Raw genomic sequence first — 288,358 nt, 5'->3', positions numbered from 1 at the left:
GGTGCATATAGATTTACAGTTGTCATGTCTTTCTCATGAATTGAGCTGTAAACAATGACCCTTTGTCTCCTGGGACAGTTTTGACCTGAAGTCTGTTTTATCTGGTAGAAGCGTCACCTCTCCTGCTATCCTCTTCCATTTGCATGGGATATTGTCTCCATCCTCTCACTGTTTAGTCTGTGTGTCATCATGGCTAAAGTGTGTCTCTTGTAGGCAGCATTTAGTTGGGACTTATTTTTTAAATCCATTCAGCTATTCCATGTCCTTTGATCAGAGAATCTAATCCATTTACAGTTAAAGTCATTATGGGTAGGTAAAAACTTAGCCCCCCATTTTATTAATTGTTTTCTGCTTGTTTTGTAGATCCTTTGTTCTTTTCTTTCTTGTTTAATCTGTATAATTTGGTGCTTTTCTTTAGTGCTAAGTTTTGATTCTTTTATCTATTATTTCTGTATTTGCTATAGTTTTTGGTTTGCTGTTACCACGAAGCTTACATAAAACATTTTATAGTTAAAATAGACTCTTTTACATTGACAGCAGCATTAAAAATGCTACATTTTTGGGCTGGGGCTGTGGCTCAGCAGTAGAGCGCTCGCCTAGCATGTGTGAGGCCCTGGGTTCGATCCTCAGCACCACATAAAAATAAATAAAATAAAGGTATTGTGTCCAACTACAAATAAAAATTTTTTTTAAAAAAATGCTAGACTTCTTGGGGCTGGGGGTGTGGCTCAAGCGGTAGCGCGCTCGCCTGGCATGCGTGTGGCCCGGGTTCAATCCTCAGCACCACATACAAACAAAGATGTTGTGTCTGCTGAAAAACTAAAAAATAAATATTAAAAATTCTCTCTCTCTCTCTCTCTTAAAAAAATGCTAGACTTCTTTATCATCCCCCCACAATTTATATTTTTGGTGTCTCTACATCTTTTTGTGTTATATATTTCTTAGCACTTCATGGTAGTTGCTATTTTGTACTGTTTTGACTTTAAACTTCTAAACTAAAATTATATGTGACTAATATGGTACTCTATTATTGGAATATTCTGGGCTTAAATTTATATTTACCTTTATAAGTGAATCTTATAGTTTGATATGTTTTAATGTTAGTAATTGATGTCTTTTTGTTTCTATGTGAGGCATTTCCTGTAAGACAGGTCTAATGGGGATGGATTTCCTCAACTTTTGCTAGTCTGGGAAAGTCTTTATTTCTCCTTCATTGCAGAAGGGCAATTTTTCTGGGAATAGTAGTCTTAGATGGCAGTGTGTGTGTGTGTGTGTGTGTGTGTGTGTGTGTGTGTATGATGCTGGGGATTGAACCCAGGGCCTTGTGCATGCGAGGCAAACCCTGAACCAACTGAGCTATACCCCTAGCCCCTTGGTTGGCATTTAAAATAATTTTTCGGTACTTTATGTCATTCAGTTCTTTCTTGGCTTGCAGGGTTTCTGCTGAGAAATCTGCCGGTGATCTGATAAGAGACTTACATGTTCCTTGATGCTTTTCTCTGGCTGCTGGTAGATTACTACAGGCCCAACCACTCAAGAGCCTGAGGCAGAGGGTCACTTGAGCCCAGGGATTCAGGGCTAGCCTGGGCTACTAGCAAGACCCTATTTCTTAAGAAAGTCACATAAAAATGAAATTCTTTCTGTCTTGACTCTTGACAGTTGGATTGTAATACTACTTCAGAAAGACCTCCTTGGATTGAGTCTCTTTGGGGACTTTGGAGCTTCACATTGGGGATGTCCATATCTCTTCCAGGGCTTGGGAAGTGGTCCGCGATTGCTTCATTGACTAACTTTCTGTCCCTGCCTTTATCATGTCTTCCACTGCGACTCGGGCTCCAGGGAGCAGGGGTGGCCAAGGCAGAGCCTCCCCGGAGGCGGGGCACCACTTCTCCTGAGGAACAGGGGCTGTCCTGGGTGGCTGGGGCACCATTTCCCGGGGAGGCAGCGTGAGCCTCCTCCCGGGCTCTGTGGAGTGGTGACTGGGAGAGCAGATGGGGTGGCCCTACCCTTTCCTTGGGAGGCATCGTACATTTTAGCTGGGGAGGTGACGGGCAGCACAGCAGGCAGCTTGACCTGGGGATGGCAGACCACAGGTAGGGGTGATTGCTGGGTGGCTAAGCCACAGGGGTGGAAGGGTACCCTGGCTACTTGTTCCCAGAGCAGGGCACAGTCCAGTGGTGGCTCTGGTTCCAAGATGGCTGACCTCAGTAGCCTCCTGACCAGGCAGTTGGCTCATCTCTGGGGCAGCATGGCTTTGTGGACCCCGTCTCCTCCCTCCTCGGAGCTCAGTGTGTGTGTGAGGATCACAAAGGTCCCTAGAGGTGAGGACTGTAGGTGCCCGAGCTGTTAATGGGGTCCTCTGGCCTTTCTTTCCTGCAGGAAAAGTCTTCCAGGTTCCAAGTTGACTTCAGCTGGGGCCGGGGTGCCCCAGCCCAGGCGTTTGGTTCCGTTGTCCTGCAGGGTTTCCGCTCCTCCTTCGACACACTCTGTGGCCTTTCTCTCCTCAGTGACAGGTGTCTTGGTCGAGGGGAACAAGGCGAGGGGCTCCGAGTCAGCCAGCTGGCTGACTTCCCGACTCAGGACTGATTCATTTATCTATCTTTATCCATTCTTCATTTTGAGGGACTGTCCTATGTCTTGTAGATCCCGTGTCCCTGACCTTTACATAATAGCTGCCAGCGGTGCCTTCTCTCCAGTTGTGACACCTGAAAGCCTCCAGCCATCGCCAGACGTGGCCTGTAGCTATGTTGCCCTGAGTTAGAGCCACCGCTTGGGCTCTGTCCTTTCGAGGTGAATGTGGTCCTCGTGGGAGGACCATGGCTGGCCTCGTAGGTCTGACGATGAAGGTCAGGGTCATAGGTGGGAAAAAATAACCTGGCTGGTGGCAATGACAAGAGGCTCAGGAGCGCTATGTGGCATCTTTTTTTTTAAATTTTTTTTTTTTGTAGTTGGACACAATACCTTTATTTTACATTTATGTAGTGCTGAGGATCGAACCCAGTGCCTCGTGCATGCTAGGCGAGCGCTCTACCACTGAGCCACAACTCCAGCCCAATGTGGCATCTTATTTAACCCCCACATGACCCCTGAGGTTGGCGGATGAGATCAGAAGCTCTCTACCTGCCCAGCTCCAGAGATGCTTACTGTTCCCATTCTGCAAACAAAAGCCCCAGTCCTCAGCACCCCCATCCTGCCCCTGGGGCCCAAGGACCCTTCCTAGGATTGCTCAGCTGACCTCAAGGCCATCAGAGCTCCTGGAGAGCAACGTCTGTCCCCAGAACTGCCCCGAATGCTCTCTGACACCTAAGTTTCAACGCTCACTTCTATTCACTTTTATCACCTTTAAGGGTGAGCTCCTAGCTGGGTGGGTTGAAAGGAAGCATCCTAATGTTATAAAAACAGGAGCATCTGCCCTCCAGAATAAAGACTTGATAGATAGTCTGCTCTAACCGTGTCGAGTTCACTCCTTTGGAATGACTGTGTCTGGCTGGAGGACCAGGGATTACCGCTCAGGTCTGACAACGAAGCTCAGCCTGATAAATGGAGAATCTGAGTTTCTCCAATGTTCCAAAAGAGGAACAGGCAGGCGTGGTCAGGGACGTTGCTTTCCACCTCACTTACTGAGCACCAAGTATGTGACTGGCTTGATTCAGGCGCTGGGGGCAGAGCTCACACAGAACCTGCAGCCTAATTTGGGAGAAAAACAAAAGTCAACAGACAAATGATCAAGGTCATCAGGAACAAAACTGCAGGCAAGAGAGTAGGCCAGGGGCTGAGACCCTGGAGTCGGAGGCTGGGGCCTGACGGCTACTTCAGAAGAGGCAGCCAGGGAGGCCTGTCTTCGCCTGGGCTTGGCAGAAAGCAGGGCCCGAGACAAAGGCATGTGCAAGAACTTACGGGGCCGAGAGCCAGAATGGAGATGTGCCATCAAGTTGGCCACTGCGTCTGGGCATGCGAGCAGCCCAAGTGTTGTGTAAAGTGGGGGGAGGATGGGGGCATCTGTGCAGTGGCATCAGTTCCCCGCTGCTAAGAGTTTTGCCCTACAGGATGTGAACTCTTCCAGCACATCTCAGCTCGGACCAGTAGTATGTCAAGTGTTCAAAAGCTACGTGTGGATCGCGACTCTGTGCTGGACAGCACAGGCCTGGTGGTTAGAAGTGCAGCTTATTCCATGTATTTCAGTGATGTGTTTCTATTATGATAAATCAGAAAGTTTTAGTTGACAACTGACTCCTCACCCGTCCCTTCCCAGGAATCTGCTGGTGTCAACAGCTGAGGTACCACCTTTACTGGGTATAAAATGAGTCCTTTTTTTTTTTTAAAATTAACATTTTATTTTTAGGTAGTTGTAGATTCACATGCAGTTGTAAGAAATGCTGTAGAGACATCTCTCTCTATTTACCCAGTTACCTTCCAATAGCAATATCTTGCAAACTGTGCTACAATATCCACCCCCCCGCCCCAGGAAATCGACATTGATACAGTCCATGGGGTTTATTCAGGTTTTCCTTACACTCATCTCTCTCTCACTCTCTGTGTGGCCAGTTTAGTTCTGTGTGTCACATGCATAGGTTCATGTATCCACTGCCACAATCAATCTACACAACAGTTTCATCCTGGTACTGAGAGTGGTTCTAGAGGAACAGAGTTTTAAGGATGAGTTTCCTGAATTGGTTCTCAGGTTTCTGGAATTGTCTCTTTGATCAATTAGATAAGCTGCTAAAGACTCTATCTCTAGTAGTAAAGAGAGCAGTGATAGTCCATGCTGTAAGCTCTCTATAGAGATACACAAAATATCTGCATTGGATATGTCTAATCTGTTACTTAAAAGAAGCAAGAAGCTAAGTGATTCTGTGTGTGATGCTTTGAACATTTTTGGAAAACTAAGACATAATGCATTGGTTTGTTGTCAATGGACAAAGTAATGAAAGAGAGGAGGAGGTCAGGGATTCAAATTCCCAGCTTAAGAGCTGCAAAAGTGACCTAAGCTTCCCTTGCTGTGCCCTGAAGGAGAGTCGTCACCTCCTGCCATGGTGCCGAACCTGCTGAAAATCAGATTCAGAACCTCATCCCGTGACTGACTGAATACAGTGCAAGTTCGACACTCGACCTCGAAGGGTGTTCACTGTTACAGTCAGGGCACTGGCTGGGACAGGATGAGATCCTGTGAGTAGGGATGGGGACATGTGAGAAGGCTCTGGAGAAGGTGGGGACACTTTGAGCCCTTAAGTTCTGATGAGTGTGTTTTGCCAGAGGAAGAGGTCTTCCTAACCGAAACAAAATTGTCCTTCCCCACCCTAGTCAAAGAAGTGCAGCAGTGTCCCACAGAATGGTGGTGGCCTTTAGAAGACTCCATTGCAGTGCTGTCTAGGCAGCAGTGCCTTCCAGTGCTGGGGCGAGGTTCCCCAGAAAGCTGCATGCTCTCCGAATCAGCATTTGGAACATGGTGCTGCTACTCCCATAGCCAGGATCTCCAGGTCCAGGAATCAAGGGATGGAAGAGCAAGGGCCACAACTCACTATTATTATTATTACACTAGAAAAGTTTTGCTTCCTCTTCTTGAGACTGTATGCTCTCCTGGGCGAGAGATCTTAGTTCCCATCGGGGGGAATGCTTCCATCAGGAGACATAACAAGGATTCCAAGGAACTGGATGTCCTGACTCCCCCCCGGCCACTTTGGCATCCTCATGCCTCTGAACCAAATCAGGCAAAGAGGAGAGTTATAGCTTTTTTTTTTTTTTTTTTTTTTTTTTTGAGAGATTGGTCAAGAGTTCCAAGGAGAAGTTGGACTGCTACTCCATAATACAAGTAAGGAAGAGTGTGTCTGGAATATGGGAGCTCCTTTAGAGTGTCTCCTTTAGAATGTTCTGTGATTAAGATAAACGGGAAATTACAATACCACAATCCAGGTAGAACTTTAAATGCCCCAGTCCCTTCAGAGTCTGTTGCTATAATGAAATACCTGAGGCTGGGTACTTTATAAAAAAAAGAGATTTATTTAGTTCACAGTTTGAGAGGCTAAAAGTCCAAGATTGAATGGCTTCATCTGTTGGACCTCTGGCAAGAGCTTCTGGCTCTGTCATAACATGGTAGATGACTTTTCCTGGTGGGAGCCCATGTGAGAGACATCATTTGGCAAGAGGAAGCAAGAAGCCAGGGAAGGGCTAGGCTGCTCTTGAGAGAATGAACCCCGTCTCCAGTGATAATGTTTCTCCTTTAGGAGGGTGGTGCCCTGTGATGTGATCATCTCGGTGCTGTTACCCTGGGGACCAAGCTTCCGGCTCAAACCCTCCTGCTGTGGGCGATGCCCTCACAGGCTCCTGACACCAGTTACAGCATCACCTGACACTTGAGCCCCAGCAGCCGGGGCTGGAGCTGCCTGATGCCAACGTCCCTGGTGCAGACACGTGGAAGGGTGGGGGGCCTTGGGCTGATTTCTGCAAATCAGGGGCCGCCTCAGGATCTGCATGTCCCCGTGTCCCCAGAGCCACTTGCAGGTCACCTGGAATGAGGCATGAACCAGGCTGGGAGAGGGCAGCATTCAGCTCCCCCAGCTCTAGGGTCAGCTCTAGGGTCAGCTCTAGGGCCTTTCTCGGCGCTCCCCGAGGCTCCCTGCTGGCCTCTGCGGCACCCCTCTGAAATGCGGGGCTGCAGGACCAAGGTGAGCCCCCACACTGTGGCCAGCCAGTGAGGTGGGGCTTCCTTCCGCTCCATTGCACGGGGACCTTGGCCACTCAGAGCCATAAACTCCATCCCCGGGCAAGGGCTGGCCAGCCAGTGCTGCGGAGCCCAGACCTGGAGAGGTGGGGTCAACCAACAGTGCCCGGGGACAGGGGACAGTGCCGGTGCACTCCTTGGTGATGGGCATGAGTCTCAACTAGACCGGGACAGAGTGAATGTGGCTGAGGATGAGGCAGGACGGTGGTTTATGATGGCAGGACAGGACTCCTGCATTGGGACAGTGCTTGGGGACATAGTGGGACAAAGCTCGGGGAGCCTGACCTGGATGGAGCTGTCCCTGGTCCCCTCTCCGGCCTTGGCCCTCCCCACCCCCTGCCAGGCTGCTGCCTAACTCTCCTTTGAAATCTTATCTCCCACCTTGTTCTCTGCTTCCTCCCGCCCCACCCCCCTGCTTCCCATCTGTGCCCTCCCCAGTCCCTGCTGGCCACTGCTCCTCCGGTCCTGTCCTGTGCTGTCTCCCGGCTCCTCCAGGGACCCTCTGCCAGGCAGCCTTGCTGACCCTCCCAGAAAAGCCACCTCCCTTTCCCCCAGCTGGGCCACAGAGACCTCCCGCCTCACGGAGAGACAGACGCACTCCCTCATCCTCCCAGCAGCTGGGCTGGTCTGTGTCCCCAAGGGGTAAGGACTCCCCAGCTTCCTGCCCCTCACTGAGGCCAGGAGGCCCAGGCCCTTCCCCTGGCCCCGAGGGTCCTCCCTCCCATGCAATCAGACTCCTAGTGCAGACCCAGCCTGCCAGGCTTGAGGTCCCAGCTCTGCCACCTAGTAGCTGAGAGATCTTGGGCGGGTCCTTCTCTCCAGTCCTCTGTGTCCACACCTGTGGATCACAGAGGCTCGTGATGATCTCAGGCTTGAGAATTAAATGAGTTAATGCACTTTAGGACCTCGCTGCAGATCCTGGCATCTAGCAGTCACTCAATGAACAGCCCTCCCATTCCCAGGTGTGGGCACAGTGACAGCCACAGAGAAGCAGGACAATCAGGTCCCCAGACATGAAGCTCACCCCTGCAGGACATTAACAATAATAATGGGATCTCTTGTCCTGAGCCTGGTCCTTCCCAGTGCTTTACATGCTGAACCTCTTCAGTCCTCTCAACACCCCGGAGGTGTGGACCCTCACTCTCTTCTTCCACAGGAGCAGCCCAAGCTGCCTGGACCCACCCGGATCCCATGAGCATCCTGTCCACCGCCCAGTCTGCCCCGAGTCTGGCAGGAGCAGGGGTATGGACACCAGTGGGGATCTGGGGCTGTGGGATCTCAGGCCTGAGAGAGGCCTGGGCAGGTCACACTCCCTCGCAGCCTCAGCTTCACAGTCTGTAAAGTGGGGACTGAGCCGCAGCGGGCATTCTAAGGCTTCCTCAGTGATCCCTTGAAGGACAGTGGCTGACCACAGAGGCTCCCGGCTGGGCCTGAAGCCCTGTCCACTCCGAGCCTGAGCACCCCCACTCCTTGGCTGCTGCAGTTTGGGCCTGGAATGTCCCCGAAGGCCCACATGATAAAGGCTCACTCCCCACAGAGGCTCTCTTGGAAGGTGGCGGTATCTTTACAAGGCGGAGTCTCGTGGGGTCTTCTGGTCATGGCGTGCTTTCAAAGGGGATCGTGGGACCAGGGCCCCTCCCTTCTTTTTCTTGTTCCCGACCATGAGGTGAACAGCTTTGCTCTACCACACCTTGATGTCTCACCATAGGCCCAAAGCAAGGGATCCAGTTGGCCATGGACTAAAACCTCCAGACTGTGAGCCAAAACCAACCTTTTTTTTCTTTATAAGTTGATTTTTATGGGTAATTGTTATAATAATGGAAAACTGACTAACACAACGGCTCAGTCTTCTAAGAATGCATAGAGCCCCTTCCTGCTCTGCCAGGGACCCTCAGGCCTCTGAAACTTGCTAATGTAGTCTAGGAGTTTTGAGGAAGACACCCACAGCCCCATTGTGATATGATACAATTGGGGTCTGAGTCTCTTGGGCTTCCAACCCTTATTGAATCTACCTGAGACATTTTTATCTTGAAAGCTGAGCAAGAAGGGAGGGCCCCTAAGGGGAGGCCTCCAAGGTCTTTGGGTGTTTTCCTGTCCACTCAGATAGTTTTGCTCTGAGGTGCATCACAGCCTCACAGCTCACTGGTGAGATGGCACAGGTGAGTTTCTGGGCATATGCCTGCTACTGCCCTGGTGGGGGTGACAGGGAGGCTCCACAATCTCCCCATCCCCCCAGGGTCTGCTTGCTTTCCCCTCTAAAGATGAGAACCTGAGGCACGGGGGTGGGGGAGAGGCAGCACGCCCGGGGTCTCCTGAGGTGGAGGAGCTCACCCTGCAGCCCAAGAGCGGGTCAGCGTGACCATGCTGTCCTGCGGTGGGGGCCCGGGGTGGCCAGTCCTGGCAGTCCTTCCCTGCACTCACCGTCTTGCTCTGGGTGCAGAGCCTGGGAAGATGGGTGGAGATGGCAGGGGTGAGGTGGGAGAGGGCCACTGTGGTCCCAGAGCAGCTGAGACCCCAGCCCGCCTGCTTCAGCTTTGGTCCCCAGACTTTCACCCACCCAGGCCCCCGTGTTGCCCTGCACTGTGTCCTTGGATGAGTAAAGTCACCTCCTGGGCTTCTGTTGCCTTGCCTAGCCCAGGGCGGGGGCATCACGGAGGGGAACCTAGCAAGAATTCTCTAAGGGTCCGGTGGGGCGACCCCCGAGGGCCAGACAGAGTTCCTGCTCTAGTGAGTGCGCAGCCAACAGCTCATGCTTGGAAGCTTATAATGAATAAGATCAAATGTGATTTGCAAACTGTTTCCCTCTAGGATCCCACGAAGTCCTCACTACTCCCTTCTTTGAGAAGTGGCTGTGCTTCTATCATTTTCCAGATGGGGAAACTGAGGGAGTGGCCCCAGGTTGTCACAGGGAGCTAGGAGGGCACTGGGAAGCCAAGCTGGGGGGGGGCAGACAAGCAGCAGAGCCGTTGGTCCCCCCCACGGCCATTCAGCCTGTCGCCCACCTCTTCCTGTGCCCAGGCCCTGTCCTTCTGCCCAGCAGCTCCAGGCTCCATTCCCCGCCCTCTGGATGGTTTTGGGTTTTTTTTTAATTGTCCTTACACTTGTGGAAATCAAATGAATGGTTTTCTTGCTTATTATTCATGTCTCCCTTATGAATGGCAGCTCTCAGGGGACAAGAACTTTGTATTTTATACTTACTGCAACATCCTCCGTGCCCAAGGAGGTCCTCAGGAAATATTTGCCCAATGATTTGATCATTTTCTAGCGAATAGAAGCACAACTGTGGGGCCAGCTGTGATGCAGTGCCCCGTTCCACCCAGCAGATGGCAGCAGAGAACTAGGCACCTGCCAGACGGAGCCCAGGTGAAGGTCCAGGTTTGACCTTCCAGGTTGGCAAGAGGGAGCCACCCGCAGAATGTGGGCCGGTGTTCATGCATCTTCTACCACCTCCTCTTCCTAAGTGCGGGCCAGGCCCGAGGGCCGGATAATACTACGCAGCTGTCATTGAGATGGCTCAAAAGCAGTGGGGGCCCGGCACAGTTCAAGCACTTTCATTGATATGTCACAACAGCCTTATTATAAGTCTCCTTGTGCAGACAGGAAGCTGTGTTGCAATAACAGCCCCAGATTACACAGCCAGCGGGGTGCCAGGCCTGGAAGGGGACCCGGACCCACTTCCTTAACCACCACAAGATAAGGTCTCTATGTTCTGTTGTCCCTCTTGGCTGGAGGTGGCAAGCTCCTGGGGAGGGTGGGGGGCAGGAGACGCTCCGCCTGGCCAGCCAGAGACAGCTATTTGATTTGCAGGGCCAAGAGCAAAAGGAGAAGGTGGGACCCTCTGCTCAAAGTAATTAAGAATTTGAAGAATTAAGAATTTGAAGAATAACGGCGGAGCGAGCAGAGCGTGAGGTCCCCGGGAAGCTGGGGCTCTGGGTGACCACACAGGTCGCGTGCCCTGGAAGCCAGACCCTCTTGGTCTGGGGCGGGTATTTGAGGAACGAATCTCAGGGTCATCCCAAGGCTAAGGGCCTTGTAAATGGAGTGGGACGGAGACAGAGCGACCTGCCCTGGAGTCCAGTCGGGTCTGAGCCAAGCAGCCCACTCTGCGGGAGCACAGGGACTGGGCCTCTCGGTCTCTTCCCTAAGATCCGCCTGCATCCCGCACCTTTTATCTTCCTGCCCTGGCTGTGATTTATCTCCATGGGAAGGACCGCGGCGGCCTCCAAGGCAAAAGGCCCTTTTGATGGGCCATGAATCTTTCCTTTGCGGATCCTCCCGCCCCTCGGCACGGTTGGGCGGACCTACCACTTCCTCTCTGCCAAGTGAGGATTAGGAAGCCATAAAACAAGGACCCCAAATCCCTGGCCAGGAGAGCTCACACATGGGCCTCAGATGCTCCGGACAGAGGAAGATGAAGGCTGCCAGATCTCAAATCCCTAAGGGGACCCTTTCCTTGAGAGCCCCCATTTCCAGCTCCCTGCCCCATGTGGAGCAGGGAGGGGGACATCCTGGTCAAGCTGGAACAAAAGCTGCTCAGGGGCATCCCCGAAGGGAGAAGGGATCCCAGCTGAAGCCAGGGCTAAAAGTGCTCCCTCGCATATGCAGGGAGCAAGGGAGCCCAGGCTGGACTGAGAGTGAGAGCAGCCCGGTCAAGGCTGTGGGGAAAGCAGAGCACTTAATACCTGTGCATTCTTTTTATCCCAGGGCTGCGCTTGTCCACATCAAACAGGAGGACGACCTGGGGCTCAGAGGTGTGAGGTCACTGGGTAAGGCCACTTGCCAAAGTCACATAGCCAGAAAGTGATAGGGTTGGGATTCAAAGCCAGTGAACATTTAACAAACCCTTTCTCCAGAGAGCGACTTTAAAACCATCATGTTTGAAGAACAATTTATTTCTTAAATGCTACCTTTTTATTTTTAAAAAATCATCCGTAAAAGGAATGTGGTACAGAATTCAGAAGAGCGTGAAATAAGAAGACTCTGCGGGTCTCTCCTCCCCAGCTGGCCGCAGGCCCCGGCTCAGTCCCAAGAAGCAGCCTCGGTGGCCAGGGATGTGACTGTCCAGAGACAGCGTGGACCAGAGATACCCGGGACTTCTTCCTCCTCCATTCAGATGGTGCATTCTGTGCACAATATCTGGACCTTGCTTTTCTACCGTAACATGACTTAGAGACTTTTCCCCATCAAGGGCTGCCTCACTCTTTTTAATGGCTGTATTTTGTGCCACTGTGTAGATGGGGTGTTTCAGTGAGCTGTCGCTGAGTAACAAACAACCCCACAGCTGGTGGCTTCCAACTCGCCCTGTACTATCTCACACACCTAAGAGCTGCTGAGCAAATCTGCTGGTCTTGGCTGGGTGCACTTGGGTATGTCTGTCAGTGGCTGGCCAGCTGGGGTGACCTCAGCTGAGCATCCCAGCTCTCTTCCTTGTGTCTCCTACATCTCTGCATTTTCTAATAGTGAGGTTGGCAATGCAGGAGTGATGGCAGCCATGCTGGGGGCAAGAGGAACTGGGCAACGCTTTCCAATCCTCCTATTGTGTCCTATCTGCCAACAGGCCACTGGCCTAGGAAAGCCACATGGGGAGGGCAAGCTCAGGTGGGGAGGGCATCGTATAGGTACAGGGCAAAGGTGAGAGGCTATTTAATTCAGGCTGTCATGGTGACCGGTCTCCCACACGGAGCTTGATTCACGAGGCCTTAATAACACCGTGAATGGGCTGCACAGCACCCAGCACCCCCCACGCTCCCTCCCCCAGGGACGACAGGTCCTGGCCTCTCCAGTGTGGCCACTCCACCCTGACCAGAGCAAGGTCAGGGAGGGGCCTGGGACCACCCAGGGGTGCAGCCTGCCACCCCCAGTTGCTGGGCAGAGACATGGGGAATGGCTGTCCAGCCCCTGGAGGTAGGTGGTGGCCAGAGCTAATGACAAGACCTTGTTCCCCACATAAGCTGAATGAGCCTGGTCAGCCTCACAGCCACCCAGGGTCCCAGGGAAACGGTCTTCCTCCCTCACTGTCTGCCCTGAGGGCTCTGGGGGCAGGCTCTGAGCTGGCCCAGGGAGGCCTGGTCCAGTGGGGGAGACAAATCAGATGACAGAGGACCAGGGGCCTCCCAAAGGAGGAGTGACTGACACTCCCATCCTGGAGGGGCGTCTGGGAAGACTTCCTTAGGAGAGGACGGTAGCTCTGGGCTTTGAAGGATGCATAGGAGTTCACTGCCAGGCCAAGGGAGGGAGGAGAGGGAATTCCAGACGGAGAGCCAGCCAGGGCGAGCGAGTGGAGGTGTGGAGTGGTCAAGAGGCCGCAGGGTGCAGGCGCCTCGAGGCTGGACAGGACAGCACCAAGGACAGAAGCCCTAGAACATCATGCCCAATGTCCAAGGAGTATTCTACAGATGCGCAGGCAGAGCCCGATGGAGTGGGACTTCCTCCAGGAGCCCGCCCTGACCCCTCTGAGAGCCCCGAGGGTCCAGCGCAGCCTGTTTCCCTCTCAGGGTTCAGGCTCCTGAGCCGGTGCTGCCTAAGGTCCACCTCCTCCCCTGGACGTGGAGGGTCCTGAGAGCCGGGTGGGGGGTCCGCACAGGGGTGTCCCTGCTCCACACTTCCGAGTGAATGAATGGGTGAGCAGGAAGGTGACAGGAGGAGGTGAATCCAAGAGAATGCCATCCTGGGTGAGTCAACGCTCACGTCACCATCTCTGTCCTTGACACTGGTTTGCCCTGATTTTATTTTAGAATCGAGTAAAAAATCTTTCCTGAGAGAATCTGAGATGTGGCCGCGGTGCCCGGCAGAGACCGGGAGGAGGCTGCAGGAGGCCGGGGGCGGGACACGTTAGAGGGGTGTGCGGGGCACCCGGAGGCCAGGACTTCAGCTTCCTCATTGAAGAACGGGACTAACAGACACGAAACGTACTTCAGTGACAATGCTCAAATGAGAGCCGCGTCATTTATGGCAGTGGCCCCACTGTCTTCTCTAATACCCCCCCTTTCCCCAGGGGAGGACCATCGTCTCTATTTTCTGGGTGGGGAGACTGAGGCTGGTGTCCATTCAAGTCCAGCCTCGGACATAATCAAGATGCGTGATCCCCGTTGATTCTGGTCCTCACTGTTCCTGCCTGTGAAGTGGGGATAACAACCATCTCTCCTTCTTGGGGTGCTGTGGGGGGTCTGTAGAACTGTACACATTAGGCAGGATAGGGGAACTGACTGTCCTAAGGTCGCTCAGCAGGATCCCACCCAGGTCTCTTCCTGTTCCTGGGTGGGAGGCTCTCCTGCCCGACAAGGGCTCCGGGTGGCAGAAGCCTGGCACATGGTGGGGCTGGGGGAGGGGGCACGGCCCAGAGCCCCTTCCTGATGGTGCGGCATGGAAGGGGAAGGGTCAGGGATGCCAGCCCCGCGGTGGGGTTTGGGGCCCGTGTGTCCTCGAAGGCAAGTGGCTTCCCGGCAGCCGTCCCAGAGCTAGGGGGCTCCCTCCATGACAATCTGTTATGACAGATTTAATTAAAAAGAGCTCGCACCCCCTGCAGGACGGCAGCCCAGGGCGTGGGGCACCCCCCACAGGACGGCAGCAGCACAGGGCATGGGGCCTGCTGCCAAAACAGCTCTGTAAAGTCAGGGTTCAGGGGCGGGCGCCGGGGCCGCGGGTTTACTAAACAGAACCCCGATACCACCTCGTTATTTATTGAGTTAATTATGTTCCCTGGCCTCAGCTCGAACCAGCTCCAAGACCTTGGGCTCCAGTGCCCATTCTGGCTCCCAGACTCTGCCGGGCATACACACCCCTCTACCCAGGGGCGAGGCCGGTGATGCCAGCTCTGAGCCAGGAAGACCAGGAGGGGCTCTCTGTGGCTTCGAGAGGTAGACAAGGGACATTCCTCTCGGATCTTCTCTTTGGGCCTCCAGAAGTGGCACAGAGCCGAAGCTGCCCCTGGAGGGTCGGCGAGGCCCAAAGGAGACAATGAGGACCGGCCTCAGCCCAGTGGGCACTCGGAGCATGCTGGCCACTGCTACCGTCATAGTCAGTATTGTGACTGCTAGCCAGGGGCACTGAGCTCAGGAGGCCACGGTGAAAGGGCTGGCAGGATGGTTGGAGAGGCCCAGCAGTTAAGAGTGGACACTTGGTCCCAGAGCTCAGGAGCCGGAGGCAGGAGGATCGTGAGTTCAAAGCCAGCTTCAGCAACTTAGCGAGGCCCCCAGCGACTCAGCGAGACCCTGTCTCTAAATAAAATATTAATAAAAGGCCGTGGTGGCTGGGGCTCAGTGGTGAAGCGCCCAGCTCAATCCTGTTTTCTCATCTGTAAAATGGGGACAACAGCAGAACCTTCCTCACAGGGTTGTGGCCTGAGAAACCTGATCAAGGCACAACCCGGGACCAAGGGCAAGCTCAGAGGGGGTGGCCCTCGAGGATGGCTCTGCCTGGCTCCCGCCTGGCTCCGAGAGGTTCCCGGGAGGCCAGCAGCCGGAAGGGGACCTCCCACGTGCTCACTCCCAGGTGCCTGAGCTGTCAGGCTGGGGATGGAGGTGGCCTCCTTGTGGCCAGATAGGTGGCCTGATAGCAGGGCCGTGGGGACAAAGCTATCAGAGGTGGTGACGGATACTGAATGGGCTTCTCCGAGCGGGTGCAGAATTGCGTTCGGCTTGGATTTAATTAAAAAGACTCAAATCTTCCTGATAATCCTCCCGGCAACGGCGGAGCGGGGCCTGAAGCCGGCTCCCTGGCAACGGCGCATCCTGCTGATAAAGGACTTGGGGGGGCCGCAGTGAGGCCCCACGGCTGGCCCAGCACCCGCTGCTATCAGCCCTGCCCATCGCCCGTGGCCCAGCAAGGGGGGTTGGGAGGCAGCTGCGGCCCCTTCTCCACGGCCAACCCGCCCGCCTCGGCCCCGCTCCGGGCGCACCGTGGATGTCTTTGTTCGCCACGAGCCCTCGGCCTGGCACCTTGGCACCTGGCTCTCCTCGCAGGCAGCTGCTCAGCCTGCCTCGTCCTGGCCCCGGGCACCCACATCTTGGTGTTGGGGAAGGGGCAGGAGGAAGCCAAGCGCTCGTGTCCTCACCTGTCCCCACGTCCCAGCCTTTGCCTGAGCCCAGCCTCTCCTTCAAGGGGTTCCCACCTGTCCTGACCTCCAGCCCCAGGGGACCCTCCCTGCCTCCCTCCCTCTGAGGTACCCACAAGAGCCCCACAGAGGGCAAGAGCCTGGCGGAGGGCAGGGCTTACGGGCATCTGGTGGCCGGCTGACCGGTTGAAGGAGGGAATGGGGACGAGTCTGCCTCGGGAAGGCCCCCCAGCACCCCTGCCCACCAGAGCCTGGCTGGGAAGCCACTCACCCCACCCCGAGCCGTCACCATCCTCGTCACTGTGGGTCCCTTAACTGACTCGAGGAGGCCTCCACCCCTGGTGACCCTGGAGAGTCAGGTTGGTGGCCTGCTGTGTGCCTTGGGCCCCGCAGGGCTGTGCTGGACACTGGCTCTGGGGTCCCCATCGCCCTGGAGCCCTGTGGCCCCGGGAGAACTTGCCAGCTCTCTGGCCTGCCTCCTCTACCAAACAAGGACACCCATGTTTGAATCTGACCTATTTCCAGCTTGTGGTGAGCACCGGGGCCAGCCCCATCGCAAGGCTGACTGAGCCCATGGTACCTTCCAGGGGCGGGGGTCCACCCTCCAGGGGAGAAACCGGGGCCCAGGAGGCTGGGCTGGGTTGCAAGCGGCACTGGGGGGCCAGCGTCCTTACCCCCCATCCCGACCTCTCTGGCCTCCCGGGGGGTCACCTGCCCAGTGCTGCCCCCTCTGCCCACCGGGCTGCCTTTGCCAGCCTGCCCTCGGGTCCCTCCCCCAGTCCCTTCCCTTCCCTGGACCAGGAACTGCTCTAGTGCCCGGGAAGCAGCGGGCAGCAGGGAGGATATTGCTGTGACCAGTTGACGGGGCCACGGGACCAGGGAGCCGAGGGACAGCCTCACGAGGACCTGAGGGGATCCAAGTGCCCCCCGGAGTCAGGGGCTGTGGGGTCCTGGGGCAGGGGGAGAAGAGGCAGAGCCCGAGCGGGGCCTGAGAAGGGGAGGAGGGGCAGGAGGGAGTCCAAGGACCTGAGCAGGGGACAGGCTAAGGGGACACGGTCAAAAGGGAGCACAGGGGAGGGGTGGCCCTGTGATGCGGCCTGTGACTGCCAGGAGGGGCTCTCACTCTGGGTGGCCCGGTCGCATGGCTGGCTCCAGGTGGGGCATGAGGGGCAGAGGGGGGGACGGAGGGCCTAGGGAGGCCTCTGCACAGGGGATGGGGATCGAGGCTCCACCTCAGGGACCAGGGCAGAGGAATGGAGGCTGACAGCCTCGGTGACTGGCCTCCCCGACCTGGACCCACTGAGCTCCCTCATCTCCAGGGCTGGTGCCAGACTCTGCCTCATTCCACACTGTGCCCGCCCTCCTGCCCCCCGTACTCCCTGGGGAAGGTCATCTCCAGGGTAGGAGCCAGGGAACGGGTCCAAGTGGGCTTCAGAGACCTCATGCTACTGCTGCGGCTGCCAATCATTAGTGCTGTAAAGGGTGGGGACAGCGAGGGGGCAGGGAGGGGTTCCTGTGCTCCGCCCCAGCTGGAGCCAGCATCTGCATGGACATCTCAGTGAACCCACAGCATAGCCTAGTGGTGTGGACATGACCATTATGCCCCCCGTAGAGGAGGAAACAGGTTCAGAGAGGTTGGGAGTTTTGCCCGAAGCCACACAGCAGAGGAGCCTGTCTTGGCAGAGGCCAGGTGTTGGGCGGGCTTACTTCATCCAAAACAGAATCAAGAGCATCCCTTCCTGTGAGCCCTGCCCACTTACAGTCTCTCATTTACTCCGACTTCGAGTTTGGCGCTGGAGTCTCAGGGGAAGTCAGGAGCCCCCCACCCAAGGGGTGGCTGTAGGAGGCCCGAGGGGACCGTCAATGAAGCTCCCCTGGACATTCTGTGGCTGTGCCCATTGCTGACGTCAGGACCACTCTCCCACCTCTCTCCCAGGTGCTAGGCCTGGGCCATCAGATTCCCTGAGACCAAAACCAGAGGGACAGAGAGTGAGGGAGACCCAGGGTCAGGATAGTGCCACCGGGTTCAGCTCACCCCAACCCGTGCCCAGCAGGGGCCGTCCTGCCGTGGTGTGCACACGGCAAGGCCATGCTCCAGCGGGTCCCACAGGAGCCCACGCCAGCCCTTGGGTCCTTCATCAGCCTCAGCTGACAAACGTCACCCTTTCTTCTGGTCCCCGTCACCAGGACATCTGGGCCTAGGCCTTTCCTGCTGGGAGAGAGGGGCCGTGGGGAGAGGCTGGAGGATGCAGGCAGGTGCAGAGCCCTGTCTGTAGGGTGCCTTCTGCCCAGCCAACCTGGAGGAGGGCCAGGGGAGGGCCAGTCCCCAAGGGCCAGGACCAAGCCAGGACCAAGCCGGAAGGGCCCTCCAGATTCCAGGACAAGGCTCCTGGGTGGTCTGAGCTCTGTGACGAATGGGGGCCCCCCTGAGCTGGCTGGGGGGGTTCGCCAGAGTCACCTGCTCAGGGGGAGTCAGGATAGTGCCACCAGGTCAGGATAGCCCCAACCAGGGTGCTCCAGACGCTCTGCCCTGATGGGGCAGGGCCAGGGCATCTTGGGGGACTGTGTGGCACATTGAGGTGGGAGGGGACGGCCTGTGCCTGGAGTGAGCCGGTTAGTAGGACCCCCTTCAGACCCCAGGGTCCTCAGCCACCGCCAGGGGAGAGGCCGCTGGGCGGGCGCCGGGGGTGTTTTCCCACAGGCTTCCGGGGGACCCGAGGCTTGTTCAGGACAAAGAGGAGGAGACGGTGGGGAGGCTGCAGGGAGGGGTCCTCCTGGGTGTGTCCTGGGCTGGCTGGGCCATGGGACATCTGGCCCCTCCAGGCCGCCTTTTTAATAGGAAAATGTATTAAGTAAAGCACATGAGACCTCCTAGAGAAGCCTTAGGGAAATGACAATAGAGAAAATGGAAAGCTTCCAGAAGCCTGTCACCTGGGGCCACAGCAAGTGTCACTGACCCAGCTGGTGTGGGGGCGGGGTGAAGGCATGAGGAGGCAGGCCCCGCACTCACACTCACACACACAGCCACACACACTCACCTTGCCACACACTCACAGCCACACAGCCACACACACTTTCACATACACACAGCCACACAAACACACGCACCATATAAACACTAGAACACATAGACACTCACACAGACACTCTTACACACAACACTCACACAACCACAGCCACACACATATACACATACACTCTCACACACACTCATGCAGTTAGTCACACACACACGCTCACACACACTCCCCCACACACATTAATACACACTCGCAATTGCACATCACCCCACCAGAGTTACACACTCACACACAAGTGAACTCATATACATATGCAGTCTCTCACACAAAATCACACAGGAAAACACTCACATAGACCCTCACACTCACACATTTACACACATTGTAACAGCCACGCAGTCAACCACACATTTACACACTCTTACCCTCCGCACATACATACATACTCATACACCCAATCTCTCTCTTTTTAAAAATATTTTTAGTTGTAGATGGACGCAATACCTTTGTTTGATTTTTTATTTTTATGTGTTGCTGAGGTGAACCCAGTGCCTCACGCACGCGTGCTAGGTGAGCGCTCTACCATTGAGCTACATCCCCAGCCCTCACACAATCCCTCAAATGCACACTCAGATACTCACACACCAGTACATATCTCACAGCCCCACACACATACACACAACAGTCACACTCACACATGTACATAAACACACTCACATATACAACACTCCTACACCACAGGCACACACATACACTCACACACACACACATACAACCTTATACTCATCTAATCAGACTCCCAGCTTACACGTACACAATCACATACAACTGCAATACACACGCACTTATAAGTCACTTATGCCCAGATACATGCAAATACACTCACACAAATATACACACTTAACACACACAGCCACACAGCCATACACACCTACATTCAGACATACATACTACACTCATTCTCACAGCCGTATATAGTCTCATGCACAAATGCACTCACATGTGTACACACTCACATAGTATCACCTAATCACACACCCACTCACACCCACATATGCACCATCACTCACACTCACACACCCAGCAGTCTGTGCACGTGGCCCCCTCGGCTGCCTCTCCTGCGCCCCGGCACTCTCGGGTGTGATGCCTCTGACTTGTGCCCAGGGGCAGAGCTGCCGTGGCTGCTGTCTGCCTCTGGGTGTTGGTGAGATGGCCTCTCTTCCCACACGCGTGGGCCACTTTGATTTCTTTCGCAAATGGCGCTGTCACACTTGCCTTTCTGGATGTGCAAGAGCTACCCACCCGGGCTGCCTTCCCTCCTGCCTGTGGCGCAGCCAGCAGTAGCCCTGCCTCAGCTCGGAGCTGTCTGTCCATGTGCTCATTTCAAATGCTCTCAGACATCCAATATCTGCTCATTTTATTTAAGAAACACATAAGCATTAACATCTAGCTTTTTGTTTAATAATCTATAGCAATCACAACTCTGGGTTTTCATCTTGGAGCTGCTCTGGGAGTCTTCCCGACCTCAAGATCGCATGAATATTCACCAGTATATTTTCCAGTAATTAAAAAAATTACTTCTAAAGCCTCGAACCTTGGATCAATCTGGAATTTATTTTCACAAAAGCTAGAAATCTCTCTTTTCCCAATGGTTTCCTAATGTCGCCACATTATTCAGTCAAAATTCCATTATTATTTCCCTACTGAATTGAAATCCGCCTTTGGCTGGAGTCAGTTTGCTGTGTCTTTGGGTTGCTGTCTTCCGTGCTCTCGGCCAGCATCTCCCTGATTTAAGTCCTGCAGTTTTAAAATAGTCTTTGTGATCTTATGGGCAAAACTTCTCACTAATTCCTTCTTTTAAGAACTTTCATGGTGTAGCTCAGGAGGCTGAGACAGGAAGATCCCGAGTTTGAAGCCAGCCTCAGCAATGGCAAGGTGCGAAGCAGCTCAATGAGACCCCGTGTCCCAATAAAATACAAAACAGGGAGGGGATGGGGCTCGGTGGCTGAGTGCTCCTGGGTTTGATCCTTGGCACCAAAAAAAAAAAAAAAGAAATTTCATGGTAATTCTAATATATTTGTATTTCCAGGCAAACTGTAGATTTAATTTAACAATTTGCTGATGTTTTCTTTGTGACTGTGCTAAATTTGTAGATGACTTTGGGGAAGATGGTCATTGATACAGTCATCAATTTTCCCATCCAGGAAAATGCTCAGTTTGAAATAATTTCTCCTTAGCTCTTTAGCAAACTCTCTTTTTGGTCCTAATATATTTTTGTCCAAGCATTCTACCCCCTAGTGACACCCCTCCCCCAGCCCCTTCTGATGATCTCCCATTTGACTGTCTTGAGTTTTGTAGGCAAACAACCTCTTCATCTGCAAATAACGGTTCTTTGTTTTCTGCCATTTTTATGTCATCATAGGTCCCTGGCATGTCATGATTATTTGGGCTGGTGGGTTACAGTCTGTGGTCTGGGAGCCACAGATAAGCTCAGGTTGGCTTGGTCACAGGCAGCGCCCCTGTGACATCAGGGAGGAGAGGAGAATGTGAACCTGGGATTGTGCCGTGGAGACCACAGGTAGAGGACAGCCGAGTCAGCAGAGCCAGGGCCACATTGCGTGGTAGCTGCCACCTCGGCATGCCTGGACTCCTCCGCCTCAGCGGGGGTTTCTACTCTTCTGCACAAAGTCCAAGTGCTGTTGACCTTGGGAATGGACACTCAGTGTCATGAATCATACAAGCAGATTTTCCTCAACTGGACCCTCTTTCCTGAAGTGTGATTTAATCACAGTACATCAAACACTTAGTGTTCTCCTGGACTCTCTTGAATAGTATTTCATTTTGTGTTTCCCAACAACACTTATTTACAGAGGAACTTAATCTATATGGTTGACGGCACTGTTTTGTTAGGTTTGTACTAAACTCCTAAAATTATAAATGAAACGTCCCATCTTTTCCACTTCTTTGGAAAATTATAAATTACATGTGTATTATCTATTCTTTGAGAGAACTCATACAACCGTTTGGGCCTGGTGCCATTTTAGGGTCATCATTTTTAGAATGGAATTTGAGGATGTCACATGCTTTCGATAGCTTCTCCCCAATCACAGGATGAAATGCAAAAAGAATACATTTTTTTGGTGTGTGTGTGTGTGGTACTAGGAATTGAACCGAGGGGTTCTCTACCACTGAGCTCCATCCGAAGCCCCTTTTATTGTGAGACAGGGTCTTGCTAAGTGGCTCAGCTGGCCTCAACCTTGCAATCCTCCTGCCTCAGCCTCCAGAGTAGCTGGGATTATAGACATGCACCTCCACACCCAGAAAAATGCAAATGCTTCATCATGACATTTCAGGGGACACTATGATTAGCTGCATCAGCTCTCATGACCCCAGACCCTCTCCCCATACTCCAGACACACCCGGCTCCTGGACCCAAGAGGACAAGAACCACACTGTTCAGGTCACTACAAATTCTCGGGCACCTTTGGCAGGAGTTGGCTGAGTTCTCGTGAAAGGCATCACTCCACTCTCGTCCTCACACACGTTCACTGGTCATCCCTCCTGGGCCTGGTCACATGCTGGCCCTGGGGAGAAAGAATCCCACCCCCCACTTTCAGTATCCTGCTCTCTGGCTACTGGGGAGGCAGGTGAGTGAACGGAGCCTTGAACACAGAGGAGACTGCTGGAAGGGACGCTCCTGGGCATGCGGGAGCACCTGGAGGCCACCTGACTTAACCTGGGAGGGGGAGGACACACTTACCAAGAGACTCCCTTGCAAGCTACAGCTTCCCGGAGGAGGTGACCCCATTTAGTCTACATGATAAGGAGCAGGGGGTGGAGGGTGGGCAGGTCACTCCATGCTAGGGGTACCCGAACCAAAGACCAGAAAGGAAGGACCAGCATGGCGTCTGCCATGTCCACTGGGGGTGATTGCCAGTGTCCCCCAGCATGTGTCCTGGGTCTGCCCAGGACCCCACCAGCACAGCAGCCAGAGTGAAGGTGGTGATGTGTCTATCCCATCCTCGCTGTCTCCAGATGAAAGCCAGAGCCCTAAGCACGAGGGACAAGATGCTGCCTGGTCTGGTCCCTGTGTTCTTCTGAATTCACCTGGTCACTGTTCCAGCCATTGTCTTTCCTGGGATTGGCCAGACCTCGCAGCTCAGGACCTCGACCAGCTATTCCCTCTGCCAGGAGCACCACACCTGCACTTTCTCAGGTCTCCCCAAAGGTCACCAACAGGGAGGCTGACCTTGACTCCTGTCTCACACAGCCACTCCTGTGGGGATCTCGTTGTCCTTAGTCTGCTTTATTTTTCTCATATTAATGATGCTACCCAAGACAGACAGACAGACACACACACACACACACACAGATTTAATTTTTTTTTTATATTTATTTTACCTACTAGAATGGGAACCTCAAAAGAACAGGGATTTTGCCTCATTCTGTCTTGTAGCCCCAGTACCAGGCCCACATCTAGGAGAACGTGCTCAGTAGCCCTAAGCAGCTGGGTGTGGCTGGGCACCGGCAGCAGAGAGCCACGTAGCTCAGCAGAGCCTCCAGGATGGAGGAGGAACTGGGGACGGTCACAGTGCCCACCAGGAGGAGGATGGGATGGAGGGAGCAAGGGAGATTGACAACCAGTGAGAAGAAGGGCCCAGTGCAGGCAGGAAACAGTGGAGGATTGGCTACGGGGCTGGGGTGGAGTGGCCAGGCGGACCTATGTCCAGGCTGCTGGCCATGGAGGAAGACGAGGCCATTCCCTGGCCTGGGGAGTCCTTGAAGGGGAGACCCTGGTTTGGACATGTCAAAGCCTGGGCATCCCACTGCAGGTATGTAGAAGGTGAGGGCCAGGGGGGCCTGGAAAGAGGCCTGGGCTGGAGAGAGAGGTCTCTGGTGGGAACATGGGCCATTCTGTCACATCACTGCACTCATCACCTTGGTCAAAACAAGCTTTCGTTGAGTGCTTTGTAAGGCCCAGGCCTGGGGTTCGGAGCAGAGGCAGAGTTGGACTTGTTCTGTGGTCTAGGGGCTCTCCACCGCTGAGCTCCGCCTCCAGCCCTTTAATTTTTAGTTTGAGACAAAATCTGGCTAGGTCACCCAGGCTGGCCTTGGATTCGCTCTCCTCCAGCATCTGGCCTACACCACTGTGCCCCACCATGATGGGTCTTTAGTGGTGCTTCTGTAGGATCCAGTGATGCTCTGTCCACGTCTCACAAACAGCTCTCTGGAGAAAAACGCCCTGATCTGTAGAGTTTGCCAGTTTCAGGCTACTGACACGATGTCACCATGGAGCTGGGAGGTGTGGTGACCATCTGCTGTAGTTTGGATCTTCAGGGCCCCCCACAGCTCCCTGTGATAAAGGTTCTGCCTCAGTGTGGCTCTCCTGGGAGCTGGTGGGGCCCCGAGGAGATGGGGCCTAGGTGACTAGGAGGTATTTTGGTCACTGGGTGTGTGTCCTTGGAGGGGACTGGGGGCCCCAGTCTTTCCTTTCTCTTTGCCTCCCTGGCTGCAAGGGGAGCAATTTTGCTCTGCCAAGCACTTTCCCTGTGATGTGCTGTGTGGCCAGAGGCCAGAAAGTAACGGGGCCAGTTGATCAGGAACTGAAACCTCCAAAACTATAAGCCCCAATAAAGCTTTTTTCTTTATAAGTTGATTATGTCAGGTATTTGTTACAGCAGCAGAAAGTTGGCTATCACACTCCATCGTACGGTATTTCCACCCCAGGAAAAATAGACATAGGCCCAAGAGCTTAGATGACAGTGTACATCAACAGGAATGGCCAAATTTGAAGTATTCATTACTTTTGATTTGAATATGACCTACTGAATTATAAATTTAAGCCTTGAGCCATGCCTGTGTTGAATAACCAGCCCACAGAATTAATTCCTGAAACAAAGGTTAACAAAAGGCTCTCTTGAAAGCTGGAATGACAATCCCAAGACGTAGATGCTGTCATCAGGGAGATGAAGTGAGGACACTCAGATAGTAAATGGTACAGCTGGGTATTCTTTTTTTTTTTTTCCTGAGAGTCAGGGTCTCGCTGAGTTGCTTAGGGCCTTGATAAGTTGCTGAGGCTGGCTTTGAACTTGTGATCCTCCCTCAGCCTCCCTAGCCACTGGAATTACAGGTGTGCACCACTGCATAGGGTCAGCTAATTACTTCTTGAGCAAGTAATTCCTGTCCGAGGGCCTCAGTTTCCTCATCTGTGAAATGGAAACGAGAAAATGTACCTCCCAGCATGCCACTGGAGATTGGATGAACTAATCCTCATAAATTAGCATTTAGTCAATGCTTGGCAAATGGGCACCAGAGTTGGTGGAGCCCCGAGGAGATGGGGCCTAGGTCACTAGGAGGGCACTGCTGTGATCGTGATGATAATCAGGAACTTGGGCCCTGCCCCACAGGTATTCATGGGCTAGTGAGTGAGGAAGATGGTGGTAAGTGTGTGCATATTCGTAGGATTCAGATTCAGAAGGACCCTGCGTGGAGGCTGCGTTTGAACAGGACTAGCCTGAGAGAAGGCCGTCTGTGGGGTCGGGGCGAGGCATTCCGGCTGACGGTCCTCAATAAGCAGAGGAGGAGGCAGAGGGGCATCTGGAGCTCAGGCTGCCTGGAGATGAGGCGGGAGCTGACTGGAAGCCTGCTGAGTTGGCAGGAGCCTGGACTTTCTTCTGAGGGCAGTAGGGAGCCTCGGCAGACTGTCGGGCAGGGTGTGGCAGACTCAGATGGGCCTCTTGGAACACCGGTGGGACTGCAGTGGGGGGGAGGCCAGGAGGGGCAAGAGTGGCCGCAGCGGCCATCCAGGGAGCCTGGCTGGGGCTGAGGGTGTCCAAAGACACAGGCTCCCTGGCCCCTCCCTTCGGGCACCTACTGGGAAGGGCAGCCGGACTCCCTCCCCTTCTGCCCCTGCCCAGTCCCAGCAGCTAATCCTAGTGACACTGGGTCCTGGGGCTGGGGCGGGGCGGCCGGGCAGCTGGCCTCAATTAGCTGGGGAGCCGGGTCTGGACAGTGTCATTAGGAGAAAACCAGAGCCCGGTCATAAACTCTAATGAATGCATTAATGGAAGGCTTGTGCGCCTCAAAGGGGGAAAAAAAGTGGGTCTAAATAAAGTTATTAACACAGCCCACCTGTGTTCGGCCCTCGGCCTCTATTGTTCAAATAGCCCATTAGCTCCCGAGGCAGCCGGCCTTGGAAGGCAGCCTCCTCTCTGAAGCAGACTTTAACTGCGTTCATATGATTCAATTAGATCCCGCAGTCCTGATGCAGAGGCATCGCTGGTCTTTCATCTTGGTAATGGCCTGCAGGCTGGAGCGGGGCGCAGGGGGTTAAAAAGCCGGGCTGGGAACCTGCCCGTGGCCCGACTTACCCCTGCACCCAGAGGGGTCTCAAGTGAGGTTCCCAGGGCAGCGCCCTGCATCCCGCCCACCTGCTCACGGATGCTCGTCCCTGCCTGGGATTCGCACTCAGACCCCCTCGTGCGTTCTCCATCAGGTATGGGGCCTGTCACCCCCCATTCCACCCATCCCCCTTGACCAAGGGCCATGGCCCCCGACTCCACTCAGCCAGCCCTATTAATAAAGAGTTAAGAAAATTCATTAGGAAGTGGGCCTTTTATAGATTCTGTTAAAGCCTTCTTCCTACTTCTGTCACTGAGAAAGGATAAAAATCCTTTTATCACTCTACAACTTGTTAATGTCCCGCCCCGGGAGCACTTCATCTGTAATAAACATCTTCACAAAATATGCATCCCCGGGGAGCAGCGTTAATTTCCTCAAGGCCTCACACATGTGAGGGATTTTATTGCCTGCAGGTGCTTCATGATATTGCGTGGGCTTCTAATAATCGGCCAGTAAACCGCAGGTAGCGCCTCTGAGAGCGATGGCTCTGTGCACCTGTCCACAAAGGGCCTCCACACACACCGCACCTCCACCTCCAAGGCCCAGCCCTGGCCCGGCCGCTCCCGAGCCCGACCTGCCCCCCACCTGCCCCTCAGGACGCTGACAGGTAAGTTCTCAAAGTCTCTCGCCTCCTTGACCCACTTCCAGAACGTTGGGGGAGCCGGGATTTGCTTCCCTTAGTGCCAGGAAAATCCCCCCGGAGCCTGCAGGCTCGGCAGGGAGGGCAAACACGGGGCACGGGACCTGCTCTCTCTAACATTTCTTGGGTCTCTTCCCTCACTCGTCCCGAGTCCCTCCTGTTCCGCTCTGCCGTGGAAATGTGATTATCGACAGATTTAACTCCCCATTTTCTTAATAACTGAGATGGAGGAAAAAGCGAGCTTGCCTCTCTCCTAAGTGCGATTCAGACAAAATGGGTTTTGCATATCTTAAGGGCAATTTTCCGAATGTTAAAAATAATTGCTAGAAAAACGCGTCGTATAGCTCAGTCAGGAGGAAAAAAAATCACTCAAGGAGTAATTAGAAGTTTGCATTTAATAAATATCTTTCTACTCTCTGGGATTCACTCCAAGTTTTGATCCTCAGATGAATCGCGAGGTCCATGCTGGGTGTCTGTCTGCGGTCGTGGTACATGGCCGGGAGCTGGGGTGCCACTGGGACTCATTCCTAAAACAGTGTGAGCTGGGGACCAAGCTGCAGGCTCCTGGGGCATCGCAGGGGGTGGGGGTGGGGGTGGAGGGGCTGCTCAGGTGGGAGCAGAGGACTGACAAGATGACCTCTCCAGCTCCTCCTGGGAGAGGTGGCTCTGAGGACCAGGCTGGGGACAGTACGATCACTTCTAATCAAAGGCAGCTTATGCTGTCTCTGGACACTAAACACAGGGCATTTCCAGGTCACCTCCACGCTGCTGGGTCTCTGAGAAACAGGACCTGAGGTTGGGAGGTGGCGGGAGTGCCCGGGAGCTTGGTTCTTTGTGCAGATCTGTGACCCCGAGCGTGGGTGTTACGTCCCCTGGCCTTGTCAGCTAGGTACCCACAGTGACTTGGGCCATGCACATGCCACCCTGGGGAAGCCTGGGAAGGGGGAGGCCACTGGACTCGGCCCTCTCTTGGCTGGCAGGGACACCACACGGGTCCACAGAGACTTCCAGGAAGAGCCCTCAGATGGACCTCGGGTGGGAGCACCGAGGAGGAAGCGCTAGTCTGGCAGGCCCCTCCTCCAGAGCCAGCGCGCGGAATCCGCCAGGCCCAGCGTCCAGGGCTCCAGGGTAGAGCCCAGCCCAGACAGGCCTGCACATGGCTGGCCCAGGGTGAGGAACGGTGACGCAACCGCACTGTCCCTCTGCGCGGCGCCAGTGAGGAGGTGAGCCCACTGCCCTGCACGGCTCTCGTGGGTCAGGCCCGAGCCTCAGGGCTGTGTGTCTGGAATCTTCTTAAATACACCTGGCAGGTGAGGGAGCTGAGGTCTGAGAGGCCGTTTGCCCAAGGTCACCGATGAGGGTCGAGATGTTGATGGCCTAGAACAGAAGCAGAGGGCTCCACCTGAGTCCCCTCCTGGCCTCCACCAAGCCTCCCAGGAGAGTGATAGTCCCCATTTTCCTAACGACAAGCTGAGGCTCAGCCGGCAAAGATGGGGGCCTGGCTTGGCCCTGACAGTGGCCTCCTTTCCCCCTACACGGCTGCTCCTCCCCCACCTCCCTGGCTGGGAAGGGAGAGGGGTCATTCACCACCTGCCCCCACCTCCACTGGTCAGCCTGGCCTGGCCCTGCAGAGTCGTAGGAGGGCTGGGGAGCCTGGAGCAGCTTCAGAGTCACCGTGGACATGATGAAAGCCCTAGATGGTGGGGCCCAGCTGAAAGGTTAGAGGAAGAGGGATTATTCTGCCCAGGGAGCGGAAGGCCCAGGGGGCAGGGGCCCTGGCTAATGGAGAGCACCAGATGCTGGCCAGCTGTGCTCTGTCTCCCTGGAGGCCCAGCAGGAGGGAGTTGAGAGGGATAGGAGAAAGAACTGGCTGAAGGAGTGGTTAGGGTTGAAAGAGTGACGGAGCCTCACTCTGAGGAGCTCCTAGCTGGCTCTTGGGAGCTGAGGGGGTCCGTAGGCCAGGAAGGCAAATGGTGATGATACGTGGCTTTTATGTGCAGTGGGCGGAGGGCCACTGGGAGAGTTAGCCTTGAGAAACTTGCTCTCGTCTTCTAAGTTCCCCCCACGCCCACCCACCTGCCATGTGGACCAGGGGCTGAGTCCCCGGGCAGGGCTGGTGAGCCTCTGAGGCCGTCTCCCAAGTTTGGTGCCGCCCATGAGAAGTCAGGGAAGCCACAGGGCTCAGAGGCCGGACCCCAGGGGCTGGGAGCAGGGGCCCACAGTCATGTCAAAACCTTCAGTGGCCAAAGCTCCTAAAACGTCATGTGCCCTCACCCTCAGAGTCGTTAAAATAAGTGGCACTGCTCTGTGAGGCGGGTTTTAGGGAGGCCTGCGAGTTCTGGTCCCTCCACCAGGAATAGTGGGTGCTTTCAGTCTCAGCACCTCACAAGCCCCTGACTCGGAACAAGAAAATACAAAGGGCTGGGACGCGGCTCAGTGGTAAAGCGCCTCTGGGTTCAGTCCCCAGCACCACACAAGTCTCGGTGTCCCTGTTCCGCTGGTGGCCTGAACACACTGCTGTCTGTGGGGTGCCCAGCCCGGCCTCCTCCTAGGGCTGCGTGTCCTCGTGGTCAGGCAGGGACGGCGTCTCTAAGCTGTGAGGCTGGTGGACAGAGGTGTGAGGAGACCTGGAAAGGCCCCTCAAGGCTGGCACACGGCGACCCCCTGCCCTTCCTCTAGGTCTCGGGCCTCATCCCAAACCTCAACTGGTGGGTGCAGAGAGAGGAGGTGAGGGGCCCTTCACAGCAGCCTGCGGCCCGCCAGTCTTGGTTCCCAGCCAGACACAGCGGCTGTGTCTTCATGGACTCAGTTTAGCTTCTAGAAGAAAAAATGGGATGTCACTGCTCGGCTTCCTCAGCCCTATTTAGAGCCCAAGCCTAGGGCTCTCCGGAAAAACCCAGGATGCGCCATTAAACGTGAATATCAGATAAAACGGCAGGACTCATTTTTAGCCTAAGTATGTCCCATGTAATTTTGGGGATACTTACACTAAAAAAAAAATCACTTATTTATCTGAAATTATAATTTAATGGGGCACCCTTATTTTTATTTGCCAAATTTGGCAACACTCCCCAGAGCCCCTTCTTCACTGGGTGGCCCCATCCCCTCCTCAGGGGAACCTTCCGGGCTCCTTCTCTGGCAGCTGAAACCCGGTCAGAGCCACTTGCTCTCAGCTCGTGGAGACACTAGGAGGCTGTGATCATCCCCTTTCTGCTGCAAAAGGGCAGAAAATGCATTTCCTTGTGACATTGTTCTTGTGATATATATTTTTGGAGGAGAACTGCTCACGAGGGGAATGACTTTTCGGGGAAATGAGCCATTTTTGAGCTTGCCGTGTGCAGAGGGTTCGGTGATGCCGGCCAGCGCTGCCTCTGATCTCGGGTTTCTTTGGAAGGATGTGGAAACCAGTGGAAGGGAAGCTTTCCGTCTGGTGCCTCTGGGATCGTCTCGATTTACAGTTTGCTAGGACACAGGTGGATTTTTAAGGGTTAAAATGGAAGGAAAAAAAATGCCCCCCAAAGTTCCCTGAGTGGCCCTGGGAATATGGTTCCTGGGATCAAGGGGATTTCAGTTTTCAAATTGTTGAGGGCTTTCTTTTTTTTTTTTTTTTTCCAAAAAATTATTTCCAAAAGGGCCATTGCAATTGCATAAGATATTCAGAAAGGCTTTTTCTTTTTCTTTCTGGACAAAGATGTTAAAGACAAATTGTTTGAATGGAACAATTGGGAATAAAACATTTGCAGAGTCAAATATCAACTGACCACGAAAAAGGGAAACACAAAAAGGAACAAAATTGCACACTAGACACAGCCCTGGCATTAGATTTTCTTAAAGGTATTTTAATGTTTGAATTTCTACTTTGGGATGCTAGTCTATAATCATATTTAGCTTCAAAAATGCCATAACTGAAACTTCAACCCTTGACTACTTTCTCTTACTTTTTTTCCAAGCATTTGATGGCTTTTAAAATTATTTTGAAAAATTAATATATATATATATATATATATAATACATATATATTTTAGTTGTAGATAGACACACCTTTATTTTGTTTATTTATTTTATGTGATGCTGAGGATCAAACCCAGGGTTTCACATGTGCAAGGCAAGGACTCTACTGCTGAGCCACAGTCCCAACGCCAAAATTTTCAAAAAAAATTTCGAAATTTTTAATGGATTAAAACCCATAAAATTTGTAAGTATTAATGGGGTACCATGCTTGATGTAAATATCACAATGTTTAAATCAGGTCACATGTATTTATGTCCTCAAAGACTTATCATTTCTTTGTGGTGAAAACTTTCAAAAAAAATCCTTTGTTCTCTGTTTTGAAATGCACGGTACATATTGGCCTGTATAGACGGCCTTCTGTGCAACTCTTGTGCCTATCTGACTATAACTTAGTCCTCATCAACCAACCCTTACCCAGTGTCCCCGGGTCACTGTTGTCACTGTTGTACTCTCGATTTCTACGAGATCAACTTTTCTAGATTCCACACGAGTGAGATCTTGGCAGTACTTGTCTTTCTGCCCCGACTTTTTTTTTGTTTGTTTTTTAAACATCTTCCTGGACCAAGAGAAATATTCCAATGTGGGGGAGATCATGTACTCAGATATTTCCTTTCTAGAATGGTCTTCAAAGGCAATCAGGTTCTGCTCTCAAGACGGCACGTTTTGCAAAGGCCAAAAAAACAAAACAAAAACCTAAAAGAATTTCCTAGTCACAGTTTCCATCAGAATCCAAACCAAGAGTGTTTCTTCAGACTTGGCAAGGTCCCAACTATGGGACCTGTCACTGAGGGCAGAGCCCTGCCGAAACCCAAGGGATGGACACCGGAGCCTGTACCCCACTTCCCATCCCTCTTCCCTCTCGGAGCGTAGACCCCAGATGGATGCTCAGCCCCAGCCTGGAGCCGGGAGGTGCCGCTGGATGTCAATTACAGCCCAATTCCAGAGGTGCCATCAAAGAGTTAACCAGGATGTCCCAGTGCGCAAATGTGGGATAATTGGGAAACAAATTCTACAAACATCTTGAAAGGGGCAAAAGACCTTTGATCTTGCCGTGGAGGGGGACATTGCCATGCCGTCTGCCTCTGGGGCCTGCACACATCTCAGGCCGGAGGATGGCATCTTTTGGAGAAATCAGCCGACACCTAATTCCATCGAACCTTAATTATCCTAACTGGTTTCATATGGCTGAAGGCATTTTCCCCAAAGATTAGAGGAGAAGGAGGGACTGACAAAATAATTAAATATGCAATTTGCCAAGCGTGGACAATACGGCTTTGAAATCACCTTTTCAGGAAGTTTTACCGCTTGTTCATTGACATGTATATTGCAGACTTCAGACTTTTATTTAAGCTCTTTTGATTGCCTTAATGGATTAATACCCGAGTACCATCAGCGAGGGGCAGAGACTCGGGCTGTTTCTAATTTCATGAATATTGCGCCCGCTTCCTCTGGTGTTATGACAAAAACAAGTATATCGGCCTTGCCTTCTCACTTCAAGCAACATGCTGATCCCCCAAATAATTGCCTGATGGGGGAATCCGCGTCTCACACGTGTTGTCCGTTACAGGAAACTCTCGTGGTGCCAGGGCTGGGGCGCTGGCGGTGGCCTGGGCAGGCCTGGGTTGCGTGCTTTTGGGTCTTGGATCCATTTGGGTGGTATTCTCAAAATGAGTCTGTCTCCGGACAGCAGGACGCCTCTCAAACTAAGGCCCCGGCAGCATCCCGGGGTGCGGAGGAATGTGTTACTGTCCTTGCTTATAACTCCTGACATGGGTAAGAAACATTCCACACCGCTGGGGGTGGGGGAGGCTGCTCGTCGGGATTTGGAGAAGAATCTCCGCTGGGCTCAGACCCTGCAGCCTCCAAGGGAGGCATCCGGAAACCGGAGCTGGGAGTTGGCTCTGAGGGAATAGTTTGCATTCTGTACTCGTGATGGGGAGAGTCAGAGTCCATGAGGGGGAATCGGCGGGAATGAGCTGGCTCCACTCCCATCTTTTGGCCAAGCTGGGTGTCTGGAGGAATCCGCGTCTTGGGGCCTCCTCCGGGGACCTGAGGACGGGGCTCCTGGGGGCGATTCCCTCTGGTCTGGGACACCTATGTTATCCAGTGGGCAGGAGGAGATCACTGTGGACTTGCGGAGGTGTCCAGTTCGAGGATCGGTGGAATGGAGGGAACCTAGAAAAAAGACCCAGAGGCCGAGGAGGGACCTGCGTGGCCGGTCGGGTACGCGCACAGACTGCGGGCTTGCCTTTGAAGGAAGGGCAGGGCCTAATTGTCCCCGGGATGTGCCCAGTGGCCTGGCCTTTTCATCGTCTCAGAACTCCCTAATGAGGCTGCGGCCTCTCCTGGTGGGAGCCTCGCTCCCTGGAATGGGCTTTGACAAGGCGGACAGACCGTCTGGGATGAGTTACCGCCTTTCCTCTTTCCCTTTTGAACCCTGCAGTGGTTTTGCTCTTTCAAGGCAAGCAGATCAGGGACAAAGTCTCTGGTCTCTGTCCTCGGGCAGCACAGGCCATCCCACCTCCTGGGACACTCGGGTGTCGGGGTGGGGAGACGGTGGACCCTGTGGGGACCCTGGCCTAGGCCACTGGCAGCTGGTGAGAAGGGGGACTTGCAGGACTCCATCTTCAGACCCCAGCATAGGCACCACCCAAACCGTACCTCAGCAAAGCACCAGCGCCCTGGGCCCTGGTGTCAGGACGCGCACAGGCCTGTGATGACAGCGGCATTGACGATGATCACGCCAACTCCCGGTGTGCTCCTTTGCGCCAGGCCCTGAGCCAAGCGTTTGAGGGCACTACTTACTACAGGAGTGCTCTGTGCCCTTTTATAGCAGAGCAAACGGGCTCAGAGTCTGGTGGCTTATTGGTCGGAGGCAGGAGGGGACCAGGTCTTGTCAACACAGAGTCCCCCTTTCAACTATTGGCCTTCTCCCCAAAGGGGTGGGAGCCCCAGCTGGCCCTCAGGCCCTCTGGACACACCACATTTCTAGGTGGACAATCCCTCCTGTGTTTCCTCTTGCCAGCCGTAAAAGGTAGCTACAATCTGGATCATGGGCCCCTGGATACCTACCCTTGCCATCCTGACCTCCCACTATAGAATGCAGTGTCCAGGGGTCTCCCTGAGCCTGGGCTGGGGTGGGAGCAGCTGGGAGGGCAGTGCTGAGTCTCACACTGGGGCAGCAGGACAGGAAAGACCCTGGGTCTACAACAGCTGCCCCAGGAGGACCCGCAGCCAGGGGACTTGTCTTTGATCTCCGATGAATAAAACAAACACCCTGGGGTAGCCCTGTTATGGGGGGGTGGGGGTGGGGAGCCCCTCCTTCCCTGCCAGAGAGGCTGTCCTGCCTGCGCTGGGGGTTCTCATGGGAGACATCCTGGTTTCAAAGGCAGCTTCAAAACACCTGCCCCATCTCCTAGCCCCAGCTGCCTTCCTCCTGGCCGGGTCCCACCTGCTGGCCCTCTAAGCTTCTCCCCTGGGGAGCCTCAACCTTCTCTAGGGAGCAGCCTCCCAGGAAGACCAGAAAGGCAGGTGGAGACCACCCCAGTCCCTTGTCCCTGCTCTCTGTGGGCTGCCACTCTGTAAGGAGTGACTACCTCTTTAGAACTTGTGACAGAGAGGGCACTGGCTGTGAGCGCTCCTTCATGCCAGAGAGGGGGGCGTGGTCCTGCATGCCTGGTGGGGCTCTGATTCTGACTGTAATGGTTTCTGTGCCACCCACTTCACAGTGTTTTGGGACACACACCATGAGGGGAGAGCTGGGGCCAGGTCTCCTACTGAAGTGGCTGGTCACAGCCTTCCCAGGGGTTCTCATGGGTCCCTAGAGGTGGAGCAGGCGAGAAGCTTCATGACCGTGTCTTACTGGGCTCAATCCTCAGGACGTCTCCATGGGGAGAGGGAAGGTGAGCTCATATCCCACCAGAGGCATGGCCCTGGGGCTTGAGTCACTTGGTGGTGAGAATGTCAACATGTAGAAAACTCTAAAGAACAGTCATCCCCGCTTCCTGAGGTGCTAGTTACCTGTGGTCGACCTTGCTCCAAAAAATTAAATATCCACACAACTTTTATTACAGTACATGACTATACTTGTTCTATTTTATTATAATGTATTTTGTTAATTCCTACTGCCCAATTTATAAACTGAGCTTTATCACAGGTCAGTGTAGACAAAAACATCATGTGTATACAGTTGATATGCAACACACATAAACCACCCATGGTTTCAGGCATCTCAGGACATGTTCCTGGGAGATGATGGGGTGGGGGGCAGGGGGAATATACCGTGAAGGCTTATGTTCCCACCCCTGGATTCCAAAGTCATAAACATTTCACTGTCTTTGCTTTACGATGTATACGTACGTCTCCATCTATGACTTTTTTACTGTAAGTTTGAAAATAGGTTCTAGACATTATCCCTAAATACTTCAGTGTGTATCTCTGAGAGGAAGGTAGTCTCTTAACCACTTGCCACTTGAGGAGATAATGAATAGTAATCCAAGAGGTAGGGATTTTGAGAGTTCATCAAGACATCAGATTGGTATCTTAGAAAAACAAGACATCCTGAAGAACAGTATTGTTTGAAAGAGTCCCTTTGGTTTTGGTCCTCTGCAGAGCAGCTGGCGAGAGTAGAGTGACACTGGTTATAAAATCTATGCATTCCATACAAGTAAGGGCTGCACACAGTAGGTGCTCAGCTGTGTTGTTAATCGTGGGAACATAAAGGGAGCCCATCGGACCACAGAGCTCATCTCCAAAGCTACCTCCATGCTGAGCGTGGGGGGCTGCTCTTCTGGCTCTGCCCTGCCCTGCCCACAGGAGGGGGCAGGTAGGGAGAGGGGGCCTCAGCAAAGTTCAGAGCTGGTTTGGATCTCTGTGGGACCTGGGATGATTGGAGTACCCCCAGGTCCCTGGCTCCCCTTGGAGCATTAAAGCTAGGTTTTGGCAAGGTCTAGGTGTGTTCCCACATAGGTGAGTCCACACCCTGTGTGACGTTAGAAGTGGGGTTTGGGTACAAAAGAATATTATTCAGCCTTTAAGAGAGGAGATATTTTGACTCATCCTATGACATGCATAGACCTAGAGGACATTCTGCTAAGTGAAATACACCAGCTGCAAAAAGATAATATTGTATGAGTCCACTTCTGTGAGCTCCTTAGAGAAGTCAGACTCAGAGACAGAAAGTGGCTTGGAGGTGGCCAGGGGCCGAGGGGGAGGAAGAATAGGGAGTTAGTATTTAATGGGGACTGTTTCAGTTTTGCAAAATGAAAACTGCTTTGGAGATGGATAGAAGTGCAGGTGGCACAGATCTGGGAGTGTGCTAATCATGCTGAGCTGCACTTAAAAATGGTTAAGAGGGCAAATTTTGTTATGCGTATTTTAGCACTTCTTTTTTTTTTAAGTGGGATTTTGGTGTCTGTGACTAGGTACATTATACAGTTTCCCATTTCAGATGATGGTGCGTCCCCCTACCCCACCCACCTTTTGTGACATTACGGCTCACGGTTGTTCCTAGGGAAGCCAGAATATTGTCAACTGGAGACAATCTAATGAAGCCAAAGCCATGCTTCGGGGATGGTATGAACATAAGACCCCAGACTTGCTGGTTTCTGGAAATGCCACTGCGCTGGAAACGCGTCTCACCAGCCAGGAATGAAACGGAGGCATTTTGTCAAAGGAAAGAACTTGATGAAAAATTGGTATATGAAAGCCGATTTTTGGCATGTTTTCACGTTTTAGTTTGTCAGAACACAGGGTAATAAATGTTCAACATGTTGTTTATTATTATGTATGGCTGATTTCTTTAGGATGACGATCCCCTTTTACAGTTCACCATAGAGTCATGCAGGGTGGGGTGGGAGTTCTAGAAGAATTCTAGAATGGGAGAGATGTTTTACATTTTATCCCAGCAGGACCATGGGGAAAGTGGTTTTTATTAAAAAAAAAAAATACAGAATAAACAGAGGAGGGGCCTCCCACCATGTTTGGGTTGGGGGGGTCATTATGGCACGGGGCTTTCTGGGGCCCTAGTCAGGAAGCCCAGGATGGTGGCTGGGGGAGCCGGTATATGCTCTTGCTGATCCCCGGTGGCTGAGACTGAACTCTGGGGCCGTCTTTGTTCCTGGCCTGCTGTCTGGGTGGCTGGGAGCAGCCAGGCAGCCCAGAAGCCAGTTTCTCCCGCCCCCAATCCCCTGTGCTGTGTGGATTCCCCATTGCCCATCCTGTAGGAGAAAGGACCAGTGCGTGAGTTTGCTTTCTTTTCAATTCCTTCAGAAGATTTAGGTTGTAGCCGTGGGTCCCACAGTCCTCAGTGCACCTGGGCATTGAGTCTGGGTGAGGGTCCCACGTTTGTGTGCTCAGAATCCATGCCTGAACTGGCTGAAGTGGACAGGAGATGACCTGGCATCTGACCTCAGGGTTGAAGAAGATGGGCAGGCTTCCAGGGACATAGGGAACTGGGCTCTGACCCGAGCTCCATGATCCTGGTCAAAGTCAGGACACTTACTAAAACCCAAGAGGGTCCACCTCTCCTTGGAGGGAGCTGGGGCCTGGTGCCCCAGGGCCAGGCTCTTGGCTGAAGTTTGTGTATGTGCCAAGTCATGGCTCCAGCCTTCCACTTCAGTGCCAGGACCCTCTTTGGGAGGTTCCAGACCAGGGAACCAGGATCAGGGTAGTAGGGCGGCAGGTTCAGGGAGCCTTCCTGGGGAGAGAGGCGAGGCACTGGTCTGCGGCTCTCCAAGAGTTTCCATGTGGGTTCTGAGAGGAGGGCACAAAGACGGAGGCTCCTAACCCTGAGGCTGGATTGGGTGGGACTGAGAGCAGTACAATACTCCCAACTCTGGCTGCACCTTGTCCTTTGGCATTTGGGGAGTTGGTGGAGGGGCTTGGAGGAAGGAAATGGGCCTCCCTTCCTTCAGGGCCATGTGTGCTACATTCCTGCTTTTGAGCATAGATATTGGCCAACAGGAGATGAGGAGGCTGGTTAGGGGACAGTTTGGGGTCCTCCCCCAAGATACAGTTCAGAAATACACCCAGCCAACCCTCCAGGGCCCCCTGTCACCACCCGTGGTAGGAAATGCTTCTAAGAAAGTGGAGATGGATCTGAGAGCCCTGGTGGAGAGTGGCGTGTCCCAGCCAGGCCACCGTCTGCTCGCAGAGGGGCACTCGGCTCCTGCCCCTTCTGACCCGAAGCTCCTCCAGCGCCGCCACCACAGCCTCCAGCCGGGCAGCGGATCCTCCATAAAAGGATAAGGATCGCATTCTTCACTTTTTAAGTCGCACAAAAGCTGTATGCATAATTAATGTGCAATAAACGTGAGCGGCTGGAAATTAACTAAATGAAAAAAGGAATATACTTAATTGTGAAAATTTAATTTTGCCTTTATTCTTTTTCTTTCTTTCCCTCTCTCCCGCCCCTCTCCCCTGGCCTTTTACAACTTGTTATATTCTCGGCCGTCAGATCTTGCTGGAGATCGGAGTGTGAAGGACTCGCCTCCTGACCTCTTGCCAGGGAGCCGAGGATGAGATTAGTTCTAAGCCGCAGCCCCGGCAGAGGGTCCGAGAGTGCCCACGAGCGGGGTTATTATGTCACACAAAGGAATCTTGGAATCATCCCTCACGACGGTCCTTGGGGGATCTTGGTGCCTGATTTCCAAGGCTTTGATAGATGCAATTTTGAGAGTTGCTTTTGGAAACTTGGAGAGCAAGCCCCCCGCGGTATTTAAAATTCCTAAAATGAATTCAGCGTTTGAGAAGTCAAAAGACTCCGTAAATTTACATATATTCGAGCAAAATATTTTAAGCAATAACAAAGGCTCCCTTCTTGTTCTCCTAATTTTTTAAAGGACAAGATCTTTTCTAGGTGGTAGGATTGGGTGGTGAAATTTCCCAGTGGAAAAATTTACTGGTGTACCCTTATTGTCACATTTCTTAATAAAACTCGGGGATTGAACTTCAAGAAATAACTCATCTTCTTGAAAGAGAATTTAAAAATATATATATATTTTAAGAATAAAACTCTGTTGATAGAGATTTTAAAATGTGATTTATTTCACATACAACAACAATAACCCAAAATATCAAATCCTTGGAAATAAATCACTGCCGATCCCATCTCCCTATGTGCCAGCTGTTCCCTGCTCCTGCCCTCGTTCCCAGCCCTGTTCTATATCAGCAGATAATTTTTCAAGTAGCAGGAGAATCAGACGGAATCCAGAGTCATTTCAGCTGTTGGGGCAAAAATTCTGTTTTTCAAAACACTCTAGTTTGTCCGGGACCGTTCACACCTGGCCCTTCTCATCTTTGCAAACAGTAATTCAGGATGTCTCCAGGTCATCCTATCACCAGATTAATTAATAACAAAATAAGCACAGAAGTCGCTTGTTGCCACTCCACCCAGGTACCCGGTCCTGCTTAGGTGAGCTGCTGTCATCCGGGAGCTTCCTACAACCGGATCTGCAGCCGCACTTCACTCCTGACTGGCCAGCCTTGTGTGTGCTCCACCGCAGCCCAGCCGGTAGATGTGCTGCCTCTGTGAACAGGTGGCCCTCAGAAGGCTGAGGACAGGCGGTGGGCTGGGGCAGCAGGCAGATTCTGCAACCATCTTTAAGGACCAGCTTGGTTCCAGCCCAGACCCTCCACTGGCACCCAGCGGGGCCCCAGACAGATCTGTGCATTAAACAGCTTCTGACACTAAAAATCCAGGTCTGCTGCCTGTTGTCATAGGAATGCAATATCCTCTGGAGTTCCCCGTATTAAAACCAAGGCTCACTGCTGCCCGGGATAGATTTCTATTCCATTTGTATTGATCACGGGGAAATGTCTCATTCCCTGGTTGACAAATACTGCCAGCAGGGAGTTTGTGTTGTGAGGAAAACATTTGTTTCCACAGTGATTTGGGAACCCTGCCCTGGGACTGTGGTCATATTCTGGGGGCATGAAGGGGAAGCGCTAGCTATGATACAGTATTACAAGTGGAGAATTCCAGTCTCGCACAACAATAGAGTCTGCAGGGGGCTTCAGAAATCATCTCCTGCAGCCAGTTCATTTCACAGATTCAGGGTCAAGGGAAGGGACTAGACTTACCTAGACTATGTCACGGATGTAGTAGTGCCTCTGGGAACTTATTCTGGAGATAACTCCTGTCGGGATAGGCAGAGGATATTCATCATCACAGCACTGTTGGGAAGGACATAAATGTGGAAAACCACCTCAATGTCCACCACAGAAGACTGCATAAAAATTATAGTATCAGATAGAATCATGTTAAGTTGATGTCTTTGCTGGTCAACAATGGCTGGACACTGACAGCCATACGTGGGTCCATCTGCTGCATCTATTGCCTAGAATGGCATGCAGTCTTAGAAATGAGATGAACAAGCTCCCAAGTATATTATTAAATGAAAAAAGCAAGCCACAGGCAATGTACCTGTTTCACTCTATGTGTATTTTTAAAATGCAAACATACATACATTGCTGGGATAAGCCTCTGTTGTTTGGAAGGAGACGTGAGAAATTGTCCAAGCTGGCTGCCTTGGGGACCTGAAGAGGGGGCTGAGCAAAGAGTGACAGCAAGGATGACTGTCACTTTGTGCCTTCTGAATTTCATGTGTACAGTAGGTATCAAGTTGCCATTTAAAGAAAGATCCAAATGTCAGTGGAAAGCCCCTCATCAGGAGTGAAGAACTTCGCAGGCCCTGCGGCCCCAGAAGTGGGCTTCAAGGCACTTCATCTCTCAGAGCCTCAGTTTTTTCATCTGCCAAGTGGGGGTAATGATGGCTTCTACTTCCTAGAGTGGAACTGGAAGTTTCCTTGAGACAAGAATGAGAAAGCTCGGCCCCGGGGCCCAGAGAAGTCAGTGAATGTTGCGTGTGATTATAAACGACAAATCATCTCACACACACATGTGAGTCCTTCTACTGACTTGCTTGGCACTTTGGTTTTCTTGGAAGAGACATTAAAAATAGCTGCGTGTGTTCAGAGTCTAGAGCTGAGACTGCTGAGCGTTATGTCTGTTTGGGGGACCGTTTGGGGGCAGTGGCGACTCGGCCCACGCTAAATTTACAGGGTGGGTCTGAGGCTTTTTTTTCTGAACTGGTAAATGGTCTTCCGCATCTCTGTGTACACAGGCAGGTGAACTAATAGAATTAAGCTTATTGGTTTAATTCCTCTGGGCCCCCTTGGCGAAGGGAGAGCAGCTGGATGAATATTTTAATTAAGCTCTGACACCCAGAAGTCAAAGTCCCCGAGTGGTCCCATTGGGCCATGTCTCGCAGTTTGGGGTTTAATCAAGTGCGGCCTCAGAGTTCAGATTTCTTCCTGGACAGAAATATGTCATTAGGCGTCCAAGATTTCCACTGGAAAAAAAAACACAACTTGACTGCATTCTCTCTAGAGAATGACACGGTGATTCGATTAGCCCTTGTTCCTTGACATCGTGCCCACTTTATTAACTTCTGCTTTGCTTTTAAGCAGGCAACTACTGTTTCACTTCCCTGAAGAAGCTCATAATATTATAATTCAAGTGTCAGGACAGATTAGGTTAAACGAACTGTGTAATTCCCGAAGGAAAACAAACTTCAAAACGGACGCGGTTAGCCTTGTAACATGTCATGGGTTGCATTAGCGTCGTGCGGGCGATTCCGTCACCTAATGTGCTAAAGTTGGCTCAGATGTCCCCCCACTCTGCAAGGTGAGAAATTACTTAGCTAACAAAACATTTAGTTTTCCCCTCTTTGCATTCTTTCTTTATGAGATCCTGAAAGTGACATTTTCACCAAAAAATCTCTGCGCTTATTTGTGAAAAATGTATATTAAAACCAAAACCCATCAAATGGAAAGAAATCACAGATGGTTTTATTCACAAGCAGTAGAATTAATGGCCTCTCTTCTCTTTATAAATATTAGAAGCAGATGAGTTCATTACGATTTCACCCTAATAAAGAAAACCTGCTTGATTTTGACAAGACATCGACTTATCTAATATATCTACTAAATAACAAAGCTACTTCCCGCCCGTAAAACACAGCCCGAAATCACCGGCGTTACCTGGGCGGCTTCTAAATTAATGAAAAACATTCCAATCCCCAATTCTGCAAGAGAAAGGGCGGGTTGGGTGGGAGGAGATGGAATCCAAGGGATTTTTGAAAATGTGACTGATTTTGCAAAAAGAGGGTTTTGAAATGTTTACTTTGTGGTGGTTTGAAATTTTTACATCTTTCAACAAAGCGGCCGAGAAGTGAAACCATCTGAGGGGGCTTTTCAAAAGCGCGATTCAGCAGAAGCTGGAAGCCAAGGCTCTTTATCTGGGCGATCTGCGCGCAGCTCTGGGCCGCCCGGGGCCGCGTCCAGCTCCGCCCGCGAGCCGCGCCCGGCTTCAAAGCGCAGTCGGCGGAGCGTCCTGGGAGGGAATCGGACACCTCGCTCCAGGGTCCCTCGGGCCGGCTCCTTATCCCCCAGCGTGGCCGCCTGATGTGGTCATCTCGCTAGTCCCGGGAAGCCTAGGGTGTTTCTGTTTGTGCCGCTTTCAGCACTTGGGAAGCCAGAGGTGGGGAGGCTTCCCGAGAAAGTGCCAAAGATGCTTATTCTCTCCGGGGACGCAGCAGCCGGGCCACAGCCTATCCATCATCGCAGAGGCCTCAGGCAGAAACCAGCAAGTCTGTCCTACCTGGGTTGGGGCGAGGGACAAAATTGAGGGCGCAGGGGGCCTCTGGCCCGGGACCTTCTTGGCTTGGCTCCCGTGGAGAGCCAGGGCTCCGCAGTCTGGGAGCACCGGGGACAGCCTGGGCCAGGCAGGCCACTATCTTAAGAAAAAAGGCGAGCTGCTACTGGTGTCCACATGTGCCGCTCAGGGCTCTCCACCTAGACCTCAGTCCCAGGGCAACCGCTCAGGGCTCTCCACCCAGTCCCAGTGCAACCGGGGGCTGCAGAGAACAGACACCTGCCCGAAGGTGTCTCTGCCAGGAAGGGGAGGGGCCAGTTCTCCCCACCTGGTGCTGGGATGCAACCCAGGCTTCAGCGCAAAGCTACACCCTCAGCCCAGAAATACTGTTCCTGAGCAGCTTCTTTAGGCGCAGGAGTCCCAGTACCTCCACGTTGTCCCAGAAACTGCATCTTTCTGGCTGTCCTGTGCTCTCTGCCTCCAGGCCAGGGGCTGTGAGTTCTCTGACAGCCCAGGTAGAGTTCTGAGATCATCAGAGCACCTCCTTTGTGTCTCAGTTCCATAAGTAACAAACTTCTGGGGAGATTTTTGGGGAAGCAACAAGTTTGAGCCAAGACCCCATGATTGGAATTCTCCAATAAATCCCTCCCAGCTGAGCCCTGAGGGTCTGTAGCTGCTTCAGCAGGAACGGCAGGGGGGTGATGGCAAACTTCAAACAGGACCTGGGGTTGTGGGGGTGGGGGGGGGTTGTGCTGAGAAAGGAGGCTGTGGATCAAGGACTCGGAGTTAATTAAAGAGGCTGCGTGGTTGCACCCATAAACTCCAACCTTCTCATATTGAAGTGCCAGCAGCCCAGCTCTTTGCAAGGATGCCCTCTCACTTGGGGGTGAACCCGGAGCTGGGGCAGGAGAGACGGAACCACCAGTCAGGGTGGACATTTGTTTGGCCCTCTGGAAAGCCCCAGCACGGACCTTCTGCTCTGTTGACAGCCCCACCGAATACTGAGGGTCTCCTGTCTCCCAGGCACGGGCCTAGGCATTCCGCCTGGGTGCTATGGGCACCATCTGCCATTTCTCAACCAGAGAGGACCCCTGAGGACCAAGCACACTGTGGTGTAGGAGAATCGGGGTTGAGACCCACATCCTCCCACTCATGCCAGGTTGGAGATGGGGCGGGGACCAGCGAAGGACAGTTAACACGGCTTCCATGCGGCCGTCACCTCAGCCCTGCCCCCTCACACTGTCCGTGACATTCAATCAGGTGCTGGTGATGTCTGGGCCAGCAGCATAGGGGCAGGGCCTCCCCAGCTTCCCGCGACAAATGGTTCTCATTTGAAGGGGAGGTTATAAAAACACATGCCCAAAGACACTGTCAGGGAACTGAGGATTAATCTCATTTCAGTCAAAGACCATTCCAAATATTTTTCTGGGGGGGAGTGGGGGTGGGCAGCAGCCCTGGCTGGGAAGGAAGTCAGGGTTCCTGGGGCGCCCCTCGGGTTGGCTGTTGGGAGGCACATTGTGGTGCAGGCTGGTGGGGTCAGGGGTCACTTTGTACCTGGCCAGGCTGACTCTGACCGAGCATGGAGCTTTGCTGCATAAGCCCTGGGCTGGCTTTGCGGGAGGCCTCGGCTCTGGCGTGTACGTGCACACTGCGTCCGACGGTCTTGGCTGTGTCTCAAGGTGGCGTAAGCTGCCAAGAGGAAGGGAAGGGACATTCTCCTGGGACGTTCTCATTTTTATGGATGGTGTCAAAATCGGGGTGTTTTTGAACCAGAAAGGACCCCTGAGGACCAGCTTGGGGAGGACGCTGTCGCCAAGCCCTCTGCCCAGACACCCATGGGCCACACAGCAAGTCACCTATTCAAGCCAGGGAGTGGGAAGTACCTGCTCTGCACTGAGCTAGCAGCTCCCAACATGGGGGGGCCTGGGTCCCTTGTGACTCTCTGGGCTTCAGGGCACAGGATGGGGCTGTGGACAGGGTCTCTGCCTGAGCTTTCCCAAGAGTATCATAAAATGACCCTGTAAGGGCTTTCATTAGCCCATTTTACAGCTGGGAAAACCGAGGCTGGGGGGTGTAGCTGGCTGGCCTGAGGCCTGGAAGCCGTGCTACATTTCCTTAACCTGCTCAACAACTTTGAAGTAGGGACCGGTGACCTCCAGGGTTTGTGGATGTAGAAGTTGTGGCTCAGTAATGTGACAAGTCCAAGCCCCCAGACAAGGGAGGGTGGAGCTGGGGTCTGTGGTCCCAAGGTGCTGGGCCCCACCTGTCCTCCCTCAGGGGCCCTGGTCAAAGCTGGCTGCTCCCCCACAAGCTGTGGGACCCCCGAGAGGCAAGGAGGGGACTTAGCTGTGGGCTGGCCTCCTTCCAAACACACTTCGGCAGCACATGAAGCCGAAGGATTTATTTTCCAACTGTCAGAGGAGCTCCACTTTCTTTGTGAGGGTGGGAGGGTCCCCATGGTGCATGAGGGTGGGGCTGTTCCTACGGGACACAGCCAGAACTGGGGCTGGCGACGTGCACCTTGACCAGGTGCCAAACCAGCAGCCTGAAGGTGGGTCTCTTGCAGTCCTGAAACTCTTAGGAGGAGGTAAGAGCACCATCCTCGCTTTACAGCCCAGGAAGTGTCGCAGACCCCCACCCCTCCTCCACCCACACTGCAAAAAACAGAAACGGAAAAAACAGGACTCAAAAGGGGGGTTTGCCCACTGCAAGGTGCCTCTTACCTGGGACCTGCGAGGGGTTGTCGTGGACATGGCAGGGATCACCCTAGGGAGCCTCCAATGGGGTGGGGTGCCAGGGACCCCGCCCTGCAGCTCTGACCAAGCCCACATCACCCCAGGACCCCAGCAGGAAGCTCTGATAGGTGAGGTGAGGCGGCAGCTTAGCCCAAAAGCAAATGCAAACAGGGAGCACTGGTCCCCTCTGTAAAAATCCAGCAGGGGGTCTGGAGGGGGAACCTGTGTGACAGAGTCACACAGTCTGGACAGGCCGGGGGGTGGGCCAGGGCCACCTGACCTTAGACGTTGGTCTCCCTGCCCTCAGTGGAGGGGCTCCTGCGGCCTCCCTCTGGGTTCCCCATCCCAGCCCCGTCCTGCACCCTGGGCCAAGCATGTGATAGTGGTCTGATCTCTAGTCCCCCTCCTGAAGGGTGGCTAGCTGCTGTTACCCCAGAGCCCCAGAGTCACATCAGGGGAAGTGGCAGACCTAAGTAGGCCTGCCTGACCTCATGAGCCACCCTCCTCTTAACCCTGCCTCCAGGACAGGACACCTCTGTGCAGGTGGAAGGCTGTGTGAGGCATAGTGCCAGAGTTGTTGGTGCCCTGAGCTACCCTTGGTTGGTGGTGTGCTTCTGAGCACTCTCTGGAGCCTCAGTTTCCTCATCTGCTAAATGGGGGAATCCCTCGCTGCCGGACTGTAGTGGTAACACACACAGGGAGCCACAGTGGCCCCCTAAGTGTCTGCTGATGCTGAGTGGAACATCTGACCTTGTCACCCTCACTGGGAACATCCTTCATCCCAGGCCCACCCCTAGAGCCCAGGACCCACCTTGTCTCCTCTAGGAAGCTCCCTCACCTGTTTTCTGGGAGGTAGTAGCAGAAATAAGAGCCATTTTCAAAGGGGTTGGGAGGATGGGCAAAGATTTTTAAGACATTAACCATGAAGGAAAAGGTAGAAAATGAAATCATTTTTATTCCTAACTTTTATTCATTAAAAGGTATACCCTTACGAGGGTAAAAGGCAGTCCACAGGGTGGGAGAAGATATTGGCACATATGTATGGTGAGAGACTTTCTTGGAGAGTCCATATTTAAAGAATATGAGCCAGATTTGACAGTGTGTACCTGTAGCCCCAGCTACTGGGGAGGCCAAGGCAGGAGGATTGCTTGGGCCTAGGAGTTTGAGGCCAGCCTGGGCAACATAGTGAGACCCTGTCTTAAAACAAGAGGAATAAAGTAAGGAAAAGAAAAATGGGCAGAAGACTTACCAAATCTTCATAGAAGTCACAAGGGACCAGTAAACTTATGTACATGGGCTGAGCCTCATCAGTCAAGAGGGAAATGCAAATTTCAACTGAAGTGAAATACAACTTCATACCTATTACCACTGCCAATTTAAAAAACTCTGCAAAATGTCTAGTTTTGTTCAGGATGTGGGGCAACAGGAATGATTACACATAGCTGGTATAAGGGTCAATAGCTATAACCACATTAGAAATTGGTACAGCCACTTTAGGAGAATATTTGGAAATGTTTACTGACTCTGAAGCTTTGTCTCCTCTGTGTCCCAGCAAGGCCACTCCTGGGTACGCACTCAGCGTCCATGTGCACACACATCCACCAAACAAGGCAGTTTCACCAGCCCACTTACCATCATAATACGTGTTTTGGGATCAGTAGCACAATGCTTTAAAATGTTTTATTTTTAAATTTTGGAACAGTTTTAGGTTTATAGAAAAATTTCACTTTTCCATAGAATCCATATCACCTTCCCTATTTGTAGCATTTTACAGTACCACTTGTTTTTAAAGTATCACTTGTTTTTATTAGTTTTGCAGTGTCTGTGTCTAAAAATGAATCCCTCTTTGCACTATTTCCTTTTAAGTGTCTAATGTAGACTTTCATTATTCCATAAACATCTTAGAATTTTTGAATAACATTGTGAAATTCTGCCAGAAGTCTTGCATGAATTTCTTTAAAAATTTGTGATTTTATTTATCTTATTTTTGCTCGAATTTGGATTTGAGTTGCAAATATTAGTTGGAAAAGAACTGGCATCTTCACATTTAATCCAATGAACAAATATTTAGCAAGGGGCTATTTAGTGTCAAACACTGCTCTATTCACAGTGTACACACCAACAACAAAGGTTCTCACCTCTTCGGAACTTATAATATCCTAGTGGAAAGAGGTCTTAGAAAAGAGAAATATAGTGTATCTTTCTGTTAATTTAGATATCCTTTGTCTTTTGAGTGTTCAAAATTTTCATAAAAGTCTTGCCTTTCCTGATTCCTAGATACTTCAGGGCTATTTAAAAGGTTCTCTTATTTTCTATTTTATTTCCTATTTGGTTGTTGTTCATATAGAGAAATACTATTCATTTCTGGGAGTTGCTTTTCTATCTAGGAACCTTGCCTAACTAACTCTATCATTCTAATAGTTGGTTCCATTTGATTCTCTACATACATGATTATGTAACTTGCTGAGAGTGGTGGCTTTGTCTCTTCTTTTTCAATCCATATACTTTCTTTTTCTTGTCTTATATCATTGGCTTGGACCTCCAATGCAATTTAATGGAATGGTGGTAGTAGCATCCTTGACTTGTCCCTGTCCTGAAGATGGTGCTAATAGATATTGTCGGTATGGTATTTACCAAAAGCGGTCTCTGCACTGGTTGAGGTGACTGTGGCAGCCTTCTCATTAGTGGGGTGAATTGTGTGGGTGGACCTTCCAGTGCTGAATATTATTGCATTCTTAGAATGATCTCTACTCAGTCTAAATGCATAAATTTTATATATACTGCTAAATTCAGTTAGATAATATTTTATTAAGGATTTTTATACCCATGTTTATAAGAAAAACAGGCCTTGAATTTTTTGGTTCCTGTGAATTGTCTCTACCAGGTTTGGGGTCAACTTCTCTCTTGAGATGAGTTGGGTTGCCTTCCTCCTTTCCTTTGCTCTAGAATGGGTTGTATCAGAAGGGACTGTCCTTTCGGGGAGTCTGAGTAAGCTTGCCATATGATTATTTAGTCCTGGGGATACTGTGAGGGAAAGGGGAGAAAACTCTGCTTTATTTAGATCTTTAATAGTTGTTCATTTTTCTTAATTTTGATGTTTTACATTTCCCCAAATGTTTAATGACATATTGTTACTAATACTTTTTAGTTAACTGTTAGATCTAGTTATTTATTATTTTTCTTTCTGGTTTTTTTCCTCCTCTTCCTTACTATTATTACATCTGTTTTTCTTATTGTCAGAAGTTTGTCCATCTTTTAGTCTTTTCAAAGAACAGATTTCTGTGGCTATGATAATACCAGAGGTAAACAACTGAGAAGAGGAAAGGTTTATTTTGGCTCGTGGTCTGAGTCCCTGGTCACTGGGCTCTGTTGCTCCGGGCCTGTGGGGAGGCAGCACCTGGGGGGAGTGAGCATCGGGGCAGGTCTACTCGCCTCACGGTGGCTGGGAGGGGAAAAGAGGGAGAGAGAAGGGCCAGGGTCCCAGGATCACCTCAGGGGCATGCCCCAGTGACCTAACTGCTGCTCACTAGGCCCCACCTCTAAAGCCAGCCCCCAACAGTGCCACAGGCTGGTGACCAAGTCCTTAATTCATGGGCTTTTGGGAGAATTTAAGATCTAAACCATAACACTGGGGAACCTGCTGAAGAATTTGGTGCTTTGTCTGAGCTGCCCATTGATATCACCTGGGGACCTTGCAAACGGCGGAGTCCCCCACAGAGTCTCTTAATTGCTCGGGGTGTGGTTCTGAGCACAGGATCGAACAACCACTTGGGCAGCTCCCATGACAGCTGAGGTAAGACCCCTGCACCTCTCCTGAGCACAGGAGGGTGGGGGCTGGGTGTGCCTGGTGCTCCAACTTGTGCCCACCTCTGCCTGTGGCCCCCCACCCTCCACCCCATCAGAAGATCCAGAGCCTTCCAAGACCTCTGCCCCAGCACCACCGTCCCAAGGGTTGCACCTCTGGGCACCTCTCTGCCCCCAGGTGGGGGAGAGGGGAGGCAGGAGCTCAGGGCCAGTCCAGCTGCCTGGCGGGCTCTGCTGACACCCTGCCCGTGGCTGAAAACTGGGTCCCGTGTTCCATTGGGCCTCTCCTCCCTTTGGCCTCTCCAGGGCTGGGCTCCAGGGACAGAACCAGCAGCCCACGGCAGGTCACTTCCTGTCCCACCAGCACCACGGGGCTCTTTGACTTGAAGCCAGCCCCATGCTGGGAGCAGGCTGTCCCGCTAGGCCTCTGATCTCTCTGGGGCCACATCAGGGCTTGTCCAGGGAGGTGGGCTGGACATCACGGTCCCTGTACCCCTGGCATCCTCCTTGGGCTCCTTTGGTAACTGAGCAGAGCTCCTCTGTCTGTCCCACTCACTCCAAGGATTCATTCAGAGTATTTGCTGATCCTGTCATTTTTCTAGGCCTGGCTGGCTCCTCTGAGGACTTACGTAGGGAGCAGGACATGACACACGGGACCTCTTCCTCCAGGGACACGGACTCTAGTGAGAGGATCCAGGGGCTACACTCTAGTGACACTGGTACCCTGTGCAGGGTGGCCTGGGGGAAGAATCATCACTTTGCCTCCAGGGAGTCAATCAGACATCACAGGGGGTGCAGGAACAGGGTCTTGAAGGCAGAACGGGGGGCGGGGCATCCTAGGTAGAGGGAAGAGCTTAGGCCAAGGTGAGGAGGCAGCGAGAGTCAGGGTTTGAGGAACCCCAGGCAGCTCCGCAGGGGTGTGCACAGGTGTGTCAGGCCCAGGAGGGAGGGGTCTGAGGGTGAGGGGCATGGAGAGAGTGAAAATGGGGGTCTCTCCAGCTGGGTGTGGTGGTAGGAGATGGAAGAGAGGAAGATGGGAAGCAGGTGGCTCTCCTCTGCAGGGGAGGGTGGCTAAGGGCAGGTGCTGCCATGTTGGGCCAACACTAAGGTCAGAGCAAAGCCAGAGAAACAGTGGCTGGGTTTGAAGACACCTGAGGATGAGAGCTGTCCAGCTGGAAGTGGGTGGTTCCATTGGCTCCAGGTGGTGGCCTGGGGGCTGCGGGGAGTGGCTGAGCTGTTCAGAGGAGGAAGAGCAGCTCAGGTTCCAGACAGGACGGCAGGTTTGGCTGTGGGTGCGGATGTGCTTACAGGGTCCCAGGTGGAGACCTCGTGGCAGGAGCGCGGGGAGATGGCAGGGACAGAGCTGAGCGCTGTCGGAAACGCAGGCCGCACAGAGAGGGGACAGAAATGGGGTGGCTCAGGGAGGCCCAGGGTCCCAGCTGTGAGCCTGTGGCTTAGCTGGAGTGAGTGGCCAGAGAAGCAGGGGGAGAGCTGATGCAGACACTGGTGCGGGAGGACGGGGCACCTGGAGGGGCAGGCCAGGCCAGGCCGCCCACTCCCCTGGGGCAGGAACGCCACCAGATTTGGTCACTGCTTCATGGCAGTGCTGGCACGAGGCCTGCACCTCAAGGTGCCTACACAGCAGGACCTGGCAGCACGGACAATCGGGTGCCCTCGTCCCTTGCCATCCCAGGGCTGCTGCCGCAGGGTCCCGTCTCCCTGGAGCCCTGCTCCTCTCCTCCTCCTGGGAAGGACCCCAGCCCCACTGCTCAGCCCACCCTCCTCTCTAGCAGATGGGTCTGAACCTCTGGGACCTGTTCCGGGAGGCTTGTGTACATACCCTCATGCCACCACCAGGGCTGGAGCTTCCAGGGGCAGAAGGGGTGACCCGGCCCAGCTAACCTGTCAGTCTGTCCTGGGCTCTGGATTTGGAATCATGAGACTGTGGCTTAGGGACAGATAAACATGGTGGCCATGTGCTTGTGGACCCTCTGATGCTGGTGAGCGGAGAGTGGGAGGGGAAGCCAGCAGATGTCCAGGCGGCTGATGAGGCCCAGGGCGAGGTGGAGGAACGGTGCGCCCGGGTCTGGACCCGAGGCTCAGCGCCATCCTGCTGTGGGTTCCGTGTGCTCACCCCACCCCCACCCGGGCTGGTGTGAGTGGGTTCTGCCTCTGGGCCTGGTGCGCCTTCCTGTGCTTTGTCCAGTGTCTCCTGTGTCCAGGGCCCCCACTTCGATGTGCTTCCCTGGTGTCCTGGGCCCAGCATGTGGGAGGGATCTAGTGTGTCTGTGGACAGTGACAGAACCCTGGCACTCTTTGGGGACCCTTGCAGTGCCCAGGAGATGAGTGCTGAGCTCAGGTCGCCAGTTCTGGCTCCTTCCCACAGAGTCTGGCAAGAACAGAGCCTGCAGGCAGGGACGGCCCTGGTTGGGACGTGGAGCCCAGAAATGCAAAGGTCACTGCTAATGGAGGCAGAGATGTTGACAGTGAAACTCGAGCTGCTGGTGCTCATAGGGGGCTGTGGGTGCCCGCCAGGACAGGGGCCACCTGGGCCGGCCTGGCGGGTGGCGTCCTACAGGCAGGTGAGCAGTGGGGACAGCCCCCTGACGGCATCGGGACCTGCATCCTCGTGGCCAGGTGTGGTGTGCACCCCACAGACAGGGCGGGAGGCACCCTGCGTTCCTCGCCGGGGTGCAGCTCTCAGGGCCACCGAGGTTCTTCTGCTTCACGGAGCACCCTGAGGGCTGCTGTGAGGAAGGTGGAGCCCCACACCCTCCTGAACCAGGTGGGGGGCAAGACGGCCTTCCTAGAAGGCTGAAGGCCAGGCAGTGGCCGTGTCCCAAGGAGCCCGGCCGGCCTGTGGGCAGGCTCAGGGCTGGTGCACGGGGCGGCCCTGAGAGACACTGACCTCTGGTGGCTGCAGATACAACAGCAGACGGGGAGAGGTTAAAACGAACGTTTATTTAACAAATTATATTAAGAACACAGACAACCACACAGTGAAACTTCCCTGGCCAAGTGCAGAGTTGCCTTGAATAAATATGCAGGAAGGGGGGCCTTCCTCAGGTCCTTGTCTGAGGCCAGTGGTCACACAGCAGCCACGCACCCTCCATCGCAGGGACAAAGCCCGGGCTCCTGGAGTGAGGGCTGCCGCTGTCCCAGGGGTCTGCACCTAGAGCAGGTGGAGGAAGCTGGGCTGACCTGAGGTTCCAGGCTGCTGGAGAGGGGGCCTCGTGCAGGGGCAAGAGCAAGTGGCCTGCCCCTCCTGCAGGGTCCGGGGTCAGGCAGACTGAACCAAACTCGACGGGCTCAGCTCCACGTGGCTTGGAGGCACGGGGGCTCGCTCGGCGGGGCTCTGCCTGCCTGGGTCTCAGAAGCTGCAGGCTGGGAGCCCCCGACATGGCAAGGGATGGGGCATTGCAACGGCAGCCTGGGGAGCCCTTGCATAGGGGTGGCCCATGCTCAGTGTGGACCAGCAGGGCCCAGTGGCAGCCAGGAAGTCACAGGAATACAAACAGGGTCAGCCCAAGGCATGTGCTTATGAGGGGACATTGGCGCAATGCACCTTGGGGCCAGAGCCTGTCTCTGCCACTTACCAGCCTGTGCCAGAGACAATCTCGGGTTTCCCATCGGCAACAGGCAGCAAAGAACGTGAACTACTAGGTCTTGTTTTGGGGGAGGCTATGGGAGAAAGCGTCTGGACTGCCCACCTGTGCCCAGCAGAGGGCTGCTCGGAACAGGTCAGCCCCGTCCCCCCATGGCCTTCTGAAGCACTCGGGGGCCACCGACCAGCGTCCGTGGTTTTTTCCTACAAAATGAGCTTGGTCGCTGGAGACCACACGGCTCTGGCCTTGGGCAAGGGCAGTGTAGGCTGTGATGTCTTCACTGAAACTCGGGGTGGGGTGTGGCTGGCTTCAGTTCTTGGATTTGGGGTAGAAAAAAAGGCCTCATGATAAATTTGCAAGTGAACCTGGAGCAAGTGACACCTGCTCCTTGTCAACTTTGTGCCATTTGCTACGTCTCAGAAGACGACTGAGTTTTCAGGGCGGAGGGCAGGGCTCGGGGATGCTGTGCTCTGGTTGGTCCTCTCAGGGGGGCAGGGTGCTGGACAGGGGCAGCAGCAGCTATGGGACATGCTGGGGGGACCCAAGGAAGAGGCTGCGGCCCTTCATATAGCCAAGGGCATCCTTGTCCCTCGCTTCCAGAAAAGGCCAGGGGTTGGTGGACAGAGCATTCCCCACCTAAGACTTGAGAGGCCCCTCAACTCCTCACTCTGCCACAGTCCTGTGGTCCGCACGACGCCATCAGGGTGGGCGTGCACACGCACAAGCTGTGACCCACACGCTTGCCCATCCTTGTCCACCGCTCAGAAGGCAGGAGCCCGGGTGGGGAGCAGCCTAACGTCTAACAACCCCAACTTGACCTCACCACTCATTAGCTCATGTCACAAGCTTCACAGTCAAGGTCATTATTAAACTGAGTCCATAATGCCATGGGGAGACCTCTCCTACCGGCCAGAGCCCACAGTGTGCCCTCTTCCTGGTGGCCCTGAGGGAGGGTGGCGGAGGGGGCTGTGGCTGCCCTCTTTCTTCCTCCCGCCACCTCCAGCTGTACCATCTCCATCCCTGGCCAGGGATCTTGCTGTCGCCCTGTGGCCTTCCAGGACCGTCAGCGCTGCGGAGACGCTGCCTTCTCCACTGTGGAGGAGGAGGACCCCGGTTACCTGCTGGGGACAGTCTCATAATCTGGGCATGGAAAGAGGTCGAACAACAAAGTATACAAACCAAAACGAAGTGCAGAGTCCCCTCCTGCACCCTCCTGCGGCCCCTGGGGCCTCCCTCCTTTGTCCAGCCTCAAGCTGTGCTGGCCGCTTGGTTTTGGATAAACCACCATCAAAAAAGCAGCAGTGAGCAGGTTGTTGGGGTGCCCAGGCCCTGGAGCACAGCTGGCTTGTTCTGTGGGTGCTGGGCTCCACCCGCCAGCCCTCCTGGTGAAGCACCGGCCCGCGAAGGGGCCTCCTGGGCCTGGCAGGGGCCTTTCCCTGCCATGTGCTGCCCAGAGGTGTGGGAGGGTCACCTCACAGGTGCCCTTAGGTCTTGGGAAGGGGCCAAGCAGCCACTTGCTGACACACAGAAACGAAGAGGGGCCAAGACGAGGAGCTGCCGAGGAGGAGGCTGGCCCGCCGCGTGCGGCTGAGGCCCTGGGGGCCGAGGGGCGACGCAGGTGGTGAGGTATTTGGGGCCCCCCGGCTCCTGGCCAGCCTGTCGACTCTCTGGTTCCTTTGGCCTGTGGACCGTCCCTGGAACTTCAGCTGGCGGGGCCTGTACTGGCCGAGGGCTGCTGTCCACAGCCCCCTCCATGGCGCCGCCTCCGAAGCGCAGCAAGCCCTCAGGTCCAGAGCCCCCTCTGGGGACCCAAAGGAGTCAGACACCCGCGTCCTGTGGGCCTGGGGCAAAGCAGGACCCTGGGCTGAAGTCCTGGGCCCCAGGGATGGCGCTGGTGGCTGTTCTCGGGGTGGACGTGTGGGGCCGAGCTCGGCACCTCCAGTGCCGGGGACGGGGGACGCTGGCTCTGGCTCAATCCAGGTCTGGGTCAGGGGGCTTTCACGATGACCTGTCTCTGTCCGCAGATGCCAAGGAGACACAGCGGGCTGAGAGCAGCCTGATGGCAGCGTGGCCATGTCCTCCAGTGCTGGGCACCTCTCATGTCACTGCCTGTGGCGGCCTCGTGGGGCATGTCCTGTAGTCACTGGGTCAGGGCACTGGCCGTGGCAGGTGGCGCTGTCACTGGCTGGAGTGCCCTACAGTCAAGCCCTCTGGGGGGGGGGGTAGGGCAAGCAGAGCTCGCAGGCAGGTGCCCGGTCACACTGTCCTCTCCCGGGAAAATGAGTCCCCCTCTGTGCCAGTGGCAGGGCCTCTGGTGTCCAGTCATGCACTGGGCAAAGAGTCCACAGCTGTCCACAGAGGGAGGGGCCCTCTGGCCTCCCCACCCGCGGTTTCTCAGGGCTGCTGTGAAGCGCTTGGTGTACTTGAGCCTGTGGGTGGGAGGGACGTGCTCCCCCCAGCCCTGCGTCTCAGGTGACAGTGAGCCCGGAGGGTCCTATATGAAGTGGCCAGCCCTGTGGCCTTCCGGGGGTGAACGATGGCTTGTGGGATTCCTATGGTGGGTGACAGGAGAAAAGGAGCCAGTGTGCGTCACTGGGCGGCCGGAGGGACTGCCGGGCCCTCGGGGGCGACTCCAGCTGGGGGAGGTGTTTGGTAGCACGACTGGTCATCACATGGACAGCTAGGAATGGCTGGTCACTACAGCACACACAGATTAGTCGCAGTTGTGAACAATGTCCCCGGGAGGCTGGGGTCTCGTCAGGCCAATGACCGGAGGTCACCACTCAGCTGCCCAGGGTCTTGGGTGCTTGTGGGGTGGGAGGTGGAGGCGGGGCTGGGGGCAGGGCGGGCAGGGCGGGGAGCGGCCCCCTCCGCCCTGTCAGTAGTCTGGGCACTGGGCGAGGCGTCTTCTCCCCGCGGAGGCCCCGCTCCTCAGGACTGGGGAGTCTGCTGACACCGGGTGGGGCTGGGCGGCAGCCTGGCCGCGGCGCTCTGCTCCGTGCGGAAGCTGTACTCGTACTGCGGGAAGAGGGCGGGCAGGGCACAGTCAGTCCCGGTGCACCCAGGGGCCCCGTGCTGCCCAGGCCAGGCAGGACGCCGGCCAGGCCAGTGCCTGCTGGCAGTGATGTGGGCAGGTGTGTGCGCGCCAGGGCTGTGGGTCTGAGCCGAGTGCAGGTGCGAACACACCTGTCAGGCGATGGGCTTGGGTGGTGACAGGTGACAGCTTTCACAGTCCCTACCTGCCCCTGCCCCCGGGTTCTGATACCAATGGTAAACCCGTGTGAGCCACCCTGTGCCAGGCTGAGCACCAGCCTGCTGCCTGGAGGCTGCCCGGCTGTGGACCCCTCCCCTGCCCGGCTGTGCTGCTGACCTCCCCGGAGAAGGCGAGTACCAGGATGGGCGCGGGTTCCTACAGTTCACCCGCAGGCCAGGGATCTCAACACCCAAGTGGGGGGCGGGAGAGGAGCGCCCACCCTGACAGGTGGCATCCCGGGTGCCGCAGGCTCAGGCTGGGTGGGGTTGTGGGGCAGCCTGGAACTCGCTGGGCAGCTGTGCCCTCGCTCATGTGGGTTTGAGGAACCGGGGCCTGGGCTGGGCCAGTGGTCACCTATGTAAAAAGGTTCAGCCACAGAAAAGCCGTGACGAAGGGCTCCCCAGGGTCACGGCGGAGCTGCCGTTGAACAGAGGGCTACCCAGGATGGCAGCGCCTCAGGACCGGCAGGTGGGCCTGCAGGGAGAGGGCAGCAGGAGCCGCAGCATGCTGTCCGCATGCCCCGGCACACTGGTGAGCCGGCCTCCAGCCCTGCTGACCCGGGGACTGCACGGAGGATGCTGAGCTGAGGGCTGCAGGGTCCACCCGGCTACAGACCACTGGAGAATGGAGGGGACTGCTGCAGGGCTGCGCTGGGGCTGGGGCTCTGGAGCCTCGAAGCCGTGGGGGTCCTCAGGCAGGCCCTCCACTCCCAGGGATGCCTGAGGGTGTCAGGAGGCACAGTAGCTCGGGGCTCCTGTCCCTGGAAAGGAGCAAGCACTCACTGGGTCCCTGCCTGCCCATCCCATCAGCGCCCAGGCCTCTTGCTTTCCCGCTTCCTGGCCAGTGCTCGGGTGCCCACCCTGTGTGGGGCTCACAGGCCGCTTGGGCAAGGGCTGGGCTAATGCTGCCACCTGGCGGCTGCTTAGGTACGCACACTGCAGCACACAGAGCTGTTCAGGTCGGCTGCACCCTGGCGTTGACCCTGCACTGGGTGCTGGGACCAGGCACAGGCCGCACACAGTCTTCGTTCCCAGGGCTCACAGGGTACCCAGGGAGGGACCCAGACACTCCCAACACAGCCCAGCATGAAGGCCACATCCAAGGGCAGCCACACAAGGATGGGGCCACAGGAGGAGTCAGGTGGCATTTCTCTGGAGCACAGCAGGGGTCTGACTGGGGGAGAGCATGATGGGTACCCAGACCTACTGAGCAGAGGGCCTGGGGTGGTGGGTCCACCAGGATGGTGGCACAGCCATCAGCCCAAAAGGAGCGCAGCTCTGCCCCTGGCTGGGGCAGGGCCGCCAGGACACCAGGGAACAGCACAGAAGCAGGGACCTGGGCTGCCTGGCGGGTAGCCTGGCCATGGTACATGAGGAAGCCACGAGTACACGTTCCCTTTTTCTGACTGCAGCCTGAGCACACAGAGACCCCGAGGGGCCTGGCCATGGGGGCAGCGCACAGATGGCCTGTTCCCCACCCCTCTTCTCGGGATTTTTTCCCTTTCTAGGCTGCAGCATGGGGCATTTCAAGAAGAGCACACAGGGTGGGGGGACAAGGGGACAAGCCTGTGCCAGAGGTGTGGGGAGGCCGGAGGCCAGGAGGCAGGGTAGCCTCTTTGGGCCAGGGAGAGGGCAGAGCCCAGGCAAGAGACCAGCAGCCCTTTTCACCTTGACTGCATGCCCCTGCTGGGGGACCGTGGGCTGGGGGACCGTGGGCTGGGGGACCATGAGGTGGGGGACTGTGGGATGCGGATTCTGACCCTGCTGGTCTGGGTGGGCCCGGGACTGCATTTTCAAGGATTCCCAGGTGAATGGGTGCTGGGATCAGTTCTGAGGGCAAGGGGGACTACCCAGACCCAGGGACCACTCAGACACGGGACCTGGGAGCGATGAGGTCAGGATGGCCAGAGACACAGGATGGGCTGCCGGGAGGATGGGGGACCAGGGACCGAGGGGCAGGGGCGTCCCACCTGGAGGTCTGGAGACCAGGCCCAGGGCTGAGGGGCAGGCTGAGGCCCAGGGCCCGCTCCAGGAGGCCTGCAGTGCCAGGCCTGGGGTGGCACGGTGGAGCCCACAGGGCACTCACGTCACCTGGATTTGCTGAGGGCTGGTCTGCACCAGCCAGAGGACCCAGGCTGGGCCTGTGACCCAGATGGGGAGGCCTGGAACGGTGTCGGGGTGACTGCTGACCAGGCCCTGCAGTGCCAGGCTCAGGTGGGGAGTCACGCAGCCAGCCTCTGTGGCCAGCAGTCAGACCGTGTCGCAGGCAGGGGCATGGACGCGCTCGAGGATAAACTGCTGGATTCCTACTTCACTTGCCGTCTGCTGGGAGCGGGGGAAGCCACGAGTACACGTTCCCTTTTTCTGACTGCAGCCTGAGCCCACAGAGACCCCGAGGGGCCCGGCCATGGGGGCAGCGCACAGATGGCCTGTTCCCCACCCCTCTCCCTCGGGATTTTTCCCCTTTTTAGGTTATCTTGGCTGAAGAAAAGTGCCGCCCCCCCTCCTGTTTTCCCTAACTCCCCAAATGAAATTTCAACATATGTCCCCCGACATAATCCCCCTTAGGCTGAGGATAACCTTCCCACAGACGCTGTCCTCTGCCCAGGATTGCTCGTCCCCACAATGTTTGCCCAAGAGACTAGGCTGCTTCTGGAAGCCCTGTCACTCCCTTGGGCAAACAGTGAGTACCTTTGAAGGTGGATCTGGGCCCGGATCTGTTTACTCAAGACATCAGTCTCCTGCATAAGGAAAACCTGCACTCAAGTACAAACAGCAAATCCTTTTTGAATTAAAAAAAATTTCAATTAAAAAGCATTTGGTTCGCAGAGCTGAGTCCAGCTGAGCCGTGCGGAGCCAGGGTGCCCTCTGGTGGGTACAGGCTGCCATTGCAACCACCCGGCCACCCAGGCCTGGCCTCTCCCTGAAAAGAGCTGTCACTGTCAGGGGCTCTGTTGGGGCTTTCCTGGGGGCGGGGCGGGGGCCTGCAAGCCCCTTGCCCATCATGAGGCCAGCGCTCCGTCAGCAGGAGGTTTTGACTTCAGCTTCCAGCGGTACCTTGGAGGCTAAGTCACCTCGGCCTCAACCTCGCTGGCAAAAAGGGGTCATCAAACACTCATGAGGGAGCTGTGAGAGCCCAGAGAGCACCGGACAGTAAAGCCATCTGTCCTGGCTATGCACCAGAGTGGATGGTTCAACCACAGCCATGCTGAGCCACGGTGGGGCGGGGCATTGGCATGTTGTGAAATACCAGGTGACTTTAATGGCTAGGCAGGTGGGGGAGCGTGGCCCTCAACAGTAACTAAATACACTGCACCAGGACAGGCAAGGTGCGCGCCCCTGGCCCCCGGCCTGCCACCCCTCCCCAGGACAGGCAAGGGTGCTCTCCATGGCCCCCGGCCTGCCCCGCCCGGCCCCCTGATCCAGAAATGACTGCATGGAGCAGAGGGCTCCTGGCAAGACAGGGTGAGGGACTGCTTCTGCCCTCACGCTTTGCGGTTGAGGAAATAAGCCTGGGAAGGATCTGACTTCCTGAGGCCCAGGCCTAGTGACACTGGGGGCCAGTGCTAAGCTGGCTGGGACACTTGCACCAGAAAGTGTCTGTAGCCACCTGTCACAGGATTGCCATTCAGAGGTGATATGAGCAAGGCAGCTGGCACTGAAGTGGGTCACAGAAGGGCCTGGAGGGGGTGGTCCAGAGGGTCAGGCTGGGGGAAGCAGCCGGTTCAGGGTGGAGGAGAGTGGAGGGTGGGCCGCGCAGTCAGAGGCCAGGGAGGTGATGGCCTGGCGTCAGCATGGACAGGAAGGCAGGTGAGAGTCCATGTGCCTGCGTCCTCGCCTGCCTGGGCTGCTCCATCCCTCCCATCTCCCAGGTAGCCCCACGCCTGGGCCCCGGCCCACGGTCCTCCACTTCTGAATTCTTAGAGCTCAGCCTCCCCCCATGCTGAAGCTTAGGGAGCCTCCCAGTGGTTTCTCAAGCTGTCTTTCCTTCTCCTGCTCTCAGAAGCCATGGAACTATTTCACAGGCATATTTTGTCCCCATCACGCCCCCCCCCCCCCCCAAATACAGTCCGTGATAAAACAGCAACTGGCTCCTGCCTGGTCCGGCAGTGTTTGGGGAGCAGAGAGGACTGTGGCAAACGGGAGGCTGCCCCTCCCCCAGGAAGCAGGGCTGAGAGGAGGGTCTAGAACTGCTGTCACCTTGTGACAAAGCCTGGATAGATTTTGGCATTTTATTCGGTCTCCTGACTTTCCGGAGTTTATTCTTAGAGACCATCCAGGCCAACACCGTGAGCCAGCGGTGCCTCTGGTCTGTGCCTAGAGATACGAACACGAATTCGATACGAACACGAATGTTGGTGCTCGGTGCCACCTCTCACGGGGGAGACGTGCCACCATGGACACGCTCTGGGCTTGTGTAAGTCACTGTGCTATGAGACGGGCCATGCAGGGTCATGCTCAGAGCACCCAGGGCTGGGCCACATGCTGCAGCTGCCACCAGGAATGACCTGCACAAGCACTAACCGCCCAACCAGCCGCCTTCTCTCCTTTGCCCCTTCACCCCCGCTGGCCGCCACCCACCCCTCATTCAATCTCCTGCCCGGGGCCATAACCCCCAGGCTCTGGAGCCAAGGAGTGGCGGGGCTCCCTGGCCAGCCTGTGTCGCAGCACTCTTAGCAAGGGGAGGGATGCTTCTCCAGACAGCGCCCCTTTAGCTGGGTGTAAAGGACAAGGGGGACCCCACCACCTAGGGATGAAGCCTGGTCCAGACAGGGTGGTGCTCGGAAAGGCAGGCGGGCGCCTGGCCCTGCCCTGCAGTAGGGGAGGCAGCCGGGTGGGGGGCTGGGAAGCTGCTGGGGAAAAGCCTCTGCGGAGGCTTCCTGGGCTGGCCATGGGCCAGGGGCTCTGGGTCGGCCACGGGCCTGAGGGTGGGAGTCCCTCATCTGCTCCTACTGCTCTGTGAGATGTGGGGGCCCTAAAGGGAGAGGGGCCCTTCTGCCCTGGAGCCCAGGGCCGTGGGTATTGCTCTGAGACAGACCCTTGGGGTGGCCACCCCCACACACTGGGGGCCCTGGGCTTGGAGCAGGAAACGAGAGGCGAGAGCTGGGAGGACTGGAGAGTGGGGACCTGACTGGGGGGTGGCGTGTTTACAGGTCCCCCTCAGCCTGGCTCTATGCCAGACAGGTGGCTCCTGCTCAGGGGCTCACAGCAGGCGGGAAGGGGCTGGACAAAAAGACTGGAGCCTGTGGAGGGGCTCAAGTGATGACCCCTTCCCTGGGCCCCACGGCTGGGGCTGGGGCTCCTGGCTCCCCTCTCCCACCTCCCACCTGGGAAAGCTCTGAGCCCCACCCCTCAGGGCCTCAGGAGCACTGGCTGACCTCCAGCCCCAATGGCATGGTGGCTAAAGGCAGCTCGAGCTATGTCCCAACCCCAGGTGGCCTGGTGAGGTCCCCCCCCCCAGCTTCTGCTTGTTCCCCTTCAGCAGGAAGGACATCAGCTGACCTCACAGTGAGGTGCAGCCTCTAGCCCAGACCCTGCCAGAGCTTGTAGCACCTGTTACTCTTGTCGCCTTCTTAACAACCACAGGAGCCACGAGCTGCAGTCCACAGCTCTGAGCTCCAGACCTGGCTGCAGGGTCTCCCCTTCAACCAAGGCATGGGCCAACGTTCTTCCCCACTCCCCAGTATTCCAGACACGCCCCACACATGAGGGCCATGCCGCCTCCCCCACGTGCCCCTGGTGCCCCGGCCTCCCGCCTTTCTTCCCGTCCTCCCAGTGTCTCTGGGGAGCTGTGATCCAAGCAGTGAATCAGGCCTCCCACAGAAGGCGGGGCCACGGTGTGTCCCTTCCCTCTCTGGCCCCAGCCTGCACTTCAGTTGCCACAGGAGTGGGCATTTCGGGGTGTAGACCGGGCTGCTAAGCAGAATCACCTGGGCTCCTGGGCAAAGCTCAGGTGCCATACCTGCCGAGCCCAGTGCCTGGGGGAGGCCCTGGGATCTGGCTGCAAGCCAGCCCGGCCCACCCCCAGGAGAGCAGCACCAGGCCTCGTGGGCAGCTCCCCCGGGTGCCCTGCTGTTCTCCCCAGGGCCAGGTATCAGGAGGAGGACGTAGGCCCCCACCAGTGGGAGGGGATGCTTACTGAGGAGAAGGAAAGACACTTGAGAAGGCCACGCATTTCAGGAAAGCCAGAGGAAGCGTCCTGGGGGGACGGAACACGCCTTGCTCCTCCCAGCCCCTCCTGCCGCCTGAAAGGCCCTGCAGACACTGCTGCAGCTTCTCTGGGGGGGGGGGGGCTGGGTGGGCTGCGGCCACTGCCTCTGCTGCTGGGGAGCCAGGCAGGTCAGCCTCCCGCTTCCTCGCTTCAGCGTTCAGAATTGGCCTGAGCCGCACCTGGGTACAGGCATCCCTCGGGTTTTCCCTCTGGATTACAGCAGGAAGCACGGGAAATGCTGGTTTCCAGTTGAAGGTGGGAGCTGTGAGGACGCTCGGGATGTCCTTCCCAGCCTGCGGGAGTCCCGTCTTGTGCTCCTCCGCCATATGGGCCAGGAAACCTTCCTCTAACTTATTTTGGGGCATTACGTTACTTGAAATGTGTCGGGCAAAAGTTTCCAAAGCCATAAGTGGGGAGAGCTCCTTCTCTGTAGGTTCTGGGAAGCCCTGCCTCCGGGACGTGGGCCCTCCCGGGAACCGGGCAGGGGTTCTGCTGGTGCCGGCTCTGCTGCCTCTGCCCCTCCTCAGCCAGCCTGGGCCTCTCACTTGTATGGTGAGCATCCTGGGCCACCAGGGGACCGCCTATGTGGTGGCTGCTGCCACGAAAACCAAGGGGCAGCGCTGGGAGGGGGTCCCTGGGACCCAGAACTGGGACACAATCCTGCTGCCTCGACGTGCCCAGGGCGGAAAAGACGACCGTCTGGATGGATGATGAGACATTATCAAGAGCCTCCCTCCATGCCTGACCAGGACGTTTGGGAAAAGAGAAATGAGGGCTAGTTCTTTAACACGATAGAGAGAGAGACGTGGATGGAGAGCGAACCAGAATGCAGCAGCACAGGCTGCTATTGAAACCAGCAGCTCCACTCAAGATGGCAAGGCCGGTGGCCTGGGGACTTGAACATGGAGGGCAGACAAAGGCTCCCTGGAAGGGGGCCTAAGGCTGTAGAGCAGGAGGGCGGGTCCGGGTTTGGCGAGGACACAGCTGCCTGCCTGGGGAGCCCAAGGAAAGCCATGGAAACCCATCGGAAACAAAGAGAGGTCAGCGAGATGGCCAGCGCCCTGTGCACACACGTCACCTGCTGCTCTAGATATGAGTGGCAGAAAACAGCAAAAGAAAAGATCCTGTTGGTGAGATCTACAAAAACATCAGCCTCAGCGGCGGACGCGAGAGGGAGTCTGTGGAGGCGCCTGCAGAAAACCCTTCTTCTCTGCTGAGCAACACGCGCAGACCGGGGAGGCAGAAGCACACCTGTCCTCGGAGACACGCAGGTGAAACGCCAATCATCCCCCATTAACGGATGCACTCAATGCAGTTTCAATGCAAGTGTAGGGTGGGTTTTCAGACCCCCCCCCCCAAGAGTCCAAGAGTCCAAAGTTAAGCTGGAAGAACGACCACCCTTCATTTAGGAAAGTCACAGGTGCGGGGCGGGGGGAGAGTAACACTACCAGATTTGAAAGCTTATTATAAAGTGGAAAGATCCAACATGTGGCCATAATGTAAAAATAAAGGAGGGCAGGGCAAAGCCAGGAACAACTCCACTGGCCCTGTCACGCATGGAAATATATGATACAGGCGGCATTTAAAAGTCAAGGAAGATCAAACTCTAACCTGAAGAACACTGGCTAAGGGCTCAGGATGAACTGAGCTGGCTGCCCATCGGACTTCCCAAGGCACTTCAGACAAATGAAGTGGTTCAAGAGTAATTAATATTTAGCACATTAAAATACAAGAGTAGAAGGAAATAGGGGTGAATGTTTTTATAATCCAAGACAAAAGCAAAACACTTAAAATTGCCACAAAAGGTTTCATGAGCAGCACACACCATTAACAAGGAAAAAGACATGGGTTAAAGCACACGTGTGTGCACACGGGTGTTTGGAGAAAAGGTGGCTATCTTAAAAACAAAGAGCTCTTAAAAATGAGTGTGAAAAGCTAAACAATCCAGTACAAAACACAACTGGGCTGTGGTCACGAGGCGGTGTGGGAGACAAGCTAGCCAATGGACACATGCGACGTTCAGCTTGGCAGCAGTCACAGATTACCGAGGCCTAGCAGCATGTGGAAAGGCCCTTGCGTACCTCTGGTGGGGTCTGGAAGGTGAGGACCTGGGGAGCACAGGCATGCAGTGAGTGGACTGACTGGGAGCACGCCAGGGGCCAGCCAGTAGGGCTGCCCAAGCACATCATGGATGACCACAGAGGGGCAACTCGGCGTCTTCAGGTCGGCAAGGTGTACTGGACAGTGGGGCAGTGGGTCACAGGCCCCTGTGCACAGGGTGAGCTGAATGTGTGTGAGCTGTGTGCACTAACACATCTGCAATGTTTGCATTTTTATAAACATGTGATGGCTGTACTTGGGAAAATACTAAATATCAAAACAACAACAACAAAAAAAACAAACAAAAAACCCAATTCTGATTGGTAGGGTAGCTGCTTACGATGATAAACTGCTTGCAAGTTTCCCACTATCTAGGGGAAGGCTGGGCCCTGTCTTCAGGGCAACAGCGGTTGCTGGGCTGTGGTCAGTGGGGAGCAGGACGGGTGGGCCATTGCTCCTTACCAGGGCAAAGGAGGAGCCTGGAATGTCTTTCATGCCATCAGAGAGGCCATTTAATTAATTTGTTAGACTTCTCTTAAAATGCTTTTTAAAATTTATTTTTAATTGTCAAATACTAATTCTATATATTTATGGGGTTCAACATGATGTTTTGATTTATGTGCACATCATAGAAAAATTCAATCAAGCTAATCAACATATCTATCACTCACCCATGGATCACGTTTTCGTGGTGAGAACGTTGGGTTTCTTTGTTTTTGGCTGAGGGGGTCCAACCTAGTGTGGGCTTTGGGAGAATCTGGGCAGCAGCTCTCATCCCTGAACAGCACACACAGGGGGAGCAGGGCAGGTCAGCTCCCTTTGACTTAACCAGCTTTTACTTAGTGAATTAAGAAGCGTATTTCTACCCCAAACATTCCAGCTGCCTGATCAAAAAATAAAGCAATCAAGAGGGTGCTGGGTGGTGAAGATTCTGAATCGGAACAGAGGGAAGGCATTTTAAAAATTATTTCCTGTTGCAATTTAAGACCTGACCACTAGATGGTGCAAAGGGACCACAGATTTTGTAGTTGCACGTAGCCCTCCACAAAATTGGTTAACAGTAATAAGCACAATGAAGGCTTTCCAAAAGTAGAAAGAATGAACAATTGTGTTGGGAGCTGAACATTTTGCTTTTATAAAATTGGGACTCTGCCATTTCATTATTGATACAAAAATCTTCTGCCTCACTTTTTTTCCCTACAGAATGTAGATCCCAAATCCACCCTAACCTCGCATTTGAAGAGGCCCAGGCAAAGCGGATATCCAAAAGTTGGATTCGAAAATGCTTTTTACCTTGTGCTGCCAAAGGTAATTTCATTAATTTCACCTCAATGTCGTGACGTAAATGCTAGTGGAATCGGCCCCAAGCTAAATAAGCAATAAGCCCCATTTTTCAACACACAAACACATAAAGATGTCAGCTCAAACTGTTTACTAATTAACACTTAAAAAGACACAAATTAGATATGCGTGGCTAAGAGCAATTATAATCAAGACGAATTTCTCTAGTCATTTGGGAACTGAAAAAAATGCCTAATTGCTGGAACCAATGTTTTAAAAACTGAAATCACGCCAGTTAGCAAATATGTTCATTTAAAGAACATTCCACGTGACTACACTCTTGAGGATTGACTACAAACATGAGAACAAGGAAAATATTTAGGTATAAAATTAAAATTTTAAGCTCCCTTAGATTTATAACTTCTTCATTAAATATGTCTGCAAACAGCAGCCCATAAAAACCTGTAGCAATTAAGTGGTTAAATGAACTGCCTCCCTTGTCAATTTTAAGGGAGTGATTAATACGAGAACGTCCCTTTACTAATTAGACGCTCCCTCGTCTTTGAGCTTTCAAGTCCAATGAAAATGGAGGTTGTCTGCTCACCAGGAAGCGAGGTGGGCTAATGAGCGCTTCCCTCGGCCACGTCTCCACGCGCACTCTGGAGGGCAGGAAGGGTGTGCGCCACGGCTTCGGGTGAGCGGGCAGCTGGGGGCAAGGGCTCTGCATGGGGCTGGCGGCTCTGACTCCCCACCCCACGCCGTGCATCCCGGGACTGCTCACTCCTATTTTAAAAGGCTGCAGGTAGTTATGCATGAAATGCACCCGCGAGGCCACTGCCGCCCGACCCATCCTGGAGACAAGGGATGATGAGGTCCGTGAGGGAGGCCAGGCTGGGATGCAGGGTGGGCAGGGCGGTAAGGAGAGGCTAAGTGGCCCAGCTCAGGGGTACTTCAGAGGCTGCCGCCTGGACCGCAGAGCCAGGGAGGCCGGGGATGGCTGCGGGGAATCCATCAGATGGAGAAATGGGGCAGCTGCTTACGAGGGAAATAAAGAGCGGCAGGGACGGAGAATATTTATACGCCCATCTTCTCACTCCGAGGGAAGACGCTTCATCATGGGGTCGGCTGCAAAATTACACTCTCCCCTCTCCCAGCCAGAGCAGCTTCCAGGGCAGTGGTGGACCACAGCCCCATAGGTCCCTGCTGCCCTCCGCAGAGCAACATGACTGCTGCCTGGACCCTTGGGGCCCGGGGACAGCCCATAGCTGTCAAGCAGCTGGGGGGACGCTCTGGTGGCTCCTGTGGCCGCGGGGAGGAACAAAGGTTCACTTCCCCCTCCTGGGGCTTGTTCACCATGTCCAGGGTGGACACAGAGCCTCTGTTCTGAGCAGTGGGTACATGTGGGTGGCACATGGCTGGTGGCTGCTGGAAGGGGGGCAGACAGGAGGCCTCGAGGCCATCACTGGGAGCCGGGGGTGACGGCAGTGGAGCTCGAATCTCTCTATTAATCATGGCTTCATTCTTCTTTGAACAGCTACCTCAGAGCGCATCTCAACCATGAGAGGTCCCATCTTTCCAAGGATCATGTGGACAAACCTGCTCACTGGCGTGTGCACCGATGTCAGATTTCAACATGATCCTCCTTGGCTTGTCCAGGAAGCCTAGCTCAAGGTGTGGCATGTACCATGTTGCCCAGGAGATGTGCCCCAGGGTCAGACCTAAGCACCAGATGACACCTACCCTGGGCATGCAGATGGGACCTGTGTCCTGTCCACACTGCCTCCAGTCCATGGAGGTCTCTGTAGACCCTGGGCTTGGTGCTGACCTGTGGCCCTGGGCTGCCGGCCCGTGCCTGTCCTTTGCTCTCAGGCATCCCTGGCTGCCCAAGTTGAGTGCCACGCTCTCCCCTGAGCTCAGCAGCCTTCTTGGGGCTGAGGGTGAACTGCCCACCACAAAAGGGCAAGATCTTGTCCCCTGCCACGTGCTTCTCAGTGCCAGGCAGCTCAGTGGTCCTGGCTGGGGTGGGTTAGAAGGGTGGGGCCTGGCTGGAGTTTATCTGAGGCTCTCCTGCTCAGGTCCACCCACAGCGCTCAGGGCCGACAGGGTCAGGGGCTTCTGAGGTCATGGGGTGGGATGGGGCTTGGGATGAAATTCAGAAATGTCCCCCACCTGCACAGGGTAGCAGGAAAGCAACCTGGCTTGGGGCTAAAGGGACAGAATGACAAGCTGCCTTCGGGTGGACAGGCTACTTCCACTGAAGTCCTGATCCCCTTGAGAGGATATGGCGTGTTCAGCCAGGGTCACACTCAGCCCCCGCCCACCCCGAGTGCTGGGACCACCAAGCAGTCCCACTGGGCAGGTGGCTTGACTCCTTGAGTCTAGTGTGTCCTGCAAGGTGGGAGGACATTCTGCCCACAGGGCAGCCTAAGGCCTCTCCTGCCTGCCGAGGACGCTGGGCAGACGTGGGAGGCGTCCGGGTGGACAGGAAGCCACAGAGGTCGGGCATCTGTGCCTGGGCCCAGGGGCAGTCTCCCACGTATTTTTCTGCATTTTCTTCCTCATTTATTGGCCTTGGTTTAATAGTGTAAAATGCACGGGCTTCAGGAGCAAAGCAGATTTCTAAGCTGAGGTTTTGGGGCCCCCAACCGAGGCAGCCGGACTTGCTGGGAATGGAAAAAAAGGGACAAGAAAAGAAAACCATCTCGGGGACACCTGCCTGCCCTAGGCCCGCACAGCAGGGCCCGAGAGCAGAGCCTCCTCCTCGGTCTCCAGCTCCCATCGGCCTGACAGGCCACTGTGGGTTCTCTGTGGGCGGGGGACGGCTGAGCAAAGAGCCTCCCCCGAGGGTACCAAGGACTATCCAGCAGTGGACACTGGAGTCTGCTGAGCCCTCCGTCTCGCCTGGTCCCCACCGTCCAGTGCTCCTGGCCTCCCAAGCCCAGATGTTCTCTTCTTTACCCATCAGTGAAGATGAGGAATACGACGAGGATTTGTCAACTGGGGTGACTCTTGGTGGCCAGCAGCTGGGCGTGTGCCCTGAGGGGCTGGCTGGATGCTGCACGGCCCCTCCGTGACCAGGGAGAACTGTGGGGGTGATGGTGGCCACACGGGTCACAGCAACAGGCAGCACTGCTCCAAGCCACACAGGCCGTCTCAGTAAAGTGTGTGAGTACTGTGAGCTAAGTGTCCTTGTCACCACCCCGACTTTACAGCAAAGGGAACTGGGGAAGCTCAGGTGGAAAGGTGAGGTGGAGCTGGGCCTGCTCCGGGGCTGCCTCCCCAACCGGGCTTTGCCTCAGGGGCTGCCACACCCATGCAGTGACCTGGTGACCTGATAGCACTGAGGGGAGACGAGCTTGCTATCCTACCACACGCCCTGGGCCCTCCACTGGCCTCTCCTGCCCACCCCATCCCTGCCACTCAGCTGCCCAGCCAGGGCTGGAACCCAGGCTGCCTGGCCTCTGAGACCAGTTGTCCCCACCAGCCAGAGGATCTCCTTAGAGGGACATGGACCCACAGACCTAGCCTCATGGAGAAGAGTGGGTCTCAGTCTTGTCACTTGGAGCCTCGAGTCTGCCAGTCGGCCGGGGTGAGAGGCGGGGATGATGGCACAAGCCGGAGCCCAGAGCTGTGATGTGGCAGGTACGTGGGGGCAGGACAGCCGGGGGCCAGGGCACGCCGCTCCCTCCCCCCAGCACCCCCCAGCACGGCTTTCCTGCGGGGGCTCACTCAGAGGCCTTCTCACAAGGCCCCGGGGTAAGCTGTGTTGTTCTCCCCTTTGAACAGAGGGCAGGGGGCTGGTTCACATGTCTGTCCGCTGGACCAGACCGTGGCCTATCTTAAAGAGCCCAGGTCAGGCCCCTCCACCTACAGCTGGAGCAGGCCCACCCCAAAGGCCTTCCGTGCACATCCACTGGGCCCCCGCAAGACGGCATTCATACGCAGGTGGCCCCTGGAACCACCATGGCCGTCTGCTTTTGAGAAGGGCAGACAGGAAATTCCATGTGCACCTGCCTGTTTAATGCAGTCGCCAGCTGTTTTTTTCCTAAGTTATCAGAAAAACAAACAAAAAAAAACTATAGGTGACAATCAGGTTGGTTTTTATGATTTACTGAAAATCAAAGACAAAGGGGGAGTTTTTTGTTTTGTTTCTGCTATGACAGGTTTAGAAATTTGTTGTACTGCATTGATTCAATTTTCCTTGATTTCAGCCATCTTTCAATAATGCAACCTGCTTTTGCTAGCTGCATACACTGGAGAAAACCCCAAGGAGCGGAGAATATTGAAATGGTCCTACCATTTCCATCTTTGAGACAAATGTTCCTCTCCAAGGAGAGCTGGCTGCACCACGTGGCTGCTTCACAAGCTCCTAGACAGAAGGGGCGACGCACACTCTGATGCCGTCTTATGAAAACAGGAAGGAACCGGCAGGTCTGGCCTCCAGTCTGATGCCACTATCTCAACCCCGTCTCCTCAGAGCCACAACTGGACTCTAATCCTAGACGGCTTCCTTTTTTTTTAAATTAGAAAAACACCGAAACTCTCCCAAATCAGGCTGCCAAATGGGGTCTAAATTCATCGAGCACAAGGTACCCTGATCCCTCCTTTGAATCATAGAGAGGTCTGATCACTTCCCTAGGACTCTCCTGGTGGCACATAGTATAACAGGGAGAAAGAAAGGTCATCCCCGTGCCGGACCCCGGCCTCTACCTTCACTGAGCTGAGACATTTTAAACAGTGAAGCTATGCTGACAGCTCCCTTTGTTACTTAACACCTTTAATTTAAACATGAAGATGGGCTGTTGGTCATATTTGGCTGGAAGAATTAAGTACATTAAAGTGAGTAGGTCAGGCACGGTGACCACACCTGTAATCCCAGCTACTTGGGAGGCTGAGGCAGGAGGATTGCAAGTCCGAGGCCAGCTTGGGCAACTTACACCCTTTTTCAAAATAAAAAGGGCAGGGAATGTAGCTCGGTGTCAGAGCATTCCTGGGTTTAATCCCATTAATGAAGGGGAAAAAAGTGAGTTACTTTTACTTTTTTCTAATAGATTTAAATGATATACATACATATATATATATATATATATATATATATATATACATACACACACACACATATATGTATATATGTATGTGTATATATATATACACACACACACATATATATATGTGTATATATATATATACACACACACATATATATATATGTATATATATATATATTTTTTTTTTTTTCTCAGAAGGGCATCCTACACTGGCTGTTCCCGGGGCAGCCCACAGATCCCTTGTGGAAGGGATACCCTGTGGTGGACCAAGCCGGCCTGCCCTTCTCTGGGTAGCCTACTTACCTCTTTTTCAATTTCTGCTAGAGATTTGATGGTGATTCCCAAGAGATCAAAGGGCTGCATCTGAAAACACAGATCAACACCCTTTTAACCGGCTGCAAAACACGGCTTCACATTTGCACCTATGGGTGTCAACTGGGAAATCTTGAGCTACGCTGTGGGAACCCGCATGCCTCCACCTCTTCCTCACAGGACTCCACAGTTGTCAGTGGGGCACAGGGATGAGTAGTGGGGTGCAGGGTGGCAGCAGAGAGCAGGCATGGCCCTGAGCTGCAGGCTCCACTGCTGGGCCACCCAGGCGCTCACGGCCTCCAGAACAGTGACGGTGGCTGACGACTCTGCCTCTCTTCTCCCACATTCAGAGGAAAACATGGGCAGAGTTAGAGCTGTGGGGCTGGCGGTGCCTACGGCTGTCACCAGAGGTCACCCTGACCCACTGCCCAGGGTGGCAGTGGGTCCTAAAGATTTCCAGGAGTCCGTGGTATCTGGGGCAGGAGCTGAGCGGTTCCAGGTCTCTGGAAACAACTGCCACCAACTATCATTTGTGAACTCAGTGGTGGTGAAAGATGATGACACTGCATTTTAATGGGAGTTTCTATAATTTCGTGAAAATGAGGACTTTAAAAAAAATTGCTGGCTTTTCAGCATGAAAAATCAAACACACAGGCAATAAGTGTCACAGACGCCCACGAGAGACTGGGCTGGATACGGAGGAGCCCTCTGAAGCCCCTGGTCCATGTCCCTTCTAACCATGTCAGCTCTGTATTTCTGAGAGGGACACAGGGCCCAGCCTCCTGGAGTCCAGGCCAGCTGCTGGTGGCCTGGGAGGAGCAGGTGGGCCCTGAGAGTCACCCACAGAACCTGGGACCTTTGTGGTTCTGACCTGCGGCAGCCTGCAGGGGGCAGAGGTGGCGCCCACATGGGCTGCGGGGACTTCCTGGGTGGTGGTAGCAGGAAGCCAGCTCTGGAGTCCAAAGACCCAGATTCAGAACCAGCCTCCTAGAAATCCAGTGCAGATGTTAGGGTTTGGGCGTGAGGTGTCCCCAGGATACCTGTGTTGGGCAGCAATGCTCGGTGAGATGCCTGGGTGGGAGAGCTCAGACACCCCGAGTCCTTCCTAGCTTGAAGGAAGGTGGGGCGCGGCTGGGGAGCTGGGCCACTGGGGCGTGCCCTGGAAGGCAGCAGCTGCCCTGTGTTCCCGCCTCTCTCTCTGCTTCCCAGCCACCAGGAGGTGAGCAGCCGCCTCCTCTCGGGCCCAGAGGAACGAAGTTGGCCCACCATGGACTGAACCTCTGCAACCATGGCCCAAAATAAAGTGTTCTTTCTCCTAGGCTGAGCTTGTCGGTATGTGATCACAGCGACCATAAAGCTGACTACCAAACAGCTCAGGCCACTCTTCATTTCCTCACCTGGTAGAAAGTGGCTTGGGCCCGGCCTCCTGGCCAGGCCACTGTGGGGTTAAACGGCAGGAGTGCTTGTGGCCTTCAGTGCTCGCTGAGCCAGCAGCAGCACAATCACAGGGGCAGGGGCTTGGGACAGGGCCACCAAGTTAGACACCAAGAGCCCCTGGGGCTGCTATGCCAGTAGTCCCAAGAATGCCTGGCTCTGTCTGCGCTGCCAGCCTGCGCGCATGAGGACGGAGCCGCCTGCCTGCACCGCCAGGGTCCAGCTGTCGCGTCGTTAGGCCCTAACTACCCACTAAACTTCCCGACTGGAGCTGGTGAGCGGGCAGCGGGCCTCTCCAAGGAGCCGTGGGAGAGGCGCCAGCATCTCCATGGCAACGGGGCCCAGTGGAGCCGCGGAAGTTACTCGAGCTCCGCGTGTCACGTCAGGAGCATTTTTCAAGATTAAGCTGCTTACCAGAAGGGTTCAGAGGAGGCCTATTATATTTCATGAAAATGGAAAGTACAGAGCAGGTCAAATTGCAGGCCGGGTGGTTTTAAGCTGGCTCCAAGAAAAACAGCGAGGGGCTCTTTAGCGGGGTGCCCAAACTGGGACTTCGATTTGGAGCTACTCAAGGCAATCTTCTAGAGAAAGCATAAAGCCAGAAACAAGTTTACCAAACTGGTGTGGGCCATGCCTGCTGCCATCCTGGGGCTGGGGCATCTGCTGAGAGGGTCCCCAGGAGGGCCAAGCAAGCGGGCAGCCCAGCTCGGGCTCTTGTGCATGGCAGGCGCCTCTCACGGTCTGAATTGTGGCCTCCAGTCTCAGCCAGCTCACTCATTCTGTCCCCCAAGAGGGCTGGGGAGTGGGGAGACCCTGACCAGAGGTGCTCTGCATCCTTGGGGGCCTCAGAGCCAGAGCAGAGTACAGTTAGCACAGAATGCAGGAACTGCAAGGGGGGAGTGGGGAGGGCTCTTTGCTACAGGAAACCATCATCATTAAACAAAAAAGAACAAAAATTTCTAAGCTGAACACAGGAAACGACCTTCTCAACCCGCGAAGTGTGCCTCAATTTTGCACCACCTTTGAAACGAAAAGGCTCCCTGTGTGCCAGCCTCCACCGTCTTGTGCCCCCCACTCCCAGGTCTCCCCACGCCTTCCTTCCACCTCTCAAGCAACAAAGGGGCCCAGGGGGGAGCAGCGCCACCCCAGCTCTCAGGAAGCTCTTTGGGTTCCACGTGTAGGCAGAAGGAATCTGGGGCAGGGGTGTGGGCATGCCCGGAACAGCCCGAGGGAGACGCCAAGGCAGAGGGGCTTCAGAGGGTGGCAGAAGAAGGGGCAACTGGGCACAGGACTTACACTTTCTGGAACACAGGAGAACTTCTCTGAAATCATGAAAGGCACACCATCCATTGCTGCAAAAAAGAAAGGAGAGAAAATGGCATGAGGCCACCACCAATGTTCAGTGACGTCACCCACAGAGAGGGTGCGAGTGAGCCGGAGCAGGAGCCCTGCCCCCAGGGCCACGACTGGCGGGGACAGGCACGCAGGCACCTCCAGCCCCCGGGCTGACGTCTAGACAGCCTCTCCGCCCTCCACCCAGGGTCTTTCCAGGCTGTCAGTGGTGGGGGCCACCAAGGGGCTGACAGCAGGGAGGGGACAGTGCTGCACTCTGGGAGGTGTGTGTTGGCTAGACGTCTGTGAGCGGAGCCAGTGTCTCCCCAGGCTGCTGGGCTCACAGGTAAAGCCTCGCTGGAGGGAAGAGGGGCTCTGGAGCCGCTGACTGGGCACAAGTGCCAGCTGGGGCTGAGTGAGCAGCCGAGGTCACGTGTAGAGGAGGACAACCCCCAGCAGAGGGCTTGGCAGGCAGGGCGCATGCGTGTGCACACAGGCTGGGCACTGTCAATGACCCTTGGCCACAGTCCTGGGGTTTCAGGGATGAGGCAGGCCGTTAGTCTGATTTTAACAGGACCCGAGGGCAGGGGCGTGGACGGGTATCCAGCCGTGAGGGGACCAGGCCCAGAGGTGCAGGTCCTTTCCTGAGTCCTCCCCACACTCCACCCGCCCTGCCCCCAGCTCTCACTGTCAAAGGCACGGGGAGAAGGCACAGCGTCTCTGCTGGCCCTGCGTCGTGACAGTGGACAGAGCACTCAGCGGCCACACTGCCACTGGCCACCCCACCACACGAGGGACACAGTGACAGGGGCTTCCTGGAGAGGGTGTTAAGCCCAGGGGCTGCTGGGAGGAGCCTGAGCAGACAGGCCACACAGCCAGGTGGTGGCCAGGGTGGTGGCCTTGCCAGGGGCCATGACTTTAGAAGAAATGGAGGGAGGGAGGGACAGATGCCTTGATGGGGGGGTGCCCTGGGAAATGACATCCTCCGCTCCCCCAGGGTCTCCTCTGGTAGCCAAGGGCTGGACAATCTTTCGGTTCCAGGAAGGAAGAGCAGCAGACGCAGAAAGAAGGAGCGCGGAGGAGGACAAGAGAAAGAGGAGAGCCTGGGGCCGGCCCCCTCCGTCAGCAGGACGGCCGAGTGGCTCGCTGTGGGCCAGGCTCGTAACTGATCCCAGGACAGGGGAGAAGGACCTCTGCCCACGTGTGAAGAGGAGCAGGCAGAGCGAGGCAGGCTCCCACCACTGCCTGGGCACCTCCCCTCCCTGGGAGGCGCGGTCCTGAGCACCGGTGGGGACAGGACACCGGCAGGCAGTGGCCATCTCCCACTACCGCTGCCCTGTGACTGACTGTGATAGACCCCGCTGGGGCTGAGTCCTGAATGGGTGCCGGGGATAATCCCCCAGGAAGGCAGTGGAGCAGCGAGGGGCAAATAATATTCATTACTTGTTCGAGCACCCTGCTGGCCGTCCAGCACCTATGTATGTTTGTTTATTTATACCTGGAAGCCATTCTGTGAATAAAGGATCCTTGAAAGTCCAGAGAGGGTCAGAACTGAGACCCACTCACATTGGGGAAAAGGCCGTGCTGGCTCCTGCACCGCTCACCGGCCACCACTCGCCCCTATGACACCTGGGTGCTCTGACTTCTGACCCTTTGATGCTGTTGACCCTGGCTGGGCATGCAGGACTCATGCCATCTCTGGTCACTTTGCAGATGGGGAAGCAGAGACCCCGGAGAGGATGGGGCTTGCCAAGGTCACACAGGTAGGAAGCAGTGACCCCCCAAAGCCTAACTTGTAAAAAACTTGGATACCAATAACAAAGCATTTTCACGTACACAGGTATAATACGTATCAAATACATAGTTTGAAAATAAACTGTGGTACACATAAATCCATGCCACAGCACGTGTATTTGGGGTGTGTTGTGTGAACAGCACGTCTACACTGGGTGTCAGGCACACTCGGTTCTCTCTGAGCTGCTGGAGACCCAAGGGCATGGGTGGCGCGCACAGCCGGGATTGGGCGGCTGCTGGGCCATGGCCAGCCCCCGTCGTGAGCAGACCCAGGTGCCGGCCTCGGGCTCACCTTCCGTGCTGACACAGGCAGAGGGGATTCTTCACAGAGAAGCTCCTTGAGGCGGCGAAAGGTAAGAAGGTCAGAGGTGACATCACTGTCACACACCCCAAGAAGGCCCCGGAGAAGGAAGAGAGGAGCGTAGCCACGGTGCCTGAGGAGCGGGGCAGCTCTGGGCGCCCCCGGGTGCTGGCAGCTGGCGCACGTCCACCTGGGCTGGTGACAGAGGGGACTGGAGCTGCCTGGTGAAGTGGTGGAGCTGAGCCGAGGGCAAAGGACCACCTGCCTGAGAGCTCACGCAGAAGGACGCCCAAGTCGGCCCCCACCCTCAGGTCTTCTAGAGCACAGACCTAACCAACGCAGGAGAGAAGGCCCGATTGGCAGGATCTCAACTGCTCAGGAGGAGCAGGACTCCCGCCAGCACAGGAGGCTCCAAAGAGCAGTAGAGTCAGGGGAGCCTCTGCCGGAAAGGAGGTGCCCCGACCAGGCTTCACAGATTTAACCAGTCAGCGGACCAAAGATCCCGGCAGGCCGTGAGCAGCGAGCGTCAGCAGAACCTTGATGAAACTTCTTGTGTTACCCACTAGACAGGCAGAGAGGGACGAGTGGAGACTATCAGGGTTAGGAGATTGCCCACCGGCCTGGGCATCTGGGGGCAGATTAGCAGGACTGTTACCCTGTGCCACCTCTCTGAAGGGCACCCAGGGCGTCACCAGCGACCTGGACAAAGACGCGTACAGGATGCCCATCTGATACGCATCTGGGGCAGCCTGGAGGGTGAGCCTAGGCTGGGAAACAGCACAAAACCCAGGAGAGAGCTCAGAAACTGAGGTCCTGGGCCACACTACCCGGTGGAGCTTACTCAGGGTTGTGTAAAGTCCTGTAGTTTAGCTCCCCAAATCCAACTGTATTAAACAGGATGAAAGCAACACAGATAACAGGGAGAAAGGAAGGCAGACTTTCAATCATGTGACCTGACGGACAGCAAAGGGGAGGGCCACCAGAGAGGGCACAGTGCCACGCTCCTGGTGCCAGGTCAGGGAGCCGCTCATCGTGGTGTGGTCTCCTGTGCGGGGACTGCTTTGCACAGGGTCATCCCCAGAGCCTCCAAGGAGGCCAGGAAGGGGAGGGGACTTGAAGCCTGGCCCCATGAGGCAGAGGAGAAGCAGCCATAGGCCTGATGTCCCAGGACGGTGGGAGCCTGCCCACATTTTTTGCCATGTCCGACACACCCCAAGATAGGGGGCACCGTCCAGATAAGACCCCACAATGTTCAGGACCCACAGGAAGGGCGGCCAGACAGATCTCCCTGTTTGGGGGAGACCGTGCTGTCCTGGGGAAGAGGCACGAGGAGGCAGAGCAGGGGCTGCTGACCAGGGTCCAGCAGGGCCGCTTGTTGGAGAGCCAGGGAGGGGCCGTGGGATGCTGGCTCCTTCCAACTGCACAGCACCGGCTCTACTCTCCTGCTCTGGGCAGCCTTTCCACATTTAAAGTGCCCAGCACTTGCCACACGTGATCCTTAAAACCAACGGCAGGCACTTTCCACGCGTCCCTGAAGTGCTCCTAGATCCTCCCCGGCTCCGGGGTGCCCTCGCTCCTCCCTCTCTCCCCTGGCCGCCGCCAGTGCTCCCTCACTACTCTCCCTCACTACTCTGCTGTGATTGCCTCTGAGCAGCCGGTCTCTCACTACCCTACTCAGGGAGTCACTCTTTGAGGACCTGGTGACATGCCCACACTGCACTTGGCGGCTCTGCCAATCAGCAGGAGTGAGGGTGGAGCTTCTCGCTGAGACTTCTTGACCAGTCCCTAGTCACAACCCAGAGGCAAGGACGGTACCTGCCTTTCCTGAGCCAAAGGTGGCATTTTCGGGGCACACTGGCCCTTTCTCCAGCCCCTGTGACCCCCAGGGTGAAATACAAAGGCTCCCCCCAGTCTAGGAGGGGACAGAAACTCTCACCTAGTCCAGTTCTATAATAGAGAGAAAAGGAAAGGAAACCCCGAGTCCTGCCCAGAGCAGGCCACGGTCTTGCGTCAAATGACCTGACCCTCCACGCTGCCATCACAGTTACATGCCAGGACAGTGGCATGGAGGAGCAGCGGGCTGTGGGAGGATCCGCCCTGGGGTCTGGCTGGCACTGTGGGGGGCTGTGGTGGCCGGGAGCTGGCCCCTGAGTGTTCCTCCCAGCTCCGCGGCCATGTGGCCACACCCCAGCCACTTCACCTACCTCACCTTGGAGCCTTCGCAGCCCTGTCTGTGACATGGGGACGATGCCACGGCTGGCTCAGGAGGCTGCAGTGAGAGTGAGAGCAGGTTGGGGGGCGCAGAGGTGGGGCCAGCGTGGAGGGAGCCTGCCCACACCTGGTTTCTGCTGGGACCAAAAGCCACACACGGGCAGGTCTCCTTTCAGCACCAGGCCAGCGTTTTCGAAAATTTCCTTTTTTAAAATTTTTGGTGGCAGTTTTAGCAAAACGCTGATCCACGGCACAGAGCAACATCCAGTGGATGAAAGTGAGGACAAGCCGCAGGCTCCGCGCAGCGCAATTAGCATTCTCCTAAACAAACGCGCTTCAGCAGAGCTGTAATTAAGCAGGCCTGTAATTAAGTATATGCCCTTTATCATAACGATCATGCTTAAAAATGGCACGATGCATGGAACTCTGTTATTAATGCTGTAATCCCAGCTGAAGTGCGGGTACATGGAAATCAGCGTGTCAGGACTGTCACCAGAGTGTTTGTAAAATACATTAAAGAAAAAAACCAGAAAACAATGAGCTCATTCAACTGTTCTTTTTACAATCAGGCACTACAAGTCAAGAGGATTGTGCATGCTTACAGAGTCTGCAAGGTTTAAACAAATAAAGCTCTCATCTGCTGCTGTCGGGGCCCCACCCCCTATTTTAAAGAAGGAAAGGGGGAGGCAGTGGTGTTTTCCCCCACCTGACCTGAATACCTGTCTCTGCTGTTGGGGGAAGCAGTCCCATTTGCATGCTGCATTTGTTTGGACATAAAATTGGATTCCTGCTCCAGCAGATAGTCTGCCATGAATCTGCAGGAGCCCTGCTTGGCAGCGGATGGGATTCCAGCTCCTGCCCCCGCCCTCCGGGTGGGAACTATAATTTTACTTGCCAAGGCGATCCCCCAGAGCCATCCCCGCCTTCTTCCTTGAAACACACACCCTCAGGCTTCTCCAGGCTTAGCACAAACCCACCACCGACCAATTCCCAAGGGCATCGGGCCAGGACCGTCCCACCCTCCGGAACACCCAGAGTAGCTGTGGGTGGCCGGCTCCTGCCCTTGCCGACCTCTCCACCAGCAGCAGGGGCGAGAAAATACTACAACTGATGCATGGAGTCATTTCAGCATGCTTGATAAAGAGTCACAAAATCATGTGGTAAAAGTGTAACACTTGGATCGAGACCCCATCACCAGCACCTGGGCTGCTACCTGCTCACAGCGACCCCGAGGCTCAGCCCCTCCATGGCACCTGCGGAGGGGATGGAGAGCAGCGCCGCTGCCCAGCCAGCGATTTTCTGAAGAAAATTAAATGCAGCGGAGGCTCAGCTGTAAATAATCAGTAACTCCAACCCTTTTTCTCTCCCGTCCTGTGATGGGGAGAGTCCTGTACCACTTGTGATGGGAAAAACACTAGCAGCTCAACAGCTTAGGGCCATTTCTCAAAATTCATTTGCAAACCAAAACCTGGAGGTCACTCTGCTTTGGAGGTGACTTCACTTTTGGGCTGTTCTTGGGGAGGTATTTGTAGATGCCCCCAGAGCTGCCTGCTCCGTGACATCCCAATTGAGTTTACACAAGGCCAACAACTTCCTTCTCGATCCCCGAAGTAATTTGCTTTGCCACGTTATTCATGAGCCAGAAGTGATTTATCAGCCACAGCCGGAGCCGCGGAGCCCCACGCACAAGAGGCAGCTTGGGAAGGAGGAGGAGCGCCCCAGCCAGGCCCAGCACTTGGTGGCCATGTGGCTTTGGGTGAGTCACTTCACTCTCCCAGTCAGACTCTCATCTGTCACATGGGGTGATCACACCACTCTCTTGCACTGCTGGGGGACGGGACAGCAACTGTGGAAGGGCCCAGCATGGCTGGCCCCACAGCAGCCACTGATACCAGCAGCGACTGTTCTTGGGGGAAGGAAGTCCCACCAGGCCACCTCCCACCACGTGTGATTTAGGACAAGTGTTCTCCCTGAGCCTTTCCTTCCTCCATGGTAGGAGAAGGAAATAATAACTGGATTACCGAGAAGTTTCAATGAGATAAAAACATGAAGCCCTAGGTACAAACCTGCTGATCAGTAACTTAGGCATCATTATTTTTATTCTTACTGGACAGAGGAAAATGCCCTTCCATGGTTGGCCCTTTCTACCTGCTTTTATATAAAACTGCACATGCAGCCACATGAAACTACCTAACCTAGGAGCCTCCTGACCCATGCAAAGACCTCTGGGGGCACTGAAGCATCGTGTGAGGAGTGACTTCCTGGGTACCCACTGTGGTCCTCCCTCATCTGTCATCTCTGGGGTTACAAGTCAAGCTCAATCCAGAAGCAAGGCCCCAGCAGAGTCTGGGTGGCTTGATGCCCCCTGGAGAAGAGTCCCCAGACCAAAATAAAGCAAGCCACCCTGGGGAATTAGGTTAATGAAGCAGAAGGATCCTTGCCAATGAATGTTCTCTGAGGTTCTATTTGGCATGGGCAATCTGGATCTCATGCACACACACGGGGCCTCCCAGAGCCACCTCCACACAGGTGCTTGACAGGCACGGCCACCTTTATCCCCCTACCTGGCCCGAGGTCCAGGCCCAAGGCCCCACCCCTGCCCCAGGAGTCCCTCTCCCAGCCCCAGTCCTCTGCTACAGACACCTGGACAGGTGCAGGAGGCTCTCTGAAAGCTAAGGGAGCAGGAGGACAGGAGGATCACAAACCATGCCCAGAGAAACTAGAAACACATCAAGGACATTCCTCTAAGGAGTTTTAAACTTTATCAATATTTGATGGCGCCAGGGGCTGGGGTTCTGGCTCAATGATAGAGCACTTGCCTAGCATGTGTGAGGCATTGAGTTCGAGTCTCATATAAAAAATAAAGGGCCATAAATGACTAAACAATTTTTTAAAAAAATTTAATGACTCCAGGCAGAGATCCGCTGCACTGCTCAAGGTAAAGACGAACTTCCTCTAAGGAACACTCTGCCGAGCACACGGCGCCTGGGTCAGTGCTCCACCAGCCGCCACAGGGAGCAAACGCAGCAGTCCCCTGGCATGCTGGAGACCAACCACAGGTTCCGTGCTTGCAGGATCAACGGCAGAACTGAGCTGAGGGTCCAATGAGGCGTGTTCCCATGAGGAATCACAGTACTTCCTGAAACGAACTCAGGTGTTTTTAGTCTTCATTTTCTCAACTTCAACACAGAGACACTTTCTAGAGCAGCCATGCCCACAGGACAGCCAGGTGAGAGCATCTCTTGAACCCACAGCCTTTGGGCCCGGCGTCCTCCTTGGGCACGCCCTGATGGTGGGATGTGTACAGTCCCTGGTCCCCTCCAGCCCACTTGCCATGCATTTCCATATGTGTTTGCATGTGTTCAGAGACACAGAATTCCATGTTTGTTTTTAATAAAAATAGCATCCTAGCATAACTGTTTTGCAGTTTATTTTCACTTTACTTTCAGAGAATTTTCCATAGCAGTGCCTGTAGTTCTGTCTTAGTCTTGTTAACAGTTGCACAGAAATAGGGTGGAGAGACCAAGGGTCAGCTCCCAAGGAGCCTCAACTGTCATTCCAAGTGGCCTGAAGGACATCATGAGTTCCCTGGGAGGTCACTGAGGGTTTGTGGGCTGGAGAAAGACACACCCAGATATCAGGGACGTCATCCTTGCTGTGGGGCAAAGCGTAGATCAGAGGGGGTGAGGCTGGCACGGTGCCGGGGCGAGGACCTCCCTAACCTAGTGAGGGAAGCAGGTGTCAGGGAGGACTGTGCAGAGGGGACGGGAGAGGGGCGCAAACAAGGGGAATGTGGATAGGAGACTCGAGACTCGGGGCCCCTGGCTACAGAGGGCCAGGAGGAATCAAGGGCGATTCTGGGGTGCTGGCTTTCACAGTGGGAGAACGGGATGTGGGATGTGTGGAGGTGAGCGGGGAGGCAGCAGGAGTAAACCCAGGGTTCCATCTTGCCCCTGCAAGGCCTGAGGGGCTTGGGAGACACCCCAGGAAGAAAACTGGTAAGGACAGCCTGGATGGCAATGGGAGGGATGAGGAGGCCACCAGAGAAGGGGACGCCACCTGAAAGCAAAGAGGCAGGCCCAGGACAGAGCTGAGCGATGTCGACATTAAGTTCAGGAGGAGAAGCCGGGAAAAGGCAGAAGATGCAGGAGGGCTCTGCGGTGGGGCCACACCTGGAGGAAGGAGGGTGAGCTGGTGTAATACGCAGCGCGGGCAGCTGTGTGCACACCTAGACATGTTTGTGTGCACACAGGTATGCACGTGTGTGTGCACACAGACTTATGTCTCTCTGCCGCAGGCCAGGAAGCAATGACACCTCGGGCGGCGAGAGGCCTGGGACCCAGGCGGTTTCCCAGCCCACCCTCCAAGGGAAATGGGGGCTTTTTGGAGAAATGGATGATTCAGGGCAGCAGGAAAAGAAAAGCCCGGGACGTCTTCTAAGGCCAGAAAGTAATGACATCCTCAAAGAATCACGCAGCAGGCAGGACACGGGAGCCAGCTGGAGGGGCCCTGCTGAGCGTGAACAACCGGCCCACGCCCAGACGAACAAGCAGACATGCCCTCGAGCTACTGGGGACAAGGGAAAGCTCTTCTTTACCACCAAGCGCCAACCACTGACCACCTGCGGATGGCGCAGTGACAAACCCCACAGGGGCTAGAGCTGGCGGGCGAAGTAGGACAGGAGCAAGCCACTGGCATGGCCCTGGGCATCCCCACACGTCGCACAGTCATGGACGGAGAGGAAGGAGCTCCTCAGAGAAGCAGCCCAACAAATACCTCCTCAGCAGGGGACCAAGCTAACGTCACCAGTCCTGGGCACTGCCAACACCACGGGCTCCTCCTCCTGTGCACTGGGAGGGACAGTGTGGCTTCCATGCTGTCCCCGTGGTGTGTAATATGAACCCGGTCACCGAGACAGCGAGCAAGTGCAAAGTGCAGGTCACCAATGTGTAAGACAAGACTCTTACCATGGGACCTCACAGCCTCCTCACGAGGTCCCCAGAAGGGTGACGTTAGGTTAAAGTTAGCTCAATCAAATCTCATTTCCCACAAAGTCAGGGGCACATGCTTGGTGCTCAGGGATGCAATGGTGTGTCCACCCCAGCACCCATGCCCGATTTTTAGGAATTATCTTAGACACTAGATTTACCTATCTCTTGGGGCCCGTGGAAAGTGCTCTGCAGTAGATGGAAGTAAACAACATGACGCTGGCCCTTCTTCCCTAGCAACTGCCTGGCACCAGCCAGGAACCACTGGAGTCAGGACCAGAAGTCTTCTTTGGGAACAGGCCGTGGTGGTGGATTAAAAAAGCAGTCAGTCGCTAGTCCCTCCTGTTCTCATATGCATGCCCCTTGCCATATGACTTTGTCCCTTCTTCCACCAAGAAGTATGGTCCATTTCTTCACCCCTTGAATCTGGGTCTGGCCATGGGACTTGTTTGCCTAACGGGACATTAGCACGTGTAACACCTGCAGAGACTTAAAAACGCCATGCACAGGGCTTGCCTGCTCGACTGTGGAGGCTGGGCTGGCCACGTGGGGCCCAGAGAAGCTTCCTGGGAGATGAGACACCACGTGGGACAGCTTCAGTTGGCCACACTAGTGGCCTGTCAACTCTCCCATAGGTAGGTGAGGCCATCCCTGATCACCCAGTCCAGCAAGGCTGGCCACACCAGAGTAACCACCCCCTTACCCAAAGGACCATGGGAGACTGTAAATGTGGCTGTTTTAAGCCCTCAGTCTCAGGGTGATCTGTACACAGCAAACACACACACACCAGTGGGGGCCGGGTTGCATCTTTGAGAGGAAATCCAGATGTTTCCAGAAACTGACTTCTTTGTATTATCTTTACATCACCACCAAGCCTCTCCTTCTGACTAGCCCGCGGGAGAGAGAAGCAAGGACTCAGAGGGAGAAGGCATGTCAAATGCTGGTCCCATGTGTTAGTTGTGACTGCCACCACCACACCGAGGTATACAGACGCCAAGGGAAGGTGTTGTGGACCAGCTGCTGGACGGGACCATCCTGCCCCCCACAATCTGGGGCCACTATGCATTTAGAGCTCCATGACAGTTGTGTCTCCAGCTCCTAGAGTAGTGCCCGGCACTGAACAGAATCTGCACATAATTACTGAATAAAAACAACGAGAAGCCGGGCGCGGTGGTCCACGCCTGTCATCCGAGAGGCTCGAGAGGCTGAGGCAGGAGGATCGAGAATTCGAAGCCAGTCTCAGCAAAAGCGAGGGGCTAAGCAACTCAGTGAGCCCCTGTCTGTAAATAAAATACACAACAGGGCTGGGGATGTGGCTCAGTGGTCGGATGCCCCTAGGTTCAATCCCAGTACCATTGCCCCCCCCCCCACTCAAAAAAATTTTAAAAATGACAATGAGAAGACGTATGGCCTTGGAGTCAGGGGCCCATGTGTAGGACTCAGAGTCCCGACCTGTGGGTCAAAGGCTTGGGCTAGACAGGTGACTGTAGTCCCTGTGCTCATCTGCCCAGGTGTAAGAGATCACCGCTGCCTGCCGCCCCTCCCACTCGGGCTCTGATTAGACCAGTCTGACGGGTGGGCTCAGGGCCTCAGTGTTTGTCAAGGCTCCCGACTGCCCCTCGGTTTGGGAATTCCTGGGCTGGACGAGGTCTGAAGTCCAGCTCTAACATCCTCCAAGCTCACCAAGGCAAGGGTCACCATGAGGATCGCAGATGTACTGGGGCCTGGTGCCTGAGGATGCGATTTACTGAGTCCACCAAGTTGCCTCGTTGCAGGAACAGTGGACCTCTGCTCCTCGCCAAATCCACCCACAGGGGTCTCAAACACAGCACCTGCAGGAAATAGCTGGACCCAGGCCTGGTGACCCCTTGCTTCCCCAGGACCAAAGGGCAGGAGAGACAGGTCTTAGATCCCAAGCCCACGCGGGTGGTGTCCTGCTTCAGAGCTCGGCACAGCACAGCTGTCGGGGCCAGAAGAAAGCTCTGCTTCCAAATGGGAACCCTTCAGGATGCTGTGACAAAGGGACCATCTGAGTCCCTTTACTCTGATCTAATCGCCGTTCACCTGCAGTAAGACAGCAGGCCCGAGTTTAGCACAAACTGGAAAGGCACAGTCGAGTTACAAATTAGTGGATCTGAAGAGCCTACCCGTGGGTGGAGAAAAGAAAAAGGTTCAAAAATGTGATGTTTTGGTACCAGAGCCCGGGATCATCTGACCCTGACCAGCGGGCTCAGGCTCCCCAGGCCCTGGGGTCCCTCCGCAGCACTGAGCCTGAAGGAGGAAGACCCCAGGCAGGAGCGTGAGTCCTAGAGGACAGCCAGCCAGGGGTCACTGCCTGTGAGGACCCAGGCCTCCACCGCCCTGAGTGCCCACGTGCTTCCCAGAGGCCAGCTGTGGTGACAGACGGGCACACGCCACGTAGAGAAACCTGCCAACAGCAGATCTGGCTGTGGGCGAAATCCCAGCTACGTTTCCCATAGGCCACGAGAGCTGGGGTACGTCCAACAGGGTCATCATTCAACAACCTGAGGGGGGAAGAAAACGTTTCTAGGCTGACGTTCCCCCAGCTTGTTAGGAAGGTCAGACACTGGCCTCCCGGGTCACACCAGAAACCTGGCTGTCCTACTCGGTGCTGCTAGGCTTGGGGCACCTGGTCACGGTGGACATGGCTGACGGTCCTGGCACAGTGAACACTCAGGGCTGGCGTGCAGCTCAGGGAAACGAGTGTCCCACCCACACGGAGGGGTATGTCCAACTAGCTGAATTTTCCAGAAGCACTTCTATGTCAAGGACTTCTTTTGGAAGCAGCACAAGCCTCAGCCACCAGGGCACCAGCTCTCTGGGTCGTGGTGACGAGGGATGAAAGAACAGCTGGAGACAGAGCCCTGACTGAAGTGACATCCACTTTGATTTGGAAATACCAGGGACTGTGCTGCCTTCTATCCAGTTGTCTGTCTAGGAAGTACAATGCCATAAATTACCCCGATTTCAGATTTAATATTAACCTTTAAAGGGCATGCCACAAAAAAACCGTATCCTCTAAATATTGGTTGTTAGTTCACTTTGTAGGTCTTTCAGGGAAAATAGGTGTGAGGCTGCCACCGTCTCTGACTGTACCTGTCATGTATATCTCCTGCCACCTGACAGTAATTCCAAGGGAACGCAGCAGTCCCAAGAGCGAACAATTCAGCCAGCCACTCTAGCTGCGGTCTAAGCGCAACCTTAAGACTTAATAATAGAGCCCGTGAGTATTACTCTAATTTCCAGAGCTGATGAACTTTCAGAGGCAACATGAGTTGAAATAATGAGCGCAGAGATGACAAAGGATTTTAATCCATGGTTCTTTGAACTATCCAGTATAATAAGCACTTGTTCCTTTCTACAATGGGCACATAAAAGAGAAATCTAAATAATAATTGCTGTAATTATCTTGAAAAATATGCAGAGATTAATGGTGATTATGAAAATCTGTATAATTGTTCTCTGAAATCATCGCTGATCAAGTGGTATCTCGCGATGGCCGCTGCCAGAGGACTTGTGACACTGCGCTCCAGGTGGGTGCGGGAACACGACACTCTGGCTCTCTCCCTGCGGAACATTACCCCGTGTTTACGAAGTCGGTTTTCATCCTGCCCTGGCCTGCGTTTTAACTCTTCCTACCGGTGCCCGAAGAGGTTTCCGAGGCACCCTTAATGGGATGCGGGTGTCACTGTGGTTCAAAGCCCCAAGTTCAACTTGTTATTTATTCAAATAATTAATTACTCTTGTATCCATCGAGCAGTTTGTCATGACACATTAATGACTTGATAGACTTCCATGAACTGGTGAACACAGAACAGCAGAGCGTTTTTATCGTCATTTAATTTTAAAACGATCCTGTGTGAAATTATCTCGTCGTGAGTGATGGGCGCATAAAGGACCGACTCAGCAGAGCCCCTTTTGGATCATTGCTTTATTAATGGTAACGTCAGGGAAATGAAAAATGCTAACATTGTCATATTCCGCTGCTGGGTGGAGATGGATGGTGGGGAGTGGGCGAGGGCTCTGTGGGCTTTCTCCATGGGCACGAGTGCGTCCTGGGGCCACAGCCTGCAACCCCTGCCCACCCGGCCACCGCCTCGCCCAGGCCCCCTTTTTGCATTTATAGCCCCTGACGCCTACTACTTTGTGTATGTGGGCTTCTCTTTTTTCTGAACTTGAATTTTCCACTGATGATATAAAGCACCCTCACGAAAACATTTCGCTTTATTGCTTTGAACATTAAACGTTATTAATCCAATAGAAAAACGTTAAAGATATTGCTGTCACCTTTAAATGTGAAATGATATTAGGAGCTAAAAAATGCTGGGTTAGTGGAAAAGATGTTCCCTTAGCCTCTTCCGAGTCTTGAGCTGGGCTGATGATAAAATGATCTTTCTGCATGGCTCACAGCGCAACATCTGCTTCAGAGAGACTTCCGCTCGGCTCTTCTTCTCCTCTTCTAATATGGTGGAAATTGTTTCTTGACTGTTTTAATTACAAACTGGGGAATCTATGCACGCTGCTCCCCAGCAGTGCGATTCAAAGACTGCAGACGTAGCTGGCGATCCCGGCGGGGCCACCAGCGCCAGCCCGTGGAACTGTGGGCTGCTGTGACAGCTGCGCAGGTCCACAGAGGGACAACCAGGAACAGGGGACAGGAGCCAGGTGCTGCTCCTGGCCTCCTGGATGAACTCCCAGGAATGGCTTCACCACTGGCCCCGCCCTGAACACAGGTCCCCAGGGCTTTAGTTCCCAAAGAGGGCAGTGGCAGCAGGCGCGGCTTCCTCTGCTGGGCTGTAGGCTGCCACTTTCTGTGCACTGACTGAATCCTCAAGATGACTCTCAAGAGCGAGATGGGTGTGCATGTGCACATTGTCACCATCAATGACAATGATGGTGTTACTGACACCCAGGCGAGGGCGGCCAAGCTATTGCGGAGTCACATGGCTAGCAGAGGTGGAGCCTGGTTCTTTCCTGCCCCACAGCCAGTGGCTATGGGCTCTGCCCAGAGGTCTCTGCAACGGGGGCCCCTGCGGCACAGTGCCCATGTCCACGAGGGTGCTGAGGTCTAACCCCCTCTGGCCCTGCCTGGTGTCCTGACTCTGCATCCCCTGCAGTAGAAGGGGAATTAGAAGCAGCGGAGTCCAAGCAGATGCTTCCACCAGAGATGGCAAGTGTCAAATGTCACAAAGGCAGAGCCCTGGGGGTGGACACTGGCACACCTGCAAATACACCCCAGTTTTTCTGGCAGCAAAACTGCCTCACGCAGTGAGTGCTGGTTGAAATGGGATGCCAGAATCCCGACACACAAATCATGGCAGGGGACAGGTCCCAAGCAGCGTAGGGAGGGTGGCTTGTTCTGTGGAATGCCTTTCTTTGCAGAAAGAGACACCGAGGCTACGTGGTCACAATTTTCTCAGGGTCTGGTGAGCTGGCAGCAAAACTGTCTCAGGAAGTGAGTGCTGCTTACCACATGGGGAGCAGAGCCTCTTTCACCCCACTGGGCAGGGAGCCACTGAGCGCTTGGGTGAAGGTCTTGCACTGTAAGGGTCTCAGTGCAGTTCTGTGGAGCTTCTCTGCACAAGCAGAGCTCCTGGTTACCTGTAAGGACCCTGTGCTGGGGCAGCTGGTCCCGTTCACGAGTCTCAGCTGACACCTGGTGGAAGCCTTGGTTGGTGCCAGGCACTGTACTAGGCCCCTCCCATGTGTCACAACCCTGTGAGGCAAACGGGTCTAGCCTGTTTTATGACAGTGGGAGGCAAGGGGGCCAGGTCAAAGGGGAGGTCAGCACTGATCACCATTTGGCAGGGCAGCTCAGAAGGCCAGGATCTTCACACCCTAAATAACGTAAGGCAAGACGTAAAAAAACTCTAGTGCCCGAGCACAGCCAGGTGCATACTAATCGATTACCTACCACTCACTGTGGAGCCAGCCTGGGCTCCTCTGGGTCAGACCTTTTGAGAACTGAGCCTCTGAAACTTGCAGGGTGGGAAGACCCAGGAAGGGTCCCGTCTGCCTCTGCTTCTGAGGTGGGTTTCCTGGATTCTCAGGGAGCCTGAGAATGATGAGAAATGCCAACCCCTTGTGACTGTCTTTTCTGGAATCCAGACAGTGGCGTCCGCCCCCACCTCTACCTAACTCAAATTGAACTCTTCATATGTTGTAGCTAAGGAACATGATGATTCTAACTTATCCTGGACTCTCGAACCTCCTCCTCAAATCTTTCTGTGCTTTGGTGAGAAATCACTTCCAGCCACTTGAAAATCTGCCTTGACTATTTTTCAAGGGACCCTTTGGCCAGAACAAAGTATGAAAGGCCCCATTTCCACAGCTTGAAAGGAGGCCCACAGGAGACGTTCCACCATGAGGCTTCCAGAGCTGGGCCGCACTGCGGAGGAGCGGCAGGTATCCAGGGACCACCAGGGAAATGAGGGCCGCATGGGAAACAGGCGCCTGTGCTGAAAATGCTTCTTATTTTAAAATTGGTGCTTACGATCCTACATGGTGGTGGAATGCACTGTGGCAGCTTCATGTGGGGGCCGAACACTTTGGTCAGTTTTACTGCCCAGTCTTCCCTTCTCCTGGGCCCCCAGCCCCCATCCTCTATTCTAGCGGTCTTCCTTCTATTTTCATGAAGAAAACCTCCCCCTCTTTTCTCTCTGGCCTCCACATAGGAGAGAAAACACCGCCCTTGGCTTTCTGAGCTGGCTTGTTTCACTTAACACGACGTTCTCTAGGTCCATCTGTTTTCCTGCAAAGGACATGGTTTTGTTCTTCTCCATGGTCGTGAAGAACTCCACATTTCTTTATCCATTGGTCTATCAATGGGCAGACAGGCTAGTTCTATAATTTGTTTACTGTGAATTGTGCTGTTGTAAACAGGGCTATGCGTGCTACAGTGTGCTGACCTTAATTCTTCAGGATAAACACCGAGGAGTGGCACACCTGGGTCATTGGTGGCTCCATGCCTAGTCTTTTGAGGAACCTCACACTGATTCCCACAGTGGTTGTACTAATTTGCAGTCCCACCAACATTGTAAAAGCATCCTTTTTCTCCACATCCTCTCCAGAATTTATTATTTGTACTCTTGATGAGTACATTCTGGCTGCTGTGAGATGAAATCTCGGAGTAGTTTTGATTTGCATTTGCAAACATTTTTGATTTGATATTGAACATTTTTTCATGCATTGTTGGCTATTCGTATTTCTTTTGAGAAATGTCTGTCAGTGCATTTGCCCATTTATTGATTGGGGTTTTCGTTTGTTTTGTTTATTTTGGTGTTGAGTTTTGAGTTCTCTACATATTCTGGACACATATGCTTGTCAGAAGAGTAGCTGGCAAAGATCTGCTCCTATTCTGCAGGCTCTCTCTTCAGGTTTCCTTTGCTGTGCAGAAGCTTTTTAATTTGATGCCACCGATTTACTAATTTTTGGTTTTATAAAAATACTTTCTGTAAAGCCTCAGGGGAGGGAGAACATCTCCTGAATCAGAAAGCCCAGCCCTCTCTGAGGAAGAGAAACCCTGCAGGCGACAGTCAGAGGCCAGTGTGGAAGAGAGCTGGCCTGGGAGGGCTCAGGAGCTCACCAAAGCAAGGAGCCTGGAGGCCCTGAGCAGCCCAGGGAAGTCAGGCAGTCCCCAAGACACACGGTCCTAAGAGCCACGCGGTGCACACCTGTGATGTCTCCCAGGGCCTGCTGGGCTCCTGGTGGCTATCCTGCTGCCTAGTCTCTGCCCAGGGCCCCAGTGAGCCTGTCTGCCTCAGCTGTGCCATGCCAACACTGGGCACAGAGAGGTTTACTGGCTTTGCTGGATGCCACCCTTTGGGCTAGTAACAGGACCAGGCCTGGGATGCAGGTCTCCTGGCTGCTACAGGAGCATTAACTGAGTTAGTGGGAAATAACTGCAGCACAGGCTTGGCAGGCGCCCCAGAACCAGAGTCTGGGGCCACCTCCTGGAGAGACTGTGGGTCTTTCTGCTTGGTGGATGTCATGGGAAGTTGCCACACTGCCTTTGGACAGATACACTCTGTAAGCAATGAGGTCTGCTCGTTCTTGTGTGTGGTTCTGGTGGGGTCGGGGCGCGGGGGCTGCTGACGGGGCTCTCAGCTTGATTCCATCCAGGCTGCTGGATAAGCACCAAACCATGATTTCATTTGTGCCTTAGGTGGCTGAAAAATCCTGAATGGTCAGAGGTGCTGCCCGTGCACATACCTTTTCTTCCCTGGTGGCGTGAGACACTTGTTTCCACTAAACCTCTATCTTGTGAGCTGTGACAAGACTCAGAGGAGGCCAAAGAGCTGAGTGGTGTCCTTTCCCTGGAGCCTGGCTCTCCTTGGTATCTGAGATGGTAACACTGGTGGTGGAAGGTTTGATGAAGGCAGTCTGGAAGGTCATGACATGAAATACTTGGTCCTTCTGCAAAGGCACACTGGGATTCCATGGCGGGGGGGCCTGCTTGGGGTGCTGGGCAGTGGGCAAGCCTGCGGGACACTCAGTGCTGGTTGCAGCCCACCTACAAAAACTAACTTTTGAAGCCAGAGCTTTTGCTCATTTAGAAACACTGATTTCACCAAAAGCCCGCTGCTAGAGCAGGAGGAGAGGAGAGGGCCTCCAAAGGTCTTGAAAAGAAGAGGATCTGGGGTGGGGTGAGGAAAGGAGTCCAGGTGGGTGAGGGGCTGGAACGTGGCCCAGGCACCCTCGGCCTGCTCCTGAGGGGGCCAGCCACGCGGTAGGCTAAGAAAACTGGACTTGTGAGCTTGCGGGGTAAGGGCGACTTTACCTGTGGACACTGCTCCTCCTGGGACACAGAGAACATGGGTGGACTCCCATGAGCTGTTAAACCCGGGCTCGAGAAGATGAGCAGAAAATCCAGCTTTCCCAGAGGAGGCTCGGGAGGAGGCTGGGGCTGTGCTAACTCAAGACATGGGTGGCTTCAGAGCTCTGTGGACTGAGGTCGAGGCGCAGCCCAGGGAAGTCAGGCTGTGCTGCTGGTGGGCAGACGCGGCCTAGTTAAGGAGCCAGGGGGAGGGCGTCCAGCAAACCAGGGCTCGGGGCGCCCACTGGGCCTGCCTCTCACTCCTGACAGCCGGGGTGAGAGGGAACCTCCAAGTTCAAGGTGGCCACCCAGCAAGGACCCCTCCTCCCTGACCCACAGCAGTCTTGAGGACCCAGCCACGCTTACCCCTGCCACAGTCTGGACATCTGAGGGACGCAGGGAGGGGCCGGGGTGAGAACCCACCACGCACACGGACTGCTTGTCTTAAAAACCCAATTCTCTTTTATACGAAGAAAACTCACAGTTAAAATTGTTATTAAGAATGATGTAATATATAGAGGAATTTATTTTAGTGAAAATTTATTTAAATAACTTTATAAATGACATAAGTTTTTACTTATCAAATCATTAGTTCTAAAAGTTCACCAGAATGTGAACTTTCTACGTTACTACATTTTGTGAGGAAAATCATGTGTTCAAGAGTCTTTTTTTTTTTTTTTTTTTTTACTGAACCCAAGGTCTTGCACATGCTAGGCAGATATTCTATCTCTGAGCCACTTTTCCAGCCCTTTTAATTAATTAATTAATTAAGTTATTGAGGATCTTTATTTTTATTTACTTATTTGTATGTGGTGCTGAAAATCGAACCCAGTGCCTCACACATGCTAGACCAATGCTCTACCACTGAGCCCCAGCCCCAGCCCTTTTTATTTTGAGACAGGGTCTTGCTAAGTTGTGAGGCCAGCCTTGGACTTGCAGTCCTCCTGCCTCAGCCTCCCGAGTGGCTGGGATTGCAGGTATACACCACTGCACCTGGCTAAGAGCCTCTTTTAAATCTGGAGATTTGGGGATATCTTGAGGGAGTAGCCTACAAAAACACTTAGGGCCTAACTGCTGTACTGGGAAGTGGTGATGAAGATGACCCACCAAACTTCATTGTTCTAGAACCACCTACAAAACTACAGCACAGTGCATTCAGGCTCAAAAGGCCACTTCTCTCCTCATGGGGCCTCTGTGGGGCTGAGGACATGCAGTGGTCACACACACCCAGGCCACATCCAAGCAGAGGCCTCCTTCCCATCCTCCGCGGCCACCACGGCACCTGGCTCTCCAAGGCAGAAGCTACACTGCAGTGGACGGAGAGCCCTGAGCAGCACCTGAGCAGGACGCACCTTCCAGCAAAAAGGACAGGAGAGCCCGCTGTCCCATGCATCTCTAAACCAGGGGACACAGGCAGGAGGCCAAGCCCACGAGTGGCATTGAGGGGCGACCCCACCTCCACCTGGCACATGTGTAAAGCCTTTGGAATTTCACTGCAGGAACTTTATTTCAGAAGTGACCTTTGAAGTTTGGAAATGAAAGCAGAAGGGCCTCTCCAGCCAGGAAGGTGGCGCTGAGCTGCAGGGAGGGGGTGCTGGGGCGGCGCTGGGTAGATGGGGGGGCTGGCAACCTGGCGGGGTCGCTTGTGCTGCCCCTGCCCTCGTCTCCTCCTCCCAGGGCAGCACAGGCGTCGGCTCCCATGCTGTCCCCTGCCTGTCTGGAGAGCCCACGCCCGGGCTCTGAAAGGAGCCACTGATGGTGCCGAGAACAGAGGGCACGAGCGTGTGAATATGCACGAGTGTGCACGGGTGTGCGCAGGTATGAGGAGGCAGACATGCCAGGAGCCTGTCAGGCAAGTAGGGGCCAAGTGTGACCAACACCGCTTCCCGGAGCAGCAGCTGACCCAGGACCCGTGCCATGGGAACAGGCCCCTCCACAGATCCCACGGGCAGAGAGGAGACGGTCACGGAGACTCCCAGCCTCAGTTGGAAACAAAGCCTCAACCTGGGCAGACGGTGGCTCTGCCACTGTGCTTCCAAGCCCTGGGGTCCTCTTGCCGTCTCCAGTCTCGGTTTGCCCCTGCCCGGGAGCTCCCCTGCCCACATCAGGACCTCCCCCTGGTCCACGTCCACAGGGCCCACGTCCACACACTGCAGGTGGCAGCCGCGCCTCCCTGGGGTTTGGTGCACACAGCACAGCACAGACCCAGGCGAAGTAGGCGCTCAGTAAGGTACCGCACTGAAGAGAAGGGGTGTCACCTGCTGGCGCATGTCACAGTGGACAGTTTTCAGTGTGTCATCTCTGCTGGTTCCAGGCTCAGAGCAGCATTCACCCCCATTTACAAAGACAGGCCTGAGGCTCAACAGCCAGTGTCCTGTCTGGGGCTGAGCTCGGACCCGAGTCCAGAGCTTTTCAAATGCAAACCCCTGTATCCTAGAGTCACCATCCCCGTCCTCATGAGCAAGTCAAGAGAGACCAAGAGAGGACCGGACTGCGATGTCCAGAAATGGCTGCGGAAGGAGGGAGGCTGGCAGAGGTGCTGGCCTTTCCATGGTGCTTTTATTTCTGGTGTAGTCGGGGCCCCCTTCCTCGCCCCCCCCCCCCCCTCCCCCCCCCCCCCCCCCCCGAGATGGCCCAATCACTTCACTTCAAAAACCCACCAAGCTCCCATCACCCTGCTCCCGCCAAGAGCTGCGAGATCAAAGGCTGGGACCCCTCTGACAGCTGCTCGCTGGCTGGACACAGAGGCGCCGCCCCACCGTGTCCCTCCAGCCCCAGTGAGCGCAGCCCGGAGCCCGGGGCCTGCAGGATGGCTGCCCGCTGCCCTAGGTCAACATGGGCTGTGCCCAGGGAGGTGTCTCCGCCTGCAGGCCGAGCTCTGGGCTGTGGCCTCCCCCTGGGGCCAGCGCTGCAGGCCAGCTCCACCGGGGCAAGGGCATCTCCTCAGAGTCTCCTCTCCCAGAGTCAAGCAGAGTGACCCAGGGCCAGGAGGGCCTCAGGGTTAGGCAGGGACTGACCACCAGCCCTCGCCCCGCACCAGGAGCCAGGCTGGGTCCACTCTGTGACATGCAGATTCTCCTGGGAAGCCCCTCATGTGTGCGTGTGCCCTGCAGGCGAGTGCGTGCCCTGCGCACGTGCACATGGAGCATCTGCCCGCTTTTCATCTGCCACGGAAGAAGGTGCGCCTGCTGGCTTCCGTGCCCCCCGGTGTCGGAAGAGGCCTGGCCGCGGACCCCTGCTTCCCACAGGCCCAGGGGCTGGGGGAGGGGCTCACTGTGCTGCACCCAGTGTCAGGGCCGAGGAGTGACACGGTGCTACTTTCGTGCCCGCCAGCCCCCGCGTCCAGGTGTCGACCCACCAGGCTGCTGGAAATTCGCAGGTGCTGGGCAGACAGCTCGGGGCCAGCCGCACAGCTGACCTCACCTGCTCTTTAGATCCACCTGGCCTCTCCTCGCCTCCGTGACCTGAGGCAGGAATTCAGGGCATCTTTGAAGCTGAATCCAAAGGATAAATAAATCCTTTCCAAACGACACAGGTCCTGGGTGCCCGGCCCAGGCCCCGGGCCCTCTCTCTTCGGGCATCTGGGAGGCAGAGCTCCCTTAGCGATTCCCAGTCCCTCTTCTGGCCTCGGCTCTGGGGCCCCGGGAGGTTGGCAGTCCCCTGCCGATGGCCTCCATTCCTCCCTGGGCTTGCACCCTGCTCCCAGAGCCCGCCCGTGCCTGGTCTCTGGGGCCCTCCAGAGGACTGTTCACATAACTGTCCAGAGGTGTCCCCAGGACTCCTCCAATGAAGCGTGCCAGGGGACAGCGGCCTTTGCCGGGCTCCACCTCACTGCTCCCCGGGGCCCTGCAGGGTGAGTGCCTTCGAGGCCGGCTGGCTGGACGGCTTTGCCGCTTACCCTCACCCCGATTCTCTGAGGAGTCTCCAGGGCTGGGCCAGGCGGTGCCAGGCGGCCTCCTGACCCCAGTCTCAGCATGAAAGGCTGAGCTGGGCACGCGGCCTGCCAGCCCCGCCTCCTCTGACCAGCTCTTCTGGGGAAGCAGAGGCCTCACCCCGGGGGGCAGAACCCCGGCTCCCCACAGGCCCGTGACTGGGAGAAAGGCCAGACCCATAGACACCTGGCTCCATGCCTCTCCTGAGGTGGCACAGCTGTTTCGTACCCAAGGTCTGTGGGACACCCTGGGTTCCTGGGTCCTGTTTCTGCTGCCTCCCAGACCCCTGGCCTAGAGCAAGGGGCAAGTGCCCTTTCACCACAACCACACACTGGACAGTGGGGTGCAGAGGGAAAGCACAGAGGAGGCTGGGCTGGTGCTGAGAGCTGTGTGTCTGTGGGGAAGTTAACTAAGATCTCTGTGCCTCTGCAGAGGGGGACTGCTCAGACCCACATGGGTCAGCGTTGCTGAGACAGGACAGCACGGGGACGGCACTCGGAACGGGCTGGCGCACTGCGGATGCAGGGTATACGCAGTTGTGTTTCATTCCCAGAACATGAAAGACAGCGAGCGATGTCTGTTCTGTGCCCTCCCTCTCTGCCCCCATCCCCATAAAATGCAGCTTCCTATAAACAACACTCATGGAGGGGAGGGGGGGGGGAGGGTGTCCCTGATCCCTGAGGCTGCGTGACATGAGGACTACGCTCAGGCTCACGCCTCCTAGGAACACTGGCCTCTACTCTGGGCTCCCCATCAGGCCTCCTGTAAGAGGCTGGCCTCCCAGGCTGCGCTGGGAGCCAGCAGGAGAGTCCACCAGTGCCCACAGGTCAGCAGGCTCAGTGGCCCCCCGCAAGGATGCCTAAGGGGAGGAGACAGGGCTGACCCTGGGCCCACTGGAAACTGGTCCTTCCCAGAGCAGGCAGCGCTCAGCACCCGGTGGCCAAGGTCCAGGTTGGTGGCCAGAGGGGACAGCAGGCTACCATACAAACCTGACGGCAGAGCGCTCATGTCAGGAAGCTGGGGGCACAGAGAGGGAAAACGCCCAGCACAGGCTTTGTGGAGGACAGTCTAGGATCGGACAAAGGAACACTCAGAGCAGAGAGGGAGAAGGCTGTGGAGGGTCCTGCGGGAGAGCAACCGAGGTCCTGGGCAGAGGCACTGTCTTCATTTGCTGTGTGATCTTGGGAAAGTCATTTAACCTCTCTGAATCTAAGTTCCTCACTTGTAGAATGGAGATAATAGTAATACCATCTGCTTCCCTGAGTGGTTTTGAAGATTACCTGAGTTTGTACATGAAGGTGATTTAGCTCATGAGCACTGACTATTGTTCCTGAAGCCAGACACGAGTCACTTCTTCTCTGTGGTAAGGCTGGTCAAGAGGGGACAAGAGCCAGCCTCTCGCTGTAGGTAAGGACACAGTCATCCCAAGGGGGCTGACTGGGCCCAGGCTCAGAAACGCTGCAAGGTCTAGGCAGGAAAGGGAGGAAGGGGCCAAGTTTTTCCCATTACAGGCGTCTTTACTTGTAACCATGAAGGATGACTTTCTGCCTCTCCCTGCAATGAGCCTCAGCCAGGAGGTGCTGTGGGCACAGTCACACCCGAGACCACTAGTGACAGGAAGCCAGGGCAGCTGCGCCCGTCCGTCAGCCGACCCAGGAGGCCAGGGGCCCACGAGTCTATGGCTGGTCACCCCATCTGCCAGGGTGAGCCTGTGGACGGCTGGGCTCTGTGCCCAAGGCCACCACGCCTTCTCCAGTGGCCCCAACCTGCTGAAGACGGCCTGAGGCCCAGCAGCTTGCATCTGACCGCCTGGGGCAAGGCCAGTCAGACTCCGGAGTCCTCTGAGCACCACCCGCCGCCTGGGCTCTCTGCTGGGCACTGTGCATGCTATGACCAGACCTGGCTCCCCGCCAGGACCCGCAGGACCCCCAGCCACTGCGAGTGACCCGTCCCCGCAGAGGAGAGTGGTGCAGAGAGCCCTGATGTCCACGGTGCATCCGTGGGTTGTGGGATCCGGCAGCCTGGAAGGTGGCCCAGCACCCAAACCCTGCTTGCTCACGTGCCCTGTGCCACCTCTGTCCTTGTGTGGCCCCTGTGGTGCCACCAGGCAACATGGGCAGGTTTTCAAATAAGCACCAGCAATGACCAAGCCCCGGGAAAAGCGACGTTTGGACCATGAATCGTCCAGTGCCTCACGATGGACTCCAGGGACAGAGCCAAGTAGTCACAGCTGTCATCCCTCCAGCAACAGGTGGCTTTTTGGCAAAGGAAGACCGAGGAGCCCAAGGCCGGGCTCCGAAGCATGTGCTCAGTCCTGTGGGGCTGGGGACTCTGAAGGGGCTCCTGCCCTAGAGGGGGACAGCCAGCGCAGGGCACCTGAGGTGTGCGCAGGGTTCAGGCAGAGGAGCCGCCAGAGAGCAGTCTCAGGACACGGGTGGAGACAGGGAGGGGGGCGCTGCAGGGACACTGGAGGGGACATGGAGGCAGGAGGAAAACCAAAGCCAAGGTCCACGTAGGCAGCACTGGAGGAGGAGCCTCGACGGTCAGAGCGGAGGGAGGCGACACAGCTCTTGCGCCAGGGCAGGGCCGGGCAGAGGGCCCTGGGAGCCAGCCTGGGCCAAGAGCATCACAGAACTACGGCTCAGTGGGTGTGGTGGGCACACCCATTGTCCCAGCCCTCGGGAGGGGGGCTGAGGCAGGAGGATTGCAAGTTAGGGAGGCCTGTTTCAAAATTAAAATAAATAAATAAAATAAAATGGGGCAGGGATGCAGTGCAGTGGTGAGTCCTTGCCTAACAAGTGCGAGGCCCTGGTTCCATCCCTAGCCCTGCAAACCAATGAGACGACGATTCCACCCAGGACGTACGTAAAACAGCAAACTAAGCCAAAAGAAAGAACAAGAAAAACCCAAACAGATAAAGGTAATGAGATACAAAGCAAGTCCAATGGCGAGATATGTGATAAAAAATAAGCAGAAATAAATCCCTAGCAAGGATAACCAAGAAAAACGGGGAAAGTAGCAGGATCACGGATGATCACAGGCTTATTAATTTTAAAATAATAATAATCTCAGGCCCAAATTTGAAACATTAAATTTTGGGTGATTTTTCCTCCGCAAAAAATATAAATGACAAAATTGACTCAAGAAAAGGCAGAAAGCCTGAAAAACCATCATGAAAGACCCTGAAGCTGGCCTCCCCTGCCCCAGATGCCCAGCTTCCCTACATTACTCCAGGGCAACTGAGTTCCTATGCGTCACTTCCTTCATTCCCAGTCCCAGAGGAGAAGACACAGAGTATTTTAGAAATGTTTTTAGGTTTGAAAAGAAGTAATTCAAGAGTCCTAGATCACTTGCAAAGCTATATTTTGTCTAATTTCACATCCATAAATGACAAAATCTTAAATTTTAGCAGCTCAGATCTAGTACTATATTTAAAGAATAATGCATCATACCAAAGCAAGACGTATTTTGGAAACATAACAGTGACGTTCTCAGTGATAAGTCATAAAAACAAAGTGGTATCCGTAGGTTAAATGAGAAAAACCACACAATACTGTATTAATAGTTTCTGAAAGTTTTTAAAATATGAAATTCAAGTTAGCACCTGAATTTAAGTAAAGAAACCTCCCCCAGGAAACAGGCATGAAGAATCCTTGCTTTAATGTGATCAAACACTCCCAAATCAACAGCCTGCGTCAGACTGGACCTGGCCCCAGCCAGGAGCCGGGGAGCAGGGTGAGTTCCTGACTGCGGTCAGTGACGGTGGTCATCAAGACAGAGCAAGAAAAGGAACAAGCAGGAAAGTTGTCACGGACACAAGATCAGATATGCTTGCAGATGATATTGTAGTCTATCAAGAAAACCTCGATAAAACAGTTTGGAAGCTACTGGAAATGAAAGACACAGAGTGTCCAGTTACAAAGTAAGTACTCAAAACCAAGGGTTTAAAATATATATGTATAAGCAACCATCAGTTACAGCCTAAAGGACAAAGCAACAACTAAAATTAAAACCTAAGGGGCGGGGATGTGGCTCAGGGGCTGGGGATGTGGCTAAAGCGGTAGCGCGCTCGCCTGGCATGCGGGCAGCCTGGGTTCGATCCTCAGCACCACATACAAACAAGGATGTTGTGTCCACCAAAAAACTAAAAATAAATATTAAAATTCTCTCGCTCTCTCTCTCTCTAGTAAACAAACAAACAAACAACAACAACAAAAAAAAACCTAAGGTAGGAGACAAGGAAAACTGGATGGGCGAGTGGCCAAGCCCTGTAATTCCAGCAGCTCAGGAGGCTGAGGCAGGAGGATAGCAAGTTCAAAGCCAGCCTCAGCAACTTAGCGAGGCCCTAAGCAACTCAATGAGACCCTGTCTCAAACTAAAAAATAAAAAGGGGCTGGGAATGTAGCTCAGTGGTTAAGGCCCTGGGTTCAGTCAGTACCCTTCCCTGCCCAAACAAGAAAAACTGTGATACTTTACTAAATAATATAAAAAGACATTTGGATGAAAGGAGAATCACATTATATTGCTGGATGAAAAGATCAAGTATTTTAAAGAAGACCATTCTTTCTAAATTAATTTATAATTTCAGTGTCTTTTTTCTCAATGAAAATCTTGAAAATATTTTCCTTGGAAATTCAAGAGATTCTACATTTCATCTGGGTAATAAAAAAATTGAGCTATAACTATTAGGAACATGTTGAAAAACAACTACAAAAATAGTAAGATAGGAAATCTTAAACACACTCATAATAATTAAAAGTGTGATTTCCCCCACGGAGGGTCTCACAGATCAGGCTGAGGACAGACCAAGCCACACCCTATAGCCCTGTTCAGTGATAAGGGATGGGCGGGTTGCCCGGGAGAGGCCGAGGGGCTGGAAAATGCTCAGGAGTGGGTGCAAGTGAACTTCAAGGGTGACAGGGACATTCCAGGTCTTGCTCCTGGAGGCAGCTGTCATGTGGTTTGACATTTTCCAGAAAGGTGGATTCACTTATCTTTTACTGTGTTCTACAATTATATAAAATAGTGGGGTTTGTGTTACATATTCAGATTTTTTTGATGTGTATGTCAATTACACCTCGATAAATTGGACTTTAAGAAAAAAAAACCCAGAATGGACAATTAGGAATATACTTTTGCATGTAAATATATGGTCTAGGAAAAATGTTGAGAAAGGAGAGACCCTAACACACTTGTGTCCCTGGGTGATGGGATTATGAGTGGTATTTATTTTCTTCCTCATGCTCTTATGCATTTTCTAATTTTGCTACAATGAACACATTGCTTTCATAATTCAAAAAAGAAAATGGTTTACATCTGGTTTTGATTTAACCAAAAAAAAGAAAGAAAGAAAGAAAGAAAAATCTATCAATGAGCTGTTATGTCCAGCGACAGACTTTATTAGGCTGTCACAGGAAATGTCAGGTAAGTCACTCTAGTTGGCACCTCAGGCCACCATCCCTGAGGCAGAACTCCTGGAGTACCCTGTTCCAGCTTCTGCAGGTGCCTGGCTCTCAACGGGGGTGTTGAGGGGTACAGGCAGGGCACAGCAACAAGAAGCACCACCTGGTCTAACAGCTCTGTTTGCTGCTAGGAAAACCAAATTCCAGAGGAAGGAAGCCACCATCTCAAGTCTGGAAGGTCAAATGGACTAAAACTTGAAGGTCTCAAGTTTGATCAAAACAAGCCTTTAACACTGGAGAGCAGTGCTAATTCCACTGTGCTGGAACACCTGCCCAAATCCCTGGGCTCTAGGAAAGTCTGCAACTGGCCAGATGCCGACAGCCACTTGCTGCTCTTCCATGTTGCCTGCCCTTTGCCTCCACTCTGAGAACAGCACATCGCATCAGCGTGGGCCCCCAAATGAGAAGACACATGGAGTCGGGTCCCAGCAAACCCACAGCCAACCCACAGTCACCAACTTGTAATTTGAGTGAGCATGCTACATGGTGCTATTGGAAGTTACTGCAATTTGGGGATTGTTTGTTGCTGCAGCATGACCCAGCAAAGACTGATTAATATACCTATCTTATTTTGAATGATGATATCCATTGTGTGCTATTATAAAGTAAAAATAAAAGATTAAAAAGGCCATCTCTGTGCACTCTAATATCACCCCCCTGTCCTGAAATACATACCTTTGGGAAACTGCCATAGCTCAAGATAGGAAAGAGATGAGGGTCAGGGAAGATGATGACAAAGAACCATTTCTGAAGGGAGGATCTTTGAGGGCCAAGTGGACAAAATTCAGACCTGAATCTCCAAGAACTGAGAGCTGCATCACAGACTGTGCTCACGTGCGTATCACTGCTTTAAAAGAACTTGTCAATTTTAAGACATCTGAAGTTGGGAATAGCTGAAATGCACAGGGGAAGCACACAGAGGGGTGCTGGGATCGTGAGAGGCATGGAGACATGAGCCTAGGAGCCACCTCCCTGAGCTGGATGCTCCGGCCACGCATCTCCTTAGCAAAGTCCATCTGACCTCCAAGGTTCAGGCGGTGCTTGCCGACTCCACCTGCTTCAGGTATCTGGCCTAATAAGGTACCATTCAGCTACCTAGAACTTCCATGGTCTGATCAATAATGGTCCACTTGTTTGGCTCAGGTAAATTACATTTGCATATGCAAATCATGTCTAAATATTCTGTACTATTAATGTTATCACTAATTACATAATAATAGTTACCAATTTCCACACGGATCAAACTTACAGTTTTGTAGCTATTAGGGAAATTGTGCTTTGTAATTAAGATAATCCTCATTTCCAGATGCTAATTAACTATATAATAATTAGTCTCATTCACTAATGCAAATTAAGGATTTTCATCTTTATTGATATAAGAGTTGCTTCTTATCGGTTAAGGAACGGTAGCTCCAGAAATCTTGCAGAGAAATACTTTTCCTCCTCTAAAGGTTAAAAGGTAAATCCATTTTTATCAGTCTCATTTGCGAATGCAAATTAGGTCTGATTAATCAAGTCCAAGATAAATGTGCAAGTCTTATTTGGGGACAGAATGTATAGCTTCTCGAGTTCCACTCTCTCCCCTTATAGACACACAGATAAAAGGACGTGTGTGCGGGAGCGAGGCTCCTGGTCACAGGAGCACTGGCCCAGGCTCTCTAGACGCCACTTTTTGCTTCCCTCTAGGACAGCAGGATAGACCTTGAAACAGTTGTCTTAATGCTCCAGCCACAGTGCGAACAAGGGAGGAGAGATTTTTGTGAGTAAATACAGAGGAGAAAGGGAGAGCCACATCCGTTTGCGTTATTAAGTTTTCTGTGCTCCAAACAGAACACAAACTGGCACCTCCCATCGTGACTAATGAGGGCCGCCTCGGCTAGAGCAGAAGGGCTGACAGCCAGCGAGGCCTAGTTGGCAGCCGCAGCCCGGCCTCACCGCATTCATCATCCGATAAACCAATCCACCAATTCTGCACCACCATTTGTCATTAATTATGCTAATCAGCACACCATTACTCTCTGATGACACTGTGGCTGTTATTAGCTAGTTATGGCTTTTCAAACGCACAACTTATTGTGCATGCACGGGCTGTGCCGGCATCAGCCTACAGGGAAGAAACGTCCAATTATGAAGAGAAGAAATTTGCTATTATCTTTTTATAACAAACCAATTTAGTAATTAGAAAAGTCTCTGAACTCATAGGTTCTTCCCCCCTTAAAATAATTGAAACCCAAAAAATATGTTTTTCAATATTTCTCTGAAAGAAAGGGAAATATCAACTCAGAGATTTTTTTTTTTTTTTGCTAAATATCTAAAAGTGGGGCCTGGGAACCACTGTGCACGTGCGTGTGGGACAGAGACTCCCTGCAGGCTTGTTTCCTTTCTGATTTTGAATTAGCATGGGTACTTCATTTCATATATTTCAGCCTCGCCAAACGCCTGGAGGATGGAAGCACACCCAGGTGACCTTCGCGGTGACCTTCCCACTCTCGGTGAGCAGAGCTGTGCACATCCCTACCTGGCAGATGCTCCCTCCTGGAGCCATAACAGCCTCCTTTAACCCCTAGTGGCCCCCGGTGACACTGCCATGGACATCCCATCCCTCAAATGACCTTGGAGAGGAAAGGGCTGGCCAAGTTAGCACATGGCCTGTGCAAGCTTGGGGCACCATTCTCGGGCTGGCGGAAGAATGGAGTCCGAGGGGGTCAGTGGGCAGACCACATCATGGATAGCCCTTTTCAGAAACTCCAGACTCCAGGACTCACCTCCGGGCACTTGTCCAAACCACGTACTGATTCCGAGTTGCTGTGTTCGGGCTGGGAGTCTTTACCACTAGTTTGAGAAGCTTCATCTGGATTAAGAGCTCATTAATATCATCAGAGCAAATGGGCCTATTAAAACATCTTTAAGCAATATCTGAACATAAATCTCCCTAAACTATATTTAATGACTGTACTTAAGATACATTATATGCAAGTCTTAATGAGACATTAGATAGCATTTTGAAGATTAAAATTAGAGAAGCCATATAAAGTCTGTCCACTTAATGCAGCCTTAAGCTACCCTGATGAAAGCATTACTACCAAATTATCACTGCATTAGAACAAATATTTTTAATCATGTCTGATTTATGCATCCTCTTTTTCACATAGTTTTCCTTTTCACAAAAATACATTTGGAGTTGACAAAAGAGTATATTAGGAAGGTTTCGAGTTCTGGAGCAGGCCGGAGGGAGGCGAAGGCAGAATTCTGCTGGCGCAGCACCCCAAGCCCATCAGCATGGTCTCCTCAGCCATTCCAGTACCAATGGCAGCCAAGGACACCTCGCCTCACCACGGAACCCCCTCCAGATCTGACCAGGCAACAAGTCGCATTCCACCACAACTCTGAAGGCAACGCAGCTCAACATGGTGCAGGGCATGTAACTCAGCCAGCAGCCACATCTGGGTGCCTGACACCCTGCCAGCAAGTAGCCTGCCCTGCACTGGGCCCCAGCCCAGGGGACGGGGACGACAGGCACTCCAAGCTGTAAGGTCTGTGACCTTCTACTTGTCTTTGTTCCCCAGAGCCTGCCTCAGAGGTGTCAATCAGTCCTATTTCCACTCCAGGGCCCCCGTATGAACAGCAGTCAGTGCTGCTGGTGAAGAATTTAAAAAAAAAAAAAAAAAAAAGTTTGACTCTCCTGGGGCCAAGGGGATTTAGACTCCTTAACCAGATCCAAATCCTCCTCAAGGCTGTTCAAACAAGGAGGCATCCTGAGGCCTGCAGAATGCTGGGGGCAGGATGGGAGCTACTGGGAGCAGGAGCTGGGCTGCAGAGAGGTGCTCTCTGCATACAGGCTCTGCTTGTGGAAAACAGGAATGTGTATCCTGAGCCAGTGAGAGCCTGGTGAGACTCACTGCACAGACACACGGGGTCTCCTGAAAGCAAGTCCAACTTCAGATGAAATACATAAGGTTATTTTTTTCGGTATATTTCTCTGCTATATTTCAAACCTACATGCCCAAATTGTATATATATTTTTTCTTTGCAATGCTAGGGATCAAAGCCAGGGCTTCGTGCATGCTAGCCAAGCACTCTGCCACTGAGCTGCATCCCCAGCCCCAACCAAACCAGAGTTTTGATGCAAGAGAGAACTCTTCTGCCTCCACCCACCTAGCTGCTGCTCTGGAGGCCACCCCTCCAAGGGGCCAAGCTGCATCCACTCCTGCACAGAAGCAGTGGCCTCAGTCTTGCGCTGTGTCTGCAGAAGACTCGGGACCTCACTGCCGGCTGAACTGGACAGAGAAGGTGCTCCAAGGGGCTGCACAAGGATGGGACTACCTGAGTGTCACCGGGGATCATGCACAGCCTGGACTCGGGTCTGACAAGCACGAGGTGCCTGGTAATAAACTGACACTTGGAAAACATTTGAGACCAATTATCACTGGGTTTTTTAGACTTTTCTCCCTGGTACTTTATACCAAAGTGTAGCCACCTCTCCTACATACTATTCAATTATGAAAGACTTTGGGATTATGTAAATCTAGGCCAGTCCACCCGTGACGCCTCTTTTAATAGAATGAGATTATCCAGGTCTCTTTCTTCCTTCAAAGAAGAAAGCAATACAGTTTAAACACACTGGTCATTGAAAGGTGACTCCTCCTTTAGCGTGTAAAATTGGTAGTGACAAGCCCATTTCTATTTGCTCTTTCTAGATATTCTCTCCCCAAAAGGAACTACTTCATGATACAATTTTGCATTTTTAACTGTACGAATTAGGCATTCTTCATAAATAACAGCCTATGTGCTATACACAGGAGCTCCTTTTTATTAGGGACATAGTAATGAACAATGAGCAATGTGTTCTATTATTCTTTGTCAAATCACAAAATGCTACATTAGAATAACTGTGCTGGTCAATGTAATATAGTAGATTAAATTCAACTTCTGTGGAAAAACCACTGTAAAACAGCATGATAAGAAGGCTATAAAAAATTTAATTTTACTCCAAACTCCATCACAAAAAAAATGGTGTGAAAAGTAATTTTGCATAATCAGTACACGCCATCTGGAACAATTAACCGATTTCTATAGAACTAGGAGGATCAGTCATATCTGCTTATTAAAGATCAGAAATTATACAAGTAATAAATCCTTGAAAAAACTACGCGCACTCCCGCCTGTCAACGCTATTTTAACTTCAAATACTGAAGAACGCCTGATAAGGCTGAAAAGAAGAGATTAATATATGCAAATTACATCCAGCATTTAAAATCCCCACAACTGTCTCCGGTTTTCTGTCCCTTATTGCTGCCTTTATGTTTTATTCATACACCAACTCACCTGTCACTTCATAAGCTATAATATTATGGGGGTATTATTAAACAGCATAAAGCCGTGCTTTAATTGGAAAGCTTCATTGCATTTTCCAATTATTTGGAGTAAATTAAAAGCAGATGCACATAGTTTAATAAGGAGTCTAATATCAGTTCCGGGAAATCAAAATTCATTGTCATTACTATGCCGAGATAGTTTTGCAAACTGTACTCAATTTCAGAGGTTTTCAAAAGAAAATCTGTCTATGCAATCTGTTAATTGTCATTCGGTTAATAACTGTTTAAATATCCAAACTACACAGCAGCTTCCTATTAAAAAAAATTAAACTACAGGGTTTCTGCAAGCAAACAAATAACAGCGTGAGGCTCCTGGGCTGGGCTGGCTGGACTTGCCAGACCTGCAGGTTCACCTCCCAGCAACGGGAAGGCTCGAGCGCTCAGCCCCACCACCGCTCAGCCCTGAGCCGGAGGACAAAGAACGGCAATTTCTGAACTCCTCCAAGCACCGAGGTTACAGAGCTCCAAGACAGTGCTCCGCGGAAAAGGGCAGAAGCCAGGTTATAAATTGTGCTTTCAGAGGTCTGCACTGCTCAGCAAAATATTAGCCTCCAAAGTTTTAATTGGTCCATCTAAAATAAATCCTTTTAATGAGTGGATTAACGGATTCAGGACACAAACATGGAAAAATCAAAGAAAGCAAATGTCGTGAGCAATTTGTTTTTAAAAAAATTGACCCCTGAAGGGCCATTCCGTTCCTGGCTCATGACCCCCTAAGTGGGGCGTTCCTTGGGCTCTGCAGGCACCCAAGTGGGCCAGGCTGCCAGACAAAGGGCTGTACTTTAAGCCATCATGGACCTGAAGGACCACATCTCAAAGGTCATTCTTCCCAGGACTCTTGCTGGCAGCTGTAGCTCCCCACAGCTCTGCAGCTACCAGTTGCACACACACAAACACGTGTAGCAGAAGCAGTTACAAATGGGAAGTCAGAGGTGGACGCCAACGGTACACGTAACCTTTTCATTTTTACACTAAGTGACAGACTTTTCCAAATCCTTGGTGTGTAAATTATAATAGGACAAGCAGTAATTGACTTCTAAACTCCTCCCACAGCGAGGGCTACAATTAATCTGTTTTTAGCAGAAGAACTGCTGCTCTGCAAAGTTCATAACTTGTAGGCTCTTTCCCTGATCCAATTAAGACCTGAGCTGGAAAGGGAACAGTGCAGAATTTGATCTGCAGCTTGCCTTTCAAAGGGCGGAGCAGCCAAGGTCCCAATCAGGGATGGGCAAGCCCCTCCAGGCCAGATCAGACGCCAAGGGCCCATGGGGGAGCTTTCTGCAAAACAACTGGAAACTATACTCAAAGATGAAGATAAAAGCAATTCTTGTGCAGTGATCCAAAAAATAGCATTTCTTTTCCCCCCCAAAATTACCTGTTTTAATAAAGTAGACACACTGTGCCAACTGAACCATTTAATTATCTGCAAAAATGATGAATCAAAACAATCGTTTGCAAAAATAAATGACTAACCTCTGATTAAAATGTCTGTCCTCATTAAGTCCAAATAAAAGGTACAATATCTTTTTGAAAAAATGGAGCCTGAAGAAATGAGCAATCTTTCAGCATCGGTAGCCTCTCACTGAACAGTGGTGGTGGCTCTCACCAGACAGGACATCTGAGGAAGATGCTCAGTCTACTCCCGATCCCGAGCACAGACACTTGGGAAGGACCCGCAGTGTGCGTGCCCTGTGGTCTTGAGCTTGGAGGGCTGCTGGCCTGGCAGTGTGCTCCGGCTCAGGGAGAGGGGCTGTGGCAGCACACGCTCGCCTGGTGTGCACGGTTCTGCAGCAAGGAAACGGACCTTTTGTTGTTGATATGATTCTTCTTTTGCCAGAGGGTCTGGGGAGGGGAGAGATTGGGAAGGCAGCAACTGTAAACCCAAGAGAACAGGACAAGAGGCAGAGGACAGAGAAAAGTCACAGAGAGGGCCCAGCAGCACCAGGACCAGCAGCCTCAGACCAGAGCTAATTTGGTGAAAACAGAAAGAGAAAATCGAGGCCGGCTTAAACCTGAGGCGGTTTTAGCTGCTGCAGACCAACACCTCAGGCAGTTCCTGAGTTCTGATTAGCAGGGAGGGCTGGCTTTGCCGCACGTGGTGGAAGGTCCCCTCCAGGGAGCTCCCAGTGGCAGCTGCTGGAGCGAGGGCTGCCCCTGGCTGACGGTGTTCTTAGGTGTGCTTGTGGGAGATGACGTCAGTGCTTCCTGGGAGCACGGGAAGTGTCCCTGCAGTGCTGGGCAACTCATGCACATATCTCTCACCCTCAAAAGTCAGAAGAGAAAAATGTGACTCAAAATTACATGAGGAAGTGCAGTGACTCTTCCGTAAGCCGTCTGCAGCATGCAGCAGGGGCGGGCACACACGAGAGGGCTGGGCCGGGGCCAAGACCAGCTCCTCCCCAGAACCTATCCAACACCAGTACTGAGCACCTGCTGTATGCCAGGCCCTGGGCTGGGCACCAGGCACGTGCCAGTGAATGAGCATCCTCATTGACACTCTCTCATCGAACCCCGAACTCTGACCAAGATGGGGCTTCTTTCACCAGGGCGCGTTCTCACAGGGGCGAAGGGGCATTTTGCAAGCAAAGGGCATATTTCAGGCAAATGCAAGGCAAAGGACAGAAAGACAGGTGCATTTATTGCCTCTGGGTAACAAGCAATTAAAGACGCCTCTGAGTGTCACCAGGAGCAGTGCTGAGGGCCAACCAGGCAAGCTGTACCCTCTCATTCAAAGTTATGGGTGCTGCCTTGCGGGGGATCATGAGACCACTCGAGCCATAAAACAACTCAGGTGTGAGAAAGCGCTCTACGGCGGGGTCTCACCTTGAGGGGCTTCCGCATCACTCATCTCTCAGACAACCGTGAGACAAATCTGAGCCCAAGGAGCATGCTCTCCGGACTCGGCATAAGTAATTCCATTTGAACTACAGGCTGGAAAACTGAAGTTTCTTTTTAAAATAAAACATAAATAGATTTAGGATTGCCATTGACCATTACTGAAGAGAGGGAAGAAAGCATCTGGTATTCAAGACACCAAGACCAATGAGGGTCAGGGGATGGACTCAGGGACTCTGTCCATGCAGGAGAGGTGGCTTCTCTGTTCTAAGTGGATCCCAACCTCCTTTGTCCTGCCAGATGTTAAACGCACTTATTCTGACGTGGAAGGGGGGTGCTCACGTTGAGTGACAGCTAAGGGTGACTCTGGATCTCATCTCCACCCCTGGCAGCCACCCGGCTCCTCCCCAGGTCCTGCCAATGCCCACATCCCCACACCGCAGAGCCCTCAGGGACTAAGTGCTAACTGGGGTCTCAGGACCTGCTTCCACTCTCGAGGCTGAAGCAGGGCGTCATGGGCTGGGCCGTTCCTGAGAGCTGGCTGGCGTGCACAGGCCGGGGAGGCTCCAGCATTCCTGGGCTTGGTGTCAGCAGAGGCTGGCTCTTAGGAGACCTGGAGGCTGAAGCTTCACAGCAGGGAGGCAGGTGGTACTGGGATGCTATTGCTTCAAATGGGAGCCCTGCTCAAGGGGAGTGTGGCACAAGAGAGCTGGAGTGGGGGAGAGGAACACTAGTGGTTCAGTCTCCGAAAGTGACATGGTGGCCTTGGGCCACTCATCACCACTAGAGGGCCTGGAGAAGACCATGGAAAGGGGGCCATCTGGTGTCCAGATCCCCAGTGGTCTGCAACAGGAGGGCTGGCCTACCCCCGAGGACTGATGGGGGCCAGCAGAACCCCTTTCCTGGTGAGAAGGCATGGGGAGGGGCTGCAGACAGTGACCAACATGGGGACATGCCCCTAGCACGTAGTGCGGCACCTGGCACAGCTCTAACCCACCATGTGTCACTTCACAGACGGGAAGCCCAAGGCATGGAAAGGCTCCTGCCTGCCTGAGGTCACCGAGGCCAGAGGCCCGTGCGCCCCGCCTGCCATCCGTGATGACTCCACACCTGGGGTCCTCGTCAGCCCAGTGCCCTGGCCTCACTCCAAAGAGATCCCAGAGACAATGGTCCTGGGCCACCTGAGACTTCAAATAACCTTGAGACCCAACATGGCCAGTAGGCCTGTGTCCTTCCCCATTTTCGGCATGGTGTGGGCTGGGTGGTCTGGAGTTAGGGTCTGGGGACCAAGACGGTGCATGGCTCCACCCTGCGCTGCAACATGGGCGTCTGCAGCCTCTCAGGACCTTCTTCCCACCTTCAAAGGGTCTTCTCACTCGGGACATGTTGGGACTAATGACAAGACGTGTGGACGTGTGTATCCAGCACATACACGGCAGGGGTGGGGGGCAGCTGGGCATTAGTAAATAAATTTATCCAATTAATGTGATCCATTTTAATAAAGCAAAAGCAACTTCAGTTCCCTCAATGTGCTCAAATGAAAGAAGTTGCCTTAATTGTACCATTTCCCCCCTTGCAGCCCCTAGTTTATTATTGTGAGAAAGAGACAAAGAAACGGGCTGAGTGGACACAAGCTGCCCCGGGTAGGGGTGTCTGGTAAGCCCACCACTTCCTCCCTCCACAGCAGACCTCAGAAGAAGTGTGGAGGCAGATGAAGAGCAGGACCAAGCGCCCTCCTGTGTCCTCAGCGCTTTCCCCAGGTCTGATTGTGCCACCTACGCGGAAGGGAACCGTGAGGGGGAACTGGGCATGTTCCTGCTGAGAACCAGACGGGAAGATGAACACCCAGGGGGAAGGTGTCCGAGAGCGCTTCCTTCCCCAGCAGCTCGCGGTTTAGGGCCACGTCTGGCCACCTTCAGCTGGGAGGCCTGCGGCCTGGAGCCTGGACATGGCAGACCCACACAGGGCGTCCTCAGTCAGTGCTAGCTGGACTGCTGTGGCTATGACAGCTGGTGTTGTCACTGCAGTGTGACTGAGGGGACGTGAGAGTGGAGACCCCGACAGGCAGGGCCCTGTGCCTGACTTCGCTCACTTCTCCCGACCAGCTAACCTGGCTCCTGCTGCGCACCCAGGCCCTGGCACCGGCCCAGGCTGAAGCAGGGCTGAGGCCCATGAACCCGGGCTGTCTGCGCCGCACCACACTCAGGAGCCAAACAGAGGAGGAGGCACAGGGCACTGAAGTATCTGCCACCTAATAACATTTTTATTTTTCACGATGACGAAACTGGAAAGTCTTGCTCTCCCCTCTGTGCACGGGGGGAGCAGAGAGGAAACCTGCAGCAGCCCCGGCCCCCACAGAGTGGAGGCGGCTACCGAGGCTGGCCTCTCCCTCCTGAGTGGCCGTGCCATCACCTCCCCGAGAAAGGGCTCGTGGGCTGCTTGCCACTGAAAATAGCCCACTCCTAAGTGATGATGCGTGACAGACCGTCTTGGCTGCCAGGGGTGCGCGCCGAGCCACGCCAGAGAGCCTTTTATTGCAAGTTTCTCTGGACTGAGGAAGAAATTTTCCCTGAGTGCTCAGAGAAGGCATCTTATATATCAAAATTATATAAGGAAGCACGAGGCTAAGAAGGCGACCTTGCTGGGCGCGAGCCAGGGAGCCCGAGTGATCATTCTCAACCAATCTTTGGGTCGCTCTGCGGACTGCACCCCTGCAGGGGAGGTGAATGCGGAGGGAAGTGACACCACTGCAGCACCCTGGCTTACAGAATGTTCTCACACACCCCGGTCCTCGCAACAATGCAGGGGAGCAGCAGGTAGTTACTGCGTTCTGTTACAGGTATAAAGAAGAATATGAGCTGGCCCAATACAGGGCTTGTCCAAGGTAGCAAATACATGGCTCCAGGGACTGCCATTCACATGTGTTGTGCAGTGCACAATCCTGGCAGCTACTCGCAGCAGCTCTGGATGATGATCAGTATGTGTCAGGGCCAAGACTGGAATCTGTGCTTCTGACCCCCGTATCCCAGCAGTCACATGACAGCCCTTTCAACAGGCTTCTGTTTAGCTCAGAGGCACACAGCCTGGCACTCAGCCGTTCTCAGGGTCTGAGGAATGGGTGGAGAATGAAGAGCCTTGCTTTCTTCTGGCCCTTGTTTATTTACATCCTCCTCCCTTCAAAGGGACGGAAGGCTGCCTCTGTCCTCTCTCAGTGGGGTCTCGCCTGGCTCCATGTGCTCACAGGGGAGGTCCCCCAGCACCAGCAGAGTGGTGGACCAGGAAGAGCAGCGGCCCCAGGGGAATCAGAGGGCCTGTGGAGGGCAGTCCAAGTTCTGGCCTTCACAGATGGGGACAGAGGCCTTGGGGGGGCCACTGCAGTGCCTGGCACAGATGTGCAGACACAAAGGTGAGATGGCTCCGTGGGACGCAGGGGAAGGGTCACAGGTCACAGACATCGCCAGGCAGGTCATGGGCCGGGGCGTGGGGTCATGAAGCTTTGACCTGAGGAGCAAAAGCCAGGCTGAGCTTTGAGAGGCAGCTCTGTCCCCCGGTGCCTGGACGTAGGCTGGGAAAACCTGGTGAAGGAGGAGAGCCAGGGAAGTGCGTGGCCTGGCCTGGGCAGAAACACCGGAGGGCGGAGAGGGGGACACTGGTGGCTCCACAGGACTCGCTGTGGGGGCGGCCAGAGCTCTGTGCAGGGCTTTTGGGCCTTTCCCTGTGACATCCCAGCAGAGGCACTGGAAGAAGCAACCCTCTGAGGCGAGGGCTCCTGAGTGCCCCGCGCGTCTGCCCGCAAGTGCCATTCATTAACTCCGGTGACACCGCCACCGCAGAGGATGTATAAAAGCACATCCAATTAGCCGGGCCTACATGAATATTTGCACTCTTAAATCTTTTGCATTTCGAAAGGGTTAAAGCTTATTATTAGCATATAATTTACAGTCCTTTCTCCCAGGAAAGGAATAATGCACAGTAAATGCCACATTCATTTTAATAATACATGTTACAGTCTGTGCCCAACATCTGCACAAAGGTAAAGGAGACAGATTTTTTTGACATGTCCCACTCTGCCATCTAAACACAGGCTTTTTGTTTCTTAAGTGACGGAAGGTTTAATCAAGAAAGCAGGCAATTCATCAATCGAAACAAGGCAGCGTGCGTGCGCCTGACAGCGCACACATGGCTGTGTGCAGAGCAAACCTGGCCACCTGTCAGTCGCACCTCTACATCAGGACGCACAGGCGTGCCTGCGACCGAGCCCCCCACTCCCACGCGTTTCTTCTGTCCTCATTGTATTTCCCTTTATACGCGGTCTCGTTGTCAGTCAGGCCGGGACAGATGGATGGACAGGGAAGCAGCGGCTGTTACAGGTGATGATGGAGATTTATCAGCCTCTGCGGTGACTTGGCTCCCTCGATGTAAGCACCACGATCAGGAGTATTTTTCACTCGTTCAGGAATTTCCCCATATGTGACTATCTGTGGCTCTGCCAAGCCGATGTCCCTTGCTGGGACCTTCGTCACCCTCTGGAGCATCCCCCTGCCCACAACCTACCCCAGGCGGCTCTGAGAAATCCCAGTGAAGGAAGAAAAGGGAAGCAGAGGCCTGGAATCCAAAGCCACAGCAGGCCACAAGAACACGTCACCAGAGACAAAGGCCACGGAGACCCGCGAATGCAGAGGCAGCCGTCACTCAGGCACCGCCACAGGACGCAGCGGCCCTTTTCCTTGCTCGAGCTGACGCCCACCCCACGGGAAGAGAAGGCCTGCAGCGGGCATGCTCGGAACCCAGTGCGAATCTTGCAGCACGAGATGGTGAACGTCCAGGGCTGTGGCTGTACCCCTCACAGGTGGGGGCATCTTCTAGCCCCCAGTCCCCACCCCACAGGGCTCCTCAGTCGTGAAAGGTTGATGTTTATTTTAGATTGTCCCCTCATCTAGAGACAGGTCTCAAGTAACCACATGTGAAAGGAATCGCGTCTGCACCGTGGGGTCTGCAGTAGGTGGGTTTTCAGATCCCACCGTAAGGAGCTCAGATCTGCTGCATCGGGAGATGAAGAGCTAGGGAAAGGAGTTTTATCCAATGGGATGAAATATATAAATCACAAATTTCACAATGCTGAAAATTAAATGTCCATCTTCCAATTTAAATGATGACTAGATTAAAACTGCATGCAGGAGGCTGATTCTCAGAAATCATTAATTACTTTTAATTGCCTCGTGCCCTCCCGTCCGACGTCAGAGCTGCACGACTTGTCCTTGGCTCTGCAGATCAAATCCTCCTCGGCCCCGACGAGAGGGATGCTGGCCGCCGCCTGACCACACTCACACCTTCCTGGTGTCAAAGGTCTTGAAAGGGGGCTGGATTTTAAGGGGAACGGCTGTGGGGTGATAAGGGGCTTCTCTAGCAAAGAGAAAAAGACGAGCGCTGTGGGTCCTGGCCCACTAGCCCCGAGCGCCCGGACGGCCCTGTGTGGTGCTCGTCCTGGCACCTGGGCATTCTCAAGTGGCACGCTGGTGGCACACGAGGAGCCCCACAGCCTCCCAACTGCTCAGAGCAGCGCCCTGGCTGGTCCAGCACCCCTGGGCCTTGGTGGTCTGCACCCCACTGCGTCCTGGGTGCGAGGGGGTCTGGGAGCCTGGGTTTCACTGCACGCCGGTTTTAGTGGCATCTGCTTGATTTTCCTGTCTTACACCACCATGCCACTTTTTTTTCAAAAGGGAGAAATGTAAGTTTTTTGTGGTTAGGAAAACCTCCACCCTTGGAGAGAAACCGGCGGTCTACAACAGCGGCAATGACGGAGGGTGGCGTGTGTGGCTTCCCGGCCTCTGGTGTCTCACGCCTGAGCAAAGCCTGCCAGGGACCCAGGGGAGGGAGGCATGCCTGGGTTGGGAGGGGCATGCGGAGCCTCCTCGCCTGCCCAGCCTCAGGAAGTGGCCAGATGCTTGGCAGGTGTGGGTGCAACACCCGTCCCTCCCGCATCCCGAGGCCTCTGGTCCCCTCACAGCCCTTTACTCAACTTTTGGACACCCTAGGGTCACTTAGGGTCACTTCAGCCTGAGTGCCCCCCGAGACACAGTCTGTCTTTGCCAAACTCACGGTCACTGCCACTGGGCCATGTTGGAATGCTGCCTGGCACTTGACAGGACCCTCCCCACGGACAGTGCCAGGCGATGCGGGAACTGGGTTAAGAGGCATCTACAGGGTCACCGCTCACAGGGAGCGTGGTGCAGCAAGGGCGGAGCTGAGGAGCATCTGTCTGAAAATAACAGACACAGCTGGCGGCAGAGGCCTTGCCCGGGCTCCGAGTGGTCTTCGGCACTGAGCCTGGGACCACTCGGAAGGGACAAGGCTTCCGGCTCAGGACCAAATCCTGAGTCCTGGCACAGCTGCGCCTGCTTCTGTCCCGCTGCCAGTGACTCTCGTGTCTAGCGTCCCTTCCCGCTCTGCTCTGTGTCTGAGGGGCTACTGCAGATCCTTCAGGACCAGGTGAAACAGAGACGAGCGAAGGTGCACTGTCCGGGGGAGCAAGGGAGGCTGGGCACGGGGACTAAGACGGGAGGCTTCAGGAGGGGGAGATGCTCTTAGAGGACAACGGCGAGCGGGAAGAGACTGAGGAGGACGTCTGGGGGCAGGCTGGACAGAAGCGCTGTGGAGGGCCCCCAGAGGCAGACCTCAGGCACGTCTGAACCCCCAGGACCACAGGGCCACCGGAGAGGGACAGCACAGGAGCCTGGGAAGCACAAGCCACCACTCACCCAAAGGGAGAAGGGGGAACACAGGTGCTTTCCCAGAGGAGTTCAGATAGGGAAAAAGAGCAAGGGGACCCCCGTCAGGCAGGTGCTGCAGACGGGGCCTGAGTTTGGGGGCCATGTGGTCTCTGCCCCAGTGGCGTGGGGGCACAAGAGACAACCAGGTACGGCTGGGCGCCAAAAGAACTTGATCTGGATTTTGTGTCATTTTCACGCACCACTAAACACGATTCCCCTTTTCTGGACTATTTACAAACGTGCAGATCCAGGGAAGGCTGTGAGAGGGAGGTGGCCTCAGGCTGAGGCTGGCTGCCACTGAACACAAAGGGATAGCCTGAACCAAGCCTGCAGCTGCCACTTCCCTCCCAGCTCCTTCTCTATGAAGGCCACCTCCAAACCAACGAGCGGTGACGTGGGAACTGACCTGGACTCAAGAACAGAGTTGGGGTGATGGCTCCACCAGCTGCTGGCCAGTGGGATGTGAGGGTGAAAGTAGGAGCCAGGGAGCGTGGAGGAGCCTCGCTGAGCAGGGCTCAGGGGACAGGAAGACAAGCGAAATTATATTCTCAAGGCAGGACAAGAAAGTTATTGATCTGTGGTCTGGAAGCGATTTCCAGTAAGCCCTGAAAGCACAGTGCCAGCCAGGCAGCTTGTGGGCGCTCGGAAAAACCTGGGTGATCTTTAGGGGCCCCTGGGGTTTACCGAGAAGACGCCACATTAACGCCAGGCCTGTGTCTTATTACAACAGCGACACACGCTATTACAGAAAAACGGGAAATGGCCAGAAAGCTGGGGAAGAAGACAGGACTGGAGAGTCGGGCAAACCCCACCATCCTGGGTGTGGGCCTCTAAGACCTTCAGATGTGCACATTTCACATGAAATCACTTGAACACACTAACTAGTCGCTGCCGCTCCCCCTCACCTTTCCAACTAAGCCGTCCCCCTCCGGACAGTGGAGAAGTGAAGGCCACTGGCTGGCACTTATGCTTCAGCACCTGCCTCCATCCCACTTTTGGAGCTGTGGTTTTCAAAGACAGTCGTGCTCATCCTCGGGATAAATCTGTCTGCATATCTGTAAGCATTTTCTAGAAGAGACTCATAGAAGAGGAAGAGTGAGGACCAAAGGTCTCCTCCGTGGCCATTCTGACTGGGGAACGAATTGGCAGGGCAAGGGACATGGGCGTCTCAGGATTCCAGCACTGGGCCCATGCAAGTCCCTCCCCTCTTCTGTGGACAAGAGAAACATCTGCTCCACTGTGGAGACCAGCTGACAAACTTGGCTGATGGAACACAGAGTGCCCCAAGCTGCTGAGTGGCTGTGAACGCGCAGGAGACAGAGGAGCTTGAGGAGCAAGGGTCTCGGAGACAGAAGGGGCTGCTTCTGGAAGGAAGGGTGTGGCCCCAGGCTCTGGGGGTTGAGGAGGCCAATCAGGGTGATCACCTGCCCCGGGGTCCTGGAGGGTGTTCCTGGCAAGGCAGATGCTAGGTTAACTCCTTTCTTCCACACACATTTTACGGGCGCCTCGTGTGCCAGGGACAGAGCTGCGTGTCAGGTCTGCCGGTACCTCCAGCAGCCCAGAGCAGTGGCTCTGCCTCGCAGGTATGGCGCAGGAGGCCTGTCTCAGCACAAGGTCCAGGAAAATGAGTTCATTAACAGGCACACCACTGAGACAATAACTAAAAGTAAAAGCCCATCCCTGCGTGTTAAATATGGACTGCTTTTCAAATTTCTAATTCCATTGTTTTGAGATCTACTTTCCCTAGGACGGGACCACAAACTAGGGAGCACTAACCAGAGGTTCTCAGGAGGAACACGGTGTCCCAGAGGTTGCAGCAAGGGCTTGGGGCCTGCAGTGTGCAGTGAACATGTGCCAGGGTCGCTCTGGAAGAAGCGCTTGACGATTCACTTCATCAGCAGCGAGACTCCAGCCATGAAGGCGCCAGCGCCGGGCAGGGGCTAGGACCTGGGGCACACTCTGCCGGAACTGTTTTGGAATAAACTGTTGCAAACCCCAACTTTGCAATACCAAATGGAGATGTGCCACTTGGCACCAGACACTCTTTGAGGTGGGGAGAGGGGGTTCTAGCCAGAACCATGCACAGGCCGGCTGCCAGGGGCTGGGTGGGCAGGCTTCCCAGTCGTGCCCTGGTTGTCCAGTGCTGAGCTTGCAGGCCGTGTGGAGCCGGTGGGTCCTGCGGGGTATTTCTGGCAGCATCACTACAAAGCAGCCCTGGGCCCTGGCAGAGCAATTTGGAGGCCTGCAGCCTCGGAGGCAGTCTGAGCTGCCCCTGACGTGGGCTGGGGCCCTAACTGCCTCTGGAAGATAAAATCCCATTGACTGCCACTCTCATAAATGGAACAGGAAGTTTCTGAATGGCTTCCCCTGTGTCTTGAGGCAGTTACCTTGGTATTGCTACACTAACAGCTGAAACGCACCCGGACAACACCTCATCAACCGCAGGGCGAGGAAGCAGCGGTCCAGAGGCAGGCAGCAACGGTCTTGCCAAACCAGAGATTTCACTCCCGGCTCTTTGCTGCAGAAACGCCAACAGCTGGGAAAGCCATCAGAGGATGCGGGGAAGGTGGGTGCAGCCCAACACTGCACTGGAAAGAGAGGAGAGGCTGCAGGCGAAAAGTCATCTGTTTGATGGCTGTCCTTGCATGCACTGCGACCAGCCCTGCCTGCTGGATTTCCTGGGCCTGTTACACGCCACTCTGCCACTAAACATCTGGGGACATATTCAGCTTTTCTACAAAATAGGTCATCTTTCCACACTTGTTCTGCTCCCTGTCGACTCTGGCGAAATAGCCACAGCATAAAAGAACTCCCTGGAGAAGCTGCACTTAGACAAACACGCGCCTTCTCCCCGGGAGAGCCTGGCTCCTGGCGTGGAGCCAGGGCGGGGGCTGAGAACACCCCTGTCCTCCCCTTCCCAGCAGGAGCGCAGCCCGGAAATGGAACAACTGGCTTTTGCTTATACTTCCAAACCTATTAGGGAGTGATCATAACGAGAGAAACTAATACTGACAAGAATTATGCCATTGTTCTATTTCATCTGTTTAGTAACCTGAAGTTGCAATTTTTAGAAAAAAGATTACCTTTTAAATAACCGATTCATTATGGTACATGAATGAATGCCATGTTCCCGCGTTCAAAACGTCACTCACCATTAAGGGCGTGCGCGGGTAAGTGGCACCGATTTACCACTTCCCCTTATACACAAACACCGACTGGTGGCCCCGGACAATCAGAGGCAAGTGTGGTTTCCTGGGCTCTTGGCAAGTGGCCTACACTGCCCAGGGCATAAGGACGCCCACACCTGAAACAAGCCTGGTAAACTGCCCCTCCCGGTGGAGGCGAGGAGGGGGACCAGGAATGATGAGGCTCCTGCCAAGGTGACGCTGTCAGTTTCAAGGCTGGGTTGAGAAATCATGGACTCACACTCTGGGCGCGTGGGGGAGACGGCCGGTGCCGCCTTGGGACACAGTCTGGCTGTGAGACACGAGCGGAGGGTGCTGGCCCCACTCAGCTTGGCACTGTTCCCCATCCCAGGGGAGACGGGCCCAGCAGGGGAGGGTGTTCTCTGACCCTCCCTTCCAGCCTGCGAACCCCACACGCTGTTTTCCATCATTAGTTTCAAAGCCTGCTGAGCACTTGGCCTCTCCGTCTCTGTAAGTGCCGCGGTAACACAAAGGCAAGGGGAGGCGGGGTCCCCGCAGGGCAGATGCCACCGGACACAGACCCCACGTACCTGATATGGCATACAAGTTGGAGTGCTGGTACTCATAGTCCGTCCGGCTGCTGTTCCTGCCTCGGAAGGTGGCGGGGAGCGTTAGAGAGATGTGCCTGGAAAGAGGCAGAGGGGAGAGAGGCGGTTACTGGAGCCTGGAACGTCCCCAAGGCTCCCACTCATCCCCAGAGCTGTCGCCAGGGTCCTGCACACCCGCAGGGGAGCGTGCGTGGGCCAGCCTCTTCCTCCTCCACTTCCCCACCAGCCTCCAGGCCTCCCCCCAAGGATCCAGAGGCTTCCAGACACCCACAGCCTCCTTCCCCGCACTGCACAGGGCACCCAAGGGAGGGAACGACACCCCAGGTGTGTCCCAGGCACTCTATGGAGGCGGCAGTCTGACCGGGGCCTCTGCGTGCTGGGCAAATGCACCAGTGGCATCAAGACACCAGCTCTGGACATGAGCCCGGCCTGCTCAGTGTCCACCCTGTGGCTTCCACATCTGCCTCGAGGTGGGGAGGGCCATGGCACGTGAAGAAGCACTCGCAGGTGAAGGTGCCAGGTGTTATTCCCAGGTGAGCTCAGGGACCAGGGACCTCTGCCATCAGGAAAGCACTCTGCTCTGGTCAGCTGGGTCTGGGGCCCCTGCAGGTGAAGCACACAGTAGGTGCTCAGGAAAGCATCTCTGCCCGGGCCACTGCTGTCTTGTGTGGTTCAGGTGTTGTCCGTGGAAGCACCTGATGAGCACTAAGCCAAGCACTCAGACCACGGGAAGTGCTCCCGAGGTGGGGCGCGAGCCACCTCAGGGGTGGAAGGCCACGTGTGGCAGTGGAGCAAGCTCAAAACCCTGCAGGTCGGGGAGACGCCTGCCACCCAGACCTCGGGAGGAATGGCTGTGGGGGCGTGCAGGGCTCAGCAGTCCCACTGTGGCCACACCTGGGCTTTTCCAGAGGGGAGACGAGGGAGCATTTATTACACAGGGGAGTTGTCACCAATGTAGAGCCTTTCCACCTGATATTGTGAGACAGTCCAGGACCCCTGCTGGGTGTGGGGACCTGCAGGAAGGCTAGATGACACCCGCCATGTGTGGGGACACTGGAGGAAGGCTCTCAGGCAGGTATTCCCACGAGCCTGGGACAGAGCTGCAGTGGCAAAAACCTTTTTGGGACAAGGTAGCACTGTGGGCTGCCTTTACAGGGGACCCCTGTTCCACAGAGATGGGTCCCTGAGGCACCCTGGAGGGCACTGCCTAGGTGTCAAAGGGGCTAACCAAGGAGCCTCGGGGTGCTGCCAGGGGAGCTCCCAGGCTGCAGGGATCAGGGGCTGGGAAAGGTCACTGTGTCCGGTGCCAGAGGAAAAGGAAACATGGGTGCTGCTGAGCACGGGGGAAGGACCCATGAAAGGAGGTCCTCATGACGTCTTGGGGGATGGGTGAAGGAGTAGAGGCACCCCAGGTAGTCAGGGAAGGCAACCCTGTGGTGTGGGTTACTGGAGCCTGGAATGTCCCCAAGGCTCCCACTCACCCCCGGAGCATGGCATAGAAAGTGGGGTGGGGGTGGCCTGGAATGGATGCCAAGTGCCACACAAGGGGGTCTGGGTTTTATCCCTGGGATAGAGGTTCCCAACCTCTGCCACTCATCATGGCACACAGATGAAGGTGTCAGGTCTCTGGGGACGAGCTAACAAGAGAGATGCACAGGCCTGGCCCTGAGGTGCCTGGTTCAGTGGCCTGTTGGGCTACAGAGCAGGAACCCATTTCTAACAGGCCCTGGCCCAGACTTCAAAGCGGGTCAGGGCTGGGAACCTGGAGGGTCAGGAGTGCGGCAGAAGGTGGTGAGTGGTCTGTTGGAGCTTCACGGGGGAATGAAGCGCTGCCCGCGGCCACGGCTGAGGGAATGGCAAGGGTGGCCCTGTAGGGTGTCACCAGGTGCTGGGTGGCAGGGATGTGGACATCATATGTTCTCCATGGTGCCTCACAAGGCCCTGGTGGGCAGTTATGGGGCACTAGCCAAGGAGCAGGCACAGTGCAAAACGGAACCATGGGCGACTCAGTGGCTCCCCAGGTGGCCACAGAACAGAAGCCAGCCTGGGCCCTACATGACAGCAGATGTCATGCCTGAGACACGGGCCCGGGGTGCACATTGCTACTGCATCCCCTGGACCAATGTGGGAATGGGCAGGAGCTGGGGAGAACTGGGCTGCCAGATGCTATGATTTCTAAGCTTTATAGTCCTAAAAAGGTGCACCCGGCCTCGCGAGGGCCACAGCCCGGGTGGTGCAGCGACACTCCAGGGCGAGAGGGAGGCCCAGGAGCAGGCAGCCCTCATAGAACTTGGGAAGACGTGTGAACCTGGATGGTGGCAAGGAGGCCAGAAAGGGCCAGCCTGACCACCAGGATCAAATGCATGGACACAGAAGTGTGGGGAATTAGCAGTGGCAGAACAAGGGGGGCCCAGAGTTGTTCACAAAGTGATGTGAACACCTGCTTCCACACGTGAGCTCGTGTAGAAGCAGGAAGATGGTGGGGCTGGGGAGGCAGGTAGTGGTTCGGGGAAGGCTTCTGCCAGGACTTGGGCTGACGTGGGACCTGAAGAGTCTGGGGCAACATGGAGGAGGCCGTGCACCCCAGGCTCTGCAGGCCTCTGGGAGGATGAGGACATTGGCCAGTGGGAAGAGCTGCAGGGACCAAGCTGGCCAGGGTGGAGCACGGGGCCCCACAGCCTGGACTTTATCCTGAAGCATTTTTAAGCAGAGCTGTGACAAGGGCCAAATGACAGTTACAAAAGTTCACCTCTAGTGGAACCATGAAGAACTAGACCGAGACTCCAGGTAGACGGGGACAGGAACAAGCTGAAGCAGACAGTCGGGGAACTTGTGCAGAGCCTGAATCACTGTCAAAATGACCTGCCGCAGACCCCTAAGGGGATAGTTTTGTGGCAATTCTGTGGCAAACTGGACTTAAAAAGAGGTGCATTCTAGAGAATCATGGAGCCTGGCTCTTTGGCTGCCCATCCAAAGAGGAGCTTGGCATCTGAACCTTCTGGCCTCTGGGGCGTGAGATCAGCTTGGCTGCCCACCCTGCACGCTCCTGACTGGGCCCGTTCCCCTTGCACTTGAAGACGCGTCCGCTGGGCCCTCCCTCCTCCTCCTGCCTTCCAAAGGCTGCCATTTGCAAGGGTCCTGGTGCGCTCACAGCCCACGTCCACGAGGTCCAACGCACAGCGTCCCACCACAGCCACCTCTGCCGACTCCGCCTGTTGTCACGGCTGGCCCCCCTCTGCCAGCAGCTGGGGAGTCCTGGGGGCCTCTGAAGGCCCTGGCTCCTCAAGCCTGGGCCTGATTCCGTGCCCATGCTGGTGCTTCTTCCTCCCTACTCTCCAGACCCCTTCGTCCTTCAGGACCCCCCAGCCCTCTCTCTCTGCTAAGAGCCTCTTTCTGCTAAGGGCTTGTCTCGGGCTGCACTGGTGCTGGATGTCCTCTCTCACCAGTGGATCCTCCTCAACAAGAGGGTCAGGTCTCCACTTTCTAGGACCGTTCTTCACAGAGTGGACGCCTATTAGACATTTGTTGACCCAATCAGGGGTGAACTCAGTCCACTGAGGCCCTGGGCCCCTGTGGTGAACTGCTGTTAGCTCTGTTTTTCTCACTAGACCCCAGGGGTGTCTGCAGGGCACCCCACTCCCACCCACCTTTGCTGTGGAAACCAGGGCAGAGCAGCAGGTATTCAGGGGAGGGGCAGTTTCTGTTTATATGACAGACGATGTGTTGTTGCGGGGGGGATGGGAAGTTAAAAGAAAATTCACGTTTTGGGCTGATCTCTGACAGGCAGCTGCTCTACCCGAATCTGCTGAGCTGAAATCAGGTTTCAAAAACTCCAGCCAGAGAGGCTGGCAAGAGCCCCGGGGTTCAGGGGCTTGAGGGCTTGAGGGGCTTGAGGGGCTTGAGGACTTGATGCCAGGCTCCTCTTCCCTCTGCAGAGCCTTTTCCTGTGTGTGCTTTTCGCTCCCACTCTCCTGCACCGAGGAAGCAGGGACACAGAGGACATAGGGATAGGACAGAAAGGCCCATCGAGGCCTCCTGCTGCTGAGAATGAACACTCTGGGCAGAGGGGACGGTCACCTGGGCTTGAACAGGATGAAGAAGTCCCTACTGAGTCCCAGAGTGAACCAAGACTCCAGGTCCCCAGAGAAGCACCTGCCAGGGAGGAACTGTCCCCCCCAACACCGCACCTGGCTTACCTCTCAGCCATCTTTTAGACAGGAATAGTTATTCTCACTTAACTGAACAGGAAACTGAAATTCTCAGAGGTGAAGCCAATAAAGAGAAAGCCAGGGATTCAGGAAAGGTCAGCCCATGTCCTCCGCATGCTGCTGTCTTCACGTCTCCCTGACCTATCACCTGGACCATCAGGTATGGAGACTGAGGTCACTCAGCCAAGACCGCGTGGCTGCCCTCAAGACACCTCTGAAGACCAGTGATGCCAGGACTCTGTGCCTGCCACCTGCCCGCGTGGCGGCCCTCCAGGACCTGGTGCAGCCCACAGGCAGGTAACCACAGCATGAGGCCCAGGGAGGCAGGGAGGCTGCAGTGGTGAGTCTGCCGGACTCAGGTCCAGACCCCAGTGCCAACGCCCGGCAGGGGCGCACTCTGGGGGTGGCAGGGAGGCAGACAGGCAGCGAGCCCGACAAGCACCGTGGCCTCCAGTTCTGGTCAGCTCTTCCCATCCTGCCACCCAGCTTACCCAGGTCCTGCTCACGCGGGCCTGAGAGCAGGACCAGAACAAAAGCCCCCGGGGACCTCCCTCTGCGCCAAGAGGAAGTGGAAACGCGCCACGGAGGGAGCCTGTCTCCCTCTGGCAGCCTCTAACCTGTGCTCCTCCACACAGGTCCGCCAGCCTCACCTGCAGCTCTAGCCCCCTGCCCCCTTGGCTCCGGCTCCTGCCCCAGGGCCTCTGCACTTGGGTCCCCTCTGCCCGAAACACTCTTCCTCCAGCTCCTCAGAAGCTGGCTCCTCCTCCTGGGCCAGGCCTGCCCTGACTGCCTTTTGGGGAGACACCCACCCCCAGCCACTCTCTTCCATCCCTTCCCTCTCCACAGGGAGGTCTGATTTGGTTTGGGGTCACCAGAACATAACCTCCATCACCTCCCCTCCCCATGTCCCCAGTGCTGAGGACAGTGCCCAACATGGTGGGTGCTTAGGAATGTTGAGGAAAACCCTATATGGTTACCCAACTTGTTGAATGAACAAATGCCTTTGATTCTGACTTGTAATTAGAGATGATTTGGGAATCTTCCAGAAGCCTTCCCACTTGTCTCCTTCTCATCCCCAGGACTGGGCTGGTTAATGGTTTGGAAAATGCAACTATTTCTGATTCATGGACACTTTTACATAAACAGTAAATACATTCTTTGTGGCATTGCTTATAAAGCCCCAAACCAAAATTGAATGAAATCTCAAACAAAAGGGGACTAGTTAAGAAGATTATGGTACAACTGTGCACTGAGATATCCTGCAGTCTTTTAAAATATCTTAGAAGGCAACTTCCTGGCCAGAGCCTGTGCTCAGGCTCAGCATCAGTGAAGAGGAGGAGACATCCTTCCTCCTGCACCTGGACACTGACCAGTCCACCTGCACTGGCTGAACGGTGGCAGGAGAGCCGCTGCACAGGCCTGTGCTGGAGGACAGACAAGGAATGGAGTTCTGCCTGGGGTGGCACGTGGGTGCCCAGTGCCCCTGCAGCACCCAGAAAGAACAGGGCCTGGGCAGCTTCAAACAAGGCAGAGGCGGCTGAGAACATGCTGGTGCCCCAGGGACAGCAGTGTCAGTGCAGTTTCGGAAGAGTCCCTTCAAAGGCCCCAAAGGTGACCATTCTGCAGGCAGACCACAGGAAGACTAAGGGGAAGTCAACTGTCTCTCTGTCCAGGATGGCACCTGGAGGAAGACCCCTGGCACCATGCCCAGGAGGTCTTGGTGACCACCAGAGGCCAATAGTTCTGCTACCTGACCAAGGGATAGTTTATTATTCCAACATCTGTCTGACAACTAGAGAATGGAATCAGAACAGCTGTTCTATCTGAGGTGCGCTTTTCTGCCGTCCTCGCCCATCCCCTGCCCTCGAAACGACCAGAGACAGGGCACCCTGCAGGGCTGCTCCTGGTGGCCACTGCCTCTCGGTGGTAGGGACAGGCTGTTCTGTAACAAATGGGTCAGCGATGCACACACTGCTAGGGATGAATCCTGCTAAAGAGATGCAAGGGAAATTTCATTTTTCTCCCCCAAGTCTGTCTGAGCACCTTATTCAATTAACACGGCCATGGAGCTGGAGACAGCTCCATGTGAAAGCCCTTCAGTTACAGAATACATTTTATTATGTGACAATAGTTGCCAGCACGATTTATTTCCTTTGATGGGATTCTGCTTTTTCCTTGTTAATTTAAATCTGTATTTTCTAGTGCTGATTCCAGGTCTGTGTGAATTTTTAAAATGTTACCATTAATCTTGTAGAGCCAGTGGCCACATATAATGAAGACGGCTCTGCCGGGGCACTGGAGGGGCCTGCTGTCCTCACGAGCTGTCAGAGGGCAGCAGGCAGTGGTGGTGAGGCAGGTAGAGGCTGGTCTCCTTACCTCCCGCTACACACACACACACACACACACACACACACACACATCCCTCATGGCATGAAACCTCACTGCCATTCTAGTTTCCTGAGGCAGTGCTCCAGGGGTCAAAGACTTTCAGGGGGAACACAAAGCCACAGGGATTTTCACAATACTGAGATATCGCTTCTCTTCCTTTTTTTTTTTTTTTGTACTGGGAATTAAATCCAGGGTGCTTAACCACTGAGCCACATTCCAGCCCTTTTATTTTTTTGAGACAGGTTTCAGCAAGTTGCTGAGGTTGGCCTTGAACTTGTGATCCTTCTGTTGCAGCCTCCTGACCACAGAGATTACAGACATGCATCACCACTCAGTTCTTCCCTCATTTTAAAATAGGACACTGAGAACACAAACTATACAAGAAGAATAATTCAATAAAATGAGATTTCAACATTAAAAACTCTTGTTCTTAAAAGCATACTGTTACAAAAATGAAAAGACAAGTCACAGACTGGAGAAAATATGTATAAAACATATGTCCAACTCACACCTAGGACAGATACAGGACTCTGAACTGAACGGAAGGCAACCCAATTTAAAGAGGGCCAAAAAATTTAAAGCAGACACTTCATTAAAGAAAACACAATGGCAAATATGCACACGGACACACTCAGCATCATCACTCGCGAGGGAAACACACGGTAAGTCACAGTTAGATACTACGCATGTCCACGTGAACAGTGGAAAGTCAAGAGCTAGACAACAGATGGAATGTGTCATAGTGCCACCAATTCAGAAAACGGTTTCTTAGAAAGCTGAACTTACCCTGTCTTAAAACCCAGCCATCAAACCCATCAACAGTCTCCAGATTTTACCCAGGAGGTAAATGAACGCCTATGTCTATATGGAGATTTATCCACAAATGCACCTATCAGCTTGATTTACAATAGTCAAAAACCAAAACCAAGCTGGATGTCCAATAACAGGGCACTAGACAAACAAGCTGTGTATGACATGATGGTGTCAGTCAGCAATTGAAGAGGAACTCAGATCAATACACGCAAGATGATAAATCTCAAGACAATTATGCTGAGTAAAACAAGGCAGGCAGAAAAAGGCACAGGTGGCCTGATTCCATTTACAGAAAGTTCTAGAAGTGCACGCTGTTCACAAAAACAGATCCTGGTTGCCAGAGGAGGGAGGGGAGCAGAGCTAAGGAGCACAAAGGACTTCCAGGTGCAGATACATCTGTGACCTTGATGTTGGTGAGGGTTTCGCAGGTGTATGCAAATGTCAAAACCCCTCACCTGCAAACTCCAGTGCATGCAGTTTACCATACACGGATTACACTTTGGTAAAGTTGAAAATATCCTCCTGATTAAAAACAACAGCAACAAAAAAGACCTATATACACAAGCCAGTGAGTTCACTGTACCCAGAAGAGCCAGTGAGAAGTTCTTCGGCTAAGTCCCGGCAAACACTGAGGGTGACTTCAGACTGCTCCTCTGCCCACTCAATGCCTGAGGACAGTGGGGCCACCAAGATCTGAAGTCAAAAACAGCTGTGGCTCAGAAATGTTTACTCCTTCAGGTGGTCCTTGCCGGTGCAGACGCCAGCACAGCGTCATCGGCACAGGGCCACATGCATGGCTCTCTGTGGGAGCAACACGCTCCAGCAGCTCCGAGGTGCTCGTGGATCTACAAGCGCTGGAAACGCGCATGGGGATGGGGTTCTCCACGCGGAGTGCGCCCAAGGTGGGCCAGGCACAGCCCAGGGACTCGGGGCCAGCCTCGGCAACACAGCAAGACCCAGCTCAAAAAGACAACAAAACACTCCAGATCATTCCAACCCAGACTCAGGAGTCCGGGAGCAAATGGGACGAGGACCGGCGTTAATTCTTTCTCTTTAGAAATCTGAGGAAATAAACTTGAAATGTGGGGAATGCCTTCTAAGGTGGAAAACATAACTCTTGAGGGTTTTGCCTTCGCACGCACCACGGGGGCCCTAGGCCCCCTCCCACGAATGATGGGAGGTCACCCACCGCAGATGTGGGCAAAAGGGGGCCCAGAGTCAGGTGGCGCAGGGCAGGGACATGCTTCTGCTATTGACAACAGAAACTGGGAAGGGGAGCATGCAGACCTCTCACCCCATCTTTCTGTACATTTTTAAATGTTAAATTTTTCAACAAGAAATTGATTCTCTTTATTGGAAAGGGGGCAACACTAGAGGAACCCCTGTCAGAGGGGTGGGGAGTCACAGCGGGTGTGCGCAGAGGTGGCCGAAGCACTGGGGCACAGGGTGTCAGGTTCTGCTGGGGCACAGACAGGGGCCAGGTGCAGAGGAGCGACCCAACAGGGATAGGGCTGGGTGTGGCAGAGGAACGTGCAGAGGCTGGGGAGGGGAGGGGATGTAGCAAATGGCCAAAGGACTCCCTCGAGTCCTGCACCCCTGCTGGGAAGGCAGCGTCTGTGGCGCACAGCTTCAGGGCCAGGTGTGAGGATGTGCTTGATGAATGCCACTTAATGGAGGAAAGGCTCCCCCGGAACACCTGGCGCGGCAGGGCCCGGGAGCCACGGGAGAGGACCTCTGCCGCACCTGCTGGCATTTAATAAGCACCTTCCAGAGTGCCCACCCTCTGGGGCTGGTGGACAGTGTCAAAGAGGTCCCTGGCCATCGCCCATGCTCACTGACAGCTTGGGAGCCTATTTCTTAAGGACCATATGCTCAGGTACTGGCTGGCTCTGGGAGGTAATTAAAATGGATCATTTTCAGCTGGAAGGGCCTGACCAGTGCTCGAGTCCTCTTCAGTGACTTCACAGCCCGAGTTCCAGCTCCGGGTCCCCTGTGCTCCACGCGGAGTCCCTGAGTCTCAGGAGAGACCTGGGAAGACCCAGGTGTAAGAACATACCGTAGCTTTTCCTTGTAAATTGGCACCATTAAAACAGAGAGTTATTTTAGTGACTCTAGGCCTGAAAATATCTTAAGCTGCAGTGCTTCTCCTTTCTGTATTGATTTTGGAGCCAACCTCAGAGAGAGGTCACCATGTCCAAAGTTTCCTGCCACTTCTCAGGGTGACGAGACACTTTTCTGTTTTGTTTTGCAGTTGACACTGGCAAAGGAAGGTGAGGTTTTTGTACAACCTAAAGAGAAGCTCATCCTCTGGAATGTCCTTCACTGTCTCGTAAACTTTCATCATCTAGACTGGAAACTGAACTCAAACAAACCCGGGGACACGACCCGATCAAGGAGAGACTGGACTGCGGTGCAGCAGCACACACCCCGCAGCTGCCATCAGTGCCTGGTGACCGAGTCAGGCAGGTCATCGTGACTGAGCGTCTACTATAAGCTAAACACTATGCTCGACACTGAGATAGTTTAGAAAACCAAGAATCAGACTTTTCCTTTTAGAAATTCATCTATAAGCACTTGAAACACATACACAGGTCTCCTAAATATTCTAAGACGTGCCATAAAGGACTCTACAGCTATAAGCTTCAACTTAAAACAATGGCACAGACTAAGAACCAAGCAGTCAACATCCACTGAGAGTCCTGAGTCTAGTTGGTGGTCCCTCCTGCAGACAGGGAAGAATGGGGGGTACAGAAAAGCCCCCACCAATGCAACAGTGATTCAGGTGTCAATACAGTGACCCCGAAAATGTCACACAGCAAGACAGAAGAGGGACCTCAGTCTGACGCAGTCGGGAGTGGCTTCTGGCAGGAGGCAGGTGCTTCGTTCCTGCCATTTACTGAGCACTGGCACTATTCTTCATGCTTCACCTTCATCTCTAAACAATTGGGCAAGGTAAGCAGTACTGTATAGTACAGGTAGGAGAAAAGTGGCTCAGAGAAGCCAAGGAACTTGCCTAAGGTCACACAGCTAAAAAAACTGACTGAGGTATGATTCGAGTCACGCTCTTTCTCCCACTCCATGATGCCCTCTTAACACACAGCGCAGTGAGTACAAATGCAGACTGTTGGTTTCCATTCAAGCCGCCCATTTGCCAGGATCAATATAACGTCAAACCACAAACCTGAATATATAATGATTTCCCTCCTGGGCAACCCTCCCCCCAGCCAAATGCCAAATCACTCTGCACTGGAGAAGAAAAAAAAAAAAAAAGAAAGAAAAGAAAAGAAAAGAAAAGAAAAAGCTGTCATAGGAAGACTAAGGAAATCGCAATTCCAAACTCCCCAAGTTCCTGAACGCACAGCTTTGAAGTGCATGCAGCTCCACGGCATATGGCAAATCAATTACTAGTTTAAATCTTAAAACAAAAACATGGCAAGTGTGGTACAGAAATAATCAAGAACAACGGTTGGGTTTAGATTACAGCGGGCCACTAGAGTTTTGAATACAATTAATCATCATTCCAGGCAATGGGAAGCCATATTGACACTTATTCCTAATTTGAATATTTAATTAGGGTGAAGTTCTTCATCAAATTATCGCAGAACTGGGAGAGCGCCTGGAAGACTCACAGTCCCCACCTTAACCCCTTTCCTGCCGCGCCCCTGCGAGCACAGCGCCCAGCCCAGCCCTGCAGGGGACACCGGCCCTGGGCTGGCCGCAGCCACAGCTGTGGCAGGGGAGCTGGGCGGGGGGGGCAAGAAAGGTCTCAGGTGAGCTCAGACAGTCAGAATGAGCCTGGGTAAGATGAAGGCCCCGGCGCACCATCTGTGGACCTCCTGCCCACCCTGTGGGGGCACTCCTGCAAGTCACCAGGGAGCAGGGCCCGCGAGTGGGCAGACGCCAGTCCCTCATCACACATGCAGCCCACTGAGAACATGCCAGGGAACGTGCAGGCCAGCCGAGGGCACCGGAAGCAGTGCTCGGAGGGTCCACTGCTGAGTGGGCTGGCAGCTGGGGCACCCGGCCTCCTCAGCTGGATTCTAAAACCTGAGTCCAGGGTTCAAAACACGACCCTGGGATCCTCGAACTGGAGTCCCATTGTTGTTGCCACCAGCTGCTCAGGAGACAGGAGGTGAGGCACAGAAGAGCTCAGGGGAATGAGACAAGGGACAGGGCGAGGCTGTCCAACCTGGGCAGGGGGCTGCAGCGTGGCACGGTGGGCCTGCCCTGCACATGGGAGGGGAGCCACAGCAGGCCGGGAAGCAGCAGCGGCGTCTTCTGTCCAAACAGCAAAGGCTCCACGAGGCATTTACAGCCACACGCGGGTTTAGAGGTCTCATTTCCTTAGTGTTCTCCTGTTTCTCTATAAGAAAAGACTTTTGCTGACGTTTCACAGACACCACGTGCTAGCTGCCATACGCCTAACAGTAACGCATGTCCCCCCAAGACGCCAGGGCAGGACCAAGGGTGGCTGCACCTGCACTTGGCCAAGGGAGGTCTAGAATGTTTCTCCTTCAGACTCCTCTGAGATGCTCAGAATGGGGACATCTGATAGCTCAGACAAGGGACGGTCCCTTAAAAGCCCAAGATAGGTTCAATCACCCTCTGGTAAAAAGTCACAGCTACATTTGCAACAGCCACTTTTAGCAGAAAGTGGATCCTGGAAGGGGAGGAAGGAGCCGCCTGACGCAGTGAGGCAGTGTGGCACAGCCCCTCTTGCCATGTCGCGGCCCAGTCTCGGCCCAGCCACCACAGGAGACCCTGGGTCCAGCAGCCTGCTCTGAGCCTGCCTGTGACGGGAGCAAATGGCGTCGGGAACTGTGGAACTTTCCTTTGTATGTTACATTAATCCACATAAGAAAATCTCTTTTAATGAGGAGTGATGTAGTTACAAACTCTCCAGAGCCATAATTAGAGCAAACTAATTGAAGCTGTGTTTTGACACACTTTCCAAACTCACGGGCGCCGGCGACACACTCACAACACTGCTGCAGAATCATTAGGCTAATAACGCTCTCTCGCATCCCGTGAAGCTCGCCCTCCCTCAGATGCTGTTTCTGCACCCGCCTGCCCTGTGGTCTCCACTGAAGATATTAACTGTGATTATGAGCACTTTTGTGGAATTCTAATGTTAAGAGTAACAAGGAGCATCAGCGTCCGCTGCTGTGTGGCACCTCTCCCTTTCCGTCCCCCCACCCCACAGCCAGGGTGACCCGATGCAATCTCAGCGGTACTTAAAACAGTGCTGAGGGACCACGTCCAGTGGGACCCTCTGAAGCCGGGGTTTCTGCACTATTTGTTTCAAATGTTTGATGAGAAAGATCTTTCTTGTTTTGTTAGGTACAATAAAATGAAATAGTTAAGTAGAAATTTTTTCCAAGCAGTTAAAAAAAAAAATCTCAATTTACAACACAGTCCTTGGTAATAATACTAATGAATTCCAGGAGGACATGCCTTGGCCAGTCTCTGTCGCCACCCTGGTGGTGACTGAAGGCAGACACGGCTGCCCTGGTGTTGAGCGGGCAGGGGCTGGGGCAGCTCGGGCTGTCAAGACGGAGCCGCTGTTTGCCACCAACAAGGCCAATTTTTTGGATGCTTAACTCAGACACTCACACACAGAGAGGAAGACGCGACAGTTCTAAATAATGGTTATTAATGACGCTCCCTGCTAAAGTGACAAATTGCTTGTGAAATTTAGAATCGAAGAGGTATGAGAGTGAACGTGTCCTGCTGCATGTGACAGAACGCCCGCAGCACCAGAGCCCCCTTGAGCAGGGAAGACCCCTCTCTGGGCCGGGGCCCTTGCACAGGGGCGGTGATCACGGCCATCTCTCCCTGGTTATCTCCCCGCAGCTCGTGTCACCTCTCAGTGAAAAGTGCAAAGTGGGGCGCCATGTTGAGGGTGCCCTCAGGGTCAGGTGGCAATGCTCTCAGAGCCCAGGCTCCTGCCAATACCCTGGGGTTAAGAAAGCTACCACCACCCCGGTCCCCATCCACCACCCCGTTTGCCCTCCACCACCCAAGGGAAAACGTCTGACCACTGAGAGCGCAGCCTGTGCGGCCGGATGGCGCCACCTGGCCAGCTCTGAGTGGGGAGGAAAATGCTCCTTGGGAAAGTGCCAACGACCGGATACTTCTTTGAAGCTTGGGAGTTTTTTGTTACTTAAATTACAATCCTTGCACCAATCTGCTATTTTTTAAGCCACTGATTACTTTCAAAAAATAAAATTTAAAAAGGAAACTAAGTCTCACTGCTGTAGCGATGCTCCCAGTCCTGGTATTTATTCACTACACTTTAAGTTTTATTCCACTTGAACCCAGTGATGCCAAAACACCGAGCTCCCACATAAAAGAAACGAGACAGAAGCCACGCCTGGGACCCGGCACCACACTTCCACTCCAGACGCTCTAGTCTAATCTCATAAACGGAAATATTGAAAGAGTCTCTAAACCTCGCTGACCTTACTTCTAGAAACCAGGAACATATGGGCACTGCTAGCTTTTCATCTCCTTCCAGCCTACTAAAACGCCTGCTTCTCCAAAGTCAGGAGCTGGGGGGGCTGCCGAACTCCGATCCACAATGGGCTGTGGGGGGGCACAGGACAGCATACCCCTCCGCAGCTGGGGACCAGCGTGAGCAAGAGGAGGCTCTGAGGGAGCGGGGGCAGGCCAGGCTGCGCGGCTGTGTCTGACCCTGGCTGAGGAAGCACTGAAGTCCTAGGTGGCCTGGAGGGTCTTCGCAGGCAGGCAGAGCATGAGGTGAACCTGGCTCAGTGCTGGCTCCTCCAAATCCCAGCTCTCTGCCCTTGACAAGTCACCAGCTCTCCAAGGTCAGTCTCCTCACCTCTTAAAAGTGAGGACACGATTATTTACCTCACAGCATGGTTATAAAAATGAAAACTGTAAGTATGTGTGTGTGTGTGTGTGTGTATGTGTGTGAGACACACATACACACACACACACACTCACACACCCCTTGAGAATTTACACAATACCTGGCAGAACATGTTCAGAAAATTGTGGCTGAAATAATGATGATGATGATGATTATATTTATTCTAATAATAATTATTAATATTATTATTCAACTGGAAACAAAACATCTGCTGCTCAAGAAGGAATTTCAAGTTGAATTCTACCCTACCCGTGGGCAAAACCTCAGCCCAAATAAACTCAAAAGGCCTTTTGAAAGTTACTGCAAGCAGAGGATTTTATTAAATACCCAAATTAATAATTGAAACCCTGCCTTGCAATAGAACTGCAGAGTGCTGGGGGTGCAGTAAGGTCCCGGGAATAGTGGGGGAGAAGTGCTCATTTCTTCTTTATTTGGCGGCTAGATTTACACTGAGAGACCCAGGTGAAATATTCCATGGGGCACCTGCAAATAGACTGTCAGCTTCCACTCTGATGGAAGGTAAAATACCCTCCTCTAAATGGTCTGGTTCACAAAACCGACCCTAAAGTGAACTGATAAATCTGTTCTGACACACGGAAAACTATTTTCATAATCCTGAAAAAGGCCTTTCTCCAAACCCTGGAGCTGCAGCCGCTACACAAAGAGCCCTCCACCTCGGGCCGGGAGGGGTAGCCTCACACCCAGAGCCTGCTTTCCAGGACAGCCAGCACCGAGAGCACACATAACATCACAGCCACTAAGGAAAACAAGACATCCACAAGTCACAGAGATCACCAAGAATGGCACATTCACAAGCAGCAAATGCCTAGTCGAGGCCTGTGCAAGGCTGAAAGCCCAGGCCGCCCAGAGGGGGAGCCGCATCGACTATGAGTCAATCCTTCATTAAACAGGAGCTCTGACTTCCCAGGAAGCCATATTAAAAATTAATATCAAAAAGTGTATTGCTCAGCCTAAACTCATCATTCATATCCAACAATACCAAACTGCATTCTAATGAAATTCCTCCTTCAAAATTACCCTGACACCAACCCTAAGTTTGGTGCTGCTACAGAGGTAGCCACGCACCACTTGCCAGGATTCTGAAAATATTCAAATGCCCTCACTCTGAAGGTCTCTTTCATGCCATTCTCATGACCCCCAGAATAAACCACACCGCTTGGGACCATGCTAAATAAAGCAAGAGCTGTGAAGCCATTCTAGGGGACGGTGATGGGACCTTCTGCGTATAGACACCACATGTTCCCCATGGTCAGCATCCACAGCTCCTGTGCACAGACCCCGGCGAGGTCCCATGTCTGAGGGTGTGAGTGTGACTGTGCAGGCAAGGTCCCATCAGGGGAGCCTCTAGGCAGCAGAGTCCCCACACAGGGCATACTCAGGAAGTCCTTAACAGCCAGCTGTGCTGGTCAGGAGGCTGGAGAAGCTGCCCATGAAGACAGCTGGGCACGTGGGTGGCTGCACCTGATCAGGCACAGGCTCAGCTCCCAGCCAAAGTCTCCCAACCAGGGACCCTGTGACCACCAGCACAAGGGCACAGGGACAGTCTATGAGCTAAAGGCAGATGGAGTACAGGTTTAGGTCCTAACTCTGACACTAACTAGCTGTGTGACTCTGGGTGGGAAATTTACCCTCTGACCTGTGTCCCCAGTTTTGCACAGGGCTGGTCACAGCCTTCACCTCAAGGAGCGACAGTTAGGATGAATGGAGTTGTTATTTCTGAAGCCCCAGGGCAGAGCCTGATGCCAGTCAATGCAATGCAAGCTTCCACTGAAAGGAGGAATGGACAGATATACAGATGGATGGATGGATGATGGATGGATGGATGGATGGATGGACAGATTGACAGATGGAGAGACAGGTGAATGGACAGAGAGGTAGAAGAACAGATGGAAGGAAAGATGGGTAAATAAGGACATGGTGCCTTGTCCTACAAATGTACACTAGCTCACTTTTATACATTCAATAAATATCTTCCCAAAATAATTCCCATGTGCCTGGCACCTGGAGTTCAGAGGTCCCAACCATCTTGGGACCACACAGTTCTCACTCAACTATTCCTGGGTTGAATGAGACGATGCAGCTAAAAGCACCTGCAGGTTCCGATGTGCAGCAATGCATTTTGTCACCTCTGTGATTTCTCTGGGACCAACCTTTTATGGGTTCTTAAAGGAGAAAAGGCACCATGAGAGTCCCCATGATGAGTAAGAAAATATCCAGTTAGAGCCACTTGGAACAAGCAGCAGTGACAGGGAACCAGGAGATGCCGCACATGACATGGCCAGGACGGGCGGAAGCATCCTGGGGGCTCAGGGGAGAGGGGCTGGCAGGAGGCAGGGTGTGCAGACTGGCTTCTGGAAGCCACATAATGAAGGCGGGTGGGAGGCAGGTCAGACAGCAGGGAGCCAGACTAAGGAGTCTGAGACCCCAGGGGATGAGGCCAGGCAGCAAGGACCTGGAGGTCAGGGACAAAGGATGCAAGTATGGTCTGCTGGAGTGAAATCATGCTGGGGCCCCAGGAGTGCCCTGCCCAGCTCTCACCCTATGCTCTGGGCGGGGTGGGGGACTCTTCTCTGAAATAGCCCTGCTATTGGTCCTGTCCAGGGCGTGGGCAAAAAGCAGCCCCCCTGGTGCAGAGGATTCAAATCACAGTGCTAACGTCTGTGCTCTCTGGGCAAAGAGCCCTGCTCTCCAGGCTGTGTCCTAAAAAGACAGTCACATCAAGGAAAGAAAGAAAAACACGTGCCCATCTCAAGAGTTAAACAAACAAACAAGACGTGTGTATGGCTTCTGTGTGAAGGAAAAGGAAATGGAATGGACCTGTGGAGGGGCCAGCATCCCTCAAGCCGAGCAGCAACCCAAGCCCTCCACCGAGGGGACCAGGCAGAGCCCACCTACTCCCAGCTGTCTCTTGCCACTATGGTGAGCAGCGCAGACTGTGCCAGTGTGTTCTCCTCTGGGGACAACTTGGAAAGGCCACCGGGGTGGCCTTGGCCTTGCCTTCTAACCTTCCTCCATGCAAGACACACGAGCCCCAGGCCACGGCTTCCGGCTCCAACCCTCTGACTGCGCCCTCCCTGTGAAGCCTGGGGAGAAGCCACTGGGCCCGCACAGGCGAGGGCCTCCAGCGCCAAACCTTTGGCCATTCAGAGCAGATGGGAGTCTCCACCACGGGAAGAGAAAACAGTCTTCCTGGTCTGAGCAGCATGGACCTCTCATTCTAGTCCTGCCAATACAGGACAGGTGACAGGTGTCACCTGAGGTACAAAGACCATCCTGCAAATAAAAACTGACAGAAAGCAGCCTGAGGATTTGAGGCTATCAGATAGACGACGGGGCTCTAGCGGTGACCCATGGCTCCGCCTGCGCCCCTGACTCACTCTGCCTGTCCATCAGGAGGAGCGGGGCTGGTCCCTGGTCAGGCAGGGTCAAGCAGGCAGGACAGAGCACGGCCCGCTCGTGGGCCTTGACAATGTGTGTGACGGGGACGAGCGTGGGCGGCATGGCCTGAATTCCAGATCACCGCGGTGGGATTTCCTTTCTCCTGCAGGAAGGGCCATTAACCTTTCAGATGACAGCCCTGGGACCTGAGTGATGGAACGATTTTTGAGGTCAGCAAGGATCTATGTTCTCAAAACCTGACATCGACATGCAAAAGTTGTGACTGAATCCTGGTGTCCCTGAGAGAAAGACTAAGGGCATGTGACAGATCTTCTGCAATCAAAATGCCCCATTTCCCAGAGTATCTGTCACAGATTGATAACATCCATGCAAAAAGTTAAGTACAATTATGTCTGTCACCAAGAAACAGACTTCGGAACCCGTGACTGACAACTTGCCGGGGCTGACAAATCACCGAGAGATCACTGAGCCCCAAGGAGCACAGGCCAGCTTACAACTACCTCTTGGGTGAGGCTCCCCGGAGGCTGCACTCGAGGGGAGGCTGGGGACCAGGGTGTGCTGGTGGCTTCCAGTGTGAAGCTGGCCTTTCTCCCGAGGAGGGTGGTGCCAGGCAAGGGGCAGAGGAATTGCACACAACCCCAGGGCCTGGGGTCACGGAAGCTCTTCTCTTTCAGGACCACAGAGCAGGTGACTCCACACTCTGGTGACGGGAGGGTGGACTGCCGCTGCTGGAGCCACAAGGCCAGGCCTTCCAGGGCAGCCCAACCCAAGGGCCACCTGGCATTAAGTATCTGGAAGTTCTAGACGTCTGGGGTCCAGATCACTCGTTCCAGATAGACTCTGCAGGGGACAGGACCGTTCTCGTCAGCTCACGGGTGCCAGCGCTGGGTTGAGACACGGGCCCTCCTGGGGATGAGGCCACAGCAGCACCTGCCTCATGCCAGCCTCCTCCCCTGTCATCGGTGCTGCAAGCAGGAAGGGTGGTGGCTGCAGCCGCTCAGGCTAAGCTCTGCAGCCAACGCCCACTGTGTGTCCTCCCTGTCCACTGGCCATCTTCAGTGCTGCTCTTGGGACGGGGAAGGTGGCACATTTTTTAAACCAGCTTGAGAAGCACCATGACCCCAGTTGTCACCGAGGTCTGAAAATCTGACGTTGTTTGGCCATCCCAGGCAGCAGGGAGCTTTCGACCCCCAGGGAGCTTCTTCAATGCCACAGAATCTCCACCGTTGGTAAATTTCACTTTTCAATTTTTTAAAAAGCTGAGTCCAAATCTGCCTTCTTGTAACCCAAGCCACCTGACCCTACCTTGCCTTCTGTGCTCCCAGCGGCCCCCTCTCCAGCCCCACCCAGAAATTCCACACTGGCCACATGGACCTCAAAGCCAGATGCTTGTGGCCGACCCAGGTCAGAGCACAGCACTGCACTCAAGTGACTTTTAGGTGGTCTGTGTGGCTGTGGGTGACTCCCTATGTACCTGAAAGGTGTGACGGGGGCATGGCCTCCGGGCATCCCCTGCTGGGCATGGCAGGCTGCTTCCCTAGCCAAACTGCACACACACACTGCTGGGCCCAGTCCAGTCTCCTGTGCCGTGGACTATGGGGACTCAGGGGCACCTCTATGGGTGCCTTCACCTTTCATCTCCTGGTCCCCAGGGCAAGGGGCTGTGGAGATGTGGTGTGTTCGTTTTGTCATCCACACATCAGTTCTCCCTAACGAGTCCTTGCCATCTGTGGGTCTGAGCTCCATGTCTCTATGTCTTTATCAAGTCGCTGACTCCACTGCTTAGCAGGCCAGGAGCAGCGGCCCACCAGCATCTCCTTCCAGGTGACACAAAACCGTTCATCTGTCCACATTTGGGGGCTCCTGGTACTTGAACTGCTTTAGATCCTCTGCCTCCTTGAGCTTTTCCAAATCTTCATCCTAAAAGCAGAAGAAGTCCCTTTCCAGCAGAATCGAATGAAAGACCCTACTGTAAGAGGGGGTGGTGTGTTGCTCGGGTGAAGCTGGAAAGGTGCTTTCTCTGTGGGCACACCCTCCCCAAGGCGGCAGCACTGAGCAGAATCAGAAAACCACGGAGGCTCGCGGGGCCCAAGCCAGCCCAGAGAGGGGTGGGCAGGCAGGACGCTCCAAGGCCAGCTCCACCCTGCTGGTCAATGTGTACGAAGTGAGCAGGCAGAGGACTGAGCGCCTCTGCCCGGCCAAGACACAGGCTCAAGTCCTGGGAGCAGCCTGCCCGTCTTCCCTGTCTGCTGTGTGCAGAGATGCTTGTGTGTGAGCTGACTCCCTGCACAGGAAGAGGAACCCTGTGGAGCCATTTGACGCCCCCTTCTGACATGAACTACATCAAACACAGCATGTGATTCACTGGATACGGACAAGAAGCACCCTGGCCCTCCAGGGACTTGCCCGTGCTGGGAGGCAACTCGTACCTGGTTTCACCATGAGCACTTTCTGCAATATGGGAAGCTTTTGTTCCCAGGGGCAATGTCTGCCTCTGGAAAGAGAAGGCAGCTCTGCTAGGACAGGAGGTGCTCAGGTGATGGCCAGTCATCTGTGAAAAGATCCACCAAATGCCCCTTTTGTTTGAAATAAAGTTGGGGGTGACAGCTCACCCTCAGAACAACTGGGGATTCTTTGAAATCTAAGTGATGACAAAAGAAATGAAGGCAGAGCACACTGTTGTTTTTGAGATGAGGGCAGCACGTTGTCTAGGGACCCCAGCCTCTTCCTTCCCGCCCAGGGATGGGGGGAGAATGACTGGCACCTGCTGCTCCCTGCCACCTCCTGGTTGGTCAGTAGAGGGCGCTGTGCCACCGCTCTCCTGCAGCCCAGGCAGCAGCATTTGATCCGGAGGCGGCGTCCACACAAAGACCACACTGGAAGAAGTGTTTCTAGTGTTTGTGGCTTAATAGGCCACGAGAAAACAGAGTGAGCCACCAGCTTGCTATTACATGCTATATCATCACCTATGTAAAAAGCACACAGAAAAAAGGTCCTGAAGAAAACACAACAAAAGGTTATGAGCATTCACTCACTGGAAATGGAATTTGTTTTTCCATTATTTTCTACATTCTGCCAATTTTCTACAAAGCTGCATTTCTCTTGCAATCGAAAAAACCCTACAGTGCCCAAGGACTGGGGAGTCATCTGGAGGGGCTACAGAACAGGGTCCTTGTGAATTTGTGCCAGAATCCAGCAGCGTGCTGGGGACATAATGAGGGACAAGACCCGGTTCCCGCCCCTGCCCCAGAGGGGCACAAGCACAGCCCAGCATGAAAGAGCAGAGCCCAGCCCAGGGGCTCAGGGAAAGCTTCCTGGGAGAGGAGACCCAGGGCGGGGGTGCAGGGCACACGATGCACAGAGGCCCAGAATAGGACAGCAAGAGGAGGCTGCCCAGTGGGCCTGGGGGCTGGGAGACAGAGGCAGGAAACCCGGGAGCTGGACGAGGAGGCCCAGAGTCTACAGAGGAGCTCTGCCCTTACCCTGTAGGTTGCTGCAAACATTGCACCACACCCACCTGAGTCTTCGGCATTTCATTTGTTTTCAAGTCAAAGATATCAGATAGGAAAACACAATCCCAAACACCCCCAAGCCCCATAAAAGGAAGAACCTCTAATGGATCAAGAGGCACCCGAAGCTGTGCCCACCACCTGCATATTGCCACACGGCAAGAGAGGACAGTGTGGCACAGACAGTGGTTTTCACCTGGAAGCATTAACGCACCTTCAACGACCCTACTGCACACGGGCGGACTTAACTCAGCCAAATTAGAATACATTTTATATTGACTATTTTGACGTTTGTTTTATTTGGCAAGTAAAACAAAACTGATCCAATTTCCTTGCAGCCATTGTAAACCATAAACTGTACAACAGAGGTCATAAAATATATAAGCCTTATAAACACTTTGTTCTGATGTGCTACCCTACAACTCTGCCTGGCCCCAGTGGCCGGGTGTCCAGGGCCACCTGCTTTGGTTGCCAGTGACCCTGCCCCCCTGCTGTGGGACAGCACTGTCCCCACATCACCTGGGAGCTCTGGTGCTCCTTGTTTATCCAGCAGTTTAACCCCTGTCCTGAGGTGGTGCTCAGCCTGGGCCCTTCCAGGCCCTGTGATGCCAACAAGGGGTCACTCTAAGTACCTCAGAGCCACAGAACCCTGGGGCTCTCCAACCCCTACAAGGAGCCCAAACTGGAGCCGACATCAAGCATGAACTCTCATCCAGGTGACGGAGTGAGATGACATCCCTGGCACAGGTATGGGCCTCAGCTGGCCTGAGCTCTGCTGATGGTGACCCTCAGCAGTGCCCTCCAGGACAGAGCTATGACAATGCTGTTGGCCAGCCAGAAAGTAAGGAACAAGTACTGCCAGCCTCGCACTCCCGAGCAGGGGGAGACGTGGCTGCTCAGCCTGCAGCTCTGGGAAGCTCACTAGCTCTCCACACCTGCTTGTACCAAGGACACTGCAGACTGCTCCCAGAGCTTCAGGCAGTTCAGGGGTAGTCGAGTTTAAATTCCGACCTTCGTTGATGAAACTGGAGGAAGACAAGAGTGTCCTTGGAGCTGAGGGGTTCCTTACAGTGGCCCAGCATGGAGGAACAGCAGCAGAGGGGGGAACTGGTGGGGCGGGGGGTGGTGTGGAGCCCAGGAGGACGCCCCCCACCCGACACTGTTTTGCTCTGCTGCGACAAGGCTCTGCTCGGCACTCACCCCGCGTGCTGTCTGCGGCAACCTCCTTTGTTATGTCGGCCCCCAGATGCCGTGTCACCAACCTTCCTTGCTTTACCCACTGCTGCAATCCTAGTCGCCACGGCTGTTTGTTCGCGGCCCTCAAACTATTTACTTCTAGTGATGCAAAGGGGTTGTGTCTGATGCGGCTCTGTTTATTCTCTGCTTTTTGCAAAAAGTGTGGAGAGAATCACTCCATCTTTTGGGACTGAAACCAGCTGCAGAGCACCCAGTTCCATTAACCACGTGTCTCTGTGGGTCAACTATTAAAATCAGCACCATCTCCTGAGAAGCTTCCCACTTGCCTCTAAAATCCAAGGTACCCACTTCTCAGTCTGGGGCTCACTGGGAAGGAACAACATGAAAATGAACAGAATTGCCAACCGGCCCTCCTGGGTCGAAGAGGACCGGCCGGCTGAGGAAGAGAAGCTGCCCTTTGGAGGCAGGTGACTCCAGCCATGTGGTCACCACGCCCAATGTCTGCACATCTTTTGAGTTCCTTCAAACAGAAAGACAATTTCAGTCACATACGTGCATCATGTGCACGGGAGACAGGAAGGCCTTTCCATTCATGTCATGCACAGATTTCTAAATGGGCTTTTTAAAAAATCTCCTCTAGAGGCACAAGTTTAAACTAAACTTGCACAAGTGCTCAGTGACACCGTGCACTATTTCATCAGACGTTAAGCAGGTGTGTTTTAAACATGCCTCAGAACCCAAGACCATGTGAGCAAGCACATCGGACACCCGACCAGGCCTTACCTGGGGAGGTTGGGGGCTGGGGTGGAGGCGGCCGAGGACTGCGAGGGTGTTGTGGGTTGAGATGAGTCGTGATTTCTAGGCACTCTGCCCATTCGATACCAGATCCCCATGCTGTTCAGTTCCCTGCAGGAGAAAAGAGAAATCTTCATGGCGCTGTTTGGCCTGGAGCACGAACCTGAGCCGCAAAGCAAACCAGTCATTGCCTCAAACCCCAGAGGTCAGTTCTTGCCCAAGTGACAGGTCCATCACTGCACCTTCTGCCCTGGGCCTCACAACGAGAGCACCTGTGCTGCAGGGCCGTCTTACCCGTCTGGGCTGGCTTCCCACCACAGCTGTGTCTTCCTCGCCTCTCAGCTCTGAACTGCTTTCTATTTTACCCTCCCAGGATCAGTGGCTTTGTGACAACCCCTAGGAAATCCCCCTGTTAGGGTGAGGCTGATGGAAGAGTAGTCCCGTGGACGAGCACGCCTGGGTTTTAGCCAGGAGAGGGATCTCCCCACCCACCCTACGATGCACCCCAGTTTCAGGAGGCAACCCCTTGCAGCGGATGTCACGTGCATTGGCTTCACCCCAAGATCAGCTGAGAAGATGACTTCAAACCACAAAACCCGAAGCATATGCCCCACAAGCCACCACTAGAGTGGACATGCACACGGCATTTCCTGCTACTAGTGTGACAGCCACAGTGGCCCAGCCCACACCACAAGGCCATGCTTATGAGACAGGTGCACCCTTGGGAACTTCACCAGTACTATTTCAGTCACATCCAACTTCTCCATTGCCCTGCAGGAGACAGGACCATCTTTGGGACCAGAAAGAGAGGAAGACCACCTCTTCAAAACATGAAAAAAAATATTCTGTAGATATTTTTGGTAAAGTTTTCAGTGCACCCCACAACTATTCTGAACCTCAATTCTAATTTCATTCAGTTGCAATGATCTCACTGCATCGGGGCCCCATCCTCAGGGGTTTTGCGAAAGCCTTCTTGAACGTGAGGTTTGTGCCTCCTGGGTGGATGGCCCCGCGCCTTATGAAGCCACACAGAAACTGTGCCTATTTTGAAAAATAAGTGACTCTGGGGCTGGGGTTGTGGCTCAGCAATACAGCGCTTGCCTAGCACGTGTGAGGCACTAGGTTCCATCCCAACATCACATAAAATAAATAAATAAAATAAAGATATTGTGACCAACTACAACTAAAAAAAATAGTAAAAAAAAAAAAATAAGTGACTCTGTTCTGAACACTGAGTTCTCTTCCCTTACTTAAAACTAACATTAGAATTGTCTTCCCCTGGGAAAGAATTTTTGGCCCAAGATGAAATGAAACTACACTTTAACGATATTTTCAAAATGATAGGGGAAAAGACTCTAGTTTTGATTATCAAGACAAATATTAGTAAAAACCTATTCTTCAGAATTGTTTCAATTGGTTAAAATTACATCTTCTTACAGTAGCATAGTTGGTAATTAAAAATACTAAAATTAGATTTTGAAAGTTCATTACAAAATTGTTGGTTTCTACCACTTGCAAGTAACTGCACGCAGGTACCGACCTGTGTTATTCCTGTACCTAGTTCTTACTCCTGCAATCCTACCGCTGTAATTAAACCTTGCTGCCAAACAGGAAGTCTGAGAGTATAAAGAAAGGAACCATCACAGTTCCATTTGTTTTTGTCTGTCTGTCTGTCTATGTGTTGGTGCTGGGACTGAATCCAGAGCTCGTGCGTGCTAAGTCAGAGCTCACCTCGCAGCTACACTCCCAGCTCGAGTTCCTGCTAAGAACCACAAAGCCTGGATCCCGAGCATAGGTGTCCCCAGCTGAAGAGTGAAGAAAGTGCTGCTCACGCACATGGCAGCACGCACGGCCACCTCTGTGGCTGTGGCCATGCCACGTCTGCGGGAGGGAAGGCCCTGCTTAGAGAGTGACGGCAGCTCTGGGCTCAAATGAACAAGAGCAAGACAGAGTACAGACCACCTGGGGCTGACCTCGGCCAGGTGGAGGGTGCTCCCTCAGTGACAGGAGTGCCTGGCCAGGGGCAGCAGCATGGGGCCCAAGAGCCAACCCTTGACTGCACACGGCTCCCGAGACCCCCTTCCACTGATGGAGCACAGCACACGTCCACCTTCTGGACGTCTAGCACCTATTTCCTCCCCTTGCCGGCCCTCCCCTCCCCTCCCAGGTCGGGGGCAGACACCCCCTCGCTTTTCATCCTTGAGTTCCAGTAGAGCTGACCCTGTTCAGCCTGGGCCATCAAAGAATGGCATCTTCCTGATACCAGTGTCCAGGTAAGGGTGCCCCAGACCCTAGTTAGATCAGTCAGACAACGAGACTGAACTCCAGAGCTTCTGTGTGAACTACCAGGAACGTGGGTGAAGGCATACACCCTGATGCTTCCCCCAGAGTCAGGTATCAGATGGGGTCCTCCAGAGGACTCTAAGCAAGGAGGAAGACATCCTGGGCATCCTGGGAAACCCTCTGACCACTGAAGCCAATCTGCCCCGAGCTCTTCTGCTGTGTCAGGCAACAAATTCTTCCTTTTGCTCAAGCTACCTGGGTTGGGTTTCCTGTCACTCACAATCAAAAGAGCCCAAACCTGGGCACGGTGGCACATGCCAGTAATCTCAGTGGCTCAGGAGGCTGAGGCAGGAGGATGGAGAGTTCAAAGCCAGCCTCAGTAATGGTGAGGCGCTAAGCAACTCAGTGAGACCCTGTCTCTAAATAAAATACAAAATAGGGCTGGGGATGTGGCTCAGTGGCCGAGAGCCCCTGGGTTTAATCCCCGGTACCACAAACAACAACAAAAAGAGCCCAGAGTGAAACCTGCAATTTCATGAGAGTTGGTATTTATGACGTGGCTCTGGGGCCAGGCCTGTTGCTGCAGCTGTGGGTGAACCTGACACAGCCTGGCCCTGGCCCTGGCAGTTCTCTGCTCATCAGCAAAGACAAACAGCTGGCCCAAAACTGCACAGTGAATTATCAGGGCTACTACTTGTGTTTCGTCCTGACTCAGACCATCTGACAGCTTCCCACTGGGATAAAACCCAGACAGCCACTACGTCCTGGAGGCCCTGCAGATGGCTTCCCTCACAGCCCCCACACCCTGTCCCTCCATGTCTGCTCCGGCCACACAGGGATGCTTCTGTTCCCGGAACACAGACGCTCAGTCCCACAGCTTGCCGGCTCCACCCGTGGGCTCGGTCTGCTCATGTCCACGGCTGGACTCTTTGACACTGAGTCTCTGGTGCAATGCTGCTGTCCTGACCCCCTCACTGAAGCAGCCCATGCCTCACCGAGTCCCGTTTTCTTGACTCTCTGAAATCATCTCATCTCTTTTCTTGTTTGTTGTGTGGTGAGGACGGGGTCTTCCCCTTGCCTCTGTACACACAGGGCCTGCTCTCACACCATAAATCTGCAGAGGGATCAGGGGTCCTGGGTGGCTGCACAGGACAGGGAAAGGGAGGTCCAGATGCGACAGTCCGCAGCAGGCGAGGCACAGGGAGGCCAAAGGCCTGCCAAGCTGCACAGCTGCAGCACAGCAGGAGGGCAGAACGAGGGCCCGGGCTGGGAGGGCCTCACCCGAGGAGTGTCCGAGCACTCACAACGGACAGCAGCAGATGACACCTGTGTTATAAACTTACCCAATAAAAGTGTACTGAGGAGGGGCCTGCTTGGTCCGGCCCATGATCCGAATGTCACAGATGGCAGCTTCAGTGGAATCCCGGGGGATGAATTTGATGCACAGCCTCTTCTTTCTAAAAGCCACCTCCTCTAAAGGAAAGGATAACAGAGAAGACATGAGTTTTGCAGAGACGCCCCCTTGGTCTCTGTGCATCTTACCGGGCGGCAGGATGGACAACTCCACCCTGCCTTCCCGGGGCCACAGGCTATGACAAACAAGTGCACAGTCACACTGCCCCACACCCAGGACCTGACCCCAGATGTGCCCGGCCTGGGGCAGCTGAAGGCCAGGACCTCCATCTGCAGAGGCCCACCGGGGAGGCCAGGCACCTGTGCATTCCACCACACAGGGTTCTCTTGCTCACATTTTATGATAGACATCCTGGAACCCACCCAGAGTGGAGGGAATCGCAGGAAGAACCCCTGTGCCTCGTCACTCGGCTTCATGCTGCTGACCACGGACAGGCCAGTTCCAACTTTCGGCCACCCTAAGTCTAGCTGAATCTTCAAAATGAGTCCCTGATGCCACATCCTGTCCCATATCATCATCTTGGCAGGCATTTAATCAGATGCCTCTTTTCTACAGGACCACATGCCATGACCACTCCTGATGAAATCAGCCAGGCTCCCGTGGCAGCCGATGGGGCCCATGTTCAAGCTGCACCGTTGGCTGTTCTGGATCCTGCTCCAGACCATGTCTGTGCATCACATTTGGTCACAGGTGCCCTGGTCCCTTTTGTGCTCCACAGGCCTGCCCATGATCCTTTTCTTCAGGGCATGGGCAGCCCAGAAAGATGGGCTGTCCCTCCCATTGCTGTGAGATGACGGGGCTGAAGGCTGGACTGGGCTCAGGCCAACCTTCAGGAGAGGCCACCTCACAGGCAGTATGTGTCCCCTTCAGTGTTGCATCTTGGGGATGTTTCCACAGTTTTGCTGGGGACTCTGCTCACAGAGTCCCCAAGTGCAGCTCTGGAAGCCATTTCCTTATCACCAGGTGCTACTGCTAAGACCTCTGAGGGTTTCCCAATGGTGCCTTCTGACGCTGCTCTTCCTCTGCGCTGGCTAGCTGCAGGTCTTCTACATAAAAACAACCTTTCTTCGTCAACTATTCGGTCTTCCCTTTTATGGGAAAGGAAGGACACAGCTGGCAATTCTTTCCTCTCACTTTTCAGGTCTTGGCGCAGCACGGTGGTGCCCTTGCAGCCCTGGGTGGCCGATGCAGTGTGAGGCTGCTCATTTGTGCTTCTGAACACGGGTTCCAGACAGCCCGTGAGGAGGCTGGATTTGGTTGACTTCTGCCACTGCTGTGCTGTGGCTCTGTGGCCTTAGGAGCACCCTTACATCCTCTGAGCCCTGTTTCATCATCTGTGGGAGGGAGCTGGCGAAGCCCAACCTACTGGGGACATCAGGTGGCTGTGAGTGGTGACAAGTACCATTCACCTGCCCTGCCCTGGAACACAGGAGGCTTCAGTAAAGATAAACCACAAGGAAAATTCCATCAAAATCACAGTCGGTCCCGGTGTAAGCATAGCATCTGCGCTTGGTATTGACCTTCAGGCCGTCCAGTTCTGGGGCAGGAAATCTGCATTGACAGCACATTCGAACTTGGGAACAGATGGGGAGGGGGTCCTGCCCTGTGCAGCCATGGTGCTGCTTGGTGGCTGTTAGTTTTTTGGATGAGGGGGAGTTTTTTTTAAAAAGAGCTAGATTGAAACTCCTGTGGTTCCTTCCACAGGTGCAGAAGCCGAGGGCTGGGTCAGACCTGGAAGCCAAACAGCCTCCCGAATCCAGACCCAGAGCACTGTGTCCAGCAAGGCAGGAATGGTGCCCTGGGCTGGGGGTCACACAACCCTGCACCTTCAAAATCTGTCAGCTGCCAAGGTCAGCCTTTGAGAACATGAGGGGAGGCCACTCCCCAGGGGCACCCCAAGTGCAGGTGTCCTACGGGCGGCTGCCACTCGGCTCCTCACCGTGCTCCCTTCCTGGCTGCGGCGGTATGGGGTGAGGAGGAGCCGCTTGCTCACATGCTGAAGCAGGCCTAATTTTAAGTAAACATATTCTACATAGTCAATAGAAATGTGTTCAGTCATGCTAATGAACACAGAGAAAGTACACAGCACTTTACTAAACAAACACTCTTCCGGTTTTTAAGTGCTGTATGACTGCAACAAACTGTGTTTTAAATTAATTACAGGAGTCTCGTCTGTTTGGCTGACTTTATGAAATCAGGGCCTTGAATACACTCACACGACACAGGACTGACCATAAAGCTCTCCTGTCCCCTGGGCAGAGCTCCAGGAAGTAGCCCCATGATGGGAAGTGAAGAGGCTCCCTTGACCGAGCCTCTTATGCAATAAGGCACCGAGGGAGACCTGGGTCCTGACCCCAGAATGTCCATGGCTGGACAATGCCCAATGCAGCCCAGACATGGGGACAGATGTCCCTGATAGGACACCTGGCCCCCCATCGCCAGACCATGGGCTCTGATGGAGCTGTGCCCTGGGCCCCCCAATGTGCTGGCTCAGTAAGAGGAAAACGCAGGATAGGGAACCCTTGTGGCTCTGTAGTGTGTCAACACAGAGACATTGTAGGTCAACTCCTTGTCAAAAATGAAAGCCAGAGCAAATGGTGAAACTAAAAAGAGCCGGGGAGAAGTGGGAATTGTACCCGTCTGTGAGTCAGTCTCAGTCTATAGGCTGTTGCTTCACACGAGACCGAGCAAAAGCAATAAGCCGACCCCTCTGAAGCGTCCAGCTCGCCAGTGAGGAATGCAGTGAGGTCGCTACAATTAAAATAGTAAAACTCAATAAAAAACTGAAAGCCTACGCTGACACAGGCCTGTGGAAACCCAGCCCAAGCTCACATCACCAGTGGAACAGTGGATGGGGGTTCTGGACGTCCACCTGGCAACAGAAAGCAACAAAGCTCACCTTCCCCGAGGCCACGCTGCATGCAAAGCGCCCCGTGGGGAGGTGCGGTAGTTCAGCTAGGAGGGCCCCCAAGGCTTCTGTGGGTGACAACACAAGAATCTTCAGGAGTAGAAGGCTTAGCTGAGGAGAGCTCAACCTCATCAGTGGACTCCCCCACTGGTAGGTTGAACTGGTGGTCACTGTGGGCAGGTAGGGGGTGGCTGGAGGAAGCAGATCACTGGGGTGTGCCCTCGGGGTTCATATATTGTCCTGGTGAGTGGAGCTCTCTGCTTCCTGGTGCCATGTCCTGAGCTGCCTTCCTTTGCCACAGACTCTGATGTTCTGCCTCACCCGGGGCCCAGGGCCAGGGTCGACCGACCATAGTCTGAGACTTTTCCTCCTCTGTTGTTCTCATTAGGTCTTTTGGTCACAGTGATCCAAAAGCTAACAAAACAGGCGGGTACCTCAGGTGATTAAGAGATGATCTAAATATGATCTGTCCTAAAGAAACAGACGAGTGGCAAAGGCAGGGAGGCACGTGCGTGGCTGTCATGCATCAACCAGCATCACGGAGTCAGTTCACATCCTTCTCTGTGGCAGGGAGGTTTTAACTGAGGCCCAGGAGGGAGAAGGATCTACCTGGAGCCCACAACTTCAAGGACAGAGCCAGTCTGTCCAGTCAGTGAGACAGACTCCAGAGTCAGGGGTCCTCCACCTACACCATGTGGCCATTTGTCCCAACAGAGGTGAGGGCGGGAACTGGGAGGTGGAACCAATGGCTCTCCTTCCACTCCTGCCACGCTGCTGGCCTTGGCCCGCCTCTCCCCAGCCTCAGCAAGCTGCGCTGTGCCAGGTGTGTGCACGGCAGCAGAGGAGGCAGACCACGGCCCTCCACAGGAGCGTGCTTCCTGAGGGACGGTGCTGGTCACCATCTCTCCTGCTGGAGCCTGCCGTGCCTGACCCTGGCTGTGTGGAGGGGGCGCTGGCTTCCGTCCAAGTGGGATCTAGGATCAGAGGCGGTTTCCTGCAGCGGGCACCCTGATGCTCACTCAGGGTGTGGACTTTTCAAGTGGAGGAAAGGGAACTGCGGGCAAGGGGAACGGCAACCCAAACTCCTGGAGCCCCGAGAGAAAGGGGCACCGAGGGGAGACAGGTGGGGTCTGCAGAGAGTCTGAGCACTGGGATACAAGGGACTGGCCTGGAGAGTCAGAGTGGAGGCCGACTGTGGACAGGACGTCCTCTAGAACCCCACGTACCCCAGCCACGACAGAGTAACTCCAGCCCTGCCAACCACCCTGGCTTCCTTGCAGAAACTGACAAGCTAATCCCAAAATGCGTGTGGCCACTCAAGAGACCCAGAATGGCCAAAACAACCTTGAAAATGAACAGAGGTGACAGAGTCATGTGTCCCATCTCGAAACTTGCTACGAAGCTCCAGTAATTGAGACTGTGCAGAGACCTAGGGGATGGAACCAGGTCCAGAAAGAACACGCTGCACTCACGGTCAGCGCCGCTCCATAGGGTGCCGACGCAATCCAATGTAGAAGAGAAGTCCTGTCAACAAATGGGGCAGGGACACCTAGACCTGTCCAATATAATAAAGCTGGACCCTAGCTCATAAAAATTAGCTAAATATGATCAGACCTAAGTGTAAGAGCTAAAATGATAAACTCTTAGAAGAAAACTTAGGCATAAAACTTGGTGACCTGGGTGGGATTGGGCAGTGGCTTCTATGACACTAAAGCACAGCCACTAGATAAGCAGAGCTCCAGCAGAGGTGGAGTTCATGTTTCAAGGGCACCATCAAGAACATGAAGAGAAAAACCACAAAATGGTAGAAAATTTTTGCCAATCATCTTCTGATAAGAAACTTCTACTTAAAATACTCTTACAACTCAATAATAAAAGACAACCCATTACCAAGTGAGCGAAGAATTGTAAGGGATGTCTCTGCAGAGCGGGTACATGAGTGGCCGACAGCACCCCGGGAACTAGGGAGATGGAAGTCGAGACCACAAAGAAACCTCACGTGGCCCCCACGAAGACGGCTGGAAACAGAAGGACTGACGGACAGGTGTGTCAGACGTGGAGAAGTCAAGAGTTTCACGCACAGCTGATGGGAACGTGAAATGGTGCCACTGCCCTGAGAAACAGCTTGGTGTCCCCTTGAAAGTGAAGCACAGAGATGCAGTGACTCAGCAACTGGGCACAGACCTGAGAGAACTGAAAACGTGTCTATTCAAAAACCTGTGCACGAACGTTCCCAGCAGCATTGTCATAACAGCCCCAAAGTAGGAACGACCGAAACCGGCAGCCGAGTGAGTAACCCAAACGGGACACCCGTGGGGTGGTGTGTTTGCCAATGGAAGCTGGAGCTCGGGGCCATGGTGCCACCTGCTCCGGCCTTGAACACGTCCCGCAGAGGAAAGAAGCCAGACACCCAAGACAACGTTCCACCCACAGGAAACACACAGGGTAAGCAAATCAGTCAGAAAGCAGATCTGAGCGGCCGTCCAGGAGTGCAGGGGGGGCGGCGAGGGCTGGAAGCAGTGGACAGCCTTGGCTAGGGGTCCAGATTTTCCTTTGTGGTGATAAAATTGAGAGTGGTCTGTAAATATTCTAAAAATCACTGAATCCTACTTAATGGGTGAATTAAATGATGTTTGAACTGTATCTTAATAAGGTTGTTACAAAAAAAACCCTCTGCATAAATACATGAAATCTATCTGTACAAGACAGTGGTACTGTGATTAAAAGTGGCCGAGACAGACTGGAGTGTGCACCTGATATTGTGTGCACAGTGGTGGGAGGCACTAGCGACTGAACCCAGGGGCGCTCTATCACTGAGCTATAACCCCAGCCCTTTTTATTCTTTATTTTTACATGGGGTCTCACTAAGTTGCTAAGGCTGGCCTTGAAACTTGCCATCCTCCTGCCTCAGCCTCCTGAGCTGCTGGGATTGCAGGCTGCGGCACTGCGTGGGTTTCCACCTCTAAATGTGTGTGTGAGACTTTGCTAAATTCTTTGAACCCTAAATATTTACTAGAACTCATTTTTTATACGCAAAATGGGTGTAATGATAGGGATCTCTAAAGAGGGGTCTTTTGAACATGAAACGCTGTCAGGGAGGTAAACCCCAGGGGCTAATGCATAGCAAACACACAGTCCACACCAGCCAGCGAGAGGGTAGCTTGTATAACATGACAACGACACTAAAAACGACCTGGAGTTAAAAGTGAGGCCACTGAGAACGAAGGTAAGGCCAAACGGCAGGTTCACCTGCTTCAACTGAAACAACAGTCGCCGTGGGTCCACACAGAATGCCAGCAGGAAAATGACAACAGGCCACAGTGAGCCCAACTGGGAGGCCGAGAGGGTGTGCCTGCTCCTCCTTCCCTGCTCCACGTGGTGGGCGCGGCACACCCAATGAGAATGAGGAAACTCCAGCGCCCAGAGCTTTCCAGCCCTGCCTACCGCCACCGCCACCGGACCACAGGCGCCCAGTGTCCCGAGGCAGCTCTGTCCATCAGCAGGTCACTGATGCTCAGTGCTCCTTGGTGGTCAGGGTATTCAAAGCCGGCTCCCGTGTGTGCTTGCCCGGGGTTATTCTGGTTCTCACTGGTGTTGTTGGCTTTCCGAGCCCCCAGTGGACACAGGGCTGCACGTGAATCCCCTGGGCATCTTTGATTCTCCTCTTGAGCTCCTGGTCTTGGGTGGAGCCTGGCTTCAGCAGCATGACCGTCATCAGCTCCGCACTCTGACCTGGCTAGGCCAGCTCCGGGGCCACCCACTGAGAGAGAGGGGCCTCTGCTTACTTACAGGCTTCCCAGGATCTCTGCCAGCCCTGGGGAAGCAAGGAGGACGCATGGAGAAAGCAGCAGACACTGTCCATGGGCACACAGTAGGACCTCCTAAATGTTTCCAAAGAGAAACGCACACAAAAAATCCCTCAGATGCTACTTGGGGGAAGAAGACTCGCATGAGAAGCAGCGCTAAAGGGAGACTCACGTGTGTCCACCGTCTCCTGCATCGGGATGAAGCCCACGGGCAGCGTGTCCTTGATGTCAATGAGCTTCATGTCCACTAACACGTTCCCCAAATGACTCTTGGGAAGAAAGAGAGACACAGACTATTAGGCTGAGCACGCCTGCAGCAGGTTCGCCATTTTGGCTTCAAGATGCACATTTAACACAATGACTTGTGCAGCTTTACGACAGCAGGTTAATTAGAGGAGGTGACACTTAATGTTCCCTAGCGGTTACGAAGGGACTCGGTGGCCGCCGGGAAGGAGTTTCATCTGCAGAACTTCAAAGCCATTCACTCAGACTGGCCTTGGTGAGCCGGGTGGGCCACCCAGCAGACGATGTGGACAGAACCCAGCAGAGGGCAGCTGTGCACACCAGTCCCTGGGCCTGGCTGCCACTCAGCCCTGAGCACCAGATCTCAGGGCAGTAGGTTTTAGAAACAGCAGATTCCTGGGCACCTGCTCGGGATGAGCTGTACCTAAACTGAACAGGGAACCCATCAGACTCCTGAGCAATCACCAGCCTGCTACCGACACACATTTCGGTCGCTAGATACATTTATTAAAATCCCAGGGATCATAAACTAACACGGCTGCCTCAGCACCGCACGTCTTCTAACACGACATGCACGAGGGCCTCTTAAGCTCCTGCTTAGTGCTGGTATTTGGGGTCCACAGTGCGCGGTTTCTGTAACCAGTGTGGACACATCTTTCTGAGACAGAGCGCCATTCTGTAACTGCAGGAGAGAATGCTCTTGAGTACACTGGCACTTGCAGCCTGTACTTCATGCTGGAAACAGCCCTAAAGAAATCTGCCCTACAACTTAAACACACAGGACCACCACTGAGGTTCATTAACATCCTCGGAGTCACCCACAGCCTCGTTCCCCTGACTCTAGTCAGAGTCAGTTACGGAGGGAATGATGGGTTCCCATCCCAAATCTCTCCTGTTAGGATCCCAGCAATGCACCCTGCCCGCCTACTTCCTGGACGTGCCTTGCCCCCGAGCCCAGCATGAGCACACTCTCGGTGTACTTCTCTGTGTCCCTGGACCAATGTCCAGGTGGTCAGCGCATGACTTTGGCCTCGGCAGCAACCTCTCAGGCTACTGTCCCCATCATTTAGTGAGGAAGGGTGTCGGCCCCACTGTGTGCAGGGCCACCTCGGCCTGCACAGTGCTGGGCCTGTGAGAAGCCACGCGGGAATCCTCACGCCCTATCTGAGCCGCGCTCTCTCGAGGTGTTCTTTTCCCTCATGTCAATCACAATCGTGTATTTGTGAGGCTGTGTGCTTGGTATCTGCCTCTCCCCTGGGGCTTAAGGACCACAGGGACCTCTGCTCCACGGCAGATCACAGCCTAGCATGGTGCCTGCTCACGGGAGGTGCTCACTAGTGATTCACTGAATAAATTAATGTGTTTTTTTTTCTTTTTGATACATTTCTTTCAACTGAGTGGGTCATGGAGAGTCAGAAATCAAACTGGATTTGCTTAGAGGGCAAATCTAAACCATATCATAAAAATCATGAAAATATGTTTAACAAATGCATCATAAATCAAAAGCGAACAAATAAAATAAATTCTTCAAATTGAAACACGAAGGTCAAGTGGCTAGTGTAACCTACAACCGGTGTTCTCATGGCCCTGCCAGCACCAAGCCCTTCTCCCTCTCTGCACCACGTGCTCACCAAGCCCAAACACGATGTGGTCTCAGGGAGCTGGGCCTCAGGAAGACAATGCACAGAGCGGCCCGTGAGTGCAGAGGGGCCAGCGCCGCATGGAATAAATCTCTGAGCTCGCAGGAGGGGTTTGAACCGTTAACCTGACTCACGAACATCAGCTGCTTCCAGAATCTAATCTATCATCATTTTTTTTCATGGCAGTTGCTTTTCCACGTCGTCACTGCTTTCTGCATTGAGGAATTAACAACCGGGCATGTTTGCTGCCCCGTAGATGGATAGGAATTCATCAGTATCCTTCTCAAATGTCTCCTCCTTGACAAGTTGGGCTTCCAGAAGTCAACTGCAAACCACTTAGCGACCTCGCCCTCCACACTCTCTACAAATGTCCCCGGTCATAAAACCAGAGCATCAGTGGTGCGGCCATTAAAAGGAGCCCGGGAAAATCCTTCTGTGCATGCAAAATGGGAGGCTGCACCGTGGATGCTTCCGCAGCCCAAGTGGCCCTCCGCACACAGGGCTGGGGCTGCCACCGCTCAGGGTTTAATACGGTAGGTCTGCGACACCATTAATTTTGCTTGTTCCTCTCCCCTCCCCCACCCGTGCTCTCTTTCATTTCCTCCTCATAAATATGAAGAACGTATTCCCAATCCTTGTTGAGCAAATGATTCATGCCAAAAGCCCAATATGCACTGACTCAGGGTATTTATATTGTCTCTGGTAGCCAGTATTTGCTAGTATACTGTAATTATTTTTGACAACCTTGCATTTAAGGTAGCCACAGATAACCAACTTAATATTCAAATGTTCATAAATCCTTCTGTTTAATATCCTCCCTACCTAATCTATGTACATTATTATTACAGGTAATGCAGAAAGTACAGGTCATGAAAAGTGCAATTAATCTCGATCCTTCCCCAGGAAGCAATGTCACTCCAAAGCCAGGTTTCTGTATTAATAGCATTATTGGGGGAAAGGAATTTAGGTTCCAGAGGAGGCTCCCAAAACTCCTACATTGGGAGTCTCAAGTCGCCTAATTAAGACTCTGCCCAGTCTGGAGATCCCACACCCTCCTGCACGGCTGTAAAAACCGCACTCTGCACAGCCCTCGCCCACACTGCGGGACCAAGACGGACGACTGTAAGGACCAAAGCTCACCCGGCTCCTGCCTCACTCTGGGGCAGCAAGTGGCCCTGCCACCTCCAGATTTGATCCCAAACCAAATTCAATCTATTGATTTGATCATTTGGAACCCATACAGGACCCATTCATTCTTTTTCCAAAAATGAAACGCACCTGCTCCTCACACTGCTGGGGGCGGGGTAGGGGCTGCTCCCGCTGCCCTCGGCCTCTCCCTACCCGTTGCACTGACACACAGCTGCTTGGTGACCAGCCAACAGTGAGGAAAGCAACACATTTTCTATAAGACACTTACTCAAGACACCCAAAACAAACAAGGCCCTGTGACTTCTTTGTCATGTTGGACTCGACAAAGTCCAAGGAACCAAAAGTGATCACAGAGCTGTGACCAGGAAGGAAGACCTGGAAAGCAGCAGGGGACAGAGGGCATGAACAGTGTTCCTTCAAGTCCTCGGGAGCCTTCCTTGCAGCCCCAAGCCTCAGTAGCACACTGACCTCCTGCAGGAAGCAGCGGATGGGATGGCGGACAGAACAAAGGTGACAAAAGCTAAAAATAGAACTAGTTTCAAAAAGAGTGTAGGTCAGCCCCAGGGACAAAGGGCAGGAGGGGCACCCCAGGGGGCAGTGAGGAAGCGCTAGGATGGGCACCACCCCAGCCCCATGAGCCCAACATCTGGAAAGGCAATGCCACCTCCTGGCCTGCTCCGTGGTGTCCCCCAGGCCACAGTGAGCCCGAGGCAGCCGTGTGGACAGGCTGCCAGCTCACGGTGAGGCGTCCCCCAGCTCAGCTGCTACCTTCCTGGTATTGAAAATGTGTTCAAAAGATTTCCAGCACTTAGTGCCAGGACTTTCCCTACTCCATTATAAGCTCAGTACATTACAACCACCAAATATGTTGCTCTTGAAGGTGGGGAAACCTAACCAAGTTCTGAACACATTAGGAGCAATTCTCCCAACAAAGAACAGGAACGGGTGGAAGAGGGTGGAAGCCAGAGAGCGGGATGGCCCACCTGTGACCACACTGGAAGGGACACACCCAGGTGCGTGACATGGCACCAGGCTGGGGCCTGTGATGGAGAGGAAGACTCCTCCCTGCCCAGGCCTCTGGGTGACGGTGTTTGAAGTCATTGTTATGGTTTGGTTTTGTTTTTTTAACCATGAACATACATTACTATTTAGCAAAGTTTATAAAAATAAGTTGGTAAAATGTTTCCAAAAAAACCCAAAACCATTTGCATTAGAAAGAGAAGTAACTATGTGGGCCAGCAATGAACTTCCCCACTGAAAATGAGAATCGGGCTGCTCCCCACCTGAGGCCAGGGAAGAGGGTGGCCTTGGACAAGCCTTAAACCCGACTCTCAGTGTCCGTCTTTATGGGGATGGCAATACTGAGGGACTGGGTGAGGGGCCAATAAGGCAGGCATGATGCAGGGGAGAAATAACAGAACTATTTCCCTCTTTTCTAAGCCGCCCATTGAAACACCTTATTGGAAAAGACTTAGTAGGGATATTTAAAGTTTCCTAATTCATGGGTCCAAGTAACAAAACCCAGCATATTAAGAGAAATCTGCACAAGTGAATACCTATCGACGGAAACAATGGACTATCTAATGTCCACAGAGACTCAAGGAGAAGTCCCTTTGGGAACCCAGAAGCAGGTAGGGCAGGTCCCCTTTGAGTAGGGCTGCCATTTGCTGGCCAGCATCAACTCCAGCTCCACTGGAAGGCGGTCATGTTCACACTACCGTGATCTGTCACTTGAAGGAAAGTAGGCAAATGAGAGCTGTGAGAGAAATTTCCTGGCTTCCTTTTGAGAACACACTTTAATGGAATTCACTGTGCACTTGGGTACATGGTTAATAATACTGTTGATAAATGAAACCCAGCGCTGGCTGCCGATTCTACCCAGTTCCCTAAAACCTCAGATAAATTAATACAGCAATGAAAGTAAACCAAAACAAAAAATGAGGAAATTCCAAACAGGAGTGTAATTATCCATGCCCACTCAACAAATAGAAACCACCCCTACACTTACATTTTCTTTGGAAAACGATCTTGTGAAACACAGGTATCTGGTAACCTTGGACTTGAACAAGCCGTCTTTCCAAAGGTCAGCGTCCACGCCATCTGCCGTCTGTGCCACCTGTGCCGGAGAGACAGGGGAGAGGATTGCAGGTGAGACAAGATGGAGCTGAAGGTGTGCACGAGCCGCTTCCTCTGTACCTGTTCCAATTAACACGGCCCCAAGTCTCCTGGCATCTCATTAGTCCGTTTCACTAGGCAGGGGAAGAGAATTTCCAAAGGGGGAAAAAGGAGAGTGTGAAAAATACAACTTCTAAAAATACTGTCCCTGGGGAAGCCACTGATTAAAGACACCCTGACAAAAATGGTTCTAAGGGAAAAGAGCCACTTTATTGTAATGGACCAAGAAGGGCTGGGGTCAGTCAGCACATTGGGGTGCTCATTACCACTTACTCGGGGTGTAGGGTGCAGAAAAGCCCAATGGGGTGTGGAATGCATCTGGGCACCCTGCGGGGTGACTGGCAGCCTCCTGCCTGGGCGGGGCCAGCAGGCATGTTATTCAGGAGGTTCTGCTGGGGACCGAGGGGGCACAGGTCAGTTACACTTGCTTCCATACTGTGTCTTCTTGGAACAGCCTTGAAAGTGGAATTCAAGGTCAGAATCGCATCGTGATTGAAAAATGAAACCAGACTCGGTACCATTCCTAGTCTCACTGGAAGCCATGTCCTCTCCTGCAGCTGAGGGAGTTCTCCTGCAGAGAATGCTCAAGGGTGAGGCCTGGATGTGCATGGCCAGGCGGGGCAGGGCGGGGCTGGCCTGGGTCCTTGCATGGTGTCCATGCTGGGTGAACAAGAGGCTGCAGGAGGCCGGATGGAGGAGCAGGAGGCCTGAAGGAGCCTCTCCCTTCTTTCTTCCTCTCCAGGCTGCCCCATCACTAGATGGCCAGGGCTTGGTCTGCGCTCTCACCCAGCTGCCAATGTGACCACATCACATAGCTGGTGAGAGCGACTAGCCTTGCACCCCGTGGTCAGCACCACCAAGGGGGCGTCCAGAAAGCCCGGGAGCAGAGCCAAATGTGGGACACACAAGAGGGGACTGGAAGCCGTTGCCTTCTGAATGCTCTTTGTTGTATCTGAGGTTTACACAGGGATCCAGTCCTTGATCTGACACGTTCCTGACAATGCTAACAAGCTGCTGAAAGCGGCTCCTTTCCTTACACAAGCCGGCCCCATCCAGCCCATCCCTGCTGACTGAGCCGGGGGTACAGTCCACAGCCTCTACCATCCTAGGCCAGGGTGGGCCAGACAAGCCTGGAGCCTCCCCCAGCCGCCTGGGAGGCTGCCTCGGAGGAGCTAGAAGGCAGCTGGCAGCAGAAAAATGCTTGGTTTTCAAACTAAACAAGTGTAAATTAGCAAATACACGGAAGGGAAAAGATAGGTCCGGATGCTAAGTGTGCAAGTCTCTTTGACCTGAAAGCGGAAGGAGGACTGGCGTGGGGATAATGCTCCAAGTGTGTGTGTAGCCGTCCTCCAGCCCCACAGGGAGCCACACCCTGGGACAAGACGGGGCCTAGAGGGCATCTTCCTGGATGGCCCGCACCAGGATTCCAGGGAGGCACCACACGCAGCAGCTCCCCACTGCAGCAAGGTGTTCCCAGACCTTCTTCCAGATTAGTCACCAATGGGGCTATCAACCCAGTCCCTTTCCCCAAGTCAGGCAGACGAGCTACAAGATCAACGCCACAGTGTGAGGAGAGGCGCCCTTGACTGAGCCAAGGTAGCATCGGAACCCAGTGTGCACACCCCTAGGGCACCATACAGAAACCTTCAAACCCCACAGTCAGGCAGCAGAGCCCAGGAAGGGAAGGCTCTGGGGGGCTGGGGTACAAGGTGGAGGACCAAAGGCCCTACAGGGAACAGGCAGACCTCACCTGGAGCCCAAAGGCTTCATCTGTCCAGGACTAGAAGCTTCCCCAAGACACTGCTTGCCATTTCACCTATGGACCAAGCACAGTGCCTGACACAAGTGGCTCAATCAAAACCCCCCCCCCCAGAGGAGGGAATGAGCAGCCGACCACCTGAGCAGAGCCCAGAGTGTGCAGCCACACGCCTGCTGGCTCCCCTAGGTAAGGCAGCAAGCACACTTTTAAATGAAGCTTCCAGGACTGAACCCCTGAGCTGCATGGGCATCTGGGTCCTCTCTACCTCAGGGGCTCACACTCCAGCCACTTCCCAAGTGACCATCCATGAGGCAGAGACCCATGCTAACACTGAGGTCACTTTTCCTCTGGCTAACCTCCCTGTTTCCTGCCTTGTTCCCTAACCATTTGCTCTGTCCAAGGCTGCTGATGACCACAGTGCCTGCAGAGCCTGGCACGGGGCTCACAAGTACCCTTGCACACACACGCACACACGCTTGTGAGAAGCTCCCACTTTTCTAGCTTTTTCCCCAGGGTGCAGGAACCTGTAAGGAGGAGAGGCAGGTGGGCTGATAACCAGGCGGGGCAGATCTCTCTTCCCTGCCAACATCCCTACAATGACCAGTAGCCAAAGCAGGAGCCTGCCAAAACCAAGAACCAGAGAGGAGCACACCAGCAGGGCCCGGAACTGTGGAATGCGCCAGTGGGGGCCTCACAGGGGAGGGGACTATTACAAGGGCCCAAGTGGCTGATGCTCAAGGAGGTGGCCTCCAACCCAAAGCCCAGGCCCAGACACTACAAGCATGAGGGTGGGAAGCAGGTCTGAATTTAGGACTCCAGTGGGTGGACTGGACCAAAGCAGCAAGATCCCAGTCCCCGCCCCATTTGGGGTATATTTCTGCAGAAGGGGTGCTAGTGAGGCTCAGGACTGCAGAACCCCAGCCCAGTGGGGAAGCAGGTCGGGGAGGAAGTGCAGCTCTAGACTAAAAACAGGGGGTTGGCTGCATAGTGGACGGGGCCCCCTCACCATGCCTGGGGCTCACTGACCTCCTCCCCACTTCCCAGTGTCTCTCCTAAACACTGGACATTGGAAGCCTGGTTACTGAGAGGCTGAGCGTGCCGGAGGTAGACCAGCATGGACTCTGGGGGCGTCCCCTACAAAGGTGCCCCACCATGCAGCCCACCAGCTCCAACCCACCAGCCAGCGCCTTGCCCCTAAATGTCAACTGACCACCTGGCTCCGGGGGGAATGTTCAAACATGAACAAAAATAAAAAAGAGAACTGGAACCTATCACAGATGATAGGAGGAAACCAGAAAGCTAGGGATGACCACAGGACAGCGGAATCCTTGGGAAGAGTGGACACGCAGCATCCAACAAACAAGAAGAGCACCCTGTAAAGACTTCTGAAAGAGGAGCCCTGGGAGAACGATATAAAGAGATGAGAAATTTAAAAAGTAAAATAACTAAAATTAAAAACTTTTAAAACTACTGAAAGAGAAAGTTAAGGAAATTTTCCAGAAGGTAAAATGCAAACATGAGGAGAGAGATGAGGGGAAAGAACCAAGAAGGTTCTTGAGGAGCCAGCCAAGTTCAGAGAGAAGTCAAGGGAAGAGCGCGAACCTGGCCCTGAGAGGTCCCGAGCGGTCCAGCCCGAGAAGAGGGAGCCCCACCCCAGAGCAAAGCAGCAAATCACCCCGAAACCACCTACACACCCGCAGAGGGAGTGAGCAGGCACCTACAGCAGAGGTGGAGTCAGATTCATCATGCTTCAGCCATAAGGTGCAACTAAAAGAAAAGATGTCCTCCAAGTTCTGAGGAATGCTGGGGTTCCACACCTGAGCCACTGTCAGGTGGCTGACAGGAGGCTCAGTAGAGACCTGTGCAGATGTGCATGCCCTTGGAAAGGTCGCCTCCAGGGGCTCTCTTAGGAAGCTGCAGGGATGAGGACGCAGAACCTGGGACTCAAAGGACAGGGAGGAAACCACCAACTCCAGGAAATGGGGCCCACAGGGCAACAGTGAGGATGGTGGCACACCTGGCCACAGGGGATTTCCTGTGGAAGAGAAGTCAGGGCCTGCCACCTCTGGGGGAGGGGGTATGGATCAAAGGCGGGGTAAACTGCACTTAAGCAGCTGGAAGAAATAGAGACAGGCAAGGGACAAAGGTGTTGGTGCTTTTAGAAAAGAGAAAACAACAGGCATAAAGTGACTGAAGGAATATCATTCACTTCAGGGGCACCAACGGTTTGCACCATCGGCATTAAACAGGGAGCCTTACCTCCCCAAACTCCGAGCCGCTGCCGAATGGGGGCTGTAAGAGGAGAAAGGCCTAGGGCAGGCCGAGTGAGAAGCGCAGCACAGTCGAGCTGCTGGGGACATGCAGATAAGGTGGTGGAGCAGGAACACTGTGGAGAGCTGAAAGTCACTGCCCCGGGAAGTGGCAAGGGGCCTGGGTGGGCATTATCTTTTCTTATAAGCCTTTTGGTGCTCTTTAGTTTTCCAACTGTGTGTGCACATGCCACTTTGTAAATTTTTAACTTTACGGGTCTGAGAGCTGGGGAAATGACATGGAAGATGGTAAGGAACACGATTCCTTATAGATAAACCACCCAGGGTCACCACCATCAGGGACAGTCCCACCGTGTCAATGGGCTCACTCCTAGTTCCCAGGCAGATAACCAAATCCAGAGCGGCTCCTACAGCAGGGTCCAGCCTTCCCCACGGCCAGAGTCCACCACAGGATAACCTTCCGATGGCCCAGGAGAGGCGGCAGCACCAGCCTGCACAGGACTTTCAGGACAGGGCTTGGCCTCTGTCACACAGCTCAGGCCTCCCATGTCCTTTCCTGGCTTAAGGATAGAGGTCACATTCTAGCAGTTACAGAAGAAGATGTGCCTGGACACCCCAACAAGCCTTTGATGTGGGACTGGCTGCCTCTAAGACACTGCACTTGTGGGAGCCCTGGGGAAGATGTGACATCCTGCTGGGGGCAGGGCTCAGGCTCTCCTGAATGCTGGCCAGCACCTCAAAGCCAGTCACCTGCATCTTCAGATTCCTCCCCACAACCCATGACATGCACTCTATCTCCCCAGTTTACAGAGGAGAAAATGACAAACTTACTCAAAGTTGTTCAATGGGGCCCTGCCTTTGGTAAATGCCTTTAGGACAGTTGACCAGCCACATGCGGCCTATCTGGAACATACCAGAAGGACCTGCCCATACAGAAAGAGTCACTGAGGGGCACCAGGTACCACCATGGTGAGAGGAAGCTGGGAGCCCAGAGGATCAACTCGACTGCTGCAGACACGCGGCTCTTGAGGGCACTTTTGGGAACATGTATGTTTCGAGAATTCTGCTTTGACAACAGTAGCATATGAGAAGACTGTGAGCTAAGGTTTGAACGTCCCCTCCAGAACTCACGCTGAAAAGTAACTGCAACTGTATGCAGCGGTGGCCTTTAAGAGGTGACGAGGCCACAGGAGTTGTCCTGACAGTGGGATGAGGCTGGCCTCGTGCATGCTGTCCTGTGCATTCTTGCCATGTGACATTTTCTGCCACATTAAGACACAGGGAGAGAAGGCCTTTGCCAGAGGTGGCAAAAACTAGAGTAAAGCACAGTAACCCTAATTTTTACACCACATGGCTTACTCGTTTTGTGACCTCCGTCCCAGCCCGCAGCCCTGGTGGTTTTAAAAGGCCTCCCTCACACATCCAGGAAGGGCCAGGGTTTTAATCAAGTTCTTTTGGTTGCAAGACAGAAGCACTCAAGATTACCTAATTCAGGGAGAAAGCATAGGACGTGTACCCAGAAGCCAGGAGTAACCAGGCCACCAGCCTCAGAAAGAGAAAGCACCTTTGTCCATGGGGGCCAACACGTGGCCCCTCGGGCTCCGCTTTCCTGCTTTCCCTGATCAGCCCCCCTCCGGCCTCCGTCAGCCTCCCACCACGTTTCTGCTCACTCCAGCACTGCTGATCCTCTCAGATCATCAGCGCCGTGAGTCACGTGCCGATCCATCTGATTTTAGCAGATGAGAAGCTGAGGAGCAGGAGTGTCAGTCCCAGTGTGGGGTGTCCCCATGGTGGACCTCGGCTTAGGACGATATGTACGTGTGGACCTGAGTCCAAGACCTGCTACGTGGGGAAACTGCTTATCAAAAAGTATACAAGAGAATACACTTAAACAGCTCCCACGGGGCAAGGAAAAGACACGCGCTCAGGCAGCACCAGGCTGAGGCCGCCGACAGCCCTCGGCAGCTCTGTCCGGGACACAGCAGCATTTGGCCTGGGTAGTTACGAAACCAAGGGAGAACAACACATGCGACTATTCTTTGTCAAACTGTTAAGGACACTTTGAAAGTGGGGGGGACACCAGTGCTGAGGGGCACAGCAGTCACCCCTGGGGTGAGCATCAAGAGGTCCTTCGAGTCATGTGAGGTGCCGTTTATCACAGGCCTTAGAATCACACTGTCCAGGCCCAAGAATCCTACTTCTGGGAGAGCCTGAGGACATGGTCAGTTTTGTGCCCAAGCATGCACCAGTCACCTGCCCTTCACTGCAGGAGTGTGCTGAGCTCAGGGTACCCCAGGCTGCTCCGGAGCTACAGACAGAGCGCTGAAGGAGAGGGGCCAGCCACGGACCCCAAGAGCCACATTCCAGATGGGGGAAGGTACACAGTAAACACAGAAGCAAACCAAGCTTGGGACCTAATTGCCTTGTGTAAAAATGCAATAGGATGATGGGGGCGGCAGCTGGCGAGAGAGGGGTGGGACCCCCCCATGTCAGGTGGGCTGGGGGTGTGCTCTGCGCAGGGGGGTGGGCTGGCACTGGATGGAAAGGGAGAAACCTGCAAGATCTGTGGGGCAGGGAACAGCTACTGCACAGCCCTGAGGGGGACACAAGTTGATGGGCTAGGGGACAGAAAGTGGGCTCCCTGACCAGAGCCCAGTATAAGGGGAAGTATGTCACCTCTGCCCACTGGGCTCTGTTTATAAAGGCAGAGGTGAGAGAGGGTAAACTGCTGTGAGACCAGCCTCACAATGAAGACTCGGGAGCCACGTAAGCAACGTGAGGGGCGCAGAACTGAGAACACAGCTCAGGGGTAAAAGTAAGCCACAAAGTGGTTCATACAGGACAATTCCAATTCATTGTTTTAAGAACTGTATAGAAAAGGATCTAGACTAGTATAAAGCAAAGTGCTAGCTAGCTGCTGTTTGGCTCTGTGCAGTGGAGATTATGGATATGTTTTTTTAAATGTTCTTTAATTTGTATATTTCTCATTTTTTTGGTTAATGAGCATATACAGCTTTTATAATGAGAAAAATCTCAATTGTAAAGACTTCACTTGTCTAATCTGACGAACTTAAATTTGAGAGATCTATTGTAAATCAATCAGCTGCCCTGCTAAGCCACCCAAAGAGGAGCCGGGCAGTCAGTCATTAAGCACCCAGAAGGCTCTGGGCATCCAGCTCCCCCTCTGGTAACAGCACCTGACACTGGAGAGAGACTCTCCAAAGCCACGTTCACCACCCATTTCCTCAACCTCTTCACACCCTGTGTTTAAAGAGAGCCCACCCACAATTCAAAGGTACACCAGGCAGACAGTGAGCAGCCAGGGGGCAGGAAACTCTGCAGACATTCTGGGGAAAATATCTGGCTGACAGGATGCACAAGAAGGAAGTTCAGAGGCCTCTGGACATACTGGGTCATCCACTGTGGAGCCACCTGGGGCCCAGGCAGACCATGCAGCAGCTTAAACTCTTCAGCAGAGCAGTTCAGCAAGGCAGGACGGCCGGAGCCTAGCTGTCCATCCTGCCAGTCCCTAGCAGGAATCAGGCTGCCCCAGACTGTCTGCAACCTTCCAGTAAAGTAGAACCAGCTGGTGAACTCGGTGACCAGTCCAGGAGCTGTTCGGTGCTTTTCAATTCTGTTTTGATTTACATCATTTTATTATTTTTTATTCTGAAAAGAGAGCGCGAGTCTGCCAGACCTTTGGCCAAAATGTCTAATACTGTAGAGCAAAAGAGATGGCGTGCAAGTTTCCTCCGTGAGACTGGTCTCCGGCCGTCTCTGGGTCATTCTCTCCGCAGACACGACCACCCGCCCCTCTCCGGGCTGCCTCGCACTCACACAGCCCGCTCACCTCTGGCTCTTTCCTTGTGGCCACATCCTGCCGCCTCAGCGCCTGTACCCCTAGTGTGTCATTCATGTGGACCTGGTCTCATCACTCGGGGCCTGACTGAAAGAACCTGCCACTGCAGAGCCTCCCTGGAGACACCAGCAGGAAGAGCTTGCAGTCTTGGGGTCAGGTGGACTCGAGTTCAAGTCCCAGCCACGTTCATACGGGGTTTCCCAAAATCACCCTGTGACTCTGAGCAGCCTCGAAAAGCAGAAAACAGTAGTGACAGCCACCCCATGCAAGTATTTGTGAGGATTAAATGAGAGAAAACACCAAACCACAAGGAGAATCCACTTGAGACCCACGGTGAGAGCTCTCAACACAGACACAGAGTGAGAGATGTTGGCACATCAGACTCCCGAAACTCTGCTGGGGGCCTTGGAACATGGGGTGGTCACCTCAGAAAGCAGACTGGCAGTTCCTCAAAATGTTACAGAGTTACCACAGGATCCAGCAATCCCGCCCGCAGGTTCAGACCCACCAGAAACAAAAGCCTGTGTCCAACCACAGCCTGTGCCCGCACTCACGACAGGTAGCAGAAACAAATGCCCACCGCCTGACGAATGACACGGGGCCACCCATTAACACGCTGCAACTTGGATGAACTTGAAAATACCATGCTGATCAATAAGACGGTCATGGAAGTCCACAGACTGCATGATTGTGTTCATATGAAATGTCCAGAAAGGGAAAGTCCACAGCGAGAGACAGTAGATTGGTGGCTGCCAGGGGCTAGAGGGAAGCTGGGGGGGACTTTAGGGAGGACAACTGCTCTGTAATCAGACAGTGGTAATGGCTGTTCACTTCATGAATATACTAAAAACCACTGAGCTGTACACTTAAGAGAATGAATCTTATGATATGTGAACTGTATCTCAATAAAGCTGCTATTGTTTTTAATGCACTCAGCACAAGGCCTGGCACCTGGCAGACATGTTAAAAATGTTGTTATTTATCATTATCTCTGGTCCTCAAAAAAACCTGTTGTAGTCAGTGGCTATTCTTCTGAATACCAAGACAGATCCCCCGCTTACGGCACACAGTCAGATCCGTGCCGAACAAACCGCTAAAGAATGCACAACACAAACGGTGCCCAGAGACTGACACTGGGCATATCAGCATCTCGGGAGACAGGACTTTCTTCACTCCACCTGTTGCCCAGGTGCCTGGGCCACTGCAGGCACTAACAGATGGCTCCTGAGATGGGCAGGGCAAAGAAAGCAGAGGACAGTGGTCACAAGTCCTGGCTGTGCACCTCCTGAGGGGGAAGGTGGTCACACAGGGTGGTCAGCTCCTGGGACTGAGAGGCCCACAAGAGGGGAGGTGGGAGACACACCAGGCAGGACAGCTGAGTCCCCTCCCTGTTCCAGCTCACAGGAGGGAGGCCTGGGCCAGAAGTGCCCCTGCTCGCCACACCAGATGGCCAGGTTGGGACGTGGCCTGGGCCTGCAGAGACCTGTGGGAAGCAGTTGCAGTGGCCCAGAGGATGCCCCGTGGCTGGTGGGTATTTAGGTGATGACCCCCCTCTCAGCAGTGTGACATGGTCTTTCCCAGAGCCTTTATAGATGACAGCAGCTAAATACTCAAGCATAGCATTCAGACACCTGGCAGTCATTGATCACAGAACAAAAACCCAAATAGAACCTCTCTTCAGGTCAACAAATCTTGGTGGATTAAAGACTAAATATGAAAAGCAACTTTAACACTTTCAGAAAAAAATGTGTCATATCTTTGTTTATTTAATAGAAAGAATTATTAAAGAAACAGACACATGTACAAGAATACTGGGGAATTCTCCCCTAAATTAAAAACTTTGATACCACAAAGATTCAAAGCACTGAGACAAGCCTCAGACCATCCCCACACTGGATTAACATCCAAATAACAAAATCCAGAACTCCCCCAAAGAAATGAGGAAATAATCCACAAGAATAATGCTGTGCTATTACCTAAGAAAACACTCCACCTCTCCACTCCAGGACATGCACACTTAAAATGACCATGAAAAACTGTTCATGGAAAACCCCACAAATGTCCAACAGGAGACCCACTAAGCAGACTTCCTCCTCCACTTAGTGAAGCCCAGACCTGCACCCCACCCTGAAGAGCACATTAGTACAACCCGCCAATTCCACTCCTCAACTGCTCCCTAGAGAAACTCTTAGCACAGAGAAGGAGGATATTATCTGCAACATTGTTTGTAGTAGTAAATTATTGGAAACAACCCACAACCTCATTAACAGAAGGACGAATAAATAAGTTCATGAAACAGATTTCTACACAGCCTTGAAAATACACAAACCATCAGCAAGGACACATCCCAAGAACAATGCTAAACAAAAAAAGCAAGTTGAAAAATATGTAATCTATAAATTTAGAATCCATATGAAGTTTGAAAACAGGGAAAAATTTACAGGAATGACAAACAGCAACTCAGAACAGTATACACTCTGGTAAGGAAGTGGGTGTGGGCATCAAAATTTCAAAACATCTGATATCAACTTGGTGAAACATCAGGACACAGAAAAGCTGCAAGGTGGTTGCTCAAGCATTTCTTAAATGATTCTCTACACTTTCCATATATTTTAATTGTCTCAATTTTTAATCAGATAATAAACCTGAAATAGAAAATATTTTTTCAATATGCTCAAAAATGTTATTAAAAATTGTTATTAAAGACAATCAAGAAATGATTTTTTTCAGAATTTTCACACTGAAATGTCTTGTGGCATTTTGGTTTGCTAAGTCTGACCACCCTAACCAGGGGGCAGTGCTCCTGCTTTGTGGAGCGAGCACTGGAGGACACCGGTGGGGGCCTCATGCCACGGGGAACACGGCACCCCAGTTAGCGGGAGGCAGGAGTGTACATGCAAGACCTAAACGTCATTCATAGAAACGGCACTGCCTGAAAAATGATTTCATGCATTTGAGAGATGCGAGCACAAGGACACGTTTCACAGAGGCCAAGGAAGGATCAGGAGGAATAGGCAGAGTCAGGGCAGGGACAGAAGCCAGGGCTGTGGCCCAGAGGGGTGCAGCTTTGGCTTCACTGCTGCATTATTTTAAAAAAAGATCTTCGTATGTTCCTTTTCAAATTAGAAATAATAGTAATTATTATTATTAATTATATTTATATATTATTTTATATATTATATTATCATTATACATATATTATATATAATATATATTACATATCATATTATATCATATATTATTTTATATATTAAATTTATATAATAATCATCATCATCATTATTATTATTATTTGTAAAAGGAACAAAACAAGTCCAGTAAGTATGTCCAAACCACCCACAGTATGTGTGGAGCAGAGGAAAAGAAAGCTCACATTTTCACTCTTTAGTCTAGATCATTCTATAGGATTTTGATTTTATGAGATGAGCTTTTCTAATTTCGCGAATATCCTGAGTTATCGTTCTCCTTTTGTTATAGGCAAGGTCCCCAAACTCTTTCCCCACAGGACCTGGAAGAACTGACGTCACTGTGGGTGACACATGTGCCGAGCAGGGAAGGCAGGGGAAGGCGGAGGAGCTGTGTGGAAGGCTGCTCAAGAGCACCTGGACTCTCGATGGCCGCGGCCCGGGTTCCAAACCCCCCTGGCTGGAATCTGGGATCACGATTCGTCCTCCCTGTACCTCCCCTCCTGGGCCAGGAAAGCTGACGATGCGGTCACTTAAAACATGGGCCTGTGCTGGACCGATGTGATCTGAGGCCTTGCCTGGCTTTGAAGGAGCTGTATGACCTTGGCAGCTTCTCCAGCGCAAGCCTCAGCTTCTGTCTCTAAATACAGACAACAGATTCTGCCTCACACAGTTATAATAACAATTATAAGAAACAATTCTAAGTAAAGTGCTTTGCCCAGTACCTAATGTTACAGCGATTACAGCGATGACTTGACCACTGGTGAACACCAATACTGCTGGTGTCCCTGGCGCGGCTTCCCTTCCCCACACAGGCAGAGCCCTCTGCCCACACCTGCAGCCATCAACAGGGTGCAATTCAACTCTTCAGGCCACAGATCTTTACTTTTCTTTCAATAAACATTTATGAAGCACTCATGATGCGCCGAGCTCATCAGATATAAGCAGACGTGCTCAAGGCAAGCTGAACCCACGCTGTGGGTACCTGGGGAGAGCTGGACGTGGAGGCCAGAGACCTGGCCTGGAGCTCAGTTCGGCCACGCCTACCATGTGACCTCCAGAGGAGCCCCTGGGCCCTCTGTGGCTTTCTTTTATTTGTAAAATAAGATTGTAACTCCACAGGCCCCTAACGTGAAATAATGCCATCTGGGAAACAAGTAGCACAGTGTCAGTCATTCTAAGAAGGTGCCTCAGGGAGGACATCTGCAGCCGCGGAGGGAGGACCACAGCCCTGCTGAAGAGGCCATCAGCCAGGATGGGTGTGAGGATCTGGCCGGCGTGGAGGCCAAGGCCAAGAACTATGCTGCAGAAGGCGAAGAAACTCCCTGGGAGGAGCCCCTGGAGGACTCCGGCTGCACTGGTGGAAACAGCTCAGAAGAGGGACGACGGGTTGGCTCTTTCCCAGCGGTGGGGCCTGGGTGGAAAGGAAACAAGACTGAACGCTGAGGTCCAGGATCCGCCAGCCCGAGGCAGGGGAACAGGCCTGCCTGGTTCTGAGGAGACGGCAGGCTGCTGCATGGGGACCACAGCCCGGCCTGGTGTGGCTGTACCCAGGAGGGAGGAGGGGCACACAGGAGGCTGGGGTCAGCGCCTGCACTGTGCACTGTGGGGAAGTCCCCTGCAAGAAGGGGAGATTGGGAGGAGCGAGGCAGAGAGTGGGTGAAATCAAACCTAAGGGCTGTGTGTGAGAGGAAGGAAAGAGGGACAGATAGAAGGACATCTGATGACCTAAGACTGCAGTAACACAGCAAGAAAATGCAATGCAGTGAGCAAGTCTAAAACAATAGGAACAACAGAGTGCCACTACTGTGCATGTGCGCACACACACACACACACACAGGGGAAACCCAAAGGGTGCCTGTCACGGGTTAAGAGTCGTTTTCCTCTGAGTGGTAGGACTAGGGGTCACTTTACCCTCTTCCTTGTGCTTTTCGTCATCTTGTAAACATTCTACAACAAACATGGATTGGTTCTGTATTCAAGAAATGAGTATATGAGGAAGGAATTGGTTAACAGTGTCCAAAGTTGACACAAACTCTAAAGAATAAGGATCAGGAAAAGGACAGGAACTAAGGGGAGTGGGGAGAGAAGGAAGGGGAGGACGCGTGTGACAGAGGGGGCTGCAGGGCAGCAGGCGGCGGGAGGTGGCAGGGGAGGCAGCAGCAGGTTGCTGAGGGAAGAGTTGAGGGGGGAGAACTCTACTGCCACCAAGGCAGGGTCTCAAGTGGCCACAAAAACTCATGGGGCACTAACCTGGGGAAGGAAGAGGGCCACCAGAAGGGGCTGTCCTTTCTCACTTTCATCCTGGGAACCGAGGCTCCATGCAGGGACCATTGTCACCACTCGGTTCCAAGTACCTAGCCCAGGACCTTCGTGTGGGACCTTAGTAGGTAACTGCTAACACAGGACACAAGCCCCCGAGTCTGACAGATCTCCCTCTGAACCCACGGTTGGGTGCAGACTACTTAGGAGCCTTCAGAAATGGTCAATCACAAGCCCTCAGAGGGGGCTAAAAGTTTCTGGAGACTCAAGACTTCGGAGTGCCTTCTTAAAAACAAGAAGGAAGTTCTTCCATAGAACCAAGTCCACCCACCTCAAGGCAGGCCCAACCACTGAACAGACAGGATTTCTGAGTGCAGTCCAAACAGGCTACAAGGACAGTGGGACTGAGAAAAGGTGGCCTGGCACTGACAGGCAGCACTGTGTGCACCTCAGCAGGCCCCCCGCAGCATCTGGTTCAAAAAATAGTGGAACCAGGGCTCAGCGGGAATCCAGCAGCCCTCATGGCCTCCTAGGCCTTGGGAAAGGATGTTGCCTGCACTCTGGCCTGAAGGCCCCCTCCCCTGGGCACTGCCCAAGCTCTCTGCATAGACCAGAGGGAGTGGGGACACAGCCTCCTGCTGCAGCCAATCAACTCAGCCTGCAAGGTCTGGCTCTGGTTTTAACCAAGGGATCCGGAAGAGACCCAGTGATACAGGAGGGCGCAAGAGCGAAAGTGATGGGGTTTCAGAAAAGACAAGTTGAACTCCTGCTGTTCATGAGTCACCCTCCATGACAGGAAGCAAGAAAGCACGGGAGATGAACTGACCCGCGTGACTAAGTCACTCTTGTTATTTACTCTATTACTCAGCTCTCAAACCACATTGCAGCTGTAATTGCATTTCAATTCATGTTTAACACAAACATAACTTAGCTGGATGCTGGCATCCAATATCCTAGACACAGGAAGGCAAAACAGAGAAGAACCAGCTAATTCAATTGGATAAATGTTCTGTGCCTGCCTGGTGGCATCGGTATGCAGCCAGGCACTGTGTGGGTACTGGGGGTGCAGCTTCGCGGAAGACACTGCCCCATGCATGCGTGCAGAGGCTCAGAGCACAGGGAGAGACACACGGGACCAGCAGCAGCTGTCCTTACACAGGGCAAGAGTTGCAACACAGGAAAGTAAAGGTGCTGTCAAAGCAGAAGCACAGCTTCCCAGGGAGAAGGACGAACGGCACGCATCAGTGCTAAGGCAGAGGCAGGCAAGGCGCCAGCGCCTTGGGGACTTGGAGTTCAAGAGGTAGAGCAAGGACTGTAACAGTAGGTAAGGGACGAACCAAAACCAGACTTAGATGCCAGTCAAGTCCATCCACTTGACAGACACCTACTGAGCACAAGTAGACATTCACTGGAAAGTAAAACAATGAATTTGTTCTTTTACTTTTTTGGTAAGGGGGATTGAACCCCCAGGGGCGCTTAACCACTGAGCCACATCCCCAGCCCTTTTAAGTTTTTGTTTTTGAGACAGGGTCTCACTAGGTTGCTTAAGGCCTCACTAAGATGCTGAGTTTGGCACTGAACTTGCGATATTCCTGCCTTAGCCTCCTGAGCCTCTGGGATGACAGGTGTGCACCATCGTGCCTGGCTCACGAATTTGTCTTTGAAGCTAAAAACAAAGGGCCAGAGCACAATTTTAAACAGGGGCGATTACCAATTCTCATGGAATGTTTCCACTGACAGTTGGTCAAGAAGACTAGAGAAGGCTGGGGTGCGCTGGGAGGGCTTCAGCAGGTGCAGTGAGGCAGGGTCAATGGTATCTGCTCAGTCGACATGGCCAATCTCTCCTTCCCCTCGCCCACTCTCACCTGCCCCTCCCCACAAACACAGCGGAATCTGCAGTGACAACTTCCCAACACACGACGTTGCTGACTTCTTATCCTAAACCATGATCCAAAGGGTCATGAACAGTCAGGAAACAAAGTGGAGAATAGAAGCAGTAAGAAAATTCAGTGAGGTTGTTGGATATAAGAGAAATTTATTTTTTAAAAAATCAGTTTTCCTCTATACAAAACACACAAACCATAACTGATAACCATTAGAGAACTCAACAAGGAAAACAGCACTGACCCAACAGCAGCACTAGTCACATCATTGAGTCAGCTCTCTGAACCTAGGAAGTTTACCATTTTTTTTTCAAAACTTTGGGACACGTGGGAATTACCTGTTCCATGGAAATCTGGGGAATGTTAACTGAAAACATTTTGAGCCTACTGCTCTTGTTGGAAAAAAATATCTAATAACATTTCTAATTTCTTTCTTGGATAAACTTTAAAAAAAAAAAAACAGGTATTGAACCACTGAGCCATACCCCCAGTCCTTTTTTTTCTTTTTTAATATTTTTAGTTGTAGATGGACATAATATCTTTAATTTACTTATTTTTATTTGGTGTTGAGAATTGAACCCAGTGCCTCATACATGCTAAGCAAGTACTCTATCGCTGGACTACAACCCCAGTGCCCAGTCCTTCTTAAAAAAATTATTTTTTAAAATTTTGAAACAGGGTCTCTCTAAGTTGCTTAGGGCTAAGCTAAATTGCTAAGGCTGGCCTTGAATTTGCAATCCTCCTGCTTCCGCTTCCTGAGCCACTGGGATTATAGGCATAAGTCCCATGGGATTATAGGCATAAGTCTATGGCTTGGATACGGGTTTGTTAGAGGATTTCTTCATAAATAGCAGTAGAAATAATCTAACATATCAAGAGTTTCAATTTTAGTCACATATGACTGCATATAAAAGCTGAACAGTATCTTCTAATTTTCAAATGTTCTTATATTCTTATTTTCCTTTTCTCAATCTAAATTTTGCTTATCATTCTTTTACCATTAGATCTGCCAGTTTTATCTATTATGCTTTTTATAAAGACTCAATTCTCAATCCCCACTCCTTTTCTCTTACTTTTAATTTATGATTTTATCCTTTTTATTTCCTTCCATGCATTTTTCTATCTACTTAACCCATCAGAACAAACATCAAATGGTCAATAGGCATGTTATTAGAGGACCATTGAAGGAAGACATGAAAAAGAAATATTTTAGTAAAGGCCAGAAATTTTTCAAATATGAGAACAATTATAAACCCACAATATCAAGAATATCACTAACCACTGAGCAGAATAACCATTAAGAAAACTACACCAGTAAGGCACAGTGTTTTGCTCTTGAAATCCCAAAAACTGGGGTGGCTGAGGCAGGAGGATCACAAGTTCAAGAGCAGCAACTTAGCAAGGCCCAAAGCAACTTAGAAGACCCTACCTCAAAAATTTTTTTAAAAAATAATTAAAAGAAAGAAAGCAACAAAGCATATCATAATCAAAATTAAACCAATGATAAAGAAAAGCCTAAAAAGTAGGCTGAGAAAACCGACCCATAGGTACAGAGGAAGATAAGGATGACAGCAGACTTCTCATAAGAAGCAATGCAAGTTACAGGATAATGGAGCAACATCTTTCAACTAGAGGAAGGAAATGCCACTGAGAACCCTGTACCCAGGGGGGGAAATTTTCAAAAACAAAGTTGAAATAAAAACTTTCCCAGGCACATGAGAGCTGAGAGAATACATTACTAACAGAACAATATAAGAAATGTTCAGAAAAGTTCTTCAGGCTGAAAAATAATTATAATAGATGAAAATCTGAATCTACACAAATCAATGAAAAGCACCAGAAACAGTGATATACAACAACAACTATAAAGGACTGTGCTACATTTTTCAAGTCTTTTCATAAGACAATAAATTTTTAAAAGCAGAACTGATAGTAATGTGTATACATGGAAGAAAAATATATGAAAATAATAGTACAAAAGCCAGGAGGGAAAAATAAATGGTATATTACACACATTAGCATCAGTTCTGCTTTAAAAATTTATATGTTTTATTTTCCACCACGTATTTGATTATTTCTTTTTATCCCATTCTCTTTTTCTCTACTGTCTTACTACTTTGACCTTGTTTGCTTGCTTGTTTCTTGGTAGATTCTTTGGTAGATTCTATTGCACCATATATCTCCAACTTATCATGGTGTCCCTTTAAGTAATACACCACTTCGTGTATGGAATTTATGGCATACATGGTGGCTACTTAGAAGGCTAAGGCAGGAGGATTTCATCTCCAAAAGAAAGAGAGAAAGATAGATGGTGGTAAAATAAGGAAATAAAACAAACAACAGATTGGGGGGAATCAGAAAACAAAGAGCAAGATTGGTAGAGCTCAACCCAACCACATCATTAATCATGTTAACTGTAAATTATTTAAACTCTCCAATTAAAAGGAAGAAATTTTTAGACTGGATAGCATTCTGTCTATAAGAAACCCACTTTGAACATAAAGACAAACACAGTAGAATCCGGATATGTACTTCAATACTGTTTGTTGTTTTTGTCCCTCTAACTGTGAGATGCTGGGAACCGACAGGGACATTAATAGTTCACAGGCTAGAGATCCTGCCACTGAACTGAAGATTCTCTGACATTATTCCAACTCAAAGAAGTGAAGACACAAAAGCCCCAAACCAACAAGGACCCAAGGAGGAACAACCAGGGAAGGAACTGGGCTTCCATCCCTTGGCATCTACTCACAACATCAAAAACGGACAGAAGTTCCACAACAAATAGGTAATTACACACAAAGGGACACACCTAACAAAAGAGGAAGGGGAACCCACCTAAACAGATGCACAAGTCCAAGAGCTCTGAAGACCTGAGAAAACTGGCAGACAAATCTCCTCCTAAAATCCACATCCCCCAACAAAAGACCCACAGACAGTAAGGGGGATAAAAGCCCAGAGAAAGATTATAAAACACAGATTATTACGTTCGATGAACTAAAATGTTCACTGAACTAAAAGATATAAGGAAGGAATTAAGAGAGCAATTACAGGAGAGGAAAGACCACTCCAGTAAAGAACTAGAAATGGTGAAAAGAAACCAAGCAGAACTCCTAGAAATGAAAGAAACAATCAAATTAAAAACTCACTTGAAGGTATCACTAACAGATTAGAAAGCACAGTAAATAGAACCTCAGCCCTTGAAGACAGAACTTTAGGCCTTGAAGATAGGGTACATGATCTTGAGTACACAGAATGTAATAACTGGGGAAAAAATTATTGAACATGAGCAGAATATGCAGGAACTCTGGGACAACATTAAAAGAACAAACCTGAGAGTCATTGGGACAGAAGAGAACATGGAAATACAAACTAAAGGCATAGAGAACGTTTAAATGAGATACTTACAGAAAACTTTTTCTATATCAGAAATAAGATAGACAACCACTTGAATCTAATGTATGAAATATGATACGTCAAGAGTTCTGTAATGTTTTGAACAACCAATTAAAAAAAAAAAAAGATAGACAACCACACACAGCAGGCTTACAGGACCCCAAATAGTCAAAAGAGAAGCTTGTCAAGATATATCATAATCAAAATGTCTAACAGAGAAAATAAGGAAAGAATATTAAAAGCTGCAAGAGAAAAAAGAGGGATAGCTGGGCCAAATGGTGGTTCCATTCCTAGTTTTCCAAGTTCTTCATACTGCTCTCCATATTGGCTGCACCATTTTGCAGTCCCACCAGCAGTATATGAGTGTGCCTTTTTCCCCACATCCTTGCCAACACCTATTGTTGTTTGTCTTCATAATAGCTGCCGTTCTGACTGGAGTGAGGGGAAATCTTAAAGTAGTTTTGATTTGCACTTCTCTAATTGCTAGCGATGATGAACATTTTTCATATATTTGTTGGTTGATTATATATCCTCTTCTGAGAAGTGTCTGTTCAGGTTCTTGGCCCATTTATTGATTGGGTTTTTTTTTTTTTTTTTTTGGTGCTTAGCTTTTTGAGTTCTTTAGAGTGCTGCTCTATCTGATGTGTGAGGGGTAAAGATTTGCCCCCAAGATGTAGGCTCTCTAGTCACCTCAAAGATAATTTCTTTTGCTGAGAAGAAACTTTTTAGTTTGAGTTAATCCCATTTATTGATACTTGATTTTAATTCTTGTGCTATAGGAGTCTTACTAAGGAAGTTGGGGCCTAATCCCACATGATTAAGATTAGGGCCTACTTTTTCTTCTATTAGACAAAGGATCTCTAGTTTAATTTCTAGGTCCTTGATCCACTTTGAGTTGAGTTTTGTGCATGGCGAGAGACAGGGGTTTAATTTCATTTTGTTACATATGGATTTCCAGTTTTTTCCAAGCACCATTTGTTGAAAAGGCTACCTTTTCTCCAATGCATGTTTTTGGCACCTTTGTCTAATATAAGATAATTGTAATTTTGTGGGTTAGTCTGTGTGTCCTCTATTCTGTACCATTGGTCTACAAGTCTGTTTTGGTGCCAATATCATGCCATTTTTATTACTATTGCTCTGTATTATAGTTTAAGGTCTGGTATAGTGATGCCACCTGCTTCACTCTTCCTGCTAAGGATTGCTTTAGCTATTCTGGGTCTCTTAGTTTTCCAGATGAATTTCATGATTGCTTTTTCTATTTCTATGAGGAATGCCACTGGGATTTTGATCAGAATTGCATTAAATCTGTATATGCTTTTGGTAGTATGGTCATTTTGATAATATTAATTCTGCTTATCTAAGAGCAAGGTAGATCTTTGCATCTCCTAAGGTCTTCTTTGATTTCTTTCTTTAAGGTTCTGTAGTTTTCATTGTATAGATCTTTCACCTCTTTCATTAAGTTGATTCCCAAGTATATTTTTTTTGAGGCTACTGTAAATGGGTAGTTTTCCTCATTTCCCTTTCAGAGGACTTGTCACTGATATACAGAAATGCCTTTGATTTATGGATATTGATTTTATATCCTGCTACTTTGCTGAATTCACTTACTAGTTCTAGAATTTTACTGGTGGAACTTTTTGGGTCTTCTAGGTCAGCAAACAGTGCTAATTTAAGTTCTTCTTTTCCTATGCATATCCCTTTAATTTCTTTCATCTAATTGCTCTGGCCAGTGTTCCAGGAACTATGTCAGATAGAAGTGGTGAAAGAGGGCATCCCTGTCTTGTTCCAGTTTTTAGAGGGAATGCCTTCAATTTTTCTCCATTTAGAATGACGTTGGCTTAGTGTAGACAGTCTTTACGATGTTGAGACATGTTCCTGTTATCCATAATTTTTCTAGTGTTTTGAACATGAAGGGGTGCTGTATTTTGTCAAATGTTTTTTCTGCATCTATTGAGATGATCATATGATTCTTATCTTTGAGTCTATTATTGTGATGAATTACATTTATTGATTTCCATGTGTTGAACCAAACTTGCATCCCTGGGATGAACCCCACTTGATCGTGGTGCACTATCTTTTTGATATGTTTCTGTATTTGATTTGCCAGAATTTTATTGATAATTTTTGCATCTATGTTCATTATAGATATTGGTCTGAAGTTTTCTTTCTTTGGTGTGTCTTTGCCTGGTTTTGGAATCAGGGTGATACTGGCCTCACAGAATGAGTCTGGAAGTGCTCCCTCTTTTTTTATTTCCTGAAATAAATTGAAGAGTGTGGTATTAGTTCTTCTTTAAAGGTCTTGTAGAACTCGGCTGTGTATCCATCTGGTCTTGGGCTTTTCTTGGCTGGTAGGCTTCTGATGGTGTCTTCTATTTCATCACTTGAAATTGATCTGTTTAAGTTTATATATCATCCTGATTCAATTTGGGCAAATCATATGACTTAAGAAATTTGTTGATGCCTTCAATATCTTCTATTTTATTGGAGTACAAATTTTCAAAGCAATTTCTAATTACCCTCTGTATTTCTGTAGTGTCTGTTGTGATATTACCTTTTTCATCACGTATGTTAGTGATTTGAGTTTTCTCCTTCTCTTCGTTAGCATGGCTAAGGGTTTGTCAATTTTATTTATTTTTTTCAAAGAACCAAATTTTTATTTTGTCAATTTTTTCAATTGTTTCTTTTGTTTCAACTTCATTGATTTCAGCTCTAATTTTAATTATCTCCTGCCTTCTGCTGCTTTTGGTATTTATTTGTTCTTTTTTTCTAGGGCTTTGAGATGTTCTATTAGGTCATTTATTTGTTGACTTTTTCTTCTTTTAAGGAATGAGCTCCATGCAATGAACGTTCCTCTTAGAACTGCTTTTATAGTGTCCCAGAGATTGATATGTTGTGTCTATGTTTTCATTTACCTCTAAGAATTTTTTAATCTCCTCCTTGATGTCTTTTGCAACCTATTGTTCATTCAGTAGCATACTGTTTAGTCTCCAAGTGTTTGAGTAATTTTTATTTTTTATTTTGTCATTGATTTCTAATTTCATTCCATTATGATCTGATAAAATACAGGGTAGTATCTCTACTTTTTTGTATTTGTTAAGAGTTGCTTTGTGGCATATTATATGGTCTATTTTAGAGAAAGATCCGTGTGCTGCTGAGAAGAAAATGTATTTGCTTGATGAAGGATGAAATATTAAAAACAGCATACTACAGGGACACAGCCACATCAATGGTATAGTAGCACAATTCACAATTCTAAACCGTGGAACCAACCTAGATGCCCTTCAGTAGATAAATGGATTAAAAATGTGGCATTATATACAATGGAATATTACTCAGCAATAAAAGAGATTAAAACCATGGCATTTCAGGTAAAAGGATGAAGTCAGAGAAGACAATGCTAAGTGAAGTTAGCCAATCCCCCCCCCCTCCGCTAAAAAAAACAATGACGAATGTTTTCTCTGATACAAGGAGACTGATTCATAGTGGGACAGGGAGGGAGAGTATAGAAGGAATAGACCAACTCTAGATAGGAGACAGAAGTAGAAGGGGAAGGGAGGGAGCCAGGGGTTAGAAATGATGGTGGAATGTGATGAACATCTTTATCCAAAGTACATGCATAAAGACACAAATTGTTGTGAATATACTTTATATACAACCAGAGATATGAAAAAAATGTGCTCCACATGTGTACTATGAATTGTAGCATTCCGCTGTCATATATTTTAAAAAATCAATTAAAAAATCAAAAAAATAAAATAAAAGCTGCAAGAGAAAAACATCAGATCACATTTACAGGCAAACCAGCAGGCTCACTTCTGATTTCTCAGCTCAGACCCTAAAATCAAGAAGGGCTTAGGGATATTCCAAGGCCTAAAAGAAAACAACCACCAGCCAAGGTTACTATACCCAGCAAAGCTCAGGTTCAAATTCGAGGAGAAAAATAAAAACTTTCCATGACAAGAATAGACTAAAAGAATTCATGAGCACCAAGCCAGCACTACAAACAATACTCAACAATAAACTGCACACAGAGGAACTAAAAAACAATTCCCAAAGCTCACAAACAGAGGAAGTTCAACAGAAGAATAAGCCACTAAATGAGAATCCAGACAGGATAAAATATAGCAAAAAAACCCAAAATGGCAGGAAACCACAAACACATACCCATAAAAATACTGAATGTTAATGGTCTCATCTCAACTCTCCAATTAAAAAATACAAATTAGCAGAATGGATCAAAAAACAAGGTCCAACTATATGCTGTTTACAAGAGACTCATAGGCAAAGACATCCACAGGATGAAGGTAAAAGGATGGCAAAAAAAATAGCCAAGAAAATAAGCAGGAGTAGCTATTCTCATATCTGGCAAAGGAGAATTCAAGCAAAATTAATCAGAAGAGAGAAATAAGGCCCCCACATCCTACTAAAGGGAACATTCCAACAAGAAGATTCAATAGTAAACATTTATGCTCCAAATGTCAATGCACTGCATTACATGGAAAAAAATACTTTATGACATTAAATCCCACATGGACACCAACACAATAATACTGGGTGATTTCAATATACCCTTATCACCAATAAACAGGTTACCTAAATAACACTTTAAATCAAGTGGACCTAACAGACATCTACAGAATATTCCACCACAAAACAGCATTCCCCTTCTCAGCTGTTCATGGGATTTTTTCAAAAATAGATCATATTCTAGGCCACAAAGCAAATTTTAGCAAATACAAAATTGATATGATCCTATGTATCTTATCTATGCTAATGGAATGAAGCTAGAAATCAAGAGCAAGAAAAATAATGGAAACCACATAAACACATGGAGATTGAACAATACTCTCTTAAATGAAGAATGGATCAAAGAAGAAATGACAAATCAAGAAATTCTTAGAAACAAAGGAGAACAGAGATACAACATATCAAACTCTCTGGAACAGCATGAAAGCAGTTCTAAGAGAAAAATTTATAGCACTGAATGCCTCCTACATTAAAAATTAGCCTAAATAAATAAGCTTGTTGTCCCACCTCAAGACCTTAGAAAAATAAGATCTAACCCCCAAAGCATTAGAAGATAGGAAATAATTAAGATCAGAGCCAAAAATCAATGAAATTGAGCATACGAAAAAAATACACAGGATCAATCAATAAAGAGTTCATTCCTTGAAAAAATAAATAAGATTGACAAACCCTTTGTTGAGAGCCACAACCAAGTCAAGATGGCACCTGGCATTTTGCCAGAAGGAGTGTTTGGGAAGTAACGCCAGTGAGCCATTAAGATGATGATAATTAAGTTAAGCTGTGTATAATTATTATTATCATTATAGATAATGACTGATTGCTGTAACTGGATGATGCTAAATTGAAACAATCTGTGTATTCAGTTGTGTATATAAACCTCTGCTGTCTGGCAATAAGGTGGCTCCTGCTACCTCAGGTGCCCGCTACTTTTGAGTTCTCGCGGAGTTCCTGTTGAGTTCCCGTTGAGTTCTCGAGGAGTTCCTGTTGAGTATCCGTGGAGTTCCCGTTGAGTTCTGGCAATAAAGTAGTTCCTGTTTGAACCTACAAGTGGCTCGTGACCTCCCGGTTATTTGTGCCCAGCCAGACGGTGGCAACCCTTAGTCAAACTAATCTTAAGAGAGGACCCAAATCAACAAGATCAGATATGAAAAAGGAGATATCACCACAGAACCTTCTGAAATCCAAAGAACTGTTCATACCCATTTTGAAAATTTGTAGTTCAATAAACTAGAAAATTTGGAAGATATTAACAAATTTCTAGACACAAATGACCTGCCCTAATTGAATCAGGAAAATTTAGAAAACATAAACAGACCAATATTGAGTAATGAAATTGAAACAGCAATAAAGCCTTCTAAAAAGGAAAAGCCCGGGACCTGATGGATTCTCAGCTGAGTTCTAACAGACCTTTACTGAAGAACTAACACCAGTCTTTCTCAAATTATTCCATGAAATTGAAAGGGTGGAAACACTCCCAAATACATTTTATGAAGCCAGCATAACCCTGATACCAAAACCAGACAAAGACACGCCAAGGAAAGAAAACTACAGACCAATATCCCTGATGAACATAGATTTAAAAAATCCTTAAAAAAATTAGCAAACTACATTAAAAATACATCAAAAAGATAATACACCATGATCAAATGGGTTTATTCTAAGGTTGGTTCCACATACACAAATCAATAAATGTCATTCACCACTTAGAATTAAGGACTTAAATCATATGATTATCTCAACAAATGCAGAAAAGGCCTTTATATAAAATCCAGCACCCATTCATGTTAAAAATGCTGGAGAAGCTAGGGATCAAAGGAACTTACCTCAATATTGTAAAGGCCATTTATGACAAACCCAAAGCCAACATCATACTAAATGGAGAAAAACTAAAAGCATTTCCTTTAAAATCAGGAACAAGACAAGACTGTCCACTCTCAGCACTCCTATTCAATATAGTCCTCGCAGCCAGAGCAATCAAGCAACAAAAGGAAATCAAAAGGATACAAATAGAAAACGAAGTCAAACTATCTCTGTTAGCCTTCAATATGATTCTATATCTAGAAGGCCCAGAAAGCTCCACCAGAAGACTTCTAGAGCTTATAGGTAAGTTTAATAAAAGTAGCAGGATACAAGATTAACACCCATAAGTCAACAGATTTCCTATATGCTAACAGTGATTCAGATCAGGAAGAAATCAGAAAAACCATCCCATTCACAACAACCTCAAAAAGAAAAAAGAAAACCTTGGGAATTAATCTAACCAAGGAGGTAAAAGAGCTCTACAATGAAAATTACAGAACACTGAAGAAAGAAGTTGAGGAAGACCTTAGAAAATGGAAAGAGCTCCCATGGTCTTGGATAGTCATAATCAACACTGCCAAAATAACCTATACCACCAAAAGCAATATACAGATTCAAGGAAATACCCATCAAAATACCAATGACATTCTTCACAGAAGTAGAAAAAAAAAATTCTCTTAAATTCATTTGGAAGAATAAGAGATCCAGAATAGCCAAAGCAACACTACGCAAGAAAAGTGAGGCAGAAGGCATCCCAATACCTGATCGGAAATGATTCTACAGAACTGTAAACAACAATATTATTATTGGCATCAAAACAGACACACAGACCAATGGTACAGAACAAAAGACACAGAGACAAATCCATGTACCTATACTATCACTCTGATATTTGACACAGGAACCAAAAATATATCTTGGAGAAAAGACAGCCTTGTTAACAAAGGGTGCTAGGAAATGGGATAGCTCTACGTAGACAACTGAAAGAATCAGACCCCCCTCTCTCTCACCCTGCACAAAACTCAAACTGCAATGGAGGAAAGACTTAGGAATTAGACCAGAAACATTATAACTGCTAGAAGAAAAAAACGGGTCAATGCTCCATCATATAGGTGCTGGCACCGACTTCCTTAACAAGACCCTGGAAGTGCAAGAAATAAGACCAAGAGTCAGTAAGTGGGTGCCGTGAAACCAGACGCTTCTGCACAGCAAAGGAGCCGACTGCGAGCCTGGAGAGGACAGCTACAGAACCAGAAAATCCTGGGTGCCTGCTGCTCAGACAGGAGATTGGTATCCAAAATACACAAAGAACTCAATGTCAAAACAAGCAAACAAAATCAAATAACCCAATCAATAAATGGGCAAAAGAACAGAAACTTCTCAAAAGAAGAAACACAACAGCCAACAAATATTTTTAAAAAAAATGTTCAACATCTCTAGCAATCAGGGAAAGGCATCTCACTCCAGTCAGTATGGCAATGAACAAGAATGTGAAAAAGAAATGCTGGCAAGACTGTGGGGGAAGGCATACCTGTGCGTTGTTGGTGGGGCTGCAGACCAGTAAGTGCAGTCACTCTGGAAAGCAGTATGGAGAGTCCCCAAAAAGCTAGGGATGGAACCACCAAAGAACCCAGCTATCCCACTCCTTAGTATTTTCCCAAAAGATCTAAAACCAACATTGAACAGCAACACAGCTCATTGATGTTTACAGAAGCACAATTCACAGTAGCTAAATTACGGAATCAACCCAGATGCCTGTCAACAGATGAACAGATTAAGAAATCGGATTTTTCCCTCAGCCATAAAAATGGAATGAAATTATGGCATCTGCTGGTAAATGGATGCATATGAAGAATATCATGCTGAGCAAAATTAGCCAAACTCAGAAACTCAAAGATCTAAAGTTTTCTGTTGTACGTGGAAGCTATAGTGAAATAAAGGAAAGGGGGAGGGAAGGGTAAGATGACAAAAACCAATCGAATACCAATTAATAGATGAACGAAAGGAAGTCTGGCAGAATAGAGGAAGAAGAATGGGAGAGGGAAGGTCGGAGGGAAAGAAGAGGATCACGAACTGAAATCAGTTTCCATGTGAGTATGAATTTGTCAGAATGAAACCGACTACTGTATAACTACAAATCTCTGATTAAGAAAGAATGAGAAAGACAAAAGAAAAAAATAAATTTCAATTCCTATCTCTCAATAATTGAAAGAATGGATAGACATAAAATTAATAAAAGCACAGGAAACTTGAATAAATACTATCAATCATTGGGGCCAAGTTGACATTTGTAGAACTGTCAACCGCAACAACAGCAGAACATACTTTCTTTTCAAGTGTTCCTGGAACATCCACCAAAGCATCCCAGTCCAGCCTGGGGTCAGTGAACCAGAGCTCACAGGCCAGGTCCAGTATCAATCTGTGTAGGGTCTAAGAATTAAAAACAGTTTTTATATTTTTAAGGGTAAAATACATAATAATATGAAAAAGGGATCATATGTGACTCACAAAGCCAAAAATATTTACTCTCAGGCCCTTTCAAAAAAAAAAAAAAGTTGGCTTTCCTTATTCTAGGATATGTTCTTTCATCACATGGAATTTAATAAATTAATAACAGAAAAATATTTAGAAAATCCCCAAATATATGAAAAAATCATACACTGAAATATATCAAGATCAAAGAAGATATCATACAAGAAACTAGACAGTATTATGAATGGAGTTTAAAATTATAAAAAACATGATAGAATTTGAGAAATACAGTTAATGCAGAGTTTAGAGGGAAATTCATAGCATTAAATGCTAATGTCAGAAAAGAAGTGAGGTCTCAACTTGATGATCAAAACATTCACCTTAAAAAGCCAGAATGAGCCAGGTATGGTGGTGCATATTTGTGATTCCAGTGACTCAGGAGGCCGAGGCAGGAGGATTGCAAGTTCCAGCCTGGCCTGGATCACTTAGCAAAACCTTGTGTCAAAATTGAAATAAAAAGGGCTACAAATGTAGCTTAGTGATAGAGTATCCCTGGGTTCAATCCCTAGTACCACAAGAACAAATGAAACGAAGAAAAAGAAAACCCTATCATTGAAAACCTGTAATAAGTAAAAATAAAAGAGAGAAAAATCAATAAAACCAAAAGCTGGTTCTTAGAGAAGATCAATAAAATTGATAAAAAACAGTAGGCAGCCTGAAGAGGAAAACAAGACAGATGACATTTGTCTTCATTTCAAATGGAGTTAGAGAGAGGATATCCCACATACCTTACAGACATTAAAAAGACAATAAGAGAATATTACGAACAACTTTATGACCAGGAATCTTCAAAAATATATTAAATGGAAAATTGCTTGACACGCACAAATTACCACGGCTCATTTAAGAATGAAAATCTGGATAGCACAGTATCTATTTTAAAAATCAAACTATTGTTAAAAATCTTCCCAAATCCAGGCTTAGAGAGCTTCACTGGTGAATTCCTCAAACACTTAAAGAAGAAATAATACTAATTTTACACTAAATCTTTTTTTTTCCCTCTACACTAAATCTTGAGAAAACAGAAAAGGAACACCTCTCAATTCATTATGTAAGATCAATATTACTCTAATATAAAAACTAGACAAAGACATTATAAGAAAGAAAACCACAGACCAATCAATACTTCTCACATTATGAACACATGTTATGAACACACATAACATTTCTTAACAAAATTTTAGTAAACTTAAAAGAAATACAAAAAGAGAACAACATATTATGTGCACATGATATTTATTCCAGAAATGCAAGCCTTAGATTAACATTGAAATATGAATCAGTATAGTTCATCATTGTAAAAGTTAAAAAAGATAAACCATTTGATCATCCAAATAGATGTAGATAAAGCATTTGACAAAATTCAACATCCATGTATGATTAAAATTCTCTGGAAGGGTACTTCCTGTTATAAAGTAGCTACAAATTAACCTTCAAGCAACACCATACTTAAGCAGTCAGACACTGACTTTTGTTTTCAAATCTGGTACATGGTGAAGAGGTCTGATTTTGCCTCTTGTGGTCAATACTGTACTACTAAATGCTCTAGCTGGTGTAGTAAGACAAGAAAAAGAAATAAAAAGGCATACAGGCTGGAAAGGAAGAAATAAAAGCATTTTTACTCACAGAAAAATATTACTTTGTAGAAAATTGTAAGAAATTTTTTAAAAGTGCTGAGAATAAGTGAGTTTAATAAGGATGCAGAATACCAAGTTGATATGCAGAAATCAACTTTATTTCTATAAACAAGAATGAAGTAAAAATAAACATCATTTGTAATAGCATCAAAAATATTAAATGCCTAGGGATAAACCTGACAAACAATCTGTATGAGTTGTACACTAAAAACCAAAAGACTGCTAAGAGAAATTAAACAGGACTTAAATAAATGAAGAGCTATACCATATTCATGGATCAGATCACCCCAAATTGTTAAGCTGTCAAATATCTATAAATTCACCCACACATTTAATACAGCCTCATTCAAAATCCCAGCAGGCTTTTTTTTTTTTTGTAGAAATTGGCAAGGTTGTTTGCAAATTTATATTAAAATTCAAAAGACCCAGAACAATCAAAAGTACTTTAAAAAATACAAAAGAATTTGCCCTACAACACACATGTATATACATGACCAACTGATTTTTTCAATTTGTTAAAGTAGTCCATGAAGAAAAGATAATCAGTAAAGAAAGGGTGCTGCAATTAGACCACAAATGACAAAAGTGACCCTTGATCCATATGTCATACTATATATAAAATAAACTTGAAATAAGTCATTGTCATAAACTTAAGAGTAAGGCCATAAACCTTCTAGAAGGATTAGAAGGAAAAATCTTGACTGTGAGTTTGTAAAGATTTCTCAAATATAATTAGCTACAAAAGAAAAAAAAATAGTAAACTGGATATCAAACTTTAAAACATTTGCTTTTTTTTTTTTAAGAGAGAGAGAGAGAGAATTTTTTAATATTTATTTTTCAGTTTCTGGCGGACACAACATCTTTATTTTTTTTTTATGTGGTGCTGAGGATCGAACCCAGCGCCCCGCGCATGCCAGGCGAGTGTGCTACCGCTTGAGCCACATCCCCAGCCCAAAAATGTTTGTTTTTTAAACATACTGTTAAGAAAATGAAAAGGCAAACTATCGACTGGGAGAACATATTTGCAAAATATACATCCAAAAGATTTGTTCTTAAAATACACAGAACCTTTCCGAATGAATAATTAGACAACCCAATAAAAAACAGGCCAAAAAAATTTGGATACAACACCAAAGAACATATGCTAATAGCAAAAGAGTTTAATAGTATTAATTATTCAAGAAACACAAACTACACTCATAAACACATACCTACTGGCCTGGCCCCATGAAGAAAGACCAGGTCAAGTTGGCAAGGATGTAGAAGAAGTGAAACTCTAAATGGGGGGCTGTAATGTGATGCAACCCCCTGGAGATAGTCCGGCAGTTGCTTTAAAAGTTAGACCTGGGTCTGCCATATGATCCGGTCATTCCACTTCCTGTAATGAATGCTCATAGCAGCTTTATTTCCAGCCCAGCCTGGGAGCAGCCCAGGTAAACCAGAATGCCATAAAACCTTACTGAAGGATAAATAAATAAAACAAACCAGGTTCATAGATGGGAAAGCTTGATATTATAAACATGTTGATTCCTCTCAGATCAACTTGCTAATTCAGTGCAACTGCACTGAGAATCAAAACATAATGTTTTGTACAACTGGACAAGTCGAACCTGAAGTTCTTTTAGGAAATATGGGATAATAACCAAACATTTATTAAAAAGAAAAAAAGGAAGGAAATAGCTGTATCAGACATGCTATAAAAACATTATGCTAGGGGCTGGGGCTTATTGATAGAGCTCTTGCCTGGCATGTGTAAGGCACTGGGTTCAACCCTCAGCACCAATTAGATAGATAGATAGATAGATAGATAGACAGACAGACAGACAGACAGACAGACAAGGGTCCATCTACAACTAAAAATACATATATTTTAAAAATATGCTAACTGAAAGGAGCCCCCCAAAAGGGTCTCAATACATGATTCAATTTATATGAAATATCCAGAGTAGGTAGCTCTCTGCAGACTGCAGAGTAGGAGTGGCCATGGTGGTGGTGGGGGGGCAGCTTCTTATTGGGTAGAGGGCTTCCTACCAGGGAAAAAGAAATGTTCTGAGATTGGATAGAAACAGTGATTGCACAACCCTGAATGGATTCAATGCCACCGAACTGTTCACTTTAAAATGGTTAATTTTATGTTATGGGCAATTTCACCTCAATTTTTAGAAAATCAAGAAATTGCTAACTTTGAAAAAAAGTGCTATGAACTTTCAATAATTGAAACTGTATACTACAATAGAATAGGTTCAATAGGCTACTATAGAATAGGTTCAATAGATGAAGGCAACAGAGTATGGCTGAGAAATAACGTGAAAAATGCAGCTCTATGGGGCCCAAGCACATGCCACACGGCAAAAGATTCTTCACTGTGGTCACCAGACTGCATTCTAACAGGGAAGCCTGCAGGCCTGAGGTCATAAGCAAGATGCCGTGACGTCATCTTAATGCAGGATTTGGGTTAAGCACTAAAGCTCAGCTGTTGGTATGATCTGATGGAACCTGAGAGTTTCCAGGGCCCCTGCGGGCAGGCCTGCTGCAGTGTAGCTGCTGTGACTCCCACTGGCTGCTGTGGGTCCCATCCCTGGCCTGCACAGCATCTCTGCAGACCCTCAGGGTCAGCCCACACCCAGGCAGACCTGTTAGGGAGAATAGGCCTCTGAAGGAGGCTACTTCCTTATGACTACTTCCCTGTGGCTCAAGTGCAGGTCTCAGCCTGAGGGCCTCACCCACAGGGAACAGAAGCTGCTGGATTTCGCCTCAGGGATGGGAAGTGAGCTTTGGGTGGAGCTAAAGCACAAACCTGAGCTTGCAGGGCCTTGGACAGGACTAGGCAGCCCTGCATCCCACAGGGAAAGGAGGTGCTCAGAAGAGGGTACCCTGGGGGTGAGGAGGGGTTAGGGTCCACCTGAGGCTTGACTCCAAGACACAGACAGGGCTGGGCGGTAAAAGACACATCAAAAAAACAGATGAGAGGAGAGCCGCAAATACACACAATGTCTTCATTACCCTGGGACAGACAGATATCTCTTAGTTCCCTTAAGTTTTTTAAAGCTTTTGTATTAAAATAATTTCAGATTTAGGGATAAGTTACAAAAATAATGTGAAAATTGCCTAAAATCCTAACATTTTACCCCATTTACTTTCCCCTTCTTTCCTATGTGTTACACATGCACACATTTATGTGACGTGTGATCTGTACAGTTTTTCCGCATGTTAATTCATGTGCTGTGTCCTTCTCAGGAGGAGGTGACAGCTGTTCTTCTCATATGGTGGCGCTGACTCGGATCACTCATTTATGAGGGTCTGCTTGGTTTCATGAAGAAAGTCCATGAAGAAAGTTCTGTTATTAATCCCACTGCAGAGACACTACAAGGTGAAGTGACCTGACCAGGGTACAGAGCCAAGGGGCAGAGCCAAGATCCAAACGCAGACAGGCTGCCAGAGCCTAGGCTTTTGACAACTAAACTACACAGCCCCCCAGGTAGGAAAAGGACTTAAAGATCTTCCCTACAGGAGAGACCACATGGTGATCTTGACACTCAAGGACAGCTCTTCTCCCAAATCCTCCATGTCAGCTGCAGCTGCTCCTGCCAATGTGCTCCACCCTCCCACAAACAACTTTCAACACTGCAAATGCAAACCACAAAAAACAAGAACGGTGGCCCAAAGCACCTGCAGTTTTGAGGACTTTAGGGAGTAGCTGGTGAGCATTTTGTAAGCAGACGCTAGCATACTTCCTGCTTTTGTGCAGAACAGCAAGGCTGAAACAAATGCTTTGAAAAGACTTCCGACAGGCTTAGAAATGAGCAGATTCTGGTTAACCCTGAATTAACATAAAATTAAAGCAAGCCAATACTTGTACTTCTAGGAGTATGGGGTGGGTATACTTTCCCCTATTTCTCTTACTGCTTAGAACTAAAACCCCTGGAATTATAGAAAACAAACAGAAGACTCTCAAAGGTGAGAAAAGGCACACCTGCTGGGACCTCAGGACCCAAGGAACACCACAGTGGTGAGCTCCCGGGGCTTATTCTGGCCTCTTGTATCCCAGACTGGGAGCTAAAGATACCAGCAACCTAGAAACGGCAACAGACACAGACCAAAAGATAAAACCAGGGGCTGAGGTGGTGGCTCAGTGGCAGAGAGCGTCTGCCTCGCACCTATGAGGCCCTGGGTTGGATCCTCAGCACCACATAAAAGTAAATAAATAAAATAAAGGTATTGTGTCCATTTACAACTAAAACAAAAATTAAAAAAAAAAAAGATAAAAACAAAAAGACCCAACAACAGCCTGCTCTTTCCATTCTAAGGCAGCGAAGCAAACAGAAGACTTTAGGGAACAACTACTCTGGCAAGACATAAGGCCCTGCCCCACTCACACCTCTAAGGAGCCCAGACTTCCAGGAGGTGTCAGAGGAGGCCCCGTAAAGAGGGATGGCTTTCATCCCCACTGGGCAGTAAGGAGCACCCCTCCCCTTTCCAGCTCCAGTGGGTGATACTGATACTGACCAAGGCTACATTCCAGCCCCAAACAGGCAACAGAGGCCCAAGGGGAGCTGCAATGAGCAGCTCCTACCAGGGAGGTCAATGCAGAGGCCAGGGCAGCTAGAACTCCCGCCTCCACCCAGTAGTAACAGGGAGCCCTGCCTCCTTGGGTGTCAATGATGTCCAGCAAGGAAACTGGACTTCTACCCCTACTTGGCAATAAAGAGGTGGCACCTCCCACCTTTTCCAACCACAGCAGTGTCACAAGATGGCTAGCTAAGCCAGACATGGTAGTGCATGCCTATTGGAGAGGCCAAGGCAGCAGGATCGCAAATTAGGGGTCAACCTGGGGAGCTTAATGAGACTCTGTCTCAAAATAAAATTTAAAAAGCTAGGTGTGTAACTCAGCGGTAGAGTGTTTACCTAGCATGCACAAGGCCCTGGGTTCAATATTGAGTATCACAAAAAGAAAAAAAAAAAGTATAAAAGAAACATCTAGCTAAGAGAAAAGATTTTTTAAAGATCCAGTCTTACAACATAATACCCTAAATGTCCAGGTTTCAATAAAAAATTTATCTGTCATATCAAAAAGCAGAAAGATATCAGATTGAATAAACCATGGCAATCAGATGCCAAACCAGGAATACAGAGACATTAAAATTACCTGGAAAATTTTTATTTTTTTAAGCATAAAACAATGTAAGCATAAAAATGCTCCCTGAGCCAATTATAAACACACTTAATTAAAAAGAGTCTCAGCAAATACATGGTGTATGGTCCATTTTCTGTTGCTAATAATAAAATGCCATAGACTTGGTAAGTGTTAATGAAAAGAGATTCACTTTGACTCATGGTTCTGCAGGTCAAAGGTTGGGAGGCCACAGCTGGTTATGACCTTCTTGCTGGCCGGGTCCTGGGTGGTGCGAGGCCAGCACAAGGAGGCCATGTGTGCACCTCTCTGGCCTCTCCCTCTTCTTACCAGGCTGTGAGTCACCTGTGGCTCTGTCCTAATGACCTTATCTGACCCTAGTCCCCTCCCAAAGGCCCCACCTCCGAACACCACAGTCAGAACCACCTCTACTCTCAATGTCTCCTGACGGGAATTGAAGTTCAATACATGAAGCCCTGGGGGACACACTCAGACCACATCCAAACAGCACTCAAAATATAAAGAACCAAACTGGAACCTCAGAATGGAAAAAAATACACGCACTGAAAGGAACTCAGTGTTTGGGCTCCGCAGAAGGGGACAGAAGATGACAGATAGTGAGCTAGAGACAGAGCGGGCACCACCCACACCAAGAGCAGAGAGAAGAGAGACTGCACAGAGCCCACAGTCCTCAGGCACCTGCAGAACACGACAAAAGCGCTGTCATCAGAATTAAAAGAGGGGAGATGCTGAGGACTGAACCTGAAGAAATCAGGACTAAAAACTTCAACTTGGCAAAAAGCATGAACCTACAGAGTCATAAAATTAAGAAAATCCCAAATAGGATAAACCAACCCAAATCCACACATTCTAGTCAAACTCCTGAGATGAAGGAAGAATTTTGGAAGTAGTGAAAAAGAAATGGCACCTTACTTACAGGGGAAGAGCAATTCAGATTACAAGACTTCTCATTAGAGATCACAGGGGCCACAGGAAGCCACATCATTTTTTAAGCACTAAAAATCATCAGCTTGGAATCCTCTAAGCAAAGAAATTTCCTTCAGGAGTTAAGGGGAAATGAAGACATTTTCAGATTAAAAAAAAAAACCACACATGGTAAGCAAAAATATGTGAAATAAAGAAGATCTTCTTCCTCTTGTGTTTTCTAAATTAGGATTGATGGTGGAAGCAAAAGTCATAACATTATGTGATTGGTTCTAAATGTATCTATAGGAAATATTCAGGATAATTACATTTGTCAATGAGGGAAGGTAAAAGGACATACAACAAAGTAAGAATTCTACATTTCATCTGAACTGTTAAAATGACAATAGTGGTAGATTGTTATAAAAACGGCAGACAGACCGACACAAACACACGTGCACATACACACACAATATAAAATATGGAATCACCACTAAAAAAATTATGCAAACAAATTCCAAAATGGAATTCTAACAAATGTCTAACTAACCCATAAGAAGGCAAGAAACAGAAAACAAAGACAAGAATGAACAGTGAAAAAAAATGGTATTCTTAAGCCCTAACATATCAATAACCACAATAAGTGTAAATGGTCTAGAACACCAATTAAAAGACAAAATATTAGCAAAGAAAATTTAGCAACTGACCAAGTGGGATTGATTCTAGGGATAGAATCAATCAATTGTTAAAAAAACAAAACAAAACAAGGAATATAGCCTACATGTTAACAGAAAAAGGACAAAATCACATGATCACATCAATTGATGCATTAAAAACACTTGACAAAATTTAATATCTATTGGTGATAAAATTTCTCAGAAAATCAGGAATAGAAAGGAACTTTTACAACTTGATAAAAAGTATCCACGAAAACTCAGTAGGTAATATTATACTTAATAGTGAAAACTGCTTTCCCCTTATAATCAGTAGCTACTACTCTTAGACAACGTCATGTTAGAAGTTCTAACATTTGCAATAAGACAAGAAAAGGAAATAAAAGGCATACAGATGGGAAAGGAATAAAGAATGTCAAGGTAGAAAATCCCACGGAATCCACAAAAATAACTGGACCTAATAAGTTAGTTCAGTAAGATCACAGGATCAAGAAAACCATATGAAAATTAACTGTATTTCTACATAATAGCAACAAATACTTTCAAATTTAAAGGACAATTCCATTTACACTCACTCAAAATAAAAAAATACAGTACATACATTTAAATCTACCAAAACATATAGAGAGCTTGTTGGCTAAAAACTGTAAAATGTTGGTGAAAGAAATCAAAGAAGAACTAAATAAACATTCATGAATAGAAGACTCTTCTCAAATTGATAAACAGATTTCACATTAAGGTCCATCAAAATCCCAAAAAAATATTTGTTAATAGACAAAATTATCCTAATATTTATATGGGCAGACAACTTGAATAGCTAAAGCAATTCTGAAAAAGAAGAATAAAGCAGAAGGAATTATTCCATCCAATTTCAGGACTTATTATATAGCTGCAATAATCAATACTGTATGGTAGTGGCAGAGGAACAGATACATAGAAGAGAACAAAATATATAACCACATAATACGTTCAACTGCTTTTTAACTAAGGTTCAAAAGGAAAGTTGCTCAGTTCCTTTACACATTTATTGATTGGGTTATTTGGGGGTTTTTTTGTTTGTTTGTTTGTTTTGTTTTGTTTTTTTTGGTGTTAAGATTTTTTTAGTTCTTTATATATCCCAGAGATTAGTGCTCTATCAGATGTGTGAGGGGTAAAAATTTGTCCCCAAGATGTAGGCTCTCTATTCACCTCACAGATTATTTCTTTTGCTGAGAAGAAACTTTTTAGTTTGAATCCATTCCATTTATTGATTCTTGATTTTAATTCTGGTGCTCTGGGAGTCTTATTAAGAAAGTTGGGGCCTAATCCAACATGATGGAGATTTGGGTCTACTTTTTCTTCTATTAGACACAGTGTCTCTGGTTTAATTCCTAGGTCCTTGATCCACTTTGAGTTGAGCTTTGTGCATGGTGAGAGATAGGGGGTTAATTTCATTTTGTTGCATATGGATTTCCAGTTTTCCCAGCACATTTGTTGAAGACGCTTTCTTTTCTTCAATGTACATTTTGGCACCTTCGTCTAATATAGGATAACTGCAAATATGTGGGTTAGTCTCTGTGTCTTCTATTCTGTACCACTGCTCTACAAGTCTATTTTGGTGCCAATACCATCTGTTTTTGTTACTATTGCTCTGTAGTATAGTTTAAAGTCTGGTATAGTGATGCCTCCTGCTTCACTTTTCTTGCTAAGGATTGTTTAAGCTATTCTGGGTCTCTTATTTTTCCAGATGAATTTCATGACTGCTTTTTCTATTTCTATGAGGAATGGAACTCAACAGACACTTCTCAGAAGAAGGTATACAATCAACCAACAAACACGTGAAAAAATGTTCAACATCTCTAGCAATTAGAGAAATGCAAATCAAAACTACTCTAAGATTTCATCTCACTCCAGTCAGAATAGTAGCTATTTAGAATACAAACAAGAATAAGTGTTGGTGAGGATATGAGGGAAAAGACCCACTTATACATTGCTGGTGGGACTGCAAATTGGTGCAGCCAATACGGAAAACAGTATGGAGAATCCTTGGAAAACAGGGAATGGAACCACCATTTGACCCAGCTATCCTACTCCTCAGTCTATACCCAAAGGAGTTAAAAACAGCATACTACAAGGACACAGCCACATCAATGTTTATAGCAGCACAATTCACAATAGCTAAACTGTGGAATCAATCTCGATAGATGCCCTTCAGTAGATGAATGGATAAAGAAAATCTGGTATATACACACAATGGAATATTACTCAGCATTAAAAGAGAATAAAATCATGGCATTTGCAGGTAAATGGATGGAGTTGAAGAATATAATGCTAAGTGAAGTTAGCCAATCCCAAAAAACCAAATGCTGAATATTTTCTGTGATTTAAGGATGCTGATTCATAATGTGGTTGGATGGGGGCATGGGGGTAGGAAAATAGGGCAAACGGAGGGAGGGGAAGAGAGGGGGCACGGGGATAGGAAAGACAGTGGAATGAGATGGTGTCATTACCCTAAGTACACATATGTAGACACAAATGGTGTGACTCTACTTTGTGTATAACCAGAGATGTGAAAAATTGGGCTTTTATATGTAATATGAACTGTAATGCATTCTACTGTCATATATAACAAATTAGAATTTAAAACAAAAAGGAAAATTGCCTTTCTCATACATGGTCCTTCCAAAGGTATTTAAAAGGAAGCAATAAAAAAATCATGTAAAATATGGATCACAGGCTTAGATGTTAAATGTAAAATTATGAAACCTATAGAAAAAAATAGGAGAAAATCTACAGGAACATACAAATGGCAAAGAAGCTTATAAAAAGAATATAATTAGCTGCCAGGAAAACACAAATTAAAACTAAATGAGTTATTGATACCTGTCAGAAAGGCAGAAATACACACACACATACACACACACACACACACACACATATATATATATATATATATTGTCTATATATATTGACAAAAACAAATGCTGGAAAGATATGGAGAAACTGTACCACTTGTACTTTATAGCCACATGGGCAAGTAGTTTATCATTTAAAAAAAAAAAGAAACTAAACATGCAACTATCATATTATCTAGCAAATGTACTCCTGAACAGTTTATTCCAGAGGAATAAAAACTTAGGTTCATACCAAAGCCTGTAAATGGGTATTTACAGTAACTTTATTGATAATAGCTTCAAACTAGAAACAACCAAGATGTCTTTCAGTGGGAGAATGGTCAAACTAATTATGGTTCATATGTACTAGGGAATAGCTTTATCAATAAAAAGGAACCAACTACTGATACATGCAATAGATTCTCTGGATGACTCTTCAGAGAATTATTCAGAGGTTTTGAGAAACTGCTAATAATCCCAAAAGGTATAATTCTATTTATATAACATTTCTGAAATGACCAAAGGATAGAGAGATTAGTGATGATCAGGTTACAGAGGAGGTGGGGATGGGAGTATAGTGTGGCACTAAAGGGGCAACATGAGGGATCCTTTGGGTGATGGGAACCATATTATGGGTTTTTTCCATGTTCCCTATGATGCTTCGATGCCTTGGGGCTTTGCAGACCCAGGGAGGGACCAGCTCTTCCCATCAGCTCATCCGTCCCTAGAGGCAGTTAGGGACTTGCTATTGCCTGTCCTGTTGGGTGCCTTTGACCTATAAGCCAACCAATCCTAGGTCTAAACTCCCATCAGCCTCCTGCAGCCTCCTGCATCAGGCCCCTGCAGTCCTGGACCCTCTCTTCTGCCTGTGTCAGCTTGGGGCGGACACCTGACACTAGGGACCACCCTTGCAGCCCAGAGCCCACCAAACTTATCCAATCTCGACAGCCCTGGGTTGGCGGGCCCTCCTGCCTTGCCTGTCCCAGGCAAACCGCCACAGAGGCTCTTGCCCCTGCTCTCCTGGTTTCCTCTGCCTCTGCCCCACACTGGTGCTTCTCCGCGTGACCTGGCATGTCCACTCTGGAACCGAGTAAGGAACTAGCTCCCTGATCTATCGGCCACACCACACCTGAGGAAAATCAAAATCCTGGGCATCTTTTAGGACAGAAATATTCTATGTCTTGACTGCACGACGTCAATGGCCCGGCTGTAATACTGCACTAGAGTCAGCGAGATGTCCCCACCGGGGGAAAGCCTACACAGGACAACTCTGCACTACTCCTTAAGGGGCACAGAAGTCTACCAGTGGCTCAAAATTAAAAGCTGAATTTTTTAAAAAGAGAAGTTAAACCAACTCCTCTTCTCTTCCTTCAATTATTTGAGGCCTTGTTGTTATAAGCCTTTCTAAATAGTGAATAGGACACGGGGACCCTTTGCTGTTCCCCACCAGGCCCGGCACTCACCCAGCTGTGAGTCCTCAGTGGGAACTCAGGCCTCTGTTCCACTCTGGTGCAGGGGAGGGAAGCCTGGAGGAGGCAGGCCGGCTCCTCCACAAGCAGGCAGAGGAACCCGGTTTCTGAGGGAACAGTCAAGAGGTCGGGCAGCACGCTGGCTCCCCTGGACACTGGCACTGTGCTGAGGGGGCATGGGACTCCACCCAGGGGGGCTCGTCCCTGGGGACAAGCTCAGTGGGACCAGGGGGACCAAGGAGGGGAAACATGGGACAGTTAACAGCGGGTTGCTAATTCAGGCCACAGGAAACAAAGGCCAAGGGCGGTCGTGAAACCACTTTCCGTGTTTTCAGTAAATCTCGGTCTAATGTATTTTCTATCAAAACAAAAAGGAGGAACACCTGGTGCCTTTTATCAAAACAAGCTCTAGTTCTGAAAATAAACCAATCTGGGAGGCGGGACTCATGTCCTGGCTACTTCTGTAGCGAGGCTGGCCCTGGCCAACGGCTCTCAGAGCCACAGGAACAAGCTGCTGCCCCTGGTTCTGCCACCTGCTGCTGGAGACAGGAGGGCGGCAGCCTGAGGCTCTGGCCACGAGGAACAGGGGGGTTTTCCTGCCCCGCCCATGGCCCCCCACCAGCTTCAGCTTTCCAGAGACCATGTGACAGCGGTGACCAGCGCACACATTTTCCACTGACAGCTATCATATGCTTTTAACAAGATACTGCCACTGTCCTCCTGAGCTCTTCAGGATTTTTTAATTCCTTGAGCACCACATGAAACACAAGCCGCTCGGAGCCTGTTTCAACAGGGAGTGGTTGTGTGTTTTATTTTGTTTTTCTTTGCCTACTTTGGTAAGAGAAAACCAGGCCTTCCTTGGCAGGTTAGGACCCTTCCGTCAGCTCCCGGCATTGCTCCCCACCCAGCCCACTGGTCCAGAGAGGCGCTGCTCTTGCCTAGTGCCCCCAAAGCCCCTGTCGAGGTCTGGATATGGAGTGTTCCTCAAAGGTTTGATCCCCAGTACAGCAATGTTCAGAAGTGGGGCTTCTGGGATCCTGGGGGCCCTGACCTCACCCATGGATTAATCCACTGAGGGATTCACAGCCGAGTGGATTATTAGGTGGGAGAACTATAGGAGATGGGGCCTCTCTGCAAAAAGTGGGTCACTGGAGGAATGCCCTGGAAGCCCACTTCTTGTTCCTGACAGCTTCCTTGTGTACTTGCGCTTGCTTGCGCTTGCTCGCACTCTCTCTCTCACTCTCTCTCTCTCTCTCTCTGTCTCTCTCTCTCTCCTGACTGCCATGAACCGCACAGCTTTCTTCCACCATGCCCTTCACCATGATGTTCTGCCTCAAATCAGGCCCAAAGTGATGGGCCAGCAGACTATGGATGGAAACCTCTGAAGCCCTGAACCCAAAGAAGTCTTTCTCCCCTTTAAGTTGTCAGTGTTAGATATTTTGTCACTGCAACAAAAGCTAACTAACACAACCCCTTCCATCTTACTGTTCAAGCATGTGAAACTCCAATTTTCCAGAAAACTCCTAATACATGTTGGGCATATATAAATTATGTAGGCCCAACAGTTTTAAGTAATGTTTTATTGCCTAATTAGTTTCAACACTGTTGGAAGAAAGGGAGAAGGGAGAGGAGGAGGAGGAGGGAGGGAGGGAAAGCACTGACAGCTTGTCCACACACTGCCCATGGATATGGTGCGTGGCCAGAATGTCACCAGAGGAAGGGAGGACAGTGGGGGAATCTCAGGTCCTAATAGGAAGAACTGCAGAGGGAGTCAATAGCACAGGTAAAGATTTACTTAAGGACAACAAAGAAGGTCACACTCAGAGGGAGTGCAGGCAACCCTCACCTCTCAGAAGAGAGGACTAACAGCTCAGGTATGGGCTCTCTGGTGACATGTATGATTTTCACAGGGTGGAGTCTTAAGCGCTCGAGCCATCATTAGATTTTGATGATTTGGAAAATGTTTACAAAATTCCTTGGAAACCAAGTCCCATGGTGACCACCTACCCTTGGAATTCAGAGGCTCCTCTTTGGTCCAACAGTCTAGCCATTAATCACTCGTGGGCATGTTGTATAGGTCCCCAGGTGGGTGACATTTTAATTTATAATATATCCAATATCTTACAAGCATATACTGAATGTTCTGTTGATCTGAAACTGAAGACACAGCTCAACTAACTTGTGTTTTCAGAGGTCTCCATTTTCTCAGGGTCTCTCCCCATGGGCCTGTGTGAGTTTATCTGTCTCAGAGGCCGTACCCGAGGATGGCTTCCCAGCCCATGCAGCAGGATGGAGCAAAAGCTAACCAAACATAATCTCCTGGACCCCTGGTCCCAACCCCTCTGCCCCTCCCTCTCCTGGGTCCACGCCCCTCCCTCACTGAACCTGCTCAACACTCGACCACCTGTAAGCCAGGGACAGGCCCAGGAGGCCAAGCCATCCTCTGGCACCACCTTCCCGCCTCCTCCCCTTCAAGGCCTCCCACACTCCTCAGTGTTGTCCCCCACACTCCTCAAGTCCACCCAGCCCTGCTCCTGAGACTGCTCTGCCCATCCTCAATCCATGATTATCTGTGGGACTCGATGTGACCCTGTCACGACACAGTATCTCCTGGCTCCCCAGCCCCTCCCTGGCTGAGGCCGGCTGTGCCCAGTCCCTGCTATATGAGAATGACCCTCAGACCTCTCCCCAGACCTCAGGACCAGGGCTCCGCCTAGATGGCGCACGAACACGTCAAACTGAGGCGTCCAAGACAGCCCCGCTTCTCTCCCTCCCCCACCCCACCCACATGGCTATGCTCCTGTCTCAACAGAGAACACCCATGTCCACCCAGCTGCCCAGTTAGGGATCCCTGTGTTGCTCTGACCCTTCCCTTTCCTCACTTTTGCACCCAGGGCCAGCACTCAGAGATGATGTGCCTGGTTCCCTCAGATCTTCTACCTCTCTCCACTGCCACTGTCAGCTGCCCCGTGAGGCCCCATCTTCTCTCTGCCCTAACAGCCTCCAAACTCACCCACCTGCCTCAACATCTATCCTCTCCAACCATTTTCCTTGCTGTACTTACCTGTGAACTCCTGAAACACAAACTTGACTAAGAACCTCTTTTCCTTAAAATCTTTCACTGACCCTAACCCTCCAGAATAATAACCACGTTCCTCAGTGTGGCTCAGAACTCTGTTGTAACCTGGCCTCATCCGTCTGCATTCATCTCTGACCTTTCACCTCCTGGAGCCCAATGCCCCAGAATACAGGACTTCTGGTGTCTTGTACAGCAGTAGGTGGCCAATAAAACCTGTGAAGCCAAGTAGAGTGTCGAAAGAGCACCGCTAACAAACAGTCTCTCCAAGGAATGGTGTGAGCTGGGTTTCAAAGGATGGTCACATTTTTACCAAAAGTGAGGGCAACATGGAAAAGCGGCTTCACAGGTATGACGGTACAGGGCCACCTCACACACACAATGTTGTGACGTTGGTCTGAGCTGCAAGCATTCATGAGTGTATGTAAAAGGTAAGACATGTCACTGGGAATACAGGAAATATGCCCCACAGTGATCCTCAGTGAGGTCTAGTCCGATGCCCCTGAGACACAGGACATCCCAGAGTGGCCTGGAATTAGAAGTTTCATTCTGGGTGATAAGCTGTAGCATGACGTGTTTCTCACTGCATTACAATCCTTCCAAAATTCCCCGTCCCCATAAGATGAAATGGCATGTGCTGCCTTTGGTCAATGCCAGGCACCTGCAGCAGAGAGTCATGAGGCCAGGTGCTGGGTCATCCCAGAACCACAAGACCCACCCAACTCCTGACAGCATGGAACATCAGCCCCAGTCATTCCCAGATTTGAGAGTGTGGCTGCAGGACACAAAGAGGAGGCCATTTCAGAAAAGACCACAGAAATGGGACAATAAGTTGAGAAGTTTAACAAATAGTCCCCAGCCTCCTAACCTAAGAAGCTACCCTTGACTGGAAGGGAAGTGAAGTCGTTAAATTAGATTTTTATAAATGAACCTTTGGCAATTTTAATGTCAAGCAGCAATGGTGCCTAAACCCACTTTAAAGCAGCTGTGTGACAGGGCCAGCCACCCTCGGGTGCCTGACTCGCAGGACTTCAGGGTCATTGTGCTCAATATACCTGTGCAGTGGGCTAACCCTGAGGCCCATGCGACAGACAGGGAGAGGTCTCACCACCATCGGCAGCAGGGCACCCTCGTCCTCTGGACCTCCTCAGGGTTCCTCCCACACAGTCACTATCAAACTCCACAACTTCATATGAAACTCCATATGTGAAGAATGGGGAAGCACCCCTTCTCCCTGGGCCCTCCCCACCATCCCCCTGAACCTGGGGCCAGTCCTCTGGGGAACAAGATGCTTCTCTGAAAAGAGACCAGAACAAAAAGACAACTCCCACCCCTCTCCCTCTTAGAGGGAGCCCACAGACATCTCCATTCTTGGCCGCGCATGGAGGCTGGGTAATTACCAGGCGATCTAGCTCAAGCCCCTTGCCCTGCTCACCTTCCACTAAAATGCATGGTACATCATGATCATGAAATGTGCTTATTAATTTTATTCATTTGACACCGCGCTCTTCTGCCCTGAGCTAGATGTTAGGAGAAAATGATAGGGATGGATTGTGCTCCTGTCAGGCTCCCCGAGACTTTCAGAAAACCAAACCATCAAAGGCCATCTGCCACCCACTAGCCAAGCATTCAAGATGACCCCAAAGGTGCCAACAGAATGTCATAGATGCAGATCAACAGGGGAGCAACAGCAAGAGAGCAAGCCAGGCCCAGTGTTCAAGCTCCCCGGAGGCCTCCCAGGAGAGGGACCCCAGGGCCCATCCTCCCACAGGGCGAGCGCTCAGCCTATCTTGATTCACCATCCAACTCATCCAAAGACACTTCGGCTTCTCAAATCAGAAACATTTGTATTAGCTTTCCTAAAAGTTTTATGGCAAAAGCCATACCTAGTGGTTCTACTTTATGGAAAGTTGTACATTCCAACAGGGCTTTGAAGACAGGCAGCAGGTAACCCTCAAACCTTTGTCAAAGAAGATCCCCTCGTTCTTTCACTTTTAAAATGTTTAAAACATTCTGAAAAGTTGGGAAAGTGATGTGGAGCGTTTTCACAGGCCCCTCTGCCTGCACTCAGATCCACACTGACCCACCTGGCACAGCCTGTGTGACTGCAGCGGTTCTCAGTTGGGCTGATTTTACCCACCCTTCCCTCCTCCTGGGATCATCTGGAAATATCTGGAGACATTTCTGATCATCTCCACTGGGGGAAGAGTGGCAGCTGCTACTCCCTGGACTGGGTGGAGGCCAGGGACGTTCAGCCTCCTGTGATGCACAGGAGTCCCACAGCACAGAGCTGCAGGACTGTCTGGCCCCAAATGCCAACAGCCTAGACTAAGAATCCGGGACTCAGGGCTTCTTCAGGACCAGGCCTCTGGGCCTTCCCACCCCAGGACGTAGGATGCTGACCTAATCACATGAGGTGTTTTTTTCTGTGCTGGCTAAGGAGACCAGCACTCTTCTATTTTTATGTATTCTTGATATACATTTTTAATGTACAAGAATAAAGTGTAAACAAAATGAGGAAGTAAAAATAAGATCACCTTAGAATCTCAAACACAGGATGACATTCACCATTAACCCCCTGGTGTCACTCTGCACTTTTTAAGCTCCACCCGTGTGGGAATTTGTCACTGAACTAACAGAAGGGCCAGTCCTGTCGTATGGGACTACTGCGCACAGCACGAGGTGTGGGGCAAAGCAAGTGCTCCACCAAGCGTGTGCTTGGAGGAGGTCTGGTCCTGATTAGTCACCATATCCAAGGACAAGGACTCTGTCACCTCACTTCTTAGAGCTTAAGTTCTAATTGACAAAGCAGAGACAAAACTGTGTGTTCTCCCAGACTTCCAGGGACTCAGAGAGCTAAAAGAATTCACGGATAGGACATTTCTGTGAACTGCAAAGAGCCATACAGCGTACGACAACACGTTTGTAGCATTTATACATGTATGACAACCACCAGGGTCTTTCACAGAGTTTTGGATCCTTGTCATGAAGTGTCACAACTAGAAGCGACTTTGGAAATCAGTGAGCCCAACCCCTTAATTTTTCAGAAGGTGAAAATGACCGTCACTGAAGTCAAATGACTCAGCCACAGCCAAAGCCAGGATACAGCCCTGACTGGCTCTGTCTTCTGACTCCCAAACCAGCACATTCCCAGAGCCCTCCCACTGGCACTGGTCTCCCACCTCTGATTAAGTTCCTAGAGGGAAGAAGCACATCTTACACACAGGATCAGAAGATCTCGGACACAGGAGGTAAATATTTGCTGAATCAGTGAGCAAAGTGTACAAACTAGTGTCTTGACTCACTACATCATAGCCTGCTGGGGCTCGGTTCCGGGAAGCCACCACCCCGACTCCCGTGATGGGGTCCATGGACGTCTCTGGCAAGGCTTCCGAAAGGTCTTTGACTTCAGGCATGGTGGATTGGTCCTGGTTCAAAAAAAGAAAAAGAAAGCACAGAATTCAAACTTAGTGTTTAAGACAAACAATACAAAGTCTCAGCAACCAGAACCCTAATACACGGCAATTGTCCCCAGCCACACGCCACACACCTGAGCTGGCTGACCCTTCACTCAGACCAAGAATTCAATCACCTCTGGCCTCTGCTCTCCTCAAGTGAGCTTTGAAAACTGAGGGCTTGTCCCTGCCTGCTCCCAGGAGGAAATTTCGACTCAAACCCAAAAGCACATCATTCTTAACTCCACCGTCCAGCTGTCTGATTTTGTAACAGACACCAGCAGCTCCACTGAGGATCGCTCAGACGTGGCTATGTCTAACGACAGCCTCTGTTTCTCTCCCTTCTGCTCACTCCTTCTGGAGGTGTAGGCTTCCAAGCGCACTGCCTCTACCGTGCCGTGCCGAGGCTGAGCTCTGCAAACATGCAAGCAGCTTTGCAAATACAGAGAAGTGTTCTGGGCACTGGGCAAAGGCAGAGCATTGAGTTCAGGCTCTATCACATTCTAGCTGGTGACCTAGAGCAAGAAGCCAAACCTCCTGGAGCCTCAATTTTTCTCTACTATAAAATGGAGTCATGATACTTACACTCTGAAAATTGGTGCAAGAACTAAGAGCATCAAAGTAAAAGAAGGGCTTGGAGAGGTCCCTGACATGGAGTGGGCACTTAATAAAAAAGCAGATGAGACTGGCAGAATTGGGGCAACAGACCCAGAGTGACTGGCCAGAAACAAAGGCAGCACCACCCCTAGAGGACTGGCAGATCCCTTTGTTGTGTTTAACCCCAGGTCACGTGGGCACTTACTCAAAGCTAAACACTGACAATGACCCTAATTCTTGCTGGTGAAAGGGAGGGGAAATGGAATTATTCTGCTGCTGCAGACTGCCTCTTGACAGGGCCAGAGGAGACAGGTGTAGCGTGGACAGCACTGTACTCAGGCAGTCCAAGTGGCCAGTGCACCAGAAAGCAAATAAAGAAGGCAACACCTTATGTAAATGAACTTAAGTACTTTTAAAGAAGCAGCAGTGAAAAGAGCAAGTTAAATTCCACCTCCTTCTGTAACAATTAAACTCCACTGACTATAGTTCTGCCAGCTCTCTTAAGGCCAGTTACTACTTCAAAAGAAAACCAAACACCCTGCCTAACTAGGCAGGTAGGAGGAACATTCTTAGCCTGGAATCAGAAAAGGCAGGGCTGAAGGATGTTGGCTCAATGGTAGAGTGCTTGCCTTGCATACACGAAAACCTGGATTGCACCCCCAGTACAGCAGCAGGGAAAAGAAAATCAGAAAGAACAGGGGACCACTAGAAATGACTGCAGGCTGCTAATTAGGAACAGTCAAAATGCTGCATGCAAGTCACACACGCAACCGGTGGAACCCACAGAAAGCTACAGAAACGGACTTGCCAATACATTGATAAAGTTGCCCAAGTCTAGGGCAGGGGTAGAAACCATACTGCATCATTTCCTATTTTCAAATTTCATTTACCAGGCAGGTTTATCTGCATAAAGCACGAAGGTTAGTGCTTCCTGTATCCAGTAGGCATTAAATATTTATTGAGTGGCTATGCATGCAGGCCCCCAATACAGATTTTGAGTTAAATATCTGTAGCTGCCTGATTCAAAACAAGCACTGATCAAACAGTCTGCACTCAAAAAATCGTGTCTTATTGGGAAGGTGAAAACGACGTTGCTGCAGCGTACATGATACTGGTACCTGCTGTCGGTTACCAAAAGTGCTTTGCAAAAGTAACGACTCATTAACAGAATGGAGGAATTCTGCCAGTGCTCACTACCGCACTGAGGATTGATAAAGAGCATGTGGGTACTTGTTTGTTAAGACACTACTGCCTCTACTATCAGAGCGAGGGAAGGTGAAAGAAAAGGGGTGTGTGGGGTGGGGGGCCAAGGTGAGCATACATCAGAGGCCTGGGATTCGCCCGCCCGCTCGCCCCTGTCACCCGCAGCCGCTGCCAACCGCAGGAGGCGGCCTCCCAAGATGCACCGGGCGGCCCAGCAGCCTCCAAGATGGCTGCAGGCGGCCTCCAGCTGGGGCGGACAAAGGAGCCTGAGTGTTCGCGCAGCCCGGCCTGGCCAGCCTGCAGGGCCGCAGACACAGCAGGCCCCTGCCGCACGCCCCCGCCCTTCTCCCCTTCCCCCCCAGTTGCGGTGCCCTGGGGATCAAGGCAGCCTTTGTGCAACAGAGACAAATGGCCGCCCTGGGTGCGGGGCTGCGGCCCACTCGCCGGTGCAGGAAGCCCCACCACAGCCAAGGAGGCTTTTAATGAGAAACGCCCAAGATATCCAAGGCAGAGGCCATCGCTCAAAGCAGCTTGCCCTGAATTACATATTTTCTGACTGCAGATTACTTTTAACAGCGTCTCCACCGTCACTTCAATTGACCTTCCTAACAAAAGGCCATTTATTAACTAGCACTCCACGCTGCCCAAGCTGCTGAGCCTCCAGCCAGAAGGGAGGGCACCGTGCATCCTCTGCAGCCCAGGGTCGCAGGCCAGGCTGCAGCCAGGGGAAAAAGAAGGATGGATGTGAGCCTGCACATGGAATCTGAGGGGTGGGGGACACGGGAGCCTGGGTGTTTAAGACCAATTTTAACCTTCCTGGCAGGATGGGATACTGGAGAAAACACCAAATCCTTAGGCCTACTTGCAGCAGCTCCTCATCCAGTGACACCAAGACTGCACAAAACACGCAGACATACCTCTGCTTTGTTTGTACAGCACTTTGCAAACCTCAAAAAACTTTCCCAGGCTCCTTTTCAGTTGATGCTCACATCACACCTGGGATGTGACCGGGCCATGTTATCTCCCTATTTTACAGGAGAGGAAGCATCCTGAGTTCTCAGACACTGCAGGGATGGCGGCTGCAGAGACATGGCCTCCCTGGTCTGGCCTGCTTTCCATTGCACTGTGCGCAGAGAGCAGCGACCCGCCCAATTGGAAAAGCAGTTTCAACACTAATTATATTTTAAAATGCCAAAGCTCTTCTTTCTCTGGCCATAGCTCAATAAGTCAAGCAAGGGGGAGAAAAGTACAGAAAGATAAAAGTAACATGGGATTAATTTTCCTCACACCTCAGTTTCAAGATTCAACATTCCCCTCATAAATAATTTACAACAATAAAAATGAGCTAAGGCCATGTTTGTGTAGGATGGAGGTAAATTCAGGCCTAATGAGGGAGATCCGAGCACAGCACAGGAGGGAACAGGTTGATGAACGGCCTGGTGCATGCAGGATCGACAGCACACAGGGGCTCCATTACCAGCCACAAGCTGCGGGGCCAACCAGGAGCAGGGGAGCCCACTGGGAAACCTTGCCATCCAGCTGTGGCGCAAGGAGGGTCTCTACAGGGAAAGCAAAAGTGGACCCAGTGTTTTGAACAGCAAGACAGTAGAACTTCAGTGTTAAGCAGGTCTGAATCCAAGTCAGTCCTCAACAAAGGCCAAGGAAAGAAGGAAGGTGGGGCACTGAGGGTCCCATCTGCTCTGCTCCAGATCATAGTGACACTGACCTTGAGCTGTCCTAATTTAGCCTAGGGGTCATCTGGTCTCAATCCCCAACCAACCTCTACCCTGAGTAAGCATACAGCCTCTGCAAAGACATTTGCAAGCTGGGGGCTGCAAAGCTTAGCTCCAGGCAGCTGTTCTGTGTCTAATCAAGAGGTTCTACCCCAAGGCATGAGCGGGTGTGTGCCTGATCATGTGCGCATAGGTGTGGCATGAACTGGGCAAGATGAGGAGGGTTTACCTGATCCACGGTGCACTTTGCCCGGCACACCATGTTTGATGCATACCGTACACTGGCCGGGAGGAACCTGCTGCCCGCTCTTGCTTGCCCTGCTGCCAACAGCGCTGGGAGGCCCTCATGCCAGCATTGCAGCACCTCACCAATGCTGTCATCCCAGGTTCACAGAGAAATGAACTTTAACTATGAAGCTCCTTCACACAGCCGGCACACTGCTCCCTTGTAGCTGATCAAAGAATTACCACAACAGTGTGCTTAATCCCTAAAAGTCAGCAGCAGGGCTTCACTGATGCTGAACATTGTTTCAGAATCAAAGGCCTGCCTCCCGGCCCCAGTCTGGGAGAAAACTAAGCTACTGTATCACAGCTGAAAACTCAGGGGAACTTTGATATCATCTCTGTTTAATTTCCACGGCCATAGTGAGCCTGGGTTTATCTCATTCTATCAACTCCAGTACTGAAATCCAAACCCAACTAACAACACGCAGCCCTCTCTCCACCGAGGCCCTCCCAGCAGCGGGGTGTGGGTTGAGTTTAAAGTGCTTTCGGGGGGCCATGACTGCAGGGGGCAGGGGTGCTGCCTTCAAAGGAGGCATCGGGCCTCCCTGCTGCGCAAGGGAGGCTGGCTCAGAAGCAGGGCCAGCAGCCCGCCAGGGCCAAAGGCATGACCGCACAACTTTTGAGGAGAGTGATTTCAAAGTATTAGGGGGGTAGGTCAAATCGGGCTACTGTAATTGAAATGACAAAACCAGTGGGTTAATTAAGTCCCTACAGAAGGATGAACTTGTGATCAGCTTGCTTGAAATCCAAAGTCAAGGGCACCAAAGACTTAAACTGCCATCCCCTGCGGGGCTGGGGAGGTAAGGGAATGAAAACTTAACTCACCCTGGGGAAGGACACAGAGCAGGGTTCCCACTAGGACTGGGCTGTCCTAGCAAACACTGCTGCCACAGCCAGTGTCCTGGGGAGGTTCTCGGCCCATTTCCCAGCTGCAGCGATGGTCTGCAGGAATCCTCGTCCTCGTCCCCTTTGGTGCCTCAAGAGTACTAGCACCTTTCTCCTGACAGATTCGCAAGAAGGGTCAAGAGGACATGGCATAGCCTCAAAGGAAGGAACCAGTGGCCAGGCTTCACCAACATGCACTGCCACACACACACACACACACACAACCAGGCCACCTCCTTGAGGCAATGGTGCAAAGACCCACTTCCTCAGGAGGCTGCGGACTGAGAGCAGGCGCCTGCAGCAGTGGGCAGGCACCCAGCACTGCCTGCACTCTGACCTGGACAGATGACCTCTTGACCAGCCAGAAGTCAAATCCTTCATACATGCTTTCTGGTTCTCAGGTGGCTTCAGGCCATGGGCTGCTGGGACATTGGGGAACTGAAGTAAATATAATTTTAGGCTCTCTTAGATCACAAAGAATTTTCCAGCTAAGAAACTAACAATTATGAGCACCTCCTCCCATCCCAGCAATATTTGTTCTGTTTCTTCTAATAGAAGAATCTGGTACCTAAACACATCAGTTGAATCTGACCAATGTTTGGATTTATATTAACCATCTTATGATTAGAGTCCATAAACTATGTGAGGCAGGTCCCAGGCTCAGGCTGCATCAGCCCATATAGTGCAACTCTAGATCCCAGAATTCCCTCTCGAAAAGTAAATCCAGGATCAAGTTCGACAGCACTGCCCTGGCCCAAGCCCTGCCCTATACAAGCCCAACTTGACCAAAGCAAGGGAACACGGCTGGAGGGTGCGCCATCCTGTAGAGCATGTGAATCCCTACTCTGACTTGCTCAAGATCACTGCAAATGAGGTAGTCCAGGTCTGACCTGGTGATACCACACTGTCCCCTGGATAGCAGGAAAAAGGAGGACCCCAACAGAAATAGATGCCCTACAAATGAAACCATCCTAGGAGGCCCCAAGGGCAATGGTTCCTGATGTATTTAGTACTGTAAGATAAGTCACACTCCTGTCCTAATGGCCAGTGTCCGCAGAGTAAAAGTTCCATGATGTCAATTCAATTCTAGGCAAATGGGCTGGCTCTCTTCACGTGCATGTCCCAACCACACCTCCAAATGCAGCTGACCTCCATGCACCCACCACATTCCCTGGCACACAGCAGTCCACAGATGTCTAGGGAGAGCAGGGATGGAGGGGGACGAGACTGCATTCAGTAGTAGGAGTCATGAGACTGTAGCACACGTGAGAGTCCCCTGGAGAGGCTGTTAAGACAGACACTCCTAAGCCCCACCCCAGAGACACTGACAGCAGGTCTGGGGGCCTAAGAGGCTGCATTTCTAACAAGCTCCCAGCTGACACTGAAACAGATGGTCCATAGTCCAAAATGTAAGCACCTAAGAGTAGGCACTTTCTAAGTGTTTAATGAATGATGAATGAATAGAATCAACCTGAAGGTGACCTTTCATGGAACAGTCTCGAAATGAGTCCCCCAGTCTTTCCCTCCCATCTTAGGTCAGCTAAGAAGGCACAATTGCTCCCCTACAGACACCCACCCCACCATTCAGAATCTGGGCCAGGTTCCCACCTCCACAGACTTTTACCAACTGCCCAGCCAGACAGGTGCTGAAACACTGAAAGAACAAAAAAATAAAAATAAAAAATAAATAAAATTCACAACCTATCTGCCCCCCTCTGCCATTTCTAAGAGCTGAGCAATGATGCAGACCTATAGGTGCCCCAGTGGTCTGAAGGAAGAGAGTCCCAGGCCTTCCAGCTCAACACCGCTCCCTCCAAGGCCACTTCCTTCTGACCCAGAGGCCTCCTCTGTCTGCTATTAGCACAGCGGGCAGAATAGCAGGCAGAGCTGAGGGGAGGAGGGGGGCAGTCTTTGCAGTTAGATGGACCCAGCTCCAATCCCAGCTGACACCTACCCCTGTATGACCCTTGGCACATCAACCAAACTGGGCTGGAGTTGGTCACCCCCTAAAAAAATAATAGAATAATAGACAAGGTGTTCTCAACAGGGTTACAATGTATAGAAATCATCTAGAATTTGCATCAAAGGACACAATCAATAGACTAAAAAGATAACCCAAGGAATCAGAAAAAGCACTGGCAAATCTTATATCTCGTGAGAGATTACTATCCAGGTCCATGAAGAACTCCTACAGCTCAACGATAAAATCAAACTAACTAAAAATTGGGCAAATGATTGTTAGAAGAAAACATGGGTACAGGCATAGACTTTCTCAATGGGATTCCTAAAGTTCTAGAAATAAAACCCAGAGTTAATCAATGAAATGACATCAAATTAAATTCTTCTGCAAAGCAAAGGATACAATTAGAAGTGTGGAGAGAAGCTACAGAATGGGAGAAAATCTTTGCTGGCTACTCTTCTGACACAGGATTAATATCCAGAACACATAAAGAACTCAAAAAACGTAATGTGAAATAAACAAATAACTCATTTAATAATTGGGCAAATGAACTAAAAAGACATTTCTCAAAAGAAGGAATACAAATGGCCAATAAATATGTGAAAATTTTGTTCAATATCCTTATTAATCAAGGAAATGCAAATCAAAACTACACCTAGCTAGGCACAGTAGCACATGACTATAATTCCAGAGGTTCAGGAGGCTGAGGCAGGAGGATCTGAAGTTCAGAGCCAGCCTCAGCAACTTAGCAAGGACCTAAGCAACTTAGCGAGACCCTGTCTCAAAAAAATAAAAATAAAAAGGACCAGGGATGTGGTTCAGTGGTTAAGTACCCTTATATTCAATACTGAGTACAAAAAAGAAAAAAAAAGAACTACACTACTAAGATTTCATCTCACTCCAGCTAAGAATGGAAGCTATCAAGAATATAAATAATAATAAATGCTGGCAAGTGTGCAGGAACACTTATACACTTATACAATTTATAGTTGTAAATTAGTACAACTACTATGGAGATCGGTATGGAGGTTCATCAAAAGACCAGGCATGGAACCACCATATGACCCAGCTATCCTGCTCCTCAGTATTTACCCAGAAGAATTAAAGTCAGCATACTTCCACAACGCATGCATATCCGTGTTTATAGCAGCACAATTTGCACTAGCCAAGCTCTGGAATCAGCCTAGATACCCATCAACAGATGAAGGGACGCAGAAAACATGATGTATATGCACACTGGAGTTTTATGCAGCCATAAAGAATTTAGATCATCATTTGCAGGAAATAGATGAAACTGGAATGAAATAACAGAAAGTCAAGTATTCTGAGTTCCTCAAAAGACAAGGAATGGCTCTACCATATATCCCAGCTATTCTACTCAGTATTTATCCAAAAGAATTAAAGTCATGACTTTCTCTCATCTATGGATGCTAGAAAGAAAGGGGAGAAAAGAGGCTTTTCCTGCCAACAGAAGGGAAGCCAGTAGAATAGAGGACTGGAGAGAAGCAGGAGAGAAGTGAAAGGGGAAGTACTGGGAAATGGGCCACATTATGTGACAGGCATACATGGGTATCACAATGAATCCCACTATTGTGTATAAGTAAATGAGCCAACTAAAATGGGCAAAGGACTTGAACAAACATTTCCCCCAAAATGATATACAAATGGCCAGTTAGCATATGAAAAGACATTCAACACCTCTAGTCATTATGGAAATGCAAGTTAGGAGCAAAACCACAGGCTCTCACCTCACACCCATCAGGACAGCCACTACCAAAAAATAAAACAAAGCACCAAGAAACTACTGCCAAAGCGGTGGAAAAAATGGGGAAGCTTGTTGACAAACAAAAAGGGTAGCCATCATTTTATGGAAAACAGTGTGCTAGTTCCCCCAAAAAATAAAAAATAAAATTTCCATATAATAGAATTGAAAGTGGGGTCTCAAAGCAATACTGGAACACCTGTGTTCATAGCCAAAACATGGAAGCAACTCGAGCGCCCACCTGTGGAGAGGTGGAGGGACAAAGCCTGGAAGACACATTCAACAGAATATTAGTCAGCCTCTGAAAGGAAGGAAAAAAATCTGACCCAAGCTACGGTATAGGATATTTTGCTAAGTGAAACAAGCCAGTCACAAAAAGTGAAATCTATATGGTCCTGCCTGTTCAGGAAGGCACAGAGTCAGAAACTCAGAGGGACACAGCAGAAGGGTGGCTGCCAAGAGCCAAGGGGAAGGGAAATGGGGAGTTTTAGGGGGTACAGAGCTTCAGTTTTGCAAAATGAAAAAGTTCTAGAGATCGGCTGTTCAACAGTGTGAAATGTACTTACTGCCACTACATTTAAATATAGCTAAGATGCCAAATTTTATGGCGTGTGCATTTAACAATTTTTTATTGTTGTTTTTTTTTTTTTTTAGAGAGAGAGAGAGAGAGAGAATTTTTTAATGATTATTTTTTAGTTTTCGGCGGACACAACATCTTTGTTCGTATGTGGTGCTGAGGATCGAACCCGGGCCGCACGCTTGCCAGGCAAGCACGCTACCGCTTGAGCCACATCCCCAGCCCCTTAACAATTTTTTAGAAAGTATCCAGAACTGTGGTTTTCAAATTTCAGCAAATATAAGTTCAGCCCACGAGTCTGTTAAACTTGCATGTTCCAGGGCTCCTTCCCCAGAGAATCTAATTCAAGAGTCTAGGCCTAAAACCCGGGAATCAACATTGTCATAAACACCCAGGTAACTTGGCTCATTAAGAACCCCTTTATGACTTTCTTCTGAAGGATAAGGGGATGATCTTTTGAAGACTCTGCGCTACTGCTCAGCATCCATGTTTTAAGCAAGTGTGTGCACGTAGATGTATATCTACATACAAAGAGCAAGAGAACAACCTCAGGCAGGTTCCAGCCACAGCAAGGAGGTGGCTCTCCCGTCCTGGGGAACCTGGAGCTATAAGGCCCCTGTGTGCGGCCTGGGCTCCAAGCCCACAGGGCTCTCACATTTCTGCCTGGAGGAGCTCCACATCTTGCCAGAAGCATGTCAAATAAACCAAACACATGTCCACAGGATGTCCCCAACAAGGGAGGTAATGTCACACACACCCCGCAGTGGCCTTGCTTCCCAGGCAGCTGAAGAGAGATCTGACTCAGGCAAGGCCACTGCAAGCAGTGCACACTACACAGGGAAATCACAACTCCCAACAGTGGCCCTGGGAGCAGAAGGCCGAGGAGAGCCCTGAGGCCAGGGATTCACTGGCCAGGAGGGCCTGGGAGAGGGAGAAGAGCCTGGGAGGAGCAGCTCTTTCAAGGAACCCCTCACTGCCTGACTGGCAAAGGAGGCTCTGCTCATTCAGCCACGGCCACCAACCAGTGCCCTCAGCCTGAAGACATCCCAGCCATGAAGTCATTTGTTATCTTCGTAATGGCACCTCCCAAGCTCCACTCCAACACCACCATTACTTTGCAGTGCGGTGAGGACGTCGCTCTTTGGGCATGAAGCAAAGAGCACTTCCAGCCTGCTGCAGCCAGGGCCCCTAGGGTTCCGAAGCAGAGAGGCCACAGAACTCCCTTACCTCTTCCAAGGCCCTCAGAGTTCACATGGCCGAGTTTTGTAACACATACAAAGCCACGACATTCCTGAATTCTTTTGCTGATAGTCCAGTCATTGCCAATAAATTATTTGAGTATTAGACCCATAGAACCGGAACCTACTGCTGGATACTATTTAAATTTCATGAGGACCCCCATCTCTGAAAGGGCCAAGTGCAGTCACGTCCATTAGCTCATTCAAATCTTCCCTTAGGGGTAGATTTTATTTGTAAGTCATATTTACAGTTAAGAAAATAGGAATTCAGAAAAGTTCCCTGACTTCCCTAGGGTCACCTAGGGTCCCAGAGATAGTCTGAAATACAAACCGAAACCCAGTGTTCACTCTACAATACCATTAACTCCTAATGATAAGAATGAAATAATCCGCCCTTCTGGATGGGTGCTCTGGGTCTGGAGCGCACAAACAAAAACACACCACTCTAAAAATAAATAAATAAATGAGCTTCTCTTTGGATCAGTCCATTAACAAACACTTAATAATAACTGCCAACTTTTATTGATTGCTTGTCACATGATAGGTACTGAGCTAAATTTTTCTTGCAATACTTTATGATCCTATAAAAATAAAACACAGACATTAGCCTCACTCTGCAGATGAGGAAACTAGACTCAGAAAGGCTTATTAATTTGCTCAATTACACACAGTAGATAAGAAAGTCAAGACTTAGCCTGAGGTCTAATTCTAAAGCCCTTGCATTTAACCATGATGCAATATTCTAGAAGTGGAGAAGGCCCACCAGCAGTACACAGGCAGGGTATGGAAAATGCCTTTAGCCTACATCAGAGACCTAAAAGCAAAAAGGAAAAGAACAAAAAAATATAGATTACATGATTTTAGGTTCTAAGGAACTGGTCACTGCCACATCAACTGCTCTACATGGGTATTGCCCAGGTCCCTGCAGAAGCCCCATTTCTCAGAGGCTCCACTTAGATATTCTGAGCATGGCACAATTCCTCAAAGCACCCTACAAGATTTCCAGCGAGAAAGGTGTCACCAGCTCTTGTAACTAACCTCTCGAGTACACTAAGATTTTTCAGTTAGTCTGGATCTATGCAGAGCTTATCTTCTAACTTTTCTAAGGCTTTTCTGGTGCAGCTGATAAGATTTGCTAGCCCTGTTAAAATGAGATGAGATCCAGCCAGCTGTCGAGAAATGTACAATGAGATTATACTGAGAAGGAACCACCAGAGACAAAGGCCCCTAAAGAGGAGCTGGCCTGCTGTCTGCTTTTGTGGCTGAAATCCAGGGGCCTCTGGTTCTTGGGTGGGGGCAGGGAGCAGAAGAAGGGGCAACAGCCATTTGCTTTATGCTTTCCTGTGGTCTTCCTCTGTGCCCTGTTGAACAGGCTGTTGGAGGACAGGGGATAGAAGCTGCATCTTTAGTGGAGAGAAAGGCTGATGATTTAGGAACAGTTGTGTGCTGGTAACAAAGAGGACAAAGATGATCCTGGGTCTACCTTGTTCTCCATGCCTGTCTCTTAGGTTCTGATGTTCCCTGGTCCTATGTCCCAGCCCCTGGCCCTGGTGCCTCACTTGCACTGGAGCGACTGCAGGGTGCTTATCAGCATGCCCTTCTGGATGGGTGCTCTGGGTCTGGAGCGCCCAAGCGGGACATCTCACCTCACACACAGGTGCCCTAGGTGTGAATGTTCTCTGCTGCGCCCAGGTCACACAGGCCAACGCCCCAGAATATGCCTAAGGGTCAGGTGCACTCTGGTCTGCACCCACGTGACCGCAGAGAGCCGGACCCCGGGCCTGGAGGGTCAAGCGACTGTGCCCAGCCGATGCCAGGTGGGCCCCTCACCTGCGCCGGGCCCGGGGGTGCTGCTTCCACCCGGTCCCCCAGCTCCCTCCCGCCTCCCGCCGCGAGGCCGGGCCGGGGACGCGAAGCCGCGGCGCGCGCTGGGCCCGGCAGAGGCCGCCCGGTCTGTCCCCGCGGCGGGCCGGGCACGGAGCCCGCAGGCCTCGGCGCGGCCCGGCTCCTCCCGCCCGCCCGCCCCTGGGCCCGCGGCCCGCCCGCCCGCCCCGGGGCAGGCAGAGCCGGCCGGGCCGAGCCTCCGCGGCGCCCGCCCGGCCTCACTTAACTGTTCCCCGTTGGGGCGGCGGCGGCGGCGGCTGCGGCGGCGGCGGGTCCCGGCTCCGTCTCACGCAGAAGCAGCTTCTCATCGCCCGGGCGGCGCGGGAGGGGCCGGGCCCGGGGCCCAGGCGGCGGCAGCCGGCGCCGCAGCTCGAGCGCGAGCCTCACCGGGGGCGCGGCGGCGGCAGGGGCGGGGCGCGGCCTGGCGGCGGCGGCTTCCTCCGCGGGCCGCGGCGGCGGGCCGGGCTCCGGGGGAGGCGCTGGGCGCCCGCGGCTGGCTCCGGCGGGCGGGAGAGCGGAGCCCAGGCGTCCCGAGCCCGCGCCGCCGCCGCCCACCGCGGCCCTCCTGGGCGCCCCGGCGCTCGGGCCCCGCCGCCTCTGGCGTCGGCTGGTCTCCCCGCGCCGAGCCTCTCGGGGCCTCGCCCGGCTGGGCTCGCCTAGGCCTCGCCGCCCCTGGAGCCGTCCTGCTCGGCCGCGGGTTCCAGGCAGCCCCGGGCCGAGTGGCCTCTTCAGGGAGGGACACCCGCCCACCAGCCCTTCAGGCCTCACTGACCCCGGGCAGCCCCTGGCCTCTTCCCACCGCCCCGCTGCCCTAACGCGGGCTCAGCCTGGCCTCCTTGACCCCGATCTCCCAGCGGCTCTCGGCCTCCCTGGTTTGGGGAAATGATTTACCCACACTGGCCGAGAGCTAGGTTTGGGAGGCCGGCCTCAAGGAAGCTCTAGAGCAAGAGGTTTAAGCAGGAGTCCTGCCCCTGCGGTACTTGGAGAAAGGTACAAGCCAGAGGATGGAATGGAGCTGGCTGAGGAGGGGGGCTCCAGAGCTGAACCCTCAGCTAGAGCGGCTGGAAGGAAAACCAGACCAGACCTTTCCCTGCTTAACCAAATATGCCTACAAAGCCCCCGCCAGCAGCCCCAGGCAGAGGGGTGTGTCATTTCAAAGGGTGCTGGCCAGGAAGCTGGCTCATTTGGAGCAGAGGACCATGCAGGAGTGATCAGCATCAATTTGCTAATGCATTTAGTCTCGTTTTCACACATTCTAGGCTTTTCCAAAATAGCTTGATCCTAAAGAGAAGGATGCCAAGCAGAATTGGCTGTCGAGGAAAACATCCTGTGGGGAAGCCACTCAAGTGCACACATTCCAAGCATCTGTATCACTCAGAAATGCCACCGGCTCAGATAGTTTTATAGTAAGTTCTATCACACCATCAAGGGACAGACAACCCTGTGTTATTTAAACTGTTAACCACGGGAGGAGTGGGGGGGGAGAATGAAAAAAGACAAATTTTTTTTTTAATTTTCCAGATTTAGCATAAACCTCATACTAAAATTCAATAAGGATAATACCAGAAAGGAGAACTGCTGATAAGTTTAGAAAAATACTCCCTGGAGAATTTAATGTGTGCTTATTGAAAAGGGGCTTCTGTAGTCTAATAACTTAAAAAAGTACTGCATGCCACTTGTAGTTTACCTTTTAGAGAATCACAGTGTTAGTATATTGAGGTCTCAGTGAAGTCTAGGAGTAAAGAACCCTGTTTGGTTTGTTTAACCTGGCATTTTCCCAATTCATCTGGGCCAGGACCACCATTCCAAAGCTCATTGATTAGTCTCTAATATGTGAATCGACACACTTAGGTGTATAATAGTTGCAATGTGATTAAATAAAATTTTATCAATTTGAATTCAGTTGACTTGAAAAACAAGTCAAAATCCACCATGATCAATCCATATATATTCCAGAAGTGGAAAGATTAAATTCAATATTAAGGAATCTGTGAATATATTGTCTTGTTAAAAGTAAATAAGTCATGAATTACTACCAACAGAATAGATATTTAAAAGTATTTGTTAAGTCTCAACATCAATGACTTATAAATTTTTAAAAATAGTAAACTAGGAGGAAAATTTAAACTTCTTATGACAAAGTTTTGTATCAGAAGCCAGCAACAACACTAAATATCAGTGATTTAGAAAGTATGATGGAAAACAAGTATAAAGGTGAAATAATAAAAGTATTCTCAGCTGAGGGCTGGGCTAGTGGCTCAGCAGAGAAATGTTCACCTAGCACATTTGAAGCCCTAGGTTCAATCCTCAGCACCACATAAAACAGCAAATAAAATAAAGGTATTGTGTCCAATTATAACTAAAAAAATAAATATTAAAAGAAAAGTATTCTCAGTTGAATCAGAAACAAAATAAGGATGCCTGCTATAATTGTTACAACCTAAAGCCAATGCAATAAGATAAGAAAAATAATAGATATGAATACTGGGAAGGAAGAGAACACTTTCATTATTTGCTCATGATTTAAGTGTTTCTCTAAGAATAAAAATCAAGAGAATCCAGCTAAAAATATTACAGACTTAGGTAAGAATAACAGCAAAATCAATGTCTTTCCTAAATGTTAAGGGAGAAGTTTTCTTTTCCAAATAGAGGAACTTACATTAGAATTTGACTCCTGGCCTTCTCACCTTCTGGGAGGATGAGTGAGTTTAGAAGAAGTGATTAATGAGTTTAGGAAAAGGAATTGGAGAACAGAGGATTCTGAGTTCCCTTTGTGAATCTGGATTTGGCTGACTGCAGAAAGCAGTCATAAATATTTTTATGTGCTTTCACTATTCAGTAACTGAACCTGTTTCTGAGAGAGATATTATTGTCCTATAATTCCTGCAACTATAAGACTAAATCTATCTACTTCAAGGAGGAATATGCTAAACCTACTTAGCTACAGATCAAAAGCTACACCTTTTAATCATACTTATCAATAATACAGGTAATGTTTTTATGTCCTATCCTCTCTTCTATCTATGCTTCAGTTTGTTCTAAACTCAGAAGGGAGAGAGGCATTACTTGTAGGATTCCCCCATGTATGACACTAAAGACTAGGGATTGCCATTTAGGAAGTGTGATGCAAAAAAATATATTCACATTAACAATAAATATTCAAAGTCATGTGTTAAACATATGCTTAACAAGAAATAGTAAGGTACATTAGAAAACTATAAAGTCTTATTGAAGGGCATAAAAAGAAAATGTTTTTAAGTGGAAAAATATAACAAATCCTTGAATAGAACGTCTCAACATTTAAAAAAAATCATATATGCCCAAATCAATTTATAAATTTATAAATCCACATCAAAGGATCAATGTGATTTGGGGGTGAAGAGTGAGCTAAAACATGGCAAAATTACTTTAAAGCTTGTTTGATAAGTAAACATGGGGAAATACCCAAAAATGTTGAAATAGAAAAATGAGGGAATATTTCTCTAACAGATATTAAAATATAAAGAGAAACTTCAATAAATAAAATTATGGGCCACAAATGTCGAAATATGCACTTTTATCCCATGTTAAATTCCATTTATAAATGTTTTCTCTTTATACATTGGTCGGTTTGTATATTCCAATAGAATAAGATATACAAACTTGTACATTCCTGGATACCCTTACTTGTTGCTTTCATATGACTCTCCAGGAAATAAAATGAAACTTGAATGCTCCAGCATGCCCCACAGGGCCTGGTCTGGACCCAGCCTGCCCCATCCTTTCCTTTTAGCTCGTTAAGTATCAAAGCTCTTTCTTCCCTAGGTGGTTTGCCTATGCACTTAGTCTTTACAAGGCCTGGACTCTTCTCATCTTTAAACTCTCAGCTTGAATATCACTCCTCAGAGGCCTTCCCTGGTTGCTTATCTAAATAGGTCCCTGTTGTTTCCACATTGCATTTATGTACTTCCTGCTCATCACTGATCACCATTTGCAACTATCCATCATTTACCTCTTCAACGGTGAGTCTTTCCACCAGACCCAAAGCTCCACCCCAGGCAGGGGACATATCTGTTTGGTTCATCAAGCATATTTATGCCACACACTTTAGCCCCTCAATCAACATTCTCATAGAGGGGTCAACGTTTAACAATGTGCAACATTAAAGATATGCATTTAATATGTGCACACAGATGTATGTATGTTCAAAAATAATTATTTCAACATTGCTTACTATGAGAAAATATTGGACATACCTTAATGTCTAGTAATAGAAGACTGAGTCATTAAAAAAAAAAAAAAGGCACACTAACATAGAAATATGCCATGGTATCTTGTTAAGTAAAAAGCAGACTATAGGATAGAATGCATTTATTATATGAACCCATCTACTGCATATGTATGTGTGCTAATTTATAATGCATAAATGCTTGCAAATATGTACACTAACTTGTTCTAGTTGTAGATGGACACAATACCTTTATTTTATGTTGAGGGCCACAGCCGAGTTGGGATGACGCTTGGCATTTTGCCAGAAGTAATGGTTAAGAGGCGAGCCATTAAGATGATGCTGGATTGATTCAATTGTATAGAGACCCCTGCTGTCCGCCTTGGGCACCCGCTACTTTGGAGTTCTCACAAGGATTCCTGGGGAGTTCGCGTTGGTTGGTGAAGTTCCGGTGGAGGGAATTCCGGCTGGTGTGGTGTGCCAGGGAGGAGCCGCATGGGTGGCGTTCGGGAGAGTTCCCGGGGAGTGCTGTTGGAGTTCAAGCAATAAAGTTTCCTGTTTGAACATACAAGTGCTTTGTGGCGGCTCGGTGATTTGTGCCCAGCCAGACTGCGGCAATTTTATTTGTTCACTTTTTATGTGGTGCTGAGGATTGAACCTAGTGCCTCACACATGCTACACAAGCACTCTACCAATGAGCCACAACTCCAGCTCCCCAGTGTTAACTTTTAACCATGGCTATGTCTTGGGGATGGTTTACACAGAAACTACCATTTCTTATTCTAGCATATTCATATCACTTAGAAATTGTTGAGAGCCACAGCCAAAGGGACCCCAGCAAACTTCCAGCTGCCAGCAAACTTCCAGCTGCTGGCTGATGATTGGCTCACAGCGGCCCCAGCAACATCTAGCTGATTGGCTCCTCGGCCCCAGCAACATCTAGCTGATTGGCTCCTCTGCGGTGATGCTCATTGGGCTGTTTCCCTGCCCTTTCAGACCACGGAGCTGCTCATTGGGGGACTTTTTTGGCTCCGCCCACGTGACCCAGCCAATCGGCCTCAAGAGCAGGAGGATTGTGGGAGGTGGAAAGAAGCGTGTGTGGGAGAGAGAGGCTTGTGGAAAGCCGGTGGTGGCAGTTGAGGCTCTGAGGGTTTTTCCTGAGAGGCTGTTTTGTTTGGCGTGTGTGGTTCTAAAAATAAAGTTAGTTTCTTTTGACAAGTGGCTCCTGATTGTGCCCAGCCAGACTGCGGCAAGAAATAATAATGCAAATAACAGAAAACCCAACAGTAGCTTGAACACTAGGCATCTATTTTATTAGTCAGAAGTCATCGACTCTCAGTCTTCTTGTAAAGGGAATGAAGCCATTAAGAACCCACGTCCTTCCATTGCTCTCTGGTATCCTCAACATTGTGACTTTTAGCCTCACACATGTTACCTCACAGGCACAGGAGTGCTCTCTGGGCTTCAGATGTCAATGGTCTTTTTTTTTTTTTTCAAGCAGGGGATGGGAGCAAAAACTTTCCCAGAAACCCCCCAGCAGACCTGCTAAGAGTTTATTGGCCAGAAATGGTCACATGGCCACTCCTTGCTGCAAGGGAGGCTGGGAAATTGGCTTTGTCAATCATGGTCACCTTCTGGGACTACCCATATCATCAGACCAATTAAAGAAAAAAAATCACTGTTCCGTTATCAGAGAAGGCAGCAATTAAGATTTTTTAAATTTTTAATAATGAACATATATGACCTTTTTAATGGGGGGGATAACAATGCGTTTGAAGCCTAAGATCCCAGGGAGCATTCAATGCCACAAACAGTACTTTTTCTGAAAGAAGTAGATAAAGCGAGGGGAAAGAGCGAGAGCAGGTCTTTATGTTTACTAAGCTTGATCTGCACAGGTGGAGGACCTCCTCAGCAGCTTCCTGAAGCTTAGATCCCTGCATTTCCCTCTTTGGCTGTCCTAAAGGGCTTTCTCAATTAATAAATACATCATTACTCCTAGGTTGTTTTCTGTATTGATTTGTGGGAACTAGAATGGATTGATTCTGCTTTAAAAGAGCAAGGGCAAAATCCCATTAGTTATCAGCCTTGTTGGCTAAACAGAACTTTCGCCTGCTCTGCACCATTTGGGGTCTGATCTGTGTGCTCAGATTGCACACAGGTGCTTGTAGGAACTGAAGGCAGGCAGGTGGCATTAACATGTTTACAAGACAGGTGTGCAAATGTGGCTGGTTCTCTTTCACAAGAGTTTGGATAGATGTAAGAAATAAACATAGAATCCCCACAAACAGCACTGTTGAAACCAAGAAGCCATGAGCATGTGCAGTCCTCATCTTATAGCACAGAGGCACTGCATATTGACAGACCCAAATTGGAGGAGTCTTTCAATACTGTCCCTAATCAAGAGGAGCTATGACCCAGAAAGCTGGTACAAAGAATGCATTTAAGACACACCACTTCCTTTTTTTTTTTTTTTTTTTTTTTTAGATTTTAAGCTTCCAGAGGGCTGCTGGCACCTTAAGGACCTGGTGCCTCTCATTTAACCACTCCAGGACAAAGTAGGTACTCAACAAATATTTCTTGAATGACTATTAATCCTTGTTATGGTTTGGATATGAGATGTTCCCCCAAAGCTCCTGTGTTAGTGCAGGAATATCCAGAGGTTAAATGATTGGATTTTGAGAGCTGCACCTAATCAGTCCAACCTAGTTTGAATGGACTAACTGGATGGTAACTATAGGCAGGTGGGGCGTGATGGAGGAGGTAGGGCGTGATGGAGGAGGTGGGTCGCTGGGGGTGTGCTCCTGAAGAGTTCCTCTTCCCTGGGACCCCTCCCTTTCCCCCAGCCCTTTTTCCCTCTGCGATGCCCTTCCACCATGATGTTCTGCTTCACCTGGGCCCAGGGCGATAGATTCGTTCATCTATGGACTGAGACCTTTGTAACTGAACCCCAAATAAACTTTCCCTCCTCTAAGTTGTTCTTGTCAAGTCTTTTGGTCACAGTAACACAAACATGACTAAAACAGTCCTCCTGGCAGCTTTTAATTTACATTCACAGGATATTTCCTCTGTGCCTGGCGCTGGGCTAGCCCTTCTTACCAAACCATTTCACTAAATATCAACATTATTCCTATGAAGCAGAGAGCCTGGTTCTCACATTAGACCTATGGAACTTGGACATAGAGAGATAAAGCAGATATCCTAAATCCCATCTTGGGACGTCACCCAGTGGGAGGTAGGAGGTGGAGGTGTCACACTCGGAAGGGAGTGCTCGGAACTTCACTCTACAAAACTCTGGACAGATTTCCAGAGTCCCGGGGAACAATGTGTTGGGCAGAGTCCTGATTCTGTAGATGATAGTTGGTCCTTCACTCCCTGATCGAGAATGCTGGTCAGACTTCTAGATTTAGAGAGATGAGCAGAGAGTCAGTTTTGCCTCCAAGATGCTGAGTTGACACGTTGATGAAGAACGGTTTAATAGAAATACACTCGAACTAGCCTAGACCAAAAAAAAAAAAAAAAAAGAATTCATGGAACAAACTGGAGTTCTCATGGAAGCAGTCATCAGGTGGGAAAACTTCCAGGGCCCCCTGGATGCTCCTTCTCCCTATGGGTCTGTCTTAGGCTTCTGCCCTTCCCAACAGGCCACCTTTTCTCCTCTTCTGTCCCTTGTTCACAAACCACCGTGGCTGCCATGATGGATCCTTTGTGCTACATCAATCCTGGTGACCAGGAGACACTGATGACCATCTCTAATCCCCAATTCCAGACTGATGGGAAGATAATCTGATAGATCTCATAGTAGTCAGGTGTGCACTGGACCCAGTAAACTGGGACCATAGACAGGTCCTCCATTCACCTGTGCCAAGGCTGGGGGCAGGGGAGTTAAAGGGCACAAACCTCAGGAAGGTCAGGGCTGCAGATACACCCAGGAAGAACTGAAAGCAGACACCCAAGCACCAGCAAGACTTCCTCTATCTTGGGGCACGCTGTACTCTGTCTCCTCTCTCCTCACAGGCCTTTCTCCCGCTGCCATGGCAGAAGCGGACTGCTGTCAGCTTTGGGTCTTCTCCATGCTTCTGCCAGGACACAAGAACTGGCAGTCTAATAAGTTCACTTTGAAAATCCTGGGGAGTGATTCTGATTGGCCTGCCTGGGATCAGGTGACCACTCTAGCCCAATCAAGGCTGTCCAGAGGGATCTCCTGTGGCGGGTCCGGGAGAACGCCCAGGGGGTCGGTGGGCATTCCCCCCCTGCCCCCCAGCATAAGGGGCATTGGCGGGGAGTTTCAAAAATAAAGTTTGTTCCTGCTTGAAAAAAAAAAAAAAGGCTGTCCGGAGGGACTTTATCATAAATTGACATAAATTGACAATTGCTCCTGCAGAAGGAAAGCGAGTGGCCCCGGGCAAATCCACCAATGGACTGGTCCAGGCTGGGTCCCTCTGCTATGCCCCCACCCCACCCCCCAAATTATCTCAAACTCAGGAAGCAAAGCCATGTCATCTCTACGCCATCCCACCCCATGATTAGGGTCCAAACCTGCTGACTCTACCCTTCTAAGGCTTGCAGCCTTCCCACCCAACCCTGGAAGGCAGGCTAGCAGCCACCAGCCGCCTCCTCCCTGCCTTCCTTCCCTCCCTGCTCCCTCCTCTCTGGGTCTACATGTGTGGGTGTTTAGATAACTGTGTGTTTTCCTCCTATTTCCAACTATCTGGTTCTTAATATGCCAATCTTCCAATAAAAGAGTCCAAATAACCACTTCTCTGTGAAGAAATTGGCTAGCAAAGCAAAAAACGAATTGTCTTTCAGACCATTTATCTGCCGTGGATTTTTTTTTTTTTTTAAGAGCAGTTTTAGGTTCCTGGCAAAGTTGAGCAGGAAGTACAGAGACGTCCCTTCCACCAGCAACCTCTGCCCTCCCATACAGTCAGCTTCCCCACCATCCACGTTCCCCACCACAGTTGGACAAGTGATCACATTGATGAGCCTGCATTGACACATCACTGTCCCCCCAAGTCCAAAGCTGACATTAGGGTTCACTCCTGGGTTTGGACAAATATATAATGGCCTGTGTCCACCATTATAAGAGCATACAGAGGAGCTTCACTATCCAGAAAATTCTCTACGCTTCACCCATTCCTCCCTCCCTCCCCCAAGCCCCTTGACAACCACTGATTCTTTAGTCTGCATAGTTTTTCCTTTTCCAGAGCCTCCTGTAGTCAAGATCATGCAGCATGCCACCTTCCCAGTTTGGCTTCTCTCAATTTAAGTTTCCTCTGTATCTTTTCATGGCCTGAGAGCTTCTTTCTTAGCATTGAACAATATTCCACGGTGGCTGTACCACAGTTTATTTATCCATTCACCAACCAAAGGATGCCTACTTAACTCTGAGTTTTGGCAATTATGAAGAAAACTTCTTTCTATAAACATTCATGTGTACATGTGTAGTTTGTTTGTTTGTTTGTTTTTAGGATATGTTTTCACCTCCTTTGGTTAAATACTAAGGAGTGTGACTGCGGATCACATTAAGGGTATGTTTGGTTTTGTAAGAAGCTGCCCAGCTGTCTTTCAAAGTGGCTGTACCATTCCACATCCCACCCGCCATGAATGACAGTTCTATTGCTCCACATTCTCGCCAGCATTTGGTGTGGTCAGTGTTTCAGATTTTGGTCATTCTAGTAGGCCAGTGGTAGTAGCTCATGGTTGTTTTAATTTGCACTTCTCTGATGGCATATGAGATGGACCATCTCTTCACATACTTATTTGCCATCTCTACATCTTCTTTGGTGAGGTATCTGTTAAATTCTTCGGCTCATTTTTTAATCAGGTTATTTTCTTCTTCTGAGTCTTGCTAGTTCTTTGTATATTTTGGATAGTAGTCCTTCATCAGATATGTCTTTTGCAAATATTTTCTCTCATTCCATGGTTTTTCTTCTCATTCTCTTGATGCCATGGATATTAGTCGTGAAATTTAAAAACTCAAAGCCGAGAAATTCTCTGCTTTTGCTGTTTTCTTGCACTTATCTGTCTCATTTCTTTCTTTGGGCATGAAGCCTAAAGAAGGAAAAGCCTCAGAATAAGGTGCTGGAAGGGATTTCCAAGAGAAAACACATTAATAAACTACCTATCGATGACACCGGTATTATATAGTGAGTAGGAATTTGCCAAAAGCATCAATACATAAAGCCAAAGTACTTTGGGAACAGTGTGGATAGAAATATTCATTCATCCAGGAAGAAGTAACAGGGGAAGGACGTAAGTCTGCTTCTCACATGGCTCTACGGTGGTCGCGGCTCAGACCCAGCCATGTGATAAGAGTTTCTTATGGATAATTCCAGGAAGCCAACTAATGTCCAATACCTGTGCCTGTCCAGATGGTGTGTCTGAGCATGCTTGCATTGCAGGATATATATAGAAATTGATCAAACATGTTCACTATGAAAAGAATGTTCTTGATTATAGTGCTGTTTCCTTCCAACTTGTAAATACTAAGATGCTCTTTATTCTATGGAATGGCGGTGACCGTGCATGTACTTGTGAGACAGACTCATGCTTTGTTGGTTTCATTGTAAGCAGCTCTTTGTTGATTTCTGAGTTATTTTTGGAATTTGCCGGTCCATGAAAGCCCACGGTCTGGGAGTCAGGGCCTCCCTGATTAAACATCTGATTTTGAACACTTTACTCCAGCTTTGACCTGAGTGTCCTTTTAGAACACTACTTTCAGTAATCTGTTGATGTTGTAGGTTCCAGGAGGTAAAATTTGCTCCTCACTGAAGGCCACGAATGACAAACTCAAAAGGGGAAGGAACTGGGATAGCATTTCACATCACAGGGGGAACTCTCATGGCTCGCGGTTCAGTTTTCACACACTAAGCAGACTGCCAATTAAAATGTAAATTTGTTATGTTATTATCTGCAATAGAGATGGTTGGGACCCTCCAATGTAAGTCATTTATCTCCCAGCTTCCCTTGTAGTTAGGTTGGCCATATGGCTAGTTCTGGCCAATGGGATGTGAGCAGAAGGGATATGTAACACTTTTAGGCTACTGTGGATAAGTATCTGCTATGCATTCCCCTCTTCCCCTTCTATCTATCCCCAGGGCCATTGTAAAGCAAATAAAAGCAACAAAAGGTTGGTGGAAGCCTGAGTGCCTGAGTTCACCATTTACAAGAAATCCTTTAGAAATAAGCATCTGTTGGAGCAAGACATTGAGATTTTAGGACTTATTCGTTATTGCAGCAGCTCCTATACTATTCTGACTGATACACCATCTTGCTAAAATATTTGCCATTGGCTTTCCATTGTGTTTAGAAAAAAATCTGAAATCTTTTCCTGGGCTTACAAAGCCCTCCACTTGGTGGTCCCTACTGCTCTTAGACCTGCTCTCTTGCCTTCTGCTCCCATGTTCACTCTGCTCCAGCCACACTGGCCCTTGAGGGCATTCAAACATGCCAAGCTCATGGCCCCCATAGGGAGTTTGCACTAATGAATCTTTCTGCCTGGAATGTTCTCCTGCCAGATCTTGCTCCCTCTTGACATTTACCTCAATTTAAATGCCACCTCCTCTGAGCTGTCTTCCCCAGTCCCCTAACTGAAAGGCTTCCTGGGCTGGTCACTCTGTATCCTCACGTTCTCTTTTCATCTTGGTACTTATCATCGTTTGTCACTACCTGGCAATTTCCTTATTGGACTGCTTGCTTTCTGTCTTTCCTGTCTGTCCTTCCTGTTTACCAGTGAAGTCTCAGTGCCTAGCAAAGAGCCTGGGGCACAGATGTTTGGTAAGTGAATGGATGAAGAAACAGATGAGGCGGCTTGGTTTTCTCATTTCTGCCCAAGGATTAACTGGGTCTGGTAGACAACAGGACCAAGTCCCCATCATCAATTACTAAGTGACAAACCTTCCCCAAACAGTTACTTATAATAACCACAATTTTTTACTTTATTCATAAATCTAGGGGTTCTGCCGTGCAGTTCTCAATTGGGGTCTGTCATGGGGTTGTATTCAGACGGGTTGTTCTGAAGACCCTTCACACACATGTCTGGCTCCTGGGCTAGGAAGATTGAAACATCTGGAATTTAAACCACACTGACCAGCTGTGTGACTTTAGACAAGTTACTTAATCTCTCTGGGTCCCAGATATTTGTTTGTAAAATAGGAGCAGATATATAATAATAGTGCTTATCAATTATTAGGCACCTATTATGTTTTGGGCACACAAAAACTAGCCCAGACTTACAAATAAAGAAGGACAGCAGCTCTACCTACCACAACTTGTAGGGAAACATTTTTCCACCTGGTCTGCAAAAGATGCAGAAAGGTTTGCCATCCACCTGGACCAGGAGTAGAAAAAGCAAACAGGAGTCCTGGGGTATGCTGTGTTCCTGCTGGAAGCCTGGAACCATGGGAATCATCCTGAGAAATTAATAAGTATGCGTATCTGGACCCAGAGAGACAAGCCTTGGCTCCCCAGTAGAGGCAAGCTTCCGATTGCTCCAAAGACAAAACCCAGGGCACGCAGGAGGCCAGAGAAAACAGGCTCTGCCTAGTGAGAACCCACAGAGCATGCCAGGAACCAACCATGCGGAGAAAGACCCTGTGGGTGCAACCAAGGGGATCACTTGTCCCCCACATCCTGGAGATGCAGGGGCACCCTGGAAAGTGCGCATTGAGCCTGCTCTGTGAGACGAGGAGTGAAACCAGGAGAGAAAGGAACAGACAAGGCGGGGAGCAGCGGGACTCTCGCCCACGTCAGAGCCGAGCCAGACCAAGATGAGACCTGAGTCCATGTGTGAGGGGGAGGCAGGTCCCTGCCCTGCAGCCCCTTCCTGCTGGCTTCTCCAGGAAGGGTCTGTTTCCTAGGCTGAGGCCACACATGGCCACCATTTCTTATCTGCCATCAGTTTTGCAGAAAGAACAAATCAAAGTATCTATCAAAAAATCAACTCTGTTTATCACAGAGGCTGATGAGTACGGAGGAGAAAGTAAGGGTCAGCTATTGTCCTTGAGGGTTTTAACCAGGATCTGGATGTAGATTCCACCTCAAAGTGCAGGTAGTAGCATGCATGCACCCACACATCCGTCCACCCGTCCGTCCACCCATCCATCCATTCAGTCACCCATCCCTCCATCCATTCATTCATCCTTCCACCCATCCATCCACCCATCCATCCATTCAGTCATCCATCCACTCATCCATCAATACATCCATCCCCTCATCCATCCATCCATCCATCCATCCAGTCATCCATCCATTCATTTATTCATTCATTAATCCATCCATCCATCCATCCATCCATCCATCATCCATCCATCCATCCATCCATCCATCCATCCATTTCTTAACCAAACACCATCCGTGGAATCCTGGGAGCCGTCAGAGCCCTCAGTGCAAATTCCTGGCTCCTAGAGTGTGACCAAGTCACCATGCCTCCTTGGGTGTCAGTTCCTTCCACTGGCAAATGGGGACAATAACGCCCCCCTTGCAGGCTTGTAGGGAGGACAGAGCAGACGCATGTGAAGCCCTGAGCACATGGAGGGGGCTTCGCAGTGAGCGTGATGCCCACCCCGGCCCCAGGCTCAGGGTGCACAGATCTGTGGCAGGACATGGCGGAGACAGAAAGGGCTCAGCGTGGAGGGGCCGGCTGTGGCCCGGTGGAGTAAGGCAAAGGCTCTGCATGGCGGCTGGCTCACCCTCCAGACCTGCTGCTGCTGCCCCTGCCACCCCCACCAGCAGAGTCTGCTCTGCCCCATTGTTTTGCTCTGTATGTGGCTTTGTCACCGTTTTAAAGATGCCAACACGCCACAGAATCACCCTGGAGCCAGCCCAGCTCATGGCTCCTCTCGCCCCCCGGTGCCAACGCATGCTGGGCCCACTCTCCCTCTGCTTCTGTGAACACCGCCTCCTTCCAGATCTCAGATGAATAGGAGCCCCCCTTCCGGCCACATGCCCGTGATGGGTCAGACGGAGGGTCACCGCTGCTCACAGGGATCCAGAGGCCAGCAGACCCCATCCCATGGGCCCCAGTCCCCCAGGCCTCTGGCATCGGGGATTCCACACCAGAGCCCCCCCAGGTGGGCCAGGTCTCACGGTCAAATGCAGGACAAGACCCAGGCCCCTGAAGGTCTCAGAAAGACACGCGCACACATGCCGTGTTCCTGAGGCAGAAACAGGCTGTCGTCACATGTCACAGGGTCAAGGGTGGGGAGGGGGGCTTTAAAGGGTCACCAGGGTGGCCCTAACCCAGTAGGACTGGGGCCCTTCTAAGAAGAGCACACTGAGACACGGTCCCACATGGGCCAACCAAGTGAAGCCACAGGGCAAAGACACCACCTAGGGTCAGGGAGAGAGACTCAGGAGGGACCACGTCTGCCACAGGCTGTCCTTCCCTGTAGCCTGCTGAACTGGGAGGAAGCAGCCTTCTGACGGCTAAGCCCCTAGTGTCTGGCGTTTTGTTAGGGCAGCCTGAGAGACAGTGCAGACTCGGGGGCCAAGCAGTCCTGACCTCTGCCCAAAGTCAGGGCCTGCCAGCCTTCCTCAGCACAAGGACTGACCTTGGGCCCCATCCGCCAGCATCACCAACACGCAGGACAAGAGTATGCACCTGGGAGCCTCCTCCACTGGACAGTGGAGAATGTGGAGAATGCTGGGTCGAGAATAGCTCACACGTACCAAGTGCCAATTGTCAGTACGGAATCCTCTAACTTTCTCAAGAACCCTGTGCAGTAGTTACTGTTATCAAAATCTCCAGCCAAGAGTAGCAAAACAGAGGCACAGAGAGGGGAAGTAACTTTCCTGAGATCACACAGCCAGCAAACAGAGAACTGGGATGGGAATCAAGGGAGCCTGGGTTTAGCCTAACCCTGAATCACCAGGAGCAGAGACAGAAGCAAGATGGAAAAGAACTCAAACTCCTGACAAGGAGCAAGTGAGCCACACACATTTCCAACAGCACAGCACATCCCCTGGGGCTTAGGGGCCTGGCTGAAAACCTGCACTCAGGGTGGGCAACGCGAGTTCCAGGGCTGAGTGCAAAAGGAAAACAGGAGCCCTTGTTCAGAAAGCCAGGAAAACATTAACATAAAGAGGGTTTGTGAGTCTTTGGTGTGCTCTTCTCTTTCTAGTTTGCAAAGTAGGTTAAATGCAGCAGAGCATTTAACCTACAAGGAAGCGCCTAAATGACGCTGTAGCTCATGCAGACAGAGGTGTTTTGTTCTTAGCGAAAGGGTAGAAATGCTACCTCAAGCTAACCCACGGCTGCTTTCATTTCCCTGCTCTGCGAGCACACATCCTCCTCCCCAGGACAGGGAGGAAGGACTCAAGGAAAAGAAACTGTGGCTGCATTTCCTTCCCTTCCTCTGGGTCCTGGTTTCCAGCTCACACGGTTGGCTGACACTGCGAGGTAGAACCCAGCCGGGGTCCAGGGTCATTCTTGTTTCCTAGAACCCTCCTTCTACAGCGCTGGTGATGCAGCTCAGAAACAGAGCACTTTGAGTGAAGCCTTGGTTTGCTCTCCAGCGCCTCAGAGGGGAAGAAAAAAAGAATACCATACCCTAAGTTTGAAGCAAGTTCCGATTTGAGGGAAAATGTGTGGCCTCTTGGGGCTACTGGTGCCCACTTAGTCACAGAAGTAGCACATTGACATGGGGAGCCATGGCACATGCCTGTAATCCTAGTGACTTGGGAGGCTGAGGCAGGAGGATTGTAAGTTTGAGGCTAGCCTCAGCAATTTAGTGAGGCCCTAAGCAACTTAGCAAGACCCTGTCACAAAATAAAATATGGAAAAAGGCCTGGGAATGTGGCTTTGTGGTTAAGTGTCCCTGGGTTCAATCCCCAGTAACCCCCCCACCCCCCTGCCAAAAAAGTAACACACTTACCTTCTAATTGCTTTGAGTCTTACCAGACTTGGTGAATTGTGTGTCCAGCACAACTTTTCGCTCATGGGGCATCAAAACCCTCCATGTGAGTGGAAAGGCAAGGAACCGTGGATTTGCATGTGGCCTGTCACCTCCACTGTTCACATGCATGCCTCGCGCTGTCCCATTGAACTTGACCTCTAGAACACAAGTTCAAAGATAAAATGATTCAGAATCTTAAAACAGCATCCCTTAGCCCAGTACAACAAGGGAACGCTGCCCCTGGGGGGAGTAGACCCTTGAGAACTACACACAGGGGAGCATCTGGACCGGGGGGCGGGATGGGGGGGTTCCTTCTGCTCCGAAGGGCCAAGACGCTGAGATGGGAACAGAGCATAGGCCTAAGCTCAGAGGATGGCCAAGGTTGAAAACCCCTGTCAACGCCATGCACAAAAATTAACTCAAAATGCATCAAGGAGCTTGATATCAAATCAGAGACTCTGCGTCTGATAGAAGAAAAAGTTGGCTCCGATCTACATATTGTGGGATCAGGCTCCAAATTCCTTAATAGGATACCCATAGCATAAGAGTTAAAAACAAGAATCAACAAATGGGACTTACTTAAACTAAATATTTGTTTTTTTCTCAGCAAGAGAAACAACAAGAGAGGTAAATAGGGAGCCTACATCCTGGGAACAAATTTTTACTCCTCACACTTCAGATAGAGCCCTAATATCCAGAGTATACAAAGAACTCAAAAAATTAAACAATAAGATAACAAATAACCCAATCAACAAATGGGCCAAGGACCTGAACAGACACTTCTCAGAGGAGGACATACAATCAATCAACAAGGACATGAAAAAATGCTCACCATCTCTAGCAGTCAGAGAAATGCAAATCAAAACCACCCTAAGATACCATCTCACTCCAGTAAGATTGGCAGCCATTAGGAAGTCAAACAACAACAAGTGCTGGCGAGGATGTGGGGAAAGGGGTACTCTTGTACATTGCTGGTGGGGCTGCAAATTGGTGCAGCCAATTTGGAAAGCAGTATGGAGATTCCTGGGAAAGCTGGGAATGGAACCACCATTTGACCCAGCTATTCCCCTTCTTGGACTATTCCCTAAAGACCTTAAAAGAGCGTACTATAGGGATACTGCTACATCGATGTTCATAGCAGCACAATTCACAATAGCAAGACTGTGGAACCAACCTAGATGCCCTTCAATAGATGAATGGATAAAAAAAAAATGTGGCATTTATACACAATGGAGTATTACTCTGCACTAAAAAATGACAAAATCATGGAATTTGCAGGGAAATGGATGGCATTAGAGCAGATTATGCTAAGTGAAGCTAGCCAATCCCTAAAAAACAAATGCCAAATGTCTTCTTTGATATAAGGAGAGCAACTAAGAACAGAATAGGGAGGAAGAGCATGAGAAGAAGATCACCATTAAACAGGGACGAGAGGGGGGAGGGAAAGAGAGAGAGAAGGGAAATTGCATGGTAAAGGAAGGAGACCCTCATTGTTATACAAAATCACATATAAGAGGATGTGAGGGGAAAGGGGAAAAAAAACAAGAGAGAGAAATGAATTACAGTAGATGGGGTAGGGAGAGAAGATGGGAGGGGAGGGGGGATAGTAGAGGATAGGAAGGGCAACAGAATACAACAGTCACTAGTATGGCAGTATGTGAAGACGTGGATGTGGAACCGATGTGAATCTGCAATCTGTATACGGGGTAAAAATGGGAGTTCATAATCTGCTTGAACCAAATGTATGAAATATGATACGTCAAGAGCTTTGTAATGTTTTGAACAACTAATAATAAAAGAAAAGAAAAGAAAAGAAAAAAAACAACAACAACAAAAAAGAAAACCCCTGTCAAGAGGACAGTGTGAAGGAGCCTTGGGGAAAATGGCTTGGTGAATAGAAGGTGAGGGAGGGTGACTTTCAGGACCACAGAATGGTACCAAAGGACAGCAGAAGCACAATGCCAGATGCCATTCCACAAGATGTGATTCCACGACAGGGTGCAACCGAGCCCCCTGCCCACTGACTTGAAAGTGAATCATCGGGATGAGGTTTTGTCTTGTGGAAGGACCCAGCGGCTGGCGGTGGGGATAGCGGCAGGAGTTAGCTGGTCCTGACTAACCCACCCTTTCCGTCTCCACTGCTTCCTGGAAACTACCCATCATTGGTGGGGGTGGGGAGGTGAGGCCCTGGCTCCCGTCAATGGGAGGAGAGTCTGCCCTATTTTTCTCTTAATAAATAATTAACTTTTAATTATATAAGCAGTCCATACACACCATCTCCCTTTTCCTTTATGAAAAAAAAAAAGAAAGAAATATTAAAGTTCAAGCCTCCCTGACCCCAAACCACCATCCACAGGATCCTTTCCTAAGCCTCAGAGGTTGTCAGATTCAAAATGGATTCACTTCCGTCAAAACTGACAAAACAGAGCTGGGGAGGCCATGAAGGGAGGGTCCTCACGCACAATCTGACTGCAGCAGGAATGAGCACAACACATCTTTCCAACTGTAACTTGCTGGGAGCCATTAGCCAAGTAGGTATGACAATTTCCTTGCCAGCGTACCCCATGTTGCAGTGACATTGAATGTAGGTGACCTTGCTCAAGGACCAAGGTGGATTAGGGCGTTCCCGGTTTAGGTTCCAGGTTTAAGGTTTAAGATTATTCCTGCTGGGAATAGGGCGTATCTTGCTGCCTGAGTTCCCCTTGAGTTCTCACGGGATTCAGACAGTATATTTTTGGAGATAGAAGCCCAGTGGAGGTGGATTTGGGCAGAGAACGTGATTTTGGGCAGAGAACGTGGATTTCCCCAGAACATGATTGTAGACGGCTGGTGTGAGTTCGGGAATAAAGAGTTGCTGTTTGAATCTACAAGCTGTGTGGTGGCTCGTGATTGTGTGCCCAGCCAGACTGCGGCATTTGTGCCCAGCCAGACTGCGGCATTTGGCGGCTCGTACGGGGAACTTCTGAAGCTTGGAGGTAAGTGAAATTGCTTGCCCCTGAGGAAGAGCGAAAGAATGGGTGACCAATTCAAAAAACAATGTGTTATTGTTTTGATTTATCTTGTTTTTGTTTCAAGCTGCCTATCCCTAGAAATTTCTCAGGCAAACTGGAAAAAATGGTTGACTAAAGGTTTGAAGTTTGTCGGCCCTGAGGAAGAGAAAATTGATAAAACAATTTTTTATTCCGTTTTTGTTTCATTCAGTTTCGGTTTTGTTTTGTGTTATCTTATTGGGTTGCGTTATCTTTATAGTAGATTAGAAATTAGTAAAAAACAAACCGAAAAGATGTTAAGTAAATTGTTAGAGGTTCAGACCATGGAGAAAAACATTTTAGATCAAGCAAAAGAGAAGGTCTCTCGAGCTAGTCAGACAGAGGAAGAAAATTTAAAGGAAATGGGGTTGTTAGGAAAAAGGCCACAACAGGAGGCTGTTACTAACTCCGTTTTATCACAAGAGGGCGTAATTCAACCAACAGCCCCACCGATGGAGACAGCTGAGTGGCCCTCAAACCCCGTAGTTGATAAATGGGATCCTGAGACAGGACCTCAAAGATTAGCATGCCCTGTACTTGAACAGGCAGGAGGGCAGCGAATTCACCGTGCTTTAGATTTTAAAACAGTGAAGCAGTTAAAGGAGGCTGTAACAACCTATGGTCCCCAAGCTCCCTTCACGGTAAGCATGGTCGAGTCCATTACTAACTTGGACATGACGCCAGCAGATTGGGCTAGCATGTGTAAATCTGTACTAAATGGAGGACAATATTTGTTATGGAAGGTTGCCAATGAGGAATTTTGCACGGAGACAGCTAGGCGAAATGCAGCAGCCGGTTACCCTCAAAGAAATCTAGATATGTTGTTAGGAAAAGGACCTTATGAGGGTCAACGGCAACAAATTGAATATGATCCTGCTATATATGCACAAATTGCTGCAGATGCAGTTAGGGCATGGAAGACTTTACAAGGACATGGAGATTTACAAGGTCAGCTATCTAAGGTAATACAGAGAGCTAATGAACCTTACGCTGACTTTGTAGATAGGCTAATTCAAACGGCTGCCAAAATTTTGGGGGATACAGAACAAGCAATGCCATTAATAAAACAACTGGCTTATGACCAAGCAAATCGTTGCTGCAGAGAGGTTATTAGACCATGGAGACTTGAAGATTTAAACACATATATTAAATTATGTAGAGATATTAATGAACAAGGGCAAGTCTTGGCAGCTGCAGTACAACAGGCTTTAGATGCCAGGCCAAAAACATGCTATGATTGTGAACAAACAGGACATTTTAAAAGGAATTGCCCCATAGGAGGAGGGTTTAACAAAAGTAGGTATCAAAGGAATAGAATACCGGGTATTTGCCCACGATGCCGTAGAGGGAGACATTGGGCTAATGAATGCCGTTCTCAAACCACCATAGAGGGTACTCCTTTATCAAAAAACGGACAAAGACCAGGTATTTATCCACGATATCATGGAGAAAGGCATCAGGCTCCATTGCCAAAAAACGGACAGGGGGGCCCAATGCCCCGGGGCCCACAACCACAAATCTACGGGGCAGTGGAGGAACCCAGCAACACCATCAGGCTAGTGCACAGGACACATTGTCCATTAAATCCCTCATCAGACAAACCCGAGGGAGCGCAGGGTTGGACATCTGTGCCTCTGCCAGAGCAGTATTAACTCCAGAGATGGGAGTTCAAATCATTCCCACAGGAGTAAAAGGACCTCTTCCCCAAGGAACAGTAGTCTTATTACTGGGACGTAGTTCATCTACATTAAAAGGACTTATGATAAGTCCTGGGGTAATTGATCCCGATTATGTAGGTGAAATAAAAATTATAGCTAGTTCTCCAAGAGGTATATCAGTAATTTCACCAGGAGATAGAATAGCACAGTTGTTAATAATACCCAGCCTACATAATAAATTTCCTAGTCATAGTGTAGAAAGAGGTTCCAGGGGATTAGGCTCCACAGGTGTAGATTGGGCTATGTTGTCTTTAAATTTAGATTCTCGCCCAATGCTAAAACTAAATATTCAAGGTCATGAGTTTAATGGGCTACTGGACACAGGAGCTGACCTTAGCATCATATCTCGTCAAGAATGGCCAAAACATTGGCCATTACAACAAGCCACTCAAACGCTTCGAGGCCTAGGAGTGGCGACTAATCCCCATAGAAGTTCTATGATATTAGATTGGAAGGATCCTGAAGGATGTGAAGGAACTATACAGCCATATGTATTGGATCATCTTCCTATAAATTTATGGGGACGAGATGTCCTAGATCAATTAGGTTTGACATTAACAAATAACATCAATCCTAATGCGCCCACTACTAGGGCTAGACAAGGCTTTAGGAAAGAAAAAAGATTAGGAAAACAAGGGCAAGGTATAGCAGCACCAATACAAATAGATCAAGGAACAGACAGACAGGGGTTGGATTTTCAGAAAGGGCCACTGAGACAATCAAAATTACTAGGAAATCAGAAAGACCAGTGTGGGTTCCTCAGTGGCCCCTGACTAAAGAAAAGATACAAGTAGCCCATGATCTGGTCAAACAACAATTAGCGGAAGGACATATACAACCTTCCATATCTCCCCATAATACTCCCATTTTTGTCATCAAAAAGAAATCTGGTAAATGGAGATTATTGCAAGATTTAAGAGCCATTAATAATGAGATGGTTATTATGGGACCTGCTCAATCAGGGATTCCTCAATTGTCTGCTTTGCCAAAAACCTGGCATGTTTTAGCTATAGATATTAAAGATTGTTTTTTTTCAATTCCAATTCATCCCGAGGATAGTCCACGTTTTGCATTTACTATCCCTGCATTAAATCATGAAGGTCCTGATCAGAGATATGAATGAAAAGTACTCCCTCAAGGGATGGCTAACAGTCCAACTATGTGTCAAATATATGTTAACAAAGCAATCCAGCCACTTAGAAATCAAAATCCTGAACTACAAATATTTCACTATATGGATGATGTATTATTGGCACATAAAGATAAAAACATATTGCTGGAATGTTATGCCACACTTACAAACTTATTAAAAAATTATAATCTAGAGATAGCAATAGATAAAGTACAATTAAATTTTCCAATTAATTATTTAGGAGTTCTATTATCCTCAACCATGGTCCGTCCACCAAAAATTCAAATACGAGTAGATCAACTCAAATCACTTAACGACTTTCAAAAGTTATTGGGAGACATAAATTGGATAAGGCCTTATCTAGGTATACCAACAGGAGAGTTGGGACCTTTATTTGGTATTCTAAAAGGTCCATCAGATCCAAATTCACCCCGAATGTTAACTCCTAAAGCAAGAAAGGCATTAAAAATTATTGAAACATATATGGAAAACATACATTTGGATAGAATTGATATAAGTTTGCCTTTATTATTTATTGTACTACCAACAAAAAATATTCCTACAGGAGTATTTTGGCAAGAAGGTCCATTATTGTGGATACATTTATCTTATTCTCCTAACACTATTCTTACTAGGTATCCTGAGGCTGTAGGACAATTAATACTCAAAGGAATAAAAGCAGCGAAGGGAGTGTTTGGAATTTCTCCCAATAAAATTATTACTCCATATACTATGGATCAAATTGATGAGTTAGCTAATGAGTTAAATACTTGGGCAATAATCATGTGTAAATCTAATGTTACATTTGATAATCATTTACCATCTAATCCTTTGTTGTCTTTTTGGTCTAAGCATCCTGTAGTTTTTCCTAAAATGACAAGAAAAACACCTATCATGAATGCTCCAAATATATTCACTGATGGATCTAATAATGGTACAGCAGCAGTAGTTACCCCAGACGGAACTTTTACATTTTTAGTACCCAAACAATCAGCTCAAAAGGTAGAGCTTAATGCAGTTTTACAAGCTTTTGTGATGTTTAAAGATTCTGTATTTAATTTATTTTCTGATAGTCAGTATGTAGTTAATGCTATAGTATCTCTTGAAGATGCTGGTAGGATTTCCCCTTCTTCTACTGTTTTCTCTTTGTTTTCCACTATACAAAGTCTAATCTGGGACAGAAAAGATCCATTCTTTATAGGACATATTAGGGCACATACAGGATTGCCTGGAGCCCTTAGTTTAGGCAATAATTTAGCAGATAAAACTACACATGACATACATATTTTCCTCTACATTTGAAGAAGCTACAAATTTTCATAAAAGGTTTCATGTTAATGCTAATACTTTACAAAAGCGTTTTAAAATAACTAAGGAACAAGCCAGACATCTAATAAAACAATGTCAAAATTGTGTGACATTTTTACCACAAGTTAATCTTGGAGTCAATCCTAGAGGACTGATACCTAACCATATTTGGCAGATGGACGTCACACTCTTGCCAGAATTTGGAAAATTAAAATATTTACACGTTACAGTTGATACTTCTTCTGGATTTTTGATGGGCTCCCTTCATGCCGGAGAAAAAACTAAAGATGTTATAGCTCATTGCTTACAAAATTTTGCCACTGTGGGCGTTCCTAAACAGTTAAAAACCGATAATGGTCCTGGCTATACCTCTACCTCTTTTAAACAATTTTGCTCATCATTTGGTATTACTCATATAACAGGAATCCCATACAATCCACAGGGACAAGGCATAGTTGAAAGAGCTCATCAAACTATTAAAACGTACTTATTAAAGCAAAAAGAGGGAATTGGAAGGGGGTATATATCCCCCAAAGATAAACTTAAAATAACGCTTTTTACTCTAAACTTTTTAAATTTGGATTCATCAGGGCTTAGTGCTGCGGAAAGACATTTGTATCCAAAAAATGTACATAAGCCTAAAGTACTTTGGAAAGATATTCTAACAGGACAATGGAAAGGTCCTGACCCAGTGATTGTCTGGAGTCGGGGCTCTGTTTGTGTTTTTCCACAGGGAGAACAGCAGCCGATTTGGATTCCAGAGAGAGTAACTAAAACAATTTCTACAGATCGAAAAGAAGATGATTTGACTCAAATCCATAACAGCTGATATCCAGAACTCCAGCTTGGCCATTCTTACATCTGCGACAGTGATTACCCAGGATGCTTTTTTCAATAGCTATTTTATTATTGCATTTTTCCACATCATAAGGTTCTATTTTTATTTTTTGAGCTCATACAAACCTAGGTTAATGTTTTTCTGATCAGTTTTATTTTTTGACTGTGGAGTTTTTAAACATTGCAATGGAGATTTCACCTAGGTAAAGCTACAAGGCCTTTACTATTTTCTTATGTGTTGTACGTTTGTGTACACTCTTGTGTTTTGTGTTGTATGTCTGTATGTGCGTATGTCCATATTTCTTATATGAGGAGCGCTCATGAAAAAATGGATCCGAATTATTATTATTTTTTTTTATTCACGTGATTTAAATGGTTTAATTTAAATTATGTAAACAGCTGTTAAGGATTGTTTTTAAAGTAGGTTAACAGATCTGTTTGTTTACTTTCACCTTTCCTTTTCATTATATTTAATAATTCTTTTCAGGATAATGTCTTTTTAGCATCATTGCCAGAATTCCTATCTTCATCCCAGTGCCGGTGAAGACAAAGATAAAACCAGACTACAGCTTCTATGATAGCTATCACAGTAAACTGTATAAACTGATGCATCAATGAATTTAACTCAACAAGTAATGCTCAATCAAGGAGTCAACTTACTTTGGGAGGAAACGGATTTTGGGAGGAAATGGACATATTGATAGATTCCTCCGCTTTGAACTGCTTGCAGAACTTGCCTGGACTATGTAACTATCGTTTGGTGCAGCGAATTGTGGTAATGCTGGCATATCTTTGCTGATGGTGTCACTAGTGATGCAATTTTTATTTCCTTGCCAGCGCACCCCATGTTAATTGTGGTAGTGCTGGCATATCTTTGCTGATGGTGTCACCAGTGATGCAATTTTTCCCAAGGAGCCGTCAATTGGTTCGGTGTCGTGGCATTTCTGTATCCTCCTCCCTTCTGCTAGTGATGGTCTAAAATTTGGGGGCCAATGGCTTATGCTGGACCGGTAGTCAGTGACGGGTATGATCCAATTGCAGTGGTATCAACCTAAGACAGGAGGCTGACGCCTAAAAGTCAGTTTTCCGATGACGGGTAAGAACCATATGTTGAATTGGACAACCTACCAGGCACGGTCCTTAAGCCACATTAACCTCACTCCCCCACTGGCACCAAGGCCAAATTTGGGGGCCAACAGAGGTGAGGCAAAGAACCTCACCCCCCCACTGGTGCATAGACCTATCCACAAGTATGGCTGTATGCTGGACCGGTAGTCAGTGACGGGTATGATTCAATTGCAGTGGTATCAACCTAAGACAGGAGGCTGACGCCTAAAGGTCAGTTTTCCGATGACGGGTAAGAACCATATGTTGAATTGGACAACCTACCAGGCACGGTCCTTAAGCCACATTGCTTGTTGTTTAATTAATCAGAAGGGGGGAGATGCTGGGAGCCATTAGCCAAGTAGGTATGACAATTTCCTTGCCAGCGTACCCCATGTTGCAGTGACATTGAATGTAGGTGACCTTGCTCAAGGACCAAGGCGGATTAGGGCGTTCCTGGTTTAGGTTCCAGGTTTAAGGTTTAAGATTATTCCTGCTGGGAATAGGGCGTATCTTGCTGCCTGAGTTCCCCTTGAATTCTCACGGGATTCAGACAGTATTCTTTGGGAGATAGAAGCCCAGTGGAGGTAGATTTGGGCAGAGAACGTGATTTTGGGCAGAGAACGTGGATTTCCCCAGAACATGATTGTAGACGGCTGGTGTGAGTTCGGGAATAAAGAGTTGCTGTTTGAATCTACAAGCTGTGTGGTGGCTCGTGATTGTGTGCCCAGCCAGACTGCGGCATTTGTGCCCAGCCAGACTGCGGCAGTAACTTACTTTGTGAGTCACACACATGTAGCTAGGAACCGGCGGCCACCACCCTCGCCACTAGCTCCTCAGGGTTTGCCAGCTCCCAGAGACTCTGCTGCACCCGTGAACCTTGCTTCACAAGAGCTTTTGTGACTTTTCTCTTTCCCAATAAAACCTCCACCTTTTTCTTTGCACTTTGGACGGACCAGAGGCCACCCTGGCCTGTGTTTGGTGTGTTCCAAATTGCAAGTCTATTCTTTGTAGATTCCCAAATAGATCCTTTGCTTGGAGATCTGTCTCTCTGTTATTTCCTGTTGAAAGCATTCTTCTTCCCATTTGAATCATTCTTTCAACTTTTGAGTGCGTTTTTAATCCATTTTTAAAAGAGCATCGTGGGTCTGCTTCTTGTTCTCTTCCGTCCTTGCGTATAAAGTGTGCCATCTCACGTATATTTGGCTCTTTGCCTCACTGGCCCAAAACCTTTTCACGTGATGCCATTCAGTCACCTCCATGTGCGGAGCACGTGCACAGTACTTCACAGTATGGCTCTGCTGAGGTTTATTTAACGAATCCATTCTGTTGATGGATATTTAGGTTTTCTCCAATTTTCGACCCTTCTAGACAACGCTGGTGAACATCCTCACGCAGGCCACCTAGAACTCGGGTGCAAATGTCTTCTCCAGAGGAGATACGATTTCTTGTCCTTCAAAGTGCTTGTGCCAATTTGCATTGTCAACAGCAGTATTTAAAAGGCCCCATTTCCCTGCGCCCTCACTCCCATTATTTGCCAAACTTTAATTTTTTTCCCAATCTGAAGAATAAAATATGGCCCATGATAGTTTAATGTTTTATTTCCTTGATTACTGGTGAAAAGGAACATTCTTCAAGTTCATGGGCCATTTGAATTTCCTTTTCTATAAATTGACTTTTTTTTTTATCATTTGCCGACTGTTCTATTGGGCCATTTGTCTTTTTCTTATTGATTGGTTAGAATTCTTTATATATTTTGGATGCTAATCCCTTATCGGTGATATAAATCGTAAATATTTTCTCGCAGGCTATCGCTTGTTTTGAGCTTGTTTATGGTGACTTTTGTCATTTAGAAGTTTTACATTTTAGTGTGGTGCCATCTATCAGTTCCTGCCATGCTGCTTGCTTTGGGCCAGTCTGTTTCTCAGTGGGGACACTGTGAAGCAGAAAAACAGTGGCCAGGAACCCAGGCTCTTCTTCTGGTGGACAGACGAGATTTTCTGATCCTTTCTGTGAGACAACAGTAGCCTCAACTGATTCTTGCTGAGGGACTAGGATTTCGCTTAGGGCAAAGGGTGGCTTGGGGGGTGTGATGAGGAGAGACGAAAGACTCTTCAGATGGGGAGGTGGGACTCTGCATCTTTTCAGCCTGTTACCAGACATTGGGCTTCCACTCCACGTCTTCCCTGATGCAATCTCTTCTGTCCTCTGTTCTTGCCACCACCCTCATCCCTTCATTTCAGTTACATCAAATTCCTTACCAATAACACATAACTTCTACTTCTAGGCCTATTACTATGACTCTTTGGCTTTCAATAGATAGGAAAGAAATAATGATGGCACCCGTCCTGAACCAAGCTCAGTAAGAAGCCATTTGCATACCGTCTTGCCAGCCAGCATACGCCAGGCTATGTTGCAGGATGAAAGAATTCCCACCTCCCAGGGTCGCAGGCCTGCCAACATCTATTTTTCATTCAAGCTACCTGTCCGGGGCCAGTCAGCGGTGGCTTGGCAAAACATTTGTTTTTCTTCCAGGATTCATGCTGCTGGAGCATTTTCTATCTGGAAATAAGTGCTGGTTGTGATTGTCGTTTCGATAGGAAAGAGAATGTGGCGAAACACAAATTGGCTCTAACAGTTTCTGCGTAGTGTGACATGTCACTTCCACTCACATTTCATCAGCCAAAGTAAGTTACGTGGCCAAGACCGACTTCGAGGGCCTGAGACAGGAGTGACCAATGGTCCGTTCTTCCGGTGGCCACACGCTCCGATCCTCGTACCTCCTGGACGCAGGACTTGCTCCTCTTCGGGGGAGCAACCCAGAGTCCCAGCCAGCCACAGGCCAAGTTCAAAGTCCAGGATCTTGCATGACATTTGGAATTCCATTTATTGGAGAAAAAAGACAACTGTTTCAAGCAAGACAGGCAATCACCACCGTTAAAGATGCCCTCTCTGAAGGGACAGGAGAGGGAGACACACGCCATGGCAGACCCAGCTCCACAGAAATTCTGAAATCCTGCTGGGTATACATTTCAAAGGTCCCTTCCCTGGGCATGGGACATCTTCTTATACCAGGTTCCCTTCTATGTCCTGGGATTGGAAGGTCCTAGCCCAACATTCCCCACGGCTCTTGGCTCTTGGGGAGATCCCTTTAGTTCTAAGGTTGAGTCATATGGAAATCCTCTTTTATGAACCCCAAATGATTGAAAATTGGCAATTTCATATGCACCCACTCATCCTTCTTCCACCTTAGTGAATATGCCCAGTTTGGAAGTTGAACAGATTTTTTTTTGCGGGGGGGCGGGGGTGAGTTCATTTCTATCCATGAAGGATGGGAGGCCCAATAGTGTAGGTTGTGCTAATCTTAAGCAGTCACCATATCTCCTAGACTAAGCTCTTCAGTGAGGATATCAGTGAATGGCAACACAGTGTACCATGACATCTCACTGAATCCATACAACACAGGTGCACATAACCACTGAGCCACAATCCCAGCCCTTTTTTTTATTTTAATTTTTAATTTTGAGACAGGGTCCCACTAAGTTGCTTAGGTCCTCACTAAGTTGCTGAGGGTGACCTCACACTCATGATCCTCCTGCCTCAGCCTCCCAAATTGCTGGGATTACAGGCGTGTGCCACCACATCCGGCCATGATGAGTATTTTTATGGTCCCTCTTTTACAGATGAGGAAACTAAAGCTCAAAGAGGTTAAGTATTCTGTCCAAACTCACACAGCTAGTATGTTTTTGAGTGAGAAGTCAGATTTACTGCCTATACTTCCTTCTCAGAAAAAAATAAGACTTCTATCATAGGCTGGGGGCTGGCGATCTCCCTGTGTTTAGTTATAATTTTTATTCTGCTGCACAAGACTGTTTACATCAATGGAACGTTCAGCATCTGCCCTTCCTGCCAGTTCTTTCCATAGCTGTTCAATCAATCACCAGAGAGGAAATCTGCTTGGCCCAGCATAGGTCACAGGTCAGCCTATGAATAGCTCTTCCTGGGTCAGATATTTCCTCCTGGTCAAGCAGCTCAGGCTGAGGTTATGAAAGACAAAAGGGGCTTCTGAGGCAGCAGGGTGTGGTGGAGATGGCATTCCCACCTTCTAGGTATATGCAGGAGTAAGGCAGCTTAGGGAATGACCTGTGCTAAGTACCTGACACCTTTACACTAACCGCACCCCATAGGCAGGACATTGGTCTCATTTGAAAGAAGAGAGGCTCAACCGGTCTCAGATCTTCAGCCTCACAGCTCCGACTTTGGTATGAAAACACTCACCACCCTACCATGAGGTCCCCAGGGCCTTTCCTGGAAGCCTCCCCAATCCGCGTCCAGTGGCTCCTCCTTGTTGACCTTCCAGGAACCTTCTGCTTTCAGGAGCTGAGCACCTTTCACCTCGCACTGTGCGGGGTGCGGGGCCGGGATCAGTCCCCCAAGTCCACCCACGCCTTCATTCATTCTCTGCATATTTACCGAGCGAGCGCCAGGCTCTGCGCTCAGCGAGTCCCCGCTTCCACGCAGTTTATTGTCCAGTGGGGAAGAAAGACGTTAAACAGATAATGACACCAATAATTATTTAATTACAATTGTTATAAATGTTATGAAGAAGTCCAGGGGGGCCCTGCAGGGTGGGGACGATGGCTCTGAGAAAGCAGTATTTAGGCCAAGCTGTGGAAGGGGAGGTAGCAACCGACCCGCGCAGGAGAAGATGGGGGCCAGGAAGAGGGACAGGGAAGTGCTGGAAGCCCTGGAAACAGCTGGAGCCCAAGCCCCGAGGCTAGAAGAATTTGGTGCATGATCCTGGGCAGGGGCAGGAGGCGCCCCGTGCGCCTGGCACTGCTGTTTACTGTGTCCCCTGCATTTGTGCAGCCCAGCCAGAGTCGACGTGATGGCTGCAGGGGCTGGAGCAGGGTTGTGGGCGTTCATCTCCGCGGAGCCAGCAGCTGCTAGCAGCTGCTATTCTGTGGCCATACCCCGTGCTCCTGGGTCAGGAGGAGGGAGGCGGCAGAGGACGCGCACTGCACACTTTTTATATATGTGTGGCCATAATATTTAAGTGTCTTGGCTGTAAGCCTGCGACTAGGTCCCCCGACAGCCAAGCCTTGCTCCGCACGCTCTAACAGCTGTCTGTAAAACCCGTTTATGGAGCCGCCATAAATTTCCCAGCTGCTGCAAAACACAGGGCTGGGGACAAAGAGTCGGAGGGAGGGAGGCATTGGAGAAAGGCGGCCTCTGCGTCTCCGCTGGCTCGTCCTGCAGGCCCGCGTGCCCCCTGCCCACCTGGGGCTGCCTTACCCTAAATTCTTTTATTGAAGCTGATCTTAACGTCAACCCCGAGGGGGCTGGCTGGGCAATCTGGCTCAGCTCGGATGCAGACCCTTTCAAGATTGCAGCAAAACGTACAGTAAATCAGAATTAAGTGTCATGATAGTGATTTGAACTGACACTGTTTTCACCTTGTCCATTTACTGGGAAATATATAACAGGAATAGATTGAACCTGTCATATTGTACCTGAAAAATACAGCTGTTAGGGTGGAAAAGGCAGCTGGCATCAGGGCAGGGTCCCAGTGGACAGTGGAGGGGATGGTTGGTGGGGGGTTCCTCAGTATCCTGGTGGGCTGAGAGCTGGTGGGGCGACAGAGGACCAGACTCTGCTTTTCCATGGGTTCTTTCAAGGTAGAACCAGCCTCCAGATGATCAGCCTCCCAGATGGGTGTCGCACCTACCACGGGGACCCAGGAGCCAGCTCTGTTGCCCTCACGGCCCCACCTGCCCAGCCTACAGGACATTCCAGAGAAAGTATATCAGAGATACAGGAAAGTACTCACATCATAAATATATTGCCTGATTAATTTTTCCAGCTGAATAAATACACCTGTGTTCCCAACACCCTGCAGAATGAAATTCGCCAGCCCCCCCAAACTACCTCCAACCCTCCCTGCTGTCTCAACCTGCTTCCCCCACAAGGGGGACCACTGTTCTGATGTCTGAAGTGGTGGATTGATTTCGTAGATGGCATTTTAATTAGGTCATTTGGAAATTCCCACCTGTTATTTGAACCCCCAAAGAAAAACAGGCACCTCTCGACTTGAGTACCACTTTGAAAGTGGGCTGGGCTGGAGCTCAGTGGTAGGGCCTGACAGGCACCGAGGCCCTGGGTTCCGTCCCAGCACTGGGGGGAAGAAAAAGATTCCTAAGGAGCTGGAGTCTCAAAGCCCTCCACCCTCCGCCCTGAGGACCCCATCTGCTTCCCCAGGCAGGGCAGGGAGCACCCAGGGAGAGATGAGGGTGGGACAGGAGTCGGGAAGGAGTGACCAGATGGGGGTGGGTGAGCTCACGACTGGGGTGGATGGGGAGGGAATGAGAGGGAGAGGCCCAGAGGTGGAAGTCCTGTCAGGATTGGGGCGAGGCTCAGGAATGGGCCTCAGGACGGGGTAAGGGTCAGGATGAACAGTGGGTCAGGCTCAGGGCGTGCTCAGAAAAGGGTGGAGCTGAAACAGACTGAATTAGGTGGGGCAGGCCAGGAGGGGGTGAAGGACAAGAAAGTGCCTGTGGGGTCCCAAGGTCAAACCACTGCAGTGGAGCCGGAAGAGCAGGCCTAGGCAGCCAGGACCCTGGCCCGTCCTCCCAGCCCCAGGTGTGGGCAGCGCCTGCCCCTCCCAGCCGAGCCCCAGGCCCACATGCACGGGGCCCAGGGCAGTCAGTGGGCCAAGGGCAGTCAGTGGGCCCAGCGCCACCAGTAGGGGGCCCTCAGGATCACTCTCATGCCCTGAGTGCCCTCCCGCCCTTGGACTCCCTTCTCCTGCTGGACCTGGAACCCAGCTCGACTGGGCTGCAACCTCCTGCTGTTGAGGGACCCTCAGGAAGGAGAGCCCTCTCAGGAGTGGCTTCCTTTCAATCTCACCTTAAGCCAGCCCACCCAGCCACCCAGCCAGGGTCTGACAGCTGGCACCTCTTTGGGGCAGGAGATCCTCTTCTTCAGTGGTTTGCTGTTTTGCCCACTCTGATCTCCCACTGTCGGCCATTGATACCTGCTCTTCAGGGTGGCCACTCTCTTTCCCTTCAGTGCTTGGGCCAGAAAGCTTTTCTGCCTTTGGCCACCTAAAGGGGACGTGTCCTCCAGACCCACGCTCAGGGGTTGGACTGCTTTCAGCACCCACATTCCTATGAGACACCACAAGCTCCAGGAGAGCAGGACCCACGCCTGTCTTGTGAAGAAGCCCCAGCATCCCTCCCAGGATCTGGTTTAAAGATGCCCTTTTACAAATACCAGCCGCATGTCTGGGTGAGGAATGGCTGAACACACAGCTTTGAGGCTAAGGAGCTCTGGGTTGGATCCCGACATCTCCACTTGGACTAGCATTAAGTGCTCTGGGCCTCACTTGTCTCATCTGTAAAATGGATGATACCTCCTTACTCTGTGAGCATCGAGTGCAATAATGCAGAGCCATGCTGGCACCAGACCTGGCACCTGGGGGTACTCCATAAGTGGCACTGGGTGCTACTTCTGTGTTCTCACCCAAATGCAACCACTACTGGTGTTTCTGTTCCTAGAACTACTCTGTTCCCCTCCACAGAACCTCAGAGATTCTAGGTTGCCTGAAGCAGGCTCAGGGGTACTTCAAAGTCAAGGCCCTCCCCTCCCCTCGGGGCCGACTATACGTGGCAAGACTGAAGAAGGCCTCTTCCTCCTCCTTGGGGCCTTCCCCCTCCGCTGGGCCCTGACCTGCTTCCCCATCCTGGTGGGCGGCCCAGGGCCAGCCCCAGGGGAGCCGTGTGGAGCAGGGAAGCAGCCTGGTGGCTGACGGGAGAGGCTGCGGTCCTGATGAAGAGCCTTCATCGACCTCCCTCCACAGACATCATTCACAGGCCCTGGGACGGGAGCCCATTCGTCTGGGGCACAGAAAGCAAAGGGCTGAGATTTCTCATCCCGGGGCAACACGAGGAGTTCACATTGGGAGATGTTAGTCTGATGAGTTCCCCGCGAGTGCAGGGACTGTCAGGCATTAATCACAGCCGAGGAGGAGGTGATGTAGGCCCTTGGACCAATCCCCGAGGGGCTCATCCTTTCTGGGAACTTGGGAGCCTTGCTGGGCCTCAAGACAGGGATGGAAATCACCTGGAGAGCCCCAGGCTTCTCCTGTCACCCTCCAAATCCTCACTGTCGGGGCTGGAGCCCTTCATGGGAACTTGGTGGGTGACTTCACCCCCAGTCTCAGTTTCTCTGTCTGTAGAACGGCTTGGGAATTACCTTCTTACCAGGGGACCCAGGCCAAAAGGCACTCATGCGTGTCAGCAGCCTGACTCAATGCCTGGCACACAGTAGGCACTCCATACATGCAGTCCCAGTTCCTGCCCCTTCCCTTTCCTCTACTGCACGATCCACCCCTGGGTGGTAGGACCTGGCTCACTTCTCACCCGCACCATGCTCACGTGGTGGAGGACGCCTGAGTGAAGGGAGGGAGCCTGGCTTCCTGGCGGGACCCCAGTTGCAGGCACTGTTCTTTTGACAAAAAATGGCCGGTGGGGGCGCTGCTACACAGTCCCTGTATGAAGCCAAATGTCTCCCCCATTTTTCTGTTCCAGTCCATCTCTGCACTTCTGTACTGAAATAAGAGCCATGTGGGATGGCAAGGGACACGGCGTCCAGTCAAGTCACATCACTCCTTTGTTTAAGACCCATCTGTGGCTCCCCAGTGCCCTTAGGTTAAAGCTCCAAATCCCTGTTTTGGGGTGACTCCGTTTGGGCACCACCTGCTCTTCTGCCCCTTCCCACCCCTCACCCCTCACTCTCTCCTCCAGCCCGCCTGGGTTTCTCTCCCGCCTGGAGCTCAGCCTGCCCTCCCCCGCCTCACCCTGTGGTGATGACCCTCATTCGCAGCTCCCTGGCTGAGTCCCTAGACAGACTGTCTTCTCTCCAGCGTCTGGGCTTTTGAACGTGTGGCATGGGCCCCTTTAGAATCTTCCCTCCCCTTCCTGATCCACACAGGATGTCACTCAAGGGCTCCACGTGAATGGGAAGGCCAGGGAGGTGTCCTCTCGGGGGTCTCCCACTGGGTGCTGGGATGGTGGAGATGTCCAGTCCCCTGAGGACTTCATGGCTCAGACTGGAGTCCTGAGCAGGCCAGGAGGGAGCCATGGTCAGCCTGGCTGCACCAGCTACTGGGGTTGGTTTGCTGCCCGGGGTCTGCAGTCACATGGGCCTTGGGAGTTCAGGTCCCAGGGGAGCATACCTGGGGCCAGCTGCCACCTCAGCCCTGCTGTCTAACTGCCTCGCCTGGTTAGCCACCTCCCTCTGCCGTCCCACCACCTGAGTCGCTCTCCCGCCAGGTGGGCAGCCTGCTGGGAGCTCAGGGGTTTCCCGTCTTCCTCGGCTCCTTCGTCTCTGGCTGCAAGGCCACTGCTCTTGGCATTCAGGCACTGCCCCCGAGGCAGGGTGACCGCAGAAGCAAGAGTGACGGGAGCAGGGGGTGCTGAGCCAGGCATGTTTTACAGCTCTGCCCAGACCGCTAATGGCCTTGGTGACATTGCTGCTCCCAATGGCAGCCTCAGAGCGGCCATAAATCCGGGGGTGCCTGCCTCGCAGCCCCCACCTCCTCCCAGATCATCTGTCCTGGGAGGAGAGAGCTGCCAGGAGGTTTGGGGTCCTCCTAGCCAGGTGCTGTGGAGTGTCCCAGCAGAGCACGCTCAAGCCAGGCTTAGTGTGAAGGCTGAGGTCGTGCATGCCCGTGTATGTGGGGTGTGTGTGTGTGTGTGTGTGTGTGGTGTTTATTCATGTTATATGCCTAAATCTGTATTTTCTGGTGTGTCTATAAAAGCATGTGTGTGTGTGTGTGGGTGTGTGTGTGTGTGAGACACGTGTCTATGCATGTCAGTGTTTGTATGTATGTGGATTAACGAATGCATATAAAAATTAATGTGTGCTAGTGTGTGAGTCTGGTGTTCTCCTGAGAGTGTGTGTTCATGTGTCTATATGAGCTGTATATCTGCATGTCTGTTTGTGGATGTGTCTGTTGATTCCGTCTTGCTGTGTGCATCCTCCATGTGGCTGTGTGTGTGTGTCTGTGTGTGTGTGTAAGCTTCTCCGCCTACATGTGTCTGCACCGTGAACGCCTGCATCATTTCCTTTAGTGTGTATGAGTGTAAGTGCTGGTGTCTGCTCCTGGGACTAGGGACACAGCACCCAACAGACAGTCTCCACTCAGGATACATGTTCTGTTCTACCAGGGAAACAAACGCAAACTCAGAACAATAGTTAGGTTGGGTCAAGAGAGACTTTAGGTGGGAATGGGGATGCTATTTAAGGAATGGTGAGTCCCAATCTAAGAGAGAGAGAGAGAGAGAGGGAGAGATAGAGAGAGAGGGGGGAGAGAGAGAGAGAGAGAGAATTTTAATATTTATTTTTTAGTTATCGGTAGACACAACGTATTTGTTTGTATGTGGTGCTAAGGATCGAACCCGGGCCGCACGCGTGCCAGGCGAGCGCGCTACCGCTTGAGCCACATCCCCATCCCCCAATCTAAGTCTTAAAGCAACCATTTGGGCATCTCTGTGAGAATGGGCGTAGATTAGGGAAGGAGCCAGGACCAGTAAGGGGAGTGGAGGTGAGCAACAAAGGTGGCAATGGAGGGGTGACCAGTGACGAGACATGAGACCTAGCTTTTCTACAGTTAAATTGTGAAAGTGTTTGCTCCTACAGAGAAGTTGAAAGAAGATATAGTCAATGCACTCTGGCTTCACTATTTGCTAAAATTCTGTAATATTTGTTCTTTTCCTCTTTTCCCCCATTGGAGAGTTAATTGCAGATATCACAACATCTCACCCCAAAATATTTGAGGATATCTTCCAAGAGCAATGACTTCCTCCTACGTAACCACAGTACCATTTTCACACTAAGAAGATTAACACCACTCTAGTAATATCTAATATAAAGACTACACTTATGTCTGCCCAATTATCCCAATTCTATTGTGCTGAGAAGCAAGAATGTCATACGAGACTAATGGAGACACTCAAAAGGACACAGAAGATAGTGTGAAGGATTTGGCCAAATTTTGAACAATTCGAACATAAAAAAATGGCAATAAAGGATTATAGCATAGGAATTAAAAAGTGATCCTTGAATCTATACCAATACTCAAAGAAAAGGAAGAGAAGCTCTTTACAGAAGAATGTAGAATATTTGTAGAAGAAATGATAAGATTAGGTAAAAGCCATTCTGCAATGACCCATGGAATATTTTTTATTCAAATATGTAGCCCTAATAGATGCTAAAATCTTTGGATGGAAATTTTGGATGAATACCCATACAATTTCAAAGCACCATTCAGCAGATTATTTCTCACTTTCAAGTAGGAATTCTTTGCCAAGACAGAATCTGGCAGGTGCCACCATTACCAAGGCTCCAACTATCTAGATCACCAACAGTGGGCTTCGGAACATAGTTCAAACCTGGACCCATACGGGTTGCCCTGGGATTGACTGCGGCATGGAAGAGAGCAAGAAGAAACAGGACAAAGTTTCGGGTTTGGGGCTTGATCAATTGTTTAAATGGTGGTGCCGTTTCTGAGATGAAAATTTTGGGGTGAGAGCCTCAGTCAAGTCTGAGATGCACATGCAGGTGAATTGTGGAATAGGCAGATTGCTCTATGACCCTGTAGCTCATGGTCACGGTTAGCGCATGGTTAAAGGAGGGAATTCAAGAGTCCTCCAGGCCCAGGAAACCAGGGGATGGGATGCTATCAGGGAGGGATTGCTGATGGCGGTGCTCCAAGGGCTTGGGCTGATCCTGGCACTTTATCAAGAGAAGGAGCCCACAAGAGAAGGGCTGGAGGCACCAAGAGAAGGTTCTGGAGCCACATGAAGAAAATTTTCAAGGTCCAGCCGTGTCACTGGCTGTAAAAAGGACAAATCAGATGAGGATGAGAATGGACCACTGGACTCCTAGGGAGAGAGACTGTTGGAGCCCTTGAGCTGAGCAAATCCAGGGGTTGAGAAGATGAAATCCTGACAGGGGGAGCTGGGGGGAGTGCCAGGTGACAACAAGCACACGCACTTTGTTTGAGGGATTTTGCTCAGAAGGGAACAAATAAATGCAGAGCAGATAGAGGGGCTGTCCACGCAGGGAGGATGGAATCGATGGCGTGAGATGTTATCATGCAAATCAGAACAATATACAGTTTAAAACTTCTAAATTGTTTCTCTCCCAAAGATAGTGGGGGGTTTTGAGACAAGCACTATAGAAAGATCACTGGAAGCGGAGAACAGCAAGGAGACAGGTGAAGGCTGGTGGCCGGGAAGGCAGGTTTGCAGGCCGTTGTGCCCATGGAGAGAGTGTTTCAGTTAGATCTTGTGTGGGATGAACTTCAGAGAGTGGACTGGAAAGACGTTTAGGAATGGACGTTAGATGTGGTCAGGTAAGGCTAGGAAGAAGCCAAAATATTCTAGGGTCTTGCTACAGGACTGAACTATTGGTCTCGCCTCTCACCGAGCTGGGGAGGAGCAGATTTAGGTGGGGAGAGAGTGGCAGCCAAACCTAAGCTCCGTTTTGGATGTTTCAAGGTTCAGCTGGGGACTGAGGACTGTTCAGCCAGGTCAGCAGTTCCCCAGGTGCAGTCCAGGGACCCGTAGTAGTAACACCACCGCAGCTGGAGGCTTGTTGGAAAGGTAGATGCTTGCCTCCTGCTTGAGCTTACTTCATCGGAAACCCTGGAAGAGGTTGCCCAGCAGTCTGTTCACCTGAGCCCTCCAGGCGCCCTTGAGGCTCACCTGAGAATAACTGGTCCAGGTGGCAATTACCGTCATGGGCATGGCTGAGGGGAGAGGGCCAAGGAGCCCATAAAGGAGATGGAGACGTGGTCAGGGAGGTGAGAGGAAAACTACAGGGCCGAGACCTGGGGAAAGAGAGAGGACCAAGGGGGAAGGTCAAGGATCCAGTTGCTGCTGTAGTGACCTGAGGTGAGGCAGAGGCTAGGGCTTCACAGCAGAGTGGGCAAGCTCCAGGGGTATGTCTGCTGCTGCTGTCCCCTCTACTCCAGGCCAGCCCTTCCCTCTCTGGTCATGTGGCTTTGGCCTTCAGATCTGAGAACAATCCAGGCTAGCAGCTTTGGCCCACCTAAGGTCCAGTTTACGAGTAGTCAGCGTGGGTCGCCATAACAGACTTCCACAGACTGAGTGCCTTAAACAACAGAAACCAGTTTTCTCACAGCTTTCCTGGGAAGTCCAAAACCAATGTGCCTGTGGTAGGTAGCCACCTTCTCACGGTGCCCTCCTGGCAGAGAGTGAAATTTAGTGTCTCTTCCTCTTCTTATAAGGGCGCTAATGCCATCAGAAGGGCCCCACCCTCCCTCATGACCTCATAATTGTCTCCCCAAGACCCATTTCCAAATACTATCACATTGGGGGTTAGGGATTCAATATATGATTTTGGTGATTTGGGGGGGGGGGACACAATTCAGTCCAGGGTCCCATCCATGGTGTATGGCGGAGTTTCAGACCCCCAGAAGGACAGGCTCTCCACCATCTGCTGCAGGCATTGTGCTGTTCCAGGCTGTGGAAAGTCCTTGACGGACACTTGGCACTAACAGGCAGGAAACAAACTGATAATCTCAGAAAACTCACCAAGTACCTTTTGATGGTCATGCCCCAAACACCTGCTTCTCTACTTTCACACATGCATTAATGTATCATATCACACATTTTTATTGTTTCATTCCATGTGCACTTTAAAAATGGGCTTTCTTTTTCTGACTCTCTTTTTCATCTTTCTGATCTCTCCCTAATAGTCTCAAAATCAACATTAATAACCTGGTGCACATCTTTCCAAACCTTCCACGGGCCTGTACATCAGATACATACAGGGCTCATGGATCATGGTTCAGCAAAATGAATCTTGTTACAGGTATTTCTTGATTTTATCAATTAGCAATACATTGTGGAGACCCATCCAAATTAATCTATTCTTAATATAAGCTGCTTTTTTTTCCTATGACATGAATATGTTGTGATTCAAACACTCTGGATCTTTCCAGCTCTTTGGTTACTACAAATATTGCTGCACTGAACCCCTTTCTATATTCCTATATCTGAGTGCTTTTTAAAAACATTTCTGAGACAAATTCTTATATGTGGGATTATTGGTTGACAGGTATGCATGTCTGGGTTTTTTAGACAGATATTTCCATATTGCTTTCCTAAATGGCAGCACTAAATCTCATTTCTGCCAGCTATGTATAAGAGCGTACTTTTGGTTTCGCTCCCGTAGGTGGTAGGTGCGAACATCCTTTTGAATTTTTGCCAATCTGATGGGCAAGAAGTGATACCTCATTGTTCCTTTAATTTGCATTTCCCTGAGTACTAGGAGCCTCAGCCATATGTTTATTGGCCATTGGGGCTCCCTTTTCTCTGAGCCTATTCATATCCTGGGAACATTTTTCTATTGGATGCTTCATCATTTTCTCAACAATTCACAAGTGCTGAAAATTAACTCTTTACACAGGCATCACAAACGTATCCATCCCCGCAACGTAGCGTCTGTCTTTGAAGTTCTTTGGTAATCTTGATGGTAACCGGTTGCCATCTAAAGAACTTTAAATTTTCCATCGTGAGTTCCACTTCTAATAATAACAGAGTACCTGGTGAAGGACAATTTCTCCCACAGATAATAATTAGAAACACTGGAAAAGATATTTAAAAGGCTATGTGAACGCACCAGAAATGACCAGAACCAGGCAGAAACCAAAGACCCAAGTAGGCAACATGATTTCCCGTTTTTTACGTTTTTTGTGCCCCTGGGAAGTGCCCCATGGATTGGTTAAGATTTGGTTGGAAATCTGCATTGTGACTGTTGAGAAATCAGAAAGCAGAGTTTGGGACTCCAAGAAGGGGGGTATCCCAGCAAGGAGAATCCGTGGAGGGGGTGTCCTAAACTCTGCTTATAAATGCCAATCAAATCTCAGGTTGCTTTCCGGACTCTGAATTCACTTGGGAAACTCCTAGAACCCTAATTGTAGCCTAAATGACTGAACTGAGAGTTCAGCGGCTTACCTACCACAGTATAAGTTCACCCAAGTTAACAGCCTGATTCAAATAAAAACACAGTATTCCTTCAGAGGAATGTAACAGAATCCAAGAGTGTCTACAGCTATTATTCGTAGTGCACAGAATACACTCCCAAACTGCTGACACATGAAGAAATGGGAAAATATAACCCATATTTAATAGAAAAGGTAACTGATGGAGATCAACCTCAAGATGTTAGAATTAAGAAGCAATTTTTTTTCTTTTAACCATTCTGGGGATGGAACCCAGGACCTTGCACATGTGAGGCAAATGCTCTACCATTGAACTATAACCCCACCCCTAAAAAGCAAATATTTTAAAGTTACTATTTTAACTATGCTCAAAGACATGAAGGAAAGCATCATAGTAATGAATGATTAAATGGAAAATATCAGCAGAGAAATGGACCCTAACAATAAGTTTATGAGAATTCTAGAAACAAAAATGTAATGTCTGAAGCAAAAAACAATTGAGTGAGGTTAAATTTTATGTAGTCAAGAATGATTCTGTCTGTATAGATTCTAGGCTTCCTGTTATAGGTAAAAATATTCCCCAATCACTGGATTATGTATGTAATCATCTAAAATTTCTTTAAAGAGTTGTGTTTTATTTTTATATTGAAGACTTGTTTACTACTGGAATTTATTTATTTTTTTCTTGTGGTATGCGGTAAGGATTCAGTTTCATTCTTGCAAATAGATAGGTGCATTTGGCCAGCATTGTTTATTAATTAAACTTTTTTTTTCTTATGGCAGTGAAACACTTATTGTGTATTAACTTTTCAATATATGAGGATGCATTTCTGGATTCTTTATTTTACTCTAAAGTTTCCTCTAAATCTGTTAATCCTATGCTAATGCTATACTGTTGGATTCTATTGGCATTACAGTATATTTTAATATCTGTAAGACAAAGCTTTAAATAAATATATTCCTATGTGTATATGTCCATACATATATAGTAATTATTAGACATGTATTTTTTAAAAAATTTTTTAGTTGTAGATGGACACAATACCTTGGTTTTATTTTGTTTATTTTTATGTGGTGCTGAGGATCGAACCCAGTGCCTCACATGTGCCAGGCAAGTGCTCTACCACTGAGCCACAACCCCAGCCCCAGACATGGATTCTTTCACATGAACTTCATGATCATTTTATCCAGTTAGAAATATTATTATTATTAATTGAAATTACATTAAATTTATACATCAAAATTGTGAGAATAGTCATTTTATGTCAAGGTTTTCCATCCAAAAATATGGTGTATGTTTTCCCTGTCTTTGCGTTACATTTTTAAAATTTCAATATATTATCATAACTCAGTGGAAATTGAATTAGGGACTAGAGAATTTATCTTACACATTTTTGTATTATTGGAATAATAAAGGAAAACACATATTTAAAGTAGTTTATTCTCTCAATAAAAGTAATATGTGCCTTACGCCAAGGGGTGGCTTCATGCTCTGTCATTATATGTCAATACTGTTCATATGTCTAAATTGTTTTAAGAAAGCAAAAAAGGCCAGAATGCAAACATGGAAAAAAATTTGAGGCAATGCATAAATCCATACAGAAGAAAACAAACGGTATCTGAAATTCCACTAACCAGTGATAACCATTTCAATCACTAAATGTTTGATCTATTTGATTTCAGACTACTCTTCATTTTCTGCATACACACACACACACACACACACACGCACGCACATATATGCTTTTATGTGTCACATATGTATACGTATCTTCAGGTGCACACAAGATATTTGTATGAATCTAACACACACACCTTGGCCCACTATTACAGTTTTTAATAACAGTCCTTTCTAAATACTGTGTTATACATCTTTCTATTTTCATACACATACATCATCCTCGTTTTTAGAACGTGTGTCGGTCCTTGTAGGGTTGGATAACATTTTACTTAAACATTTTTTTTTCAATCAATACCCTTATGAATGAACACGCAGGTTATTTTCAATTCCCACACTATAAATATCACTGTGATCTTTTGCTCTCTTACCCCTTAGCACTAACAGGTAAATTTGAAGAAGGAATTCCCACAGTTTTTAACCCATTCTGAGGAACCGTATTAACAGGACACAGGGGTTGGAGAAGTGGCCAGTAGGGACCAAGGTTCTAATTACTTGCCGATCCCAGAAAATTCTGGGTGGCCCAGGGTACCCAGAATTGTGGATTCCTTATAAGAGTCAATGCTTGATGGGGATCAGGTGGGGGTGACCTGAACTTTGGTCTCCAGACTTTCAAAGATTTAAAAAATTGTATTGTGCTTTCTTGAGCACTTACTGTATTCCAGGAAGATTCTGCCCATTGTTTCACCTAATCCTTACAACAGCCCTATGAGGTTTATACTATTACACAAACCATTTCACAGAGGAAGAGACTGAGGGTCCAAGGGCACTTCCAGGATACTGGAAGCTAAGCTGTCACAGACGTCCCGGGAGAACCCTAACCTGGGGTGATAATCACAAAGTGGAGACATCCAGGATCCCACCAGACACATGAGAAACTAAGGTTGAAGAAGTTCTGGAATGTTCCATGCAAAAGTCCCAGAAGCATGGCTGAATCTCAGCGTGGGCCCCAGAGCACCTTCTTTCCCGGAGCTTCATGTCCTATTAGTGAACTTACGTGTTCACTAATATGGGTATTGATTTTAAAATGTGTTTGTTAAGTAAAATATTATACAACCCAGCAAAGGAATCTCCCCCTGAGGAGCCCCAGCCTGATAACCTGCATGATAGAACTGACTGGCTCCCTCTGTGCCAGGACAGATGAGCTGGCAGTGCTTGCCCTGTCCTCGGCCACAGAAGCACGGGTCTCAGCTGCTGTTCCCAGGAGACCCATCATCAGGCTTAGCTCCTTAGTGGCCCTGGGCAGGAAGCGCCACTTGAGGACATGGCCTGAGCAGCCACAGCATGCTGTCCGAGGGTGGAAGCTGTCCCCTAACCCCCTGAAAAACAGCCCCCATGGCTGCCCCCCGACCCCCAGCTGAGCAATTCAGCAACCACCCTTAGTCTTTGCTGAGCTCCCCAAACAGCCACGGGAGGCTGCGGAGGAAGGCCTGGCTTGAGACTGGCTGGACGGAGGCACCTCCCTGGGGCCTCACCCTGCCCTGCCCCCCCCCACCCTCTCTGCCCCCTTGTCCCCTAGGGCTGGCAGCACCACAGGAGCCCCGTGTTAGTTTCTTCACGTGACTGTGACCTGTAGAAGGGAAAGGGAGGAACGAGACGGGAAAGCAAGAAATGAAAGACGAGAGGAGGCAGAGACACAGAGTTTGTCAGAGCTGACAGACGAAGGCCATCGCTCTACAGAGCGGCAACAAGGCTTGGGTTCAGGGACCTTGGTGGGGCAGGCTCGGGAATCAAGCTGGGCGCGTCCTAGGGGGGTGGTTGGGGTGGGGCTGGTGTGGGCAGTGGGGAGCCTTTCTCAGAAGCGCCCTTGGGTGGGAGAGCGAAACCTTTTCCTTAAAATGGTGGCTGTCACTTAAGTTGATCGCCCAGAGGCTAAGCAAGGACCTTGTGCATGTCACCACACTCTCAGTGGCTTCATCAGTACAAATGTACCCCCGCACAGTCCTGGAGGTGGGAAGCCTGCGTGGGTCTTCCAGGGTGGAGTCAGGTCCAGCGGGGCTGTGTGCCGGAGGGGGTCCTTTCCTGTCCTTCCCCAGCTTCTTAGGCCTCTGGGCTCTTCAGTGCCGCAGTCCGGCTGCAGCAAAATAACCGGGGGGTGACGAACAACTTGTGAACGTTGATACAGCAGGAGTAGGAGCCGTTTATTGCAGGACAGGAGCAGTATTTATACATTCCACAGAGCTTATCTAATTAGCATAAACTAGATACATCAGTCAACCAATAAGGAATCTCCACACTTAATGGCTTGTTTTTGTTACTTCTCAAACCACTCCCTCAGGCGTTTTGCCAGGCACCATCCAGACTTGTTTACGAACTCTAACATTCCCCTGGCAAAATGCCAGGTGTTATTTTTGACTTGTTTACAGACTCTAACACTTCAGGCCAGCGCCACAGCACTCCAGCCCCACCTCCGCCGGCCCGCGGTCCTCCACCCCTCTCCCCCTTCCCCTTTCCACGGGGACTATTGTGCTTGCAGCTGTCCCGAGGTCCTGAGCCCACTCACATGGCCAAAGTCCCTTCTGCCCTGAAAACACCTGCCCAGATCTGGGGATTGGCACGTGGGCATCGTTGGGAGGCCATCCTTCTGCTCACCACAGGCCCCCATTCCTGGTTTGCTGGCCCAGGAGAGGCGCCTCCTCCACACGGTGACAGGGCCACGTTTCAGACCCCAGGCCGCAGTCTCCAGGGCTCAACTCCAGCTCCTGTACCTGTCAGGCGACAGGTACAGTCCAAGAATACAGTCCCTTAGCGCAGCTCAGTGACCAGAGTGGCTGCGAGCTGGCATGCACACACATGTGCACACACACTCACACACTCAGACACACACACACAGTCACGTGCCTGCACACACTAGATGGGGTTAGCTTGAAGGGAGGGCTCTGGATCTAACCATGGATGCTCATGAATGTGTGCATGTAAGCGTATGCGTGCAATTCTGAGCTGTGTGCAAGGGGATGACTGTGAAGGCGAGTGTGCAAGCTGTGCATGAAGAAGGACCAGCATGCAGCCAGTGTCCCACGTTAGGGGAGGGACATAATTCATCTCAGGGAGAAGGCTCTGGGTTCTGTGAAGTCCCAGCGCCTGGGGGTTGGGGACATGGGTGGGGCTGTCAAGGTCTGCAAGGTGAAGGAGAGGACCAAGGGCCAAATTTCCCAGCATAGTTTCTGAGGACAGCCTAGGGGCACTGGACGAAGGGCACGGAGAAGCAGAGGAGATGGGAGGAAGGGCAGAAGGAACCCAGAGGACCCCAACCCGGAGCCAGGCGGGGATTCCAGGCAAGGTCAGGGCCAGAGAAAAATTCCCTAAGGTGGAAAACAGCGGAAAAATTTCTGGGAATGGTGATGTCTGACTCGAGTTTTAACTTGCTTCCTGCTGTGTGCTGTAAACTGTCCCTACTGCCCCCCCCCCCCCGCCCCAAATCTTCAGCAAAAGTCTTGCTACAACACAGCGACCTTTGTTCCTGGGGTTTGTGGGGAGAATTAAAGGGCCTGGGGCTGGGTTGGGTAGAGCAGCCTAAGGTGAAGGTCAGAGCCAAGGCAGGGGCTGGGACACTCCAGAGAGTCGCCGCCGGAGACCCAGCGGAATATGGGTGGAGGTCCTCGGCAGCGCGTGGGAGGAGAGCTGGAACCATCTCACTTCAACGGCAAAGTAAGGACTGATCCCTGGGGACCCTGGGTCGTGAGTGTGCCTGCAAGGCCGCTGTGACGTGTGATTCTGTGCATACCCCGCCAGGCTGGAACCACGTGCTGGAGGGAGACCGCGTGTCAGTCTCCGGCCATCTGCGTTTTCTCCCGGCTGCGCATGCGCAGTCCCTCTTTGGGCGGTTCATCTCGCTCCGTTGAACGTTTGACCTGACCCAGAGCCGCCTTGGCACCAGGCTGCAGCCGAGTTCACCGCCCTCCCTCACAACCGGCTTCTGGACCGCAGCTGTCGGCGCACCGCTGAACTCTCCGCCCCAGGAGAGGAGCGGGACGAAGCCCCGGGTCCGGGCTCCCACCGTCTCGCCCTCCCTTTATCCCACCCACCAGCAAGGCCTGGCAGGGGGATCCGGTGCCCACTGCCGCCAGGGCAGCCCGATAACCTGCTGGACTCTCCCGGGCAGGCTCCTCGCGCCTGTTCTTGATCTCCTTCAGTCAGACTTCCACTCTGTAGCCACAGTAAAACAGCGTTATTTCCATTATCTCAGAGTATCATGTGCACTGTTTAAAAGGGTCAGCTCTCCACCCCATTCCCACCCCGATTCCCTCGTCCCCATCTCCGAGGCCACTTCGGCTCCTCTAGCTACTATTTACAGATCACCGATTCTTTCAGTAAGACGCTTCCATTTCTAATTTTTGATTTGTATATCTCACACATTAGTCATTGTATGACTGCTGTGGTTCATTGCTGAGCCAAGTACTGTATTATAATTAATATTATTTTTGTGAATACCATTTCCCCCTGGAATTTCTACCTGCCTCCCTGTGCCCCTGGGCTATTTGCTATTATCATGGCTTCATTTGTTTCCAGCCTCCCAGCCAGTTCTGTGTTCTATCACTTCTTCCCTCTCTAGTACCCTCCCTCTCCACATGTGGGCTGATCTCTCTCCTTAAATCTGATGCCTCCCTTCTCTTGTAGAATTTCTTTTTGCTGTTTTTCTCGGTTGACTCATTGTTTCTTGAATATTCTTTGTAGTCCTTTGTCTTAGTTTACGCTCTAATTTTGCTGGAGCACATCCTTAAGTAATTTTCTTTAAAAAATGATGCACTGCAGCTACATTTTCTGAAGCTATATTTTTCTTCTAACCTCATATTAATCAATAGTTTGGCTGGGTATATAAATTCTACTTAAAAATTGTTCATTTCATAATTTTGATGATATTGAATATATTGTATCTATTCTATCTATAAGAAATTTGAGGGTTGGGACTGTGGCTCAGAGGCAGAGCACTTACCTCACTTGGTTTGATCTTCAGCACCACATATAAATAAATAAACAAACAATAAATAAATAAATAAAGGTTGTGTTCATGTGTAACTAAAAATTATTTTAAAAAAAGAAATTTGATGCTCTTTTGCTTCCCAATCCTTTATATGTAACAAGTATTTTTCTTTCTTGAAGCATTTAATATTGTAGCTTTATTTTTGGTACAACAACATTTCATGATAGCATGTCTATATGTGGGTCATTTGGCATTTATTTTTGCCAAGCATTCAGTGATTTTATATATCTTGGAGATGTGTATTCTGCAGTTGTGAGAAAAATCTCTGGCACATGTCTTCATTAACTGTTCCTTCCCACTCCTTTTTTTAAATTATTTTTTTTTCTGAAACTACTATTAGTCAGATATTGAAACCCTGAAATAAATCCTTTATTTTTCTTATTTTCCCCCCTCTTTTATCTTGGTATTTTGTCATGGGAGAATCCCTTGAATTTGTTTTTTAATTCTTTGAACTTTTCATGTTAGCGACTCATTTTTTAATTTCTCAGAGACCTTTCTTATTATTCAATTGCTCCTGTCATGTTGACAGTATAGTCTGGTCTCAAGGTTCTCATCTTTAATTTTTCTGAGATACCAATTTGATTCTTCTTAAATGCTCTCGTTACTTTAGATCCTCTGGGGTCATGCTTTCTATTTGTACATTTTGATCTCTTTCTTATCTTGGCTAGCTGTTTGTATTTAAGAGACAGACAATTTTAAGCTGACTGGGGGCCCTGCCTGGAGAGGATTCTGGGTGCTTGAGCTAAGACCCCAAATGAGGTAGGGCCCTCTGCTGGGAGGGCCTCCACGGGGAAGAGCTTGGCCCCCTGCCTGGAGTCTAGGCTCTGGGCGCAGGGCACACTGTACATGTGTAGAGGGAGGGGTTGGCGTGGGAGCATGCTGGGTGTAGAGGGAGGGGTTGGGACAGTGGGCAGCAGGTAGCTTCATCTGCTAGCTGTCACCAAGCTTGTGTTTAAAGCCCGACGTGCCATCTTTGAGGCCAAGCCTCCCCAGGGTTCCATCGGTTTGTACCCTTTGGTATTTTATCTGAACCTCTGTGCAGTATGTCAAGGCAGGAATACACCTCCGTGGTTCTGTTTTGATAAACTTTCCACCTTTTGTTGGGAATCCAGGTAGTTTTTGAGTTTTTGACTCTTGTAGGTTGTGCACATTTTAGTTCATGTCTAGGGTAAACATTAGTGTGCTGTGTGTCCCGGAGAAGAGTGTTGGACCAATGGTGTGTACCCACGCAGCTGAGGTAGGTAGTACCAGTTTGCCAGATAGTACCAGTATGCAGTCTCACCTGCCGTACCGAAGGCTTCCTCTTCTCCTGTCCCCTTTCCCTTCTTGACCTTTTGTCTTTTAAGTTTCAGCCATCCTGGTGGGTGGTAAAGGTATCTTATAATTTTAGTTTGCATTTCTCTGAGCACAAATGAAGTGTAGAACCTTGTCATGTGTTTATTGGTGTTTTGAATATTGCTCTATCTATAGATGGTTTGGCTCTTTTTTTTTTTTATTGAGGGGGGTAGATTTGTTTTTTGGTGAAAAGTCTGTTAAAGTTTTTTCTCCCTGCTTCCAAAGAAAGAAAAGAAAAACAATTGGTTTGTCTGTCTTTTTCTTATTGATTTGTAGCATTTTTAAAAACATCTTGCAAATCCAAGTTCTTTTCTAAATGTGCGAGTCTTACCACCTCCTACTCCTGCAGTGAGCTCCTCTTTACTCTGTTGCTGCTGTACTTTAGGAATGGATGGTCTTGATTTCAATATGCTCTTATTTTCCCCCAATGTGGTCAGCCTTCTGTGACCTGTTGAAGACACCTCTGCCTGCCCCAAGGTCACAGGCATTGCCTTTGGTCTCCTCCACAGGCCTCATTATTTCCTCTTCCACATTTACTCTGCACATGGCCTGGAACTGATGCTCGTGTGTGGTGTGAAGTAGGGGTCACGTGGTGTTTTCCTATGGATGCCCGTTGACCCAGCCCCAGCTTATTGAAAAGGCAACGCCTTTCCCATTATAGTATGGCTTTGTCATAAACAAGCAGTCAGACCTGGTGTGTGGATCTGTTGCCAGACCCTCTGCTTGGTCAGTCTGTCTGTGCTTGTGTCAATACTGTGCTGCTGCTGTAACTTCCATGGCCTTATTGAAAGTCCTGCATCCAGCGGTGCTTTCCTTTCTCGGTTTGCCTCAGCTCTTCATGGGCACTCGTCTCCTGTTAGACTTACATATTTGCTGCCTTCCCTCTGACCCCAGGGCCTTTGCACATATTCCTTCTACTGACACACCCACCCTTCTCTTGCCACCTGCTGGTGCTTACTTTCTCTGGTTACACCTCAGTTGTCACTTGCCTGCACTCTTCAGCCAGGCCAAATGCCTGGTGGAAGTGCTCACCACACTGCCCACCTTTCATTTGTAACTTTGATCACTATTCCATTCTCCATTTATTCTTGTGGTTATTCGATCAAATGCTTTCTCTCGCGGCACTCTGGGCGTGCTTCAGCGTCTGTGTGCCTGTGTGTCTATGTGCGAGCTCAGCTCTGCGTGGGGGAGACGCCCCTGACCATCCTGTCCCTCGCCCCCGCCGCCCTCCCCTCCCCTCTCCCGTCGGGTTCCTCTCCCCTGCTGCACTGTCCCCCGCAGCCGCCCCTCTCCTTTCTGAGTGACTGGAGGAAGACGCTGGTCTCCAGCTGCCTGCGCTCCGCTGCCCTTGTGCAGTTGTCTGCCAGTTGTGCACGCCGATTACTATGAACGCCACCATCTGGTACGCCACGTGGACATCATAATCTTTTCTTAATTACATTAGCAGCGCAATCAGTTACTGCATTACAAGGCCGGCGTTGAGCTTTTAAATCTTGGTGGGAATCATAAATAATTGCACTAAGTACCAGGCGCCAGATGTGTGTGCCAACTTCGGTTGCACTAGATAAATAGTAACCTTACAAGAGTGTTAGACAGCAGGCGATCGGCCGGCCACCGGCCGCACCGCACCTGGGCCCTGCTGCAGGAGGCCCGCCACCGCGCACCCAAAGAGAAGCAGCGGAGGAAGCATGAGGGACACTCTGGGACCTCGGAGTGTGCGGGTCCAGGGAGCCCGAGCCCAGGGCCTGAGCCCTGTGGAGAAGGACAAAGGGAAGACCAGGTGGGCGGAAGGGCAGGGTGGGAGGGGAGGGAGAGAGCCGAGGACCCGGAGAGAGAGACCCACTGAGTGACCAGGACCCAGAGAAACAGTGTGACTAGACAATCCAGAGGAGTGGGGAGGCCGGGAACAAAGGGAAGTCCTTGTTTCCTGGACCTCTCTGCCCTGGGGAGTTGCAAGGGCCAGGGGACTCAGGTACTCAGGACAGCAGCCCCGTGGCCAGGGAGTGGGCCAAGCCACCTCTAGGCATGGGCTTCCGGCAGGGTGCTGGGCTCTGGCAGGAAGCCTTTCCTTTCTGAAAGCCTCCGGGAGGGGATGTGGGGAGCAGCCATGGGAGCTGCCTCAGGTGGAGGGGGACCCAGGACTTGGGAGTCCCTCTGAGGTGGCCTCAAGTGGAACATGTCTGAGAAGTCACAGCTAGCCAGGGGAAGTCAGGTGACAGGAGCAGAGCCTGTTCCTGGAGGGGGAAAGAGCACCTCTAAGACTCAGGGAAAGCAACAGGGATACAGGGAGGGGACTTCACTCCAAAATGTCACCCAAATGGACTGTAATGGAACTTGAGAACGTGAGACTCCCCTGGGATAAAGAGAACAGGGAGGAGACCAGATTGGAAACTGAAGGGGTGGGTGAAGCCCAGCCTGCAGCCCTGGGGGAGAGCAAGAACCAGGCCACCAGGCCTGTGGGCCCAGGAAGGGAGGCTGGAACTGCCCACCGAGGACAGGGAGGACAGGGAGGTCAGGGCAGAGCCTCAGCCAGGGACTAGCCACCCAAGAGGCGGATGGACCCAGAGAAAAACAGAGAGAATAGTAAATGCAGAATTCAAGTGTGCCTGGCCCCTGCTCCTCCCGGGGGCTCCCAGGGGGCTGGCAGTTGGGCTGAGGCTGCCCAGATCCCCTTCCCCTTCTAGGTCAGGAGTTGGAGAATGACTCCCTGCCCTAAGAGAACAGAGGCCGTCACCGGGTCCCTCCCATGACACAGCCAGTCTCTGCCAGATGCCCCGGGGGTGAGAATCTAGCTTCCAGTCATTGACCCACACCACACAGCTGACTATGAACAATGGCCAAGTATCAATGAATATTTGTGGAAAACCCTAGGGTAAAAGACAGAGGCCAGAGATTTAAGAAAACAGAGGCAACCAGGAGAAAATACAGACAACACATTTAAATAAAGAAGGCATTGCAGTCCTGAGTAAGATAAAATGTTAGAGTCGGAGGGGAAAATTGAGGGAACACAGAAGGTCGGAAGGTCAAGTCAAGAGAAACCAAAAGATAGAAGAAAAAGAGATGATTTTTTAAAAATTGTAAATCGAATATGAGAAAATTAGAAGAGCCATTTAGGAGGTCCAATATCTAACTAATTGGATATTAAGAGAAAAAAAAATAATCAATAAGTGTTCTAGGGAAAAAAAGAAAACAGAAAGGAGGATGTTCTTAAAGAAGTAAAAAACAAGAAAATTCCCCCAAATTGAGGGACATAAATTTCCAATTGAAATGGAACACTCCAGCCCAATGGAAAAACAGACCCCCTCCCTTAGGCATATCATTATGAAATTTCAGAGTGGCCACAATAAAGAGAAGAAGAAACTTCAGGAAAATTAAAAAGTTATACACAAAGAACTGGGAACCAGAATAGTATCCAAATGACCCCTAGCCAGCCTGGATGCTAGAAGACGGGAAGAAAAGACTTGAAAAATCTGAGGGAAAATTACTTCTAACCAAGAATTCCAAATCTCTCCCAGCTGTCAGTGAAGGAGAAGAGGAGCATTAACACATTTTCCAATGTGCAAAATAAAAATAAAGTTGAATTCTATGCATTCTTTCTTAGAATGCTACTAGAAGACATGCTATAGGTAAATGAGAGAGAAAAGCCTGGAATCCAGAAAAAAAGAACTCACAGAAAAGAAAAACCTGGAACGAGAAGTAGGCAAATGAGAAAAGCAAAGCAATTATGAACTCTGGGAAAAAAGAAAAGTTGCACAAGAGCAGAATGAATTGATAGGACTCTGTGTGGCTCATCTATGATCCATATCTGCATAGTCCTAATTACACAAATATTGAATGGTCAATTAACAAAAATTATGATATGACTATTAGATGGAAAGATTGGAAAGGAGTAGTGTGGCATAAAGAGAACTGAATGCCCACCTTTCTTAGTAAAAAGTCAATAGAGTTTTCTTCAAAATGTGAAACTAGGTGTGTAATGCATTTTGAAATATGAAGGTAAATAGCAGAAGAGACCACTAACAGAATTGAAAGTGGTTGTATAATCAGCTTCTCCTCACCATAATCAAAAACTGGAGGCAATTAATTTATAAAGATAAAAGGTTGATTTAGCTCACTGTTCTGGAGTTTCAAGTCCAAGACCAGACAGCCCTTTTGCTCTCTGGGACTCTGAAAAGGGCAACATGCCCTGAGGGAAGTATGTTAAGAAGTAAATCACTCCCAGGATGAATCAGGGAGGAGAGAGAGAAGAGACTGGTCCTTCAAGTGCAGGACCCCAGTGACCTAGCAGCCTCCCACCAGGTTCCAAGACTTAAAGGTCCCAGCCTCCCAATACCCCCACCCTGGGAACCAAGCCTTCACATGCGGACCTTGTGTGGGGCGGAGTGGGGAGACTGGTCCAAACCCGAGTTGGTTGTCTCATGACAGGGAAAACTGAGGCTGTAGCAGGGACCGTTTGTTGTTGTTGTTTTGCTATAAACTTTATGCTTTAGTTGGCTCTGGAGTAATCTTGGCCTTGGACTTCAGAGATCCAACCCAGAGCTTCACTCTCAGAACAAGATGTTTTATTGACATACAAGTAAAAAGGAAGACGGAATCTGTTACGAAGAGATGAGCTCCCTTGTTAGGTTCACAGAGGGAAACTCAATAGCATTACTGAAAACCTAAAATTACAGGAGGAGATAAGGAACCGGTCCATGGAGGATCCTGTGTCTGAGAATGAAAGAGAATCAGTGTATGCACAGAAGACTTTCTCTCAGAGCAGGAGCACAGAAGAAAGGAAACAATTAAAACCCCGTACAGGGGTGAGAAGGTGCCTCAGTGGCAGAGGGCTTGCATGAGGCGTGGGGTCAGTCCCCAGTACTTAAAAAAAAAAAAATTAGCTCCAGTAAGCTGGAGGCAGAGATTGATTATCTTAAGAGAAAGATTGGGATCTTGGGAACAGACCAGACAGATCTGAAATGGCAGATGTGATCCAGAAGGCCGGTGCAGGGTTCTCAGACCTGCGCAGGCCTCAGAATCACCTGGAAGACTTGATAATCATGAATTCCTGCCCCCCTCCTGAGAGTTTCTGATTCAGTAGAATCAGAAGCTGGTGCTTGAAAGTTTTGAATTTCTAACCAATTCCCAGGTGAAGCTGAGAGTGCTACCCAGGACCCCCACTTTGAGAACCACATTTAAAAAGAGAATGCACAGCAAAATAAGGTAGATTAAGGGGGAGGGGGAGGGGGAGGGTCAGGTAGGACCAGGGCAGGTGGAGAGGCAGGGGGCCTGGGTTCGCTGATGGAGAACCTCTCCTGGGAGGGGCTGATGCACGCAGGCAGTGGAGGTGGGGCAGGGTTTCTTTGCCAGATGGGCGCTCTCTGCAGAGCCAGAGCTGCCCAGTTTCATCATGGCTTGCTCTGGAAGATACCACAGGACAAAAACCAGGCCTTTCTGAAAGAAAAAGGGACCCCCCAGAGGGGCATGAAACTATAAGGATATACATACTATAAGGACAGTGGCAGAAAAGTGTCCTCGACACCTGAAACATTCCAAAGCCAAGGGAAGTCTGCTCTGGGAAGCCCACAATAGAGACCATGGTCCTCAGAGGGCCCCAGATGAGTGGCGGGAGCCTGGATCACGGCATTGGCTCAGGTGCCTGTTGGGAGCACAGGCTGGAGGGCAGAGTCGGGAGGCTTCTCCTGGACGGTGGCCCTCAAATTCTGCTGTGAATCTGGATCACCGAGAGAATGGTAAATAGCTCCCTGTGTAGGTCACAACCCATACCAGTTAAATCAGAATTTCTAGGGTGGTATCCAGGTATCCATATTCTATAAAATTCCCCAGGAGATTCCAAAGTGCAGCCAAGTTCAAAGACAGGACCTTGCTACTCAGAATGCAGCTCGTGAACCAGCAGCTCGTTAGCCTGTCAGAAATGCTGGCTCTCGGCTCGTACCCCAGGCTGACTCAGAATCTGCCTTTTATCCACATCCTTCGCAATGTGGGTGCACGTAAATGCTGAGAAGCATTGTTCTAGAAAGCAGGTATCTTAGGCCTAGCACTCCCTTCAAAGCAAGAGGTATGGCAACAGGAGCGAGTGTACAGCTTTGAAAACCCCACCCAAGACACCTTGGAGGTTGTGTCATTGGATGGAGCCCATATTCAACTCATCACTGACCTTCCAGAAACAGGAGGCCCATGGGATGATGTTAGAGGGAAAAAAAGGTTACCATGGAGGAAACTTGCCAAATTGTTAATGGTGTCTTCATTTGGGAAGAAGATAGTGTGTTAGTCAGTTTTCTGTCATTATACCAAAATTCCTGAGATTATCAATTTATAAAGAGAAAAGGTTCATTTTGGAGGTTCCAGTCCATGACTGGTTGGCCCCACTGCTTTGGGCCTGTGGCCAGGCATAACATCATGGCAGGAGCACAGGGTGGAGCAAAACCACTCACCTCATGGTCAGGAAGCAAGAAAGAGAAAGAGGAAGGGGATGGGGGCTCCACAATCTCCTTTGAGGGCACACCCCCAGTGACCTAAAGATCTCCCACTAGGCCCCACCTCTTAATAGTTCCATCACCATCCAATAGCCATAGCCCAAGGACCAAAGGTTTAAGACGTGGGCTTTTAGGGAACACTCAAGATCCAAACTATAGCAGATAGCAGAGCAGGAAACTTGAGTTTTTAATTTTTTATGTACAATTTGAATGTCCTAACCATGTGTGTGTTTGGGAGGTTGTTAAGGGATTATGTTGATGGTTAGATTATGGGATACTCTTTAACATTTTCTATATTAAAAATCTAATAAATGGTAGTTTTAAAAAGCAATATACAAGCAAAAGCTATTAGAAATACCAAGATGAATTTGGCATAATCACGATGTTAATGGGATACCTTCAAATTATTGCATTGCTTAGTCTTTGTCAAATTGAGTAGGCGAAAAGAAAAACAATATATGGAAAATATGAATAATCTCATTAATAAGCTTATTTACTAGATATATTTCCAAATCTGTAATCTACAAACATAGAATACATAATCTTCACGTGTTCCACTTAGCATTTTAAAATTTAATCATTTTCCCAACCCACGAAGGAAATGTTAATAACTTTAAAGAGACGAGTATAAGCCACAAGAGGGAGGAGAATATTTTTGTCTTGTCACCACCATGAAGACTCAGTGCCTAGCACAGTGCCTGCGTAAAGTACAACAAATATTTGTTGTTGGTTCAAGTCTACGTTTTCTTACTTGGAATGCAAGAAAATTAAAAATTCATTTAAAAAGTCTAAGCAAACAAAGAGTGTAAAAAAAAACCTCAATAAATAAAATAAATTCTCCTCAAATGATATTTCAAATCAATGCATTATCAATTACAATTCAATAGGACTTTTCATGGAATTTTCTAGGTTTATTCTGAAATTCACATGAAAGAGCAAATATGTGTAAATTGGCAAGAAGAAAATTTAAAATCATCTTTATTTGTTCTATCAGATTCACAACTTTTTTTGTGGCGCTGGAGATTGAACCCAGGGCTCATGAATGCTAGATAGGTACTCTATCTCTGAGGCCACGTCCCTAGTCCACGACTCATAATTGTATAGAGTTAGAGAAATATTTTTAAGTGGTGTAATATTGGTGCCAGAGAAGACATATATATATATATATATATATATATATATATATATATATATATCTCCTGTTTAGAGATTTTTCTAATCTAAATGATATACAATGTCCAATTCTTAAGGAAACCAGGCAGTATTTAATAAGTGAAATTGAGACAGCGGCTTCCCATTTGGAAAAAAAATAGAATGAGATCCGTACCTCACACGACCCACAAGGTGAACGTTCCTTATTGAGTAAAGTCCTAAAAGCAAAAAGTAAAACAACTGTATTAGAAGAAATATAGGGGCCTGTATTAGCATTTAGGGGAGGGAGAGAGATTTTCAGACAAAGCACAGAAACTGAGAGCACAAAGGCAAAGCCTGACAAATTTGGCTGCACTGTAAGCCATGATTCTGGGCAGCAAAGGACACTACAGAAGTTTCTGGAAATGACAAATGTGCTAAAGATATTGACAACCTGATAGGAAAAATGAAAATCAAACCATCTAATAGGAAATGTTAGTGGGCTGGGGATGTAGCTCAGTGGTAGAGCTCTTGGCTACGTGTGCCAGAGCTTTGAGCCTCAACACCGCAGAAAAGGAAGGGAGGGAGGGAGGGAGGGAGGGAGGGAGATGAACAGGCAGTCAGGAAAGGAAATGCAAATGTTCGGTTAGCATATAAAAATAATGCTTCCTTTCACTAGTAACCAGGGAACCAATGGCAAAGTAAAACAGAGATGCTATTTTTCACTAATTAGTAATATTTTTTTCAAGTTCCAATACAAGTACTGGTGGGGTAGGGTTAGTAGATTCATACATTAAGAGAAGAATATAAAACGTTCCTAAAAGTGTACCTAAAATAGCCCTCCCCTTTGAAAGGACATTGAGGGCCAAAATTTAAAAAAAAAAAAAAAATCTACTCCACAACATGACAATTCCACATCTTTGCTTCTACTTAAAGAAAGAAACATCAGCAGGCAGCATTCCTAAGGTGGCCTCTATGGGGTGGATATTGTAGCATTTTCTATAACATGGTTCAATAAACTATATTAAATTCTACTGAAATGCAATGTACTGAAATAGTTAAAATAAATCAATTTGATGTATAGCTATTAACAGGAAAAGAAGCTTATTACTGATGGAAAAAGAAAGATGCAGGATAATATATACAATATGAAACTCTATATGGTTAAAAAACTAACAAAGCAAACTATATATTTTTTTAAGTTCATATGTATATAAAGAACTAGAAAAGTCTGGACGAGGCTGGGCATGGTGGTGCCTGCCTGTAATCTCAGTAACTCGGGAGGCTGAGGCAGGAGGGTCACAAGTTCAAAGCCAGCCTCGACAGCTTAGTGAGATCCTAAATAACTCAGTAACACCTTTTCTCAAAATTTAAAAATAGAATTAAAAAAGACTGGGGATGTGGCTCAGTGGTAAACTCTCCCTGGGTTCAATCTCTAGTGAGAGAGAGAGAGGAGAAAAAAATCTTGGTGAAGATAATTCAATACAGCAATCTGACTTGTTGTACCCTTTTCTTCTCTCACCTAGAGTCCTCTGAGACGTGCTGCATAAAATATTCTACAAGGCTTTCAAAACGCAGACCTATTCATTCTCTCTCTCTCTCTCTCTCTCTCTCTCTCTCTCTCTCTCACACACACACACACACACACACACACACACAAATATCCAGAAATGAGAAACAGAGGCATTTTTTCAAAAGCCAGAACTTCAGGAACACAGCCTGAAGTTCACTGGGCATGGGGTGAGAAGAAGAGATATTAAGTAGAGAATTAATTTGGAAAAGTTTTAAAACGACATTATATTAAATTTCTACATAATAATGACATGGACAAAATGGGAGGGAGTATATATATATCAGATCCCTCAACATTTGGGGACAAGCTCATGGATAAACTTCAGATTTTGATAACTCAAACATGTATCACCAAAATTAAGCATCACCCTTGAAAGAAAAAAATAGATGTTGAATCTTCCAGACCACTGGAAAGGAGGGAATAAAGAAATCCAACCAATCAAATAGAGGCAGAAAATGTGATGGGGAAAAGAAGTAAAGAAAAATCATAGTGAACAAAAATCCCAAAATAAGATGGTAAGAATATATGTTAGTCCTCAAAATAATTGTAAGTGAACTAGCCCTCCTCATTAAAAGGCTAAGGGGAGCAGCAAATAGCTCTACAGTAAAGGACTAGGTCTCAGAAATACTGTAAAAAAAATCAGAAAGTATATTGTTATAGAAATTTAATCCAAAAATAAATTTACAAGTTGGTATAGCTATTTTAAGATCTGGTAAAATGAATCATGAGGCAAAAACAATAACAGAGATAAAGTGTGATACGTCATAAAGATAAGGAACAAGGAAGATGTTAAGAATCCTAAACTTGTATGCACCTAACAATGATCTCAAAAATCATAAAGCAAAACATAATGGGAATTTTTAATTACAAGAAAAAGTAGACAAAACCACAATCAGAAGGAGAATTTTTTTTTAAAGTCTTCTCTTTTATTTACATGTCAAGCAGACAAAAAATAAAGTAAGGTAAAGATTATTGACAGGCTTGAAGTTATGAAGTTGTTGAAAACCCAGAATTCAAAATGTAAAGGATAATCAGCCAAATCAAGCATCTATGGAATATTTACAAAAATCAACCAAGTAGCAAACCGGGTTAGTTAAGCAGACCACATACTCCAATAACAATGTAATAAAATTAGATATCAATCATAAATAGATTGCCAAAACACCCCATTAACTTAGAAAATGAGACAAAGATAAAAGTAACATATATTAAAACTACATAAAAACAATTAAAAGGAGAAAATACTCTAAAGAGTTAGAAAATCAATGAAGCCAAATATTCAATTCCAATAGAGACTAAGCAAACTCAAAGGACAATAACAAAACTAAGAAGATAGTAGAAATCAATTACACACAAAACAAATTAACAGTAGAGAAGATAAACAAGACTCTAATTTGGTTCTTTGCAATGATTAATAAAATAGAGAAACCTCTGGCATAATTTGTCAGGGAGGAGGAGAGAAGGCACAAACAGGGCTGAGAATGAGAAGGTAGGAGATGAGACCTCAGGTTTAATCAATCATGGGAGGATACTATGAAGAATTTTCCAGGAAGAAGATAAATGTTTGAACAATGTTCTGGTTGAATGTAATTTATAAAAGTACCAAAGAAGAGAGAGACGCCTGAATAGATCTTTATCCATTAATAAAATCATGTCAGTATTTTGCTCTCTCATCACAAAAACAAAACAAAATTACGAGGTACTCATGATTTTATAAGTGAGATGAACAAACCTTTAAGGAATACAAACACCCCTCACCCCGCACCTCCTCAGGTACTGGAGGTGGCTCTCAGGGCCTGGTGCATGCTGGGCAAGTGCTCTACCACTGAGCTGCACCCTCAGCCCCCGGAGAACATCTTTATGCTGGAGACCATGCTCTGGTAGGTAGAGGAAGCGTTCACTAAAACTCCCTAACACGTTTTATAAAGCTGCTGCCACCCTAATGTCAAAACCCACAAGGAGACTAGCAATACTGCCTGTTATGGGACCTTATGGACATAGGCATAAAAGTCCTCAATAAAATATGATTGAGACCAATTAGTAATGAATGAAAACCAAGTACTTTATTTAACTAAGTAGAGGGTGTCTGAGGAATGCATTTAAAAAATTAGCATAATTAGAACTGGGGTGTAGTGCAGTGGTACAACATTTCCTAGCGTGTGTGAGGCCCTGGGTTTCATCTGCAGCATTGTGAAAGAATAATAATAAAAATAATGTAATTAGCCCACTATGTTAAAAGAGAGAGGAAAAAAAGAGAACTGTGGAAGAAAGCATTAAGAAAACTGTTCATTGACAAAAAGTAATCGAGAGAACAGAGGAACACACTTGATTTCCTAAGGGGTATTTCTCAAAAAGTTACAATACAATAGTAGCATTTAGTGGCCCATAGCAAACAGCATCCCTATTAAATTCAATAGCAACCAAAAAGTGATTTCTAAGACTATTTATATTCAATATTGTATTAAACAATACAATTAATAAGGCAAGAAAAAGGATAAACTAATAGGAAATGACAGGATCGTCATTATTCCCAGATAAAAATATCACTTACCATATTTGAAGAGAGGAAATTTACCAACTAACCATCAGGATAATAGAGCAAGCCCCAACAATACAATTCCACACGTAAGAGCAACAGAGGGTTAGGAAGTGCAGTATCAAAAAGATCCCACTCATGGTGACACGATCAAAGAGATGGGCAAGAACTTTTAAAAGAAAATCACACAGCATTGTTGAAGGATTTAGCAGACCTCCACAAATGGACGGATAAGTCAGATAAGTCGAGCTGGTGAAGTCTCGAGGTCATGAAGGTGGAAATTTTCTCCAAAATGAAGTAGCTGGTTTTTATGGGGGTGTGCAAAGCAGAAGTCTCAGTGATGTGGCTCCCTCCAGCCAGATAGGAAGAGTCGCCACGAAGCTGCAAAGAGCAAAGTAATGTGGCACCAGCAAAAAGAAAAGAGCCGGAAACTGACCCCTGTGTGGGAGACTGGCTCAAACGGTGGCAGGAGGTTGGGCTGCCCGTCAGTAGAGACGCGATACGTGATAAAGGAGTGACAGAAAAGAAAATCACCATTTTTAAGCTTCAATGGGTCCAGGTAATGATGGCCTGTGGTCACTGGCATCCAGAAATGGGGTGATGGACATTACAGACCCAGCCATGAAGGGCTCCAAACCCTGCAGGAAGTTCCCTGGCAAAGAGGCAACCCGAATCTGAGCAGACTGGAGACAGGGCAGTGCGGCCAGCTGGAGGACATCAGGGGGCAGTCAGAACCAACAGCCCAGTGTCTTCCACCAATAAGTTTCAGGGGTAAAGAAGAAGAGAGAGGATCTGACCAGCACAGCTGGAGGGGAGGAAGTTCATCTGAAGGTCCAGGGTTCCAGAGGTCTTCGTCCACAGGAGGCTGGCTCCAGTCCTCAGGGCTCCAGGTGACCCAGCGCATCATGGCGGGACAGTGTGGCAGAGGGCAGCAGCTCACATCAGGAAGCAGAGAGACTCCAGCCCCATAGCCACGACCCAAATTAACCGCCTCCTCCAGCCACAGCCACCTGCCTCTAGTTTCCACTCAGTTAGTCCCCTCAGGGATCCATTCACTAACTCAGTTCAGTCATTTCTCCTCTGGCACTGTCTCCCCCGTGAGCTTTTGGGAGGCACCACATATCCAAACCATAACAAAGATCAACATAGACTCGGGAAGATGATTTGCAGTAAATTGGGCAAAGGATTTATCTGGATCCTGATGGAAACGAGCTGCAGGAAGCGGGCTGGTGGGGCGGCTCAGTGGTAGGGCCCTGGCCTAGCATGTGTGAGGCCCTGGGTTCAATCCCGACACCAACCAAAGAAAACCGCCACAAAACAAAGCAAGAAAAATAAAACAAAAAAGAAAAAAAGTTTTGATATGATCTATAGAAATTCATTTATTGATGTGGAGAATTATTGTTATTTTTAAGTACCATAATGCTATTGTAGTTAAAAGAGAATTGATCTTGTAAGATTCATGCTAAAATATTAACAGGGGGGGGCGGCTGGGGTTGTGGCTCAGAGGTAGAGCGCTTGCCTAGCATGTGTGGGGCACTGGGTTCGATCCTCAGCACCACATAAAAATAAAATGAAGATATTGTGTCCACCTATAACTAAAAATAAATATTTAAAAATTGTTAAAAAATTTTTTAAAAATATTAGCAGATGAGATTCTATGATGTATGGATAGACAACTGGGACTCGTATAGATATACAATGGGACAATTATTATTTGTCAATCGAAAATTTCAAAATTAGAAAACGGTTCAGGAAGGGGAGGTTTGGAGGAGGGACAAAACAACGTTGCTCATGATTTGATCATTGTGGAAGCTGGTGGTGAGCACGTGGAGTTTATGACTTTTCTTCTCCATACTTCTGAGTATGTTTGACATTTTCTAAAATGCGGGAATGACTTGTTATCCATATGAGGAAAAGTCAAACTTAGATCCCGACCTCACCTGTATCAAAAATCAATTCTGGGCAGATGACAGACTAATTGTAAGTTGCAAAATCCTTTAGTACTTTTAGAAATTAATGTAGGCCCACACGTTTATTATTCTGAATGGGAAAGGTTTGCTAAGCAAGATAGAGAAAGTACTTACCACAAAGGCAAACACTGATAAATTTTACTACACAGAAGTAAAATATTGGCATATGATTAAACACACCTTTAACAAAGCAAAAGACAAACCAGTCTGGGAGAAATTATTTGCAATAAAATACTAGTGTCCAAATATATATTGATCTTTTACAAATGAACACGAAGAAAAAGAGGGAAATGGGCAAAGGCTACTAACAAGGAATTCAAAGAGAAAAATCCAGGTAGTTTAAAAAAAAAGAAGTGTGAAAAATAGCAACCATACTGATAATCAGGATAATGCAAATATGAAATTTCACATCAATCAATCAGCAAAACTTAAAAGTCACATGACCCTGAGTGATGGTGAGGATGCCGGGAAACGAGAACTCTGACCCAGGGCTGGCCAGAGGGCAAGCTGATACAACTACCCTGAAGATATTTTGATAATACTGGACCTATCAACTTGAAGGTGCATGTAACTTGTGAGTTAGCAATTCCACGTCTACATATCTCCCTAGATAAGGTTTCTTCCCTGTGCCTAAGACTTGAATAAAAATAATTATCATGTACCATGTGGAATTGTTTCTGTAAAAACAGAAACAATTTAAATCTACCTTAGAAGGGACTTGGGAAAATATTCATATGATAAAGTACTAGCAAGTAATTGAACACACTTGATGTATCAACATTGTCGATTTTAAATCTGTAAAGACACAGACAGAACCTGCCGCTCATGTAAACTCACAAGGACAGTAAAGACCTGGATGTCCTGTTGGGATATACACCTAATTGTAGGCACACCAGTGACCTCAGGAGAGTGGTGTCCTTGGAAGGCGGTGAGAAGGGACGGTGAGAAGAGGCAGTGGGGCTTGGGCACTCCCATGAGCAGCTGTGAAGCTGAGGCTGAAAAGGGGGATATCTGCCCCCATTGTCTTTACTTTTACATACATTTGAAATATTTCTTAATTTAAAAAAATCATAGAAAATGCATTAGTTTAATATCCTCAAAACATTACCCTGTCATACATTAACTAAAGAGGATGTGATTTTTGTATCTGGGAAACCTTGGATAATTAACTAAAAAATAGTTAGAACTAATAAGAAATAGTAGTTGTTCCCTGGGGTAGAATTATTGAGGTACTTCCGCTTTCTATTCTTTCAAATGTTTGAATTTTATTTTACTTTTTAAATTTTTAATTCTGATTTGTTATATAATGACAGCAGAATGCATTACAATCATGTTACACATATAGAGCTCAATTTTTCATATCTCTGATTGTACACAAAGTATTTTCACACCGTTCGTGTCTTCATACGTGTACTTAGGGTAATGATGTCCATCTCACTCCACCATCTTTTTTATCCCCTTGCCCTCTCCCTTCCCCACCCTCCCCTTTGCCCTATCTAAAGTTCTTCTAATGTTCCCATGTTCCCCCTCCCTATCCTACTATGAATCAGCCTCCTTATATCAAAGAAAACATTCAGCATTTGTTTTTTGGAGATTGGCTTACTTCACTTAGCATTATATTCTCCAACTCCATCCATTTACCTGCAAATGCCATGATTTTATTCTCTTTTATTGGAGAGTAATATCATTTTCTTTATCCATTCATTTATCCATTTTTTATTTTATTTATCCATTATTTATTCATTTATCCATTCATCTACTGAAGGGCATCTAGGTTGGCTCCACAGTTTAGCTATTGTGAATTGTGCTGCAATAAACATTGACGTGGCTATGTCCCTGTAGTATGCTGGTTTTTTTTTTAAGTCCTTTGGGTATAGACCTAGGAGAAGGACACCTGGATCAAATGTGGTTCCATTCCCAGTTTTCCAAGGAATCTCCACACTGCTTTCCATATTGGCTGCACCATTTTGCAGTCCCACCAGCAATGTATTAGTGAGCCTTTTTCCCCACATCCTCGCCAACAATTACTGTTGTTTGTCTTCGTAATAGCTGCCATTCTGACTGGAGTGAGAAGAAATCTTAGAGTAGTTTTGATTTGCATTTCTCTAATTGCTAGAGATATTGAACATTTTTTCATATATTTGTTGATTGATTGTATATCACCTTCTGAGAAGTGTCTGTTCAGTTCCTTGGCCCATTTATTGACTAGGTTATTTGTTTTTTGGTGTTTCACTTTTTGAGTTCATATCCTAGAGATTAGTGCTCTGTCTGATGTGCAAGTGGTAAAAATTTGTTCCCACGCTGTGGACTCTCTATTTACCTCACTGATTGTTTCTTTTGCTGAGAAGACGCTTTTAGTTTGAATCCATCCCATTTATTAATTCTTGATTTTAATTCTTGTGCTATCGGAGTCTTATGAAGGAAGTTGAGGCCCAACTTATGATGAAGATTTGGGCCTACTTTTTCTTCTGTTAGACACAGTTTAACTCCTAGGTCCTTGATCCACTTTGAGTCGAGTTTTGTGCATGGTGAGAGAGAGCGGTTTAATTTCATTTTGTTGCATATGGATTTCCAGTTTTCCTAGCACCATTTGTTGAAGACGCTTTCTTTTCTCCAATGTATGTTTTTGGTACCTTTGTCTAATATAAGATAACTGTAATTATGTGGGTTAATCTCTGTGTCCTCTATTCTGTACCATTGGTCTGCCAGTCTGTTTTGGTGCCAATACATGCTGTTTTTGTTACTATTGCTCTGTAGTATAGTTTAAGGCCTGGTATAGTGATGCCACCTGCTTCACTCTTCTTGCTAAGGATTGCTTTAGCTATTCTGGATCTCCTATTTCCTAGATGAATTTCATGACTGCTTTTTCTATTTCTATGGGAATGTCACTGGGATTTTGATTGGAATTGCATTAAATCTGTATAACGCTTTTGGTAGTATGGTCATCTTAATAATATTAATTCTGCCTATCCAAGAATAAGATAGATCTTTCCATCTTCTAAGGTCTTGTTTAATTTCTTTCTTTAGCATTTTGTAGTTTTTGTTGTAGAGGTCTTTTACCTCTTTTGTTAGGTTGATTCCCAAGTATTTTAATTTTTTTTGAGGCTATTGTAAATGGGGTAGTTTTCCTCATTTCCCTTTCAGAGGATTTGTCACTGATATACAGAAATGTCTTTAATTTGTGGATGTTGATTTTGTATCCTGCTACTTTGCTGAATTTATTTACTAGTTCTACAAAGTTTCTGGTGGAATTTTTTGGGTCTTCTAGGTATAGAATCATATCAGCGTGCTAATTTGAGTTCTTCTTTTCTTATCTGTATCCCTTTAATTTCTTTCATCTGTCTAATTGCTCTGACCAGTATTTCAAGAACTATATTAAATAGAAGTGATGAAAAAGGACATCCCTGTCTTGTTCCAGTTTTTAGAAGGAATGCCTTCAATTTTTCTGCATTTAGAATGATGTTGGCCTGGGGCTTAGCATAGATAGCTTTTACAATATTGAGATATATTCCTGTTATCCCTAGTTTTTCCAGTGTTTTGAACATGAAGGGGTGCTGTATTTTGTCAAATTCTTTTTCTGCACCTACTGAGATGATCAAATGGTTCTTATCTTTAAGTCTATTGTTGTGATGAATTACATTTAATGATTTCCATGTGTTGAACCAAACTTGCATCCCTGGGATTAACCCAACTTGATCGTGGTGCACTATCTTTTTAATAATTTGCCAGAACTTTATTGAGAATTTTTGCATCTATGTTCATGGGAGAGCTAATTTTTTTTTTCCTTTGGGGTGTCTTTGCCTGGTTTGGGAATCAGGGTGATACTGGCCTCATAGAATGAGTTTGGAAATGCTTCCTCTTTTTATATTGCCTGAAATAAATTGAAGAGTGTTGGTATTAGTTCTTCTTTAAAGGTCTTGTAGAACTCGGTGGTGTATCCATCCGGTCCTGGGCTTTTCTTGGTTGGTAGGCTTGTGATGGTGTATTCTATTCATCACTTGAAATTGATCTGTTTAAGTTGTGTATATCATCCTGATTCAATTTGGGCAAATCATATGACTCTAGAAATTCGTCAATGCCTTTGATATTTTCTATTTTATTGGAGTGCAAGTATTCAAAATAATTTCTCATTATCTTTTTTATTTCTGTAGTGTCTGTTGTGATATTTCCTTTTTCATCACATATGTTAGTGATTTGAGTTTTCTCTCTTCTCTTCGTTAGCATGGCTAAGGGTTTGTCAATTTTATTTATTTTTTCAAAGAACTAACTTTTTGTTTTGCCATTTTTTAAAATTGTTACTTTTGTTTCAATTTCATTGATTTCATCTCTGATTTTAATTATTTCCTGTCTTCTGCTTTTGGTGTTGATTTGTTCTTCTTTCTCTGGGACTTTGAGAGGTTCTGTTAGGTCATTTATTTGTTGACTTTTTCCTTCTTTTAAGGAATAAACTCCGTGCAATGTACTTTCCTCTTAGTGCTGATTTTATAGTGTCCCAGAAATTTTGATATGTTGTATCTGTGTTCTCATTCACCTCTAAGAATTTTTTAATCTCCTCCTTTATGCGTTTTGCAACCCACTGTTCATTCTCTAGCATATTGTTTAGTCTCTAGGTGTTGGAGTAGCTTTTATTTTTTATTTTACCATTGATTTCTAATTTTATTTCATTATGATCTAACCAAATGCAGCGTAGTATCTCTACTTTTTTGTATTTGCTAAGAGTAGCTTTGTGGCTTAATATATGATATATTTTAGAGAGGGATCCATATGCTGCTGAGAAGAAAGGGTTTTGGTCCATTGAAGGATGAAATATTCTATGTATGTCAGTTAAGTCTAAGTTATTGATTGTATTATTGTATTATAGTTTCTTTGTTCAGCTTTTGTTTAGAGGACTTATCCAGTGGTGAAAGAGGTGTGTACAAGTCACCCAGAATTATTGTGTTGTGGGCTATTTGACTCTTGAACTTGAGAGAGTTTGATAAATGTAGATGCTCCATTGTTTGGGGTATATAAATTTGCTATTGTTACGTCCTGTTGATGAATGGTTCCCTTATCCTTCTTTATTCTTTTTGGTTAACTTTAGCTTGAAGTCTACTTTATTTGAAATGAGGGTGGAAACCCCTGCTTGCTTCTGCAGTCCATGTAAGTGGTATGATTTTTCCCAACCTTTCACCTTCAGTCTATGGATGTCTTTTCCTATGAGATGAGTCCTTGGAGGCAGCATACCTGCGAGTCTATGTCTTTTGATTGTTGAGTTTAGGCCATTAATATTCAGGGTTATTATTGACAGATGATTTGTTTTCTCAGCCATTTTTATTTATTTTTGGTATTTAACTTGACTTGGTTTCTCCTTTGATTAGTTTTTCTTAGTGTAATACCTCCCTCTGCTGATTTTCATTGCTGTTTTTCAATATTCCTCTTCGTGGAATATTTTGCAGAGGATGTTCTGTAGTGCCAACTTTTGAGTTGTAGATTCTTTTAACTTTTGTTTATCATGAAGGTTTTTATTTCATCATCAAACCTAAAGCTTAGTTTTGCTGGATATAGGATTCTTGGTTGGCATCTATTTTTATTTCAGAACTTGATATATGTTGTTCCAGGATATTCTAGCTTTCAGGGTCTGGGTTGAAAAATCTGCACATAATCTAATTGGTTTCCCCCTATATGTGATCTGATTTCTTTCTCTCGTGGCTTTTAATATTCTCTTCGTATTCTGTATGTTAGGCAGTTTCATTATAATGTGCTTGGTGTGGATCTGCTGTGATTTTGTACATTTGGCATCCGGTAAGACTCTTGAATTTGGTTTTCCAATTCATTCTTCATGTTTGGAAAATTTTCTGATATAATTTCATTGAATAGATTGCTCATTCCTTTAGTTTGGAACTCTATACCTTCCTCTATCCCAATAACTCTTAAATCTGGTCTTTTTATGCTAACTCATATTTCTTGAATGTTCTGCTCATGGTTTCTTACCATTTTCACTGTGTGGTCTACATTCTTCTCAAGATTATATATTTTGTCTTCATTGTCTGAGGTCCTGACTTCCCAGTGGTCTAATCTGTTGGTGATGCTTTCAGTTGAACATTTAACTTGTTTATTTATTGTTTCTTTCATTTCAAGGATTTCTGTTTTTTCTTTCTTTTTTTTTAGACCTCTGTTTCCCTATTGAAGTAATATTTTGCTTCCTGTATTTGTTTATGTAGCTCTTTGTGAAAATGGTCTTTTGCTGCCTGCATTTGCTCTCTTATACCATCCTTTAATTCACAGAACATTTTAATTATGTACATCCTGAACTCCTCTGTAATTTCCTCGGCTGTGCTGGCCAAGGGTTCTAATCATGTGGTATCCTGATATGTTTGGGGCACTTTCTTTCCTTGTCTTTTCACGTTGCTTGTGTTTCTTCCTTTCTAGCTCTTGGATCCAGGATTACTGTTTTTACCTTATAGGCTTATGGTGCCCCTGTAGGCATCGATACCTCTCCTTGGAGGTGAAGGACAATGTTAACAGATCCCAATATAAATAATATACACCCTAAAAAGAAATGTTTGCTAATAAGTCATTTACAGTTTGGTCATAATGTACAGAAATGGTGAATTTAATTATTATCTACAATATACTCAGTAGGTTTGTAAAAGGTTTACAGTTTCTGACGGTGGTCAAAGAACTGGGGGTGAGGAACAGGACGATATGTTGAGGAGGTAGGAGGTGAGGATATAGATTTGTGTGAAAGAAGAATCTAAAGAAGAAGGTTAGTAGCAGGAGAAGGGAAGGAAGTAATTTTGGGTCAACAAGTAAGTGGGAAGACAGTAGAGTACAGAGAACAAACACACATATATATTAAGAAAAAATTTAAAATGTTAAAATAGTAGAAATTGAAAAAAAATGGAAAAAAATTTAAAAAACAAAGGAAAAAAGAATATACAACACAACTGTAATATACTATTCAGACATCTGAGACCTCAAAATCCTAATTCATGCAAAGTACTTGGTTTCACATATGTTGGGGATGTGAGGGCAGGAAAATAGAAGGGAGAGGGGAAAAAAATCTTGAAGGAAGAAACAGATTGTTTGGTTGGAAATCCGCATCTCCCCTGCTTCCCTTCTCACTCAATAGGTGGGGTCTCTGTTGTTAGCCGGTATCTCCACCCTCGGGGTGGTGAAGGTAACAGGGTGTCACTGTGCCAGGGTGGTGCCTGCTGGGGAGGGGGGGATTAGAAACTGGGTACCTGGCCAGCCAGAGTTCCACACTGGGAGTTGTCCCCCCTGAAGATGATGATGAAGGTGGCCCAAGATGGAGGTGCCTGCTTTCAGCCGTGGGTGTGGGTCAGGTAGGGGGAGCTGGGTGATGGACTGTGACTTTAGAGACAGCTCTGTGGCGTGCAGTGTGTGGCTGTCGCTGACTTCAGAGCCTGTGTGAGGTTCCCAGGTGCAGGCAGGCTGCTGTGTAGGGGACCAGCTCCACTGCTGCAGTCCCAAGACGGCGGCCACCTTGGGAGCCCCACTGGTAGCTGGGGGTCCACACAGGAGTGGCGGCCGGAATTCCTGCATGTGGGAAGCTGCCGGGTGTCCTGCTTGGGAGTGGCCTGGGTGATTTCTGCTCCAGTGGGTGTTGATGGTCCCACTTGGGCACCCAATGGTCCTGCGAGGGCGAGTAGTTGGAGACCTACTGTGAGGCTGAGGCCGGGAGCCCAGGACAGGCACCAGCCGTGATTCCTGCATGGGAGCAGGAGTATTGCTCCTAGAGAAGCAGTATTCTCACTACTTGAGTCCCCAGGTCACAGAGTGACACAGAATGCTGCCTCCCGCTGGCCCACCATGTTGGATCTCAAATGTTTGAATTTTAAAATGATGAACATGTATCACTTTTATACCCAGAAAATAATAATGATAGTCCCATTTTGAAAATTAAATAAAAGATAGGGGCAAAAAGTAAAAAAGCTGATAAAGTTCAGTAAGGTAGCAGGTTATACAATAAACGTGGCAGAAATAAAAATTAATAAAGTAATGTTGGAGTAAAACTGCAATTCAAAAATCAACCCAGATTATTAAGTAACAGAAAGCACAGAGACCTACATGAGATAAATGACAAAAATTTCACATAAAGGAGACTTTAAGAAACTAAAAATATGCAAAAATGTCCCCGAGTGGGAACAGTTTACATTCTGCAGATGACAATTCTCCTCAAATGAATCCAAGCATTGTCAAAATCCCAAATAACACATGCAGGATTTGGGTGGAAACTTTCCTCTCAAAATGATTATAAAACTCCTTTGGAAAAATAAATGGATTCAAACAACTAAAAGATTATTGGAAAAGGCGATTAATAATAGAGATTTTTCTTGACAGTTAACATATTCTTTCCAAAAATAGCTGTTGAGCTAATTATATTTTTTCTTATTACAAAACTGAAACATACTTAATGTACAAAATACAGACAAAAAGAAGAAAATACACATTTTCCATAATCCCACCATTCAGAGGTTATCACTGTGGGACCATTTTAAAAAATAACAATACAAGAGGTTTGTATATTTGTGTGTACACATATGGCACAGGAGTGAACTAATTTGAATATTTCTATCTTTATGTCAGTGCTTCAAGCCAGGTGCAATGGCACACACCTGTAATCCCAGTGACTCAGGAGGATTTCAAGTTCAAGGCCCACCTCAGCAACTTAGCAAGACCCTGTTTCAAAATAAAAGATAAGGGCTGGAGGTGTCACTCAGTGGTAAAGAGCCCCTGGCTTCAATCCCTAGCACCAATACATACATACATATGCACATGCATACGCATGCACGTGCACACACACACACACACACACACACATACACCACTGCTTTATCTTTAATGACAATTAGCAAATACATTC

The 288,358-nt window shown here is 49.8% G+C and overlaps 1 protein-coding gene across 6 annotated transcripts; it reads right to left on the bottom strand.

The window, feature by feature from the left end:
- Positions 1-51,979: 51,979 nt before the first annotated feature.
- Mvb12b (multivesicular body subunit 12B) lies at positions 51,980-217,920 on the bottom strand. 6 transcript variants are annotated; one of them, XM_058581767.1, is made up of 11 exons: positions 217,777-217,919; positions 205,276-205,398; positions 158,547-158,654; positions 153,679-153,775; positions 146,722-146,851; positions 143,084-143,206; positions 119,853-119,947; positions 118,537-118,722; positions 73,577-73,632; positions 70,838-70,897; positions 51,980-55,660 (listed from the first exon to the last, which is right to left on the bottom strand). In XM_058581767.1, the coding sequence occupies exons 1-11, from the start codon at positions 217,855-217,857 to the stop codon at positions 55,574-55,576; spliced, it is 1,146 nt and encodes a 381-aa protein (XP_058437750.1). In that variant the 5' UTR covers positions 217,858-217,919; the 3' UTR covers positions 51,980-55,573. The 6 variants fall into 6 exon arrangements, with proteins under 6 accessions (XP_058437750.1, XP_046307495.1, XP_058437749.1 ...); XM_058581766.1 differs by lacking the exon at positions 51,980-55,660 and adding an exon at positions 69,570-69,855 and having other exon boundaries at positions 217,777-217,920; XM_046451539.2 differs by lacking the exon at positions 118,537-118,722 and having other exon boundaries at positions 217,777-217,916.
- Between the last annotated feature and the right edge of the window lie 70,438 nt (positions 217,921-288,358).

This window comes from Marmota monax, unplaced genomic scaffold (genome assembly GCF_021218885.2).
Source record: "Marmota monax isolate L192 unplaced genomic scaffold, Marmota_monax_Labrador192_F-V1.1 WCK01_AAM20220418_F8-fsc00020, whole genome shotgun sequence".
NCBI lineage: Eukaryota > Metazoa > Chordata > Mammalia > Rodentia > Sciuridae > Marmota > Marmota monax.
The sequence above is the reverse complement of the archived record's forward strand: the minus strand, read 5'-3'. Positions and strand labels throughout refer to the sequence as shown.

What these genes read in the sequence shown, in the direction of transcription:
- Mvb12b (XM_058581766.1), bottom strand. Translation starts at nt 217,857, where the DNA reads ATGAGAAGCTGCTTCTGCGTGAGACGGAGCCGGGACCCGCCGCCGCCG. An exon ending in CAACTTGTATGCCATATCAG is followed by an intron (nt 118,723 to 119,852) that starts GTACGTGGGGTC and finishes TTTCGCCTGCAG; the next exon opens with CCTCTCCTCTCTTTCCAGTG. An exon ending in TAGCAGAAATTGAAAAAGAG is followed by an intron (nt 69,856 to 70,837) that starts GTAAGTAGGCTA and finishes CCTTCTGTCTAG; the next exon opens with GAGCTTGTGAAGCAGCCACG.